Below are 257,931 nucleotides of genomic sequence, written 5' to 3' on the forward strand. Positions count from 1 at the left end.
TTTAACCACTCCAACTAGAAAGCCATTCCAAGCATCCACTACATTCATTGTCGTTCAGTCTAATTCCGGCGTCTCTGACCATGCTAGAGTCCTGAGTTTCTCTAATTAAACTATTAATATAAAGTATCACTTGGTAACTAACAGGTTTTTTTTGGGGGGGGGGGTTTACATATTTTTATAACCCCCCATGTGTGCTGCCCCGTCACAGGGTATAAATCAGCGAATTGTCGCAGCTGAGTGTTCGGCGGGAGTCAGAGCTGGAAATATATACAGTTTATATTATATTTTAATACTTTGGTCTTTTCTTTTTGCTTAAAATGCCATTAAAGATATTTCCACTTTATAAAAATGATAATTTTTATGAAATGCTTCCCTGAAAAATATCACTGATAATAATTGCAATAATCCTAATAATATTAATAACGCATCATTATTATAATTATGTTCTGTTTATTAACAGAATTAACTATTATTATTATGTTTTGTTTATATTTCAACCAAAACAAGTATATTTGTGATGTCACTTCCTGCGTCCTCTGCCTTTTACCTGTTGGAATTAAATAAATAAAGCATTAGAATACTCCTGCTTTTATTTTGGTGAGCTCATCCGCATGATGTGTCACATATCGCCGGATTTTATACCTTTTGTATGTTTTTGGCCGCAGTTTCCTTTAAATAACAACTTTTCCCCGTTGCATTTTGTAAAACCTAAAAAGTTCTAAAAACATTAATTAGCCGCCTTCCCTTTTCTCCGATATTATCGTCCCCCGACCAATCACTGCGGTGGGAATCCCGTTCCTTTCGCTCTCCCGCCTCTCGTATCAGAATAAAACCCGGAGTTTCCGCCGTTTGATGACTAACGGTATCCGCGGGGAGAGAAAATTCATTTCCATTCACAGCTTTTTACTGAAATTGTAAAAATCGCAGGAAAGGTTTAACTTTGTTGCAGCTGATCTATTACTAGTTACGAAACTCTTAATTATCGGTACAAATAGTAGCAGTGAAATTATTAATTAGCTCATTGGTAACAGAAAATAGTAATTAGCCTCAAACTGTAAGAAAAGCGCGCGATAAAAAACGCTTTACAGAGAATCAGAAGCTGAAACCATCCTGTCGGAGACGTCAGAGCGTCGTCCATTAATGAGCAGCTCTGGCCTCGCCATGGACCTGCCGCCCATCATCCTGCCGCTGCCCTCCCGTCAGTCCTCCTGCTCTCCGGCGAACTGCTGTATAAAGACTCAAAGGGGGGAGAGAGGGGATCGGAGAGAAAAGAGAGAGAAAGAGGGGATCGGAGAGAAAGAGAGAGATGGGGAGAAAAGAGATAAAAAGGATTGGAGAGAGAGAGATAGAGGAGAAATGAGAAAAGGGGGGGATCGGAGAGAGAGATGGGGAAGAAAATTGAGAGAGGGGGGGTGAGAGGAGAAAAGAGAGAGAAAGCAATTGGGAGAGAGGTGGGGGAGAAAGGAGAGGATGGGGAAGACATTTAAATACATAAAGGGATTTAATGCAATTCTTCTAATAAACGGGAAAGAGTGAGACGTTTCCTCGACTTCATAAAACCCGAGATCCGAGTGGAAATCTGCGCACGAGAAATTCGCATTCCCTCTGCTGGTTTTTGGCCCTTTTTAACAAGTTTGACGGCCGCCATATTCTGCCAGGGTCCGGGCGGACTTTTCCGCTCCTCGTCCCAGCGACCCAGAGATGATTCGCAGACACGGGGTCCTTCCTGCCGCAGCAGAATGCTCCAGAGTATTAAATTGATGACGTCATGACGACTTTCATTCCTTTACAAAACTCAACACGTTTTTAGAATATTGCGCTTTTTGGATTTTTTCACCTAATAAATGGTTTCTATTATTATTGTTTTAACATAAAATCTGCTTATTAAAGTATGTTTGTGTTTCTTTAACTAGAGATATACCGTCCTTGCCGTACTGCCTGTGGGAAGCAATAGAATGGCTCAGTCTTAATCACCCGGTTTGCTCATATAGTTAGCTCCGCAATCTCTTTTATTCATCTCTCAGGGCCGGGAGCTACGAATTCATTTTTCCTGCTAGAAATAACGATTACTATAGAAACGTAACGTATTTGTTGTCCCCATACAGAGGCGTTTAAATCTTTATACAGTAAGTAATATCGTGTTTCTCTCGCGCACGGCGACCTCATCACCCGCTTCCATCCCCCGAGCGCCCGCCGCGGAATTACATTTCCCACCATTTATCACTCCGAGTAATTGTGCCGCGCTGGAAGCCCCGGTAGCCGTACCGGTCACACCGGGCTTCCTCTGCACGCACCTGCTTGGGATTACTGGTCGCGCCCGCGCATGCACACACGCAGACTGTTTTACACACACTGTATAAAATATATATTAGATTAGATTTTTTTATATTTTGCTCAGATCTACATACAAGAGTAACACATCATATACACCATACTGTATACCATACCTCCCAAGTGCCCCTGTTTATTATGTCCAGTCCTTCTCTGGGCCCCTAATCCCTGTGCACCTCTTTCCTGCCCTGATGCCCGTCATTCCTGCCCCGATGCCCCTCTTCTTTCCTATGTGCCCCTTTTTCCTCTGCTGTTGCTCCTCTTTCCTCCTGTAATGCCTCCCTCTCCTCCCCTGATGCCCCCCTTTCCTCCCCTGATGCCCCTCTCGCCTCCCCTGAGGCCCCTCTTTTCTAGGAGGTGAGAATGTTTGCTGGGTATGAGGGGATCGCAGGGTTCTACGGCCCTAAAAGCCCCGATAATGTGTATAGAAACAGCAGGAAACAGCTTTATAAATGAAACGGCGTTGTTAGATAGCGTCACCTGTGTAACAATGTAACAGCGTCACACTTAACCCGTTAAACCCAGCGGGTGCGTGACCGGTCCGCGGATTCCGTACAGTAATTAGCGCAGTCCGGTCGGTACAGAACCCGACGGCCTCTTTCCGCGGGAGTTTGGAGTAACGAAGCGGCGACTCTTATTATTATTATTTATCAGGCGATCCGCAGAATAAAGCTGAATAAAGTCATTTGGACGTCGCCGGCGCGTTATTGTCGGATCTGTTTGGCTTTTTGTATTCTGTGCGTTTTCTCAGCCATAAAGTGATGTAATTAGGAGGAAAGTCGCGGATGCCGGCGTCCTGCGGAGGAATGTCGGGTGTCGGAGCTTCTTACAGAAACACAATAGACGAGATAATCCTCGCTTTTATGGAAAATCAATTATTCTTCAGCTTCGTGTTTGACTGAAACACAATATATTTTATATCTCGAGTAATGTGGACTCTTGGTTACCAGGGAGACCAGAATATGACGGTATCCGGACATCCTGCGATCGCTGCCGAAATCAAGCTCATTGGCTGTAAGGCAGATGGCTGCGCATGTAACTCCGCCCCTTCCTGTAAATCAAACACAATAATATAATCACCATCATCATCATTATTATTATTATTAGTATCATCATCAATCATCACTACTATTATTATTATTGTTAATAATAATAACTATGATGATAATAATAGAAATAATAATAATAATACTATGATTATCCTTATTGTGATTATTATTATTCTCTTTGTTATTATTATTATTCTCTTTGTTATTATTATTATTATTAGTATCAGTAAGTGTGATCTTTCCCATTTCAGGGGGATTCGTTTAGGATGGAGGGTCCCGTTGTTTACCCCCAAAATCTGTATTTAACGACGTAACGGACCTTAAACACCTAAACACGCCGTTGAAGAATCTTTCATAAATAAATATATAATAAATTAGGTAACTTTGTAAAGAGAGAAACGTTTCTTCCGCCCCAATCCATCGGAAAAGAAAACTTTTTGGGCCGGTTCCTCCAGATGTTGGCAGGAAAGAGACCTCCAGGTAACGGCGCTTCACGGATTTTCCACCCTTTGGTATTAAATCAAATTCATTTTTTTGTCAAAAGCATCTTGTCAGATCCAGATGTTGGCGAGATTAATGAGACTGCGTGGGAACGGAGAGGAAATCTCGCGCTTTCTTTGGGAATGCGACGGGTGGTGGGCGCTCTCGGCCCCTCCAGCACTCGCTCGCAGAACGCGCTTATGGAGCCATTTATCACACTTTGAAAATGACAAATATTATGCAAAAATGGTACAAAAAACCCGTTTCCTTCTGAATAATCTGCAGCGGTTCACAGAGACCTGAATTTTAACCCTGCGGAGTCTGATGGGTCTTTCTCAGGAGAAAAACCCCTAAAATAACACAATATGAAGATAATCATTTTATTCATTTTGATTAAAATCGAAACCCGGATCGATCCAGGAACGGCGGGAAATCACCAAAACAACACCGAAAACTCCGAGCTTTACAGTTCCTATAAATGGCCGGCTGGACCTACAGTTACAGCGACTACTCCTACTATCGCTGGCTCAGCATCATGGGAGTTGCAGCCAAGTTGCAGTTGTGTGACAGTCTGGGGGGGTTGGAGGGCAGTAAAAAAGGGGCATAAAGACTCTGAACAGAAATAGGGCACTCAAAGTGCTGCTATAACATTTCCAACGGGATGGCTGAGGATACTGAGATGTGGATATAAAAGCGAACCCCGGCCATGGATCAGTAACAGACGACACAGACGCGGCGGCTCGGCGGACCCCTTTTTGAATGACGCTCCCCTTACTAATTCTTTGGGGTAACTCCAGGCGCATTCGGTCTGGAAACTTCCCAGCGTCTGGACCCGGATGGGAATCGTCGTTACGGAGGACGGCAGACATTTGTCATTCTTATCACGCGAGTCTTTAAATAGAGAGATTTGATTCATTTATGTGACCCCGATAAGGATGGAGATAATTTCCAGGGGGTCAAATGAAACCCCCGATTCCTGCCCTTTAACGACAAGAGGGACCCCGGAGCTCTCATGATCCTGGATCCATCAGGTCACAACAGAGTAAATGAGACGATTTTACTAAAAAGTTGTATTTTTTACTCATTATTATTATTATCTTTTATTTATATAGCGCCAACAGTTTACGCAGCGCTTGTCATTTTCTAAATCCCGGAATATATCCCGGAATCCATGGTAACCCGGAGCGTGGCAGCAGATATTCAGCGTTATATTCAGTTGTATGCTTTTGTTCCTATACTACTCCCTTAGATCGTAAGCTCTTGAGTGAGGCGCTCAAAAGCCCACCATTCCTGCCAGGAACTCTGTATAAAGTACCATAAATTAGACTGTAAGCTCACGGGCCGGGTTCTCCTGATGTTCCTGTATGTATTCATGTATATTCGTTACGTGTCCAGCGCTGCGTAATCTGCCGGCGCTTCAGAAATAAAAGATATTAATAAGAATACTCGAGCTGTAAAACATCCTCATCGTAACGGTTTATTCCGCCCCGCTCAATGAATCATCTCATGTACTTCGTGGTCGGTATTTCTTTTCAGGCCTCCGTACGAATCTGAGACTCGCGACACGCGCTGCCGCCGGCAGCTCGGGGGAGAAGCCTCAGCGGCGGGTCATTATCCGCCGTCCGTTATGTTTTACATGGTTCGGGGCGCTGTACGTTGGATCGTCGGCACTCCGCGGCTCGGAAGGATTGGCCCCCCGACGGGCGGCTTTGATGTGCGTTTTGTGGATTAAATAATCTGCGTGGAAAGCATTGAGTTTCCAGCCAAGACGAAGACTGGGGAGGAAATTTTGCCTCCTGCCGTGTGAGGCGCCGGCAGCCACTACCTCTTAGTTCACCCGCTAAGTGTAATTTCATACATATTTACCGAGGATGTTTCTTCCCGCCGCTAATTCTTCGGAGACCAAATTAAGAACAAAGAGAACGCAAACCGACTTCATCAAATAGAAATGTAAATATTCTGCATCTCATTACTGCTTCAAAAAAACGCTATTTCAATATTTTGCAAAATGTAATAGATTTGCCGTACGGCTCCGCTCGCAAGTGGCAGAGAGGAATAACTTTCCAAGCGAGAGGAGCCCGCCGAGGCCTCCGTCTGTTTATTCAAAAATGCATCAAAAAAAATAAATAAAATCAGGTTTCTGACAAGGAATGAATTTTTATCAGGAAACAATGACCTTCATCGATTTAAAACAAATCCATTATCCACAAAGATTTCTGTAAAGAAAATAATAATATATTTTTGGGGGTTAAATTAAGGTTTAAATCAATATTTAAAGGATAGAGAAACTCAAGCAATCATTAAAAAATCTGTCATCATTTTTTGAAATGTAAATCGTGTATATTTATTATTAATAACGAACAGATAGATTGGTGTTTTTTATGAAAAAGTATTAAATTACGTTTTTTTTAATGCAGATATTTAATCCGGGAAATATTTGTATTTTGTTCACAATTATGTTGTTTGTATTGGCAGGTGTCGGGGCGCAATCTATGGGGCCCCAATCTATGCCGAATAACCAAGCAGATATCAGATGCCGGAGTCACGTTTTGGCTCCTTTGTCTCTCCCCCGGAACCGGTCCGACCCGGTGTCTGTGACTCCGTCAAAAAATGCTAATTTCTTTCAAAATCCCCTCTTTCTTGACCAGATTTGCATTTTTTTTCCTGTCTGAGGTCATACGTATCCGCCGCCCTGTTATGATGTGAAAATAAACATTAAAAACCCCACGACACCTACTGGGGGGTCCTGCGCTTACGAGGGTCTCTCACACATTTAATCATCATCACTCTGGGACCTCCGGAAACGTGTCGCTTACACTTAGTGCAGAAAACCTTATAAAACCTCCGCGTACCCAGATACTGGGGGGGGGGAATCCAAAAAGAGGGTATATCTGGCAAATAATTCTAAAAGTAGATTTTTTTCCTTTTTTTTTTTTTGTAATCATGTCCGGGAATAAAATAAAGTGACGGAATCGCTCGCCCTCCTGATTTATCATCAATGTCGCAGTCCGGGTAAAATGTTTGAAATTCTCCAGGAATACTCAGCGGTTTCATTTCCCCCCCGGCGGCAGCGGACGCTGACGGCCAAAACATCCAATCCGCCGCTTTTAATTTATTAAAACGTCATAAACCTCGTTCTGCCCCCCCCCGGGTCGTGGCAGCGTTTAATATTCCGAACCACACAGGCAGCGGGTTTATCGTTTCCCGTTAGTCCGAGTCGGTCCGTCCGCACCGAGGGCCGACGCGCCGAACGCTCGGACGGCTTCCATATTGGAAACTAAAGGAACGGAGAAGCCGGCAGACGCTTTGGGTTATTTATCCCTCTAATCATCGCGTCGTCATAACGCTCAAAAAAACAAGATTGTTTGGGAAAATTGATACATTGTGGAAACGCGGCGGATGGAATGCAGATGTGAAGTGGCCTTATGAGCCCCCCGGGATTATTCTGGATATCTGAGCTCTGGATTCCAGAAATCTGACGGTTCTGACGGTTCGGGGGATTCAGAACCACAGAAGGGCCGTTTGGGTCCCGGGACCATCCTTTCACAAAAACATCTGGAGTTTTCAATGGAAGCCATAAGAGCCCCAAACCCAACATGGAAGTCGTCACATCTGTTTCTGGATCACAGACGCGCATGTTCCGGAATTTCTTTTTTATTATAATGAATATGTTTGTAGAAAGTCGGCGTGATTCTCCCGTCTTTTGGTAATGATTTCGCCTGCTTTAGAATAGAATTGATTGCCGTTTTCCCGGTGGGGGCCGCGCTCGATGTTCGGCCTGAGGCCACGTTCCTGGGAGACTAAAGGTTCCTAATTGATGACCTCACATTCCTACCGACACGACTTGTTGAAATGGTCATTTTGAGAAATGTTATGTTCCGTTCCAAAGGTTAAAGGGAAGATGTAAACATTTTCAGCAAAAGGCGAAAGTATCCGCGGACTCGGTAATTATCACCGGAAAGAGAGCCTTCGGTGCTCGTTATCCCTGTCGGGACTCAAATATTTCTACTTATTTTTTAACCGTTTATTTCTTTTTTGCAGGTTAATGACATAAAGCATTCCGTGTGACAAAGAAAGCCGGGTACATTTTTCTCTCTCTAGATATATTTTTCTCATCTCACTGAGCCTTCTGGAAACACAAAGTAGACTTGATACAGTATCTAGAAATAAAAGAATATATTCCGGGCCACGGCAGAGGAAAGAACGCCGGCCGGTGTCAGTATCTTACCGGCTTCTGGAGGGGTTTCTAGAACTTGGTGTGGAATTAATTATTTTATTTCTAGATACTGTATCAAAGTCTACTTTGTGTTTCCAGAATGAAGTCGGGTGTCACAGGATGAAGCGTCGCCCGGTTCCGATCTCCTGGATATTCCGCACATTCCCTCCGAGATAAAACTTCCGAAAGAAAGGTTATTTTGGGCGTTTTCATTCCAGAACGTACTGGATTCTCCATCAGGAATGACCCACGAGACTCGCGTACCGAAGAACCATTTACAGGGAAACCCAGAAACCAGGCCCGGACTGGCCATCGGGCACACCGGGCATTTGCCCGGTGGGCCGGGCCACGGCAGGGCCGCATTGACTTTAGGGGCTGATGGAGCTGCAGCTCCAGGCCCCTAACCTACCTACGGCCGCAGTAACGCAGGGCATAAGGGGCACCTGCCCCTTAAGCCCGCCGCAACTGCGACCGGGTCCGCCACTCTAAGGGGCCGGGAAGTCCCCACCAAGGCCGGCCTTACGGGTCTGCGGCCGCACAGGGTTTAAATTAAAACATCGGGTTTTTTTTTTACTTTATTTAACATCCTCCATGTTAAATAAAGTTTTTTTTAACTTTATTTAACATGGAGGATGTTAAATAAAGTTGAAAAAAAAAAAACCCCGATGTTTTAATTTAAACCCTGTGAGGCCGGCCCTGGTGGGGGCTTCCCGGCCTCTTAGAGCAGGGCGCCACACTCCAGGGGGCGCGACGGGGGGCGGTCCGCACCGGGTGCCGCTCATCAGGGGCTGCCAACTTGCGGCACCCGGCACTCCTCCAGAGACGGACAGTAATGTCCGCCGCTGGAGGAGCAGGCTCGCAAGGGAGCGGTATCGGAGGTCTTTAACAGACCTCCGGTTCCCTTGAGTGATTTTAAGCCGGGTTCAACCCGGCTTAAAATCACTCAAGGGAGCCGGAGGTCTGTTAAAGACCTCCGATACCGGTCCCTTGTGATCTGCGCGACAACAGCTGTTGTGCGCCGGGGTTTGCTGTCAGATCCCGGCGCACAACACTGAAGCCGCGCCCACCGACCCGGTGACCCGGAAGAAGACAGAGAAGACAGAAGAACTGAAGAAGAGGAGCGAAGAGGAGGAAAAGGAGCTGTAAGGAGAAAAGAGGAAAGGTAGGAAAACATTCAGTGAGAGTGGATTGGTGTATATATGTGTGGATTGGTGTATATATGTGTGGATTGGTGTATATATGTGTGGATTGGTGTATATATGTGTGGATTGGTGTATATATGTGTGGATTGGTGTATATATGTGTGGTTTGGTATATATGTGTGGTTTGGTATATATGTGTGGATTAGTATATAGATTGGTATACGTGTGGATTGGTATACGTGTGGATTGGTATATGTGTGAGGATTGATATATGTGTGTGGATTGGTATACGTGTGGATTGGTATATGTGTGAGGATTGATATATGTGTGTGGATTGGTATACGTGTGGATTGGTATATATGTGTGGATTGGTAAGTGCGTGAGAGTGATGGGTGTTATGCTGTACCATTTCCAATGTCTTTTTCATGATCTAATTATGCTCTAAAAGTACATCATAACTCCCATCACTCTATACTGTTCCATACAGTGGCAGAGCTGGGAGGCAGAGGCCTTGCACCCCCACCACAGGACTCCTGAAAGGTAAGTGAACTTTAAAGAGGGAGAGGGTAGATAGTTAGGAGGGGGTAGTTGCGGCAGGCTTAAGGGGCTCTGCGTTAATGCGGCCATATAGGACCAGTCAGTCCAGTCCTGACTGGACCTATTTTAAGGTGGGGGCCTGGAGCTGCAGCTCCATCAGCCCCTAAGTCAATCCTGCCCTGGCACAGGCACAGGCGCGGTCGCTGTTGCTGCTTGCTCCGGCAACAAGGTAAGTAGGGTGAGGGAGGGGGGTGCAGTGAGAAGGGGCAGAGGGGGGTTAGATAGTGAGAAAGGGGGAGAGGGGATAGATAGAGGCGGTACATATTGAGAAGTGGGGAAGGAGGTTACATAGTGAAAAGGGGGAACATAGTGAGAAGGGGCAGATAAGATGAAGAGAGGGGCTAGTGTGAATGCGTATGAGAATGAATGAATAAATGTGTGGATGAATTGTGTGAATGCGTATGACAATGAATTCATGTGAGGATGAATTGCTTGAATGATTTGTGAGACTGCATTAATGAATGTGTTAATGATTTGTGTGAATGATTTAATGCAAAGATGGTACGGGTGGGCTTTAACAATAAATAAATAAATAAATATGGGCTGCTCAGGCTTAAATGCCCGGGCCTATTTTTTGTCCCAGTCCGGGCCTGCCAGAAACCTTTCACCGAAGACGACATCATTCAAGTCTAAAAGATGTTAAACAACCTCGAGGCCGAGTCCAAACTCCGCTGACGTTATTGAACTCCATGAAGGGATAACGAACGGATCCAGAAGAATCCTCGTCCGACTGCAGAGGGCGGCTGCCGTTTACATTCCAGAATAATGAAATCGAATACCGCAGGCCCTTCCAAGGCTTTACGTTCTGCTGAGTCGACACGGATTTTAAACCAATTCCAAAAATGTATATTAAAAACCCGCCGTACATATATCAACATGCCGGAGCGGAGGGCGATTTCCTGAAAGTTCAGGGGCAATTAATGCAATCGTTTCTATTCCAGCAACACGCGGCCAGCGGATAATTCCCTGCAAATGTAAAGACGGCAGCTAAAGGAACCTTCCAGAAAATGGACTTTTATTGTTTTTAGGGCAGGTAAATAAGATTAAATATTTTGTGGCAGATCATAGAAACCCAAAACCTGCCGGCGGATCGGCCCCATTCGGCCCATCTAGGCATCTTTTTCTCCAGTGTTTCTGAACTCGGCGCATGCGCAGCTCAGAGCCAATTTCATTGGCTCCCCTTGTGCCGCGGTTCTGACGTGCAGGAGGCTTTCATTTTTAAAGCAGATTTCTCGTGTCCTCATAATGGGGAGAAATAAAGCAGCAGCCGGCGATCGGGACGCACCGGCAAACATCCCCCTCCACCCGAGGCCGCCAAACTCGTAAAGCGCACGAAATCCCGAGTCAGATTGGGATTATTCTGTAACGTGTCAGGCAGGGCTGTGGCTCCCAAAGGGTTAATCGTGTATTCATTCACTCGTGTTAAAAACAGAAACCAGGGAACGTTTCAGAAAATTCCTTTCCCGCTCTATTTGTATAAATTCTGATTCCCCTCTTTATCTGAGTCTCTGACCGGTATCAATAATTTATACGGGACACGCAAAATAAACAAAAACCCGCAAATAGATTCCAGAATAATAACACGGAGCGCAGGAAAAAGATCGAGAATTAACAGAATTTAACAAAATAATTTCAATAATCTCCAAAACGGGGAAATATTACCAAGATTACAAAGATTCTCCAGCCCCGGGATACAATCCAGTTACCCCCCCCATAACTCCTGCCGCAACACGGAGACAAAACCTTACTTGGAACATCTGGTAAAGACCCGGTTCTGGGCATCAGTCTTATGATGGAGGGTAACTTTGGGGTAAATAATTCCGGCTCCGGCGCTGGGTCGGCGAGCCCACCGGAGATAACAGCGAACCCCCCGCTATTTGTATAACGCAATCCCATTAAACACCATAAAGAACCAGCACAACCAGAATGCCGACCAGGGGTCCCACAAATCCCAACCAAATCCCCCCTAAGCCTGTTAACCCCTGCTGGCTTGGATTTTAATTGAAATCAGATGCGTACAAATCCGTAACAAATACCATTCAGCCGAGTTAATGTGCTGCCAAGTGCAAGTTTAATGTAGAGCGGGGCGAGGATTACGCCGGACCTTCCTGCACCGACGAAATAAAAACATGTACAGAACATGAAAGGTTAACATAATATATCAGCGGGACCCCCAATCCCCCCAATCACAGAGCTCCCGAGCCTGTCAACTCTGCGCGTGCCTCTCTGAACCCCCTTCCCAGGAACAAATAGTACAACAGTGTCCTTTTGTGACATTATTATTATTATTATTATTATTATTTGTATTTTTATTATTATTTGTAGTATAGTAGTAGTAGTAGTATTATAATTAGTATTACTATTACTAATAATACTAATTATAATAATAATACTAATTAGTAGTAGTTGTAGTATTATAATTACAAATAGTAGTAGTATTAGTAATATTAGTATTATATTATTAGTATTATTATTATTATAATGATAACAATTATTATTATTAACAGTAGTATTATAATTAGTAGTAGTAGTAGTATTATAATAATAAGTAGTATTAGTGTAAGTAGTATTATTAGGACTATTAGTATTACGATATATTATTATAATAAGTAGTAGTATATTATAAATATTATTATTTGAATGATTATTATTATTATTATTTTATAAGTATTATAATTATTATTAGTAGTATATTATTATAATTATTATTAGTATAAGTATTATTAGTATTATATTATTACAAATATTATTATAATTAGTTTAATTATTATTAGTAGTAGTATATTATTATTACCGTAGTTTTTAATTATTATCTTAACTAGAATTATTATTATTGTTATTAGTTGTAGTAGTAGTAGTATATTATTACAATTATTAGTATAATTATTATAATTAGTATCATTATTATTATTAGTAGTAGTATATTATTATTATTTGCTTTATTATCTTGATTAGCATTATTATTATTATTATTAGTAGTAGTATATTATTACAATTATTATTAGTATTATTATTGTTAGAATTAGTATCATTATTAGTAGTAGTAGTAGTAGTATATTATTATTATTTGCTTTATTATCTTGATTAGCATTATTATTATTGTTATTATTATTAGTAGTATATTATTACAATTATTAGTATAATTATTATAATTAGTATCATTATTATTATTAGTAGTAGTATATTATTATTATTTGCTTTATTATCTTGATTAGCATTATTATTATTGTTATTATTAGTAGTAGTATATTATTACAATTATTATTAGTATTATTATTGTTAGAATTAGTATCATTATTATTATTATTAGTAGTAGTATATTATTACAATTATTATTAGTATTATTATTATCTGGATTAGCATTATTATTATTGTTATTAGTAGTAGTATATTATTAGTATTATTAACGTTATAATTAGTATCATTATTATTCTTATAATTAGTATAATTATTAGTATGATTATTGATTTGCAGGTTAATGAATCTGTGAGCGGCTGTTTGGCATCAGTCGGTTGCAGGCGAGTGGATGCGAGTTGTGAGTGTAAACGTGACCTGCACTTGAGTTGCACTTGAGTTTGATTCGGTTTTTTTTTTATCCAGATTCCAGACAAAGTTCGGAATGAGTTTCTCCATATAAGGCATAAACGTATATATTTTCTCGACGCGTTTTTAATTCTTTTTTTTGTGTTGGGCAATCTTTTATAGCCATTTTATTCTATATTATGATGAAAAGTTATGTTTCAAACTAATTTTACTTATTGTCAAAGTTCTGAATAAATAATCTGCAGGTTATACCCGGCAACCTGCCTCGGTCCCTACCCCCTACTCTGCCCCGTGCCCCCCACTCTGCCCTCCCACCCCTACTTTCTTTTTATGAATAATACATGGTTCATGGTACCGAAGGATGACAGATCGAAGGCTTAGGTTAGAAACCGGTTAGAACCGGTGAGAAAGGTCACGCGGAACTAAATAATTATATTTTTACATCAGATAAAAACGGAGCCCCCGGCGGGGGGGGGGTGAGCCTAATGCTACATTTAGCTATAAAAGCGTTAAATTCAGCAGAAGAGGAGGAACAGCTTTACAGTTACGGAAAAACGCGTATTGTGATTGCCATAGCAGCAGAAAAGAGCCCAATGCTCACCCTCAGTTCTGTGCCTGCTATGGGCACAGAAACAAGTGTGAACAAGTATGCCCCAAACAAGTGTGAACCCAGCACTATCTGCCCCAAACACGTGTGAACCCAGTAGGATCTGCCCCAAACACGTGTTAACCCAGCAGGATCTGCCCCAAACACGTGTGAACCCAGCAGTGTCTGCCCCAAACACGTGAGAACCCAGCAGTTTCTGCCCCAAACACGTGTGAACCCAGCAGTATCTGCCCCAAACACGTGTGGAGCCAGCAGTGTCTGCCCCAAACACGTGTGAACCCAGCAGTATCTGCCCCAAACACGTGTGAACCCGGCAGTATGCACAGTGCTTGCCATCTGGTCGATGTACAGAACACCTGAACAGTCTGAGGGAAAATAAAATCGCCACAAAAACCAAAAGCAGAGCATCAATCAGAGACTTTTTATGTTTTTGTTACTTTTCTGTGTGAAAACTTGGATTTTCTGCTTTTTTAACAGTTAATAATTCCGGATAGAAATACATCATTTTTTTATATGAATCGCTTCACCTTCGATAAATAACATAATATTTTTATTGCTGTCGGCTGCGCATTAAATCTTCCTGTATTATGATGTCAATTAGCGGCTTCCTGTGTTATGATGTCAATTAGCGGCTTCCTGTGTTATGATGTCAATCGGCAGCTAAGCCCCTCGCTCGGCGCTCGCTTACAAATAATGTCATAATTCCATATTTCTTTGCTCCGGCGTCCCGTGGAACGCTCCGTGCCCCCCCCGCTCCCATTAGCCCCACGCTGCGTGGAGCATTAGGGTGCACCACGCTGGGCGCGTTCCTGCGCAGGCCCCCCCGCGTTACGTGGATTTGGCGGGCCGCGCTCGCTACGCGGATACAGTTACTCTTTCTGCCGGCGAACGCGTTATGGGCCTTCTGGGATCTTGTAAAGTCGTACTCTGCTTTTATGAATTAAGTAATAATTGTGGAAGAATGAGGTCCTTCTATCCACTTTAGCGAGTTTGTGTTTTCCTTGGCAGGTCCGTCCTGCAGCTGCGATACTTTTTATTATATCTGCATGAAAATGTAACGCAGATACCGCCGGCCAGATTTACTGCGCTAACGTTTCCGTCTGCAGGACAAACACAGCTGCTGGGAGTCTGTCAGCCGATGTATGGCCGCAGTGTTCGGCTCAAAATACATAATTCATTCTCTCGCTGAGAGGAAAAAATGGCCCCGGACCCCGGCGGGTGCTAATAGAGATAAAGGAGGGGGCTTCGCCTTGATTACCTTCTTTTTAATCGATCGATCGGACGGCGGACGCCCCAGCAGGCGCCTCATAAAAGCTTAAAGATTCGTAAATTAAACGGCAAATGAAAGATTCCGCCGGTCGCGCCCGACGCGGATTCTTCGACGTCGTTAAGGAAAGTGGACACAAGAGGCTGCCGACCGGCGGCGAGGGTCAGCGGGGTCACCTCGAGCCGTCATTACAGAGGAATGGCGGGTTCGTTAGAATTTCAAACACATTTGCATATCCACAGGTAGCCGCGTGAGTGACCGACGCCATTTGCAGAAGAAGACAAGGAGATGGCGGGACGCGGAGTCATTTCTCTGCCCTGCGTGCGGCTTCCGGGAACGCAGGAAATTCTGACAAACCTTTCTGGGTCTTTGTGTCCCGGCGTCGCTACATTTACTGCCGCCATATTCCTTTCCCCGCCACGCAGGGTCCGGAACAGTCCGGGGGATTTCACTCAACCTGCCAGCAGATCGGCCCCATCCGGCCCCCGTCTAGTCGCCGGTTCTCCTGCTGTAAAGACTCAAACCTTAATCAGTCGTCGGTCTCGTCTTAGATTCAGGAGCCGTATGTCTATCCCATGCATGTTTAATACCCTCACTGTATTACCCTCTACCACTTCTGCTGGGAGGCTGTTCTGGGTTTGTATCAGAGGAAAGAAGGGAGACCCAGAATATTGGAAGAGGATCCCGGCCTAAACAGAGACGTCCGCAGATCCGCACGGATTTAGACAGCCGTCGGGTGAGCGAGAGACGCCCCGTTTTGGGATATTCTCTGCGGTTTTCTGATAACCGGAGTAGAGTTTTGCGGGGTTTGGCAATTCCCGCTGTCTCTCGGCAGATCTCCTGACAGAAGGCGCAGAGACGGCAATAAATAAAGTTCATCGGTTGTCTCCGTGTCACACGGATGTCTGTAATGTAATTGTGGACGGATTATGTCATTAATTTACTCTGTTTAGCCGTCCTGGTCGATGGGCGAGAGATATTATTTGTGACAAACACTAAATAAAGTAAAGTGGGGCCGGCGCGAGACGCGTGATGTATTACCAAGATTAATCACGCCGCGAAACGCGCTGACGGACGACTCGCAGCGTCTGCCCCGCGCGGATCGAGGGGTTAAATGATGTGATTTATAAGCGCTTGTTAAAAACATTGGAAACGAATCAAAAATGAAATATTTCAAACTATTGATTTATAAACAACGAGGCTTTAAAACTGCAGCCTTTCATCAAAATAAAGAATCCGATTGGCTGGAAAGCAAAGCGTTTAATGATCGCGGTTTAATAAAAGGGTTAATGGGGCTCAGCTGGGTAATAAGATGCCGTTAATCACTGGGGGGGGTCTTTTTATTTTAACTGAACATGGCGTCGGTCTATTGCTGAAATTGTGTGATTTGTCATTAAAAAAAACGTGAGTTTTCTGGAGATGTTTATGGCCGACGCGTCGCCTGTTACTAAACGCGTCAAAAATCATAAATTCTGTGTCAGATTTATTTAATATCTTAGAGAATTCATAAATTTGTCAGATGAGGAGGAAAAGGTTTAAAGCGAAGGTTTTACTTTATCCGCCGGATGCTGAACGCGGTTTGAATCCGAACAAAGTTTGCGAAGTTCTGCCGGGAGACTCTGCGCCGGAGTCAGCGAGAACTCAGCAGCCAGCTAGACAGCGGAAAGAATCCATCTAAACCCTACAGCTCTCCCGAGACGCAGCGCCGAACTCCTCAGCTCTCCCCAGACGGAGCGCCGAACTCCTCAGCTCTCCCGAGACGCAGCGCCGAACTCCTCAGCCCTCCCCAAACAGAGCGCCGAACTCCTCAGCTCTCCCCAGACGGAGCGCCGAACTCCTCAGTTCTCCCCAGACGGAGCAAAGAAATCCGCAGCTCTCCCGAGACGGAGCACCGAACTCCTCAGCTCTCCCCGGACGGAGCAACGAAATCCGCAGCTCTCCCGAGACGGAGTAAAGAAATCCGCAGCTCTCCCCAGACGGAGCGCCGAACTCCGCAGCTCTCCCCAGACGGAGCAACGAAATTCGCAGCTCTCTCGAGACGCAGCTCCGAACTCCTCAGCTCTCCCGAGACGGAGCGCCGAACTCCTCAGCTCTTCCGAGACGGAGCAACGAACTCCGCAGCTCTCCCCAGACGGAGCGCCGAACTCCGCAGCTCTCCCCAGACGGGGCAAAGAAATCCGCAGCTTTCCCGAGACGGAGTGCCGAAATCCGCAGCTCTCCCCAGACGGAGCAACGAAATCCACAGCTATCCCGAGACAGAGCACCAAACTCTTCAGCTCTCCCCAACGGAGCGCCGAACTCTGCAGCTATCCTGAGACGGAGAGCTGAACTCAGTTGGGTCTGACCAATGTCCTTAATAGTATTTTGGGATATTGGGGACAGTTACAGATCGGAGGCATCAGACAGAACTGATTGTTGCTGTAAATGTTTCTAGTGGAACAGCCTCCCAGCAGAAGTGGTAGAGGGTAATACAGTGAGGGTATTAAACATGCATGGGATAGACATACGGCTCCTGAATCTAAGAAGAGACCAACGACTGATGAAGGTTTGAGTCTTTACAGCAGGAGAACCGTGCAGAATAGACGGGGGCCGGATGGGGCCGATCGCCAGCGGATGCTAGAATTATTTCTATGTATAGAGGCAGCCACAATTAAATTGTAAGCTCTGTGGATGAGAGACGTCTAATAGGTGTACACCCAACATGTCAGTATACTTATTGCACTCGCTGTACCTTCCCTATGCTATAATGCCATGTATAAAGAGCCGAGTACCCCCGCCGACCCCCGCGGGGGCATCGCTGAAGGAGTAGATTTGCAGTCTTTTCCGCAGCAGCCTCGCGGGTTGAGATGCGAGAGATTCTATAACAGAATCACAGCCGGGTCTGGAACATCCTAATGAAATAATTGCTTCCTTTGCTTAAAGTCCGAAGTATCTGGGAGCCGCCGGCTGTAATATGTCACCGAGACATGATGGCCGATGGCACGTGTCACTTCCACGTCTCTCAGCCGGCGCCGAAGCCCCGAAAACATCGATTACTTCACCTCTCTAATCCATTTACCGGAAGCAGCGCCCGTTCAAACTCCACCGAAATCTCATTTCAGCAGCAGCCGCCCCTTTATTAGGATTTTCTTTTGGCCGCGTTTTCAGAAAATAAAAAATTATTTAACGCTTCCAACGCTTCCACGTTTCATGGCGAACCCAGCCTGGGTCAATCCTGAACTTACTAAAGGGTTAATAATATTCCCTTAATAAAAATAGTGGAGAGCAATGAAAAATACCTTTTTTATTTTAATTTAGTTATTTAATTGTTTTTTACGAGGTCCACCTTTCTGGCATGTAGAGGGTTAAATTTGTGCTTTTTCTTTGGATTATGGAGATTGACCAAATATCGCTAAATGTAGAATCTTCCCATCTTTTTTTATAATGATAAATGATATAGAGATGAACCGGAACCGGGAGAAAAGAAAGCCCGATATTCAGACATTTTCGGCCCGTTTCCCCTCCGCGGGTTTTCCGGGTTCCGTTCGCTGGAATTTTCTGGAATTTAACGTTGATGGAAAGACGAATCATTTATGGGGAGATTGAGTTCTTTTTGGTAACATCGAAACGTTACAATGTATCCGGTTTACGGGTCAGAGCCTCGGGCTCCGGCATCCAAGGGGTTAATATTTTGGGCGTTTTCTTTCATCGCTTTTAATTTTTTTCCCATAAATGACATTTTTATCGTCCTTGTGACTTTTCGCTCGGCTCGGTTTATTGTCCTGATCGCCACTGTTGGGATATTCCATATTCTTGATATTTATTTGGCAGAATATCCCCGGATTGCTCCCGATCCGATTGTGAAGGAATTCTCCGGAGACGAGCCAAATGCCGAAGTTTATTTTATTTGCAGATTTTAATAAATGCCGATCGCGCCAGACCCCGAGACGCGGGAATTAGCAAACTTTGGGTCGTTTCCTTCTCCGTCCCGCCGCGTCTCCCTGGCCAATCAGATTCAGGTCTTTATACGCGGCTGCGTCTATAGTAGCAGTGATGGGATCTAAAGACCCCAAAATCTCTGAAATTCACACAAATTCACCCAAAAATAAAATGCATTTATCTTCAGTTTGAGAAACAAAGAAACTAAACCAAAAAATAAAAGAAATGATTAAAAATCTGCATTTATTAATATAAATATTTCCGTATCTTCCTTCTATTCAGCCATTTACACCTAATCATCAATAATTTGACTGTTCTTTTGAAATTTCACTTTCAAAGAGCCAGAATTTGTTTCTGAACACGTTTTACGGAATGTTCTGCGGGTCGAAGGATCGTTTCCTCGCGGTGCAGATCATTGCGTGTTTCTGGGACGCAGAACGTTTCACCGTTTCGCTTGTTCTGCTCTCAGGCCCGCCATGGAGCGAATTCTTCTTCCAGAGCCTCCCGGGGCGAGCTGAGTTTTTTCAAGACTCCAAGATGTTTCCACCAACTGGCCCCCGGTGGCCCCTGTCCTCCTGGTTTGTTTTACGCGTGAAAATTGATTTTCACTTCCTCTGGGACAGAGAGGCTTTAGAAATGAAGGGGTTAATACGCGTGGGTGATTTTGCTTTAACTCCATCATAATCCTAATAGCTACAAGCTGTCCTGTGATTATGTTCCATCTTTGTGGTGTCTTCTCGAGGTTTTTTATGATAAACTGGCATAATTATTCCAAGTCTATGAAACAAATAAATAGCAATTTCGTTATTAGAAATGAACGCTTCAGCAATGAAGATCGGAGTCGCAGGCAGTGGTTACAAACGGGATTATTAGATACAGAACATGTAATTAATCAAATTAAACACCAATGCTTAACGGAACAGGGTTTTTTTTCAATCTACAGAGAGACATCCTAAATGTCATGATGTATGGAGGCCTTGGATTGCTCAATACCCTTTGTCAATCTGGTTATCTCATACAGTATGAGTTTCTACATTTTCCACTGAAGAATTATCGCCCGGCTGAGTGAATGGAATGATACGAATGTTGAGTGAAGTGTCTTTTTTTCTTCTCCTGGGGAATAGATCAGGAGTTTCATAGACCTTCTGATTTACGCTGTGTTATGTGATGTTAAATTATCAGTGTATAATTGATTTGTACGATTCTATTTACACTCGATACGTTCGTAATATGTTGTTTTCATGTGAAACTTTGAATGAAAATAAAATAAAATTAAAAAAAAAATGAACGCTTTAGACTTACAGCCTTCTTAGCCCCTTCAAGATGTTTGGGTCATAAAGTTTGTATATATACCCTATTCCCCTCCCATCCCCATACAAACATAATGTGTTTAATGTTAGCCCTGCCAATGTAAGCAGCTGGCCCCACCCATGTGCATTGCCAGTCCCACCCATTGTGAAGTCACGCCCCCGAAGAGAGACGGCTCCTGGTGGGTGGAGCGTGCAAGTTCCCAGGCATGCATTTAATCTCTGAAGATGAAGTGGAGTCCCTGGTAGGATGCGTCCTCACAAACCTCCACCAATGGGGGAGACCTGTATGGAAATAGAGGGGGACTAATAAAGCCTGGAACAGCCCGACCCCCGCAAAAAATGGCAACTTTCACAGCGAAATGATGTCAAACTAGGTGAAGCTCTCTAATACTTTGAAGCTTAACGTTCCTCGTAAACTTTATACTCAGGTTGCTAAACTGCGGAAACTTTTCACAAAAGGAGGATAAAGTCTGGTGTTTGGAAACGTAGCGGAGAGGCAAAATATTCACCGTTTTAATTAAAATGATAATGAAGAGATGACAGGGCTTTGTTTTGTATAATGGCCAACGCCGTAGCGATACAGTGAGTGGAATCAACTCAGGGGTCCAAAGAAATTAGACAATAAAGAAATTCAGACGGTCTTTTTATGCGAGACGCAGAATGTACGGGAGAAATGGTTTTGTTCCCGGAGCAAATATTTCATGGTTCCCTTCCTGAGATTTAGAAAGCGCTCAGTGTGAGAGCAGATAAGGCAAATGGAACGGGCCACGTGACGGCACAACCCGTCCGGGAGATCTTTTAAACTCCGAACATTGTTTGGAAAGAAATAAAAAAGTTTCTCCGATCGCACTTTTTCTTTTTTACCTTCCCAAAGCTTGGTGCGTTAAGACGATGACTTTGCGGAGTTCGGATAATGTTTCAAACTACGTGTTACTTGGGAAATACTCAGCTGAATCCGGTCAGAGAATTGGATCATCGCGGTTTAGACAGGCAGAGGAGTGTACGAGACATCACGGAGCTGACACTTCTTCCGAAGGCTCGCGTTTTGCATATCAATGGAGTTTACCCTCATTATTAAAAGTTGTGTCCCGAAAGTCAGCCTAGCACCAAAGCCTCCTTCCCCGTTATATGTAGATGGGGCATTAAGGATTTATCTCAAATCCTCTTCAAAGAATAATGCTGTCAATCAGTCGGAGCGCCAATTCCCTCTCCTCGTCCTGCGAGGTGGTAAATATCAATGCGTCCTTCCCAGAAAACTGAATTTGTTGTGAGTTATGTCCTGCCAGCGAGGATGTCAACCTCATTCAGGATGAGTCCTCTCCGGAGGCCGAAACAACGCACCGCGAACAGAAATAAAGACCTTCCGTCTGCTCTTGTCTTTCCCACAAAACCAGACTTTAATGATTCGCAGCCGTGGGGCCCCGGGCTTGGCAGCCATTACTGAATCAAGATTTACTGTCAGAGCTAAACGCTCCCCCCATAATAATAATAAAAAAATCGCTGGCCGGATTCTTTGTTTTACAATCTCTCCTCCATCCCACCATCGCGTTGCTGGTAAATATCTAAATGCTGACCAGTTTATCTGACTCTGTGCCTTTAAGCGTGAGGAAGTTCCGCAGGGGACTGTTACCTCTGTGCACCAATCAGAGATGATCCCAGAAGTCACCTGTGCAGGGGAGGTGGAGTCCGTGAGCCGTCCCCGTACAGAGGGTGATGTTGGCAGCTGAAGATTCACCCTGAAACTTAGTAGAACCTGCATTATATGAAATCTGCCCCTCCCCTCCATATCAAGATATTATTATTATTATTATTCTCTAAGATACTCTATATTATTTCTTTAAAAGTACCTGAGGCAGGGATATTACCCCAAGCCGGGCAGGGAGTTACCGTTACACTCACCCCGCAGTCACCATTATAGCTAAGTGCCCCCTAACTGCCCCCTCCAGTAATTTACACACTAACACACGCATACAGACACTAACACACACTAACACACGCATACAGACACTAACACACACAGACGTACACCAATACCTGCTTACTCCATCATACCTCTTGCCTCACACATCACACCCTAAAAAATACAATTTATGTGGATAAATGTAAATTTTGTGTCTTTTTAGAAGGTTTGTCTTTGTTAACATTTCCTAAATCCTTGTAATGAGCAGAGGAGAAATATTCAGGCCGAGGATGTTTTTTTTTTTACAGACTGTTTCTTGCCGTCAGCCTCTTAAAAACATTTGCAGAAACGTAATTATTTTTGTAAAAAGAATCCAATTTCGTTCTCAGTGACCTTTCCTATGTTTGTGACGCACGGGCCGGAATCCGCGCAGGTTTAGACAGATTCAGTCATTTCCCTGTGAGATTAAATCTGTGCGCAGGACAAACAGTGATCAAATCAGACTTGGACCTGGCAAAGGCCAGCGGCTCCGAGTCCCAAGGGCTCCGAGTCCCAGCAGCTTTTGGTCCCAGCCGCTCCGAGTCCCAATGTCTCCGAGTCCCAGCGGCTTCTGGTCCCAGTTGCTCCTGGTCCTAGCAGGGCTCCAAGTCCCAGCAGCTCAGAGTCCCAGCGGCTCCTGACCAGTGGCTCCTGGTCCTAGCGGGGCTCCGAGTCCCAGTGGCTCCTGGTCCTAGCGGGGCTCCGAGTCCCAGTGGCTCCTGGTCCTAGCGGGGCTCTAAGTCCCAGTGGCTCCTGGTCCTAGCGGGGCTCCGACTCCCAGCGGCTATTGGTCCCAGTGACTCCTGGTCCTAGTGAAAAGACACAGTTCCTTGCACGTTAAGTGTGGTTCCTCAGCAGCGGGACGCGTGGTTCGTGCCTCTGGAAGGTTCCGTACACATCATTCAGATATTTCTTATAGGGGTTTACAGACCTGAAGCTTCTCTCTGTAACGAGATCAATATTCCTTAAGGATCGGCGGTCGAGGAGCAGAAAGACTCTCCCGATGGAGATTTCTGACTGCGAGATAATTAGGGCCCCTGGGACAGCAGGACCTGAACGTGATAACGCTTCTGCATTTGCATTTGTTTTCTTCAAATAATAATAAAAAATGGTGCTTTGGAGATGAAAAACATGATTTCATATTGTGCAGAAATGAATATATTAGTGGGTTTTTTTCTAAAATACACAATATCCAGAAACATGTTTTTCCCGGCGGGGTATTATCTGGTGAATCGGCGCTACAGGGAATACTAAACCGGCTTCATCCCCGTAACCTCCGCAAACGTTTATTAACAGCTCTGAAAATACCCGAAAATACACAAAACATGATGTTCCAGTAAATTTTCAAGCAGATTAATTGGGTTAAAAAAAATAAATGACTTGAAAATCTGGAAAATGTTTCTGGGAAATATCTGTGAGAGTTCTCCTCGTCTCTCTATCTCCCTTCTCCCTCTTCTCTCACCTCTCTTCCCCATTCCCTCTGTCCTTCTCTCTCCCTCTTTCGTCTCCTCTGAACTCTCCCCAGAATGTCGATATCCTTCTTCAGATGGGGTCTCCAGCACTGCACCCACTACTCTAGGTGAGGTGTGACCAGAGGTCTGTTTCTGCCTCTAATACCCCTTGCTGTACACACAGGGGAGTCCTGAATACGTTTTCACCTTTTTCACCCTCTTTTTTAAGCTACAAATCGATATCTGAATCATCACCGAAAAATGCCTTGTTTTTTTTGGTATTTACAGAAATAAATGACTAAAGTTCTGGAAAGATCACGGAATCTGCTCCTCCGCCGCGCACTCACTGACATTTCACAAACAGAGATCCCCGGTGCCGCATCGAACGCCATCATTTCCATATTAATTACCGGGATTTGTGCTGTCGCTGAAGAGGAGAAATTTAATCTCCTTTTTCCTACTTAACCTGGTAGTTTATACAGTCTGGGCCCCGGCCCTGCGAATAATCTGCCCGGGTCCCGTCATCTTACAAACAGGAACCCGCGCCAGCTCCATTAAACCGCCTGTTCTCTGAAGCGTCTAAAAAGCTCTTTTTATTTGTGATTTTGGCAACTCTGGGCTTCCCTTTGGTCTCGACCCTGAATAAATTGTGCTTCTCGTCCAAGTCGAGTTCCACAAGACATTTGCGTTTCAGCGAATTCCTTCCTCGTACCTACTGAGCTCTCGACTGGATCGAGCTTTACCCGCCGACTTGTTTTCCGAAATGCCGATCCCCTCATTGCCAGGAACGGGCCCTCGGCTTGCGCTCTGAGTCTCTCCATCTGCTCTCTGTGCTAACAAAGCGTGCATTGTTGGCCGCCGGCCCCGTCAGCTGCACGTAATATCCACGAAGCCTTCACCAGAATCAGATACATTCTTCTTTTAATTAAAAACTGAAATATGTGGCCGACGCTTTCTCTATCGTTCTATCAGCGATCGGATGCCAGCGTCCCGTTTAGCGCACATGGAAGAAGAAATGAACGGTTTCTGGACGGTCGGCGACAAACGCGTGACGGGAGAGACGTGATGTTACTGTAATCCAAACCACAAAGGAAAAAAAAAGTTCTAGAACGTAACCTTCATTAAATAGTGAATTAAAATGACTAAAACGATGAACGGGGAACGCGACTCTCAGTCGTGGAGCACCGGGGGAGGTGGCAGGTTCAGCGGATCTCACCCGGGCTTCGGGCATGCGCGTCCACGCTGCGTACAATAAAAATAAAAGCCTTTCATTAGCTGCCAAAGTAAAGACCGTTCACCGGCCACGCGCGTTGCTCTGCCGGATACTAGCTGTGCTCAGCAGGCTCGGACCGGGGATTTAAAGGACTGGGGATTTAAAAGGTCCCTGGCACTTTAAGGCCAGTGGCGAGAAGCGATACACACGCAGGCTGCCCGCACGTTACACTCTGCCGCACGTTACGGTCATACACTCATACTCATACTGTAGCTCGGCCAACGAGTATCCAGCCGGCGACGGCACGTTAAGGGAGCGAAGCAGTAATATTCATACCCGTCATTCTTTGGCCCTGCTCTCTCACGCGCTTTTTCTGGGTCTAGTATTTTTTTACTTAACGTGGGGATTTCTAGATGCTGATTATCGGTGGATCGCTGAAACCTTGAGGAAGGCAGCGGATTCCCAGCAAGTCGCTCCATGGCGGTAACGCAAATCTAGACGAGGAATGTAGTTTCCGGTGCGAGGATCTCCGTGTGACGTCCGCAGTCGCGCGTTTTATTGGCGTTAGCAGGCGGTTGCGCATAGGAGGCGTCACGAAATGTATTAATTCACACAAAGACAGAAATTATCAGTAAAACTAAATATTCAACAGGTAAATATTAAAAACCTCCGATACGGTGGTTATACAAATTCCTGAAATGCTTCTTTTCTATAAACTAAATAATCCTTTTTTTCCGACAGTGCGGAGCGCGATCAGAAAAATATTTTGGTGACTTAATAAAAAAAAAAATCTCAATATTGCAAAACTTTGCATTTACATCATATCAAAAATCATCAAATTTTTCCGTACATTTTAATGAAATCACCGTATATTATACGAGGTCCCTGCATCCCGCCTCATTTCACCATTTATGGTAAAGATAGAAAAATGTTTTGCTTAATAAAATGACTTTCAGAATAATTAATAAAATATTTTTAAAAAGGTAAATGATGCTTTGTATAATTTTCATTGTTTTTATTAATTATCAGGCGCTTCGTTAATATTCTCTGAAACGGCCACAATCTGATAATTTCCCCAGACGCTGCTATGGTATATGGCGCCATCGCACCGGCTTCCATAGTCACAGAATTCATTTTAAATTCACAACGAGAGCCGGTGAACTGCGCCGAATATACATTCCACGGACGCTCGCAACGAATCCCACATGTGTTCTGCTGGAGAATAACAAAAAACAGAGGAAAAGGGGAAAAAATTACGAGAGGCGAACGGACGGAGACATGGCAGCCAAATAATAAACAGGACCGGCCCTCCCCGGCCCTCAGCAGCCGCTACAATGACACGTTTTCATCTTTAAGGAGCACGCTGGCTGGGCGACCGAGGCCCAACAAAACAAAACACTTTCATTCACTTACGGAAATCTGTCTAAAATGACATAAAACTGACAGCAGAATTCTGGTGCGTGGTCCGCAGAGCATCATGGGAGTTCAACCACAAGCCGAGACACTTAGTCTGCCCCGCCCCCATCGCACTCCCTCGCAGAACCTTGTATATAATATATATGTATAGATTTATATATTATTGATATATCGCCGTCATACTCTGCAGCGCTGTACAATGTGATGCAGAATGTAACATCAGAAATATAAAACGTATCGGCGAGAATCCTGTATCGTGCGTCTGGCGTCAGCTCAGGCTGGTACCGGCCGTTAGCGTCTGAAGTCCGGCTGGGAAACGCAAGCACCGGATTTACTGCAGGGAAATCGCTCGGGAAACACGGACTGAGGGACCCCGCAGAGCTTTATGGCTGAGCGCAGAGCCCTGGACCCGACAGACAGTATAAATACGGGGAATACGCGGGGTATGAGGGGGGAGTCGGGGGATCACCTGCATTAAATAAATGCAGTTATAACATTCAGATCCATCTAAAAAGTAGAAACGTTTTCTTTAATCTTTTCCTATAATTCCTATTTTTCATTTGATCCATTTGGAGCCAGGAGAGGGTTAAACAGTAACGCACCTGGGATTAGAGACCTCCGAGTCCTCCTTTCTGTAAAGCACATTCCTCACTCCCGATACTCGGTGTTAGAGTGAGTCCTAGCGGAGAGCGGCTTCCTCCCCAAATCCCATCGCATGCTGCAGAGCGTCGCTCCCCCCGCCGCAGACATCACCTCACCGAGACTTTGTCATCGAGTCGCAAAATAATTCCTCAGTTCTTTGGATCAAAACCGACTGTTTTCAGCATCTCCGCGGCAACCGACGGCGTTGGCCGGATTTCAACGCACGACATTCCTTCCTGTTTCTTCCCAACAGAAAAAGAACTTCTCATAACTCCGAGCCGTAACCCCGAGCCGTAACTCCAACCTATAACTAGGAGCCGTAACCCCGAGCCGTAACTCCAACCAATAACTACGAGCCGCAACCCGTGCCACAGCGCCGAGCCGTAACCCTGAGCAGTAACTCCAACCTATAACTAGGAGCTGTAACCCTGAGCCGTAACTCCAACCTATAACTAGGAGCTGTAACCCCGAGCCAGGTGCGGGTCTGGAAATAACTCCGAAACTTGTAAAAGATAAAGACTGGAGACGTCAGAAAACTGTCCCTGAGTGTCTGTCGCCGTCCCGTCCCCGGGTGTCTGTCGCCATCCCGTCGCCAGGTGTCTGTCGCCATCCCGTCGCCAGGTGTCTGTCGCCGTCGCTAGCGTTGGAGAATCGATTTTGAGAATAAAGTTTTTGAATCCAGAAAAAAAAATGTGAATATTACAAAATCAAACCAATAATAAACATATTTAGCAGACATGAAATGAGACGTTTCCTGCGGAGCTGAGAGAGAACGACGATTAACGGGACTCATAAGAAAACGTCGCGAATAAAATCATTTTCATCCGTTTCATAAACTCTGAGGAAAAAGTGCAAACATCAGGGTGCTCGGCGTCGCACGCGGCCGCGGACGGCATATAAATAGTGAATTACTCCCAATATCTCCCTGCCGGGAATATCCAGAATGAAAGCCATTTTTATTAAGATAATGAAGCATTTTTATGAGAGCTCCGTGAAGCGGTCAGGGAGCGAAATTTTCGAAAATAAATGGTTTCTGAACCCAAATTCATAAATATTCCGAAAAACAGATTTCTAAAACCTGGAAATGGAGACGCGTCCTCGATAAACGGCGTTAATGGCGACATTCCGTACGCGGGCGACGTCATAAAAAATACAAAAATATTTCTTACTGTAATTAGGAAATATTACAAGAAAATGCCGTTTTCCGCTTGATGACATCGAACATGCGCAGTTATCACATAAAAGAGAAATCCTCCGATTCATAAAAGACATAAAAGTCAGTAATTTAGGTCCAAGTTCAAAACTCCAAGCAAATTTTTGTAAAATGATACAAAAATGAATTATTCTTTGTGCCCAAAACGCCCGCAGCGTAACGCGTTCAGGAATGTTAAATATTGAAGTAAATGGCTGGTGGCCATTTTCATGACTTTAATACATTTTCTATTCTTTCTTTTTGGCGAGAAGAAGCTTGTAGTGATGAGAGTGATCCATTCCATGTGCCCACCTTGGATCTCCGTGAGAACACACGGCATTTCCCCCGTCACGAAGCAGCCGGACCAAGACATCCACGGGGGTCTCTGTCTAAAAAAATGAAGGAGCACAGGAGGGATCCAGTCAGCAGGTAAATGCTACTTAAAGGCCTTGCTATGCTGGACACCCATCCTACGTGAGGAGAGATCCCTGCGCATGCACATGCCCTGAACATCATACAACCTGTAGGGATTTGTGTTTATTGCCTTTTTTTCTGCAATTCGCACAACTTTGTACATTTCCGAAGCCTCAGAATCACCTGCGTTTCCCGTTAGCGAGATTTCCCGGTGATCCGCCGTGTTCACAGGAGATCCTGAAATCCCCTTCGTTGTGCATTAGGGACGGACCCTGAGAACGTTTGTAGGATTTCACATTTTTTGAAACTCCATTTCATGTTGTTTTTAATAAAGTCGTTGCCGAGTAACGATTGTCGTTATTTGTGTTATTTTGGAGAATTGGCTCAGATCTTCATGTTATTTGTGAAGTTTTATTGGTAGGAAACTCTGTCGCGCCGTTTAATCACCACGTGAATTACGTAACTGAATGAAAATCTTCAATCTTCAATCCATTCCATTAAATTCCACATAAAAAGATGCGAATCGGTGATTGGCGGGAACGTGCGCGGCTTCGGAGAGGTCATTCCGGATAAACGCGTCGCAGCGGCTGAAATGTCGTTCTGAGACAAAAACCCTGTTTGCTAAATACGGATAAAAAAATCATTTTCAAAAGGTCTCCGGGGGAAATTTCCAGAAAATACCCCGATATTAACCCCGGGGGGAGCTCGTAATGCATAAAAACGGGTGACTGGACGGGGGCCAAATGGGGCAGATCTGCCGGCGGATTCTGGGTTTCTGTCACTGTCTCTACCACCCCAGGTATCCCGAACCCGTTGAATGTGTGTCTTATGAGGCCTGTCACGTGTGTTGCATGCAGACCCCGCGTTAGAAGAGCTCAGATCGTCCTTCATTTCCCGTGAAATTGTCTCCAAACTGCGAGATAATCTGCACTTCAGCCGCACGCTTTCATTACGTGTCACTCACCGCGCCAAACCCGCTTATCTATAATGACAATATGTCAGCGGCCGTCAGACGGCGCCGCACGTCCACTTCACCCATTCCTTACAGACGAGTTTAACCCTTCGGCTGCCGCCACTGCCAGTGATCCTGGCCATGCCGGAACGTTCTAGGCTTCTCCTAATCGCGGGATGACCTTTGAGAGACTCCAAGAATAAAAGCCAAACAGCGACGGATCCTCCGGTTATAATTTTATCTTTAAGGGACACTTCTCTGCATCGGGGCTTCGAGTCGAGCTGCAAGGTCCCAACACGGTATAAGAACATGTCCATATGTCCACAAACACACATGTGCCAGCCGTGTGAATGTACTGGGAGGTTCTAAGTCTTTGGGTAGCTCGTCTGAAGCTGATCCTCACTCTTGGTGACGCGTTTAATGCGCATTATTCAGCCCAAAATACATTTAAAGAAATAGACTCCGATAAATGCAAATAAATAGGGGTCAGAAAGGATCCAGTCATCAGGTAAATGCTGCCGGAAGCCTTGTTACTCTAGACCACCCAGTGGCTGTACATGGAACTGCAAGTGAAACATATGAAAAGGCTTCAGGTAGCGGGTCAAAATCAGAGCATTTTGCTGGTGGAACGACAATAAGCACGGGAGGGCCTGAGATGCGAGTGGAGCCATACTGGGCATGAGTGGAGCCGGGGCGAGTGCAGGACGTTGCCTCATTTTTTATTTAGTTGCAGAGAATTCACCATAAATTCCTCCCGATCAGTTTTATCATTTTCATACATTGTGATTTACACTCAAACAGGAAAAAATAAGAAATCCTATAAATATAAAAATATAGCGTTTTCGGTAACCCCCGGCTTCGATTTCCCGCCCAATCGGCTCCTCCATCTGCGACATTTACATTCGCTTTCAGCCGCGTTCAGGTCGAAGCTGTTTTGCTCCCGGATTTAGTGACAAAACCCCTTGCTGATCGCAGACGCAAGGCGACCCTGACGTGTATTCCCGGGCGTCACGCTCATCGTGCGACTGCGACGGGAAAAGTCAAGTGCGTTATTTGTCATGGTAGTCGGGCCATTTAATCCGTCCCCGTAGGCAGCGACTGTCAGCGAGGCAGCCTGCGTTGTTATAGCGTTGTGTTCGTCTCCATAGGGGCCTCCCGGCTTGGAACGAGGGCTTTGAATTCCTATGAAGCAAGCAGAGCACTGGAGAGAGTGACCGAAAAGGGCGAGACACCCCACACACCATCCTCCATCGTTGCAAAGCACTCTCTCCTCTCTGCCGGGCCATTGGCTTTGAGCCCGGCCCTCACCTTGTATGAAACGAGAGGCGACTTTATGGATTCATGTTTATTAATCAGGATATTTACGCGTCTCGGACTAATTAATTTCACAATATTTTTTCTTTTTTGAAAAGTAGACAATGTGACGGCGCCCGCTCACTCCTGACATCGGCGGGTCTCACTCGGATATTCTTCATGGCCTATTAAAGAACTAACAGGTAAAGGAACCTCAAAACGTTCATGCATGTACGAGTGGAACACGTGGAAACAGAAACGTGACAGGTGTATTCACTAAATTGCGAGTGGTTATGAGTTGGCAGCAGCTTTGTTTAAATATTAGACTTTTTGGTCCAAATTCCTTTCAGGCAACAGATTTGGAGGGAATTTTACATTCGGAAACAAAATTTGTTGTCACTCATCCTCATTCACGTGCTATTTCACACTTTCTCCCACTCTCATTCTCTCTCTCTCATATGCTCTCTCTCTGAATGTCTCCTACTTTCTCTTCCGACCGCTTCCATGTCCCTGTCTCCTTGCAGCTTTTCTTCTTCTTGTGTCATCCGCGGCTCCATGGACATTATGGCCTGTTTGACCTTCCAAAAAAGGGCAGAGCTCTGGGCACTCAGTGCTGCCCTCAGGCACACCCTTTCCTCAATTGCTCCAATCAGAGGAGAGGATGTTCCCAAAAGGCTCCACTGTCACGTTTATGCCTTTCTCTGTTATTTTTTTTCCATTTTCACTCAGTAATGTGCGTCACGTCTAGTGTTTATATGTAACGGGTTTTTGGGTAGGCCCACCAATATCTCTGTGGTCCTTTACCCCAGTTACCTCTTTGCACTCTGCAGGCCAATCCTGAGCCTCCGCTACCTGGGAGTTGGGGTACATAACTGTGGCAGTGCCTCCACCCAATGGAGCATCTGGGGTATGGATGGGGGTCCCGATGGAAACATAGCCGAGTGATTAATAAAACTGACACAGGCCTAACTTGAAATTAACTTTGTACTGCACAGCAAAACACTCTGCATAAATGCAACAGAAAACATGAAATACAATAAAATGAAATATACAGAATATGCAATATACAATACGAGGTTCACTCACCCACAACAATCACCGCGGCCCACCCTTATCTTCGCCCTAGCGGCCGCTGGGTACCTTTTAGTTGGTGCACATAACACAGTTGGGGCCCATAAGTATCTTACTCCACAGTATGGCTTGACTGATATGGAAACGTTCAGTATGTCAGTAAAGTCTTTTTTTTGTGTGACTAAGTTCAGGGCGCCCTGTTGTGGAGACGGGGAGAGGTTTTAGGTTTATAACTCCACAGGCTGCAATCAGGGCAGTTCAGCTTTTAACCTCTTCACTGCCAACTCTGCTGCAAACAGCTCTGTATCTTGGACTGTCTGCCGGAAACTTCTGTCAGGATGCTGCAGCTCTCCTCTGAGCATGGATTTCAAGCAGGCCTCTGTTCCTAGGCGTCTCTCACTCTCCTTCTCTCTCAGCGAGGGTCCTTCACCTCTGGCATCCAACTCTGAACTCCTCTCCCCCAATGGCTCCTTTTACACCTCATGCCGTGTGCTGTGCATTTCGCCATCTGCTGGTCACTCCATAAGAACTGCAGGTGAGGGGTTACATATATATATAGATAGATAGATAGATAGATAGATAGATAGATAGATAGATAGATAGATAGATAGATAGCTATTTGCTTTGAATCTTGTTTCCTGGCCCCTCCCACTCCGGTACACTGGTGCTCAGACTCCATCTTAGAGTTCCTCAGTACAGTCGAGATGAGCTTCTAGTAGCTGTCAAAAGAATATTCAGAACCATTTGCAGGACATCCAGATCTGTTTATTTATGTGTCTGACAAGAAAGGACTCCATAAGGGATCCATTTCCCCTGTGTGGTGATGTTTAAGTTCTACTGCTATCAGAGTCTTCTAAACTGCAAGCTGGTGTCATTTTCTCTCATGTATCAGAGGGCCGCCATCTTGCTACAGAGTAGATGAAAGCAGAATATCGCCCTTTTTTGAGGAAGTTACTCAAAGGTTAATTCGGCAAAAGGGCCGGCAATAAGAAGAAGACAAGGGTATTTAGTGTTAAAAACCGCCAAAATTTGTGAAACTCATCTTATTATTACCGCAGGGTTTGTGGAGAAACAGCTATTACGTTTCCCGCTCTATCAGGAGAGCTACGTAAACCTAACCACCCAGCTGCTGCTATGGCAACAAAGCAATTCAATTTCACATCTTGGATACAAAGGGACTTGGATAAATTGGCACCTTAATACAGATTTGTGCTGTAATACGTTATCTGCCCCTCAATGTGTTCTCATTTGATTGTCCCTCGGCAATTGCCCCCCTGGCGGTGGAGGGGGGGTTAGGACAGATTACGTGAATTGAGAATTTCCACTTTGTGACATTTTTTTCTCTGTCTCTATCGCCGGCGTTGGCGGCCGCCCGCGTGGTGTTTGCACAAGTTTTAATAGAAATATTTCAGGACGAGGAGGACGGGGCGCTGGAGCAGAATGAGAGCCGATTGACTAATGGGCATTAAACAAATTCCACGTCTCCGAAGGATTGTGTAACTGACATAAAAAGGGGCTCGTAATGGCGTGTTCTTCAAATGCCAAGACAGCCACAAAACAGTAAAAGTCACGGCGTGAAGAGCCAATTAGAGGAATATTTTATCAGACAAAGGAGGCTGATGACTCGGGAAATAAACAATAACATGTATCGGCTGCAAAAATCTAAACGTTACCATAGCAACCACCGCACTGTTCCTGTCCATTGCGCCAATGTTAACATTTTGCACCAGATTTGTAACCCACCTGTTATTATTATGACATTTTTGTGCAAATAAAAATTATTCAAAGTTTATAACCCGTCATTTGCAGCCGTGGCTCTGAAACAGACTTTTGATTGGCTCAAATGACGCAGTGACATCACAGGAAGACTTGGTTGAAAAAGCGTAAATTATTTGTATTTTTGATTTTTTTGGTGATAAACACGGGCAGATATAACCCCCGCGGAATAAAATACAAAAGGAAACCCGCGTGTGGCGTAGAATAAACGTTATTTTTGCCGTTGCCGTTGCTGCCGCCTGCCGCGGGATTCACATGTTCTCGATCACGCAAGCAGTTGGGGGTTTCGGGTCATTGTGGAATTTTCACTAGTGTGCAAACAGAACCTCGTATAATGTTCTCGATATGCATCGATTTGTTTTCTTCTCCCTGAAGCAGACACTTGGCGACCCGCATTCAGTTTGGGCCAAAATACACAGAATAAAGTACTCTGCAACCGCGCAGAATCTCTGTAAAAATTCACACCGGGGTGGGGTCTTTGCACACAGGGGGCTCTGTCCTCACATGGTGGCCCCCAGTATCACATGGATGACCATGGCCCTGATTATGTGACTGTCCCAGGGCCCCGACAGGCTGCTGCGCACGCGGTTACAGCCAACACAGGCAGCGCATGGTCACTGTGCGACGGACATTCCACCCAGCCCATTTTCAATCTGGACCCAGGGCCCATCATAGGGGGGCAGTAATCTGTGGCCCAGGGGGCCATGGAGTGTAAATCCAACCCCCGGCAGTGGTCAGAGACATCCTGGGGAGGAATTAAAGTATCCGCGAGATATTTTTTACGGGGAAAAAAACGATGAAGACAAACCATAAACAACTTATATCTGGTTTATTAGACCAACAAAAAAACAAATAAAAGTATATTTACGGCCCTTCTAATGGGAAACCGCAGCGCGGGATCACAGGCTCGCCGGAGGTATTCGCGGCACTTAATTCCAGTATTTTTTTTACATAATTTGTCGGTTTTGTTAATAACATTATTTTAATAATAGGACGGTTTCCGATATCCACGATCCGTCTGAATTCTACGAGTGACCTTGGAATCTTTTATTTTCTGGCGACGTTACATTTGTATCTGAAAAGGTTGGTTCTGCTGCTCATTAAATTCCGGCACTTCTGAGTTTTCTGTCCGGGGTAACCCTTCGGAGTCGTGAGGTCGTTTCTGCCACAATTTCCACTAAAACGGGGAAAAGACAACATGTTGAATTAATTGGTGATATTACAAAATAACCGCATCATATTACGGGAGAGACGCAAATAATCTCAGTAAAGGTGATGGGGAGGGCAAAAGTTTAAATGAACTCCTGCAAACTTCCCAGAAACGACTGCACGTAAAGTAACTAAAGTAAACCGTGCGCTGATCTGCCCTTAAATGCCCCCCATGGCAATTATACACTGTATGGATCCGCTTCTGACCCCCAGAATTCTTGTACAACCATTTGCCATTGCATGCATTTCTGTAGATGTCTCTTGCCCAGGGAGAGAGCGTCTCTTTACCCCGTCTATAAATAGTGGGGTCTTTGTGCGAATAGACGGGTCAGTCTCCTCTGACCTGGAAACAAGTAAGCGATGTTGATAAACTAGTGATTTTTAACGTGATATAAAAATGTTTTGTATTTTCTTTTATTCATTTTAGATTTTTCTCCAGCCTGTCGTATCATAAATCAAAATTGTAATCTTGCATCTATTAATTAGACAAACTTCAACAGGCATTAAAGAATCGGCCGTAGAAATGTGTCCAGATCCCCTCGATACAAAATGGAAGTTTTACGAAACGGATGCAATCTTTGCAGATATATTTAAAACCCTCCGCATTATCACCATGTACGTTACAGATGTTCTGCATTCATATGCGGGCGGTGAATAAATAAATTGCACCATGCAGACACTGCAGCCATTATATGCATTAAAACGCGAGACGGGGAGAGTAGCGATCTGCCCCATTTTAACCTTTAAACAGACCCTCGAATGTAAATTAGATCACATGGTGGCACGGCAGGTTATTACCAGGTAAGGTGATGTTTACCTCCATGTACACAGGCGTGATCTAACGGGGGCAATGAGCCTAACGTCCAAACTGGCGCAGAACTCAACTTCTCCAAATAATTTCTCCACCTCGGCAGACCCCGGACTTGAGTGTTTTGACCTCGGCAGACATCCGGCCGCAGACAGTAACGCCCGTAGCCATGTTGGCAGATGGGGGCAATGAGTGGGGGGGAATTGTCTATGCAGGATAAATGCCTCTTCACCACATGTACAAATTGATTTGTGCTTCTAGTAATTGCTGAAGTGGAAACAAGTCTTCTGGATCAATATCTCGGTATTTCACACACACTCCCCTCCCCCGCCTCGGGCCGGAAGGGACGATCATGTTAACTTTTTTTAAAGGTTTGATTTGTCAAAGTAACTGGAAGGTGGAGAGGGACCGCGGTCTGAGAGCCTTAGAATCTCCCGGACGGAGAAACTCTGTTATTGCTGGAAAAAGGGTCTCATTGCCGACATCCGAACCCTCGTCATATGTTACGGTATCTGCTGGCGGTGAGTCCAGCCGCTTCCTTGCGCATGTTTATGGAATCTCAATGACAAGAGATAATAAGAGATAAAGATAATAAAATAAAAGACAGATTAATTATTTCACAGACTTTGGCTTCATGTAAAGATATCTGTACAGCTCTAGACTCTACACATAATATATATATATACAGTAAATGTATTAATTGAATTCATATAATTATTAATACGTCTTTAGCTGTCAGAAATTAGCTACCAGCCATTGGCCACACTGACGTAAACTGGTGTCCGGTGCCCTTAAAGTGCCAGCGCGCCCATTCATTGCCAGTCCGGCCCTGACTGAGACTTAATGAGAGACGGTCTGTCCGCGGCGGGAACAAGCGGCTCGATTCCTGGTTCGATGTGTCTTATTGACTGGGGATCCAGTGTCTGCTCGTAAGACGTTATCTGGGAATTCATCTTGTTTTTCACATAAAGATTGATGCCGGAGCCGCCGCGTTGCTTAGTAAATTTCATAAATTTGGATTTGGACTCAGTGACGCTTTTATTAAAAAAATTGCATGAATTTTTGTCCTTGCCATGAACTTAAATTTCAAAGAAATAACATAGAAAACCAAGAAATTGCAGACAAAGTCCCGACCCTGACTGCGGCCATTTCTAGGAATACTCAATCTCATTTTTATTGGCTTAAAACAAAATGGGGGGGGGGCGCAGGGAGAATTTGTGTTTTTCCCCCAGAAATGATTGCGAGACGCTGGCAGGAATTTTTTGATCTTTTGCTTGTTTGGCATCTTGTGTCTAAACAGATCTAACGTCCTCTCGGCTTTTCCCGTCGTCATCAGATCTGTCAGCGCTTCAACGTCCGAGTCGGAAAATCAGATCCGTTCTGTATCCTTTACAGACGTTGTGAATGACAAAAGGCGGCCGCTTCGTGTTTTTATGGCGTTATCAAGCTCCTCGTTGTCAGGGATAGTTAGTTAATGGTAGAAAATTGGAAAATGACCCGGCGGTAATTACGGGATTTACATAAATAAGCGCTGATTGCACAAAACACACAGAATAATGTTGCGGGGGGATCATCGCGTTCAGTTGTCTCCCACTGACAAAAGAGGCGAAGTTAGAAACTCGCAATTATGCAAATGAGCCTAATTCCGGCGTCTCGTTACTGTCATGGTGGTGGAAGCTCAACATATCGTCTTCAGACAGTCTGAAGCCGGGCCGAGAGCCAAAACGTGCGGTTTTGCTGACATAGAGACTGAGTCAACAAAAAATAGCATATAATGGTAATATATCAGCCGAATCCATATCAGGGCAGGCCGGAGGCTTAATGGGCTGTGAAGCCAGAGGTCTCGGGTTGGTATCGACCCGGCGAGCGTTCGGAGACTCTCGCTGGTTCTAGAAGGAATGGATTAGAGAGAGGGAGTTAACGTCCAGCTGCAAAAATACCCTCTTTTGTTTTATTGATAACAATGGATGGTAATTACTTAAATCGGACGCTGCTCGGGGACGGCAGGACTTTCTTCGAGTCGCTCCGCCGCTCCTGTAACAAAAGAAATAAACTTTATAAAATAGCTTGAAATGGAATTTGAAAAGATTCCTAGGGAAGACCACCCGGCAGCTGTTCCCCGATTTGGTGAAAATACCATTTTACAGACAAAATAGGGGTGAGTTTAATGGCCGCCGCGCGGCTCGGAGGTGTATTTATTCTGCATTTTATCATATTCCAAAACACATTCTAGAATCGGATCACAGCGGCGACTTTCTCTGCGGACGCCGTCTGTCCGTCAACCCGGAGCGCTCACCTACTGGGGATTCACTTGTCAAAGTCAGACAGGAGAACGCCGGCAAGGGTGAGTCCGGGAAAAAAAAACCGTGCGCGAAACTGAGCTCAGGAACCGATTCGGAGCAAATTTAACACATTTTACTGTTATTTAAAAAGAATTGCTAAAAAAAACCTCAATTTACCTCGGATTAAAATATTGATTATGAAAAGAGATGACTTGGCCGCCGGAATCCACCAGATATTCACTCTCCAGATATTTACAATTAAAAGCTGGCGGAATTCTGCCCATTATGTGACGGGAAAATCCTCTTTTACCCGCGATAGTCGTTTGCCCCTCGTTACGGCTGCTTCCTCGAGTAGTAATGTTTGCCTTCGATGGCCGCAGAATTTCATCTTTCTGGCCAAAATCAATGAGCGGGACGCTGTCTCTGTTCAGGTGATCTCATCGTTCCATTACTTTGATAGTTTGGGCAACAGCTTTGGTTTCAGGGCCTGGAGTCCCGAATCACCGAGTCACGGGGCCCTTGGGCCACACATTACTATGATTATCCCCTCATCCCCTCATGGGAAAACCCACAGAATGCACGGTGGGCACCGGAGACGGGGGATACAGTGCAGACCCCATATCCAGAAGGACATCGACATCGAGTTCAGTGAAGGCGACTAAAACGGGGAGCGGATTACAGGATAAAAATGATCAGGAAGGACTGAGGGATCTCAATAAATCCGGCTGGGGAAGAGAAGAGAGAGAGGGACACGGGGGGAAGAGAGACGTTTAAATACATAAAGGGACAAAGGACGGACGGGAAGTTTATTTCAAAGAAGAAGAAACTTTACAACAAGAGACCGGAATCTAACCCTAGAGGATCAGAGACTGAGATGGGATGGAAGGAAGTTTTACTTCACTGAGAGGGTGGTAGATAACTGGAACAGCCCCCCCGGCAGGGTAATACAGTGAGGGATTATTAAACATGCGCGGGATAGGCATACGGCTCCTGAATCTAAGACGAGACCAGCGACTGATTAAGGTTTGAGTCTTTACAGCGGGAGAAACGGGCGACTAGACGGGGGCCGGATGGGGCCGATCTGCCGGCAGGTTCTGTTTCTAACTTCTAATTCAGCCCGTAGCCCCCTGTCTCTGGAGATCATGTAACCGTTACCCGAGTGGATACAATCTGTAACCGGCAGACGCTGGGGTGGCTTCCTCCTGCGCGGGACACTCGGCATGATATATGGACCCAAGATGTTGTGGACAGATCTTTGTCAACGCAGACTAAACCTACATCCAATTAAATTTATGGAGATGGAGTTTATCAACATAATATAATTCATTTATTCCGGCCTCTCCATGTCTGCCCATTAATCTTCCAGCAAGAGACGGCTTCCTGGAATTAACTCTTGTAAGAAAGTCGGTGATCACGTAACCCTCGCTGTGCCGCGCACTCACGCCTCGCATTTCTGGGGATGGAATAACCGGCAGGAGAATCCTTTCATTTATTTTCAGACCCGGCACCAAATCCTCACTCAATCTGCAAGTGGAACTCCGCGTGGAAACGGTATTCACTAAATAGCAGTAAATGCGTCGTTACTTGGGGCCCCCAAGCTCTATCGCCATTATCACGCGCAGGCATCATCCCTACTGCGATGGGTCAGGGATCGGAGTGCCGGAGTCCTTTAATTAAAAAAGTCCATAAACATCATTAACAATAATGAAAATAAGTAAAATGTACGTCCCCTCCGATTCCTAAAATATCGTTTTTTGTGTATTTCGAAGGGATTCCCGCCAAACGTCTGCAGCTGATTCGCGAGGCATTCAGACCGTTCCCCATTTCAGTCGCCTCCTCTGAACTCTCTCTAGAATGTCCCTCTGGAGATGGGGTCTGCAGGACTGTATCCACTACTGCACACAATCTTCCTTTCCTGCTTTTCCTATTAATACCCCAAAACGGTTATAATGTCCCCACATTCATCCTGCTGTCACTAACCATAGCGGAAAATACCGTAGAATACTGGCCAAAAAGTAAATATTTTAATAGATGAGTTTTTTTAATAATAAACCTGTCTGAGATCAGAAAGAATTTGGCGCCATGAAAATAAAGTGTAATAAGAGGTGGGAATCCTTCCGGAAGGAAGCTTTACAGTCCCCCAAAACCTTCTCTCTGTTCCGTTAATTTTTAAACCCCTTCCCGTCCAACAAAAGCCTACAAACTCAATAAACTGGCAAAAAAAACCCCGCCGGTAAATTCCCCCGCAGACGTCAGCGAAGGAGCCAGAAATATTATCTGAAAATCTTCCGGATTCAGGATTCGTAATTTGCTTCCAGGCAGCGATCAACAAAAATGTGCAAAAACGAGTTTGGATGAAAACAAGAAAAACATTCAGCGCAGAGATCTTTGATGCATTATGGAGGAGAAGCCGGCGTAAAACTTTAATAACCGAGCTGCTCGTCCGCTCCGCTTCCCCGCAAAAACCGAATCAAAAGATTCTGCTGATCCCGACGAATTCCGCGGCCCGTCTTCCCGCCGCAGGGTTAAGGATCTGAGAACGGCCACACTGAGACCATTTTATTAAACGTTTCCTCGCGGGGCGCACTTTGCGGTTTTGACGCTGACCTTTTGCCCTTTTTGGGGTGCGATTCCTGCCTGACGCGTTTCGATTCCTCTCATCGCGTCTCCCGCGGCAGAGCCGAGGTTCTGATCTCTCAGCTGGTGACAGCCGCGATGTATATTTCATTGGCTTCATGTTTATCGCCTTTCCTGTCAATAAGAGCGACACCGAAACGTCCAAAACATTCCAGAACTTCAAGGAAAAACAGAGATCCCAGCCCGGGAATCTGAATTTATACAAAACCCCCAGCAATGGATACGATAAACACGCCGACTGACAGATACAGCTTTCCGAGCCTCTGATCATTCTGGGATACATTGTCAGGAGTGTTTAAAGGGTTAATCAACACGCCCCGAATATTATATCTTCATTAATTAGCGTTTTATTTCATTATTATATCCTCGGCCAACAAATTGCAGGAATGTTTTTTGGGGAATGAAAGATTAAGCCTCGGGCTCGTCATAAATCAGATTTCAGTTTTTTGGAAGATTATTTCTATTTTCATTCAATATCCCATCAAATATTCTGTGAAAAGATGGACTGAACTTCATATTTTCTCAATTTATAAATTATTTACTATTTAAACCCAAACTTCTCTTCAATACAAGAAATAAGCATAGAATACAATCGCACCTCGTTTCTTAGCTATGACATCATACCTTCTGTGTGATGGAGTCACTATGAAGAACGAAAACTTTTGTTTTTTTTTATATATTTAGCTTAAGGATCTTGTTATTTTTTATCTATTTTTAACCGTTTCCTCTCTCTGTAAAGCTCATGAATATACAGATAACGCGAGTATGAAATAAAAATGCCTCATTAAAATAAAATTACATTTTTAAGATCAGGCTAAATATTTACCCAGCCCGGCTTACGCTCTCCGATCTTTTACCTTTTATTTGCATTATGTTGATTTTTTTCCTGTATTTTCAGTTTCTTTACTTGTATTATTTTCTGTTTTTTTATCACCTCTCTTTGATTAAAAAATTTCTGTTCTATTTGCTCAAATTTATAGAAATACGTTTGGTGTTCAAAGAAAGAAAAATCGGAAAGCGACAGAAAAGTAGAAGGATGCGGTAGAGATTTTGGCTTCGGGGAGGAATTAACACTCACCCTGCGTCCGACGAAGCGCTTTTAATATCCAGGGACGTTTCGGCGACGCAGACGCCTGCTCCAACGGATTAATAGGCCAAGGATGTAACGGTGAATACTGCTAGGAAGCCATTACATTTATCAGTTCAATGGTGAGTGAGATTTACTTTACGTGGCACAGTTTATAAATAATTCTCAATAAAGATATTTAGAAAGCTATTACTACCCCGCTGTGCCGTACCTCTCGAAAATATCAATTGCGCCGCGTTACCAGGGCTCTTCGTGCGATTTCGGTGGGGAAGGTAGGGGAAGGTTATTACCAGTAACAGTCAATTAAAAGTTTTATTAGCAGCAAACGGCTGATGCTAATGGCGATGCCGACGCCGAATGGAATAATTGTCACAGTTAATTCTGAACTCCTTAATAATAGTAAACTCAATAGAAAGCATATTACACGGCCCATATCACGCCGCAGCGCCCCGGGCATCACTCACTCTTTATCTGGCACAGGAGTGGAATAAACCTCGGATGATGCGCCATCAGAGGTATTGCTATTAATGCGATTTTATCCAAAGTGAGGAGGGGAACAAACCCGCCATGATTAACCCCCCCCGTGGAAAGTCAGTTTGCACCGGAGACCAGGATGCGGGCAAAACGGTGTTTTATCTGCAAACTATCCAAAAGCGATGAAAAATTTGAAGCCAAAAACCAACCGGACTGGAATAGCTGCGTCCGTGAGCCCGAAACGTAGACCTTCAAGTGTTACAGGAACTCAAAAAATCTGCCAGCAGATCGGCCCAATATGGCCCCCGTCTACTCACTGCTGTGAACACACAAACCTTAATCAGTCGTTGGTCTCGTCTTGGACTCAGGAGCCGTATGTCTATCCCATGCGTGTTTAAATCCCCTTCCGTGTTACATTATTGAGCCAGGTACAAATAGAATCGCTAATCGTATGAGACACGAGGACGCTGACACGTTATATTAAACTATTGGGAATCTCGTATTAGCCTATTGAACATCGCTGTGGAATATGACGGCGCTATATAAATCAATAAATAATATTAAGGAGTCCTTATTAAGCAGCCAATCAGAGAGAGGAGGCGAGGCGCATGCTGGGAGCCTTAGTTACGTATAATAACTCAATAATGCATTTTATAGGCCACTGATTTGTTAATTGGAATTCTGCATTTAATTTGCATATTGTTAATTTATGCATCTTTTATAAGATTAACACAAACGCGAGGCCTGATATAGCCTCCTGGCCTCTAATACCTGCATTTTCTTCTTGACATTGAAAATATCTCACGTTAACTTCATTTTCCCCGAAGAAATATAACGATTGTGTAGTGAACACGCGGCGTAGATTATAATTAACATTTAAATATTCTAATGAGCCAAGCTTTATACCGGAAAACAAGTAAAAACAGGGAGAAAAATCCTCCAGCAAAATCATTATAATTTGATTTGTAATTGGAGTTATTAGGGGAGGGGAACGTTCAAATTAAATCCAAATGGCGTTTGCTAATGGCGCTTCGGGAGGAATCACTAAAAATCATAAAAGTAGAACAAAAAAAATATACAAATTAAAATAAATAAATTAAAAAAAGATATGTATGGGGAGAGCAACTTCATCCCAAAAATCAGCAAATGAAACCCAGACAGGAGTGAAGTGGGTAATTTTGGGGGTATCTTCACATCATCCGGGGCTGGAAGGACAATGTTGGCCCATAGTGGTCTAAAGAAGAGCTTTACTGACACAAGTGATGGCTGACCTACGGTGGGTCTCCGATTCGTAGCATCTCAAGTTTCAGCTCTTTTGTGTCATTTCAGCCTGGTCCAACCCAAAGAGCGACCCAGTACTGAAACGCAAGGCTAATAGAAAAGAGCCAATAAGCCCAGAGACTCCTCATTTTATTACAATGACCTCATAAGATCAGCTCATCTGGAAGAAACCCAAGTGAAGAACATCATACAAAACAGTTTAGACGCACTCAACCAAGAACAGACAATTTATTGTCATTCTGCCAATAAAAGCCATCAGCCCTCGCTTTATTCTTCAGAAGGACATAACCATCCTGGAGGGGCAATGAAGCAAGGAGGTCCATGTCTGGATCCACATCCACACTTGGGGTGAGTCCCAAGAGCTCCCTAAAGCATAATTTCACCAAAGTCTCCTTTGGTGAAAACCAGCTGCCCCCACCATGTAATGAGCATGACAGACCTCACCACAGGAGCATAGACATCTATTTAAACCCTCATCAACAGCACACAGCTAGATTCTTACAGCTGCAATAAAGCAAGGAGGTTAATGTCCGGAGCCACCTTTACACTCGGGGCGAGCCACAATAGCTCCTCAAAGGGTAACATACTATGCAAATTCAATATGAGACACTCGACCGAGTACAGATAGTCACTTCGTAGCTTGTCCTTAGCAAGGTCTGTGCTTAGAAGCATCTCGAGTTTGAGCTCCCTTGTTCCATTCCCCATATCAGTCTGACTCTGCCCAAAAAGCGGTCCAAGACCAAAATGTGATGCAAATTTCCCCTGCATGAGGGAGCTGACAACCCCAGACTCACGTTTCTGCTTTCCCTGGCTTCATCAGTGGTTGAGCATCTCATATTCGGTTTTATCCTTTGGTAATCTCTTTGGCGCTCTCCTCAAGTAATAAGGTGGATCCAGATGTTGACCTCTTTACTCTCTTGTTGCTTGCTTGTTGAGATTAGTAAAGACTAAAGCGTGACTTGGAGTTTGTTGGTGTTTTTTGTTAAAGGTAAATTTGTGTCATGTTTGGTTTTAGATGGAATCAGACTGATCTGGTGATAGAGGTTATTTTTCACTCCGATCTCACAAGAGATTGAGGGTTTGAGGGGTCTCGCTGTACGGCAGGCTGTAATGGGGCTGCCCCTTCTTGGGGTAACGTATCAAATTTGTTTTGCATGTCGTTTGATTTTATAAAATCCGGTACATGATGAAACAAGATTCACATCAAAGCTTCTAGTAGAGATCGGCTTCTCTAGAAACACTGAATAAGAGCCCTGTCTGATCTGCCCCTAAAGAAGCTGCAGAGTTCTGCTGGTCAGCTGTGAGCTATTGGTAAATGGATGTGGTGGGGTTAATCCGGCAGCGGGAAACAAACCAGATCCAGAATGGAGAAAGAATCCGGTGGGGTAAATCCAGAAGCTAAGATGACTATAACATTTTGTACGCTCTCCCTGGGGCCCCGGAGTGTCCTCCTTAATCTCCCCTACATGAGTATCAGGTGTGATAATGAGCGAGTCCGAGTCCCGGGCATTTGTTTTATTTACGGTTTATACAGAATATTCTTTGCCGTTCTGTTCGGTGACGCGGACGATAAAAGAGACGTTTATAACCCCAATTCATTTAAACGCAATTCAGGAAGAGGCAGATCTCGTTCCACCAGCGAGTTTTAGGTCATTTAATGTGTCTTAGGAATGAAAAGTAATATTTTAATATATGAGACAAAGTGTGCCTGCGCTGGTGCGTTCCCGGTGAGAGGAGCGGCGAACGTTATTACCGGTAATGAGTCGGATGATACATGACCCTGTCAGTCGCCCGCGTACTCGCCGTAGATCCCGGTCCCGGCTGCAAAGCAGAATTGGTCTTTTTAGAATTAACCCGGTCAAATGTCACCGGCGTTTATAGGTGCAGAACCGGTAATTATCCTCCTGAATTTATGCCCAAAATAAACCTTCACAGACTAAAACCTGCGCGGAAATATCACTTTCCAGCAGTAAAACCCCAGGCAGCCGTATCGTTTGTAAGTAGAAATAAGTATTTTTTAGTTGTTTCACGGGTATTATTATATCCCTTATTAGATCCCTTCTAGGAAAATCCTATTGAACAATCTAAAAAGGGCAGTTTAATGTTAGTGGGTAAGAGGGGCAAATAGACATGGGGGGGGATTGTGCAGAATGGAGACATGGAAATGTAAAGCGGTCACACAGATATCGTTTGCATTTGATGTCTGGACTATCCCTTTAACTGGAACTGGGATCAAAAAGTGCAAATATTACAAACCTGAATTTACCTGATCCACGCAAAATACAGACATTCAATATAAATCTCAGTTCCACCTAAACTGGAGTTCTTACAACAGTGAAATGTTACAGGATCTCCGGTGAAATGTTACAGGATCTCCCGTGAAATGTTACAGGATCTCCAGTAAAATGTTACAGGATCTCCAGTGAAATGTTACAGGATCTCCAGTGAAATGTTACAGGATCTCCAGTGAAATGTTACAGGATCTCCCGTGAAATGTTACAGGATCTCCCGTGAAATGTTACAGGATCTCCAGTGAAATGTTACAGGATCTCCAGTGAAATGTTACAGGATCTCCAGTGAAATGTTACAGGATCTCCAGTGAAATGTTACAGGATCTCCAGTGAAATGTTACAGGATCTCCGGTGAAATGTTACAGGATCCCCTGTGAAATGTTACAGGATCTCCGGTGAAATGTTACAGGATCTCCAGTGAAATGTTACAGGATCTCCGGTGAAATGTTACAGGATCTCCAGGGAAATGTTACAGGATCTCCCGTGAAATGTTACAGGATCTCCAGTGAAATGTTACAGGATCTCCCGTGAAATGTTACAGGATCTCCCGTGAAATGTTACAGGATCTCCAGTGAAATGTTACAGGATCTCCAGTGAAATGTTACAGGATCTCCCGTGAAATGTTACAGGATCTCCCGTGAAATGTTACAGGATCTCCAGGGAAATGTTACAGGATCTCCCGTGAAATGTTACAGGATCTCCAGTGAAATGTTACAGGATCTCCAGTAAACTTCAGTAAAATGTTACAGGATCTCCAGTGAAATGTTACAGGATCTCCAGTGAAATGTTACAGGATCTCCAGTGAAATGTTACAGGATCTCCTGTGAAATGTTACAGGATCTCCAGTGAAATGTTACAGGATCTCCTGTGAAATGTTACAGGATCTCCAGTGAAATGTTTCAGGATCTCCAGTAAACTTCAGTAAAATGTTACAGGATCTCCAGTGAAATGTTACAGGATCTCCAGTAAAATGTTGTAAGAACGTCAGGGCAGGAAATTGATCGGCTAATGCTGGATCTGCCACAGGCTGCCACCAATCTCCATGGGTTAACATAGTCCCTTACCTATTGAAACCAAACTATTTCATGTATTTTCAGCCGTTTTACATAAACACAGGGATTCGGTCGCCGACCGGCACGTGGGGGCAACGCCTGTGTGTGCTTTTTCTGTGCGTTTTTAACATTCAGACGTCTTCATACGACACAAACTGCCGGGCATCGAGCCAGAAGCTGCCATTACGGCTCCGCTTTGGTGTAGGAGATAACGGCTTTATTTCTGCATCACCCTGAAGAATTTCCCACAATCCACACTGAACTTTGTTTGTTCCCAAGAGACACGTTGGCTAAATCGACCTAATCAAACCCTACCGTGCAGTCTATATGATGTATATGCACACGCACACTCACACACGCGCACGCTCGCCATCCACACAGCGGAAATGCCCAGTAGTAACAGGTTTATTGCCTAATAACCGTGCTGTGTCCTGGTCCAACATCCCCCAGTATCAGACCAGAAGAAATGCCCCCTGGTGTACCTACCCAGAATGGAGAGTGACCCCTAACAACCCCCTGATGTACCTACCCAGAATACAGAGTGAACCCCAATACCCTAATGCCCACAATAGACAGCCAACCCCCCTTGGTGTACCTACCCAGAACAGAAAACAACCCCCAACCCCCCTGATGTACCTGAAATACACAGCGATCCCCAACACACCTGTCTGCCTACCTGGAATAACCATGCTCCCTGTAGACAACGTCATGAATTAAAAGATAATAACAGCCAAAATATGTGACATTTAAGACTTTAACGAAAAAAGTAAACGAACTGACCTTTCCATTCTAAGCTTTTCCGTTATTTGGAAAATCTGATATACCGTATTTTTTAATGAAACTGTTCTAGTTTTGCTCATTTATCCACATACAGTATATATCATCTGGAGCAAAAACCGCAGAAAACATAAACTTTCAAAGCGGGAAATATGCCAAACGCTCACAAAAAAACAACTTAGTGCGGTGATTTCATACTCAGAGCCACAGAAACCCAAACTCCAGCCAAGCGCTGAATTATGACCTCATCAGAACAGAGCGAAATCCAAAAAAAACCCAAAAACACTCCAGTCACCTTAAATCCCACAAACCGCCGTCTCAATTTACAGAAAGAGGCTTCACGGGACACGGACGGCGGTGGATACGGCTGCGTTATGTCACAGGAGGAGACCCGCTGACAACGCGCGGCGTATCTTCACAAAGAACCAAAAAACACCATTAAAAAGTTACGTTTTCCGAGGCCGCATTGTCGGGAATCGGAACAGGTTGTAAACCCAGCCCCTCGTTTCTGCAAGATGCCGGCGCTTCATTTACATAACAATCCCGGATCGATCATAAATCACACGGAACTTCCCCAAACGTGATGAATAGACTGGAAGAGAACGCCGCGTTATTCTGCAGCCATCCATATTTATGGCTTCGCGTTCGCCAGACGGATGGGATCGCCGCCCGCGTCGGTGCAGCACTCGGAGCACCTGTTCTGTACGATACGCCGGCTCTGTCTGCCGGGGGAATCTCAGCGCACTTTTAGGCTTTTAAACAGAGATATCATCAATCAAAGGACCCACGCTGAGAGCGTTTATTTCAATAAATTCCAAAATATTTTACTGAACGGAGTTTAGTGATCTGTACGGCGGAGGATTAGAAAGGAACCATATGTTCATCCGCAGCGTCTCTTCCAACCCCGTTACGCTTGTCACAGCCGCGCTTCCCGGCTAGATGAATTTACTAATACCGGGAAGGCATAACCCCATATTTCTCTATTCACATTAAAATCCACGCCCGGTATTTGCGACTTAATTTTGGCAGAATTAGGCCGTTCCTGAGATTATTAAATAAAAGTAATTTTCACTTGATTAATAATACTAATTAGTGGCCTAAATTACTGTAACGTAACATTAACTGTAAATTGTCTCCCCGCGTAATTAAAGGATAATGATTCATATTTGTTATTAAAAAATCCCGTCCTCTCCTATTTATTAACATGCCGAGAGCGGGCGATGATCGTTTGCCGCGTTTCAGATGTGGGTTCGGGTTTCGGGCTTTGCTGATATAGAATTTCACCAGGAATAAAAGGATTTGGGGATGAATCTGTGAATTTACCGCTTTTCTGAAGTTTCTTGTAATGGTTATAAATGTGCCCAAATATGATTATTAAATATTATTCACGGAAGCACAATTTCCTGAAATCACCTGAATCCACAAACGTTACAGGATCTCCTCCAGCGACCTAAAGCATGCAACGATGGAATAAAACGACTTATAGGCCGGATATGGGATGAAGACGGACAAAAAGGTAGGACTTCCATACGGCGCTTCCATAAACCCATCGAGAGACGCCGCAGAACCTCTGGGGAACGGCTTTACGTGTCGCTAGAGACAAGATGCGAGATGTCCTGCCAAAGAAGGTAAAACGTAACTCCTTGACCCCGTTGGGTTGTCCTCTCTGGGATGTCTCTGGAAAGTTCTAATTGATTATGAGAGAAGACCAAGACCCCATCTGAACGAGCAGCCCAGACCGCCCAATCCCCAACTAGCTCCTCGTGAGAGAACGAGCAAGACGTGCGATTAGACTTGTGAACGAGGTATCACGGAGGTTTCTTGAGGCTCAAAAAGACAGAAGCCACATCTGGATCAGCCTCCAACTGACCATATCTCTATGATTCGTGGCGAATCTTCTTCCTGTAGCGCCAGCTGCGTATGATGTTCTATCCCATGAGGAGGTCACTGAAGTCTTCCCATTATCGGTTGAACATCTCGTTCTCGTCGTTTCTCTAATTTCTAGAATTATTCAGTAAAGAAAATCTATAATTTAATTTATTGGGTATCCATAGAGCTTTGATCTTTAATAAATAAATAATATGTAAAATCCATTTGTTTCTAATTCATTAATCTGGATGTACAGCCTTTAACCCCCCCCCCCCCCGAGCAATCCCATCATAATAATGTGATGTTTGAACCCAGTGGTCTCCGCCCGGAGCCGGGTAAGTATTACTGGTGGTCCGCGCATCCACGGCGCGGCAGGTGGGTTTATAGTCCTTTAAGGTGAAATTCTGAAGACACGTTGGCCGGAGTATGAGGAACATTTAACAGTCATTTGCGTAATTGTGTAAAACACGTCAGTCTATCATACGCCTATCTGTGAAGTCATATATTAATGATGTCATTGGTCTGAGCCAGCAGCGAATGCAAAAAAACAATAATTCCCAAATTCTTAACCCTTTCAGCAGAGCCCAGGACACTTGTGTTAATCTGTGAGATGTCGGCTTGTGACCCGGGATTTTCCTGCTTGGCTTTGTACTTAGCGGCCAGTGAATAAACCCAGTAAATAAGTAAATAATCTATAAAGAAAGTTTTGTCCTTATTTGTGCTTATATGTTATTTGCATGTCCTCACCTAAAATATTGAAATTACACGGAACACATTTTTACATTTTATGTAAATTATTCTTGGTCGGTCTAGTTGTAACCTTCGCTTGCTGATATCACTTTGTTGTTGCCCACGAGCTCTTTTTGGGACAAGTACCCATCTAGCTGACTTGGTAGTAAGGGGTTAAAAAGTCTTGGCTCCGATGCTCGGTTCCGGACATGGTTTTTTTGTGGATTCTTCTTTTTATGTGACATGCCCCAAAACCGTGTTAATGGAATAACATGCCACGTGTCACCCGATGGGCAGGCCCTCCACTCACTTTATTATAAAACCGGGTGGGAAAAATTTAATATTCAGAATTTATTTATTTTTTTCTAAATAAATTCCTAATTCATCTCCTACTCTGAATTGTGAATTGCCGGCCAAAAGTGGCACTTAACAAAGCTAAAGATGTTACGGCCGCAGTCCTCGAGGACCGGAGTCCGACATCTCACGTTTAACTTAATGGTCGAGCCGGTAAAAGTCCATCAAATGCTGTAAGAGATTGAGGTCAATATCTCGGTAATGAAGCTTCTCGCGGAGGTAGGAAGGGAGCATCTCTATTATCCGCGTCCCCTTTAGGAGTAATTACTGAACAAAGGTCGACCTCTGACAATTACCTCCGCCGAGCAGATAAAATTAGATCCTATTATCATACGCTTTTACCCAGAAACAGGAGAGTAATATTAGTCGTCTGTCCCTCAGGACTATTTGCTGCGGAAAATTATTGTTGGGGAAGAATTTCAAGGAAAAAAAAAAATAAGTGGAAAAGAATTAACCGAATCGGCTATAAAGCAAAAAAAAAAATCTATGTCACAAAGAGGAATTGATTATCTCTGCCCAAAAAACCGCAGAGACCTCTCGTCGAGAGCGCAGTATCGCGTTCTCTCCCTCTCGGCCGCCGCAGATCTGGTGGCAAATAAAAAATAGTTTTCAAGGATAAATAAAAAAAAAACAAAAACAGCACCTGACCAAATCTTTGATCTACATTTTGCAATTTCACAAATCTTCTAAATCCGCTTCTTGGGATGAGTTACAAGATACAGCTTACGGCACAAACGCGGAGGATAATAGACTTACAGAAACAAAGTTCCGGGCTTTAGCCGAAGAAATACGTTTACTGCGATTTAAGATAATCATTAGTCATTTTTTCCATCAACCCTCTGACACGGGGAAAGAAAAATTCTGCGCAGGAAACGTCCCTGCTGACTTTCACGATATTACCGGGATTCACTCGTCAGCTCCTGAGATATCAAATCTTATGAATTGTCTACAAAGCCACAAAAAACGAGAGCTTTGGTTTTTGGCCACTTGAAGAAACAAAATAATAACGTTTGGTGCGATTTCCGTCACGGCAGAAGCTTCCATTTTCCCATCCGTCCATCTTCTCAAACAAATCCTCGCAGACATAAAACTCCACGCGACGCCCGGCTCCGCGCTCCCCTTTTCTGGTCATTTATCGGTTTGATTGCTCTGTTTGGTCCAATTGTTTTGGAATCGGTAAGAAATTATTGTTACTGCGCGTATTTGTTACTTTTAGGTGAATTTGAACTCTTATTCATTTAAAAGACAACAAGCGGAGTCATGAGACGACCGCCAGCCGGGGGGGGGGATTAATAGGACGCACGGCGGGATCCGCTACCGGTCGCCAGGTGACTCTGATCTGGACTTACTTACAGAAAAGAGTCCTCCGGGCTGGTGACCGGTGACCGGTTAGTAGCCAGCATCATGTGCGTCACTATGTATGTCACTAAACGATATTATAATAAATATAATCTATTTATTATATACAAACTGTAATAAAACATGAAGCGACTGATCAGACTTGTAGCTCAAACTTGTTAACTGAAGCGATCTTGATGACCGGCCGGGTCCCTGAGAAGGCTGACCTGGGGTAGAACCGGAAAACCTGCACGGCGGCCACATTGGTTGCCACTCACCAGGGACCCAAACCACAGCGAGTCCTGCGATTAGCCACGAATTTGCCGTAACTCAGACAACCACGAAGATCCCGCCCCTCAGGGACCCCCCGCCAGCGCTGATCAATTTAATTTAAAAAAACAAAGGCAAAGGGGGAAAGGAAAGAAATCCTTGAGAACAATTCATCCAAAGTAGTCTGAGGTAGGAAAGCAGTCTCTTTTATAACCTCCCATGGGGTTATATTAACATATACAGCGCTGGGGGGGTTATATTACTGTATACAGCGCTGGGGGGGTTATATTACTGTATACAGTGCTGGGGGTTTATATTACTGTATACAGCGCTGGGGGTTCTATTACTGTATACAGCGCTGGGGGTTATATTACTGTATACAGCGCGGGGGGTTATATTACTGTATACAGCGCTGGGGGTTATATTACTGTATACAGCGCTGGGGGTTATATTATTGTATACAGCGCTGGGGGTTATATTACTGTATACAGCGCTGGGGGGTTATATTACTGTATACAGCGCTGGGGGTTATATTACTGTATACAGCGCTGGGGGGTTATATTGCTGTATACAGCGCTGGGGGTTATATTACTGTATACAGCGCTGGGGTTATATTACTGTATACAGTGCTGGGGGGTTATATTACTGTATACAGCGCTGGGGGGGTTATATTACTGTATACAGCACTGGGGGTTATATTACTGTATACAGCTCTGGGGGTTATATTACTGTATACAGTGCTGGGGGTTATATTACTGTATACAGTGCTGGGGGGTATATTACTGTATACAGCGCTGGGGGTTATATTACTGTATACAGTGCTGGGGGTTATATTACTGTATACAGCACTGGGGGGTTATATTACTGTATACAGCGCTGGGGGTTATATTACTGTATACAGCGCTGGGGGGTTATATTACTGTATACAGCGCTGGGGGGTTATATTACTGTATACATTGCTGGGGGGTTATATTACTGTATACAGCGCTGGGGGTTATATTATTGTATACAGTGCTGGGGGGTTATATTACTGTATACAGCGCTGGGGGGGTTATATTACTGTATACAGCGCTGGGGGGGTTATATTACTGTATACAGTGCTGGGGGTTTATATTACTGTATACAGCGCTGGGGGTTCTATTACTGTATACAGCGCTGGGGGTTATATTACTGTATACAGCGCGGGGGGTTATATTACTGTATACAGCGCTGGGGGTTATATTACTGTATACAGCGCTGGGGGTTATATTATTGTATACAGCGCTGGGGGTTATATTACTGTATACAGCGCTGGGGGGTTATATTACTGTATACAGCGCTGGGGGTTATATTACTGTATACAGCGCTGGGGTTATATTACTGTATAAAGCGCTGGGGGTTATATTACTGTATACAGCGCTGGGGGTTATTACTGTATACAGCGCTGGGGGTTATATTACTGTATACTGTGCCAGGGGTATATTACTGTATACAGCGCTGGGGGGTTATATTACTGTATACAGCGCAGGGGGGTTATATTACTGTATACAGCGCTGGGGGGTTATATTACTGTATACAGCGCTGGGGGTTATATTACTGTATACAGTGCTGGGGGTTATATTACTGTATACAGCGCTGGGGGTTATATTACTGTATACAGCGCTGGGGGTTATATTACTGTATACAGCGCTGGGGGTTATATTACTGTATACAGCGCTGGGGGTTATATTACTGTATACAGCGCTGGGGGGTTATATTACTGTATACAGCGCTGGGGTTATATTACTGTATACAGCGCTGGGGGTTATATTACTGTATACAGCGCTGGAGGTTATATTACTGTATACAGCGCTGGGGGGTTATATTACTGTATACAGTGCTGGGGTTATATTACTGTATACAGAGCTGGGGGTTATATTACTGTATACAGCGCTGGGGGTTATATTACTGTATACAGTGCTGGGGTTATATTACTGTATACAGCGCTGGTGGGTTATATTACTGTATACAGCGCTGGGGGTTATATTACTGTATACAGCGCTGGGGGTTATATTACTGTATTCAGCGCTGGGGGTTATTACTGCATACAGGGTTGGGGGGTATTCACCTTTAAACATGCATGGGGCAGGTATAGAGCTGATAAGACCAAAGGGCCAGATTCATCAGCGCGCCCTAAGCAGGTAGGGGAATGGCTCGATGAAGCGTATGAACCAATCCAGTTCCCGGCTCGTTAGCAGCTCAGACGCCGCTGGCTCTCACGTTGCGTATAACGGATTATTTTCGGCATTTGGAGGAATGCGGCCGGCTCTCCCTGTCACGTTATCTCCTCGCTCCTCCATTCCATGCACTTTCAGATGAAATTCAACAAACTAAAGAATTACTTTCCAGAAGCTGCGGAAGGAGATCGCGACTCGGGGAAGGAGCTGAAAATGTGAGACTGGAAACCGCCGGCGCTTCCCCCGACAGAAAATGACATCAAAGTGCCAGAAATGAAACATAATTGCAGCTGATGGTTCCAAATGCCACGAAACGACACAACCATCAATCAGCGGCGCATTAGTGATGTCAGCGGCGGCTTGTTTAGCGGCCGGAGTATTCTGACGGCTCGTGTGTCATAATCTACCGGGAGCGTAACGCGGCGCTCTCAGCGCGGTATCCGTGGCCATAGCAACAAGCGGCTGAAAACTTCACAGAGATATTCGGATCCACGGCAGAAACATCGATTTTCAGCAATTTCTGCTTATCTTTGATACAGATCTACTGATTTCTTGAACGTTCGCTGCAAAGAACTCGGCGGCGCAGACGCCTCTCCCCGCGTTTCTGTACATCGAATTGCTATGTCATATACTGCTTGTTATGACCTGTTTACACAGCGCTACAGAATATGGGGGTGCTATATAAAACAATAAATAATAATAATCATTCCATAAGCTGATCTGTATAATGCAGTTTGATACGGGCTGTGTGCGGCGCCGCGCAGGACCGGGCGCCACTTAATGTGGTTTTCTGGATTTTTGGATCTGTTTTTGTAGCGATGGAGTGAATTATTCGAAACCCAAAATGTTGGCGATTCGGCGGTAGAAAGATGTCAAGGTGTTCTCTGTGTCATGACTCAAGGAAGATGGCGGCATTCCGGCTTCTTTCAGGCTCCACTTTTTTGTTGAAGTTCATGTGATTTGTGCGTTAGAAGTGAGAAAATAATGCTTTTATAAAATGCTGCAAAAAGCACAAAAGCCGCCATTCTTCCTTATAGTTCTCACTCAGTAGAAGTCGTAGAGCGTTGGGGTCAAGTGGCGGAGTCGGCGCCAATCTCAGCTCCATCAGGAGGAACGAGAGGTCAGAGGAGACCCAGAAACAAAGTCTGAGGGGTTTTGTGTGCGAGAAAAGAGGTAAATTACCGGATACGAAAGCACTTTCTTTTAGAAAACACAATTCTTTCCAGATACTGCACGATGTCAGAGTTTGTCGGAGCCGTAATGAGCGCAGGGCGCAGCGGCTGCCCGGAGGGTTCTGTAATATCCGGTAATAAACAGCTGGTTATGCCATCCCTGTTAACCTAAAACAATACGCCTGGTTAATTGGAATATATTCCTGACACTGACCCCCCCCCAGCAGCCGGATCATCCTGACCGGGCGCCTATAAACGATTGGAGAAGCTCCTATGAATACGGCTGAGTATTTCCGCTCCTGTGACTGCAGAGTATCTCCGCTCCTGTGACTGCAGAGTATCTCCTCTCCTGTGACTGCAGAGTATCTCCGCTCCTGTGACTGCAGAGTATCTCCGCTCCTGTGACCGCGCAGAGTATCTCCGCTCCTGTGACCGCGCAGAGTATCTCCGCTCCTGTGACTGCAGAGTATCTCCGCTCCTGTGACTGCAGAGTATCTCCGCTCCTGTGACTGCAGAGTATCTCGGCTCCTGTGACTGCAGAGTATCTCCACTCCTGTGACCGCGCAGAGTATCTCCGCTCCTGTGACTGCAGAGTATCTCCGCTCCTGTGACTGCAGAGTATCTCCGCTCCTGTGACTGCAGAGTATCTCCGCTCCTGTGACTGCAGAGTATCTCCGCTCCTGTGACCGTGCAGAGTATCTCCGCTCCTGTGACCGCGCAGAGTATCTCCGCTCTTGTGACTGCAGAGTATCTCCTCTCCTGTGACCGCGCAGAGTATCTCCGCTCCTGTGACTGCAGAGTATCTCCGCTCCGGTGACTGCAGAGTATCTCCGCTCCTGTGACTGCAGAGTATCCCCGCTCCTGTGACCCCGCAGAGTATCTCCGCTCCTGTGACTGCAGAGTATCTCCGCTCCTGTGACTGCACAGAGTATCTCCGCTCCTGTGACTGCAGAGTATCTCCGCTCCTGTGACTGCAGAGTATCTCCGCTCCTGTGACTGCAGAGTATCTCCGCTCCTGTGACCGCGCAGAGTATCTCCGCTCCTGTGACTGCAGAGTATCTCCGCTCCTGTGACCGCGCAGAGTATCTCCGCTCCTGTGACTGCAGAGTATCCCCGCTCCTGTGACTGCAGAGTATCTCCGCTCCTGTGACCGCGCAGAGTATCTCCGCTCCTGTGACTGCAGAGTATCTCCGCTCCTGTGACCGCGCAGAGTATCTCCGCTCCTGTGACTGCGGGCTGCTGGCTGGGGATCCGGAATCAGTAACTCTGAGCCATCCCTTCCGCTCTCACTGACTGCACGACGTGACCATAGAGTCAGAATACAGCCATACAGTCTTAACATTAGCTTTTTAGATGGTGTGACTATGTACTGGTAGTGTTAATGTACATTTGTACAGCGCTGCTGTATATGGTGCTACATAAAAGAAAATATAAGATTATTACTCGAACTGCAACAATTGTAAAAAAAAACAAATCAGACTTCACAGGTTAAACTTTCTCTCTCTCTTTGGCTGTGACTTTTCAGATCATTTTCTTTTCATCTCAGACGTTGCGCAGTAATCTCCGAGCGCTCTCATTTACACAGCGTGAAACATATTGTACATGCATTACTTACGTTTTATGATCAATAAATACAATATAACAACAAAAACAACACTAATTACAAAAAACACACATCTGACTGAAATGCTGAGTATTAAAGGCGCCATTTCACTCCAAAAACCAGTCCCGCAGGGCAAATAAAAGTCGATGATGGCTACTGATGGTTCTGAATATTATACTATTTAACCCTTTGTGTTTTTAAAGGGTAAAGATGAGGAACAGGGGAGGGATAAAAAAAATCCTGCCCGGCGCTCAGTTTTCAAGGGAGATTCATCCCAGCTATATGCCTGTAAACAATAGAAATAACGTAAACTTCCTCCAAATCGTTCAACATCATCAGAAAGCCGCAAAATGAGCCAGATCATCGTTACTGGGACTCATTAGCTCGAGGTTCTGATACCAGCTTCGCACTGGAGGCTTCGGGAAGCCAAGAAATACCAATTATATAAGTTATGGGGAATAAAGGTGATGGAAACCCTTCACAACCTCATGCTGATGAATCCCATGAAGGATAAAAAATCCTGAGTTTTGTGTAAAGTCCTGTGCAGCGGGACGATTACGTTCCAGGGATCCGGGTATAAAGCGGATATAGAGGCAAAAGGTGATTGTTGTTGATCTTATTTGCATGCGCCTACCCAGAATCCCTTGTGGTTGTGGCAGCACCATGAGATTTCTGAGGGAAAAGCAAGCCTTCTGGCGGTCTGGTGTCTGTAGATGAGGGTTTCATAATAATACTTCTACTGCCCGTTAAACGGTATTTGTGATGTGCGAGAGCACACGGCTCCTGAATCTAAGACGAGACCAACGACTGATTAAAGTTTGAGTCGTTACAGCAGGAGAAACAGCGACTAGACGGGGGCCGCCGGGGGCCGGTTCTGGGTTTGTAGACACAGGTCTGGTTTGGATTCGTCCGTAAGAAATTTAGCCAAAAGCATAAACAAAGGGGAATGAAAGGCAGAGACTTCTGTGAGAATTATTGGTTATTCTAAAATACACAAAATTGTATAAATTAGGGTTTCCCATAACAACCATATTCCCCGTAGCTTTAAATGGATCCTCTATTAATCCGCGCTTCGTAGGAAGGATTTTCTACCTACTTTGGGAGCCCCGACGCAGCGATTTATTACCCCTCGGCGATCAGCTCTTCCCTCGCATGATGCTAATTTTTATGAAGTACGAAAGCAACAAAAATGGTGTGATTTTCATGAGAGATGTTTTGGGGTTTTTTTTATATCTTTATTCTTAAAATGACCACGAAAAACATTTCTGAATGAAAAACGTTGTATCCCGAAGCTCGCCCGGTCTGCGATCCCCTAAAACATTTTCCGCCGTCTGGGGAGATAAATCCCTAAAACGACCCAGAAAACAAACAGATTTTTACATCGATAGCGGATATTCTTGTTTCTATGGCGTTTCTTTTTATAATTAAGCTCCTCGCCCATCATGTCTCCCTGTTACAGTCGTTGTGTTAGGTGGTCCGCTCTGAACGTGACGCAGGGCGGAGGGAGTTAAATATAATTTAACTCTATTATATTTATATAATATCCCAAACTTCAGGTGCGAGAATGAGTAAGATATGTGCAGAAAGGCTCCCCAGCGCGTTCCACCTACAGACTGTTTCAATCTCTTTTAGGTCTCTTTACCTGCATGGGTAGGTGGGAACGGGCGGTAACTACTCCAGGGGCAAATCAGAAAATAAGCGAGGCTTCGATGCGCTTAATACGATGATTTCCTTTTATTAACCTGAAAGTCAGTATCGCCGATCGCTCGCTAATCGTCCACCAAACGTCCTCCATCCCGAGGATCCCCAAAAACGTCTCACTTTAGTCCTGTGAATAGAACGTGGCGGATGGCGGCCATTGTGTAACATGCGCGGCATCTCGCCGTCCCCGCAGGAATGAGTGGATCTACTCGACGCGTTACGGATCTGCTTCCACTTCTAATTACAAGTTGTGGCTTTTATTTCTCGGTCGGGGAGACCCCTCGATTCTTATATAAATGGGATCGATCATCTGTCACAAGCAGCTGCCTCCGCATCAAACGTCGATCAGAACGTCGGCAAAAATCCCCCAACAGGAGAACGTTTGCGGTAATTGCTGCCATCCCGAAGTTCCCAGAACAGAGAATTTGGGCTGAATATACCTGGAATTAAGAGCGATTACCGCCAGATCAAGAGAAACGAGCAGAACGCCGCGGCCCGATTCCTCACTATTAAGCTTAAGTTTTCAATGCGTCTTTGAAATGTCCCTTTGAAATGTCAAGGTGAGCGTCTCGTTAGATAATACTACGGAGACAAAACATTCATCAGCATTCTTTTATTTGCTCGCAAATTCAAATCTAAATTCATCAAAGAGGGTTTAACTGTAAGCCGCACGACGACTACTATTTAGAGATTATTCGAGCAATAACCAGGTGCTTCACCCAACTCCACGGGGAGATATATAATAACAGAGATAAATATATATATAGAGAGATATAAATACTAATAAAGAGGTATATATATATACCGGTATATATATAATAACAGAGATAAAAATATATATATATAGAGATATAAATACTAATAGAGAGGTATATATACCAGTATATATATTAACAGAGATAAAAATATATATATAGAGATATAAATACTAATAGGGAGATATATATCTATACCGGTATATATATTAACAGAGATAAAAATATATATATATAGATATAAATACTAATAGAGAGGTATATATACCAGTATATATAATAACAGAGATAAAAATATATATATATATACCGGTATATATAATAACAGAGATAAATATATAGATATAGAGATATAAATGCTAATAGGGAGATATATATCAATATACCGGTATATATAATAACAGAGATAAAAATATATATATATAGATATAAATATTAATAGGGAGATATATATATATACCGGTATGTATATTAACAGAGATAAAAATATAGATATAAATATTAATAGGGAGCTTGCAGTTACCGTTTCACATACTTATTGAGTGTAATACACGGTCAAGCAACTGGGATGAGATGATGCTGTGGGACCAGCATCGTCACATCAAACATGCGCGACTTCATAACACGGCAGAGACGTTCGAAGAACACACGAGACGTGTAATTAAGTAATCAAGGCCATTTTACAAAGGTGACTCAAAGAGGGGTATCAGCGGAGGAGAGAGTGGCATCAGCGGAGGAGAGAGGGGCACAGGGGGAGGAGAGAGGGGCATCAGCGGAGGAGAGAGGGGCATCAGCGGCGGAGAGAGGGGCATCAGCGGTGGAGAGAGGGGCACAGGGGGAGGAGAGAGAGGTATCAGCGGAGGAGAGAGGGGCATCAGCGGAGGAGAGAGGGGCATCATCGGTGGAGAGAGGGGCATCAGCGGCGGAGAGAGGGGCATCAGCGGGGGAGAGAATGGCATCAGCGGAGGAGAGAAGGGCACAGGGGGAGGAGAGAGGGGCATCAGCGGAGGAGAGAAGGGCACAGGGGGAGGAGAGAGAGTTATGATATAATGAAGTATTATCCCCATCTCTCTATCTACTCCGGGAACAAAGCGGAATTAACCCTTCTGCAGCCGTAACATGTTTTCCATGTCCTACGCGAGGCAGCCGGGCGCAGAGATCCCTGAGACCGCGCGTCCCGTCCGTCCTGCGTATTTTTAGATACTTCTATTTTCATTTGTGTTTTTAATGTTCAGCTGTTTTTTTTCTCTTCCATTCTCAGACATAACGTGTGAGAAACGCGGATCCCTTCGTTTATTCACAGAGGACTCCGGTGAGCGGCTATTGATCGGTTCTGTTTATTTTTCTTTATCTTTGACCGAATAAAATCCACGTCTCTCCAATTATCAGTGATCAGAAAAGATTCTTGGGATGGAAATGAGCGTCTGCAACGTATTTTACACCGCGTACCGTTATAAATAATACCGGTGCTGCCCCGCGCTGACCCCTGCTGCCCCGCGCTGACCCCTGCTGCCCACCGCTGACCCCTGCTGCCCACCGCTGACCCCTGCTGCCCTGCGCTGCCCCGTCCAGATCCGCGCACGCAGGGTCAGACTCTCTGGGCTGCACTCGGCTGCACGCGATTCTGTAACGGTGAAGAGTCTGGATAAAGGCGTTTCCAGGCGAATGGTGGAGGTCCTCGCGGGGTCTGCTGAAAAGTCGTCATTAATGAATATTTTTAATTAATATTCGCTGGCAGCCGGCAGAGACCACAAACGTTTCAAGTGCCCGGCATTCCGGAAAATAAAAGATAATGACTTCGAAAGGAGGTGGCGCGGAGTTTTGGGCGCGAGTCAAACCGCGTCTCGGAGTATAAATCCGTCTGATGGTCTGTCGTCTGATCATTTAGTTAATTCTGACACCCAGATGGCGTCTCTCCCCTACAAAAGGGACGGGAATTTCAACTCCAGGCCCCCAAATTATTCTCCGTTTCAGCAAACTGCAAACGGAATGGAGTTTGTTTGTTTGTTTGTTTGTTTGTTTGTTTGTTTTGTTTTTGTTTGTTTATTTATTTAGCTGCAGTGTTTAAAGACATTTAGCAGCAGTGGATTAATAAACTTTCCAGGAATACAGAGACCCCCCAGGCAAACGAGAGAGAGAGCGACGGCTACTCAGGGCACTCGGCCACAAAACGGGAGTTTCTAGCGTTATCTATCAGTTATTAATAACGGTTTTATTATTTCTGCGCCCGCTGTTCACCCCGACGTGATTTCTGTCCAATATCCAATTCCATCTTATTTATTAGGGTTCCTGAACCAATACGTTTTCCCTCGTTCTCTCTGCATGGAATCCAATGCATTTCGCATTATGCATGCGCAGCCCAGCGCAACGGGCAGTGAAGAAGCCTGGAGGTTATGGTCAGTCTCCAGTCGCGCATGTCTGCTCGGGGACACCCCCAGTGATAGCTGTAATTAGATAACATATTGAACAGATTCTTGTGAAGAGGAATTAGCATTCTGTAATTAGAATTAGTTTTTATGAACGTATTCGGAGAGAAGACATGACGATCGCCTATCGAGAGAGCGTATTACTTATCCCTCCCCGCCAAAGAAAGACCTCTCGGCGTCTCGCAGCTCGAAATCGCAGTTCATTTGCTTTGGTTCTGCGTTGATGTCTCGGTTTTGCATTTCTTGGTCTGATTGTTGTTAGAATGAGATTTGTGATCAGTCGCAGGGACAGAGAGAAGTCTAAAGGGGCCGCTGCAGAGCCCCATCAGGCTTCCCGCGAAATAACGGTGATTATTTATCGGGGGCTAACCAAGGGCCGTGCAACCAGAATTCCCTGTTTTAATAAATGTTTTATTGAAATGCCTGCGCCGGAGCTGGGACATCCAAGAACTGTGACCTGTCTACCCTGATACCCTACCCAGGTGACACCCGGGACACCCGCTAACACCCAACCCTATGCCAATACCCAACCCTATCCCGCTAACACCCACTACCCAACCCTATCCCGGTAACACCCACTACCCAACCCTATCCCAATACCCAACCCTATCCCGGTAACACCCACTACCCAACCCTATCCCAATACCCAACCCTATCCCGATAACACCCGGGAAAACCCACTAACACCTTATCCCGATAACCAACCCTATCCCGGTAACACCCACTACCCAACCCTATCCCGGTAACACCCACTACCCAACCCTATCCCAATACCCAACCCTATCCCAATACCCAACCCTATCCCAATACTCAATCCTATCCCGGTACCCAACCCTATCCCAATACTCAATCCTATCCCGGTAACACCCGCAAAACTACAGAAAATGTAGAAATGGAAAAAGCGAACTCTTCTCTGAGATGGTCGGAAAGCGGCTCCCGGCTCTATAAATCCAGGCCGTGTCTTTTTACACCGCGTGGCAGCCGGGCGCCCGGGGACACCGCGTCCCGCACTATAAACTTCCAGCAGGTAACATCATTCTTGTAAACTCCCCGCCACGTCTGGCTGCCGGGTTTTGCAATCAGTCAAACTGTCCCCAATGTCACAAGAGCTCGGACTTTAAATTCCCTAAATGTCTCCCCTGAATCTCCGTCCCCCGGGGAGCACTTTCTCAAATAAATGTCCGAGCTGCCGGAGATTGCCGGAGATTCATGTCTCACGAGTCGCATGGATTTCACTGAATCTTCCGCCTTATACGAGAAAAATGAAAATATTACAGCCGTGGGATCGGATCCTTAAATATCCCGACACCCGGGGCAGGAACGGCACGAATACTGACGCATTCCGGCAAAATAATGCTAATAAACATCATTAATATTGCTAATTCTAATTATTTATCTAAATCGATAAAATGCTTCTTTTAGTCTCTTGGGAATAAATAATTGAATGAGAATTTATAGGGTTAATTACAGAAATGATATTTATCGCGCGGAAAACGGTCCAAACGGCGAGCATGTCACATTCTATACATTCATCTTCATATTTCACTGTACCAAGTGGGTGTTAGATAAGTGGACCAGCCTCCCAGCAGAAGTGGTAACACAGTGAGGGTATTAAACACGCATGGGATAGACATACGGCTCCTGAATCTAAGACGAGACCAACGACTGATTAAGGTTTGAGTCTTTACAGCAGGAGAAACGGGTGACTAGACGGGGGCCGGATGGGGCCGATCTGCCGTCAGGTTACACGCAGGTAACGCTGCCGATCCCCGGGGGCCGCTGATCTGTTTGCCCCGAACCTGCCTCGCGGTTTGTTATTTGCAATGCGATAAAACACTTTATTTATTGGGCCACGGAAGGTCCATTGAGGCAAGCAGTGTAATGTGTTTGGGAGCCGGGGGGTTAATTAACCCCGCGTGTCACGCTGTGAGCAGTTTCAGTCTATGAATCCGCCTTTAACGTTCTCTGCTCTATTAACCTTTCAAGCTCCAGAGGGAATCTCAACTCGCGAAATGATTTAGAAGCCGCCGTTCCACCTACTCCGTTCCCAACCCCCCTGGATCCCGAGCCGTTCCCAGACACAATTACTGAATCACGCCAGAGGTGGAAATTCTGCCCCCTTCATATTATTTCAGGGAATGTTTAATAGTCATGTGACACCAAGGCAGCCACTGATTGTCACCAGAGAAACTGAAAAGGCTTTTTAAAAGATTGATTGTTCCTCAAGGAGTCTTTGTTGAAGCTGGCGGTTCTGGGCTCCTCACAGGTGGTTCTTGGCTCCTCGGGGGCGGTTCTTGGGTCCTCCCAGATGGTTTGCGGCTCCTTGCGGACGGTTCTCGTCTCCTCGCAGGCGGTTCTTGGGTCCTCGCAGGTGGTTCTCGGGTCCTCTCGGACGGTTTGTGGCTCCTCCCTGATGGATTGCGGCTCCTGGCGGATGGTTTTCGGGTCCTCATCAACTTTTTTTATGTAAAAAATATTAAAAAGTTGGAAAAAAATATAAACCCCGGAAGCGTCTAAAAGTTTGAGTTGGATAAATATATAATATATTCGAATGGAAACAGCGTGGCGGCATCGGGCAAAACCAAATATTATTTCACTATGGCTCCGACGTTGGCCGTGGCGTCGTAGATGGAATTAGCGCTCTCTGTTCCAGCAAAGGTGGACCTGCGGGTACAGCACAGCGTACACTCGCCTGACCATGCGCATGAAGCTTTTTTTTTCTTGTTTTCTCTGCGTTTAATGCATTCCGGGATTGATTTTATTTGAAGGAGAATATTTCACGATAATTATTTCCATTGGCATTATTTGAACATTAGAGAGTAATCCCCGCCGCGCCGCCGCCTTCTCTCCTGGACCTTGATAAATACTCCCGCCAATTCCGTAGCTTCCGGTCTTTTCTTTACACAAATGTGGTTTGTAAATCAATAATTCATTCTGATCTCCCCTGAAAGCCCTGGAACCAGCGGCCGTCGCATTAATACCGGCTGCGACCCGGAGGAGAGCGCATTACCGGCCGGAGTACATGTGAGTGCGTTAGCGGGGGGCGGGGGGGTTACGTGATCGCGCAGGCCCTCTCTGATTATTAGTCGGCAGACGGCGGCTTTAAATCCAAAATCGCAGCGTTAAAAAAAAGGGATATTTACTTCTGTAAAATGCAAATGCGCCTCTTAACCCCGCGCCAGCAGAAGCCATTACGCCTTTTTTTTCCCTTTAATTTACAGAAAGACATTAGGAGTGAGATTTTTGCGCTCGGTTCATTACATTCCAACGTTACACAAAAACATATAATAATTAGCTGACTTTTAATGTAAAAATTGCTCTTAAAACTAATGGCCGGTAAAGAAGAGCCTGAAAACTTTAATGCCCGCGGCACCAAACTCATAGAATGTCCCCTTTTTCAGCCGCTTCGAATGAATCCCGCTTATAGACGTAAAAAAACACAACTATGTAAGTCATACCTGCAAACTGTCCCTCTTTAGTCTGGGCAGTCCCTAAACCTCTGTGCTCCTCTCTCCTCCCTTCCTCTGATGCCCTCTTTTCACCTGATCCCCCTGTCTCCCCCCTGTGCCACTCTCTCGTCCCCTGATGCCCCTCTCCCCTCCCCTGATGCCCCTCTCTCCCCCCTAATGCCCCTCTTTTTCAGAATGTTTGCTGGGTATGAGGGTATCGCAGGGTTCTACTGCCCTAAAAGCCCCGATAATGTGTATAGAAACAGCAGAAACAGCCCCGGGTGACGCAGTAAAATTACCCCAGAGGTCCCCCCCTCGCTGCCCCTTCCTGGTTTAGGAACTGGTGTGCGTGCTGTTAAGGGGAGGAGCTTATTATGTCTCCTCCAATCACAGAGCTGCCCCACAAGCCATTACCAGACACCGTTGTATATAGATATAGCGTGATATATACCCGGGGATATACATATAGATATACTGTACATACGGTCTAATTATTTGTAACACGGAGAGCGCAGCCGCGTGGAGCGAGTGAATCTCACAAAGAGATTTCTGTGACCTTCTCTCCGGATCGCGCTGAAGCCTCGTCAGACGGTTAGAAAATGCGCTTTATTCTCCGCTGTGTATTTTCCTTTTGTTTTTTGGTATAACAGACCCTGACCTTGGTTGCTGAGATATTATTGTGATCGTTGCGTGTGCGATCGTTGCGTGTGTGAAGGTTGCGTGTGCGATGGCAGCGAGCGCAGGATAACATGGCTGCCCCATGCGCAGAGGAGCTCCGCCGCCGGACGTGCTCAGGGCCGGCGCTTTCGTTTCTGTAGACTCGCAACGTTGATCAAAATGTACGATTTCCTGGTTTATTAATTCTCCTTTTTCTTTCTGTTTCCATAGCGACGATCAGGTTCTGACTCATTCTTCAGGGTCCATTCTTGGAACTGACCTCATTCAGTCACCTGGGGCTCAAACTAGCGGAGCCCAAACTTCGCTGACAGGCCCGCCGTGAAAGGGGCGTCTTTGTGTTGTCCATAAAATTCCTCTCTTTAAATCGCGGCTTAGCAGACGTTGCCCTGATATTAAGAAGACATGAAATGGAGTCTTTTGGGGTAAAGAGACCGGCCGGCAAAACCTCACCAGACGGTCAGAAAGAGAGTCTCAGAAACTGGTTTGTGGAAAGCCCCCCAAATGTGTCTTTAGTTTAGTTTTTGGGGTCTCGGAGGTATCCAGGAGCTGGGGGTCGGGGGCATCTCGGCCCGGTGTGTGTTGGTGGAGTCGCCGCAGTACCCGAGGTCCAAGCTGCAGAGGCTCGTTAGGAGATGATTTAATGGCTTTCTGCGATCAAAAGGGACCACATCTGCTGGGAGTCTGATTCTTTTATGTAGAGGAAGCAGCCTTCCTCCTGGTTACCGTAGCAGCCGCTGATTGCTGAGGTTTAAACAGGGGGTTTGGTGGAGGGGTGAGAGCGCCCGGTGGTCGCTGCGGCTCTCGGTGAGCGGCGTTTCACGGAGGAAGAGCTGGATCCGCTTTGAGTCTCAGATCAATGTGTCCTCCACCTCTCCCCGGCGGCCGCCTGCTCCAGACTGCGCAGTTCTTCTCAAATAATAAAGCGCCGAGTCCGGTTTCATTATTTAGAGGGTTCTGTCTGAGATCTCGGAGAAACCTTCAAAGGAGGAACATTTCCCGGATCGTCTGAGAACCCCAGCCGCTTGCATCAGGTTTTATGAATTCACGCGCCGGGGTCCCTGTGGATTCTCCCTCCGCTGCCTGGAATGAGTTGGGGTCCAGGAGAAAAAAGCTTAGGGGCATTAGAGGGGCCGGTGGGGATTTGCCGACGTGGGGATTCGATGGGCTTCTGAGATGATAACTGGAACCCAATTAACACAAAACACCCGAGCCACAGGAGACCCTAAAATAACTTTTTCTGGATGAAAAAAGGTGAAAAAAGAAAAGATAAACGTGTAACAAAGTAACACAACACCAGAGAACCCTCCATTACTGCACACAACATGATACCTGTGTAACCGTCACACTCCTCATTCATCAAAACCTGTAAACGAAATAAAATATTTAAGCATTCTGGTGTCGGGTATCTGATATCAACCCAAAAACACAAAAAACATGCCAAAAACGGCCCAAAAATGTGAAAACACAGAAAATCATTTAAAAGGAGTCTGCAGCCCGGGATTGTTTCAACAAATGCATCTTTTATATTTGCTCAGCTCCCTGTATCGAATGCCCCACCTGGAGCAGAACATGCGCGTCTTTTTCTCTTTTCCCTTTTCGTGGTAAAACGCGTCGCTCTCTTGTTCCGAAGCCCAATCGAGTTTCAGGATGACGGGAAATTAGCATAAACCAGCCGACGGCTCTGCTATCAGATCACCCTGAGGTCTCATTTTTACAAAGTGACTTTGTGACCACGAGCGGCATGAAACGAGGCGCGATGGCAGGCCTCCGAGAGCCGGGAGACACTTCCTTTAAATACCGTCGGGCTCTGCCGAGACTTTAACCCTCATTAAAATCGCAAAGCCCTTAATTACCGTCAATTATTTTCATTCAACTTTAATAAAGAATTGATCCACGCTAACTGGGAACTCGGGAACGCGGAGACAATGTTAGCTTTAATGATCAATCAACTCAAACCAGTTAGACAAGAACATCACGATTAACCCACTGAATGCCAGAGAGACACAGAGCGTCCCAGCGTGGCCCTCAAAGAGATCCACCCAACACTTCCTATCTTTTTCCATTTGTCCCTCCTAGAGATCTCTGTCCTGTCCCTTTAAAACTGACGGCTCTCCTCTCAGAGGTTCCGCGGAGGACTGGAAGCGCGCAGCCCTCTGCACCAATCAGATTACAGCTGATAGACAGACCGATCTGCGAATATTATAACTATAATATATAATATTATAGAACGACCTACTGACCTCCGAGAGAGCGGAGATTTTCTGTGCTACGGAATACGTTGGCGCTATATAAAACAATAATAATAATAATAATAATATAACATCCACATTCTGGTGACATTTCTCTGAATCTCCAATCAAAAAGCTGTAAAAATACAGATTAATGATTTTATTTCTGTTACAATAAATACAGAAATACTAAATAGTGTTAAAAAAGAAAGAACGTTCCGCAGATGGGTGCAGCGTTCTGACAGAATGGGATTCGCTGTGATGGGTGGAACGGCGGAAATAATAAAAGATTTTTCAGAAACTATAAAAGTCTAAAAGTATCTTCTCTCCACAAAGCTCGTCGCGGTCGGACTCTGGAGCCGAGCCCCCCGTCGTAAGATCAGCGTCTCCCAGGGTCCGAAGGTCTCAGAACCTTCAGAATAACTGGTGGCAGAAAAGAACCTTCCGGTCCGTCTATTCTCAGCCCTGTTACTGTTATCTGCGTTATTCTTACACATGGAACATTTATCAGAAAGAACAAACCCTCATCATGTCTAATAATAAGAAACTCGTTTCCTCTTCTAAAAATCTCCAATTTCCCAATAAGTGAAATGAATTAACCCCTTAAGGACAATGGGCGGTCCCTAAACCCATTGAAAACAATGCATTTTGAGCCCGTACATGTACGGGCTTTGTCATTAAGGGGTTAAAGAAGACGGCGATCGGCGGTTCCGGCGGACATGAGATTCATTCCAAGTGAGAACGTTGATTCCGATCCATGAATTCGTTTCTTAACCTTCACTCATATCGCCGGTCGCTGACTCTCGTATGGAAGAGACCCCTGGAGAAGTCTAATGACTGCCTGAGACGCGTCTCCATCCCGGCGGCCGTTAAACCCCCATCTCTCCGGGCGTTTTATCTCTGTAATTAGGGAGAGCGGAGATTACCTCGTGCCAGCGATCCAAGCCGACTATAAATCTGGATAAACCCGTTTATAAGCGGTAACTGCCGGGGCCCTCACTTAAAGCAATGTTTGCAATGAGATAACGTGTTTTGATTTCTCCGAGTCGTATAACGAGATAACGGCCGTCTGATTCATGAAGGAAATAAGCTTTTATTACGAGATTAATAACGGTTAATGCTGTAAGAGCAGCGAAATAAAGCCGGGTAATGCAGACGGAGAAGCCCCCTAATGGATCCGTATTTGTGACCCTGCGCAGTGATCAGCGCGCCGTGGAGACACCGGAGACACCGGCACCGAATTTACTAAATTCCCAGAAATCTGCCTTTTATAGGCATTGGAGCCATTTTATTGCAAAAATTCAAAAAGTTCGGTGTGACTGACGGGACGCAGAAGATCCCCTTAACTCTCACTATATATATATTTATATATACATTAACGTTCAAAAGTGGGTGACATTGGGGTCACTTTGAAACGTCCTTCATGTGGGAAAGTTTATAATTAAACCAGAGGCAGAGTAACCTCGTTGCGTAACGATCTGTCAGATGAACGAAGTGCCATCACCATCACCCCATCCCTGCGACGGTTCCCCTCACCTCCTGAATCTTCGTATCGCTGTCAAGCTAATGAAGAGAAGTTCAGCCATGAAACATGAAGTGTCAGGCACTCGGCGGGCATTACATCTAAGTACCCACTCATAATGGACAGAGGCGCGACGGTGAGGAGTGCAATGGAGAGCAACAAGACAGAGAGGAGTGCAATGGAGAGGTATCAGACGGAGAGCAGCAAGACAGAGAGGTATGAGAAGAGAGCAGCGTGATGGAGAGGTATGAGAAGAGAGCAGCGTGATGGAGAGGTATGAGAAGAGAGCAGCGTGATGGAGAGGTATGAGAAGGAGAGCAGTGCGATGGAGAGGTATGAGAAGGAGAGCAGTGCGATGGAGAGGTATGAGAAGGAGAGCAGCGCGATGGAGAGGTATGAGAAGGAGAGCAGCGTGATGGAGAGGTATGAGAAGGAGAGCAGCGCAATGGAGAGGTATAAGATGGAGAGCAGCGCGATGGAGAGGTACGAGATGGAGAGCAGTGTGATGGAGAGGTATGAGATGGAGAGCAGTGTGATGGAGAGGTATGAGAAGGAGAGCAGCGTGATGGAGAGGTATGAGATGGAGAGCAGTGCGATGGAGAGGTACGAGAAGGAGAGCAGCGCGATGGAGAGGTATGAGATGGAGAGCAGCGTGATGGAGAGGTATGAGATGGAGAGCAATGTGATGGAGAGGTATGAGAAGGAGAGCAGCACGATGGAGAGGGATGAGATGGAGAGCAGTGCGATGGAGAGGGATGAGATGGAGAGCAGCGCAATGGAGAGGTATGAGAAGGAGAGCAGCGCGATGGAGAGGTATGAGAAGGAGAGCAGCGCGATGGAGAGGTATGAGGAGAGCAGCGTGATAGAGAGGTATGAGATGGAGAGCAGTGCGATGGAGAGGTATGAGATGGAGAGCAGTGTGATGGAGAGGTATGAGATGGAGAGCAGTGCGATGGAGAGGGATGAGAAGGAGAGCAGCGCGATGGAGAGGTATGAGAAGGAGAGCAGCGCGATGGAGAGGTATGAGATGGAGAGCAGTGTGATGGAGAGGTATGAGAAGGACAGCAGCGTGATGGAGAGGTATGAGAAGGAGAGCAGCTCGATGGAGAGGTATGAGAAGGAGAGCAGCTCGATGGAGAGGTATGAGAAGGACCTCAGCCTCCATAAGGTAAAATAAGCCGTTACTTAAATATCACTAAAGCCTTTAAACTGAGCGAAAAACCAGAAAAAAAAATTAAAGGCAGCTCCGGGAAAAATATTTACTGATCCACAAAACGCGAAGTTGACTTTTTTCTCTTGATGACACAATCAGGACAGGCTCTTCTCCATCACATGCGCCAAATAAATAGAAAAGCACAGGAATAAAGAAATAAATATGACAGAACATCGGCGCCCGGCTGCGAGTAGTTAATTCGTGCGTCTGTTCCATTTATAATTAATGCTGCGCCCGTATTTATTAACGTTCCAATCTGCGCGGATCACAGAAGCAAAGAGCGTCGCGTGTTATCTGTCAGCCGTGAAAACGCTGATTCTTATTATCGTGATTAATATTTAACTCTGCTGAAGCAGCGGCTGCCGGTGAGGTGCGCTTTTACCGGGCAGAAGCTCTGCAGGTTGCGCGAGGCTCAAACGCCTTCGAAAAACTGCTTTCCGCTACAAGGTCGCATTTAACGTGTCAAGAAAACATCTGCTTCAAACTCCATTCCGCCGGGAAATCTGCTTTACTTCCAAATCTAAAATTATTTTGGTTGGAAAAATGATGACGCCCTCATTATCCGGATATTCGTTGTGTTTCTGATTCCGCGTCGTACATTTTTAACTTACTGGTCAGAATTTCTCAAAACTCAGCGTCTGACTCATAAAAAAAGCTCATCAGCCGGAATTCTAAAGCCTGGAATTAGTTGTTTTTCACGTTACTGTTAGATAAAGGGCATTTTTCATAGAATTTATAACAGAGAGCCGCGCCGTGTTAGAAAGGAAACAAAGATCATCCCTTTATTGGATAACTGAACTATAATAGATTGCAAGCTTTTGGGACTAACTCGGTCTCTTACATTCTTCTGATGTAATACGCCGGAAGACGATACTCCTAGGTACTTCAGTTTGGTAAAGATGGCATTTAAAGTTTCCATCTTTACCAAAAGTCCAATTTATATTAAAGCAAATAATAATAATAATGTGAGACACTCGCCCCCCAGTCTGGTTTATATTACCCCCTCAGGAGCGGGGATTCTGGGTAAATTCCAAACCAAAAAAGAATGAAAGTTGTTGCCCGAAAACACATGGACCAAAAATCAAACAAATCATGCCCCTAATATAAAACTGACGCCGGATTAAAGCATTGGGGCCCTGGAGCGGTTACACAATAAGGGCCCCTAATGCCCCCCACCCGCGAGGTACTTACCACACCCGCTGCTTGCCTCCCGGACGTCCCTCACAGCCGGTCCTTCGTGTTCCCCTTTAGTTACATGGCGTCCCGGGAAGTGATGTCATTTCCTGGCGCCCAGCGAGGGTCCTGTCAGTACTGAGGCCCGTCCTTCGCTGTGCACCAGGAAGTGACATCACTTTTTGGCGCACAGTGTCAGTGAGGGATCATCATCACTGCGTCCCATGAGGTGTGGGCCCTTCACAGCGCCGGGGCCCTGGAGCTCTTGCACCGCGGCCCCTCATAAAACTCTCGCCGAGAAACTCTCCGGAGGAAGCAGAAGATTTTCAGCCAAGAAACTATTTTAAAGGAACCAAAATCACTTTTAATGGAATAAAAAATCCACCTTGCAAAGAAAGTGATTTTCTTTATCTCCCGAAAACGCTTTTGCTGGAATTTTTGGATCCCTTTATCTGAACAGAGAGACGCGCAGCTTCCTTTCAGCTCTTTAAGCCGAGACGTGGGCTTTTAGCTGAACTGCCTCTCTCCGAATAGTGAGAATGAAGCGCAGATTAAAAGCCTCTCGATAAACCTGTGAAAGGAAACGTGTATGAAAGGGAAGAGTGAACCCGCTATGACTCCATCATTATCCTCCCTCTTGAGCCGCAAAATTAGATTATAAGCTCTTTAGGACAAGGATAGTGGAAAATGCCTCTCCCCGCGGCAGGCGGCTCCGCTCTTACCGGGGAAGTAATAATCCCGCAAATAAAAGGCTGCTCCTTCTACAAATATAACGGTAATAACCACCGCAATGTCGCAATTATTAGGATTTCACCAGAAGATCCCTCCGACTGTCGGCCGCCGGCCGGATCGCTGCCGGACATTCACTGAAAAGGAGATTTTATTGTTAAAGCAAAAGGGCAGCAAAAAAGTACAGCCCGGGGTATATTAAAGGGGTATATTTAAAGATTCAGGCTCTACTATTATCTTGATCACGTGAAAGAAGAACATGTACTTTGTACAGCGCTGCGGAATATGATGGCGCTATAAAAAAAAACAATAAATAATAAGAGGAAAGTCTCTGAATCATCGAGCCCCGGCCAAGAACTTTATATAAAATAGGCCGGTATTTAAAATCACCAGGAAGGGGCACATTTATTTGGGGGTTCGGTTAGGGGTCTGGCTGGGGGCAGGGGGTATTCGTGTAACTGAGCGGGGCATTTAGAAGAAGAATAATGGGGTTTATTTACCCCGTTTAATTTATAAAGCCGTTCCCTGCTGTTTCTATACACATTATCGGGGCTTTGTAGAAGAGAGGGGCATCAGGGGGAGGAAAAAGGGGCATCAGGGGAGGAGAGAGGGGAGGAAAGAGAGGCATTAAGAGAAGAGAGGGGCATCAGAGGAGGAAAGGGGGGCATCAGGGTTGGACAGAACACACGTATTCACAGAACACGATGTCCTCGGAGGTCCCGTCTTCCTTCCATCCGGCGGCTGCTTCTTGTGCTTTGAGGACAGCGGATAAAACCGCCGACGGGGGGGAATAAAAGCAGAATCGTTTCTCCAGACCCAGCGCAAGCCCAAAACATTAACATTTATTTTATATCTGACGGGAAATAACAGCGAATTCATACATGTTTTGTTTTTTTAGATAATAAAGTGGGGGCCACGTTGCCCGCTGATGGAGGGCCGTGGGGTTTCAGGGAACTCGCTGTGCGGGTCGTGGAACGGCTCGTGGCGCCAGTTCTGTCGCCGATCGGGGAGAAGCCCTCAATGCGTCGGCAGGACATCATTTCAAAGGCCGCGGCGATAATAGAAGGAAAGAAACGGTCATTGTGTGAAAGTAAAATAACCGAGCGCGTGACGCCCCGCCGACAAAGAATCCCCGCTACACGAATCGCGAGAAAGTGGAAACTTTTATCAAATATTATTTTATTCTCAGCTTTCAATTCTTCTCCTTTTCATTTTCTCTTTCCGCTCAAACTTATTATTTCTTTAAAAAAAAAATGAGATTTATAGGAATTACATTTTTGATTTAGTGGATTTTGTTTGTAAATGCCAAGGAATTACAGATTGTTGTACAGCGCTGCGGAGTATGACGGCGATATATAAATAATAACACACATTGTACAGCGCTGCGGAGTATGACGGCGATATATAAATAATAATAACACACATTGTACAGCGCTGCGGAGTATGACGGCGATATATAAATAATAATAATAACACATTGTACAGCGCTGCGGAGTATGACGGCGATATATAAATAATAATAACACATTGTACAGCGCTGCGGAGTATGACGGCGATATATAAATAATAATAACACACATTGTACAGCGCTGCGGAGTATGATGGCGATATATAAATAATAATAACACATTGTACAGCGCTGCGGAGTATGACGGTGATATATAAATAATAATAACACACATTGTACAGCGCTGCGGAGTATGACAGCGATATATAAATAATAATAACACACATTGTACAGCGCTGCGGAGTATGACGGCGATATATAAATAATAATAACACACATTGTACAGCGCTGCTGAGTATGACGGCGATATATAAATAATAATAACACATTGTACAGCGCTGCGGAGTATGACGGCGATATATAAATAATAATAACACACATTGTACAGCGCTGCGGAGTATGACGGCGATATATAAATAATAATAACACATTGTACAGCGCTGCGGAGTATGACGGCGATATATAAATAATAATAACACACATTGTACAGCGCTGCGGAGTATGACGGCGATATATAAATAATAATAACACACATTGTACAGCGCTGCGGAGTATGACGGCGATATATAAATAATAATAACACATTGTACAGCGCTGCGGAGTATGACGGTGATATATAAATAATAATAACACACATTGTACAGCGCTGCGGAGTATGACGGCGATATATAAATAATAATAACACACATTGTACAGCGCTGCGGAGTATGACGGCGATATATAAATAATAATAACACACATTGTACAGCGCTGCGGAGTATGACGGCGATATATAAATAATAATAACACACATTGTACAGCGCTGCGGAGTATGACGGCGATATATAAATAATAATAATAACACACATTGCACAGCGCTGCGGAGTATGACGGCGATATATAAATAATAATAACACACATTGTACAGCGCTGCGGAGTATGACGGCGATATATAAATAATAATAACACATTGTACAGCGCTGTGGAGTATGACGGCGATATATAAATAATAATAACACATTGTACAGCGCTGCGGAGTATGACGGCGATATATAAATAATAATAACACATTGTACAGCGCTGCGGAGTATGACGGCGATATATAAATAATAATAATAACACACATTGTACAGCGCTGCGGAATATGCCGGTGATATATAAATAATAATAACACACATTGTACAGCGCTGCGGAGTATGACGGCGATATATAAATAATAATAATAACACATTGTACAGTGCTGCGGAGTATGACGGCGATATATAAATAATAATAATAACACATTGTACAGCGCTGTGGAGTATGACGGCGATATATAAATAATAATAATAACACATAGTACAGCGCTGCGGAGTATGACGGCGATATATAAATAATAATAACACATTGTACAGCGCTGCGGAGTATGACGGCGATATATAAATAATAATAACACACATTGTACAGCGCTGCGGAGTATGACGACGATATATAAATAATAATAACACACATTGTACAGCGCTGCGGAGTATGACGGCGATATATAAATAATAATAACACATTGTACAGCGCTGCGGAGTATGACGGCGATATATAAATAATAATAACACACATTGTACAGCGCTGCGGAGTATGACGGCGATATATAAATAATAATAACACACATTGTACAGCGCTGCGGAGTATGACGGTGATATATAAATAATAATAACGCACATTGTACAGCGCTGCGGAGTATGACAGCGATATATAAATAATAATAACACACATTGTACAGCGCTGCGGAGTATGACGGCGATATATAAATAATAATAATAACACATTGTACAGCGCTGCGGAGTATGACGGCGATATATAAATAATAATAACACACATTGTACAGCGCTGCTGAGTATGACGGCGATATATAAATAATAATAACACATTGTACAGCGCTGCGGAGTATGACGGCGATATATAAATAATAATAACACACATTGTACAGCGCTGCGGAGCATGACGGCGACATATAAATAATAATAACACATTGTACAGCGCTGCGGAGTATGACGGCGATATATAAATAATAATAACACACATTGTACAGCGCTGCGGAGTATGACGGCGATATATAAATAATAATAACACACATTGTACAGCGCTGCGGAGTATGATGGCGATATATAAATAATAATAACACACATTGTACAGCGCTGCGGAGTATGACGGCGATATATAAATAATAATAACACATTGTACAGCGCTGCGGAGTATGACGGCGATATATAAATAATAATAACCACTTTGGGGCTACAGATTGAGTGTGAGGGGTAAAGGTAGAAACAAGAGACAGGTCAAAGGTCAGAGTCACAGGCAAACGGACTCTGAACCAAGTCGTGGTAACGAGAGGAGAGTTTGGTCTTCAGCACGGGGGCCGCACAGGTAAAGCCCTCTGGGATAACTGGGAATTCTCCGGGTTTCGCCCGCAGACTTTTGGTGAATCGCCGTTTCTCCGGGTCCGAGTTGCAGGAGCGCCGTTACGGGATGCCCCACTCCCTGCCCACTTCCCTCCAAAAATGACATCAGCGAGACCTCCTACCCGCGTCCCGCATCCCGCATGGGGGGCTTCAGGTAGCCGGAGCCAGAGGGATCCCAGGTATGCCCTTTGGGGGTTTCTATAGCTGACGTTTGGCACCAGGGGAGCACATATTACGTGTCTGCGCATGCAGATATCCCCCCCCCCCGCAGCCTGTAGAACAAGACCTGGGATCCGCGAGACTCCGTGCTCGAGGTGCCTTCGGGAGTTGTGTAGAAGGAGCTGGAGGGCCTGGGGTCCCCAGACTAAACGCTATATGAGCAAAAAACAATCAGGAACCCTCTGCTGCGGAGTTACTATCGTTTTTTGGTCATTTTCTTGTTTTTACTACTTTCTGTTGGCTCAGAGACCAGGCGCACATTTCCGGAAAATAACAGTCATTTTTGTGCGGTAAATTGCCGTTGTTAAGGCGTATAATGCCCAAAGTCCGTTAATGGGGTGACCCCTCTCGCTCCCCTCGCAGCGATGGACGCTCTAATGCTTCGTTCAGCTCTCACTTTCCAGCTGACATTTATCGCTCACCAGTTCACGGACCGTCCGCCGGCCGGCACAAAACGGCCAATTCATGGAAAAAAAGAAAAGATAATCGGGACGCCTCGGAAATAAACTGAATTCCTGGCACTGGCTGCGAAAAGGAGTGAAGGGCGAGAGCGAAAAGGAGTGAAGGCCGAGAGCGAAAAGGAGTGAAGGCCGAGAGCAAAAAGGAGTGAAGGCCGAGAGCAAAAAGGAGTGAAGGCCGAGAGCGAAAAGGAGTGAAGGCCGAGAGCGACCGCTCATTAACGCTAAATCCGTTTTGGTGGCGACCTCCATCTCTGTAACCAGAACACAAAGAAAACGATCGTTTATAAGCAGAATCTCAATCATCGGCAGCCATCTTTTGTTCTGCGGCGTTATTCATTGTATCGGCCTCTTTGACACCCGGAATTTCCCGCGTTTCAGGCTTCTGCTCCCCAATCATTATTATTATTATTTTGTATTATTTCTCGTTGTTGCTTTTCTTTTCCATGAAGTGTATTTAATGTCACTTTCTGCAGATCTGACGGATCCGAGGTAGCGGCGCGCTGCGTGTGAGCGCTTATTATTCTGCGCCTGCGCGGCTTCCTTCCAGGGCTCTTTATCTGAAGACCTGTAGTCGACTCTCCCATTACGGCAGCCATGCTTGAGCGGGATTTCGGGACCTCCTGACCGGCTGCTAATTAATGGCTTGATGTAAATATTGTGTGTTAGAAGGAGATGACAATGAAGGGAGCGTCGAGATCACAAATGAAAATCACAGACATTTCCTATTTACTGGCGCAATTAAAAAGCTGATTTTCTTTAATTAGATGTTTACCAGTTTTTAATTAGGAGATATTGTTGTACGGTCTCCTGATCTTACAGATAACAAAACCCGCAGATGGAGACGTCTCTGATCTCCGAGCGGCGGCTGAATTCGTTACATCGGAAGACGAGAAAGGGGCCCCTGGACCAATAGGAAAGGCTCAGGGCTGCAGTCAGGGTCTCTTTTCATTGGTGGGTAGCGGTAACGTTGTTGCAGCTGTAAGGGTTATATTGGGGGCAGCCTGCAGACGCTCCCCTCCCGCCGCCCTAATTTCATGTTTTACACCTCGAGGTTTTGTTGCTCTACATTTGGTCGGTCCGTGTTATTTATATGTTTTACCTTTCTGCGGGGCAGGACTCGTGACTTGTTGGGAAATTATCTGCCTGTTGGGCTTAGTCCTTACCGGCCGCAGGTCTTTTTAGGATTGGTTTTTTTTTTTTTTACCGCTGGCCTGGGAAATGTTTATGTAAATTCTAATAAAGCTGCAGAGATCACCCTTCAAAAAACAGGAACTCTGCCTACTCCCAATACTTTTGCCCCAAGAGCTTACGATCTAATCTGTAAACGCCACAACAATATCTTGTTCAAAGAAATTGAAATCCGCTTTCAGTCCCTGTTATGAATAAATGAGGAGAGAATTCTTGCTTCGTAATTAGGAATTTAATTGAAAACTAATAATGTAATAATATAGATAATATAATATCGCACGGCACATTAGCCACATCTCCGTCCCCTCAGCCCCGTTATACGGCATACATCTAACACTTTAGTTAATGCTTTTTTTAGATGCTGGATTTTATATTCTTTATTTTTTAATCATTATTCTTTATTGTTTTCCGGGTCTTTGGGGTCCCTGTGCAGCTGAGCTGAGTTTACTAGCTGAGGCCAACTCACCTGACACGGCTGATATCTGCTTACTAACATGAACCATCCAGCCGTCCATCCAGCCGTCCATCCAGCCGTCCATCCAGCGTCCATCCATGTCCAACATGGCGCCCAACACACAGCTGGTTATCAATGGCAAATGGTCTATAGAAATGAGGCTTGAGCTGAGTTGGACTCAACCCAACGCCTCTCGAAAACTCATTAAACTCAACTGTCTCCGAGGCGAACTGAACTCGAATGACGCGACGATTTACTGGAGCGAAGACTCAGAATGCCCACCTTCAGACCACCTGATCCAACTTGACTTTCTGTAAAGAGACAACTCGCAGTTCCATTCGTCGAGCTCTGACCTTAAATGAAAAAAAAAACACTTTAGGAAATAGACCGGCCCGTCTCTTTTGTATTTTAAACGTTTTTTTTCCAAAAATGAGAAATCGGGCATTTTCAGAAGAATTGGTAAAACGCTAACCAGCCCAGATTAATATTCTGCTGCCGGCCGTAACCGGTTGTCGGCAAACATATCCGGTAATCTGTATTTTGGCTCCACACAGGCCGTCCGTAAGATGAATATTTGAGATGGAATGGCGTGCGTTGCCGGTATGTAACGATCCGGTGATGAATTGTGATTACGAATTGTGTTTTTTCCGTCATTCTTACAACCGTTTTCCTTGGAAATCAGACGCGGCTGGAAGTTCTCGGGCTTGAAAACTATTAGGCAAAAGCCCAAAGGATATTTATCACCGAACGAGAAAAATGAATGAGAACGGTAAAGGAGAAATACGAAAGCCCAAGGTGTGTGAAGCATTCAGAACGACCTTCCCGCGTCCTTCCAGAAAGTTCCGGGCGCGAGGAGGTCGCGCGGCTGCATATTGAATCCTCCTGGTCTTCGGCTGACAGCAGCAATCATGTTTCATCTTCCCTAACGAGCGCAGTCGGGGGGGTTTGACGTTACCTGAGCGCAGCCTTCAGCAAAGCGTCGTACGAGGGGCGCGCGGCGCGCATCGGTTCCCCGGGACGGGAATTACCGTGTAATGGCTCCGTGTTTTCAGCGTGTGGGGGGGTGGTCGCCGGGTCAGCTTCACGCCAGCCAAACCCGCAGATGTTTCTGCTACAAACTCATTCATAACACGGAATCGCCCCGCGTCATTCCTGCTCGCATCTTTCCCCCGTATAAAGCGGAGAGGCGGTGGAACGTTTTGGGGTATAAATAGCACAGAAAAAAAAAACTTTCAGGCAAACACAAAAATACCGGGGCTTCTACGGGAGCGTTTTTTCGGTTTCCGTAGCGACTGCTCTACCTTTACAGTTTTGCACTAGATATATAACCCCCGGCGTTCATGAGATTTATCGCGCCTCTGCATGAACCGGCTGAGGCTTTGGTTCATTTCCAGTGTGAATTCTGGTTGAGGAAACCCATTTTTCAGCCTTTTGGCGATTTCTCCTGGCAGATAATGGAAAGTTTGCTGTTCTCGAAAGAAGTTAGCGGCCGCGGCAGTGAAAGGGTTAATCGCGTGTAATTAGCGTAAGGGGGCTTGTAGCGATACAAGGGATTAAATATCTCTGAAATACCCATTAAAACCAAATTATAGATTTATTTTATTTTCTCACTAATACTCCAAAAAGACACAATTTATCTTGTTGAATTTGTGTCCCATCTTCCACCACACCGCAGCTAATTAGGACCCCCTGCCGGCGCGAGCCGCTGATAGGAAAAGCATTTAGATAAGATCTAGATTAACAAATGTGTCTCATTTAATATCATTTATATAGCGGGTTATTAATAACACATCATTACCCGGAGCGGCTGCGTAAAAATAAAAACAAAACCGGCCGATTTCAGGGATTTCGCAGACTTTGGCTGAAACGCGCCGGGGGGTCGAGACGCGATGGCAGAAAGTATTATCGGAGCTGCCGGGGTGTTAGCGCTCGTCGCGGAATATCTCTGAGCTGAAGGTTCCGGTGCGGCTCGGGCCGTACGGTTACGAGAATAGGAGGCAGGTGATGGAGCCCCCGATCAGCGTCAGAGAACCCCTAATGATGGGACTTTGCTGTCTCAATTGCCGCCGTTTGTCCGCAGCTAACAGCATCCCAGAACCCGCCGGCAGATCGGCCCCCGCCGGCCCCCGTCTAGTCTCCCGTTTCTCCTGCTGTAAAGACTCAAACCTTAATCAGTCGTTGGTCTCGTCTTATATTCAGGAGCCGTATGTCTATCCCGCGCATGTTTAATCCCCTCGCTGTATTATTAATAGAAATTACAGGTATTTGCCTCGGCTGAGCTTCACACAGGGCCGGAGGGGTAAATTCCCGGGACCCCCCCCAGCAGATCACGTTTAAAGGGGAACCTTCACAGCTTTTAGCAGAACTCCATTCATTTCTTAAACCTGCTCATAGCTCGTGCTTTTTTTTTTGTTCATTATTTATTATTTCTGATAGTTTTGGCGATATTAATTATAAATGTAAAGGGTTTTTATCTCATGCAAACGGCGATGGCTGGCAGCCTGTGGCAGAGACAGAATTATCTGATCCGTTTCCTGGCCTGAAGTTCATTCCCCCCACCATTTCGAAGGCTGCCTGAACCAATCAGCAACAAGCAGCAACTTAACAAAAGAGAAGAGATAACTTGGTACATGATATACATACATACATTATATATTTATACATTATATATTTATACATTATATACATACATTATATACATACATTATATATACATACATCATATATACATACATTATATACATACATACATACATTATACATACATACATTATATATACATACATTATATACATACATTATATATACATACATTATATATTTATACATTATATACATACATTATATATACATACATACATTATATACATACATTATATATACATACATTATATACATACATTATATATACATACATTATATACATACATTATATATACATACATACATTATATACATACATACATTATATACATACATTATACATACATACATTATATACATACATACATTATATACATACATCATATACATACATTATACATACATACATTATATATACATACATACATTATATACATACATTATATACATACATACATTATATACATACATACATTATATACATACATTATACATACATACATTATATACATACATTATATACATACATTATACATACATACATTATATACATACATACATTATATACATACATTATATACATACATTATATACATACATACATTATACATACATACATTATATACATACATACATTATATACATACATTATACATACATACATTATATACATACATACATTATATACATACATACATTATACATACATACATTATATACATACATTATATATACATACATTATATACATACATATTATATACATACATTATATATACATACATTATATACATACATATTATATACATACATTATATATACATACATTATATATTTATACATTATATACATACATTATATACGTACATTATATATACATACATTATATACATACATTATATATACATACATTATATACATACATACATACATTAGATACATTATATATACATACATTATATATTTATTCTATATTTATACATTATATATACATACATTCTATATTTATACATTATATATATATACATTATATATTTATACATTATATATAGATTTATTACTTATTTATAGACGGCAGCATGTGGGATTGAGGGAAAGCAGCTGATCCGCTTTAAACCTTCTGTCTGAATCACTGAATCCAAACACTTTCATAAATTCCATTTTTTTTATTCTAAAAATTCCTTAAATTTATTTTCCCGTAAAAGCCGTCCCCATCCCCCGCAGCACCGGGTATCCTATGAGTGCCGTTCAAACCCCCCCGTCTATGATGCTCTGTGAGATAACGAGTTCTCCGAACCGTCTCCCTCCTCGGAACTTAATAAACCATTTGTAACGAGCGTCGGGCTTCGTTTCCGCGGCACGCCGGCTTCCGGACACTTCTGGGGTATTTTGCACGAGGGCTCTCCGCAGTTTATTTTCACCGTAAAAATGGCTCCCCGGACATAGATTTTTCTGTAAACTATCGATGTTCCTCTCGGAGAAACGTTTCACCGCTCCTCGTTCCCTCATTTGTTTTCGTAAAGCGATGGATTCCGTTCGAGTTCACGGGGAGAAAGTTGAGCTCTTAGATTGTGTTTTTTTCCCTGAAATAGAACGATTTCCCTCTGCCGGCGGCGGCTCGGCGGGGGGCCGGAGTTTACCTTTAATCACCAAGTATGGAAGGCAGCAACTTCCACATCTATATTTAAAGTTTTCCATTTTTCACTTTCATTCCATTTATTGCTTTCACACAAATCTTAGAATCAAATGGAAGACGATGTCAAAGAAACAAACAGAGAAAACAAACAGAAAAACACCTGCGCAGGTTCAGCCGCCGGACTGTCAGAGATAAGGGAAGCCTCTCGGGGGGGGCTCGGGGTAATACGCCGCGCTACATTCAGAAGTGAACAAAGACAGCCGGGTCGTCGCTCTGCACCCGGAGAATTTAACTCTAAGATCACCGAGAAGGCAGACGGACGCCCCTTCTCCCCGTGGATATTGTATCGAGCGCCATGTGCACAAGGAGAGAAAAAAGCAATGAAAAGAGAAAACAGAGAAAAGGAGAACATGAGAACGGAAGAAGGGAGGGAGATGCGAGAAAAGAGAAATGAGAGGAAGAGAGAGAAAAAAGAAAAGATACAGAGGAAAGGAGAGAAGGGAAGAGGAAAGGAGAGGAGAGGGTGGGACGAGAGAAGAAAGAAGATAATAGAGAAAATCAAGAGAAGTTTCATTTCTTTATCACCTCCCTTTAAGGGCCAAATTTCACCACTTATTGTGAATAAACCCTTTTTTAACCCTTTTCCCCATCTTCAAGCTCGTTACTAAATGCATAAAAATAACCCCGGTAGCTCTCAGTCCGTCTGTCCTGCCGGCTCGGCCCCTCGGTGCCACGAACATCGTTTGTAATTCTGAGCGCCGCGGGGAATGTTTTACTCTCAGAAATATTAAAATACAAAATAAGCCTAAACTTTCTCCAGCGGCTGAAATTGTTTCCCCGACGCGGTGATTGCTCTGACATCGATTATCTCTGCTCTTCTCAGACAAAAACATCGCAAAGTTTTAAAGCAGAAAATGCTAAATACGCTTAAAGTTAATAAGAAAGTTGGGTTTTTGGTGATTGTTTTCCTCGCTTTTTCATCCGGAGCAGAAAGAAGCGAAGCAAAAACACAACCAATCATCTTACGGGGCAAACCGGGGCAAACTGGGGCAAACCGGGGCATCAGACGACCAAATTACCACCACCTGCTAAAAACATTCTCAGCATCCGCAGGAAACGCTAAAGCCGTATTTTTCCAGAATACACATTTCTGCGCAGCGTGAGCAAAATGACGTCTTTACACGCCGGATACATGCCAGATACATGGCGGATACACGCTGGATACATGCCGGATACACGCCGGATACATGCCAGATACATGGCGGATACACGCTGGATACATGCCGGATACACGCCGGATACATGCCAGATACATGGCGGATACACGCTGGATACATGCTGGATACACGTCGGATACATGCTGGCTACACGCCGGATACATGCTGGATACACGCCGGATACATGCTGGATACACGCCGGATACACGCCGGATACATGCCAGATACATGGCGGATACACGCTGGATACATGCCGGATACACGCTGGATACATGCCGGATACATGCTGGATACATGCCGGATACACGCCGGATACATGCCAGATACATGGCGGATACACGCTGGATACATGCCGGATACATGCTGGATACATGCCGGATACACGCCGGATACACGCCGGATACATGGCAGATACACGCTGGATACATGCCGGATACATGCCGGATACACGCCGGATACATGCCGGATACACGCCGGATACATGCCGGATACACGCCGGATACACGCCGGATACATGCTGGATACACGCTGGATACACGCTGGATACACGCCGGATACACGCTGGATACATGCTGGATACACGCTGGATACACGCTGGATACACGCCGGATACACGCTGGATACATGCCGGATACACGCCGGATACATGGCAGATACACGCTGGATACATGCCGGATACATGCCGGATACATGCCGGATACACGCCGGATACATGCCGGATACACGCCGGATACATGCTGGATACATGCTGGATACACGCCGGATACATGCTGGATACATGCTGGATACACGCCGGATACATGCTGGATACACGCCGGATATATGCTGGATACATGCTGGATACATGCTGGATACATGCCGGATACACGCCGGATACATGCCGGATACACGCCGGATACATGCCGGATACACGCCGGATACATGCCGGATACATGCTGGATACATGCCGGATACATGCTGGATACATGCTGGATACACGCCGGATACATGCTGGATACACGCCGGATATATGCTGGATACATGCTGGATACATGCTGGATACATGCCGGATACACGCCGGATACATGCCGGATACACGCCGGATACATGCCGGATACACGCCGGATACATGCCGGATACACGCCGGATACACGCCGGATACATGCCGGATACACGCCGGATACACGCCGGATACACGCCAGATACATGCCAGATACACGCCAGATACATGCCAGATACATGGCGGATACACGCCGGACACATGCTTGATACACGCCGGATACACGCCAGATACATGGCGGATACACGCCGGACACATGCTTGATACACGCCGGATACATGCTGGATACCGCCTCGTTATTACGCCCCACGACGTCGCCGAGTCATTTCAGTCTCTGCTCCCCTATGGCAAATAATATAAGGCTTTGGAACAAGTGGCAGTTACACGAAGGGTGCGCGGGGTGGAAATTGACATGCGCGACCCTCGTGGCGCTGAAAAGGAATATTATTTCACTTATTCAGAGATCTGCTCACTGAACGTAATGTCACCGTTTAGCCCATGTGATGGCGCTAAAACCCGCTTACTACCCTCTTATTACCCGCTTATTACCCTAACAGGTGAAACCCCTCCGTATACACAGAGCGCGGCCGCCATTTAACTATTACCTGTATGGAACGCCAGCTCGGAGGCAACCAAAGTGGGGGGATTTAAACGCATGGGATAGGCATACGGCTCCTGAATCTAGATAAGTGGAACAGCCTCCCAGCAGAAGTGGTAGAGGGTAATACAGTGAGGGTATTAAACATGCATGGGATAGACATACGGCTCCTGAATCTAAGACGAGACCAACGACTGATTAAGCAAGAGAAACAGGCAACTGGATGGGGGCCGTCGGGGGCCAATCTGCCAGCGGGTCTGGATTTCTATGTTCAGTGGGGGCAGAGAAGTTCGGGAGAGCACAGCCTGGCGAGGTGATGATGGCAGAAACAGGGAATAAGAGAGAGAAGGGTGATGCCCGGGACTGGATTCATTCCCGGGTCCCTCTAAGTGCTGTCAGCATCCAAACAATAAATGGAGGAGATGTGGACCCCAAACCGGAGTATTTAAAGGGCAGCCGTCCCCAGGAGGACCCCAAAACCAGAACCCCAAAACACGTATGTGAGGGAGAACCCCGTAGGCGGTATCTGCCCCCCCATCCCGCTAACCAAACCCCAGATCTTGTAAAATATTTCTCTCCTCGGCTTGACGCTCTGTGATTGGGCCCCTGTCCGCAGCGAGATCCCGAGGGCCGCTGATTCAGAGATCCTAGATGTTGCCGTCTGCGGTTATTAAAAATAATAATCCCGCTAGAAGCCCTCCAATGCGGCCAATTAACGGGGTCTATTACTTTATTTATATAAAAAAGGATTATTAGCATTTTTACCAAACACAGAGTAATTCCAACGGATAATTAGACCCGCAGAGGTGGCAAATGTATTAACCTGCGAGTGCCAAGAGAGAGAGGTGTCTCTTGGCAGTCAAAGGGTTAACGGGCATTAGGAGACGCTGTATTTGATTTTGCCTCTTGTGGGCGCCGTGACGTGGTGGGGGATCTCGGGGGCGCTAAAGCCTCGTGTTTATAGAGAGTAACCGGGAACTGAACGCAGACATAATGTGCCCCCCGATATATATATACTGTATACAACATATAAACCGTTCGTACGCAGCGCCGCGATTGGACGTCCCGTGACGCAAGGACTTCCTGGGGTTCGGCCAATACTTAAAGGGCAAATCACCTCACTTCCTGTTATCGACCCTTTAGCTGCTGATAACAATTAAAGTTATTCTGCAAATCTTGATGTTAAAATCACTGCGGAAAAAAAATGCATTAAATTCCGCCGCGTGCGAGTTTATGCAGAAACGCAGTGAAATAAAGAGCCCGACCGCATCGTCTCCATTCCAAATCGTCTTTATTCAACAAAAAAAACGTTTCTCGTCCCCCAAAAAACCCACCTATGTGCATTAACCCCTGCAGTGCTGGTAGGGATAACAAAGGCTGAAGTAACATTTAAGGGGGATATCTGCTGAGTCTGATATCACTATATACCACGGCGGGGAAGGCCATCACAACGCAGAGAAGCCCCCCGGGCCAGAAGACGTTCCCGTATCCGGCAGAACCCCCCCCCAATACACGCCCCCCCCATACACAGACCCCCCCCCCCATTCACGCAGCGGGCGTTAAACAAATTGGGATTATATAACAGAACAAATGTGTCGGGGAGTTTGCTCCGTACCCAGGCTTCCCCTCGGGGGTATTTTCTAAAAGGCTATTAAGGCTGAGGTCCCCCGGCCCCCCGCCGTGCGCATAATTGTTCCAGGTACTTACAGGCGCTTGAGGGATCCGCCGGTTCCTCCGATATATTTCATTTTGTTTCATTTTGTTTATTTCCGCTGTTTCGGGATTTTCGCTGACGCTGTTCGTCCGGATAAAAGAAAAACAAAAAGAGTTTGCAGGTGGCAAGGAACCGTCCGTCGGGGGTCAAAAACGTGAAAATCACCCAAAAATAAGCCCTTGGGATGTCAGGCGGTCTGGAGCGCGACACACCGACCAGGAAATGTATTATTCGGGGAGAAAATGATGAAAGGAATAATCTTTTACATTTTTTATCATTTTTCAAACAGCTTATGAAGATTAGATTGTCCTAAACCCATCGGAATCAGAAAACGAAGAAAGATGAACCGAGGATTAATCTCCAATTACACCCCGGATCGCTGTTTGGCGACTTGCGTGGAATTTCTATCAGATCTAAAACGCGTGAGACTCTCCGTGTACACGACGCGTTCCGCTGATACAATCTTTTTGGCTAAAATAAACATCTTTGAAGTTTTTTCTCTTTGAAAGAGACAAATTTATCACAAAAAGCGTAAACGGGGAACGTCGGGTTTTCTTCAGCCGTAAACGCTAATTGAGAAATAAAGAAATTTCATATCAGGAAAACATTTAGTAACTGAGTGATGCATCGCTCACGTCTCTGGCGCATGCGGGGTTAACACGGATTTTGAGGGCAAAGCACAGAATTTGGGGGATTTCAGGTTACGAATAACGGCTTTATCTGGGATGAGGAAATCCGCAAACGTCAGATAAAACCCAAGGAGTCCCTCCGCCGCCTTATAAACGCTTCTGTTCTATGAGTATTTATGGCTCTAAAATAACGGCGAGGACGACTTTAACGCGAAACGCCGACCAATCAAAAACACGTTATTCAACCCAAAAACATCAACGCCGCGGCAATCAGAATAAATACTTATACGCGTAGAAAGCATGGAGGTTCTGCCACGTATCATCCTTAACCCCTCCAATGCCACAGGGGGCAGTTTGACCGGCATATATGATGACACGGAGTTAACACTTTGGTTGCCGGGTGCCCCCCCCCCCGTTTTATTTGCTGCGAGTTCAGTGATCATTAACTGGAATTTTGTAGAATGAATTCCGTGGATTTTCTCGTAGGATCAGATTCTTTGCCGACAAAAACAAGCAGAATTTCACCAAAGCCGCTTGTTTGGAAACGGAGTAGAAGCCCGGATCCGGGGGTCCGTGAAACGCGGAGGTCTGCATGGAAGGTCTTCCTTCTGATTCACTCACAAAGGGTTTTGTGTGGACTCATTTATCGGATTATCAGACACTTAACGCCTGCCGATGAGTGGCGTCTCGGAGCTGACAGGCGCTAATGGGCCGCGAGCTCTCGTGTTAATTCTTTTAATTTCAGAATAAATTCGTTTAATGTATAATTACATAGTAACTTAGGGTGAAAAAAGACAAGTTCAACCCCACTGCTGATCCTGAAGAAGCCAAAAAAAAACAAATGGAACCGATTTCCTATCAGGGAAAGATGGCCTCTGACTCACTCACTGGATCGAGCTAATTCTGTCATCATTGGCCCCGTATATTTTTGTATAATGACATCATATCCCCTCCAAGACACTGTTTTCTACTGTAAGCAAATTCCCCCTCCATCCTTTCTCCATAGGATCCTCCGTTCCTCTCATTCATTTTGTGGCCCCCGGCATCTTTTCACGTTCCGTAACGTCCTTTTCAAGAACAGGCGCCCAGACTTGCCCCACATATTCGTGGTGGCTTCTTACCACTGCCTTATACAGGGGCAAAACTATACCCCCACCCCGAGGCAATACCCTTTTTATACAGGACAATACCTCACCGGCCTTCGCAGCAGCTGGCTGACATTTATTGTCTATAATTATAATAATTATTATTCCCAAATCCTTCTCATTTAATGACTTCTCCAACACAACCCCATTTATGGATTCATTTACGCATTCATCACATTTTCCCAAAATGCACAACTTTACATTTATGAACGTTAATAATTTGGTTTCTTCCATTCATCTTTATTGACTTAGAAAATCCAATTGCAATAAATAATAATAATTCCACCAGTAAGGACAGGGATTTATCTAACGTTCTAAGCGTTAAACGTATTTATTGAAACCGCATGAGGGGAATGCTGCGTTCTGATTGGTCTATTAATGAGTTCATCTCAGCTGCACACGACTGGAGCCTTGTCACGGCCGCAGGCGATAGGCTGTTTGTGTCATGTGACTCGTTATACCGTTCTATATAAACTAGGTGTTTGTGATGGTGGAATAAACCGCTTTACATATTTTCATGAAATAATCAAAGACGCCCTTTGTGCCGATAGAAAATCCCCCGCGGAGGCGCGAACGGGGTTAAACCCGCACTGAGTATCAGGGGGATCCCGGTACATGCGCGGCCCTTGCAGAGTATGGTGTCCACATCTTCGCACGGGAAGGGAACCTTTTTCCTGTATTTTGTAGCTGAATCTGATTTTTTCAGTAAAATGTATTTTTTTAATTATTATCGTTTATTAATCTGCGTGGAAAAAAACAACAAATCTAATTATTGTGAAGTTGTGAGTTATACCAGCGCGGCATTCACTAAATTACAATATAATTACCCTAATTACAGAATAAAGCATTTGGCTGACAAGACGGAGTCCTCGGGAAATCTGTATTATATTTTCATGGTTTTCTAAAGATATTAAATACCCCCCTCCCCCCCCCCGCGTGTCTCAGGGAGACCCCTAAACGTTTAAAGACTGCGTTGCTTAAAGTGGGGGGATACGTACGTCTCTTAGAGAGAAGCTGCAGCTTCCAAGCCCCTCGGTGCCCCAATGATTCCTGCCACTGATTGGCTGCTTGAAGGTTAACAGCCCTCCTCCCACCTACCCCTCAGCTGCTAGATTGTAAGCTCCTTTGAGTCGGGTCCAAAGTGTTATGTGATGCTTTTGTACAGCGCCGTGGAATATGTCAGCGCTATATAAACCAATAAATGATAATGTCGCTTCCCTCGGTGAACTTCGTAGGAGTTGTTATTTTGGATTTTAATAAATCCGTCGCCGGAACGGAATCCTTTCTCGTGTTCCAGAGTCCCGTGTTCCAGAGTCCCGTGTTCCAGAGTCCCGTGTTCCAGAGTCCCATGTTCCAGAGTCCCGTGTTGCAGAGTCCCGTGTTCCAGAGCCCCGTGTTCCAGAGCCCCGTGTTCCAGAGTCCCGTGTTCCAGAGTCCCGTGTTGCAGAGTCCCGTGTTCCAGAGCCCCGTGTTCCAGAGTCCCGTGTCGCAGAGTCCCGTGTCGCAGAGTCCTGTGTTGCAGAGTCCTGTGTTCCAGAGTCCGTGTTTTCTCTCCGATGCGCCGATGCAGACGGGGTGACCGCTATCGTTTGGGAATCATCCTGATTTCTCCATTTGTATGAAAACTGATTAAATAAAATGCATAATTATTAGGGGGGGGGGGGGCAATTACGGTGTCCTTGCGAGCCGTCCGGGTTTATTTTATAATTTTTATTCTTCCTCCCCACTGAAACCCCATAAAGGGGGCAATTCATATAAATGATAATATTACGGTGGGTGAGGGGCCACAGCGGGACCCCGGCCCCTCTCACAAAACACCAGTCTATGCACCCTGAGACCTGAAATCATCGCTAACGGCAGCAATTCGCTTTCCATCGCAGGATGAGAACTTATTATTCGGCAAAAGGCGCTTTTTATCACAACGCCAAACTAGACTTTTTTCTCTCAGAAGCTGCGGAATCGGTCAACCCGAGTTTTAAGAAATGAAATTCTTTCATATTTCTTCAAAAACCGTTTCCTCTGGCTGGAGTAACGGAGAGTAATTAACGGGCGACGAGTGGGAGGAAAATTGCGACTCCGGAGTCAGCGCCAGGTAGAGGCGGCGGGCGGTCGTTACAGAGATCGGGCGTCCGTGAAATGATCTGGCCGCTCCTGCGCGACGCGGCACTTATTCTAATGAAGAATTCCCGGCAAAGATTCGTTAGTGGAAAAGACGTCGCCCGCCTCAGCCGAACGCTTTATTTACAGATCACAAAACGCTCTGCCATCTCTATCGATATCATGCGCGAGGACGCTGACAAACGCAGTCCGCCTCACAGCCCGCCATTACGCCATCGCTGCCAATCATTAAACGCGGGAAATATCTTTTCATCAGAAAATATAAGACGCTAAAAACTTTTCAACAAAAAAAATGGGCTGAAAAGAACAAATATTTAATATAAAATATATCATTGTACAGCGCTACGGAATATGATGGCGCCATATAAATTTATAAATAATAATGATATAAAATTCTAATAATGGAATCTTTTGAATCAAAGTTCAGTATTTCTCAAAAAAATATTGAGAAATAGAATGTAATTTTATTCATTTCTCGCGGTGAGAGGCAATAAGCGAACGTTATTATTTAACTCGTTCTCTGCCAATTTCTGCTACACGCCGCAATCTTTACAGTCTGGAGTAAAATAATTACAAGACGTTCGGTAACTTAACATACATGATGATCAACTCTACCAACATACATGATGATCAACTCCACCAACATACATGATGATCAACTCCACCAACATACATGATGATCAACTCTACCAACATACATGATGATCAACTCCACCAACATACATGATGATCAACTCTACCAACATACATGATGATCAACTCTACTAACATACATGATGATCAACTCTACCAACATCCATGATGATCAACTCCACCAACATACATGATGATCAACTCCACCAACATACATGATGATCAACTCTACCAACATACATGATGATCAACTCCACCAACATACATGATGATCAACTCTACCAACATACATGATGATCAACTCTACTAACATACATGATGATCAACTCTACCAACATCCATGATGATCAACTCCACCAACATACATGATGATCAACTCCACCAACATACATGATGATCAACTCCACCAACATACATGATGATCAACTCCACCAACATACATGATGATCAACTCTACCAACATCCATGATGATCAACTCTACTAACATACATGATGATCAACTCTACTAACATACATGATGATCAACTCTACCAACATCCATGATGATCAACTCCACCAACATACATGATGATCAACTCCACCAACATACATGATGATCAACTCCACCAACATACATGATGATCAACTCTACCAACATACATGATGATCAACTCTACTAACATACATGATGATCAACTCTACTAACATACATGATGATCAACTCTACCAACATACATGATGATCAACTCCACCAACATACATGATGATCAACTCTACCAACATACATGATGATCAACTCTACTAACATACATGATGATCAACTCTACCAACATCCATGATGATCAACTCCACCAACATACATGATGATCAACTCCACCAACATACACGATGATCAACTCCACCAACAGACAAACTTGACCGTCAGATATTATGATCTACTTGACAGCAGCTTCGTATGAACACAACAGAGCTCCTCGCGAGGCGTCCGGCATCCCGCGTGGTGGCTCTGGGCTCTGTTTGTGAACAGACGACGGCTGTCCAGGTTCCGGGCCTCTGAGCCAAGTGACCTCTGTATATGGAAGAGCTGGACAGAGGTGAATAAACGTATTGTAAATAATTTATAGCAAAAGCTTTCATAAAAATATTATTGTTTCTTTGTGAAAATACGTATAACGCAGGTTAATACATTTATTATTTACTGATTTATAGCGCCGTCATATTCCGGGGGGCTGTACAATGGCTGAACAGGACACAACAAGTCGTGCGTCACTCGCTGAAACTTATCTGTGCGTAATAATTATTAATTAATCAACAAACACTAAGGGAGCGCAAACTTAACTCTTAAACCACCAAACAAACTTCCAGCTGCGTCGCTTCAGCTACCATTGGGGAAATAAACGTTTTTCTGATTGTATTTAGACTTTGAGAAATGTGTTCATTTATTGCTTTAAGTATTTTGGGCAGTTCCCCTTCGGCCTCTAAACGGAATGACCGCCTCGCGCCTGCGGTAATAAGTCATCTGTCGCATTTTATTACTTCGCACACGGCCCGCGGGCATTTAATCACCAAAACGCCAACACATTTTCTATGTTTCGTTCACCTCGTCCCATCTGCTGACGCCTCGTCGGGTTTTAATCAAAAGCTGGAATTCATCTAAAAAGATCCACCGGGTCTCAGGAGTTACGCTGACTCTGCTCGGAGCGCCTATGGGACCCCCCAGCCGCCCAGCCCCTGCGGACGCAGAGAATCGCAATTAAAAAAATGGATAATTTAACAATTTGATTTCTCAGCGTCTCCTTTGTGGAGCCCGGAGAGCCCGGAGAGCCCGGAGAGCCCATCGGCCGCCGCGTCTTTCCGAGGGATCCGCCTGCCCCCGAAATGAAAAGCCACCTGAACTTTGGGGAGAGATCGTGAAGTTCTGCGCATTCCATGTTTGGACTAATAGAGAAAGGACGTGCCCGCCATTCACCTTGCCCCTCCTGATAAATGGGGCAACTTTAATTGTTCCCCTCCCCCGCCGCGGCCCCCAGCACCCCCGCTGTCAGAGTATATCCCGTACCTGTGAACACGCCAAGCAGCCGCGGCCCCCTTCCCATAAAACCCGTCGCTTCAGACAAAAAAAGTATCCACTAAATATGACATCAACAATTTAGCGTTTACGGCAAGAAATGTAATTGTTTTGATTCTCAATAAATGCATTTTCCGTTTGGCTAATTGTTTCTCTTTTCCTATTTAAAATATTCCATTTCAATTATTCCGTTCGGCATTCTTCAATATACAATTACCATTAAAATTGGTTTCCTGTCCTTCCGCGCATGAAAATATAATCTTTGATTACATATTATATTATATATTTAATTACATATTATTATTTTAACTTGGAACATTAAAAAGAATTGCAGCAATTAGTGACCAAATACATTTTATCACGAGATAATTCACTTGTGCTGGCGACGTCGCCGTGAATATTCCCGGCAGATTATTACCCGCAGAACCTGTCGTGCGAAGGCCGTCGGCTCGTTTCCACGCCGTGCGAGGCGTTGCTGCCGGCGGAGAAGCTTTCTGTGGGTTTAGTGGAAGCCGGTAACTCACTTACTCCGAGTAATGAAGTGGTTTATGGCGCCTCCAGTATCAGTGACGCCTTTCGCTTCCTTCTAATTGGCTTTTAGATCCAAACAAAGCTCTGCTATGTGGTTCCTGAGAGCGCCGGCGGCCGGCCGCCTCGTCGACTCCATTACGCTGTCGTCAATACGCCGGGGAGCGCACTCGGCTTTCATGTCTTTATAGAAATTAATCAGCATGAAATATACATGGAGAGGTGTGAAGGTCTGCTGGGAGGGCGAGAAGCTCCGGCCAGGGACCCGTCTGCAGCAGTCAGTGAGCTCGGGGAGGAACACTCCATGACTTAGTGAATAGTGGTGATGATCACGGAGCGGCAGGGTTAGCCTCGCGTTTAAGAAATTCACATGTAAGAGCAGGAAAGCGGAGAGCGTGCGGGAGAGCGCAGGAGAGAACACAGGAGAGAGCGTGGGAGTGAGCGTGGGAGAGAACGCAGGAGAGAACACAGGAGAGAACGCGGGAGAGAGCGCAGGAGAGAGCGCAGGAGAGAACACAGGAGAGAGCGTGGGAGAGAACGCGGGAGAGCGCCCAGGAGAGAGCGCGAGCGTCTCGAGGTCTGGAGCAGCCGAGGGGGCTTTCTCTTTACCATGTTGGGCAACCAACCTGATGAGGATGAATGTAAGGTTGTGCATTTGGAGAGGAGCGATGAACATGCTATGACTGGCCTAGACAGGAATGGGTGGCTAATGGGGGGTCCTGCGAAGCACATGTGGCCCTTGAGCTCTTCTCCCATGCCTTCCAGTCCCGGTCACGAATTAAATAACCCGGATTATGGGCTCCCCTCCTCCACCATGTTTGTCCGGCTCCAAACTCCATCATCGCTTGTAAAGGTCCTGACAGTCGGGGGGACACCAAGTCCTTGTTTTGGGGGAATTGTTGATTAAAACCCTCCTCTGCACGCTAGCTGAGGGTGATGTGAGTTACCTGCGCACCATCTGCTGCCCCACATAATGTATTTTTTTGGGATTTTAGCATTTACCGGGTTCTAAGCTGCATAAACACTGATATTTGGGGGTCCTGTTTTTGGGGTGCATTACGGTCCTTCGCGCCGTCAGCTGCCGTCCAAATACTTCTCTAAAAATAAGAAATGCTGCCCAATGGTTTTCTATTACGATAAGCTGTTGGCTGGTCGTCTCGCTAATTAATGGCCTGACGGCGTTTAATGACATTCCCAGCATGCACGCCGAGGGTTAAATACACGTATTAATAAAATAACCCCGGAATGCGAGGAGGAAAAAGGATTATTCGCGGGAGGGTCGCTATTCCTGAACACAGAGTGACATCTAAAGGATTTTCGAGCCGCGTCCAGAAAGACGAATCAAGGGCATGAAATGCTCTACAAACCGATGAGTTCCCGGCTGTCTCGCTCGCCTCTCCGGCAGGAGCATGAAAAGAAGATCACTTTCCCGTTTTAATGACGGCCCCCGAGGCGCCCTGCGGCCAGCTGGTATTTTTATCTGATATTCTGCAGATGCAGAGACGGGGGCAGCCGGGGGTCTCCAGACTCCTGGGGTTTGGGTCCGTGTTACGGAGAAACTCTCATCATCCCGAGGACCCTTTGGAACAAGAACATTTACCAACAGAGCCGCGTGTGCGTTGGGGGGTCCCGGGGCAGTTGCCTAGTTACATGTGAGGGTCCTCGGAGCGCGGCAGGGTGCACAGGGGCATTAAAGAGCCCCCCTAGGTAAGGGTGACATTTTAGGGTGCACGTGATGATTTAGATACCCCTGCCCAGTACCTCCCTGTGTAACGAGGACGCGCGATGTAAATAACGTGCGCATTATTATGGAATCTTCCAGCTGATTGGTCCATTCTAAGATTGCTTTTAAAACTTTGCACCAGAAATGCTCTAAATGCTGAGATAGCAGTGATGTCATACATGGGGGGCTCGAGACTTCCTGCCTGGGGTAACATTAGTTTGTCACCCCCACTTCACCCGAAGAGCCCCCTCGCAGGGCTCAGTGCCATGTGGAAGCTGCAATGGGGGACATGAAAATTCGGGACTGTTGTGAGAAAAACCAGGACTGTTGGGAGGTATGAATTACCGCCACTCTTGATCTGAGCCAAATTAAGTCATTCTTCAGTTCAGAATCCCCCCAAAAAAAGAGAAACCCGAATCAGCCGTAAAAGCAGAATTAATCTTAATGATTGTGCTAACGATTGGCATGAATCTGCATTTTCATTAACCTCATACAGATGTTACAAATGAACTAATTACTTTCCGCGCTCCGCTCCCCCGCCGAGACGTTATTTCCTCTGTATAAAAGAATCCCACTTACACCTTATTATCCCACATGGCCTTTTCCGAGGGGCGGAATGTTCAGGAAATCTCTCACGTTATCCTTTGGATATTTTATATCCCGCTCCTCAGGAAGGGGAATGAAAAGGCTGTGATATACATTTACTCGCCGATGTATATCGCCCGTATCCCGCACGGCGAGCCCCCCCTATTATTACACCCCGATTCACTTAACATTGGCTGCAGCAATGCTAATGATTGGTGGCGCTTTATAAAAGAAAGAAGAAATGAGCTCTTTTTTTATTATTTTTTATTTCTCTTTGTCTTTATGACGATTCTATTAACCTGGAAGCCGCCTGCGGGTTATTTGGGTTGTTATTCACAGAAAACGAGGCCCCTGACAGGGTACGAATCTGCGCATTAAAGTGACTTTAGGGTTCATTCGCTAAGAAGTCGATTGGTCAGTCAAGTTAGGGGTTAACGGACCACGGTGGACAGAGGTCGTATGTCCTCGCATCAGGGCTGGACTGGAGATGTCCAAGCGGCCCTGGCACCTTAAGACACCGAATGACATACATGTTCCGGGCAGCAGCATCGGTAAGTATTTGCTCCCCTGGGCATTTGCCTGATGCCCCGGCCTCGCCTGCTACTATACGGAAAACGGCTGGCGTATTCACTAATGTGCCAGTCATTTGCGAGGCCATGCGAGTGTATAACGGGATGAATGGGTGGGGCCAGTCCTGTATGAATAGCTGAAGGGGCGGGGCCAGGTCTCTGTATCACAGACTGAGGGGCGGGGCCAAGCGCTGTATTTCAGGCCGTGTCTTCTTGCATGCTTTTTTGTCATGTTTTACGTCCTGTGAGGAGAAATCTCTCCTTTTTGTCAAGTCATTCGCTTTAGGGTTGGGATTAACCCATACACTGCTCTAATACACAAAATCCGATACTTTATTCTATAAAAAAATGGAAAATTAGTCAAACTTTTATTTTTTAGTTTTAAAAGAGAAATCTGGGTGCATTTACCTGGAATTGTAGTAACTCTGCTCATAACGCGCGCGAGGTCATCATTACTGCAGTAACGGCCGCAAATACTCTCCATCCTGCTGACCCGAGAGATCGCTGCAGACCTCGCACCCTCCGGGGCGGCCGTGACTTGGCCCTTTTCCCACAAAAGAAGTTTCTGTGGCTCTCGAATGTATCGGTTTGTCTTAGTCTGTCAATTCTTGTCTCATCAGACCCCCTGGATATATGGATTGTATTAAGCGCTGTGTAAACTGTTGGCAATATATAAACAAAATACTAATAATAATTCCTGGGCATAAAAATGAATTATTTTGCACCAAATTAATGGGGGACTCTTAAAATCCCTTTAACTGTTTAAAATGCAAAACACGGATCTTGATTTGACGAGTTTCTCAAACGGCTCCATAATCCACTGGAGACCGGCAGACAGATACCCCGATTTAACGTAATATTCCTTTACTGCCCCCGTGACCCCCCCCCAAGCAGGGTCTGCGGGTAATTTCTATACAAGAGAGGCAGTTAAAAGTTCAGCCGTAATCTGCATCTGCTCCGTGTTTGTTGTTTTAGGATTTGGCCAGAAACGGATTCTATAAAACCCTCGGATTCCCTCAGAGTCGGGCTTCAGGTCGTGACAAGTTCAGCGATCGGAGCGGCTTATTCACAGCTCACGAGGGGTTAAGTCTGGAAGGGTTTTAATGAATATTCTGAATCCAGGTCCTTGTGAAGACTCCTCCGCGCGCACGACGCCCCCCAACCCCTAAAATATGTCGCTTTCTTCCCTTAAGGACCCGGCTAATAACATTTTTAAATAAATGATTAAAGCGGGACGCGTCGGAAGCCGGCTGCGCTGACGGGGAAATGAAGCGGGCGGCGGGTGGAGAGGTCGCCCCGGCGAGTTAATTGAATCGCTGAACTCGGGGTTTGAGGGGCGCGCGCGTTCTGATGGCGGCCGCAGATGATTTTTAAGGAAAAACTTAAGTACTAAACAAGCACCTGATTTTTATATAATTACATTAACCCCTTGGCTGCCAGCGACCTGCCAAGCGCTGAGCTGATTGGAGGGGGCGTGGGGCCTCCTTCACCCAGACTCTTCGTTTTCACAGAGTGTCATCCGCTGTAAAAGCCCCCTCAGGGGTAATTTTCCCTCAGTCCTGGGAGAATCAACAAAGTCCGGAATCTGGAATGTATCATACCTTCAATGAAGAAAGTGCTAGAACGTTGTAATTGAGTTGATTTTTTTTCCCAAACTGCATTTCCAGAAGCACAAAATCCACTAAAACACAAATCCGACCCGTGCTCTGCCTGTAGTTAATTAAATAAAGTAATTATTACCCTTTGCTGTTTGCAGAAAACACATTGGTGTCTTTGCTAAAAGCTGCCGTTCCTTCTGAATTTAACTCATTTCCACCTAAATGTAACGTTAACACAGAAGTCTGGAACCTTCCGGCAGGTCAGGCCTGGTCACCAAGTAGGGTGACCACATGTCCCGGGTTGCCCAGGTCAGTCCCGCAATGGGTCCCGGGCAGCCTCAATCGGGGCACAAAACGAAGAGTCTGGGTGAAGGAGGTCTCAGCCAATCAGGAGAGACTTCTCAACTCTCTTGATTGCCTGAGAGTTCAGAAGCCTGTCCTGATAGGCTGAGTTCCTCCTTCACACCAACTCAGTGTAAGCTGCGGCCAGCACTAGGTATGAGTGTGTATGTGATATATATATTAAATATATAATGTATTTATGTGTATGTGGCGGTGTGTATATGTGAATCAGGGTGTATGAGATATATATATATATATATTAAATATAAAATGTATTTATGTGTATGTGACGGTGTGTATATGTAAATCAGGGGGTATGAGATATATATATATATATATATATATATATTAAATATATAATGTATTTATGTGTATGTGGCGGTGTGTATATGGGAATCAGGGTGTATGATATATATATATATGTTAAATATAAAATGTATTTATGTGTATGTGACGGTGTGTATATGTGAATCAGGGGGTATGAGATATATATATATTAAATATAAAATGTATTTATGTGTATGTGGCGGTGTGTATATGTGAATCAGGGTGTATGAGATATACATATATATATTAAATATAAAATGTATTTATGTGTATGTGACGGTGTGTATATGTAAATCAGGGTGTATGAGATATATATATATATATATATTAAATATATAATGTATTTATGTGTATGTGACGGTGTGTATATGTGAATCAGGGTGTATGAGATATATATATATGTTAAATATATAATGTATTTATGTGTATGTGGCAGTGTGTATATGTGAATCAGGGGGTATGAGATATATATATATATATATTAAATATATAATGTATTTATGTGTATGTGACGGTGTGTATATGTGAATCAGGGTGTATGAGATATATATATATATATATGTTAAATATAAAATGTATTTATGTGTATGTGGCAGTGTGTATATGTGAATCAGGGGGTATGAGATATATATATATATATTAAATATATAATGTATTTATGTGTATGTGACGGTGTGTATATGTGAATCAGGGTGTATGAGATATATATATATGTTAAATATATAATGTATTTATGTGTATGTGGCAGTGTGTATATGTGAATCAGGGGGTATGAGATATATATATATATATATTAAATATATAATGTATTTATGTGTATGTGACGGTGTGTATTTGTGAATCAGGGTGTATGAGATATATATATATGTTAAATATATAATGTATTTATGTGTATGTGACGGTGTGTATATGTGAATCAGGGGGTATGAGATATATATATATGTTAAATATAAAATGTATTTATGTGTATGTGGCGGTGTGTATATGTAAATCAGGGGTTATGAGATATATATATATATATATGTTAAATATAAAATGTATTTATGTGTATGTGACGGTGTGTATATGTGAATCAGGGTGTATGAGATATACATATATATATTAAATATAAAATGTATTTATGTGTATGTGACGGTGTGTATATGTGAATCAGGGTGTATGAGATATATATATATGTTAAATATAAAATGTATGTTATGTGTATGTGGCGGTGTGTATATGTGAATCAGGGTGTATGAGATATACATATATATATTAAATATAAAATGTATTTATGTGTATGTGGCGGTGTGTATATGTAAATCAGGGGGTATGAGATATATATATATATATGTTAAATATAAAATGTATTTATGTGTATGTGGCAGTGTGTATATGTGAATCAGGGTGTATGAGATATATATATATGTTAAATATAAAATGTATTTATGTGTATGTGGCGGTGTGTATATGTAAATCAGGGGGTATGAGATATATATATATATATGTTAAATATATAATGTATTTATGTGTATGTGACGGTGTGTATATGTGAATCAGGGTGTATGAGATATATATATATGTTAAATATAAAATGTATTTATGTGTATGTGGCAGTGTGTATATGTGAATCAGGGTGTATGTGAGATATATATAATATATAATGTATTTATGTGTATGTGACGGTGTGTATATGTGAATCAGGGTGTATGAGATATATATATATGTTAAATATAAAATGTATTTATGTGTATGTGGCGGTGTGTATATGTAAATCAGGGGGTATGAGATATATATATATATATGTTAAATATAAAATGTATTTATGTGTATGTGACGGTGTGTATATGTGAATCAGGGGGTATGAGATATATATATATGTTAAATATATAATGTATTTATGTGTATGTGGCGGTGTGTATATGGGAATCAGGGTGTATGATATATATATATATGTTAAATATAAAATGTATTTATGTGTATGTGACGGTGTGTATATGTGAATCAGGGGGTATGAGATATATATATATGTTAAATATAAAATGTATTTATGTGTATGTGGCAGTGTGTATATGTGAATCAGGGTGTATGAGATATATATATATTAAATATAAAATGTATTTATGTGTATGTGACGGTGTGTATATGTGAATCAGGGTGTATGAGATATATATATATATATGTTAAATATAAAATGTATTTATGTGTATGTGGCGGTGTGTATATGTGAATCAGGGTGTATGAGATATATATATATGTTAAATATAAAATGTATTTATGTGTATGTGGCGGTGTGTATTTGTGAATCAGGGTGTATGAGATATATATATATGTTAAATATAAAATGTATTTATGTGTATGTGGCAGTGTGTATATGTGAATCAGGGTGTATGAGATATATATATATGTTAAATATATAATGTATTTATGTGTATGTGGCGGTGTGTATATGTGAATCAGGGTGTATGAGATATATATATATGTTAAATATAAAATGTATTTATGTGTATGTGGCGGTGTGTATTTGTGAATCAGGGTGTATGTGAGATATATATAATATATAATGTATTTATGTGTATGTGGCGGTGTGTATATGTGAATCAGGGTGTATGAGATATATATATATTAAATATAAAATGTATTTATGTGTATGTGACGGTGTGTATATGTGAATCAGGGTGTATGAGATATATATATATATTAAATATAAAATGTATTTATGTGTATGTGGCGGTGTGTATATGTGAATCAGTGTTTATATATTTCCGAGTTTTGTGTAAAGTCATGCACGGCGGGGCGATTACTTTCCAGGGATCCGTGTATAAAGTGGATATAGAGGCAAAAGGTGATTATTGTTGACCTTATTTGCATGCGCCTACCCAGAATCCCTTGTGGTTGTGGCAGCACCATGAGATTTCTGAGGGAAAAACAATCCTTCTGGTGTCTGTAGATGAGTGTTTAATAATAATACTTCTACTACCTCCTTTATATATATACATATTAAGGTTTGAGTCTTTACACAGGAGAAACGGGGCGACTAGACGGGGTCCCGATGGGGCTGTATTTAATAAAGTCTTTGGTTATTATCTCAAGATTCATGATGCACCCGGGATCATCTCAGGTCAGGGTCATGTTGCCCCAGATCCTCAGCCACTTTTGTCCCAGAGTACGCCATTTGCTTGGATCTTTGATGTTCCGGACGTGTTTTGCCACACGTCGCATGGACAGCTAACGAGACCCGCCTGTCGCCTGTCTGTCAACCGCCTTTTGCCCCCTGTCACCCGCCTGTCACCTGCCTATCACCCGCCTGTCGCCCACCTGTCACCTGTCTGTCACTCGCCTGTCGCCCGCCTGTCGCGGTCACACATCAAGAGTAGATAATCCACGTGATGAACGGATTCAAGAATTTAAACGAATATTTTTATGAAAGGAACGCGCAGATCGTCGGGGCGACCAGCGAACGGATCTCCGCTTTATTATGGAAACATCGTGACGAAGGCAGAGATCCTCTACCTGTTTTACGAGCAGCTGGTGAGGATTTCCTGAAGCCGACGCGGGAAATTGTCACCAAACCCGTAATTAACTCCTTGGCTTTAATCGCCGGTTATTGTTCTAACTCGCATTTCTCTTTCAAAACAATAAATCAAAGCATGAAATTCATATCAACAAATTCATTGACGTAAAACTCAAAGGGAATCGCTTCTGAGACGCCGCGAATCGCGTCGGGGGGTCAGATGGCGAGAGGTCGGCGTTAGGGACGGAACGATCTCTGAAGCGAAGGAACGAGAGGCTATCTGCGGAGCGGATGCTGGTTATTACTCGCTGCTGTACAGAACTGAGAGGGGGAAGGAGTTCTCGTGCGGAATCTCAGAGACGACTTCCTGTTAAAACACAGAGAAGGACAGAGAGGCGTCCCGCGGGGCTGCGTTAGATTATCAGCGGCCGCGTTCAGGTGCTTCTCGGAGGATCGGAAAGGCTCCAGCGAGGACGAGAGGTCTGCGTTTAATTATCCTGGATAAAGAAGCAAGAGAACCGTTCCGGGTGTCAGACATGCGGGGCAGAGGAGGACGCGCAGAACATTGCCCCCCCCCCACCACGCGTGGCAGCTCCACACACTCATTGGATGTAATATATGAGCTGAAGATGCCCCCAATCCACATCTCAGAAATCCACGGGGAATAAACGTGCAGCGGAACGTTCCAGGCCAAGCCGTCAATTAGGCGAATAAAGCCCTTCCGATCTGGATCCGTGTAACCTGGAGTCCGATGTGTTCTCGATTCACACGTCGCTGGGGTGGAGAATTTATTAAAGCAGACGATCCGCGTGCGGAGAGATTAGAAGAAAGATATGGGGGGTCCGCGGGCGCCGATCTCACGCACCCCCTATTTATTACAATAAAGATATTGGGGAGACCGACTGCAGCCTTACATCGCGGATGGGATATCACCTAATATACTCAGTGCTGTGCTACTCGGTGCTCTACTGCCCTAAAAGTAATCCGTTTTACTCTGAACTCATTCGACTCAAACGGCCATAATTAAACGGAGAGCGATTACCTCGGCCAATAACGTGTCATCCTTGGATAAATAATAATAAATCATCAGATAAATTCCCATTATCCGCAGAAAGTATCTCGAGACGAATGAGACGCTCGCCTGGTACATGAGTGACGTCACGACCATAAAATAGTGAGAATTTCACGGATTGGGTCCGCCGCTGGGTAGAACGTGCGCGGCGTCTGAATTATGCACACTGTTAACCCTTTAAAAACATGATGTGGTCAGGAGCCAACGCTCGGCAGAGACAGCGACCGGCGGATGAGGCAGCTCCGGAATAAAGACTCTTTATAAAAGATCCATTATGGAGAGATTTAGGGATTAAGGGATTAGATTGCGACACATCTGTCCGGCAGCCGCTGCGCTCGGCGAGACCTCTATCGCCCGGCGCGTTCCGCAGATGGAAGGAGGTTCTCGCAATCTGCGCGGCCCCCGAATGGCTTTTATCGCGTTAGAAACGCGCAGAGACCCCGCATGGATGCTTTTCATTCGCTTTCATCGCTCCTAATCCTCGTAATGCCGAGTCGGATCCAGAATCACGGGATGGAATAACAAAGGCGGCCGGCGCCCCCCCATCGAGACTTCTGTTCTGTTACACCAATCCTTTCCTTATTTCAGATAAAAGTCCGTTTTTCACAGAATTTGCATTATTTCTCCATAATTGGAGCATTAGTACGGGGGGGGGCGATGGTTTAGGTGCCCCTGGGGTGTCTCGGTCACTTTACTCGCTTCCCACCCCGGAGTCTGTATTATCCCTCAGAACGATGACACGGGGGGCAGTTCACAAATGATGTCACTGAATTAAGTTGAATTGCGTTAAAACGTGGATCTTCTTCCAGATATTAATGCTGGACTTTAATAATAAATAAAACTGTTTAACAGCCAAAAGCTTTCTGTCTTTACAAACCTTTTTTAGTGAATCCTGGCAAAATGCAGCAAAATGGAAGGAGCTGGCGGGTTGTGTCTAGTAGATTGTAAGCTCTGAGGACCGGGGCCCACCAGTCTGCCACCAGTCGGAGTCACGGGTTCCATCACTTTTATTTTTCATGTTTTGGGCTGAGTTTGGCTTTTGGGGACGTTTCCGCCTGTTTCTCAGCTCGCTGTTTTTGGGGTTTGACGTAGGACCCCCCGGATCAGATGGCGGCATCGGCGGGGTTCCCTTTGAGTTTCATCCTCTGCCTCCCAGCCTGACGGGTCGAGTCCCGTTTCCCCAAAACTTGAGGGGCTTCAGTGAACTTTTACCCAACGGCAGAAAACGTGTACATTTCGGCCCGATTTATTCCTCCCCGGGGGCCTTTTCCTGTAACGTTAACCAGCGCGGCATATGGATTTTATGAACAGGCTGATGTATCGCGGCGCATGGAGCCGACATCAAACGAGAACGGGAATAATGAGGTGTAAAGAGAGGCCTCTCTGCGTCTTAAACACACGGAAGCGGCGATGGCTTCGGCTGGCGCAGGAACAGATGCCGGAGGTAGAAATATCCCGCGTCAGTCACTTAATCCCAATTCACGGGCATCAGGTCACCTTCGCTGAGTGAACACGCGTGTAGCGTGATATCGAGGAGTACCCCCCAGCCGCGCAGGGGCCCCGTACTTCTACACCTGCGCATGCGCCGCCGCGTGACATACCAAAGGACGCCAAAAGGACTCCTCCATCTTTACACTTATTTCAGACATATTTTACTTCCTTCTCAGCTGGCAGCGGAGCTTCGGCGGACGTACTCGGCTTTAGGGGCCACAGTTTCAGGGCCCCTGGGCGGGATCTGGTAATCTAGAGGTTAAATACGACAGGTGGATGTGGCCCCCGGGTTCCCATTCACTTCTATGCAATTCCTGCTTTATATTAAAGGAAATTTGTGAGGAAATTGAGGGTTCCGGCCCCAACCATTTAAGGTGTCATCCAGCAGGACCAATAGATTGTAAGCTCATGGAATCCACGCAGCATGCGATATAAAGGAAGTTTTTCTTTAGTAGATTTGCTGGTGGGTCAGCCATTTTCTCCTTTTATTTCCAGAATCTTCCATAAGAAGTCGTGGAGTGGGACTCCGGAGCTGTCGGCCATGTCTTTCCCCGAGGGGCTCGTTCCCCGCCTTGCAGCCATTTCATTATAAATCCATTCAGTAAACGAGGTCGTCTCGCGGGGCCCTTAAAACGCTCCATCGGACAGTTTATTTATCGATGAGGATTTCAGCGTAACGGATTGTATGACGGAGCCCTGCTAACCGTCCTGGCCGTGGAAGGGTTAATACGGAATGCTGGGAAATAAATCGGAAGCGGGGGGGGCAATAACGCGGCCATTACATGGCTGGATGGCGTTTTCCGGATCCCCTCGGAAGGGTCCCAGGTCCCCTCCGTGTCGGGGCTTGGATTGCTTTAGGTGGGGTCCGCGGTTTATCTTCTGTCCCAAAGTCGGACGAATACCTCGAGAAGATCCTCCGGGAAAGGAGCGTCCGGGGGTCACCCGCCGTTTATTTGTTTATTTATTTGAGTTTTCACGTAAAGTGGAAAAATAGTTGGGGGGGAAGAAAAGAGTCTTCCGGGGGCCGGGGCAGACGGGTGGGATGATGAGGCCGTCCTGGCACTTTAAGGCCGGTGGCCACCAAATAATGTAAATGTGGCCGCCAACTGGACAGGGGAGGCGGACGTTGCTTTTTATGCTCACGTGTTATCCGCCAACCAGTAGAATATGAAGCAGTGGCCCTCCGGCCGTGTGCCCGTGGTGCGCCGGGGCCCCACTCTGTACTCTGGACAGGAAGCCATTTTGTTCAGTATTATGATAACTGCAGCGTTCATTTTGCCGTTTATCGCAGTATTTTCCGAGGACGGCAGGTTCTGGGAGCCCCGGGCCCCCCGCCGCTCGGATCGTTCCACGAGGAGTCGTTCTGGTTTCCGGAACCTTCCAGGTCGCTTTTTCTCCTCATATTTCTCAAACTTTTCTGCATTTAACCCTGCGGGGGGTTTTCTAGGTCTTAGTTTCTGGAAAAAAATACAAATGAGAAGATTATTTTAGTGAAAAGAATCCACATCCAGCACCCCCCGGTAACCGGAACGCCCCTGAACCCCGGCTTCTCTCCGCCGGCTCCAGACCCACCTTAGAGCATCTCTCAGTAACTGGAGACCCTTGCTGTCCCGGGGCCATTCCATATCTTTCCGTACGTATATAACTCGTAAACCACGGGGGGTCCCTGAATCAGCTGCCAACCCGCCGCCATCGCTTTCATTCTCAAACACAGCGAATCGCCTTCTCCGAAACGCAGACATAACAGAAGTATCTGGAATTTATTATTCCCAAAAACCTGAAAAACACGGATATGAGCTGCAGACGGATGAAAATCGTAACTGTGATACTTTAATATCCATGCGCGCTCTCGGAGAGGGGGCCGCGACCGCCTGCTGCCCCCCCGGTGTCACCGACCATTTCCTCAGACAGATTCCAGATCAGCCAATGGAATTTCCGATGAGGTGTCGCACGGTCTGGTTTCCTCCGCCGGTCCGTCAGTGAAGGGGTTAATCCAATGAAATGTAACGAATCAGATTGCTGGCCAGCAACGCTCCCGGAGATTGGGATTATAATGCGGCCGAAACATGCGCGAAGTTCTGCGGTTTATCACTCCTGTGCGCCACGGACATGTTCTGGAGATAAAGTGATGACATCATGAGGTGTGAGGTGATGAAAGCCGGGTGAACACCGCGGCTCCTCCCGTTTCTCTGATTAAAGGTCCAGATAATTATGATCAAACAGTAATTAACATTACGTTATACAGGGGGCCGGCTCACTTATTTAACTATACATGTTACAGGGGGCAGCTCGCTGATTTAACTAAACATGTTACAGGGCCGGGAAAGCATCCTCTTCCTGCACATTATGATGAGGCGAGCGGCTTGGTGTCGGCAGCGTGTCGGACGTCTCGCTCTCCCGAGCTGCTCCTTCAGTCCATTGTCAGTAATTCCGCTCCATTATTTCCGCGCAGCCTCCCCCTCCCCCATCCACAAACTGACTTCTCCGGATCGATCTGGCAAATCCATTCAACATCAACAGACATCGCGGCGGCGGCCGGCGGACGTCCAAACAACAACAACACGGAAGCAGAGAGCGCTGCGCTGTACGTCGCGCACAGAGACGCTTGGTTGTCGATGCAAATTGTTTAACTTCCTGTTTGTGGGGATTCGCTATCGCTATGGAAACTGACGGATCCTGAACCCCTAGAGTTACGAGCGTTCGGCGGAGCGGAAAATCATCAAAAAGAGAGATGATGCAAATGCGCCAGTTACATGCGGTGCGCCCCCCGGGGATATACACGGCGTGCGCATGCTTGGTGCATGTATGTGTTTCCACCTGTGCTAAAGGAAGAACTTATTAAAGAAAGGGGTTAATGGCCGTGGAGGAGGAAGCGTGTGATGGTGAAGAAGCTGCTAGAAACCGGACGTGGCTGAGGAACCGCGTGTCCGCCTCACGAGACATGACAAAGAAAGTGATTTACCGGCTGAGACGGGGAAGCGGAGCGACGTTCGGCCCCCGTATTTACCGTGATCACGGCCTGGGCTGTCGGAAAAAATCACGATGGATGTCAAGTAAAAAAATTATGAAAAAAGTTCATTTTTTTTTACACGTTTCTCTCCTGTATCCGTATAATGCAACCGTGATTCCGGTGACACCGAGGCACAGACCCCGGACCGCGCGGCACAAACACTAAGCAGCGCATGTGCAGAGCCTGTTCCCGCACCTGTCTTCTGAACACAAACATTACGGGGGGCGCGCTTCGCGGGATCCGGTACGAGGGGAGAGGCTAAACGGCATCCAAACGTGCGAGGACCGGGCGTCAATCATACAATTTCACGGGCTAATTCCATGTTGGACGCGCACACGCCTGACACGTGACTGATGATTTATCTAAACTCACACAGGTGGCGAGAAAATCCTCGTCTGACGATAACAGATGCTTTGCCCCAGGATGATAGGAGTTGATATTTAACAACATCTGGAGACATCGAAATATAATTTGCCGGACGCGTTCTCAATCTGGCTAATGTTTTCATGGCGGTGTCCCTCATGCTGGCCGCGCATGTACTGCGGTGTCCCTCATGCTGGCCGCGCATGTACTGCGGTGTCCCTCGTTCTGGCCGCACATGTACTGCGGTGTCCCTCGTGCTGGCCGCGCATGTACTGCGATGTCCCTCGTGCTGGCCGCGCATGTACTGCGATGTCCCTCGTGCTGTCCGCGCATGTACTGCGGTGTCCCTCGTGCTGGCCGCGCGTGTTCCCGTGTCACAGAATAATCCCGGTCATACTCTGCTGACTGCGGCGATTTTGCAAATGCATTAACCCCGTCAGCACCCTTCACTTTTCGTTTCACTTCTGCCTGCAGCAAGACATCTGCGCCTGGCTGACTAATTGAGTTAATTACGTGCAGTGAGAGGCACACGCGAGGGCTGCACACGGGGGCCGCACGCAGACGCCACTCCGTGTTTTATCATTAGTGATTTTGGCAAAGAGACCAAAACCAACTTGTTGTGTCATATTTGTATCTGATGTATTAAGTTTTGCTGCACACGGCTGTAACCAGCACACGCGTCCGATCTCGGCCCCCCAGACGCAGCGACGCCGACTGAACGAGCCCCGATCGGCTTCCTGAGTTACAGCAAAGTTTTAACAAAATAAAATGAGTCTGAGAAGCTCCTCGGATGCCAAGAGAATCTGACGACAAAAGCCCCCGGCAGCCGTTCTTATAAATCCCCTCCCCCACATTAAATACAGTAAAGTATACTGTGGTGGGGCTACTGGGGCAACATTGTTACAAGGGCCCCCCTACAGGTTCAGAAACCCACAATCAGCGGCATCCCCAGGAATCAGAAGTTACGAGGCGATTATACGAAGCTACAAGAAAGTTAGAAAACAGCCACTGAGCGTCCGCCGTAACCCGGCACCCAGAGGAGAGCAACACATACATATAGACACGGAAAGGCATCACGCACATACATGCGTACATACATGCACATACATCCACGGCACAAGCCCCTGTATTCATACAGAAGTATGCAAACACACACTCATGCACACACCTGCACACACTCACACACACTGACACCGAGTATCTCTGCTCCTGCGACTGCCGGCTGTGACTCTGAGCTTTAGCTTCTTCTTGCAGGCAGAGGATCATGAAGCTTCCACTCCGACTGCAACATGCGCAGGAAGAAAGATTTCACAAATTTCTTAGAACGTTTTAAAACATTATCAGTTTCTTCTTTTAAACAGAAATAAAAACTTCCACAACCAATAAAATCTGCTCTATTGTTATTAATTAATTAATTAATTACAGCTATGGTGACATCTGGAAATTCAGACAATATCCCAACTTTAACCCATAAAAGTACCGTACGGAAATAGATGTTTCCGTTAACATTCCTGTCAGCACGCGCCACGCATCACCCGGCGTGTCAAGGAGGCAGAGGGGCCACAGGTGCAAATTACTAACAAATTGGTGGAAACCAAACGGCGTCCTTTGGTGCAAATTGTAACATATGTGATGTTAATCTTATAATGAAGATTAATTACACTTAACACGACTTGATACATCAGACTGACAGCTCTGCACATCACGAGGATCCGGAGTGAGAACTGAAGGGTTCCGCAGTCTGAGCGCTCGGACGTGAATGCGGTGAAATACTGAGGACAAAAACTGTGTAATCTGTACTTATACCCCACACACTGCAGGGGGCAGCACTTTACCTGCTTCCATCAGCAATAAGTGAAAATGAAATGTGTCCTGGAAAACATCTCTTACTCTATGCAGCAATGACCAAAAATGGTTGTTGTTCCAAGAATGTGAGGTTTTACTGAAAAAAACAAGTAGTGGAAAAGACTGATTTATAAAAGAAGAAGAGAAACAAAGAAAAACTTGCCCCCTGCTGCCCCCAAGTATATAATGTAATTTTGCCCCTGTAAATACGGTATGTGGGTGTGTGTGAATGTATAGCACAGCACTGCCACCTGCTGGTGTGTGAATGTATAGCACAGCACTGTCATCTGCTGGTGTGTGAATGTATAGCACAGCACTGCCATCTGCTGGTGTGTGAATGTATAGCACAGCTCTGCCACCTGCTGGTGTGTGAATGTATAGCACAGCACTGCCATCTGCTGGTGTGTGAATGTATAGCACAGCACTGCCACCTGCTGGTGTGTGAATGTATAGCACAGCACTGCCATCTGCAGGGGTGTGAATGTATAGCACTGGGTTTAATCCAAACTGGGTACTTGTACCCCTGGGCTTGCACTATAGTGTACTCTTTTACAAAGTATTTTGAAATAGCCTTAAATGCATTTTTTACCCTATACTTACCTAAAATTACACAAGTAAGAAACTGAAGAGCACACAAGGGGTGCCAGGGACTGTTCTGGCCCTGGCGGCTGTCACTAACCCCTTCCCAAGAAGCCCGGGGGACCTGAATTAGACTGCAGAGCTCTGACATCACCATGAATCAAATAGGGCTGCCACCTTTCCCAGAGATGGACACCATAATAGCACAGAACCTGTGGGTGTCCCGGGGCTGCTTTTTCAGTAAAATGTTGGGGATTTTTTTTTAAATGACCTGAAATACACATAATTTAGTTTTAAAATGAATTATTCCGCGTATTTCCACCACATTGTTTTAGCATTTCCTGCATTTTGTTTAGTATAAAACAGAATTTGCTACGTTTGGTGAACTCGGTGTAACCGGTATCTGGATTTATATGTTTCGAAGCCGTGACCGTAATGGTTTAAGACTCTGTTTCACGCGCATGGAATTCATTAAAAACACTTCCCTGACACTTATAGGGTTAATTAAAGGAATTAAAGGAACCATGAAGGAGATGTTTGTCGATTAATGAACCAATTGCTTAATTAAACTTAATGAAATCCGGATAATGATCTCGCCTTATTATTTCGGAGAAGTTTGGCTGTTGCCGGTAATGGTTGATAACGTAACCGGACCCGCCGGGAGCCGCCGTCACTCCTGGATCCCTGAAAGATGATCCCAGCAGAGATTATACAGAGAGACGCAACGTATATGATATACATCCAAATAATCCGGAAACGGTGGCTCCCGTCCAATCACATCACCCGGAAATCATCTTCCGGAAATCGCGTTGGAAACTTCTGTAAAGCGCAATGGTTCTTCGCAACTTTCTGTTGTTGCCATGGTAATTAGAACCACTAGAAGCCTTTAAATCCGCCTCATATGATGGAGGTCGTTTGCTGGAGGCCTGATGCAGCCTAACGATGCGTTCTCTTTTTTCTCATCAGACCCTTCGCCGCGTCCATTTCTTGCTCATCCCTCTCGACGATGTCTCATCCATTCATTTATTTGTCTCAGCGGGTGACAGCGAGGGTATATTAGGGACCCTCTCAGGGAGCGGCCCCCTGTTATTGTTTGCTGTATGGGACAAAGCCCCCCCCCCCGTTGCGGTGAATGCGGTGGGTCGCTGGCACGGTGCGAAGGTTAACTACCTGTACAGGTGGTGGGACTGGTGGTGCAGAAGCCTCTGGGTTAAATGCCGGACACTCCTGGGGCCGCTGCCCTCGTGCTATCGTTGGGTGGATTTGGGACGCCGGTAGCCACGTGCCAGCCGGTGGTGTTCCGGTTAAACGGGTTATCGGTGGTATGGTTGGTAAATACATGGCTCGGCTCGGCTCATGCGATGGTTGGTGATACGTTATATGTTTCCGTAGATTTACAGACATTCGCACAGAAAGTTCCAACGTGGCGTAAGGATATGTTGAGTGTCTTGGAGCGGAGCTGGAAGCGCCCCGGACGGTTTCATCCATAACTGACTTTAATAAATGTTTAATGGTCCCTTATTCTGAAACGGCGGAATTCTGCATTTGGGGAGGAAAGAGGATTTTTTATCATTGTCTGTTCCTTTGCCAGGGAGACCAGCTGAGCAAACAAAAAGCCAACTGTCCCCCAAGACAAGTGGGGAGATTTGGCGGATTTGCGTTACGGCCCCGGGCCGCCTGACTCCGTGACGTGTCATGAACGCTAAATTGCATTACGGGGCCAATTACGCAATAAATGGCTGACGTTCTGTTGCACAAATGATGGCGACTAATGAACGCGTTTTGAGTTGAATCATTGTACAGCGCTGCGGAATAAGATGGTGCTATATAAACCAAACCAATAAATAATCGTTGTTTTACAGCTTGGCAGACGCCGGGCGCCGAGAAGGATAATAAAAACTAGACTATTTTTACATTAAATTAAACGATTTTATTCCACAATAAGCAAGTTTCTCTGCACTTTCTGTTTTCTTGTTTTTTGCTTCCTGGAGAAAATCAATTATTGGTCTGCAAACTCTCAGAACGGCATTTATTGGGTAAAATAATTATATTTCACAGCCATGGATCTGCTGGAGGAGCCGACATCCGGCCCGGAGTTTGAGAACGTTCCGGAGCCGGGACCCTTGGTTAGGTGAAGCGGTACTGCGGGGAAATTCTCACCTGGCTGCGGGGTGACGGCTTCCGCCTCTCAGAGAAAACCTTTTCACCAAACTGCAGAGATTTGGATTATGTTTTACACCCGGATTGTTATGTATACATGGTGCGGGGTCTGTTAATAATTACATACTGCAGGGTACATTATTACCATTTAAAGGGGTGCTTATTATTATCCTTTTTTATATGTAATACAGTATTAATAATAGTATATACATATATTTACATTTATATAATACATACATATTAGTCTATATATTGTAATATTTATAATACATTTATATAGTATATATATATATTCTATTAATAATAATAATACATTTATATAATACATACATATTAGTCTATATATTTTAATATTTATAATACATTTATATAATACAGTAATATATATATATATTCTATTAATAATAATACATTTATATAATTAGTCTATATTAGTCTATAATACAGTAATAATAATAGTATATATATATATATATATACTATTAATAATAATACATTTATATAATACATACATATTAGTCTATATATATATATTAATAATAACTATAATACATTAATATAATACAGTAATAATAATAGTATATATATATTCTATTAATAATAACAATACATCTATATAATACATACATATTAGTCTATATATATTAATAACTATAATACATTTATATAATACAGTCATAATAATAGTATATATATATTCTATTAATAATAATAATACATTTATATAATACACACATATTAGTCTATATATATTAATAACTATAATACATTTATATAATACAGTAATAATAATAGTATATATATATTCTATTAATAATTATACATTTATATAATACATACATATTAGTCTATATATATTAATAACTATAATACATTTATATAATACAGTAATAATAATAGTATATATATTCTATTAATAATAATAATACATTTATATAATACACACATATTAGTATATATATATATTAATAACTATAATACATTTATATAATACAGTAATAATAATAGTATATATTTTATTAATAATAATAATACACTTATATAATACATACATATTAGTCTATATATATTAATAATAACTATAATACATTTATATAATACAGTAATAATAATAGTATATATTTTATTAATAATAATAATACATCTATATAATACATACATATTAGTCTATATATTTTAATATTTATAATACATTTATATAATACAGTAATAATAATAGTATATATATATTCTATTAATAATAATAATAATACATTTATATAATACATACATATTAGTCTATATATATTAATAATAACTATAATAAATTTATATAATACAGTAATAATAATAGTAGATATATATATTCTATTAATAATAATAATGTATTTATATAATACATACATATTAGTCTATATATATATTAATAACTATAATACATTTATTTAATACAGTAATAATAATAGTATATATATATATATATTCTATTAATTATAATAATACATTTATATAATACATACATATTAGTCTATATATATTAATAATAACTATAATACATTTATATAATACAGTAATAATAATAGTATAAGAGTCACAAACCTTAATGGGATGTTCGTCACAACGAGGTGACGTTTATAACCGCGAGAATTTACCTGACTGGAATTTAACGTCTCCGGCAGATTCCATTCAGTCATTTTATTGATTCGGAACCTTGACATTAAAATCCCATCGCCGCCAGAAATCACTCAGCCGCTGAGACCCTGCGCCGCTCGCACTCCGGGGGGACACAGAAGAAAATGGGGTTTATTCTAAACCCCTCATTGTCTTTATAAATTGAAGTCACCAAAATCCCGCTAGAAAGTCCAGCTCTAAACCTGTGCAGAAATGAGGTCTCTCTCTCCTCTCCTTCGCTCTCTCCTCTACTTCTCTCCTCTCCTTTCCCCAGAGCTGACTCGGAATTCCGCGCAGGTTTAAAGTTTGGGAATAGACATAATTCTCAGGCACGAAATCAGAATCAGGATCTCCGGACGCCGAGAGACGCTTTTACACAAATAATTCAGACAGAAAACGCGTTTCTCTATCAGCTCTTTAAAAAGCCGGGTTTATCCAGAGAAATATTTTTCTTAAACACAATAATGGGCCGCGCATGGACTGAAAATACAGATTTCTGATTTCAAGATTCATAAACAAATCCTGATTTAAAATGAAGAAAAAAAGAAATTGAAATAATTAAAATAGAAAAGAAAGGGAAAGGATTCGATTCCATAAATATTTGGGTTCCGTCCAGGCGGCGGATTCCATGCTTCGTTCACCGGTCGGGGGCCCGGGGCTCTCTGGGTCGTCACTCGGCCCCCATCAGCTAATTTCAGTGAGGTTCAAATAATTGATCCGAATCTCTAATTATATTAAATCTGTTGCTGTAAGCAGATCCTCGCGATCCAGACACGCGCATGTTCAAGCTTTTCCTACGTACACACATCCAATCAGCCGACACCATATAACATAACCTAATAAACCATAGGGTGGGGGTTATGGGGACGGCTGCTGCCCCTCACCCTGCATCCCCCTTCTGTTTTCCCCAAACTTCCACCATACGTGTCATGCAGCCGTGAATCGACCCACAGAGCCCCCAGGAGGAATATCCCCTGTATTCCCGGGACGTCCGGACTCCGAGGGGCTCCTCCAAAAGCCGCTCTCTCCTCCGGGCTTTGGGTCGTTGTCTTTTGGCTTCCCTTCTGCTAAAATCAGGCAGATCGGAGTCATTAAACTTCTGCAACCGAATAAATTCTGAAGCTGCAGGATGTGTTAAATGTAACAGAAATACCAATTACATAAGTTATGGCGAGTAAATTTAAGGGATAGTAGAAATATTATTATTAAACACTCATCTACAGACACCAGACCGCCAGAAGGCTTGTTTTTCCCTCAGAAATCTCATGGTGCTGCCACGACCACAAGGGATTCTGGGTAGGCGCATGCAAATAAGGTCAACAATAATCACCTTTTGCCTCTATATCCACTTTATACCCGGATCCCTGGAAAGCAATCGCCCCGCTGTACAGGACAGACTTTACACAAAACTCGGGTAAGAGGTGCAGCAGCCAGATCACCGCTCATGGACGGTTGTTTCATCCTTAATGGCATTCATCAGCATGAGGTTGTGAAGGGTTTTCCCATCACTACTTTACTCACCATAACTTATGTAATGGTATTTCTTGGCTACCCCAAGCCTCACGTAGAGGGACAAATCCAGGGATCTGTGTATAAAGCAGATAAAGAGCCAAAAGGTCATAGTTGTTGACCTTGTTTGCATGCGCCTACCCAGAATCCCTTTGTCGTTGTGGCAATACGATGACATTTGAAGGAAAAAAAATCCTTCTGGAGTCTGTAAATGAGCATTTAATAATAATACTTCTACTGCCCTCTTACGTGTAACAGGGAAGAGTTGGGTAAACATGGAAATCAAGTAAAAGGTTGATAAATATCTGGATGTAGTTGGTTCTCAGCTTTACTACACGCAGATCCGTCATTTTCTTTGTCTGGGTAACTAAATGGTTGCATAAAACACACGGACCGGCATCATTTAAAAAAAAAAAAGATTTTCTAAGCATTTCTTTTCTGAGTCTTTTTATTTAATACAGAGGTCAAAAAATGATATGTCATTAATCCTGAGGATGTTCAAGTATGCGTTAAAATAACATTATTTTGCATTATTTGCCAAACGTTGCCATCCATGCTCTTAATGTCTTATTACGTCTCAGGCAGTTCCCTCCCCGTGCATTCCTGCGCGATATCGGACGTTCTCATGCAGCCAGCGTGCGCGACTAGCAGACCCCCTGCCCCTGGGGAATTCTAATGGTCAGGGAGAGGGGGCCAAATATAATTTTACGAAATAAATTAATGTACAAATAATGCACTAAATTAAAAAATTATATTTATTAAAAATATTTCCATTTTTGTGCAAAGGGAGCCGTTTGTTTGCTGGTCCTCGTCATTTAGTGAACAGTGTCGCCCCCTAACACACAGGAATGGTGCATGCGCGCGGGGGGTCAGACTGCCTCCATCTGATTGGCTGGGCAGGTGTCAATCATTCCCACAAACAGATGCAGAGCCAGGGGGCACCACACGCCCCAATCTACCCTCCGCACTGCGAATCCTTATCACCTCGTTAATGCATCTCGTAATTAAAATGTTTGCTACGGAGTAAACGAAATGAAGATGACCTTGATAACCATCTCATGTAATTTGCATATTATTTGCATAATTTTAAAAAATGCTAAACTTGTCAGCTCCGCAGCGAAGGACGAGAGCGGGAAAATATTATTAAAAAAAACAACATTGTTTTTCCAGAAAACAACTAAAATAAGTAAAACGGCAGATTCCACGTAAGGGGAGCGGAATTAATGCTGGAACCGAGCTGACCTCTCGGCACCATGCGCAGGGGTCATCGGAGGTCAGCATGGCATGAACCGCTTAGAAAGATCTAAATATTTACTCTCTGCGGGTGATCCAATATCATTCACCATCTGCCGAAAGGGTTAATAACACCGTTTCCATGGCGTTTGGGCGCAGGGTCTGACAGCTGACGCTTTATGTGCATCGCAGGGAATAAAAGGACGATTCTCTACAAGCTGCGTTGGCGTCTCCGGTAAGAGTCGCACTTTATTGGGTTTAAAGAGTTAAATCCGCCGGAGCTGTGCTTAGCACCATGAGAAAGAGTCAGCGCCAGATCCTCGGCGTTCAGAAGGGGCTGAATCGCGGGGTAAACAGAACGCTGGAGCGGGGCAATCCGGACGGGGGGCAATTAATGCTGGAAGATGAGGTTTTCAGGGTGAAATGCGGCACCACGGGCAGGAAACATCTGGAAAGACAGAGCAGAGTCCAGTAAGGAATGAAGACGATCGCAGGGTCTGCCCCCCACAGGGGCAATTTCACAATCATTATCATTTCAAATACTACAGTAGACAGTGGTTCATGCAACGCGCTGCAGGGGGGTCTCTGCCGGTGCCACATCAGGGCCCCCCGACAGGCTGAGAAGGGTAACTGGGCACCCTAAGGGCACCACAGGTGACAGACGGCTGCTGAGTAGACCCCGGACCTCAACCGCTCAGCTCCCCGTAAAATGCGTCTAGGGGCAGAAAAGCGTGTGAGGTCAGGGGGTTAATCCCTCTCCGGGACAATAATCGGTGAATACACCGGAACGATGTCACAGATCGCGGGGGGCATTTTGGGAAGCGGGTACCTGGTGTCGTCCCAATCTCGGCTCATCCCGCCAGATGACCCCCTGGGGTCCGTCGCGTATCTGTAGGCCACGAGCAGACATTCCTTGCAGAGCTGAACCAGTCGCTGGCAACACCGGAGCTGCTCGGGGCCGGTGGGGTCGGGGCTTCTCGTGAACATGACTTCCCAGGAGGAGCTGCCGGCAGACAAGAGGAGCACCGATTACCGTACTGCGGCGGGGTAACAGAAATCACATGCGACCATGCGGCGTGCGCTGCAAACAAAACCTGAACGCCTTTAAAAGAACGTTTAACAAACGGAGGAGACCCCTTAGAGCGGCGGGGACGGCTCGTCGTGATCTCCATGCGAATTACAGCGAGGGAGATCCGGGGGAGAGAAAATGGGAATCATCAACAGCGCTGGAACCAAATGTGTTTACTCAACGCGTTCCTCCCCGATCAGCGAGCCGCCACGTGGATCCAATGTTACACGGACACGGAAGGCAGCAGCCGCGGCGTACACGGGACTCACCCCGAGTTACAGAAACAGCTCCACAGGCCCTGCCCGTGGCTCCAGAGCAAGCGGTTGAAGACGCGGTTAAAGCTGCGATAAACGGGCAAAGATTCCACGTCCGACACCTTCCAGATCCGCTGCACAGCAGAGCGGACGCTCCCTCTCACCACGTCCAAAATCTACAAAAAACAGACAATTTAAGAGCAAAAATCCCCAAATCTTCACGCCGGGCGCTAGTTACAGGCGGACGACTCCGGACACTCATTAAAGAACATGAAGACAGACGCCGCCAATAACGACGGGGCGACGGCGCAGAAACGCGCTGGGTCTTACTCGCTTAATCGTTCTCACGCTTCCTCTACCGCAGCAGGGTGATTTATATCTGAATTACACAATCTGGCGTCACGGAGCCGATAATAATAATTGAGCTTTTCTCTGCGAGTGACATCACTGCCTCGTTACTCGGCGGAAAACACCGGAAGCATTTATTCTTTTCCCAAATCTGACTGATGTTGTGACAAGGAGCATGCGGAGCGCCGCTTCACAGAACATCGTATCGGCGCTCCGATCCGGAATCAGATTAAGTAAAAATCTGTGGAATTTGTTGCTTCTGGAGGAATGACCGGTTTGTAAATCGCTGCATGATTTCGACTTTCCCCATCGAGGAAATGCGGTAATGCGATAATGCGATAATGCGATAATGCGGACGCAGGCCATCGGCCTTCGCTCGCAGCCGGACCCTGAACATGCAGCTCTTACCTTCCTCTGCATTGCTGAATCCAGTTTGATCAACCAGTAAGAGGCCACCTTGGGTTTGTGATATCGCCAGTTATCCATTATCTGCCCACAGAGATAATAATACATTTATACAAATACACCGACTTATCACGCCACCCGAGCCGTGTGCAGGTCACGGGGCAACTCGCTCTCAATACAGTAATACCCCCAGCGCTGTATACAGTAACATACCCCCCAGCGCTGTATACAGTAATATAACCCCCAGCGCTGTATACAGTAATATAACCCCCGGCGCTGTATACAGTAATATAACCCCCGGCGCTGTATACAGTAATATAACCCCCCAGCGCTGTATACAGTAATATAACCCCCAGCGCTGTATACAGTAATATAACCCCCAGCGCTGTATACAGTAATATAACCCCCAGCACTGTATACAGTAATATAACCCCCAGCGCTGTATACAGTAATATAACCCCCAGCGCTGTATACAGTAATATAACCCCCCAGCACTGTATACAGTAATATAACCCCCAGCGCTGTATACAGTAATATACCCCCCAGCGCTGTATACAGTAATATAACCCCCCAGCGCTGTATACAGTAATATAACCCCCAGCGCTGTATACAGTAATATAACCCCCCAGCGCTGTATACAGTAATATACCCCCAGCGCTGTATACAGTAATATAACCCCCAGCGCTGTATACAGTAATAACCACCCAGCACTGTATACAGTAATATAACCCCCAGCGATGTATACAGTAATATAACCCCCAGCGCTGTATACAGTAATATACCCCCCAGCGCTGTATACAGTAATATAACCCCCCAGCGCTGTATACAGTAATATAACCCCCAGCGCTGTATACAGTAATATACCCCCAGCGCTGTATACAGTAATATAACCCCCAGCGCTGTATACAGTAATATAACCCCCAGCGCTGTATACAGTAATATAACCCCCCAGCGCTGTATACAGTAATATAACCCCCCAGCGCTGTATACAGTAATATAACCCCCAGCGCTGTATACAGTAATATAACCCCCCAGCGCTGTATACAGTAATATAATCCCCAGCGCTGTATACAGTAATATAACCCCCAGCACTGTATACAGTAATATAACCCCCCAGCGCTGTATACAGTAATATAACCCCCAGCGCTGTATACAGTAATAACCCCCCAGCACTGTATACAGTAATAACCCCCCAGCGCTGTATACAGTAATAACCCCCAGCGCTGTATACAGTAATAACCCCCAGCACTGTATACAGTAATAACCCCCAGCGCTGTATACAGTAATATAACCCCCAGCGCTGTATACAGTAATATAACCCCCCAGCGCTGTATACAGTAATATAACCCCCAGCGCTGTATACAGTAATATAACCCCCAGCGCTGTATACAGTAATATAACCCCCCAGCGCTGTATACAGTAATATAACCCCCAGCGCTGTATACAGTAATATAACCCCCCAGCGCTGTATACAGTAATATAACCCCCAGCACTGTATACAGTAATATAACCCCCAGCGCTGTATACAGTAATATAACCCCCAGCGCTGTATACAGTAATATAACCCCCCAGCACTGTATACAGTAATATAACCCCCAGCGCTGTATACAGTAATATACCCCCCAGCGCTGTATACAGTAATATAACCCCCCAGCGCTGTATACAGTAATATAACCCCCAGCGCTGTATACAGTAATATAACCCCCCAGCGCTGTATACAGTAATATACCCCCAGCGCTGTATACAGTAATATAACCCCCAGCGCTGTATACAGTAATAACCACCCAGCACTGTATACAGTAATATAACCCCCAGCGATGTATACAGTAATATAACCCCCAGCGCTGTATACAGTAATATACCCCCCAGCGCTGTATACAGTAATATAACCCCCCAGCGCTGTATACAGTAATATAACCCCCAGCGCTGTATACAGTAATATACCCCCAGCGCTGTATACAGTAATATAACCCCCAGCGCTGTATACAGTAATATAACCCACAGCTCTGTATACAGTAATATAACCCCCAGCGCTGTATACAGTAATATAACCCCCCAGCGCTGTATACAGTAATATAATCCCCAGCGCTGTATACAGTAATATAACCCCCAGCACTGTATACAGTAATATAACCCCCCAGCGCTGTATACAGTAATATAACCCCCAGCGCTGTATACAGTAATAACCCCCCAGCACTGTATACAGTAATAACCCCCCAGCGCTGTATACAGTAATAACCCCCAGCGCTGTATACAGTAATAACCCCCAGCACTGTATACAGTAATAACCCCCAGCGCTGTATACAGTAATAACCCCCAGCACTGTATACAGTAATATAACCCCCAGCACTGTATACAGTAATAACCCCCCAGCGCTGTATACAGTAAGAACCCCCAGCACTGTATTTAGTAATAACCCACCTCGTCTATCACAGAGTAGGTCTCCTCGTCAGCATTCCCTGGATATCGGACCCTCATATCTCGCAGGACGGCCAGCGTCTGCTTTATCATTTCCTCTTCCTGCTCCTTCGTTAAGTGATGGAATCTGGACTCGTTCTGCGGAATAATAATTAGAATGAATTATAAATATAAAAAAACACAAATCTTTGCTTTCTGTGAGTTTGAAGAAGTGGCCCAAACATGGCGATTCTGTGAAGATCCCGTTTCTCCGGCCCCCTCCCCCGTTACGCAGCACTCACCGCGGATGGGCACGGAGCGGCCGGCGGGACGCGGTGGGACGATGAGCTGCGATTGAAGGAACTTGGTCTGTTTCCGGACGCCGGTCTCTGGGACGAGGGTTTGGAGGAGATCGGCCGCGGCTCCAGAGCCGGAGACTGCAGGGCGGTGATGGACCGGGGGCAGCTCACTGAGCGGCGGATCGGCGCGGAGGACACCGGAAACGACGAGAAGGACGACGGCCCGGATTTTACAGGCGGCTTAAAGTGAATTCTACCTGCAAAACACAATAAACCGTCAAGATCTGTACATACCGTGCAGCGCTGAGCACACCCGCACACACCGCCCCGGCCCTGAGCACACCCGCGCACACTGCCTGGCCCTGAGCACACCCGCACACACCGCCCGGCCCTGAGCACACCCGCACACACCGCCCGGCCCTGAGCACACCCGCACACACCGCCCCGGCCCTGAGCACACCCGCGCACACTGCCCGGCCCTGAGCACACCCGCACACACCGCCCGGCCCTGAGCACACCCGCACACACCGCCCGGCCCTGAGCACACCCGCACACACCGCCCAGCCCCGAGCACACCCGCACACACCGCCCGGCGCTGAGCACACCCGCACACACCGCCCGGCGCTGAGCACACCCGCACACACCGCCCGGCGCTGAGCACACCCGCACATACCGCCCGGCGCTGAGCACACCCGCACATACCGCCCGGCGCTGAGCACACCCGCACACACCGCCCGGCGCTGAGCACACCCGCACATACCGCCCGGCGCTGAGCACACCCGCACATACCGCCGGCGCTGAGCACACCCGCACTTGGCGGCGCGGATGTTTCTGTAATGGAACATACTGGATCTTTCTAGCGAGTTAAACTTGCTTTCCTCGGGATCGTGGGAGACGTGGCTCGCGTTCTCCTGTTTTTCCTCCTCGTGTTCGCTATCCGATCCACTTCCGGAGCCGCTGGCGCTCTCACTGCTGTCACTATCCTGTTTCTGCACAGTCTGAGTACTTTCCGGCATGGACAAGAGGGTCTGCGACAAAGAAGGGGTTAAAGAAAAAAAACCTAGATTAACCCCATACGCTCTGACCGGGAGGGAGCGCGCAGCCATGCAGAAAATGCAACAACATTGAACTAAGGCGTCTTTTTACTGATGAGCCACGCGTCACGCGTCATGATTAGCGCCGTTTCACGTGTTTAATGACCGTTACATGTCTGAAGTGCTCTCAGCGGGTTGCCGAACACCAAAAAACAGCACGGATCTCAGGAGCGGCTTCCGCGGCGCGTCCGGCCGTCTCATTAAACGTTAATCTTCTTTCTAAAAACATTTCTGCCATTTCTGAGTAGAACAAAAAGCTTCCCTTGGTGTCACGTGACCATTACGGGCGCCCCGAAATTATCTCAATGGTTGAAAAATTATTTCTTCTTGCTGCCCAGCTCACGTCACAGCCGTGGAGGGCCACATTCAGTGACCGACGCGCATGGCCAAGTACACTGACCCCCCAGGGCAGAGCAATAACAGGGCCCAGTCACTGACCCCAAGGAAGAGGTTTATGTGCCCCAGTACGCCGCCTCCCAGGGGCAACTCTTTAAATGCATGTATGTGCTAGAAAATAAAAGTGTGATGTCAGCATAATTGGCCCCGACCCCCTCATAACGATTTTATTTATTTATGAACACAGCCCAGAAAGGAGAGCCCCCCACAAATATCAACATTCAGACGCGACCCGGTCATGTGACCTACCCGCGGTTCTCTTTGTCTCGTTTGTTTTCCCGCCAATTTTTCGTCATCCAGCTCACACTGCTCCAGAAGATCCAAGATGTCTTCCTCCTGAAAGCGAGAAACGAGAGATGAGCCCCCAAATATTTACTCCCCCGATCCCCCGCAGGACGATATATACGCGGGTAACATCGGCAGAAGGCAGCCGCATTGCCCCGAGTAACTGCTAAAAGCTGCCGGTTTAACTCTCAGCCGGACAATGAGACATCGGCGGCCTCAGCGTAACCCACGTTTACACGGGCAGGAGGCGGGAGACGGCGCTTGGTGACGCTCGGCGGGGGTCTCACGCCTTTCACACGCCTTTCACACGCAGTCATCACGCACAGCGATAAGCCCGTTACGCGATACGAGCTCCACCACCGGAACGACCGACCGGAACAACCTCACCTCCGGCCGCTGGAATCTCTCGGGGTGAGGAGCCGCCCCTGAGGGCAGGAATAGCCGGCATACGAGGGGCGATTGCGTGTCCTGCCCGGCGGGCAGCGCTTAGAGGCGAAGCCACGGCGCAGAATCCACCCGCAGCTTCCCACCGAGACGCACCTTCATCCTTTTCAGGGGGTTATTAATCTCTCTCTGGAGGGAGGCGGCGCGTCCGGCGAGGAACGTCTGGAAGGCGGAGGCCAGAAGACCTTCATATTTCTCTAGAAGCAGCTTATCATCCGGTGGGTAGATTCTCCTGGGGAGGAAAAACATTGTGACAATGTGACGTGTGTGAAAATAACCACAGCACATCCCAGAAAGCAGAGAATGCAATGGCACGTGCGACTCCCACCAAATAAACACGTCTGCATCCCGCAAACACGCACACGTCACACGCGCAGGCACACACCACACACTGCATACACATCACACACCTCGCACACCACACACATCACACGCGCACACACATCACATGCATGGACACTGCATACACATCACACGAGCACACACGTTGCACACTGCATACACATCACACGTGCACACGCCTCACACACGGCATACACATCACATGCGCACACACCTCGCACACGGCATACACATCACATGCGCACACGCCTCACACACAGCATACACATCACACGCGCACACACCTCGCACACGGCATACACATCACGCGACTCATCCAACAAATGAATCAGTGGCTCCCGGTCCTGCCCGGCGCGGCAGCCCCGGAGGGATGTTCAGTTTTTCACTAAACAGAAAATAGATAAACTGACTCAGGGCCAACGGACTAGCAGCGCCGCGGGGCATCTACGCAGGGAGCGTGTATTCTCCGGGGTTTTAGTGTTACCTGTAATTGCCCATGTGCCGGTTTTCATACTCTTCCCTGGAGATCTGTTTCCGCACTTGCGCGAGTCTCTCCTTCTAAGAAAACCAGAAATAGAGATGCAGAGAGCAAAACATCAAGAGTTAATTCTGGGGGCAGAGAGCAGTACATGGAGGGGTATCTGAGGGCAGAGAGCAGGGCATGGAGGGGTATCTGAGGGCAGAGAGCAGGGCATGGAGGGGTATCTGAGGGCAGAGAGCAGGGCATGGAGGGGTATCTGAGGGCAGAGAGCAGTACATGGAGGGGTATCTGAGGGCAGAGAGCAGTACATGGAGGGGTATCTGAGGGCAGAGAGCAGGGCATGGAGGGGTATCTGAGGGCAGAGAGCAGGGCATGGAGGGGTATCTGAGGGCAGAGAGCAGGACATGGAGGGGTATCTGAGGGCAGAGAGCAGTACATGAAGGGGTATCTAAGGGCAGAGAGCAGTACATGGAGGGGTATCTGAGGGCAGAGAGCAGTACATGGAGGGGTATCTGAGGGCAGAGAGCAGGGCATGGAGGGGTATCTGAGGGCAGAGAGCAGGACATGGAGGGGTATCTGAGGGCAGAGAGTAGGACATGGAGGGGTATCTAAGGGCAGAGAGCAGGACATGGAGGGGTATCTGAGGGCAGAAAGCAGCGTGTGGAGGGGTAAATCTGAGGGCAGAGAGCAGTACATGGAGGGGTATCTGAGGGCAGAGAGCAGGACATGGAGGGGTATCTGAGGGCAGAGAGCAGGACATGGAGGGGTATCTGAGGGCAGAGAGCAAGACATGGAGGGGTATCTGAGGGCAGAAAGCAGTACATGGAGGGGTAAATCTGCGGCAGAGAGCAGGACATGGGGGGGGGTAACAGGGTTTGTTTTTTGCACTTTTCCCTTGGGTATAAATACCAGCTCCTCTTTCCTCCGCTCCAGCGTGTGGCGCTGCCGCTCCCAGTCGCTGGATCCCGGGGACAGTCTCTTCATGGAGCCCTGGCCATAGAGTCTCTTCTGGGCTTCGGCTTTCTGTTTGGCTAAATTTTTCTTTTTATCACTAGCTCTGGGGGGGGCAACAATCATGTTAAAGAGACAGACACACCATATCCAAACCCTATCAATAAATAATCGGAGATCGATAAACAATATCCGAAACCTATCAATAAATAACCAGAGATCAATAAATAATATCCGAAACCTATCAATAAATAATCGGAGATCAATACACAATATCCGAAACCTATCAATAAATAATCAGATCGATAAACAATATCCGAAACCTATCAATAAATAATCAGATCGATAAACAATATCCGAAACCTATCAATAAATAATCAGAGATCGATAAACATTATCCAAACCCTATCAATAAATAATCGGAGATCGATAAACAATATCCAAACCCTATCAATAAATAATCGAAGATCGATAAACATTATCCGAAACCTATCAATAAATAATCGGAGATCGATAAACATTATCCGAAACCTATCAATAAATAATCAGATCAATACACAATATCCGAAACCTATCAATAAATAATCAGATCAATAAACATTATCCGGAACCTATCAATAAATAATCAGCGATCAATACACATTATCCGGAACCTATCAATAAATAATCAGATCAATAAACATTATCCGGAACCTATCAATAAATAACCAGAGATCGATAAACAATATCCAAAACCTATCAATAAATAATCAGAGATCGATAAACAATATCCAAAACCTATCAATAAATAATCAGATCAATACACAATATCCGAAACCTATCAATAAATAATCAGATCGATAAACAATATCCGAAACCTATCAATAAATAATCAGAGATCGATAAACATTATCCAAACCCTATCAATAAATAATCGGAGATCGATAAACAATATCCAAACCCTATCAATAAATAATCGGAGATCGATAAACATTATCCGAAACCTATCAATAAATAATCGGAGATCGATAAACATTATCTGAAACCTATCAATAAATAATCAGATCGATAAACAATATCCGAAACCTATCAATAAATAATCAGATCAATACACAATATCCGAAACCTATCAATAAATAATCAGCGATCAATACACATTATCCGAAACAATAAATAATCGGCGATGGATAATATAAGGGGGCCGGCGCTTACCGGATGTTGAGAAGTTTGAAGGCGTTCAGCAGGACCCCCTTCTTGATGTCGCGGTCGATCTTCTGGTCCGTCCCGAAGCTGGGGGCGCGATTAATCTACGGCCGTAAAATGGATTTATTATACGGAGCGCGAGGCTCGTGGGGCGGATCTCCCACGTTATCAGTAATAAGTCGCGTTACTTCGGGTGGCGCGGCACGGATGGCGAGGAGGAACGGCCAGCCTGGGGGACCAGATTTCCCCGACACCCAAGGTATCCCTTTCATCGCCAGCGAGCGCGAAGTACCGGAATAAACCGCGAGCGCACAGGCAGCTAACGGCAGAAGGAGCGGCTGCCGGCATCTCACAGAATGACGTGGGGTGGAATTACCCGGCAGAAGGAACGATATTCCTGACCGGGGTGACGGGGCTGAGCGATAATCCTCAGTGCGGTGACATCACTCACGTGACATCGCGCACCCGGACAGCACCAGACTGACCCGAAAGCCACGGTTCCCAGCAGTAACTTGTAGGAGGGCCCCGACGGTTGGTTTCTGACGGGGAGCGGCTGCGCTGGGACCTCACCTCCAGGAGCCACGGCTTCAGCTTCCGGTCCAAAATAATGTCAAATCCTAAAACTTCGAAACAGACGCTGTCGCCGGTGGGATGCTGACCGGGGCGGCACATGCGGTACGCGTGGAGAACGTGCGGCTCGGCTACAATCACCGTCTTTACCACTAAATCCTAAAGAAAAGGTCAGAGAGGAAATTCTGTTACTGGACCTGCGAGCCTTTACTGTGCAGCAATAACCCCCCATACTGTATACAGTAATATAACCCCAGCGCTGTATACAGTAATATAACCCCCAGCGCTGTATACAGTAATATAACCCCCAGCGCTGTATACAGTGTTATAACCCCCCAGCGCTGTATACAGTAATATAACCCCAGCGCTGTATACAGTAATATAACCCCAGCGCTGTATACAGTAATATAACCCCAGCACTGTATACAGTAATATAACCCCCAGCGCTGTATACAGTAATATAACCCCCCCAGCGCTGTATACAGTAATATAACCCCCAGCGCTGTATACAGTAATATAACCCCCCAGTGCTGTATACAATAATATAACCCCCCAGCGCTGTATACAGTAATATAACCCCCAGCGCTGTATACAGTAATATAACCCCCCAGCACTGTATACAGTAATATAACCCCCCAGCGCTGTATACAGTAACATAACTCCCCAGCACTGTATACAGTAATATAACCCCCCAGCGCTGTATACAGTAATATAACCCCCAGCGCTGTATACAGTAATATAACCCCCCAGCGCTGTTTACAGTAATATAACCCCCCAGCGCTGTATACAGTAATATAACCCCCCAGCGCTGTATACAGTAAAATAACCCCCAGCGCTGTATACAGTAATAAAACCCCCAGCGCTGTATACAGTAATATAACCCCCAGCGCTGTATACAGTAATATAACCCCCCAGCGCTGTATACAGTAATATAACCCCCAGCGCTGTATACAGTAATATAACCCCCCCAGCGCTGTATACAGTAATATAACCCCCAGCGCTGTATACAGTAATATAACCCCCCAGCGCTGTATACAGTAATATAACCCCCCCAGCGCTGTATACAGTAATATAACCCCCAGCGCTGTATACAGTAATATAACCCCCCCAGCGCTGTATACAGTAATATAACCCCCAGCGCTGTATACAGTAATATAACCCCCCAGCGCTGTATACAGTAACATAACCCCCCAGCGCTGTATACAGTAATATAACCCCCCAGCGCTGTATACAGTAATATAACCCCCAGCGCTGTATACAGTAATATAACCCCCCCAGCGCTGTTTACAGTAATATAACCCCCCAGCGCTGTATACAGTAATATAACCCCCCAGCGCTGTATACAGTAAAATAACCCCCAGCGCTGTATACAGTAATAAAACCCCCAGCGCTGTATACAGTAATATAACCCCCAGCGCTGTATACAGTAATATAACCCCCAGCGCTGTATACAGTAATATAACCCCCAGCGCTGTATACAGTAATATACCCCCCAGCGCTGTATACAGTAATATACCCCCAGCACTGTATACAGTAATATAACCCCCAGCACTGTATACAGTAATATAACCCCCAGCGCTGTATACAGTAATATACCCCCAGCGCTGTATACAATAATATAACCCCTCCCCAGCGCTGTATACAGTAATATAGTATATATACAGATTATATGTTTCAGGGCATCAGTCAGGGTATTAAATAAAAGTATAAAATGTATCCCGCACTCTGCGACTTAAATACCAATCAGGTTCTTACAGAAATGTCGCTCCAGAACTTGGCCACGTCGTGGTCGTTGGATCTCAGGAATTCTGTGAACCATCGGATGGACCTCTTGCTGCCGCGGTTCTCCGTCTCGTCCCGCTCAAAGTTCTCGTTGTGTTTGTTGACGGAGTAGTTGGTCAGGTGCATGTACAGCTTGTCCTGGAAGGGAATAAATCAGACGCTGTCGGGGGAATCGTTTGAGGGGCACTCTGGATAGTTTTTGCCAGAAACATGCACTCTATGGCCAAAAGTATTGGGACACCTGACCGTTACACCAACAGAGGTATAATTATATACATATATCACCCAGTGGGTGCGACTTCTGGCCTGGATTCCGTTTAGGGTTTATCTCGGGTGTCTTGGTTTTTAAGGACTGTCCTCGTCGGTCACTCTCACTGCCAGAACATGAAACACGCTGCGTGGCCACGAGGCAGCACTCACCAGGTTAGACTCGCAGGGCGTGTGGTACGTCTCTGTGCCCATCCGAACGAGCCCGTCGTTATAGAGAAATATCCGGAGCGGGTCGCAGGAAGTCATTAGAACGTAGATGCGGAGGTCAAACTTGTAACCCTCCATCAGGAAGGGCTTGTCGATGTACTCCTGGACGATCAGGTGATCCTGCGCATGCAGCTTCTCCCCGCTCCGCGTCAGAGAGATTCTGTTGGAAATCGTACATTGGATTTACTCGGGGCTACACCCCCGGCAGTGGAACCTCGGACCCCCCGGGACGCTGCGCGTGTGTCATCTACTCGGCTCGCGCATGGAGTATGCTGGGTTACACAGGACCGGAGGAGATGTTCCCTGCTCTGCCATTCCCACAAATCTTGGCCACTCATAAACATAGCAAGTGCGTGGCAGGCGTGTACGGCGCTCATCATCCCTGATCGAGACCCAAAGCAATATCACAGAGGTTATACACATAAAGTGGTTCTGGTGAAAAACTGCTCTTATCCCCATGGCAACCAACAGAATGATCCAATCCCCATGACAACATTCCATTGGTTTCTATGGCCATAAGACTAAACTCTGCACATACCCCAGCTGGTGGACACTAACTCAGGAAGGCGAGCGGGTGCTACGGGGCGACCAACGCCAACCACTAGACAACCACGAAAACCTTCCATAACATGCAAGCTGTTAAACACGGATCGACTCCATGGCTCACCCGTGGCCCATTGCGCCATTCGCTGGTTTGATGATAAATGTTTTCTGTCTCCGCTTTTTCTTCAGCTCTTTGACGTAGTTCTGGAACTGGGTGTATTCGGCCGGAAATATCCAGGTTCGGGGAATGAAGCTATATTCCTGAGGCTGACACTTAATCATTCTGCACGAGGGAACACAGCAGCTTTAGGGTTAAACGTGTCACCAAAACACCACTCACTGTGAACCCGCAGAGCAGCGGCAATAACGACGATTACATGGGGGAGGGGGACACGTCACTGTCGAGGGGAGAAAGCGGATGTGGGGTGGCTAGCGGTCTATGAGGGAGAGGTTAGCTGTCCGCATGTGGGTGGCTAGCGGTCTATGAGGGAGGGGTTTGCTGTCCGCATGTGGGGTGGCTAGCGGTCTATGAGGGAGGGGTTTGCTGTCCGCATGTGGGTGGTTAGCGGTCTACGAGGGAGGGGTTAGCTGTCCGCATGTGGGTGGTTAGCGGTCTATGAGGGAGGGGTTAGCTGTCCGCATGTGGGGTGGCTAGCGGTCTATGAGGGAGGGGTTTGCTGTCCGCATGTGGGTGGTTAGCGGTCTACGAGGGAGGGGTTAGCTGTCCGCATGTCAGGTCGATGGCTGTCGGGGGCCGTTAGCATCGTTAGGAGGAATTTACTTGGTCATATTTCTCGCTAAGCAATCCTTCCTGCAGATCTCACCCATGCCGGGAAAATGGTTTATTCTCTAAAAAAAAAAAAAAAAGAAAATCAAATACTCTCCGGAGAATAAAGCGGGGAGATGCCCCACGCGGCCGACGCGCTTCGCTGTAACCGGAGGGGACAGCCATTGATTTTCTGTATGCCTTCACTGTATAAGAAGGGAGATACTGCAAAGACAGGAGGTTTTATCTAGAACACAGCTGTCGTTACACGCTGCTAAGAAACAGGTTCCACAGCATGTGCGGGGACGCCAACCAAGGCCGAGAAACCCAGGAAACACGGGACAGACAGACAGGAAGCAGAAATATTATACACAGAACAGACACGCATACAGGAAACACGGGACAGACAGACAGGAAGCAGAAATATTATACACAGAACAGACACGCATACAGAAAACACGGGACAGACAGACAGGAAGCAGAAATATTATACACAGAACAGACACGCATACAGGAAACACGGGACAGACAGACAGGAAGCAGAAATACTACACACAGAACAGACACGCATACAGGAAACACGGGACAGACAGGAAGCAGAAATACTACACACAGAACAGACACGCATACAGGAAACACGGGACAGACAGACAGGAAGCAGAAATATTATACACAGAACAGACACGCATACAGGAAACACGGGACAGACAGACAGGAAGCAGAAATATTATACACAGAACAGACACGCATACAGGAAACATGGGACAGACAGACAGGAAGCAGAAATACTACACACAGAACAGACACGCATACAGGAAACACGGGACAGACAGACAGGTGAGACGCACACACCTGATAATTTCTGAGCTCGGCAATCTTCTCGTGTTGTACCGCGCAGTCACTCCAGATAAGGTTTGCGGTTTCATCCTCATCACGCGATTTCTCGAATGACATTTCTTCTACGACCACACGAACTGCCAAGAATTAGGGAGGACTTTACATTATTTGACATATAATAAGACATGTAGTCTATCTGCTCATACGGCAGAATACGTGTAATTCGGTAACCATCAGTCATAAAAAGCTAAGAAATCTCACACCTTCAACCTACCGATCTCATACTTGGTGGCTGCCACGTTGGCCGTGATAATCCCTTTCTTCTTCTTCCGCACTTTCCTCTTATTGGGTGACGGTGCGTACGGCAGGCCTGTGCTTAGGGGGAGGCCGGGCCGCGGCTGCCGATCTTCACGTGAAAAATAAAAATAGAAAGTGTTACAGAAGTTCAGAGGGAACACAGGAGGCTCCAGAAAAGACATCAGAAAAACTACCAGGTAAAGATGGCATGATGGGGTGGATGTGGCAGATTCTGTATCAGGGAGCAGGCAGGCCGCCGGTACCAGCTGGTGTCAGGGAGCGGGCAGGCCGCCGGTACCAATTGGTGTCAGGGAGCGGGCAGGCCGCCGGTACCAATTGGTGTCAGGGAGCAGGCAGGCCACCGGTACCAGCTGGAGAAATTCTGTCCTCATATCATCTCAAGGTGTTCGGAAACTGCTGCATCAGACGGGGTCCTTCACACACAAACAAAACCACTAATTAAATCAAAGAATACATTATAACATACAATACTTTCTTCATGAGTCCTGCACCAGTTATATAGTGAATTATTATATAGGAAGCAAATTAAAGACCTGACGGTTCATCGTTCTCGGCTTTTGTATGCAGGCCGCCTGTTACGCGATGAAGTTATTTATTTGGAGCTTTTACCTGCACTGCGTGTCCATCAAGGGCATTCAAGTTTTTGTGGAAGCGACTGTCTGCAGAGCATCGCGGCACCGAGGACATCACTCGGTGATGCATAACGTGAAGGGCATACGGTGAGGGGCTCTGAACCCGGCAAGCCGCTGCCTTCACTGCGATTGCTGGAATGGGGGCATTTCCAGCAGTTGACCGCTTGGTTTCACCCCGGCGCCTCTAAAAAAGCAGGCAGGAAACCCACGGACTGGCGCAAAGTCAGAAAACTGCCCCATCGCCATAGCAACCAATGGAATAATCTTACAAACTGGACCAGTCCATTGGTTGCTATGGTAATAAGGGCACTCTTCAGACATTGCACCAGAATCACTTTTTTTACGCACCAGTCCTAATGAATTCAACAGACTGCACGGCTGAGCCCCCCGGACGGAACCCATTAACCGCGTCGGCCGCGGCCTCCGTCCACACCGCCGGTCTTACCGTAATCTGCCAGAGGCCTGGGACTGGACATTGCCAGTAACTCATTTCCGGAGCCGGAGGGGACGTGATCCACGAGCTCACATTAATTACGTTTTTATGACTGTTTCGCTAAAGAGACGGAATACGCGGAAAGCTGCAGATAATTCCCACTCTAAAAACATGTCCCTCGACTGGAATGCAGCTTTCCTACGGCGACATTTTGGATTAAGGCGGAATATTTCAGGGACATAACTGAATATGATTATATAATATAATTTACCCCTATTCTTCATTGTGTGACACCGATAAAAGGTTACAGCTAAGCCTGCGCCAACTCACATAACAGGCAGAGGCACTGATTGGCTGACCTCTGCCTGGCGTCACTGGCAACTGTCATTATATATACTGGATCCTTAGACACTGGGAGATACGGGAGCCTCAAACACTGGGGGATATAGGACCCTCAGACACTGATATATACGGGACCTGGGACCCTCAGACACTGGGAGATACGGGACCCTCAAACGCTGGGAGATACGGGACCCTCAAACGCTGGGAGATACGGGACCCTCAGACGCTGGGAGATACGGGACCCTCAGACGCTGGGAGATACGGGACCCTCAAACGCTGGGAGATACGGGACCCTCAGACGCTGGTAGATACGGGACCCTCAGAGACTGGTAGATACAGGACCCTCAGAGACTGGTAGATACAGGACCCTTAGAGACTAGGAGATATGGGACCCTGAAACACTGGGAGATACGGGACCCTCAGACACTGGGAGATACGGGACCCTCAGACTAGTTACTGTCTCAATCAGAGCTTGACAAACGTGACTAAAGGTCTCAGACGTGATGTGTAAACACAATAAGTTTGAGCTCTAAAACACAAATCCATCACCGCAGGAGGAAGATACCGAGCCGGGCAACATCTGCAACAAAGCGGAAAAGGAGAGAAGCCAGCCTCAGACACCAAACGCAAATACCAGTAGACTCCGCCAGAACCGGCCTACACTCGGTGATAATACTTTTATTCACCCGACTCCCTCAATATCTTTTCCAATTCTTCATAAATAAATGTGGTGACCCACGCTACCAGATATCCATCAGGGGCCGGAACGCTACCCGATATCATTCAGGAGCCGGAACGCTACCGGATATCCATCAGGAGCCGGAACGCTACCAGTTATCATTCAGGAGCCGGAACGCTACCAGATATCCATCAGGAGCCAGAACGCTACCCAATATCATTCAGGAGCCGGAACGCTACCCAATATCATTCAGGAGCCGGAACAAAACCAGATATCCATCAGGAGCCGGAACGCTACCAGTTATCATTCAGGAGCCGGAACAAAACCAGATATCATTCAGGAGCCGGAACAAAACCAGATATCCATCAGGAGCCGGAACGCTACCAGTTATCATTCAGGAGCCGGAACAAAACCAGATATCATTCAGGAGCCGGAACGCTACCAGTTATCATTCAGGAGCCGGAACAAAACCAGATATCCATCAGGAGCCGGAACGCTACCCGATATCATTCAGGAGCCGGAACGCTACCGGATATCCATCAGGAGCCGGAACGCTACCAGTTATCATTCAGGAGCCGGAACGCTACCAGATATCCATCAGGAGCCAGAACGCTACCCAATATCATTCAGGAGCCGGAACAAAACCAGATATCATTCAGGAGCCGGAACAAAACCAGATATCCATCAGGAGCCGGAACGCTACCAGTTATCATTCAGGAGCCAGACCTTTTATAGAAATCAGAAGATACTTTCGTGGAGCAGATGTCTCCTCTATTACTATTACCTCCCTGTAATAATCACTCCCCTCACTATTACCCCTGTAATAATCACTCCCCTCACTATTACGCCTCTTTAATAATCACTCCGTTCACTGTTACCTCCATGTAATAATCACTCCCCTCACTATTACCCCTGTAATAATCACTGCCCTCAATGTTACCTCCCTATAGTAATCACTCCCCTCACTATTACCCCTCTGTAATAATCACTCCCCTCACTATTACCTTCCTATAGTAATCACTCCCCTCACTATTACCTTCCTATAGTAATCACTCTCCTCACTATTACCCCTCTGTAATGCTCACTCCGCTCATTACCTTCCTGTGATGATCACTCCCTCTGCCCCTCACTATTACCCCCGGAATGATCTGCCCTTCAGTATTAACTCTTATTATTATTTACCCCTCACTATTACCCGCTGGAATGATCCACCCCTCACCATTACCCCCGGAATAATCTGCCCTTCACTATTACCCCTCTGTAATAATCACTCCCCTCACTATTACCTCCCTGTAATAATCACTGCCCTCACTGTTACCTCCCTATAGTAATCACTCCCCTCACTATTACCCCTCTATAATAATCACTCCCCTCACTATTACCCCTCTATAATAATCACTCCCCTCACTATTACCCCCGTAATATTCACTGCCCTCAATGTTACCTCCCTATAGTAATCACGCTCCTCACTATTACCCCTCTGTAATAATCACTCCCCTCACTATTACCTTCCTATAGTAATCACTCCCCTCACTATTACCCCTCTGTAATAATCACTCCGCTCATTACCTCCCTGTGATGATCACTCCCTCTGCCCCTCACTGTTACCCCCGAAATGATCTACCCTTCAGTATTAACTCTTATAATTATTTACCCCTCACTATTACCGGCTGGAATGATCCACCCCTCACTATTACCCCCGGAATAATCTGCCCTTCACTATTACCTCCTGGAACGATCACTCCCTCTGCCCCAGGACATCGGACAGCGCAGTTTGCGGCATAGATGGGCCGAACCAACGCGGCCGGACAGGGGTGTCCTTCCGAGGTGCTGAGCTCATAGCCGGGCCGAGCCATTCCCAGGGAGGGGTAGGGGTGCACCGGACAGACTCGCTGACTGACGGTGAGCGCATTGATCATAGAAGGGGCTGCAGCTAGGCGCGGCCGACACCCCCTCCCGCTGCGCCCACATGGTTCGCTCTCACACTCACCGCTGCTTCTACTGGAACGCAAACATAGGCTATGGCAACGGGTGTGTGACACGGGATCCTAGCAACGGGGGCGTGGCAAAGGACCGTAGCAACGGGAGACAGGAAAAATACCTTAGCAACGAGAGACAGCATCGTATGGCCATCTTGGGAGGACTGGGTCGGGATAGGAGGCCAAGGAAGACATGTTCAGGAAGAGGGGGTCAGGATGACAGGCTTAAGATGAGAGGCCCAGGAGGACAGACTCAGGATAAAGGGCCTGGGAGGGCAGACTCCGGATAAAGGTCTTGGGGGGGCAGGCTCCGGATACAGGGCTCGTGGGGAGACAGGCTCCGGATAAAGGGCTTGTGACAGCCCCGGGTTAATCGATGCTGTCTGTTGTAGTGGTTGCGACCATCCGGGGTTAAAATGTGTGGATTTATGTACTTTCCCCATATATGTGGTGTTTATTTGTATATACTGTGTTCTCCTTCATGTCCTGCCCCCAGACTTTTAACCCTATATAACCCAGACACCATCAGCCCGACCACGGCACTATAATATGGATATACCCGACAGGTGGTGGGGGTGCTGACCAGGGGTGGTCCGGGGAGGGAGCCACCTGTGGATTCCAAGCTGAAGGGACTTCCAGGAGAGCGGGGGTTAGCCGGCACGGTTGGGGCTACCTTGTGCCTCTTCCAGGCAGAACTTTGAACTGCTGCCGCTCAGGGTCCCTGCGACCGATCGCCGCATTTTTTTAACAGAATATCCTCAGAATCCCAAGCTATCCATCGGTAACCCCGAAAATGACGGTTTAAGGGTGTACGGACAGAGGTGCCGCCGAGGTTCCTGAAGAGCTGTGTCCTCTGCTGTGTAGCTCAGCTCCGGCAGCCCCTTCTCTCTGCACGCTGGTTCTGTCTGGCGCTGAAGGCAAGACAGAAAAGCAACGTTCGGCGGGCGTACTCAGTCAGGGTACGGGTCAGTCCCGTCACAGGGCTCAGGGGGAAAGGCTCCGGATAAAGGGCTTGGGGGGGACAGGCTCCGGATAAAGGGCTCGGGGGGGACAGGCTCCGGATAAAGGGCTTGGGGGGGACAGGCTCCGGATAAAGGGCTCGGGGGGAGAGGCTCCGGTTAAAGGGCTCAGGGACAGGCTTTGGATTTGGTGGGGAACTTTGTGTAGGTCTGTGCCAATAGTAAACAAAAATAGGATAGAAAGAGAAAAGAAAAAAGCAGCTCTGCGTTTCTGGAATTAAATTGCAATAACGCAACGTAACTGATACAATAAAAAACATTTTGATACCATGACGGCACCTCCATAAAACACTTTTACAGTGTGTTCCATGTGGGCCTAGCTCCTTCGCTGGAGGGATTGCCGCAGGACCCGGTTGTTTTGCTGCTTTGTGGGATAGGTGAGAGGTATGGACCGGTCAGAATGCCGGGGGCCCTGGAGCAATTGGGGTTTTTTCTTCGCTTTTGGCTCTGGCCAATCCGCATTTACAATCGTCATATAAGCTTGCTTGCGCCAGATACAGACGAGACTGTCCGATACAGTCAGATAGAGTTACACCGAGACTCAGTGTCAGTCTGGCTGTACCACCGTCAGCTCATCTACCACACCGTCAGTAGTGTAAGAGTACCGCTGGTACTACTAGTGCCGAAAACTAACTACTAAAAGTTCATTTTATTGTCCAACTGGGACTCCAGCAGGAGGCTAAGTGATTATTTTTAGGGTCTTGTGCTGGTGCTTTGGTGGGACCAAAGACAAAGATTGCTTGTAAACTATTCTATGGTGAAGCATGGAATAAAACTACTCCCGCAATCACCACCGATGCCACTGCAAGCACTGGCACCCGTGTAATGCTCCCCGGAGCAAAGATTGGCAGATGATAGCAGCAAGTATATTTCTGGTCCAAAAGTGAAGAAGAGGGAAGGTCTATCCTGCCATATCTCACCAATTCTGGTATGAACCGACATCTGCGTACACACCACAGTGCAGCTTTGTTTTAGGGGATAACTGGCGGCACTATGCCAACAGCAAACAGCCGCCAACAGCAGCAGCAGCGTCCAAATATATCCATTCAACTCCATGGTGAGCATTTGGCAGCTTTCAGTGATAGAAACGGGACTGGTGAGGACTGACGGGGCATAAACACGGCCAAAGCAGTTAAACACAGGGACTTTGTGGGTTTTCATCATGCGGCACTTATACTGCTTCTAGTTGTAAGGACAGCTATTCCAGCAGAGGGGCTATGCAGGCCGTCCAAACTCATTAAAGGTTCCCGTAAGAAGGCAAGCTAGCAGCTAAGGAAGGAGTAGGAGAAAGCAAGTCTGAATGTGGCAGGTAGTGGTAGTCCTGCGCTTTAGGCCAGGTCATCGCCCTACTTACCTACCTGATCCAGAAAATGAATGACTCCCAGGAATACAATGAGGTGTTCCTGGGAAACAGATTCAACCTGGAGGTTCAAAGACTGATCGGGAGACTGGCACATCACACGGAAGCCATCATGGACACTCCAGTATGCATGCTGCCCACCCGCTGTAACCCAACGGGCAAGTTGGCCCTTAAATAATAATTTTAAATGTTGGAAGGACATGCTAGCACATGAGGCGTGAGATGCGCACAAAAGGGGCATGCTCAGTGAAGGAGAAACTCGGAGCTGTAAATGGAAACTACTAGCGGCACCAACCAAATGTCCATCTCCCGATCTCTCGCACAACCTGGTGGACGGACGGCTTTCGTGAATCTACTCTAACGAGGTTACCCAGCACTCAATATTCAAACTCAGGTTCTAGTGCTTCTGCTCTATCCCGTTCCTTTCTCATGACTCAATACATTTCATTAGAAGGGTAACCTTCTCGCCCGTGTATTTATCTTTTGACGACCAGGCGCTCCCCTTTTTTTTTATATTTTTGTGCATATTTGCAGGTTCTGACCAAACCTAAAGGGTTAACACCCCCCCACCCAGAAACCTCATCAAGGCTAGGTTTCCACTTGGGTTTTTGTCCGGCGTTTTTTTCTTGATGAAAAACGCCAGGAAAACTGCCAAGAAAACTGCCACTGCATTTACCTGCGTTTTGGCGTTTTTTCTGCAGTTTTTTCTGGCGTTTTAGCCTTTCTGTGGAAATTGCTTTTTTTGACCTTAGGCAGTTTTTCCAGCCTTTACAAGTTAGAAGTTTCACCCAGCTAAAAGGGATTAGGATAAATGGCAAGTATCTGCCCTCTCCTGATGTCATTTACTTGGTAGACCCTTTTGTCTCTTTTCTGTGGTTTGTAAGGCATGCTTTATTTCGAATGTCTGCTCCTCTGGGAAGATTGGCCCCAAATGATGGTGCAAATTGTTTGCTGTTGCTTTTGGCACGCAGGATCCGGTCGCGTATGTTTGTTTGTAATGGCATGTTTGTTCCAAATGGTGTAAAATTCAATATGAACCAGTCCAGGACTTTGTTTTGTGTGAAACTGTTTGTTTTCCGCCTATTTCTCGTAGGACACACAGATACTGGGTCCATCCTCTGCATTGTAACTGTGGAAAAAACGCCATAAAAAACGCCAAGGCAATAAACCCACATGGCTTTTTCATGGCGTTTTTTCTCTCCCATAGACTTCTATTGGAGAAAAAAAGCCAAATTTTCTTGCAAAAAACGTCAGAGTGTCAACATGCTGCAGTTTTGAAAAACTGCCACAGAGCCCAAAAAAGCAGAAAAACGCCAAAGAGGACTGAAAAAACGCCAGACAGAAAAACGCCAAGTGGAAATGGCATTTTGCGATTTCCTATTAAATTACAGCTAACATCTGGCTGCAGCCGTTTTTCACTAAAAAAAACGCCAGGTGGCGCTATTGGCGTTTTTAGCATAAAAAAACCAAATGGAAACCTAGCTTAATGGTGTCCGGAGAAGGCTTTAAATTGATTTTGTCTCTTTTAAGTTAAAATGCAGACTGTCCCACTGATTCCGCTCTTTGGCAAGAAATCCAGCCGCGAACAATTAGATGGGACTCGCCCGTCGCGGGGTGTTCTGACGTGGAGCCGGGTTGGGCAGTGTGTGGCACGACGGAACCCCAATTTTTATGCCCTGGGTGTTCTTTGAATGGCGTTTGCTGGATTTGAATTTTTGCGATATTAATGGTAGGGTGCTGTGAGTGTGAGTGCTGCTGGTGGTGCTGCGAGTGCGAGTGCGAGTGCTCCGTGACCGCAAGTAGAAGCACCAGCAGGAAGAACATCAGTTGAAATACCTTTTGTAATCTTGTGAAAGGAGCTTAACCGAGAAGAACTTCTTCCCAGCGCCACGTCGCAGCTGGATAGCTAAATATTTATCCAAAGCAACAGCTTCTGAAGACCGTTTATCCGGCGAACGCCATCACGGAACCAGCGTCTGCACCCAAAACCCAAGCCCGCTGAGCCGGGAGCGTCCTACCCCGTAAGCAGATCTCTGGCAACGTGCGGCCTTCACGGGACCAAACAATACATTTCGTAGTTTAAGGCTAATCAATCGCATGCGAGGAGACGGACGCATCACGCGCCAACGCCACGGGGTGTAAAACCACGGCGGGATACGGAGAGAGACACTCGGGAGCTGGTGACTTGCATGGGATCTTACTCATTATGCAAATGAGATCCACTAAAGGAATCCAACCTAAGGACTGGATGTTTATATGAGGGAGTGAGGAATCCAGTATTTGGCATCACTGGGATCCACAAAAAACAAACTAGAGATCCATTTTGTAAGATTAGGGACCATTTACATGGGGGGGGGTCGCCTTAGCGTGCCAAGGAGATCTAACTATAGGGACTGGGGCGGTGCTACATATAAGAATCTGAAGTAGCTGTTTAGGGCCCCCAGTGGTCTAACGGGCCCCTACAGGTTGAATGGGCGACACTGAGTGATAACCATTACTTAGTAAATGAGAATTTAGTATTTTTATTTCATGGGGTTAGGATTATTATTATTTATTGTTTTATATAGCGCCATCAAATTCCGTAGCGCTGTACAACAGGTAGACAGGATACAACAAGTTGTATGTAACATAACAAATCGACTAACAGAGACAACAGGTGAGGAGGGCCCGGCTCAAAGGAGCTTACAATCTAGAAATCTTTTTCTTAGGGCTCCTATAACCCTTAACGCACCACTGTGCAGGAAAACATGAATTTCTGAAGGATCCGATAAAGTGAAGCGGGATCCATGCCGTGGAGGGATCCATGCCGTGGAAGGATCCAGTGACGGCAGCAATGTACTCGCGGTACAGCTTTGAACTTTATTGTATCAGCCTGGAGTCTGCGTTGTTTCATTCGCAGCCGGCGACTGGAGTGTGACCCCCAAAACCTTAACACTGAGGAACCCCGATATCTGCTGCATGCTTTACCAACATAATCCCCGCCAGCAGATCGGCCCCATCCGACCCCTGTCTAGTCTGCCATTTCTCCTGCTGTAAAGACTCAAACCTTATTCAGTCGTTGGTCTCGTCTTAGATTCAGGAGCCGTATGTCTATCCCATGCATGTTTAATCCCCTCACTGTATTACCCTCTACCACTTTTGCCGGAAGGCTGTTCCACTTATCCACCACCCTCTCAGTTAAGTAAAACTTCCTTTAGATTTAGGTTTTCAGGAAATGTGGGCCCCACCAGGATTACTTTTCGTTCTACAACCTGAGAATTCGCGCATTACCCCGGCACCCTGACACTGGGGTATAATCTCTGTGAGGGGGTTAAAGCCCCCGAGACGCTGCTCGGAGGGTTCCGGGTCGGGACTGTAACTCCTGGGAGACCGGGACGTCCCGCTGCTCCGGAAGCAGACTGCACGTGACAGTGGTTTGGGATCTGTTGACAGGATCTCGTTTATTGATCGACAGGCGGGGAGATCCACTCACAGGGGGAGAGAGGGGCTCTAGTGACAGTGGACGGGTCCTGTCTCTTGTGGCCCCGCCCTTCGGTCGTCGCGAGCGCAGGGATCGCGCGTCACTTCCGGTGCAGTCGGAGACTCTGAGAGACGGATCCGGCCGCGAGCAGGGAAACGATATGGGGAACGCGGCCACCGCCAAGAAGGGCAACGAGATCGAGAGCGGTGAGTGCGGGGGCTCTCGGGCTGGGAGTGTCTGTTTGGGGTCGGTCTCGGTGGGGGTCTGTCTCATTGGGTGCGGGGGTCTATGTGGGGTCAGGGTAGCTGGGATGGCGTCTGTGGGGGGTCAGGGCAGTTGGGGGGGTCTATGTGGGGTCAGGGCAGCTGGGGGGTCTATGTGGGGTCAGGGTCGCTGGGGATCTGTCCTGGTTAGCTGAGGGTCAGAATAGCTGGGGGCCTGTCTACTCTGGGGCAGGGGCAGCTTGGGGGTTTGTCTCTTCTGGGGTAGGTGCAGCTTGAGGGTCTGTCTCTTTTGGGGTAGGGGCAGCAGAGGGGTCTGTCTCTTCTGGGGTAGGGGCAGCGTAGGGGTCTGTCTCTTCCGGGGTAGGGGCCTGTCTCTTCCGGGGTAGGGGCAGCGTAGGGGTCTGTCTCTTCCGGGGTAGGGGCAGCGTACGGGTCTGTCTCTTCCTGGGTAGGGGCAGCGTAGGGGTCTGTCTCTTCCGGGGTAGGGGTAGCGTGGGGGCCTGTCTCTTCCGGGGTAGGGGCAGCGTGGGGGCCTGTCTCTTCCGGGGTAGGGGCAGCGTGGGGGCCTGTCTCTTCCGGGGTAGGGGCAGCGTGGGGGCCTGTCTCTTCCGGGGTAGGGGCAGCGTGGGGGCCTGTCTCTTCCGGGGTAGGGGCAGCGTAGGGGGCCTGTCTCTTCTGGGGTAGGCGCAGCGTAGGGGGCTTGTCTCTTCCGGGGTAGGGGCAGCGTAGGGGGCCTGTCTTTTCCAGGGTAGGGGCAGCGTAGGGGGTTTGTCTCTTCTGGGGTAGGTGCAGCTTGAGGGTCTGTCTCTTCTGGGGTAGGGGCAGCGTAGGGGGCTTGTCTTTTCTGGGTAGGGGCAGCGTAGGGGCTTGTCTTTTCTGTGGTAGGGGCAGCGTAGGGGGCTTGTCTCTTCCGGGGTAGGGGCAGCGTAGGGGGCTTGTCTCTTCCGGGGTAGGGGCAGCGTAGGGGGCTTGTCTCTTCCGGGGTAGGGGCAGCGTAGGGGGCTTGTCTCTTCCGGGGTAGGGGCAGCGTAGGGGGCTTGTCTCTTCCGGGGTAGGGGGCTTGTCTCTTCTGGGGTAGTCTAGTCGTCGTGTGAACCGGTGTTGGGAGTTTATTGGGTGACGATCGGCCCGTTAGATCCAAGGCGCAGTGCGGTTTGATGTTCCGTGTTGTGGGTTCTCCTTGTGGGAGCCCCCCCTGCAGCAGCAGCCCGGGGGGGCCCCCTGCACCGGCATCATGCAGACTCTTGCATTTCCTAATATACAAAGTAAGTGGTGCAGAGTCCCGTGTGAGGGTTTCTGGCTGTTGCCCCGGGGGGGGGTAATAAGCCATTTAGTTTTCTTTAAAGTGGACCAGGGGCAGCAGAAGCCGCTGAGCCCCGGTACCGCGCAGGTGCAGGGCTTCTTCTTAACGCGCGTTCTTTAGTATTGTAATCGCGCTACGGGACCTACCGGCGCTCTATTACTCTATAAGGTAATAAGGTGCCCCCCCACGTGCCCCGATGGGGTAATTCCGGAGTCTGGGTGGTACTCAGAGTTATGAGTCTCAGGAATGAGGTTGTCCTGTTTTACTGTTTTTTGGGGGGTTTCGCATTGTTTGCGTTTATTACCCGATAGCTCTTCTCGTTTCTTTATACGTTTCCCTATCGTTCCTTTAAGCTCACATATACCGTGTCGCATCGGGATGTCGCTGCCGTTCTGCTGGATCTCGCTCAGCCTTAGATTTGTTGGGCTCCTAGGGGGCGGTCTGGGCTCCCGGTGTCTGGGTTGTTTATTATTCCCGGTCGCGCCGACGCGGTTATCTGCGGCTCGTTGGGAAGTTGCGAGCTGATAAATTTACGGCGAGACGCAGAATCTGCTCAGTGAGCTCCACGGGTCGCTTTTATGAACGCCGTGGGAATAACATGCGCTCCGCAGTGTCCGTGTATCCAAACGCTTCCGCTCGCTTACTGGAAAACACAAGCGCGCCGTCTCACACTCTCTCACTCTCTCCGTCCCAGCGCGGTGGTGACGGGAAGCAGCCGCCCAGCAGAGGGACTGTTTGACAGATAGAATTCATTTGGAAGAGTTGTGTGTTTAATGCAGTGAATTCCATTCCTGTTACTTCAGACCGTTAACTGCTGCTTCCCCGCCGCTCCCTGCGCATTCACGCGCTTTTACGTTACATCGGCCCCCCGTCTAGTCGCCCGTTGCTCCTGCTGTAAAGACTCAAACCTTAATCAGTCGTCGGTCTCGTCTTAGATTCAGGAGCCGTATGCCTATCCCATGCGTGTTTATTACCCTCTACCACTTCTGCTGGGAGGCTATTCAACTTATCTACAACCCTCCCAGTATAGTAAAATTATTATAATCTGTTATGGATTGGCATCCAGCTAATAGCCTGCTAGCAAAGTGTGGCCCATCATCCGTATTGTGACCCAGCCAATAGAATAAGCAATAAATATATTCCCGTTGGTAGATGGGCCCTGGTGGAACTGCATGGGCTTCCAGCTCCGGCTAACAGCTTGCGGTTTCTGGATGCCGGGGCCCTGAGCCCAGACTAAATCAAGCCCTTCCTCATACGATGCATCTGAAGAAGAGACCTCTGAGACTCCAAAAGCTTATGCAACGACTTCTTTCTCTGTGTTGCCCCCAATTAAATGGATCAACTGGGGTTGTGCGGCCGGGCAGTGTGTGCCGGCAGGGGGCGTGCCGCGCTGTGTGTGTGCGGGCCGGCAGGGGCCGCGCGGTGTGTGCAGGGGCCGGCAGGGGGCAGCAGAGCTCAGCTTGGACGTGGTAATGAAGCGCTGCCGCGTCTCTTCTTGTCATGTGTCTGCTATTTATAGAAGCGGCTTATACCCCGTCCGCCGGATCTTCTCTAATCCCCGCTCATAACCTGCCCTCCGGCTTTGTGTCGGACGCATTGCATGCAGAATGCAGCCAGCAACTGGGTCCGAGGGGCCACACACCCCTCCGCAGCCCTGCTGGGAGCATTAGTGATACTTAATACCTCTGTATGTAGAGGGGACGGCGCTCGTTCCAGAGGAATCGCTTCATTACGTGATTATTCAACAATCAGCGGATTTATAGAAATATAATTTTTTATTTCATGTGAAACAAATCCAGCTTACAGCCCATTCCCCCTCAACTACCCCAACCCCCCCCCCCGTGTGTGGATTGTAGGGGCTTTCATTTGCTTGATGGTTTTGCAGGGGGGGCAATCCTCAATGAAGCAGCTGGAAGGGAGTTTTACTTTGCTGAGAGTTTGGTGGATAAGTGGAACCGCCTCCCAGCAGAAGTGGTAGAGGGTAATATGGTGAGGGCTGCATTTGGCTCTCGCATAAAACTGAGCAGCAACGGCCTCGGCTGTAAACAGACTGTAGTCGCCATGGTAACACCCCCATCTCTAAAACTAGAAAGAAAATGGAAAAGATCATGGCGCGTCCGCGCTGCGCCCTCTGGTTGTGTAAGAAACATGATGCGCATGCATGAGATTTGCGGTGTTTGTATGTGAAGCCGCCATGCTCTAAATAATGCGCCCGTCGCAGGCCCGCTGCTCGCCGTGCAGAGCGCTCTGGTGTGTCGGGGGATCTCCATCTCTGCAGCGCGCAGTTTAAAGGTCGGTGTAGGTTTGTATCAGAAGTTAGGGGGTCCCGGGGCTGGTGGGCTAATAACGTTCCGTCTAATGCAGGGCAGCAGCCGTCCTTCAGCTCAGCATGAAGAGTTACCCAGCCTGCTATCCCATCAAACCGTGGGGATAAACTCCCGTCACTCTCAGCCGTCTGCAGCCTTAACGGCAACATGGCTGCCCCAGCGAAGGCTTGCTGACGGGGAGGCTGTGTGCCCTGGCGTTCCTTTTGGGGTCTCCCCCGGGGTGCGACCCGCGAGGGCTTTCGTGGCTTGCTGTGATAGGAGCGGCTCCGTCACCTTGTCCGGTCTCCTGGAAATCAGACGGCGCATGCGACACAGAATCACCGGGGTGCGACCCGCGAGGGCTTTCGTGGCTTGCTGTGATAGGAGCGGCTCCGTCACCTTGTCCGGTCTCCTGGAAATCAGACGGCGCATGCGACACAGAATCACGTTATCTCCGCGTTGGGGTGAGGGGTCTGCCGGTGGGCTCTGGGGGTGTTTTTGGGGTTGATGTGACAGAGTGGCTTTCATTTGGTTGCGAAGCCGTTAAAGTGTAATGCGTGAACGTGTGGAACCGGCTGGAAAGAGAATGCGGCAGAAGCTGCAGTTCCTGTTCCGGAGCCTGCGGCCGAGGTGGTTTTGAGCTCCCTGACAAACAGGAAGCAAGACTTGCGGCCCCCGCTGCTCCCCGACGTCCTCCCATCTGCACCGTCTGGCTGTCGGCTTACTTTTACCATCCCTGTTCATGGCGTCTCACGGCGAGAGCGTCCAGCAGCCCCCCAACACATCGTCGGCGCTGCAGAAACTAGAGGGCTTCGCAAATAGGCTCTTCAGCCGAAACGGGAGGAGCGGCGCGCAGGAGCAGCGGGCGACGCACGAGACGGAGGCCCATTCGGCTTCGGAAAGCACTGCCCTGTGGGATAAAACAAGTATGTCAGCGTCCTGCTGCGCCCACGGTCCCTTCTCACTGAGAGATGGGCTTTGTTTACCCCGCGTGGTGCTGTTTGAGCGTAAGCTCTTTGGATGACATGTCCATGCATGTGTGCAAACAGGAGCCAGACTGCTGATCTGTGTTGCAACCTGCGCTGCGCCTGGTCTCTCGGGGACTTGAACGGGTTCATTGGATTTTGAGCTGCCGAATAGTGTTTGGTAACTCAGGAAATCCCCCCCGCGATTCACAGTCGGGGATAAAAGTTACGAGGCCGCCTCAAACGCAGCAAAAAACAATAGTCTGTGGCGCTGCGGGATGGGGGGCGAGCTGCAGATCCTTCTGTGTTTCTAATCATCGGATTGCGGGAAGGCGCCCGGGAGACCGTCCCGTGCGGTAGAGCGTCAGCTCCCGTTTGGTAGTCCTACTGTATACACCTCATACGGTCTCACCGCCACCTTCCGCTCGGTAAATATTCAGACAGATTGGATCCAGTGCCGGCCGGAGGCTGCCGTAACCTTTGGGGTGAAAATGGTCAAAAGCTGGGGACCCCCTGAGTAAGAGGGAGGGGTGGGGGGTATCCTGGGGCATTTGGTGACGTGGGAGGAATAGACTGCGTCCGGCCCCCTTGACGGCGTCCATAGAACTTTGTCACTTTGTGTGTGAGGCTGGACACCGGCCCTCCGGGTCATAGAGAGGCGGGGGGAACGAGAAGCTTTTCCCCCAGCGGTCTCGATGCCTTGCGCTGAGCGCCCCGGATTCACGCGGCCTCGTCCGGCATGTGGATGGAAGGAGGATGTGGGTGATGCAGGGAGAGGTCTCTCCGGGGTGAGTTTGGTGCCGCGTGTTGGTTGGCAGCCGTTTGGTGGCTGGGAATGTACTCGGGATTTCTCATATCTTGGCAGACAATTCCGATTTTGGGGTGGGGGAGAGAGAGCGCGCTCGGGGCTGCCGGGGTGGGGGAGAGAGAGCGAGCTCGGGGCTGCCGGGGTGGGGGAGAGAGAGCGAGCTAGGGGCTGCCGGGGTGGGGGAGAGAGAGCGAGCTCGGGGCTGCCGGGGTGGGGGAGAGAGAGAGCGAGCTCGGGGCTGCCGGGGTGGGGGAGAGAGAGAGCGAGCTCGGGGCTGCCGGGGTGGGGGAGAGAGAGCGAGCTCGGGGCTGCCGGGGTGGGGGAGAGAGAGCGAGCTCGGGGCTGCCGGGGTGGGGGAGAGAGAGCGAGCTCGGGGCTGCCGGGGTGGGGGAGAGAGAGCGAGCTCGGGGCTGCCGGGGTGGGGGAGAGAGAGCGAGCTCGGGGCTGCCGGGGTGGGGGAGAGAGAGCGAGCTCGGGGCTGCCGGGGTGGGGGAGAGAGAGCGAGCTCGGGGCTGCCGGGGTGGGGGAGAGAGAGCGAGCTCGGGGCTGCCGGGGTGGGGGAGAGCGAGCTCGGGGCTGCCGGGGTGAGGGAGAGAGAGCGAGCTCGGGGCTGCCGGGGTGGGGGAGAGAGCGAGCTCGGGGCTGCCGGGGTTAGTGAGAGAGCGCGCTCGGGGCTGCCGGGGTTAGTGAGAGAGAGCGCTCTCGGGGCTGCCGAGGTTAGGGAGAGAGAGCGCTCTCGGGGCTGCCGAGGTTAGGGAGAGAGAGCGCGCTCGGGGCTGCCGAGGTTAGGGAGAGAGAGCGCGCTCGGGGCTGCCGAGGTTAGGGAGAGAGAGCGCGCTCGGGGCTGCCGAGGTTAGGGAGAGAGAGCGCGCTCGGGGCTGCCGAGGTTAGGGAGAGAGAGCGCGCTCGGGGCTGCCGAGGTTAGGGAGAGAGAGCGCGCTCGGGGCTGCCGAGGTTGGGGAGAGAGCGCGAGCTCGGGGGTGGGGGAGAGAGCGCGAGCTCGGGGGTGGGGGAGAGAGAGCTCGCTCGGGGCTGCCAAGATGGGGGAGAGAGAGCGCGCTCGGGGCTGCCAAGATGGGGGAGAGAGAGCGCTCGGGGCTGCCGGGGTGGGGGAGAGAGCAAGCTCGGGGCTGCCGGGGTGGATTTAAAGATTTGCTGGGATAATGGGGACGACACAATAAACTGATCATTCTACGCTTGTGTTTCCATGACAACAAACTGGTGCCGAATTAATGAAGCCTGTTTAACCGCCTCACAGTGGGGCGAGAACGCAGGGCTGGCTGGCGGCGTCTCGCAGTTAGAGAGGGTGCCGATCAGCAGTGAGGAGGTTAAAGAAGCGAGCGTGACATCACGGTCTCCGGGGGGTTGTTGTGAATAATACCCTACAGAAAAACCCGGATGCGGCGTGAATGAGTGCCTCCGCGCCAGGATCGGACTTTGATGGCCGGTATGTTTGTGCGAAGGGGGATCTCACCATGAACGGTAAGCGGTAAAGCCGCCTCCTCCCGGTGCGCCCGGCTGTGTGTGGGGGTTGTTAACGTGACCGGATGGCGGCCGATCCATAACAGTTTCCATCCCGGTGTGAAGAATCCACGCGGAGCCGAGCTCCGTACTCGCTCTCTGAATTATTGAGGCGCGCGGCGGGACGGTTTGTAATGATTTTTTGGGTGGTAATGGAGGAATTTCCCCAAGTGAGTTATTTGGATCACTTTGGGTTCACATAATGAATCTACAAGACACGGAGGGCCGGTTATGGTGCCGCTGGCTTATAGTCGGGGTGCTGCCGGCCGAGGCTCGCTGTCGGGGCTGATTGAAGCTGAACGCGGCTTGTCGGGGGCCGTAGCGCCGGCTGTCGTGGGCTCTGGCGATCGCCGGGCTCGATCCGCTCAGCGCTTGGGGTTTTGCTGTTTCTATTTTTAAATGTTCTTTTCTGTTTTACGGAAGATATCAGCGGAAAGCAGATTTCCGTGTAAACGTGTTTTTACAACGCGTGCGGTGCGTTCCGGGGCCGGTAATGTTGGGTTTCATTTAAGTATTTGGTTCCCGGGACCTGAAATGCAACGGATGATTCGAGGTGTGTGTGTGTATGTATATATATATATATGTATGTATATATATGTATATATATGTGTGTATGTATAATTATATTGTGTGTGTGTATAATTATATTGTGTGTGTGTGTGTGTATATATATATATATATATATATATATATATATATATATATATATATATATATATATGTATGTATGTATAATTATATTGTGTGTGTGTGTATATATATATATATATATATATATGTATGTATAATTATATTGTGTGTGTGTGTATCCTATACTCGCCCCTATAGTTCTGCATTCAGAAAATATCGGCGTCCCAAATAATGGAACTCGGGGTCAGAGCGTATTTGTCTGAAGGCGCCTTGGTTGTCCCGCGGTTGTGCATTAAGCCGCCGTTACCCCTCTGGCGGGGACACCTGACCCGGTTTGCACTCTTTACGCTGGACGTGGTCTGTTTTCGGCACGGTGTCCGTTACTCTCAGCGATGGGTGTTGATAGGGTTTGTGATTTGCCCCGCTGTTTGTTATGGAGATGAATACAGAAACGCGAAGCCTCGGGTAATGCCCCCAGCGCAGCTGCTGCTTTATTCTTGGTCTTTATTTCTGTTTATCTACTTAACTCATTTTATTTAACCTGTTTGTGAAAGTAGCCAGGTTGGGAGGTGGTATAAGGCAGGGCTTTCGTGATAAGCCCGTGGATGGTTACTGGACTCCACAATGTGCTCTGGGCAGGAGAGGTGGGCACCAGTCTCCAGAACGGGCTTCTATCCGATGGGGTGGGCACCAGTCTCCAGAACGGGCTTCTATCCATCTGCTGGGTGCCGGTCTCCGGAACGGGCTTCCAGGTGATGGGGTGGGCACCAGTCTCCAGAACGGGCTTCTATCCGTCTGCTGGGTGCCGGTCTCCGGAACGGGCTTCCAGGTGACGGGGTGGGCACCGGTCTCCGGAACGGGCTTCCAGGTGATGGGGTGGGCACAGGTCTCCGGAATGGGCTTCCAGGTGATGGGGTGGGCACCGGTCACCAGAACTGGCTTCTATCCGATGGGGTGGGCACCAGTCTCCAGAACTGGCTTCTATCCGATGGGGTGGGCACCGGTCTCCAGAACGGGCTTCTGTCCGATGGGGGTGGGCACCAGTCTCCAGAACTGGCTTCTATCCGACGGGGTGGGCACCAGTCTCCAGAATGGGCTTCTATCCGACGGGGTGGGCACCGGTCTCCAGAACTGGCTTCTATCAGATGGGGTGGGCACCGGTCTCCAGAACTGGCTTCTATCAGATGGGGTGGGCACCGGTCTCCAGAACGGGCTTCTATCAGATGGGGTGGGCAGCGGTCTCCAGAACGAGCTTCTATCCGATGGGGTGGGCACCGGTCTCCAGAACTGGCTTCTATCAGATGGGGTGGGCACCGGTCTCCAGAACTGGCTTCTATCAGATGGGGTGGGCACCGGTCTCCAGAACGGGCTTCTATCAGATGGGGTGGGCACCGGTCTCCAGAACGGGCTTCTATCAGATGGGGTGGGCAGCGGTCTCCAGAACGGGCTTCTATCCGATGGGGTGGGCACCGGTCTCCAGAACGAGCTTCTATCCGATGGGGTGGGCACCAGTCTACAGAACGGGCTTCTATCCGATGGGGTGGGTACCGGTCTCCAGAACTGGCTTCTATCAGATGGGGTGGGCAGCTGTCTCCAGAACGGGCTTCTATCAGATGGGGTGGGCAGTGATCTCCAGAACGGGCTTCTATCCGTCTGCTGGGTGCCTGTCTCCGGAACGGGCTTCCAGGTGATGGGGTGGGCACCAGTCTCCAGAATGGGCTTCCAGGTGATGGGGTGGGCACCAGTCTCCAGAATGGGCTTCCAGGTGATGGGGTGGGCACCAGTCTCCAGAATGGGCTTCCAGGTGATGGGGTGGGCACCGGTCTCCAGAACGGGCTTCCAGGTGATGGGGTGGGCGCCAGTCTTCCAGTTAGTGGGCAGGATGGCTACCAGATGGCTGAATAACTTCAGGCAGTTTTATGCTCACAGGTCAGGCCTTCTGTACCTTCAGAATATGTAAATCCCTGTTCTCTGGTTTTTATATTTTTACCCATATTTACTTTCCCTGCGTAATTTTTTGTGTTCTAGTGAAAGAATTCCTCGCCAAAGCCAAAGAAGACTTCCTGAAAAAATGGGAGAGTCCTCCTCAGGTATCCGCCGTAAACGCTTATGATTAGAGATGTTACAGGAAAATGTCACAAATAATCCCCCTTCCTGGAAGCTCCTCTTGGCTGTGTCTGGGATTCACCCGGGGCCCTCACTCCCCCCCCACCTGCTGTCTGGGCCCAGGGCCCCTCACTCCTCACCCCCCCACCGTCAGTTACCCCAGATCCCTGTCTCTATGCATCTTCTTTATGCAGCTTTTTCGGGTCCTTGTAGCAGGACTCTGTATTTTGCTTCCGGTTCTGTAACGGAGGCTCCGTGTTTCTCTGTGATATGGAAGGTGTTTTATGTTTATTTTATTTAGTGCTCCCAATGTTATGCGATATGGAAGTCGCAGCCGACGCGCTCGCTAATGCCTAGAAATGTTTTCCCCTCCCCTGCAGAACACCGCCGGTCTCGAGGACTTTGAAAGAATAAAAACCCTGGGCACCGGTTCCTTCGGGCGCGTGATGTTGGTGAAGCAGAAGGGCGCGGACCAGTATTACGCCATGAAGATCCTGGACAAGCAGAAGGTAGGACCAGCAGAGGCCTCATCTCTTGGCTTGTGTGTCGCGGGTTAATTGCCCCGCGGCAAGTGCGGCACGTCGTTCACCTCCCCAAATAACGAAAATAATTAAATGTATGATGGCGTGTGGCACTTCATTCCTCTGCCAGTGTTATTTTAGCGGCGTTTACTCTACATTGGCGTCTGTGGCGCCTTTCGTTCCCCTCCTGGTGTTATTTTAGCAGGGTTTACCTGTACGTTGGCATCGGTGGCGCCCTTTGTTCTCCTCCCCGCATCCTTCATTGTCGTCTCCTGCAGGTGGTGAAGCTGAAACAAATCGAGCACACGCTGAATGAGAAGAGGATATTACAGGCCGTGAACTTCCCCTTCCTGGTGAGGCTGGAATATTCCTTCAAGGTGAGTGTGAGCAGGCGCTTTGCGCAGATGCCGCTCATGTGGGTGATTAGTGGCTGCATGCATTCGGCACGTATGAGCAGTAACCCCGGTGTGGGTATTACCGTTTCGCTGTTTGCGTCTTGCTGCGCCGTTTCAGGGACTTGGATCAGCAGTGAATGAGCCGTAAGTCTCCCTGCCCCCCCCCACTTGTGCCCCCTGGTGGCTGACCTCGTGTGTGTGATCTGTGTTTCACGCAGGATAATTCCAATCTGTACATGGTGATGGAGTACGTCCCCGGAGGAGAGATGTTCTCACATCTAAGAAGAATTGGGAGGTTCAGGTCAGTCTCTTGTAGTTTTAGGCTAATGGTAATATTTTAGAGCATCTTGGACAGCTGGTTGCTCAGCTGTTGTGCCATACAGACCAACAAGTATTGGCAGGATTTTTTTTTGAGATTCTGTAGGGCCCCCCATCACACGGCCCGCCATGGCCTGACCCTTCACACGACCGTCATGCTCATGACTCTGGCACTCTGTATGTACTCACCCCAGCCTGTTTACGGGATGCACACATCTGATTTGTCTTTCGCAGCGAGCCCCACGCACGGTTCTACGCAGCTCAGATAGTATTAACGTTCGAGTACCTCCATTCACTAGACCTCATCTACAGAGATCTCAAACCAGAAAACCTTCTCATTGACCAGCAAGGATACATTCAGGTACGTCTTCTGTCTGAGGGGGAATGTTCATAGCGGGCGCTCAGCCCCTGCAGGCGCATGTTTGCCAGCAACCTAGGACTCGTGGCGGCATCTGTAATGCCAGCATCTCTGAGAGACCGGGGGAGATAACATTGGGGATGGTGGGGTACATCAGAGGAAGATGATATAATGGGGTGCGAGGTGATTCAGGCCTCTCAGAGTCAGACGTTTCCGGTCTGTGCTCACCCTGTAACGTGTTCAGGGGGTACTACTTTAGCACAGGTGGAGAAAGCAGATCGAATGAGATGGCGTGTTCCATCCTGAGACATGCAGTTTCAGGCCGCGCGGTTGTGTGTACGGTGTGAGATTTGGAGATGTCACGGCTATGGCTGGGGGTTGCAAAAAGTTACCCTCTCACCCAGGGGACGGGTTTTTTCCTAAGGTTGTCTTTTTTTTGTTTTTTTTTTTTTCCCCACTCCAGGTCACAGATTTTGGATTTGCCAAAAGGGTAAAGGGCAGAACCTGGACGTTGTGCGGAACGCCGGAATACTTGGCACCAGAGATCATTCTGAGCAAGGCAAGGGTTAACCATGACATCATTTCTACTGGATCTGTCTGTCATGCTGATGTCATGTGACGGTCGCTTCACAAACTCTGTTCAATCTGTGTAGTTAGTAAACAGAATTTGGCTCGGGCCCCGGGCTAACGCTGGCCGGATCCCCCACGTTCTGTGTGTTTGTCTACAAATAACAGCTGCGGTCTTAGCACAAATGCGTCCCGTGCTGCTCGTGTTGGGTGTCCCTTAGAGCTTACAATCCAATACTTCCCATTAATGTCGTCTTCGCCTCTTATTTTTTTTAGGGCTACAACAAAGCAGTCGATTGGTGGGCTCTGGGAGTTTTAATCTATGAGATGGCGGCTGGTTATCCTCCGTTCTTCGCTGACCAGCCAATCCAGATCTATGAAAAAATAGTGTCTGGAAAGGTGAGTGAATTTAGGTTTAATCCCCTTCGGAATCTTTGGGTCGGTGCGTCCAGCGCAGGGTGCGGGTATCGCCTGCGTCCAGCGCAGGGTGCGGGTATCGCCTGCGTCCAGCGCAGGGTGCGGGTATCGCCTGCGTCCAGCCTGGCACCCTGTCCAGCCCCCAACCTGAGAACGCGCATCCTATTAATGCACGTGGGTGAGTCTGACGTCTTCCTCGCTCGTCTCTCGTCTCAGGTACGATTTCCTTCGCACTTCAGCTCAGATCTTAAGGACCTGCTGAGGAATCTGCTGCAGGTGGATCTGACCAAACGATACGGGAATCTGAAGAACGGCGTAAACGACATCAAGAACCACAAATGGTTTGCCACCACGGACTGGATCGCCATTTACCAGAGGAAGGTGAGTTTATCGTCTATTCTCTCTGATAGGATGTTACTGGCCCTGGAACATGAATTCAGTCTGATAGGATGTTACTGGCCCCGGAACATGAATTCAGTCTGATGATTGGATGTTACTGACCCTGGAATGTCTCCCTTGGTCCGCAGGTAGAAGCTCCCTTCATACCAAAGTGCAGAGGACCTGGAGATACCAGTAATTTCGACGACTACGAGGAGGAGGACATCAGAGTCTCTCTGACAGAGAAATGTGCAAAGGAATTTGCTGACTTTTAGGATATTTGCGAGGACACGATGACATCAGGGCTCATACTGGGATCTTTGCACTCTGTTATGGGATGGAGCGGGGGCAATCGTTCCTCCGTGAGGCTGAATGAGGTGTATATTTGCCATCTTCCATGGGTGCGTTCTGCCCCAACCTTTCCACCCAGGCACCGTGAACGAGCGGCTCGTGCCGTTCCACTTCTAGACCACTTTCGTTCCCTCTCTTGGTTTCTCCTTTCCCCGTCATGTATGTCCGGCCCTCACCGTTTTATTATTTTATCGAGCCGCACTCCCTTTTATTTTGGAAAATGTATTATTTGTGTGAGTGAAGCCGGGAGATGTTGCATCCGGGTTTAGACTGACATACATGTCGCTTGTAGTTTGCGTCACGCCGAAGGTCTGTATTCCTTTGTCGTCCTTTCTGAGGGTACAAAAATCATCGTTTCAGCTCCCGCGGAGGCCGCCGGTAATTGGAGGTTTTTTCTCATTACGGCTGTAATTTTATCGAGGGAAATCCCGTTTATTAGGGTTCCTCTTTTTGGTGGATGACCAAACTGGCAAGGAATAGGCCGAAGTGGCACGTTTGGGGGGTAGACCGCATGCCTTGGCGTCCTGCACTGCGGTAACTATGCCACGCAGCGAGATTCCCCGCCGGTCCTGCCGTCACTGACTGTTCCACCCCGTCTGTGTCAGATAAAGCCCCGGCCGGTGTATTTTAACCCAAGCTCTGCGTAGAAGTCAGGATCGCGATGGATTCGTTGGTTGCGCTGTTCTGCTCTGGCATGACGACATGCCATTCGGCAAGCGCCGGGGTTCGGATGCGTTGCTATGACGAAGGTTTATTTTCTTTTTGCAGAATAGAGGGTCGTAGCCACGTTATGCTGGTATATACTACGTTAGTAACCCCACGGCGGAGCCCTGTGCCGGGGCGATAAGCTCACAAACTGCCATCGGTTTCTATGTTCTGTTCCGCTTCGTCTCTCTCCGCTGCGGCCGGGACGTGCAGATTAACAGCCAGCATTAGCGCCCAGCATGAGAACGCGCTCCTCCTCTGCGGTTTAGCATGTTCGTGTCATATTTATTAACAAACAGTTTACCCTTTAAGCCCTAGGGGTGCGCTGCATACCCTCTGGAATCGGGGGGGGTAATGTACCCGTGTCCCGCGACCCATCTGACTGTTGATTTTAGATCCACTTCCACACGAGAAGGAATGGTTTTTACAGAGTGGATCGGGATGCGGCCGTCGTATGCGTGAGCGCCAGGGGAGGAACGAGCCTCGGGAGGAGATGTGCCGTCCGGCATCCCGTACGTCTTTTGGTCATCGAGCATTTTTGCACAAGTACGCGATTCGAAGGCTGCCCGCCGCAGTCTGTCCACTCTTACATACGTGCAAGAAAGGTATACGACTCTTTGCTGTAGCAAATTTTATGTAACTATATATATATATATATACGTCACAATAAATTTCAAGGAATTCTTTGTATGAAAATGTTAAATCTTTTGTATTTCATTAGACGAGGCCGTTGTACGCTAGCTGTATGCGATGACTTCTACAGTAACTTTGTTGTCGTTTCTGAACTTACCGATTTTAATAAATGCTGGAGATCACATTCTGTAATGAACGGAGTTTTCAGTGCTGCGGAACGCGTCGTTCCCTGCGCAGCAGAAGGGGGTCCGTACCGTCGCCGCAGCAAAGGCTGGAGGTCCTCGGCATTCATTTATTCAGCGTTCGAGTGATTGTGACGCATTCCCTGACTCTATTTCAGGATTTATACCGCATCAAATGTGTCGGTTATAAGACATGACACCCACCCCCATCTTCAGGACACGGCTATAAAACTGGTTAACATGTAACTGTTCAGGGTCCCGACCCTCACACGGGGTAAATAAGACCGGAGGCCCCTGAGTCCAGCAATTCCTCTGCGCTTTCTGCGTTATTAGACTTAAAGGAAACCATGCGACAGACGCAGCGAGGAGAATGCGTGTATGGCGGCCCGCTGGGGAGGGGATGCTGCACCCCAGATACGCAGCCGAAACCAGCGGAAAACTCATCACTTCATAGGGTGTAAAGTAGATCCGGTAATGGAGCTCACATGGGATGGCTGGAAACGACTCTGCGACGCCGGTAGTGCATGAACAAGATAACTGAATAAAGGGTTAAAATGCACGAACATCCTCAAACACGATGCCCCCGGGGGGGTCCGAAGCGGGAGGGATAGGCAGAAGCCACTATCGTGTATAAAGCTGCGGATGTGTGAATGAATAGATTAGATGGGGCTCAGGAGGTCATTCTTGGGCGAAACGTGGAGGGAGCCCCCAAATAGGGAGAGGAAGGGAGGCGCTTGTTCCGTCGATGAAAGGTGGTAAGAGGTATTGTTCCCCTTTGGTCTGATGGCACAGACAAGCTGTTTGGGGGCAAAGCTGACACTCCTGGGGGTCCAGAGAGGGAGGAGAAATGTCAGGATATTCTTGCAAACATTCATTTTTTGTGCGTCTTACAGTTTATTAAAGTAGGGGGCAAATACAGGATCTGCCACAGGGGCAAATAGTCCAGGAATGCCCCTGGCTCTGCATCATGTGTAGGCAAAAGGAATGCTGCCCCCTGGTGGCTGCAGAGTGTTTGTCTATTTTCTGTCACACAGATACTGCACGGGCCCGGAGCCCTTGCCAGTAACGGTAACTTGTGAAACCCTAACCCCCTGGCGGGTGCTGGGGCAGGAAGCAGGGATTTAACAACCTGAGCCCCCTTCAACTACAAACAGCAGCCGTTAAATCAATAATCACTGGAAATAAAACCTCCGCATTCCTTCCATCACCCTCCGTGCTAAGGCCGGGGCCCCAGCTCTGTGAGGGCCCGGGGACCGAGTGTCCGTCCAATCTGGATTCCACACTCTGGGAACTCTGCCACGCGCCAGGGATCAACAAACTAAACACAGGCCCTACTGCAGCGACTCGCTAATGGCAGTGAACGGCTCTAGCAACGGTCTCCGTGGAAACAGTCACCTGTCAGGAAGTAAAGATATTATCAATGGAGTCACCTGTATTCAGGCAGGGATTCCAGCTTCGATGTAGCAGGGACTCCAGCTTCGATGTAGCAGGGAGAAAAGCACCAATCAGGACGCTCAGATATCAGGAGACCATGTGATACCGAGAATCTACCCAATTACCCTGAGACTGGGGTAAATACCCTGAGAATCTGCCCCCCTCCGAGACTGAGGTAAATACCCTGAGAATCTGCTCACTCACCCCAAGACTGGGGTAAATACCATGAGAATCTGCCCATTCCCCACGGGACTGAAGTAAATACCCTGAGAATCTGCCCATTCACCCGGAGACTGAGGTAAATACCCTGAGAATCTGCCCAATCACCCCGAGACTGAGGTAAATACCCTGAGGATTTATATTATGTTTATATATTTGTTGCCAACTTTATTAGGGTAAGAAGCGGAGACAGTTTTTGTTTTTTGTATACATTGTACAGCCAATACACTGTTTCTTGCTGCATGCTTACACCTGTTTGGTAGGCCTCGTATTATACATTTATATTATGTGAGCCTGAGACTAGCTTAGCGCACCAACATTTTTTCTTTACCCTGAGAATCTGCCCACTCACCCCGATATTGAGGTAAATACCCTGAGAATCTGCCCATTCACCCCGAGACTGAGGTAAATACCCTGAGAATCTGCCCATTCACCCAGATACTGAGGTAAATACCCTGAGAATCTGCCCATTCACCCAGAGACTGAGGTAAATACCCTGAGAATCTGCCCATTCACCCAGAGACTGAGGTAAATACCCTGAGAATCTGCCCATTCACCCCGAGACTGAGGTAACTACCCTGAGAATCTGCCCATTCACCCCGAGACTGGGGTAAATACCTTGAGAATCTGCCCATTTGCCCCCCCCCGAATGATAGTGGGGTAGATATGTTGCTGAGCTCCCCGCTCTCTGTTATTCTGACATCCCGTCGTGCCCCCCCCGCATCAGAAGACTACATCTCCCAGGATGCCCCGGGGCTGCCTCACGATCTGATTGGCTGAAGCCGCTGCTGAGGCTCTGACCATGTGAGAGCAATAGCTTGGTGAGTGGCCCCCGGAGTGGGGATATTGGCAAGAGAAAGACGCCCTGGACTGGTTATACTCTGGAGAAAAGCTGGTGACACTGGGAATAGGAGGAGGCCTCATGCTGGGGATACCGAGGAGAGGAGGGGCCCAGGACTGGGTATACTGGGAAGAAAAGGGTCTCCTGTAGTGATGTACTAGGAAAAGCAAGGGCCCCTGAACTAAGGATAATGGGGAAAGTAGGGGCCCCTGAGCTGAGGATAGTGGGAAAAGGAGGGGCCCCTGAACTGAGGATAGTGGGGAGAGGATGGGCCCCTGGCCTGGGGATGCCGGAGACAGGATTAGGTCAGGATTGGCCCTAGACTGGGTACACTGGGAAGAGAAGGTGCCCCTGAACTGAGGATAGTGGGGAGAGGATGGGCCCCTGGCCTGGGGATGCCGGAGACAGGATTAGGTCAGGATTGGCCCTAGACTGGGTACACTGGGAAGAGAAGGTGCCCCTGAACTGAGGATAGTGGGGAGGCGAGGGGCCCCTGGGGTTGCTGGACATTCTGAGGTTTTGGGGTTGTTGTCATTCTCTGCGCTCGGAAATGGGATTTATTATCATCATTTCCTTGTCTTTGTCAAAGTTGATTTTTGTCCACATTTTGCTCAAAGCGCTTCAGACCCCCGCCCCACCAGTCCAATCTGCCCCGGCCTGTGGGGTATATAATGGAAGTCTGCAGAAGGGCCCAGAAATATCAGGAGCTGGGACTTCTGGCGGTTAGCTTAACCCTTTATAGTAACCCTTTTGGTATTTCAGCGTCACCCCAACGGGGTCTCACATGACTCTGGGAGACTGCAGCAGCTACCCCAGAACATGCATTACGAAGTACATACATGGAACAGCCTCCCAGCAGAAGTGGTAGAGGGTAATACAGTGAGGGTATTAAACATGCATGCGATAGACATACGGCTCCTGAATCTAAGACGAGACCTACGACTGATTAAGGTTTGATTCTTTATAGCAGGAGAAACGGGGGCCAAGGGGGCCGATCTGCCGGCGGCAGGGGACAGGAGTTCCAGGTACCGGGCCAGTAATTAGCGCTCTGTACCTTTAAGAAGTCGGCCATTACAGGCAGTGCTTCCTGCGTCAGGCAGGCGGCCGCTTTCCCTGCCGGCAGAATCTGCAGCGCTCCCTGGCACGTTAACTTCTTCCTCGCCACATCCTGCGCAATGTGAAATGGGGGCGTTTCCCACGTGGCGGCTGCATAGAGGGACTTGTTCAAATTCTGTGAGTTATTTGGTGGTTAATATAACCCGGGAAAACTGGGTGAATCCCCCCCTGTGCTCAAAACGCCCTTAAAACGGGACAGTCGGCAGCTTCTTGCGAGACCAGGAGGAGAGATTTGGGGATTTATCGAGAATCGATGATTCGGAAGGTTCTGCGGGGGGGCGATGTCATTTGTAACCTGTCGTGGTCATCAGCCACCAACAGAGTAAAGGGGGGTTTCAGCAGCGAGGCCCCCGTGGCTTCCTCTGGTTTAGGCTGACTCCTGTCATCTCTCTTTTAGATGCCCCGGGACCACCGACCCTGCCCCTGTGGTTACGCAGAACATGGAGAATAAGGAAAATGGCTCCCTGGACGTTAAAACGTGAGTATCGGCTGAGGCAGAAGAGCTGTTATTGTGTCCTTATAAACCGCGTGGTGAGACAGAAGCGTTAGCGAGATGCGGGTGTATGTGGCTCCTCAGGGGCGGAGCAGAAAGCTGTCTTGCTCCGTTGCCCCCTGGTCTGGTGACGTTTGTGGCTGAAGTGGGCGTTCTCTGGCCGGGAAGACCCTCTGCCAGGTTCGAGGCGCGTCATATTTATCTATAACTTTTTGTCTTTAGTTCCGTAGAGAACGGGCGCCCCCCCGACCCGTCCACGTGGGCCGTCGACGACGTTTTTAACTATTTCAAGGCGGCCGGTTTCGAGGAGCAAGCGAGTGCCTTTAAGGAGCAGGTAATTCTCCCTGAACTTCTTACCTTCCCTCCTTCACTGTTCCTTCCGCAGCGCCCCCCCACTCGTCTTATCTTTCCCACCCATTGCTTTACTAACCCCCTCATCGCCCCCCCCCCCCCCAAATACCCTGCTACGCGGTCCCTTTGCTCATCTCCACGTGGTCATGTGATTTTTAGGCCCCGCCTCCTGCTCTTTCGCTTAACGGCAGAGCTCAGCGGGTGACCCTGAGGGTTAATGGAGTAACTGAATGCTGTAAGAAAATGACTTGTTATTTCTCCTTGGCGGGCTGTGGTTTTAGAGCCACGCAGCGTGGGGGGGGGGATCTCCGTCACCGGCAAACATTGAGCTTCCCCCTGCGATTCCGTGTTATTTTTCTTAAAGGCCACTGGGTGGCAGCCATGACCCGAGATAAAGTCCATGGTGGGGTAGGGGGTAGCTGGGGTTCTTTCGTGGAAGGAGGAGGCGTCTCTCAGGAATGTGGGGCATCTGGCGATATGGTAAGGTAATTTGCCCCCCTCTCTTCAGAGAAATTAAGAGCACATTTGGTAATATTTGGAATTAATATGCATGAAAAAGAGACCCAGGAGGCCCCAAAAGCTTGCAATCTATTCCACGTCAGGGAGCCAATAAAGGGAAGATCTTCACCAAATGTGTCTCCGTGACACGTGGTAACATTACACAGGCGGCTGCCTGATGCGTGGTATACGGGGCAGTAACGTGGGGGGGTAACGGACTCCGGCTCGGTATTCCCAGGGGGTTACGTTTGACAGTTCCCGCTCCTCTCTTTCCTCCGTGGCCCCTGCCGGTTGGAAGCCGCGTGGAATCTCGGGGCCACTGACAATGTTTTTTATTTCAGGAGATCGATGGAAAGTCTCTGTTACTCATGACGAGAAACGACGTTTTAACCGGACTGTCTCTGAAACTGGGCCCGGCCCTGAAAATCTACGAATACCACGTGAAGCCGCTGCAGACCCAGCATGTGCAGAGCAGCCCCCCGTAGGACACGCGGTCTCCCCGCAACCTCCGTCCCGCGGGATTCACAGGACGTCAGTCCACGGGGATCGGGGGTTTCTGTACAAAATCCCCCCCAGGAAGTAACTGCAAGAACTTTACAGGCCGGTCCGTGTCGCGCGTTCCGTGTCTCGGGTTCCGTGGATGCACATGATTTGCACATGAAATCCCCCCCGACAGACGCTTTCCTTGGATCCCGCCTCCTTCGCACGATTAATTGCACTATACGGACAGACGAGGAAAAGTGAATTCTTAACCGACAATCTCGTGGCAGAGATTCGTGGCTCCCGTGGCATGAGTGTGAAACCCGCCGCTGTGTTTCGCAGACCCCAAACTTTTTACCGATAATAACCGCTCTTTTTTTTCCTCTGCAACCAAAATGAATGACTTTTTAACGTGACAGATATTTGCCTATTTATTAAAATGAAAGTGAATGTTGTGGCATTTCCGTGGTCGGCAGCGTGTCCCCGCGTTATTTAGACCCCGGCAGTGAAGCGCGTTGGCAGAACGCCGGCCCCCTCCAGGGGGAGAGGCCACGGATTCTCTCTTTTCGTGGAATTGCACTTTATAGGTTGGAGCTTTTCCTGCTGTTTCCATTCGCTGGCAGATGCTTTCGTGGCACACCAAGCCGGGTCTGTATCTACACAGAGGCTCCCACGTGGAACCTGCGCAGTCCGTGGATCCCTCCCACCTCCCATGCCACGTCCCTTAAGCGTTTAGTGATTGTGGAAAGTGAACATTTCACTTTTATTCACTATTTTTTTATCTGAACTAACCGGAGAGCGAGTTGGTGGCCCCGAGCAAACCCCCCCCTGGCCTGGATTATTTTGTGGATAATGAGGGGTTACGGAACGTGGCAGGGACCGCAGCGTGATCCGGGGAGACGCGTCGGGTTGAGCGCACTCAGTCCTCGCTCATTCAGCTTGACGGTATCCATGGGATGCGGACTCTCATGCCTCCCTCTGACCTCAATCTTTATCGGCCCCCAGGGGCCACGTTACTCCGCCCACCGCGACCTCTAATAAAACCGGTGCTAGAAATATACATTCTGAAAAATCCCCTGTTTTGCTAAATCGTTTGGTTTATGGAATTGGTTTTATGGAATTAATGGATGGATGGGTTGTATGTGACGTGTAGCGTGTACACGCATAACACACGCTATATGTATATATGTATTAAATAAACGTGATTGCATCGTGGTGCGTGTATGTTATTCACGTGTCAGATTCCTTTCTTTAAATGCCTAGCCTGTGACGGGAAGGATCTTTGGTTTTTGCTGCACGCGTGTTCTTGGCAGGAGTCGAGACATGAATAGCTTGTATAATGTTTGCCCGGTACCGGTCCGTATGCATGTCCTGGCGCCGTCTGTAGTAAAGCAGCGTAGCTCACACATACATGTGCTAAAGGTCTACACGCGTGATCTCCGCGGAGAGATCTGTACAATTTTAAGAGAGGTTTTTAGCTGCCGTTGAGCGGAGACTCTGTGTTTTAATGTTTGCCCTGCTGCCCCTGACCCCCCCCCGCTTTACCCTCCCTGGGGGGAGCATCAGCCCAGCACCGAAACAGTTAAGGGGGATTTGTTATGGTGAAGCTGGACCCTGACGCTGCAGCCCTGCTCTGCACATGTGGCTGTAACCGGCCTGCAGCAGCCTGGGTGCTCCGGGGATCGTCGTAGAGGCAATAAAAAGCCAGAAAGCATCTTACAAGCGGTGTTTATGTTACATGTTACATGCTCTTCACACGTGTTATAGAAACATGCAGATTCCGTGTTGCTCCTGGCGCGTTTCACAGTTTGGAGAGGACTTTGCGTCTCACGGTGCCGGTGATGTTCCCGTACGGGAGGTCGGAGGGCAGCAGAATCTGATGACCAAGCAGAATATGCATTAATATTCAGATTAGGGAGAAAGCGTGTAATCCCAGCTTCGCCCCGGCAACATATTAAGGTCACGGAACCAGTTTGGTAACGTTTCCCGCGCCAGGCTGTCCTCAGCTGACAGGAGCGCCAGGATCTGCGCATGCGCACGTATCACGCGCTCCCGGCGCTTGGCTCAGGGATGGGGAGGAATATGGGCCGTGACTCCTCACGCGGGTATTTGCTTCAGGGAGGATGAGGCGTTTTCAACATTTTGTGTTAAAAATATTCATGATCGTCCCTTTAAGAATTCAGCAGCAGGTTCTAATTTGCATACATGCATCTTACTTTACTTTACTGAGAGGGTGGTAGATAAGTGGAACTGCCTCCCAGCAGAGGTGATAGAGGGTAATACAGTGACGGGATTATTAAACATGCATGGGATAGACATACGGCTCCTGAATCTAAGACGAGACCAACGACTGAAATGGGAAATGAGGAACCCGAGGGGGCGGCACGTACCTCATCCTGGTTGGTCAGACCGAACTTGCTCATATCGACGGTGAAATAATGTTTATTTGGTAAAATCACTTCGATTTCGTCAATCTGAAAAAAAAGGGAATTCGGGAAACTGTTCTAAATCCAGATCCTGGCGCGTTCCGCCCAGAGTTTAACGACCCCAAATAATAAAACCCCAGGAACTACCCCCCCAGGGGCAGGGGCCACACGGGACGCTAAGGAATTGCGACTCTGACAGCACAGGCTGGTTATGAGTTCTATGGACTCCGTTATGCAAAATGCTAAAAAGTGACTTAATTCACATTCTATGTAATAAAATAAATATAAAATAAAATAATGGCCGGCGGATCTCGTAGCGAAACGCGTTACCTCGGGAATCCTGTCCAGGCTCAGCTTCTGGATGTCGTACAGAGTTTTCTGGACCGACGGAGAATATTCCCCTTTATCGTAGGGACCGGAAAACGTGTCGAGAATCGTTTCCTTGATGGTTTTCCTTCAGTTAGAGAAATCGTTTCCGGACGCAGAATGTTTTAAACATATTATTACACATGTTATTAATATGTCTGCGGGGCTCCGATTTATTTACAACGCCATTTCGAGGATGATGGGAGTGAGTGCAGTCTAAGCTTACTCAAGTTTCTTTCTGTACCCCAAACCCCTGATGCCCCTTATTCTTACCCAGTGTACCCCCTTTTTCCCCCCTGATGCCCCCTCTCTCCTCCCCAATGCCCCCTCTTTTCTAGGAGCTCAGAATGTTTGCTTGGTATGAGGGGATCACACGGTTCAATAACGTGTATAATAATAATAATAATACATGGTTTGGGGTTGCAGGGCCTGGCTGGATGCCCCCTCTGTTTTCCTGCACTTACCACACGGAATCAAAATCGGCCACTTTTGAGGAGAATTTCCATTTGCAATTCACCACCGTGGAGAAGCAGCGATCCCTGACCTCGGGGAGCGTCGTGAAACGATCTTTCAGAAATCCCTCGAACCCGGATTGGGTGGTTTTGAGGATTCGGAGCTCCTTAATCCCGGAGGAGATCACAGGCCGGCCTGCGCAAGAGCCAAACACAGAGAGCCGGGTAAACCACCAGGGGCCCTTACACAGACCCCACGCCAGGGGGCCCTTACACAGACCCCACGCCAGGGGGCCCTTACACAGACCCCACGCCAGGGGGCCCTTACACAGACATCACGCCGGGGGCCCTTACACAGACCCCACCCCACGCCGGGGGCTCTAACACCCCTCAGCCCAAACCCTGCCCCCCCAAACACAGAATAATGAGGTCATTAAATAGAGTAATAGGCCGAGTACCCAGGGAGCTGACCGACCTCCAGGGATCCTTTTAACCCTCTGATAGACAACTGTTCGCTCAATTCTTATAGGGTTAACCTAGAATGGCGCCAACCAGAGACGGGTTGCGAGGTTTCTATGGAAAACAATCACCTCGTTCTTCCTGGATTCTGATTGGTGAAAAGATTTCACAGAACTGACCCCTCCAGCTGTTCTAGATCTTAGTAAATCCCCTAAATCTGGTGAGATGCTCTAGAACCGGTTCCCCAATTCACTAAAAGGATTCGAGTCGGACCTCCTGTTTTCTGCTCCACTTCGCAGGTGCGGACCCCCTCCGGAGAGTAGAGGAAAGCGTGGACGTGGCGCTGTCCGTCCTGCGAGACAAAGGCGGGTTACGCGTTGCGGTAAAGCGAGGCTGGGGGGTATCTAGACGCAGTCGCCGGTTGGTACCTTTTCCAGACGCTTCCACGGAGCCTCCTCGATATAAACCCTGACGCTGGCGACGTGGCCGAAGGATGTGAGAAAATGGTTACAGATCTCCACGGAGAAATCCTCGACGGTCTTAATCTGGTGAAAAGTCACGAAACCAATAAACGATATGAATGTGAACGGATTCCGAGACGCGGCCCCGAAGATACCTGCAGGGCTCCGTGGCCCCCGCGTGGAGGCTCCCAAACACTGAGACGCATTTCTCACACATTTCTAGACATTTGCTGCGCTGAAATAGTTAAAGGAGGAGTCTGTACGGGGATCTAGAACCGGCAGAGGAAACATTTCTAACTAAGTCATCATCATCAGGGATTTAAAGATCAGATTATAGCCTCTAATTCGGAGGCTCCGTCCTCACATTATCCGCATTGCGTTTCTGACTCTTGATTCGGTCTCTTTTTGTTATAAAGTACATTCTGCGGCTTCATTTCGTTAAACATACTTTAGGCAGATGAGAGTTCTGGGGCTTTATTCACTAAACAGTGATCTGCAGGTGGAATATTTGTCTTTGCTCGTAATTCTGCACAGGATTTACCCAGCCTTCTCCCCAGATCAGCCCTTTTGTAACAGATCAGCCCTTCTCCCCAGATCAGCCCTCTTGTAACAGATCAGTCCTTCTCCCCAGACCAGCCCTCTTGTAACAGATCAGCCCTTCTCCCCAGATCAGTCCTTCTCCCCAGATCAGCCCTCTTGTAACAGATCAGTCCTTCTCCCCAGATCAGTCCTTCTCCCCAGACCAGCCCTTCTCCCCAGACCAGCCCTTCTCCCCAGATCAGCCCTCTTGTAACAGATCAGCCCTTCTCCCCAGATCAGTCCTTCTCCCCAGATCAGCCCTCTTGTAACAGATCAGCCCTTCTCCCCAGACCAGCCCTTCTTCTTCACGGACATCCCTTATTAATGTAGGTTTTAATTAATGTTTGGAAATGTTCACCTACAGCTCGCTGCTTAGTGAATAAAGGCCTTTATCTGCCAGTATAAACCCCTAATGATTCTCTAATGTATCCCATGTTAGACTTTTGCCACCAAATTCCATTCCGTGGATTATAGATTATTATTAGCGAGTACCCAATGTTTAGAAACTACAACTCCCATAATCCTTGTAAACTATAGGCTCAGCAGCAGCCGGAGACCCTGGACGGGCAGTTCTCAGACGCCGCGCGGGAGGCGGTTTACCGAGGATGCCCCGAAGCATCTCCCCGATACTGTCTTCTTACCCCTTTTATCTTGGCCAAGGCGTACACGGTATTTTTAATGGTATCGGTGGGGATGATGTCAGAATTATCTCCGTACAAATAATCTTTCTTGGACTTTAAAGAAAGTTGGACGGAAGCCTCGATCTCTTTGATGAAATGCTGCTTCCCGCTCCTCCTGATCTGGAGAACCTTCACCTTGTCTTTTCCGTACCCCGTCCTCACGAACTCGATGTCTGCATCCTACGGAAAGGGAGGAAGAGCAGCCGTCACGCCGCGTCGCCATGTAACACACGAGCCACAGAACCCCCACCGGCCACCGGCCACCGGCCACCAGTGCCCTCACCATGGCCGCTCAGCTCCGTCCTGAGTGACGCCTCAACTAACCGCACTTTACTCTTCATGCATAGTGGATACGCAGGGAGGCCGAGCCTCGAGGAAAGGAGGATACAAAGGATAACGAGACACCCCGAGCGTCACTCGCTGGCCAACTACCAAGTAACAGACGCCTAAAAGGTGACGGCAGAAACCAGCCGCCGGTCGCCACGTTTCGGAGGTTTGTAAGACATCAAACTTTGCTTGAATGCGTGAAACGCGCCGAGAGTTAATGCGATAATTAAGGAACGACGGAGACGCTCGGTGCAGCTACAACGGAGCCTCCGAACATATATTTACCCTCCGGCGCTCTATACAGTAATATAACCCCCAGCGCTGTATACAGTAATATAACCCCCAGCACTGTATACAGTAATATAACCCCCCAGCGCTGTATACAGTAATATAACCCCCCCCAGCGATCCCCGGGGTGGATCTTCAAACAGCCAATCAGTGACAAGAAGTGTCGGACCACAGAGGAGGAGGAGAGCTGCAGCTTCTACCTCAGGCAAGTCCTTTTTTTCCCCCCATTTCTGAAGAATGTATATTAAAGTCCTCGCAGAGGGTTGGGGTCACTCGCAGAGACTTTAATACACAATCTGCTACAGAGGGGGTATCTGGGGCAGTAAACTGTCCGTTGGTTCTCGGAACGTCCGGACTCTTTGGGTAAAATTCCAGCTGATTCTGTAAGTCTCACATTCACGTCCTACCTTGCCAGCCGCTCCATACCCCTGCGCCATCCTGCCCCGATGCACCTGCCCCGAGGCACCTGTGTGGGATCCGTGATCGAAAGTGGTTTGTGGTTCCAGATAAGGAGCGAGCGGACAGACGGGGGGGGGCAGGAGGGCGAGCGGACCCACGGTGGTGGTGGGGGGGTTTCAGGAGAGCTCGTCTGGCCAATCACATTCTGTTTGTTTTGCTGAAATGTAAAATCTTCCCTGACTCAGTAACAGACCCCCCCCCCGGCGATTATCATCTAACTTTGGGGCATTTTCACTCAAACAGCGGCCACCCTCTGCACATAAACAATCCTTTATTCGTAAAGAGTGGAGCTTCTCGGGCAACTGACACGTTCAAAATGTTGCTGAAGCCCCCATAATCTTCATCCATTAGTGGAGGGATTTCCCACGTCTTAGAGGGTGGTGGATGTGTGGAAAAGCCTCCCAGCAGAGGTGGTAGAGGCTTACACAGTAAGGGAATGGAAACACGCATGGGACAGGCATACGGCTCCTGAGATTGAGGTTTTAATAAACGGATTAGATGGGATGACGGCCCTTTTTATTAAAATAGTTGTCGTCCGCAGGTTCAGTGAAGCCACTAAGCTGGCGTCACGCGTCGTGGAGCACATGGCAGCCAGTAATCTCCTGGCTTGGCTGGCATTAAATGCACGTCCTGTTTCTGTGTGGTGGAGCATGCGCAGAGTAACAGGGATCCGTTTTCCATCAGAGACGAAATAGCCCAAAGTGAGCAAGAATAACCAGAAAACCTGCGATGAAATGATCTGCGAGCCGAAAACGCAGAAATTCCGACAAAAAGCCGAGAACTGAAAGCCGTCGCCAGATCCAACCGCATAAAGTGATCAACCCCAACTGCCTCACAGAAAAAGTGACTGCCGGTTCTGATAGAAAGGAGTCGGAACACGCAGAGCGTCGCAGGTTGTTGCGTATGGGGCCACGTAGCCACAGAGCGTCGCAGTTCGCTGCGTATGGGGCCACGTAGCCGCAGAGCGTTGCAGTTTGTTGCGTATGGGGCCACGTAGCCGCAGAGCGTCGCAGGTTGTTGCGTATGGGGCCACGTAGCCACAGAGCGTCGCAGTTCGTTGCGTATGGGGCCACGTAGCCGCAGAGCGTCGCAGTTCGTTGCGTATGGGGCCACGTAGCCGCAGAGCGTCGCAGTTCGTTGCGTATGGGGCCACGTAGCCGCAGAGCGTTGCAGTTTGTTGCGTTTGGGGCCACGTAGCCGCAGAGCGTCGCAGTTTGTTGCGTTTGGGGCCGCAGACCAGTCAGGGTGCCCATGCTGACCCCCATCCAGTGCCCAAACGGAGGGTTTGGTTATGACGGTCCAGTCCTGATACCTTTTGGCCCAGGGCTTGGCCAATTACCCCCTGCTCACCCCCCCCCACTGTGCAAACACCCCCAATGCCAAAAATAATTTCTGATTAAAGCTCCTCATTAATCTACATAAAATACCCCTCAGTTTCCATCACTTATAACAAAACGAGGGCATTGATTCCATTCTGGAGTAAACGGCTTTCCACCCCTCTATGATCTCCCCAGGCTGGGGGCAATATTTCCATCTTGCACGTGTGGCATTCTGGAGATAGAGCGCCCAATGGGTCTGTGTCTCAGTAAACCGATTGCGGCTGGAGCGAGGTTTAAAATCTGCGGGGACCTCGGGATCCGCTCGATGTCCATGTTGGGTAAAGTCGGTCAATACAGGGCAACGACCGCGAGCGCTAAACCCTTCGCACAGTTAATGTTTAGCTGCTTTTCATGTTACTTGGTATCATTCAGACCCCGCAGCCTCTCATCCTGACCCCGGCGCCCTCTCGGGATTAAAGAGGACCATGTTTGATCTGGAGCACTTTGTTAGTTACGGTCTGTTGCCGAACACTCTCTGACTGCGCTCTCTGACTGCACTCTTTGCTCAAGCGCTGTCTGACCGTGCTCTCTGCTCAGCTGCTCTCTTTGTTCAGGCACTCTCTGCTCAGGCGCCCTCTGACCGCGCTCTCTGCGCAGACGCTCTCTGACCGCGCTCTCTGCGCAGACGCTCTCTGCTCAGACTCTCACTGACTGCGCTCTCTCCTCAGCTGCTCTCTGATCGCGTTCTTTGCTCAGACGCTCTCTGATCGCACTCTTTGCTCAGACGCTCTCTGACCGCGCTCTTTGCTCAGCTGCTCTCTGACTGGGCTCTTTGCTCAGGCGCTCTCTGACCGTGCTCTCTGCTCAGCTGCTCTCTGCTCAGACACTCTCTGACCGCGCTCTCTGCTCAGACGCTCTCTGCTCGTGCTCTTTGCTCAGGTGCTCTCTGATCGCGTTCTTTGCTCAGACGCTCTCTGACCGCGCTCTTTTCTCAGCTGCTCTCTGACTGGGCTCTTTGCTCAGGCGCTCTCTGACCGTGCTCTCTGCTCAGCTGCTCTCTGCTCAGACACTCTCTGACCGCGCTCTCTGCTCAGACGCTCTCTGCTCGTGCTCTTTGCTCAGGCGCTCTCTGATCGCGCTCTTTGCTCGGGCACTCACTTGGCAGCACCTTTTAACTTTCATTAATAATTACCGGTGAATTTACTATCCTGGCCAGGAATGCGTTACACAAACATTACTCGTCTCCGCCGTGAACAAAAAACAAAAACGGTCTGCGCTTCTTACCCTAATAGAGTTGGCAACAAATATATAAACATAATATAAATGAGAGGTTTTGGTTATATGAATTGGCCAAAGCATAATTAAGCTCACCCGCCACGCCAAGGCGCACTCTCAATAGGGTGAGAACCTACTCTCACCTCCTACATAGTGGGCACACAAAGCAGTTTATACGGCTACCAAAACCTTATTAATGTGTTGGGGGAGGTGCAATTAAACCTCCTCCCTATTAACCCCTGGACAGCAAGCTGCAACCAGACTGATGAGGAGCCAACAACCTCAAATATGTGCAAACAGGGAAAAAGAAAAAATGTTGGTGCGCTAAGCTAGTCACAGGCTCAAATAATACAAATGTATAATACGAGGCCTACCAAACAGGTGTAAGCATGCTGCAAGAAACAGTGTATTGGCTGTACAATGTATACAAAAAACAAAAACTGTCTGCGCTTCTTACCCTAATAGAGTTGGCAACAAATATATAAACATAATATAAATGAGAGGTTTCCGCCGTGGCCTGAAGCGCCCAGTGCTGGCACACAGTAACTCCTGGAGCGTGGAGGCACCAATCGAGATGCACAACACTTTAATCTGTCCCCTGAATAGTTAAATGGAGTCAGGCCTGGACTGGCTAACGGGCACGCCCAGCAGATACATAAATATTAAATACTTTTAGAAAGGAAAGTCAGGGCACCCCCTGAGTGTTTTCTTGCGGCGGCGCCCGGGACTGGTAACGTACCACGGACACACAATGGCGAAACAGCACAAGTAAACAGTCCGATCTGATACAAAAATAAAGCATGTGATAAAACATGTGATAAAGCATGTAATAAAACTCGTAACAAAGCATGTGATAAAACATGTACTAAAACGTGATAAAATGTAACAAAGCATATGATAAAGCATGTAATAAACCATGTGATAAAACATGTAATAAAGCATGTAATTAAACATGTGATAAAGCATATAATAAAACATGTAATAACCCATGTGATAAAAGTATGTACGGTAATTAAGCATGTATATGTAAACTCAGTTTGTCCCTGATGGCTGAGGGCCCCTACTACCCGCAGTGTAATGTACGTATTTGTCTTTCCAGTCCCAGACGTAGATGTGCTCTGACTGCCTATGGGCAAACTATAAAGTTAAAAAGGGGCTTCCAAAGCTATATAACTAGGCAGTGTTACCCCACATGGGGCAGCAGGGGTCAGACGTGCGTTTGTGAACACATTTTGGGGGGCATCGGACCCATTCTCCTGGCACACGGCTGCCTATGGGCTGATTCCATGCACAGATGTAAGAAATTATGAGCCTCTTCCAGGGTTATTCTTTTACGGAATGTGTGACGAATAAAGCACAAATACAAGTGTATAGAAAAATGTATATTGATATTGAATTAGGTCACTGTTACCGGTGATAAAACATATAACATACACAAAAGATTTGCCAATAACACAAAACAAAAGGGATACTTAAACCAATTCTTAGGAAACCTCTCTCAGGTCACAGGCTTCTTCCTGACGTCATCATGCGCAGCTTCGTTCTGAGTCTTCTGACCCGGAACTTCTGTTCACTGCGCTCTCCTTTCTCAGACTCTTCTGACTATTGCTGCCCCTAACTATTCATCCCAGAATTCCTTGTACCTCCCAGAAAGTGCTTCACCCGACCCCTCTTTCCAGAGATTTCCTGTATGACCCAATTATGGAGGAGACAGATGGTCTATGCAAAAATACACAGTTATGTTAAAATACATCAGCTTCAGTTGTCTGCCCCCCTGTGGGGTATTCCACCTCTGTTGGAGCCTTTGTACCAAACCCTTTGTAATGCATTACTATGCAAATGTCCTTACATTGTAAAACCAGATATCTCACCTTACAGAAACCCAAATCTTTCCCAAAACATTATGCAATAAATTGAATATCACATTTTAAAGGCACCCTTTATTTCTTACACAGGGTGTGGCTGGAACACCTAAACTTAGTAATTAGGAGGGGAGGCCACATACTTTTGGTCATATGATGTAGTAACCTCATAATATAGGTTAAAAATAGACATAACTAGCAAGCTCAACCCAGGTGTTGATCCAGAAGGCAAAAAAATCCAAAAGACCCCACACGATATAAACAAATGCCCCATAACCAAGATCCCTCATAACCAAGATCCCCGTTCCTCTTATTCATTTTGTGGCCCCCGGCACCTTTTCATGTTCCATAACGTCCTTTTCAAAATTAAATTTATTATCCCATTTACAGAATTTACATTTATTTTCCCCCAAACTGCTGCATAGTCCACAAATCTGAGCAAATCCCTTCGCAGAGACAGAGAATCCGGATCCGAGTAGATTGTTTGACCGGATTCTATGATTCGTGGCTTTCAATGCCCACCGCGAGTTTATTAGTGAAGGCGTTAAGTAACAGGGGCCAGTCTTTTAGAACACTTTGTGACACTGGAGGGTCCCGTGACCCCCACACGAGAACTCAAAATGATTGTCAGCCTGTGAGCCGAGCCTCTCCACCTAATGCATCAGTTTGTCTTCGTCTGTCGATTCTCATCTTGTCGGAACCCCTTGAATATATGAAAGAAGCGCTCTAATAATAATGATAATAATAGTAATAATAATAGTAATAATATAATAATAGTAATAATATAATAATAATAACAATAGTAATAGTAATAATAATAGTAATAATATAAGAATAATAATAATAGTAATAATATAAGAATAATAATAATAGTAATAATATAAGAATAATAATAGTAATAATATAATAATAATAGTAATAATAATAGTAATAATATAAGAATAATAATAATAGTAATAATATAATAATAGTAATAATATAAGAATAATAATAGTAATAATATAATAATAGTAATAATATAATAATAATAGTAATAATATAATAATAACAATAGTAATATTAATAATAATAGTAATAATAATAATAATCCTCGCTGTATTAAAGCGATCTTTGTTGCTTCACACAGACCTCACAGCCGTCCACCGCTCGCTTCCCAATCTGCCAAACAACTCTTTAGCAGCAGCAGCAGCGCCCCCTGCTGGCTGCCCCGGGCATCTCCCAGATACAATATGGTGGCAGCTCCGCTCACAGGGTAACAGTGACACGTGACATGTACCCCACACACCCCGCAGGGTAACAGTGACATGTTCCCCACAAAACCCGCAGGGTAACAACAGGACATGTACCCCACACACCCCGCAGGGTAACAGTGACACTTACCCCTCACACATCGCAGGGTAACAGTGACATGTTCCCCACAAAACCCGCAGGGTAACAACAGGACATGTACCCCACACACCCTGCAGGGTAACAGTGACACGTGACATGTACCCTTCACACCCCGCAGGGTAACAGTGACACGTGACATGTACCCTTCACACCCCGCAGGGTAACAGTGACACGTACCCCTCACACATCGCAGGGTAACAGTGACATGTACCCCTCACACCCCGCAGAGTAACAGTGACACGTGACATGTTCCCTACACACCCCACAGGGTAACAGTGACATGTACCCCTCACACCCCGCAGGGTAACAGTGACATGTACCCCCTCGCCGGGTAACAGTGACATGTGACATGTACCATCCCACCCCCCGCCTGCAGGGTAACAGTGACATGTGACATGTACCCCGCAGGGTAACAGTGACATGTACCTTTGTACATCGTTATATATCAGTTCCGGGGGCCCCGTGCGGGATGTAAATGAGTTGGGTTTTTTCCCAGGTTCTTTGGAGTAGCGATAGCGACTAGCGACGAATTAAACATCTCTATGGCAACGCGCTCCGGAAGCGGAAGTCGCTCTACCGGAAGCGGTTCTTTCGCACGCTGCTCTATGTCCAACATGGCCGGGGAGGGGAAACCGGAGACCGGGGAGGCAAAACTCCGCAAAAAGATGAAAAATAAGAGTCCTGAGCAAGAGGATGGGGCACCGGGGCCCAGCGGAGAGGAGCAGGGAGCGCTCTTCCCGCCAACATTCAGCGTCTCGGAGATCAAGAACAAGCAGCGGAGGCATTTCATGTTCCTGAAACTCAAGCAGGAGAAGAGGAAGGTGAGAGGACCCCCCCCAATTAACTAGAGGGTGAGAGGAGCCCCCCCCCGTAACTAGAGGTTGGGGGGGTGAGAGGAGCCCCCGTAACTAGAAGGTGGAGAAGTTGAGAGCCCCCCCCCGTAACTAGAGGGTGTGTGTGGGGGTGATAGATGCCCCAGTAATTAGAGGGTGTGTGGGGGGTGATAGATGCCCCAGTAATTAGAGGGTGTGTGGGGGGTGATAGATGCCCCAGTAACCAGGGTATTGAGGAAGCTCCATGCTTTATTATAGTGAGGAAGGAGCACCCAGTCTGTTATCACGTGGGGTAATTGTAGCCTACGGTAAGCTGATTGCCCCCCTTCAGATTTCATTTGCTTTTCTCACATAACTTTCTCTCGCGCTCAGGAGAAACTCGCCATTAAGAAGAAGCGGAAGAAGGAGAGAGAGGCTCTTGGAGACAAGGTACCACTTAACGCTGTATGGGGGTCCCGGTAACGTAGCCCCGTCTGTAGCGGCAGCAGAATCTCAATGTTTGCGAGAAGATGTAATTCCGCTGAAAACAAGATCGACACGTGGGCGGGATTTACGAAACGGGATTCTGGTGCAAAGTTCCCAAAGTGGTTTTATTACCGTAGCAACCAGTGCAGTGTCCGCACAATCTCTCTAGAAATGTAATGCGGAATCATTTATTTGTTGGGCTCTTGGCCTTATTCCTGCCCCACGCAGTTAAATTCCCTCAGTGGATTAAGTGCCACCACCTCTGCCTTAATTGTCACCGCAGGGGGGCAGTTGGTGAGAGGGAATATATTTTGGTATTTAACATCAACGGAGTCCATGCAAAAGTCTTAATTGCGTAGTAATTGACAGTGAAGGGTTAAACAGCGCCTCCTCATGTGCCGTCCTCGACGTCTTCCATCGTTGCGATGTTTGTTTTATTACGTCTCACGTTTCCTTTATTAAGGCTCCTCCGAAACCGGTTCCCAAAACGATCGAGAATCAGCGCATTTACGATGAGACCACCGTGGACCCCGAGGACGAGGAGGTAACGTAAAGAGGCTGCAGGACGTAAACTGTGTGGGAACGAGACGCCGTCCGTGTCACGCAGCGTAACTGCTCGGGGTATCGGCCGGAATGTGGGAGAGCCATGGCTTCCCTGTGCATGCGCATCCTCTACGATGAAATGTATTTCCAGCAAAGTATGGACTACAGGTTACACTGCACGGAAATGCAGAGATGTTTAATGAAGAGGAATGAGATGTATGAAAGCCGGGGATAGGCCGGCGGCACACGGATACATTATTTTGTAACATGCAGAGATATCACACTGACCGGGGGGGGTCGCATGTGCACTTCCTGTACGGGAAGGTAGATGTGCACCTGAAAAACGCTCCCCCCAGGCTGTAAGAAAATAGGTGCTGCTTTGTTTTTTTAAATATATGGAGAACAATTTATTTGCCGCCGCCGCCCCCCCTAAGTTTCCTTTTGCCCCCAGGTGGCGTACGATGAAGCTACGGATGAATTTGCTCCATATTTTAATAAGAAGACAGAGCCGAAGATCCTCATAACGACCTCGGACCGCCCGCGGGGGGTAAGCCGCTGAAGCTGCCCCGAGTCTCGGCAGCGTGAAGTTTATAGAATCCGCTTCTTATCAGAAGTTTCACAATCTGATTACTCGGCCCGTTTCCATAGAGATGAAGCATTCATTGTCTGCAAGATGCGGATGGGATAAAATCGTAAAAACCGCGTCATGCGCGTTCCGGGTGGATCACTTGCCGGGAAGTTGTAGTTTTTTGTTGTCGGTGGTGTGTGAGCCGCAGCCCCTCCGAGGGTGGGTACGCGGACCCCCTGTTCTGTGGGGCCGGGGGTTTAGTTTCATATATAGATTATTTCTTTTATCCGTCTCGCGTTTTGTGATTGTGTTATCCAGCAGTGTTTATTCAGCTTTGGTACAGCGAGGTGCAGGCACCGTCCTCGTTAAACTGCGCATGCGCGGCCCCCCTTTTGTGAGTGCGTTTATTGTAGGTATTTACCGCGTTTAATATATTCCGACATCTCTTTCTGTAGAGGACGGTGAAGTTCACAGAGCAGCTCTCCACCATCATCCCCAACTCGCACGTCTATTACCGCAGGGGGCTGGCGCTTAAAAAGATTATCCCACAATGCATTGCCAGGGACTTCACCGACCTTATCGTCATCAATGAAGACAGAAAGATGCCAAGTATCCTTCTCGTGGCCCGCCAAAAAAAACCCCCAAACATCCCTCTATAATGAGAGCGCCGAGAGACGTCCGACGGACGTTTGGAGTAGTTATTGGCCATAAAAGATTTGGTCATTGGTCTCTTATATTTTGTAGCCAATCAGAATGCAGGAATTGCTTAGTACCGAGTCCTCCACGGCCAGGAACAGACCGGGCTTTTTGTGTCTCTTCCTGATATTAAGCGGTTTAATGCTTTTTTTATTATGTGGGATGCCGGAGCCGGGATATACAGCCTAGTCTGGAGGTGAAACTCGTTGGCTGAGGGAGCCTATAAAGCCTGGGTCGGCCTCACAGGTGAAAAGCACCGAAATGTGACAGCCTGGGTGCTTGTCGTCAGGTGCTTGTCGTGTGGTTTTAAAAATTAAGTTCCTTTAAGTTTTTAAGTCTTTCCTTAGCCCGGAATCTCCAGACGGAATGGTTCTCTGCCATCTCCCCGACGGCCCGACTGCTCATTTCAAGATGAGTAACGTTCGCCTGCGCAAAGAGATGAAGGTAAGGAGCATGCGTTACCGTGTGATGCTGGGGGGTCTGTCTGGGGCAGTTGTGACAGTGTGTGTGTTACCGTGTGAGGCTGGGGGGGGTCTGTCTGGGGCAATTTTGACTGTGTGTGTGTGTGTTACCGTGTGAGGCTGGGGCAGTTGTGACAGTGTGTGTGTTACCGTGTTAGGCTGGGGGGTCTGTCTGGGGCAGTTGTGACAGTGTGTGTGTGTTACCGTGTGAGGCTGGGGGGGTCTGTCTGGGGCAGTTGTGACAGTGTGTGTGTTACCGTGTGAGGCTGGGGGGTCTGTCTGGGGCAGTTGTGACAGCGTGTGATGTTGGGGGCGTCTGCCCGGGGCAGTTGTGACAGTGTGTGTTATGTTTTTTGAAGGGCCTGTCTGGGGCCGTCTGGTTAATGATGTAACAGTCACAGAATTGTTATTTATGGTAATAAACGCGGTTATTTTTTTTTGTGACGATTTAAGAGGAAAGGAAAGGATCCGACGGAACACAAACCGGAGGTGATTCTGAATAACTTCAGCACCCGCCTCGGACACTCCATCGGTCGCATGTTTGCGTCGCTTTATCCTCACGGCCCGCAGTTTGTAGGAAGGCAGGTGGCGACTTTCCACAACCAGCGAGACTACATCTTCTTCCGATATCACAGGTAGCGTGATCCGCCACCCAGCGACGGCTTTACTGTGGGCATTCATGCTTCCCTCGTGACTGGCTTCTCGTTTCAGGTACATATTTAAAAGCGAGAAGAAAGTGGGAATACAGGAGCTGGGGCCCCGCTTCACGCTGAAACTGCGATCTCTACAGAAAGGAACGTTCGACTCCAGATTCGGGGAGTACGAGTGGGTTCACAAGGTACGCTCCGCGGGGAGGGGGGAGGAGAGCGCGGCGTGCAGCAGAGAGCCGCAGAGGTTAGTGTTTTGTGTTGTAACGCGGATCTCTCTTCCAGCGCCACGAGATGGACACCAGCAGACGGAAATTCCACTTATAGCGGCCGCAGAATCACCTGGCTTCGCGCCGTCTCCCTGGGAAACTCCGCGGAATCTTCATCACCTGGCCTCGGGCCGTCACCCCGGGAAACGCCGCGGAATCTTCATCACCTGGCCTCGGGCCGTCACCCCGGGAAACGCCACGGAATCTTCATCACCTGGCCTCGGGCCGTCTCCCCGAGAAATGCCTTGGAATCTTCATCAACGGGCGTCAGGCCGTCTCCCCGGGAAACACACCGGAATCTTCATCACTGGGCGTTGGGCCGTCTCCCCGGGAAACACAGCGGAATCTTCATCACTGGGCGTTGGGCCGTCTCCCTAGGAAACGCCGCGGAATCTTCATCACCGGGCGTCGGGCTGTCTCCCTGGGAAACGCCGCGGAATCTTCATCACCGGGCGTCGGGCTGTCTCCCCGGGAAACGCCTCAAACACCATTAAGAGACATTTCTCTGTTAACGGCCTGCGGTCTCCACCTGGTGGACAATGAGACTCGGTGCCACAATGAAGCGGGGGTGCGCTCAGCAGAACCCCCACCAAACCTTTCAGCCCGGGTCATGAGTGTGCCAGTCCGGCTGGGAATGAAACATCAGCTTCCCTGCGGCCCTCTGACTTATTGGCAGAACCCGACGTTACCCATTTTAATAAAGTGTTTTGGCTCAGAGGGCTTCTTTTTATTCATTTAAGAGGCTCCCGTCTCGTGTTACAGAATAATCCATCTGAACAATGGCGTTATTATGTTTATATAGCGCCATCAAGTTCTGTAGCGCTGTACTAGGGGGAGACGGGACATAAGTATGTAACAAATTGACTTACAGAGACAGGTGAGGAGGGCCCGGCTCATCCCAGTTCCTGCCGTTACATCAGCCTGTGAGATGCCCCATAGGGTCTTTCTAAAGTATGTGAAAAAGCTTCGTTGCCATAGCGTTCAGATTAAAGGAGAATAACACCCCCCATTACATGCCCCCAAAGCGCTGCCCCCAGTAGCCTCTTTATCTGCAGAGCTGGAGCTGCCATTGCTGTGAGTCATGTGATGCTTTGGGTGACTTTCCCGGCTCAAAACACCACACTGAGCTGACGCTTTATGGCAATGCTAATGAAGTCCGTCCCTCCCTCCATAGATCTAAAGTCATAGACCATTAGTCCTGAAGTCCAGCTGGATGATTAAAACAGCCATACTATTCTTCCCCACAGGCAGTATGATAAGGAGTTGGGGGGGGGGGTTCCACCATATACCACACAACACCTACACTCCCCCTACAGAGCCCCGCATGAGACACCCGCGGCGCTCCGGCTGCTCCAATGAAAGCAGAAACCACCTTTACAACAAAACAGGTTTATTGTTTTCAGCCGTCACCAGTGTACAAAACGATTGTGTCAGACTAGAAAAGAAAGGCACGCGGTTATCGGGGAGGTAGATGGTAAAAGCTTGAGAGAGATTTACAGAGAATACTTGGCACGTGGCACAGGCCTTCCTCCAATCCGGCCACTTCTACAACAACAGGATGATCTGGGGAGGAAAAACAAAGACTGAGTAACAGGTACCTGGATTTGGCGGGTTAAGGCAGCTGAAGTTAGCCTTTGGGGTCACGTTAATGGATTTCTGCCCTGAACCCTTATTTTCTCCACACTTTGTGGCTTCCTGTTAACCCAGGAAGTAGTTCTGCCTCAGCTCCACCCTCACCCTGCAGGCACCGACCAATGAACCCGGCGGATGTTACCTACCAGCCAGTTAATCTTCTCTCGTGTAAATAACACCCATGGAGGGGCCGCTGGGGAAAGGCAGCGATACGGGGCCCCAGAGCGTTTCAGAGGAAAGAACTCACCGTTACAGGAAGGAGCAGACTTTCTGGGGCCGGAAGGGGTTGGTACTCGAAGACACCCCGGTCAGCAGGGGATCGTTCGGGGCATTCTGCATACAGAACTGCTTTAAATCCGCGGCTGCCTGGGAAACCTGAACAAGGGAGAGTCTGGTTAATGCCCCATTCGAGGGCAGGATGGCCCAGGGGCCCCGGACACATGAAATAGGTGTTACGTGCCAGAGAGGCATGGTATGTGGGTACTCAGCAGGGTAATTGAGGGGGGAGGGTACTCAGCAGGGTAATTGAGGGGGGGGTACAGAGCAGGGTAATTAAGGGGGGGTACTCAGCAGGGTAATTGAGGGGGGTACTCAGCAGGGTAATTGAGGGGGGTACTCAGCAGGGTAATTGAGGGGGGGTACTCAGCAGGGTAATTGATGGGGGGTACTCAGCAGGGTAATTGAGGGGGGTACTCAGCAGGGTAATTGAGGGGTGGGGGTGCTCAGCAGGGTAATTAGGTGGGTAATGGGGGGAGGGTATGTGGGTGCACAGCAGGGTAATTAGGTGGGTGTTGGGGTTTGGGCAGAAAATTGGTAGGCCCCGGGGAATGGAATGCTGAACGGTTTAACCCTTCCATCGCCGCTCAGCATCCTGGGTGGTGAGGGCAGGTAGGGCGCGAGCTGATGTGGGTAACATGGGGGGGAGGGTCAGCAGCTAGCGCATCTATAGGGATCCCGGCTGAAGAGAGTCGGGGACAGGAAGTGCAGGGTGGGGCCCCCAGATTCGGCCTCGCGGGCCCAACTCACCTTGACCCGGTTTAGACTGGCCTCCAGCCGCAACTGCTGCACGACCTTCCTCATTGTGGACACATTACCGGCCGCCGACATCTTCAGACAAACCGCACCGTAACTTTCCGCTTCTATAACGTGTGCGCGTGCGCGGGCGGGGCTACTTTAACCAGCAGGACAAGAAGAAGGCGGAGCCAGGGGCGGGCGCGAATGGACTAGGAAAACAGAACCGGGGCGGTCCTGAGCGGACGAGGGAGGAAAACAAAAAAAAACAAAAAAAGAGAGAGAGAGAGAAAGGCGTGGCCTGAAGGATGATATGGGTGTGCAGGCGCGCGCGTGGAGGCGGGAGCGCGCTGAGGCGGCGGAAGGGCGGGTGTGTCTGTGTGAAATTACGCCGTATTCACTAAGGGGCGTAATTCTGTAATAGAGATTCTCCTGTAATGGTGGAAAGGGTCTTATTGCCATAGCAACCAGCGGGATAGGCCAATCAACATGAGGCTTCCTCAATCACTATGTAGACCCCCAAATATCAGAATTCACCTCTGCTTTGCCACGTGTGGGGGGTCCTCTTTGCATCACGCTGCGCACCATGCCTGACGTGGGAGGTCCGCTCTGCGTCACGCTGCACACCGTACATGACTGCGCTTCCTGCGCCTTCCCCCTTTATTGTATTACATGACTGCGCTTCCTGCTCCTCCCCCTTTATTATATTACATGACTGCGCTTCCCGCTTCTCCCCCTTTATTATATTACATGACTGCGCTTCCTGCTCCTCCCCCTTTATTATATTACATATCTGCGTTTCCTGCTCCTCCCCCTTTATTATATTACATGACTGCGCTTCCTGCTCTTTCCCCTTTATTATATTACATGACTGCGCTTCCTGCGCCTCCCCCTTTATTGTATTACATGACTGCGCTTCCTGCTCCTCCCCCTTTATTATATTACATGACTGCGCTTCCCGCTTCTCCCCCTTTATTATATTACATGACTGCGCTTCCTGCTCCTCCCCCTTTATTATATTACATATCTGCGTTTCCTGCTCCTCCCCCTTTATTATATTACATATCTGCGTTTCCTGCTCCTCCCCCTTTATTATATTACATGACTGCGCTTCCTGCTCTTTCCCCTTTATTATATTACATGACTGCGCTTCCTGCGCCTTCCCCCTTTATTGTATTACATGACTGCGCTTCCTGCGCCTCCCCTTTTATTATATCACATGACTGCGCTTCCTGCGCCTCCCCCTTTATTATATTACATGACTGCGCTTCCTGCTCCTTCCCCTTTATTAAAATACATGACTGCGCTTCCTGCGCCTCCCCCTTTATTATATTACATGACTGCGCTTCCTGCCCCTCCCCCTTTATTATATTACATGACTGTGCTTCCTGCGCCTCCCCCTTTATTATATTACATGACTGCGCTTCCTGCACCTCCCCCTTTATTATATTACATGACTGCTCTTCCTGCACCTCCCCCTTTATTATATTACATGACTGCACTTCCTGCACCTCCCCTTTTATTATATTACATGACTGCGCTTCCTGCGCCTTCGCCTTTATTATATTACATGACTGCGCTTCCTGCGCCTCCCCTTTATTGTATTACATGACTGCGCTCCCTGCGCCTCCCCCTTTATTGTATTACATGACTGCGCTCCCTGCGCCTCCCCCTTTATTATATTACATGACTGCGCCTCCCCCTTTATTATATTACATGACTGTGCTTCCTGCGCCTCCCCCTTTATTATATTACATGACTGCGCTTCCTTCGCCTCCCCCTTTATTATATTACATGACTGTGCTTCCTGCGCCTCCCCCTTCATTATATTACATGACTGCGCTTCCTTCGCCTCCCCCTTTATTATATTACATGACTGCGCTTCCTGCTCCTCCCCGTTTATTATATTACATGACTGCCCTTCCTGTGCCTCCCCTTTATTATATTACATGACTGCGCTTCCTGCGCCTCCCCTTTATTATATTACATGACTGCGCTTCCTTCTCCTCCCCCTTTATTATATTACATGACTGCGCTTCCTGCACCTCCACCTTTATTATATTACATGACTGCGCTTCCTGCGCCTCCCCTTTATTATATTACATGACTGCTTTTCCTTCGCCTCCCCCTTTATTATATAACATGCCTGTGCTTCCTGCGCCTCCCCTTTATTATATTACATGACTGCGCTTCCTTCTCCTCCCCCTTTATTATATTACATGCCTGTGCTTCCTGCGCCCCCCCTTTATTATATTACATGACTGCGCTTCCTGCGAGTCCCCCTTAATTATATTATATGACTGCGCTTCCTGCACCTCCCCCTTTATTATATTACATGACTGCGCTTCCTGCGCCTCCCCCTTTATTATATTACATGACTGCGCTTCCTGCGCCTCCCCCTTTATTATATTACATGACTGTGCTTCCTGCAGAATGTTTTGCTTGCTGGGAATTGTTGAAGACGGTTTCCGATGGTAACGGGATCGCCGTGTGGGGTATAAACACAATAATAAACAAATACATGTAATGTGGCACCTTCTCTGACAGACACGCACTAAATGTGCCGAATCCAAGACTCTTCAAATATTAACTCTTTAATAGCACATCGTGAAGATTCTACGCGGTGACTCGCCAAATGGCTCTAATACCGGTCGTCATGGAAACCTTGACTTGCCATTATTTAAAGATACATTTAATTGAATCACCTGCGTTCAAGCAGGAATATCACCCATAACAAACTGGGAGCAAAAGCACCAACTGGGAGTCCTATATATGATCCAACGGGGGGGGGGGATAGGAAGTCAGACTGTGTGACCCCGAGAATCTGCCCCGTCACCCCGAGACCCGGATTTCCCAGGTATGCACGCAGGGGCCGGAGAACCAGCCCCTAATTGCGTTTAATCTCTCCGTGCATTAATTGGCAGCAGTTTCCTGGATACTCGGTTACTCCTGCATCACCCAACAGCAAACAAAGCTTCTCCTCGGCCGGCGAGTGTTCAGGGAGTGCCGGGGCAGCGATGGAGCCGCGGAGGACACGGACGGGTGACTCCACGCACACCTCGGGTTTGGTGTGAGAGGCGTCAGCGGGTCCCACATGGATACCAACCATACTCCGGCCAGCCCACCCATCTACCTGGCCAGGCCTTCGACGGCAGGGGTGAGAATTACAGGTTCATTAACGTGATCTGTCCAGCACATGCTACACGTGTCTTTACATGTATCCTACAGGGGATTCAATTACACGCTACAGATGATATTACATGTACCAGAATAACATATCACGTTACACATATATCAAAATACCACATTCCACGGATTGCCTTTTACACGTACAACAATATGACTGTCTACACGCTACATATCGCATTACAAACACGCCACAATACATTCACTCACACGGCACAGTACTTAGTATGTAACATATCCTGGACAGTGTCACGTGTACCCCCTGTGCTGTGTAGTGTGTTTATTTACATGTACCCTGTGATGTGCCATGTCGCTGTGATTGTTGGCTGTGTCGCGTGTACGGGTATAAAGTGCAGCGGCCGCCGTGGCAAGGAGTCCGAATCTCTGCCGTCCCCAGCACTGCGCATGTTCGCGGGCCGCGTCTCATCCTTTCACCTTCACGTAGCCTTGCATTCAGTAATTCACGGCATTCCGCATGCGTGTGCCAGACACGTGGCAGAGGGGTGCCGCAGCGGTAACCATGTGTCTATTTTCCAGCTTATTGAGCTCCACGTGTACCACGTGCCGGACGATGTATGGAATCCCAGATTAAATAAAGTTCCCATCGAGGCCATCGGTAGCTTCATCTCCATGGGATTTATTAGGTAAGGAAGTGAAGTCCCTCCATCTTATCCTTCTTCTCAGTAACGGCCCACCAATCCTCAGAACCCCGGCCACGGCTCCTTCACCCCCAACCCCACCGGCCACGGCTCCTTCACCCCCAACCCCACCGGCCACGGCTCCTTCACCCCCCACCGGCCACGGCTCCTTCACCCCTAACCGCCCCAGCTTTAACTATACAGGGGGGCGGCTCGCTGATTTATCTATACATTATACAGGGGGGCGGCTCGCTGATTTATCTATACATTATACAGGGGGCCGGTCACTGATTTATCTATACATTATACAGGGGGCTGGTCACTGATTTATCTATACATTATACAGGGGGCCAGTCACTGATTTATCTATACATTATACAGGGGGCCGGCTCGCTGATTTATCTATACGTTAGACAGGGGGCTGGTCACTGATTTATCTATACATTATACAGGGGACTGTCACTGATTTATCTATACATTATACAGGGGCCGGCTCGCTGATTTATCTATACGTTATACAGGGGGCCGGTCACTTATTTATCTATACATTATACAGGGGGCCAGCTCACTGATTTATCTATACATTATACAGGGGGCCGGCTCGCTGATTTATCTATAGATTATACAGGGGGCCGGCTCACTGATTTAACTATACATTATACAGGGCCCGGGTTTATTGAATGTAACTGTATTTCTCTAGTAGATCCTCTCAGCTGAAGAGTATTAACCCTTTCATGACATGATTTTTAAAGAGCGCCTCCGGACATGAAGCTGAGGACCCTGCGCGAGAGACTTGGAGAGTTTCTGGGGGAGGACGCAGCGATTGACAAGTTCTCTTTCCTGAAATGCGTTGGGAGAAGCCTGGCCGTGGTGAGTTCATCTCTAACACGTTACAGCCATTGTCCATATAACGGCTCCCTAAAGTGCCGCGTCCGGTGCTATCTGGGTTCACCCCCCCCAGGTCCCGTTAGGCTCATTCTGGACCTTTCCGCTCTCGCTCCGGTGGGGCCGGTACCGGTGACAGGACGCATATTGCAGAAATGTTGGTATTTCAGGAGCTATTTGGATATTTATTTGGATAACGTCAGTTTGGTGTCTGCCTCGTGGCCCCTGTGTCTTTTATGTTTGTAAACACAGGAGCCGCTGATCCTAGTAACGCCGGCGCGATCCTAGTAACGCCGGCGCGATCCTAGTAACGTAATCTCGTCGTCTGCGGCCAAATATTTACTGAGCTCTGTGATTTCACAACTTCAACCGTCAGCGACTCAGGAAGACGACAGGAAGGCTTCGGCCTTAACCCGGGGGCTCCAAACACGCCCCAGAGAGTAACCCGGGGGCTCCAAATCCCAGAGAATAACCCGGGGGCTCCAAACACGCCCCAGAGAACAACCCGGGGGCTCCAAACACGCCCCAGAGAACAACCCGGGGGCTCCAAACACGCCCCAGAGAACAACCCGGTGGCTCCAAACACGTCCCAGAGAACAACCCGGGGGCTCCAAACACATCCCGAGAATAACCCGGGGGGCTCCAAATACGCCCCAGAGAACAACTCGGGGCTCCAAACACGTCCCAGAGAACAACCCGGGGGCTCCAAACACGTCCCAGAGAATAACCCGGGGGCTCCAAACACGCCCCAGAGAACAACCCGGGGGCTCCAAACACGCCCCAGAGAACAACCTGGGGGCTCCAAACACACCCCGGAGAACAACCCGGGGCTCCAAACATGCCCCAGAGAACAACCCGGAGGCTCTTGGTGTTTTTCAGATAATACCCCAGGGGCAGGGGGCATTTCTCAGATAATACCCCACTTTTTAGAGTGCTCAGTGATTATTTCTGCCAACAGGTTAAAGGGAAGCAAGAGTTAGAGTTGAAGGTGAAATCGTTTGCCCCACCGCAGGTGAGTAACTTTAAGATGGAGGGTTGGTGACAGAGGAGGTACCGCGAGAACCTGCGCGCTGCCTGCGAATCCCCCCATGGGCTCATACATTTCACATCACGTGAGCCGCAAACATCAGGACCAGCCCTACGTCTAACCTGGTAGCCAACAACATACTCTGTGAAACAGAGCTACAAACACACTGAGCCAAAAACACACCCTGCGAAACGCAGAGCTACAAACACACTGAGCCAAAAACACACCCTGCGAAGCGCAGAAGTACACGCACAGGTGACACACAGCAAAGGCTCTAACGTGTGTAATTAACACACTTATTGCCCCATGTTGCTTCCTGACCCACATTAGGGCTTTCCGCTCTGGCCACGGGAAACACGAGGAACTCTCATCATTTGCCCCCTCGGGGTAATTTCCCTTGCTTTGTTTTCAGGCCAGTCAGCCGGAGCTCTACCTGCTCCCAGGAGTGGAGAGCGAGGGGAGCTCCTATGGGTCATCGGTAACTCCGGAAGGACAGAGATACAACGTTGACCGCTCTGGGTTTGGGGTCGCGTTGCCACGGCAAAACGTTCCCCCATGGGATCAGAGCCCCCCCGTTACTGAAAGCCACGAGAAGACTCCCAGAGCGGCTCCCAGAGAAGAGGATACGAGCTTCATCTCCAACAGGGGCCAAGCGGAGGCCACGGCGCCCTACCAAGGACTGAGCACAGAGAAGCGGGGGACGGACAGAGGTGGGTCGCCTTCGGGGACGGAGGTTTGGGCAGTTAATGCCTACGAGGCCCTAAGCCACAGCCCATGTGTAACAGACCCCAGCCGCGTGGGGCAACTCGTGGCACCGTGAGACTCCCCTGAGGAGGTTGGTCTTTTAATAGCAGCCCAACGCCTTTTCCTATGTCCGCTCGTGGGCCCTGGATCAGGGGTCTGCCCCCTGCTAGATGCCTCTTTTGCCCGGCGTGCAGACCCCCGAGATGTCTCTGCTTTCTCCCGGAGGGAAGGGTCAGTTGCCACGGAGGGGCACTTCCATGGGTAAAGGACATAAGGACGTGAGTTACGAGACCCCCAGGTGCTGTCCTGTCCGCATTAGAGGGGTCCCCAGCAGCGCTACCCATCCTTTACATTTATCTGGATTTTACAGCAAATACTTTGTGTTTTTAGATCAAATCTCCATCGTCAGGCGTGTGAAGGACGGCGGCCGCGTCTCTCACGTCACGGAGAAGCCGCCGGCGGCAGGAAGCGCGGAGAGCGACTCGGGGATTTCCGAGGCGTTTCACGGCCCAGACGTGGGAAATGAACCCCGGAAACGGTAAAGGAAACGCAGCCTGGTAATCGCATTAAAGCTTCTGTCCCACTCACTGCTGGAATTAACTCTTTCATAACGCAGGGAGCATCTTTCTTACCCCAGGAGGGCTAATAAAAGCCCAAATATTAATATCATTGTAGCCCAGTCCCCTGCTTGATGATGTCATACCACGATTGCTGCTGACACAACCGGCAGAGGCGGCGAGGGCCACCTGTGTAAGGTGCACAGAATTAAGGGCCAATTGGGCTCACATCAGAAACATCCCTGGCCGGGGCCCTGTGTAGCGCAGTAGATGAGGGCGCTTTTGCTAAATTACAGAAACGGAACAAATTTTACAAAAAATTAACACCCCCTTTTTTTTTAACCTTTTCAGTGCAGAGCAGGCTGTGCCTGCAGATGAGACGCAGCTTGGAGCGAGCAGGTAACCAGACCACCGAGCCTCATTCACAAAGGGTATTCAGGTACCCTAACCCAAAGCACGGGATGGTTTTATGTCCACGTGTCACGCTACGCAGTTCCGGTGACCACGTGGGCTGATAACAGCTTTCTGTCTGCCGTTAATCCTTTAGAGCTCTGCCAAAGCCTGCGCGGTACCGCTCTCCGCCGACCCCTCCACCTCCACTGGCCTTTCCCCCCATCCAGTCTCCTCCGCCAGTCATCCCAGAGCCGGGTAAGTAAGAAACCATTACATTTATCATTCACTGGTAGGAAGAGGCACATGTCACGTGTCACGTGTCACAAACATGTCTTGGGGTTTTATAACTTTAAATTCCTTATACTGGATCCTTTCATCCTGCAACATGGAGAAAATACAATGAGGACAAGAGGCCACCATGTGAAAGAGGCTTAGATGTAACATTAGGGAGTTTTATTTTACTGAGAGAGTAGTAGATATGTGGAACAGCCTCCCAGCAGAGGTGGTAGATGGTAATACAGTGAGGGTATTAAACATGCATGGGATAGACATCCGGCTCCTGAATCTAAGACGAGACCAACGACTGATTAAGGTTTACAGAATCTGGATAAATGTGCAGAATAGACGCCCGGCGGATGTTATCCGAGGGACACTCGGGGCGTTGGTGTTGAGTAGGAGCCGCCGGTCACTCCCAGGACACCGACCTCCGACGAGCTGGCTTTAGTAAATACGCCGACAGCCGCCAGGAGTTTTGTGTCACTCGTGGAATCCGGTTACGTTTTGGTTTTTAGAGGAGACGCTCCTTCGGCAATTAGAGAAGATGAGAGAAGAGCGGCTGAAGCTGGAGAAATCCCGCGAGGAGCTGCTGAAGAAAACCAAGTCCTTGCTGGAGCAATATAAACTGAGGAGACATCAAGGTATGAAGGGGTTAACGCAGAAAGTCCGGCTGGGATGATGCAGAATAAGACAGGGGTCCCAGTAGCCCCCTAGAGGGGTTTCATCCGGACAACAATGGTTTCTGAAGGTAGTCTGGGGGAAGCCAACAGGATCTTAAACAGCTACCCTTCCCATAATGCAAGACATTGTACTATAGTGTGTATGATTGGCCGAAGGTGATGGGAGTTGCTGTTGCCCCAGCACAGACAGACTCTTGACAATCTATGATATATAATAATATAATAAGTGGTCGGAGCCTAAAACAGTTAAAAAAAATCCTTGAGAAAAATGATGTCATAAAGTATGTCGTCACCGCGGCGATGATGCGAGTGGGGTGATGATGCAAGCGCTCTTTATTTCCTTAAAGTTCGGGATTCATGGAAAAAGAAATATTTTGAAACAAAGAAGGAGACGTCGTCGCTGGAGGACACGGTGAAGAGACTGCGCGTGGACTTAGAGAACTCCTACCAGAGGCTCCTGGCGCAGCTGGCGGCACGAGACGGGCGAAGACGTGCCAAGCACCCGGCGCTGGCAGACGGCTCAAAGGTATTTCACTGCCACGGAAACGTCTGCGTCAACCAGAAGGATGCTGGTGGGAAATGTCTGTGGCCCCGGGTGAGCGTGCGACGCCGTATATTGTGAGCATGCCTGGGAACTCTCTGTGTCGCAGGAGCACCATTAAGGCTGCCCACCCCGTATGGATTTAAGGTGCTTGGGGCTATGCCCGCCCACGTAGGTGGCTAGCAGGCCTCCATTGCACAGGTAACCTTGCCCATCGCGAAGCCACGCCCCAGAGGTTCCCAGATGTGATCCTGTGTTCATGCGTGTGCGCTTTCTGTACAGCAGGGTTTTAGACGTGTCCTGTATCTTGTTGCCTGCAGTTGATGTGTGAGACCCCCAGGGGGCAGGTCGGGGTTATTCTGCTTCTCCCGCATCTATAGCTCAGCGGGGTAACTCGTGGCGTTTTAGGGGCTAAAGTGGTTAATCCCGTTTTTTTTTTTTTTTTTTTTTACAGAATTCGGTAATTATGACGATAACCAATCGGCAGCAGGAACTGGATCAGCTGAGGCGCCACGTGGAGAACGCGAGGATCAAACTCCTCATCGAGATCAAGGTGAAGCCTCGCTGCAGACATTAATCTCGATTCCAGCCTTCAAGCGCTAATCCTTCCTCAGATCCATCTATCTGACCAACTGCCGGCCGTCTCTGGGCTTCCTTTTACCTCCAAGTAGTTTGAACGGATTGCGTGCGATATCCTCGCTCCTCAAACTCCTTCTAACGTCGCGCTCTCCGACGACGCGCTCTCCGACGAGGCGCTCTCCACCACAGCGAACGGCCGCGTCTCCTTCTGATCGTCCCGGATCTCTCTGCCGCTTCTCATTCCGCTCATCGCTTTCTTCTCCAGGCTCTCTCTGGGATTTCCTCATATCTGTCTCACCGCTCCTTCTCTCAGCTTCTCTGGCGAGACCTCATCGCCCCTTCCCCTTCCGGTTGGCGGCCCCCAAGGTTCAGTCCTCGGCCCTCTGCTCTTCTCTCTTTATACTTCATCTCTTGGCAAACAAATCAACTCATTTGGCCTCCAGTATCATCTCTATGCAGATGACACCCGAATCCACCCGTCTGCCCCGGTCTCTGCGTCTCTCACGTCCGGTATTACCAGCTGCTTGTCTATTTCTTCATGGATGTCACATCGCCACGTGAAACTTAATCTCTCTAAAACTGAACTCATTATCTTCCCTCCATCTCCACTCCAGAACCTGAATTCTCTATCACCATTAACAACACGACTATCTCTCCTACTAACCAGGCCCGATGCCTCGGGGTCATCCTCGACTCAAACCTCTCCTTCATCCTCACATTCAGTCCCTCGCCAGATCCTGCCGCCTGCACCTAAAAACATCTCTCTGCCGCCATATTATTCCTTCCCGCATAAAAACAACACGGGAACATTCAGCCAATCAGGGACGTCTTTTGTGTCATGTGACAATTAAGCATATTCCAGAACAATGTAAATATGCTTATAAATTAAAATAATTGTTTCTGGGAAGAGTTTTGGGTTCCTGCCCCTGCATTCAGTTATTAAAGGGTTACATTTAGAGGAGCAGGCGGAACGTGGCTTTAGTGGCACTTTGTGATCGGATCAAATCTGTCTTTTCAGATGCGGAAACAGGCGGCGTCCGACCTGAACGTCCTCAAAGCGCAGCTCGCCCAGAAGAAGGCCCAATTGGCCACCGCCGCCCCCTCTGTCTTTGCCATGTGAAGGGCCACAGAGAGAATCGTAGCGGGAGGTCGAGGCGCTACAGCGGAACCTGCGCGGAAACCCTTTCACGGCCACGTTGTACTGACGGGTTCCGCGCCAAGCTCTTTGCTATACGCGGATTAAAATAGACGCAATGGGCAAAGGCTGAACTCAGGATCCACTGCCTTGGAGATCCACGCAGGAAAGGGTCAGAGGTGACGCTGCGGTGATCCAGCGGATTTCTGAGTTGGAGAAGCAGAGCATGAGCTCCGTGACAGAGGGCCACGCTGGACGACAGGACCTGGAAACCCGTGACTTTATCAGACACGCAGAATCCCTTTTATACGTGTTACGTCAGTAAAAAAGCAGTCAGTGCCACTAATTTATTATTATTTGCAGCACCACGGGGGCCACGCCTGACAATAATATATTTTTAATAAAATCATTTCTCTTCCAAAAATGTCCATCTCAGAGTCCCGGTCACGGAATCAGCGCCTTCCACATGGCCGCCGTCTGCTGCTGGGCAACAGGATCCGAGGAGTAATCTAGAAGATCCCCATTCCACATGCCGACGCCACGCAAGCCACGCTTTCTCACATACGCCACCTTCAGCGCGATGCTCTGCGGATCGTCGTACCACACTTGGTGAACGTTCCCATCTACACCCTGCAGGAACAGCACAGACGAATAAACCACCGCACACACCTCCTTATTTGTGCCACTAATGCCCCTCGCTGTACACCCAGCACTCTACTTGCTTTTTCCGCCCCTTTGTTACATTGCCTGCTCACGGGAATAAGAAGTACATAAGGATGCCCTGATAGGGCACTTATTTCACCACCTGCCTCCGAGGCCGCGTCACATACCTTGTAGTTATAGAAGGGAGATTTCCGCGCCTCGTCCCACAGCCTCCCGCTGCTCGATCCGTTCACCTGCTTCATGATCGCGCCGTACGCCACCTGATACCCCGCAGCGTCACTGCAGGGGGCGCCACGGAAAGGCTTCTTGTGTATAGTACACGTGTTACCCTGAGAGCCACAAGCAGAGACGGGCATAAAAATCTTATGCGGTACCTGCGGGGCAGGATGGGGCCGTTCCCACCGGGGTAATGTCTCGGCCACCATTTCATTACCTTTGATAAGTTGAGGCAGGTATAATCGTACCCGTACCACGGAACACCCATCACCAGCTTTTTGGGGTCAATACCCAGATCCACAAATTCATCGTAACCTAAAAGAAACAGAAAAAGAGCGGTCTATAGAGAGAAAACGCAGCCATCATCCCTTTCTGTTTCATGAGTAGTGGATACAGTCCACGACCAGACAGTGGTACCCTGGTTAAATGAAGTGCCCACTCATCCTGTTTAATGGGAGGTCTCTCACCGCTGAGGGTCTGGATATGGGCGGCTCTCACCTCTGAGGGTCTCACCTCTGAGGTTCTGGATATGGGGGGCTCTCACCTCTGAGGGTCTGGATATGGGGGTCTCTCACCTCTGAGGGTCTGGTTATAGGGGGCGTTGGCTCCGGCCACGCACTCCGTCCATATCTGGGACTGCTCATCGTAAGACATGACAAAGAGGAAGTCGCAGAGATCCGCTATCCCTGAGTAGTTATAGCAGCGTAAATCCACGCAGGCGGGAGACCAGGCCACGTCGAACGTCACCTGCGCGGCACAAACTGAATAGTTTAATGGATGATGAGACGCGGCAGCAAAAGCAGCAAAAGCCCTGGAGGCTGCGTATATTCGGGGGTACAGAGCGGAGGAGGGGAGACAAATCTCATGGAATGACAGCTTTCGGGGATGAACCAGAAGTGAGTCTGTCACGAACCTGCCCCGAGACACGTACCTGCGAGCCGGGAATCTCTCGGTGGAAGGTCTCGGTGGTTTCCTGCACCAGAGCAGTTAAGGCATAATATTGGGGCGAGCCTTTAAGGACAGCCCGCTCTATGTCTAAATTAATACCATCCATGAACTGTCTCTTCGCCAGGTTCACCTTCTCTCTCACCCAGGCCGTCCGGTTCCGCGGATCGACAATATCGTTAATCGGGACGTCTCCTAAAACACATCATAATAATACTAATAATACTACTGCTAATACTAAATATTAATAATAATAATACTACAACTAATAATACTAATACTAAATAATAATAATGCTAATACTAATAATAATATAATCGGGACGTCTCCTAAAACATCATGATAATACTAATAATACTACAGCTAATACTAATGCTAATAACACTACAACTAATAATACTAATACTAAATAATACTAATACTACTACTGCTAATACTAAATAATACTAATAATAATACTACAACTAATAATACTAATACTAAATAATAATAATAATGCTAATACTAATAATAATACTACTGCCAATACTAATAATAATACTACAACTAATAATAATATAATCGGGACGTCTCCTAAAATATCATGATAATACTAAAAATACTACAATTAATAATACTAAATAATAATACTAATACTAATACTACAACTAATAATACTAATACTAAATAATAATACTACTGCTAATACTAAATACTAATAATAATGCTACAACTAATAATATTACTATGAAATAATACTACTGCTAATATTAAACAATACTAATAATACTACTACAACTAATATTAATTCTAAATAATAATAATACTGCTAATACTAAATAATACTAATAACACAACTAATACTAATAATCATAATATAGTATATGATAATATATAGTATATAGAGAGCTGTCTACTAAAACACATCATAATAATACTAATAATACCAATACTAATAATACTAGAACTAATACGACTAATAATAATATAGTTAAGAGGGACGTCTCCTAAAATACATCATAATACTTCTAATAATACCAATACTAAATACTACTACTACTGCTAATACTAAATAATACTAATAATAATACTGCTAATACTAAATACCAATAATAATACAACAACTAATACTACTGCTAAAAATAATACTAATACTAAATAATAATAATACAACTAATACTACTAATATTAATATAGTTAAGAGGGACGTCTCCTAAAACACATCATAATACCAATAACACCAATACTAATAATACTACTGCTAATACTAAATAACACCAATAATAATACTACAACTAATACTACTAAAAAAATACTAATACTAAATAATACTTAGAATAATATTGTTAACTGGGACATCTCCTAAAACACATCATAATAATACTAATAATATTACCACAACTAATACTACTACAAAATAATAATAATACTAATACTACTACAAATACTAAATAATAACAACAACAATAGTAATGGTGATAATATCTTTGATTGGGACTTCTCTTAAAACATATAATAATACTAATACTACTACCAATTAACAATATTATTATCCATAGTATTGTTGTTATTATTATTATCATCATACTAATAATAATACTGCTAATACTAATAGTAAATACTACTACTAATAATAATACTAATAGTAAATAATACCACTACTAATAATAATACTAATTCTAAATAACAACGATAACAATACTACTAATTATAATATAGTTGATCGGGACGTCTCCTAAAACACATCATAATAATACTGCTAATAATACTAATAATATTACTATAACTAATACTACTACCACTAATAATATAGTTAAGAGGAACGTCTCCTAAAACACATCATAATAATACTACTGCTAATAACTATACTACTACCGATATTATGAAATAATACTACTAATACTAAAACATAATACTAAATAATACCAATAGTAAATAATACCAAATTAAAAAAAACCTAAATAACAATAACAACACTACTAATACTAATTCTAAAAAATAACAGCACTACTACTAATAGTAGCTAATATCGTCAAAACAAACAATAATAATATAATACTAAAAAATAAATCATAATAATAATAAATAACAATTGTGACGGAAGCCTCCATCACTGGGACCACTGGAGAGGCCTGACTGCCAGCCTCCTCCCTACTGACGATGGGCCCTGGGTTTGTAAAGACTTCTGTGGCTACCCCCTGCAGTATCATCTCATCACTGGCTGAGGGGATTATCTCCAGCAGACAGCCAGGATCTGCCACCAGGGAGAGGCCGCCATTCTTTCAGTTTAATGTTGTATAAATCAGTCTCCCCCCTATTGTATTGTTAATCTCGTTACTGCCCCTGTTGTCTCTGGGAGGCAGATTAAGGGGGGCGGTTTGTGTCCCAATATCTTGTTTTATGTTAATGTGTGTTTTGCTGGATATATCCAGTCCTGTGTGAGAAATAAATCAGTCTTCGTTTTGGTTTTACCCGACACTGAGTCTCGGCGAGTGACTGGGGAACCGGGGAAAGTGTGGTGTCCCGGGCTAAGGGAGCACAAGACAGCGGAGGTAGTCGCTCGGACTAACCAGCTCCGTGACAATAATAATACTACTGCTAACAAATATACTACTAATATTGCAAAATAATAATAATACAAAAGGATACTCATAATAATAATTCTGCTAAAAACTATACTACCAATATTACAAAATAATAATACAAAATAATACTAATAATAATACTACTGCTAATAACTATAATACTACTATGAAAATAATAATACTAATAATAATACTACTAATAACTATACTACTGCTATTTCAAAATTATAATAATTATAATACTACATAATACTAATACTACTGCTAATAACTATCCTACTACTAATATTATTAAATAATAATAAAAATAATACTAAATAATACTACTACTATTATGGAATTATTTAGAATTAATAGTAATACTAAATAATAATAATACTACTGCTAATAACTATACTACTACTACTATATAATAATAATACTACTGCTAAGAACTATACTACTACTAATATTATGAAATAATAATAATACGAAATATCGTAATATTACTACTAATAGTTCTGCTAATAACTGTCCTCCTACTATTATGAAATAATAATACTATATAATAATACTGCTAATATTACAAAATAATAATAATTAATACTAATACTACTGCTAATAACTATACTACTACTCATATAACAAAATAATTATAATGCTAAATAATACTAATAATAATACTAGTACTCATAACTATGCTACTACTAATATGAAAATAATAATAATAATCATGCCAATACTAAATAATAATACTACTAATTATACTACTGCTAATAACTATACTACTACTAATATTACAAAATAATAATACTAAATACTACTGCTAATAACTATACTACTGCTATTATAAAATTATAATAATACTAAATAATACTAATACTACTGCTAATAACTATACTACTACTATTATGAAATAATAATAATAAACAATTCTAATAATAATACTACTACTATTATGAAATAATAATAATAATAATAAATAATACTACTTCTAAGAACTATACTACTCCTAATATTATGAAATAATAATAATACTAAATAATACTAATAATAATACTTCTGCTAATAACTATCCCACTACTATTATTAAATAATAATACTAAATAATAATAATACTGCTACTAATATTACAAAATAATAATAATACTAAATAATACTAATACTACTGCTAATAACTAAACTACTACTATTACTATGAAAATAATCTTAAATAATACTAGTAATAATACTACCGGTAATAACTATACTATGACTAATAATACAAAAGAATAACAATACTAATGCTAAATAATACTACTGATAATAACTATACTACTAGTAATACTAAATAATACTACTAATAATGCTACTGCTTATAACTATATTACTATTAATAATACTAAATTATAGTAACCCTAATTAATACCAGAAATAATACTACTGCTAATAACTATACTACTACTATTACTACATAATCATAATACTAAATTACACTAATAATTATACTACCAGTAATAACTATACTATGACTAATCATACAAAATAATAATAACACTAATACTAAATACTACTACTGCTAAATACTAATATTACTAAAAAATAATAATACTAAATAATACTAATAATAATACTACTGTTAATAACTATACTACTTCTATTACTAAATTATAATAATAAATACTAATAATAATACTACTGCTAATAACTATACTACTACTAAATTATAAAAATACTAAATAATACCAGCAATAATAGTACTGCTAATAACTATACTACTACTATTACTAAATTATAATACTAAATAATACTAATAACACTACTGCTAATAACTATACTATGACTAATATTATTAAATAATAATACTAAATACCAGTAATACTAATAATAATAATACTGCTAATATTATGAAATAAAACTAATACTAAATAATACTAATAATAAGACTATTGCAAATAACTATACTATGACTAATATTATTAAATAATAATACTAAATAATACTACTACTAATAATATTACTATAAATTACTATACTATGACTAATATTATTAAATAATAATAATACTAAATAATACTAATAATAATACTACTGCTAATAACTATACTACTATTAATAATACAAAATTATAGTAATACTAAATAATACCAGTAATAATGCTACTGCTACTAACTATACTACTACTATTACTACATAATTATAATACTAAATAATACTACTACTACTACCAGTAATAACTATACTATGACTAATAATATAAAAGAATAATAATACTAATGCTAAATAATACTACTGCTAATAACTATATACTACTAGTAATACTAAATAATACTAATACTACTGCTAATAACTATATTACTATTAATAATACTAAATCATAGTAATCCTAATTAATACCAGTAATAATGCTATTGCTACTAACTATACTACTACTATTACTAAATAATTATAATACTAAATAATACTAATACTACTACCGGTAATAACTATACTACGACTAATAATACAAAAGAATAATAATACTAATGCTAAATAATACTACTGATAATAACTATACTACTAGTAATGCTAAATAATACTAATAATAATACTACTGCTAATAACTATATTACTATTAATAATACTAAATTATAGTAATCCTAATTAATACCAGTAATAATACTACTGCTAATAACTATACTACTACTATTACTACATAATTATAATACTAAATTACACTAATAATAATACTACCGGTAATAGCTATATAACTACTAATCATACAAAATAATAATAACACTAATACTAAATACTACTACTGCTAATAACTATACTACTAATATTACTAAAAAATAATAATACTAAATAATACCAATAATACTACTGCTGCTAATAACTATACTACTACTATTACTACAAAATAATACTAATAATACTAATAATAATACTACTGCTAATATAAAATACTAATACTAAATACTACTAATAATTAATAAATAATAATAACACGTGTTACCGTGTAAAAACCCATCATACGTGTAGCACATGGCTGCCGTTATAGGCGCCCGCTGACTCACCCGTGAGGACGAGTCTCGCTCCCTTGGAGTGCGCGAAGCACATGAGTTCCGGATCGTACTCTGCGAACAGAGCGACCGTGGTGACTTTCGACCAATCATATCGCTTCCAGGACTGCCCCCGAACATGAAACACGTAGACCTGCGGATAAACGGTGAAGACGCGTGACACCCGATATCAGAACCGTGCAGCTGACAATCACACCCAACACAAACTGGGGAAGCCGGGTGCTCGGTGCTGGACACGCGCCTGTCAGACACACCGCACCTTCTGCCACCGACAGAGACTTTGCAGTACACAACGTAGTGACACGCAACATGCAGTGACACGCAGCACGCAGTGACACGCAGCACGCAGTGACACGCAGCACGCAAGTTACGCACAACGCAGTGACACGCAACACACAAGGCGCAGCGAACAATGACACGCAACCCACAACACAAAGTGATAGACAACGCAGTGACATGCAGCACACAGTGACACGCAACACAACACGCAGTTACGCACAATGCAGTGATACGCAAAACACACAAGGCGCAGCACACATTGACACGCAACGCACAACACAAAGTGATAAACAACGCAGTGACATGCAGCACGCAGTGACACACAACACGCAGCAATGCACAACACAGTGACACACAACACGTGGCTCGCAGTTATGCACAATGCAGTGACACGCAACACACAAGGCGCAGCACGCAGTGACACACAACACACAGTGACACACAAAGCAATGACACGCAGCAATGCACAATGCAGTGACACGCAAAGCACAACACGCGGGACGCAGTGACACGCAATGCGCGGGACGCAGTGACACACATCACGTGCAACACACAACACAGTAACAGGCAACACCCCAAAACATCCCATAATGTACACACCCAACAGCACAGTGACACTCAGCACCCCCAGCTCGTGTACCTCGAAGTCCTGGCTGCGAGTGATGGGCTCACAGAGTACTGGGTCTGGGCAGGGACAGGCAGCCCAGCTCAGGGTCACTTGCAGCAGGAATAGCAGCGGACACAGGATCCACCACCCGGCGGTGGTCTCCATGCTCCACCCGCAGCACCGAGCAACCCGACAGCAAGCTGGGGGCGGGGCTTCAGAAACAGGAATTACAGCCGAGGCGGAGCTTTACGGGCAGACTTCAAACTGGGGTGGGGTTTCACAGACCGGGAACTGGTTGGGGGCGGGGCTTTGGAGGTAGACATCCAGCTGATGACGTCAGTAACCTCACTGAGGCGCCGAGAGCCCAGCAGGGGGCAGGAGCCTCAACAACCGCGCCCGAGGGGGCAACAGCCACCCACCGTCACTGCAAATAGTAAGCATTAGATTGTGAGCTTTGGGGGACAGAGGCCTGTGCATGATGGCTGGAGAGGGACACTTGTGTTAGAGGGTGTGGTCAGAGGCGTGGCCGGGGTATTTGTGTAAGCGAGTGGGGCTATTAGATTTTATTAACACCGTTTATTGTATGAAGCCCCCACTGTGCTCCGCAGACGTTATTCATAAATAGAAGTTAATAATCTGCCTGTAAAATGAAGCAAAAATCAGAAGAAATACCCCCACAGCCCAGTATTGCCCCTCTGCTAATAGCATCAGAGCGGGGCCCCATGTCGCCCCGGGGCCCCTGTCTCTGCCCCCGATCCTCAAATACATGCTCACTCCGACACCCTAACACCAACCCACGCTCACTCTGAAACCCCCAAAACACACACGTTCACTCCGACACCAAACCACGCTTACTCTGAAACCCCAAAAACACACGCTCACTCAGAAACCCTAACACCAACCCACGCTCACTCCGACACCCTAACACACACACAGCACAGAGACACGCAACACCCTAAACAAAGGACGAGCGGACAGTAAATCTGTTTCATAAAGTGATTTTATTTTTATTTACAACGAAGAGACTGTGATTCCTCGGGTCAGGTCTATGATTTCGCAGCAGGCAGCCGTGTCACGGATATCCCTCTTGCGCCTGACCCCCCCCCCACGCATATACCTTGCGCGCAATTCCACCCCCCACGCCTATCCGTCGCGCGCAAACAAGCACCCCCCCAACTGTATCCATCGCGCGGCCCCCGGCACAGGGTGAAGGAACAAGGGCATTTCCGGGGACCCGTGTGTAGAACACGCAGCTGACACGGCCTGAAGGGACCCTGAATCTCACATAAAGAATGCTTTTACACGTTTAATGATAGGAGGACACATCAGCCCACTAATCCCCCCCCCCATATCTACAGACCGCTGCACGGGGTTCACGTGAGGATTTGTGGCAGTTCTCATTCATCCAACGTGGTCCAATAAAATCATTTACACAAAGGTCGGGCGATTCAACGGGTCAAAGCGTCACAGAATCAGCGCCTTCCACATGGCCGCCGTCTGCTGCTGGGCAACAGGATCCGAGGAGTAATCTAGAAGATCCCCATTCCACATGCCGACGCCACGCAAGCCACGCTTCTTCACATACGCCACCTTCAGCGCGATGCTCTGCGGATCGTCGTACCACACTTGGTGAACGTTCCCTTTCCGATCCTGTAGAAACGACGGACACGTAAGCCGCGCAGACACAGAGTCCCGGCCGCCCGACCAGGAGCGTCACCACCACCAAAGCCACCAATTCCACGCATCACACACCTTGTAGTTATAGAAGGGAGATTTCTGCGCCTCGTCCCACAGCCTCCCGCTGCTTGATCCGTTCACCTGCTTCATGATCGCCCCGTACGCCACCTTACGCCCCGCAGCGTCACTGCAGGGGGCGCCACGGAAAGGCTTGTTGGGGATACTACATGTGTGATCCTGAAAGAGCCACGAGCACAGCCACGGTTAATCCCAAGTACATCCACTACTTTCTAGCTTAATAACAGATTCATCTGGAGGCCTCCGTTAATCCATTAAGCCTCTGATGACAGCAATTTCCCACGATTCCCGGCGTGGCACAGAAAGCTGCCAGTTTGACACCGGAAGTGAAGTCTTACGCGGTACCCACTGGGAAGGACGGGGCCGTTACCGCCGGGGTAATGTCTCGGCCGCCATTTCATTACCTTTGATAAGTTGAGGCAGGTATAATCGTACCCGTACCACGGAACACCCATCACCAGCTTTTTGGGGTCAATACCCAGATCCACAAATTCATCGTAACCTAAAAGAAACAGAAAAAGAACCGTATAGCGGTCTATAGAGAGAAAACGCAGCCATCAACCCTTTCTGTTTCATGAGTAGTGGATACAGTCCACGACCAGACAGTGGCACCCTGGTTAAATGAAGTGCCCACTCATCCTGTTTAATGGGAGGTCTCTCACCTCTGAGGGTCTGGATATGGGGGGCTCTCACCTCTGAGGGTCTGGGTATGGGAGGTCTCACCTCAGAGGGTCTGGTTATTGGGGGTCTCTCACCTCTGAGGGTCTGGTTATAGGGGGCGTTGGCTCCGGCCACGCACTCCGTCCATATCTGGGACTGCTCATCGTAAGACATGACAAAGAGGAAGTCGCAGAGATCCGCTATCCCCGAGTAGTTATAGCAGCGTAAATCCACGCAGGCGGGAGACCAGGCCACGTCGAACGTCACCTGCGGGGCACAAACTGAATAGTTTAAAACAAACCAAGTGTTGGGGATTCGGGGTGAGGAACGCGGTATGCAGGATACCTCACAGTGGTGAGGGCAGATGGTAACTCAGCAAGTCCAGGAATAAATAGCCAAAGCTCAGGATTGGAGAAATCAGCATAAACGGTATACAATAGCCAAGGGTCAGGAACGGAGAAATCAGCGTAAACGATATACAATAGCCAAAGCTCAGGATTGGAGAAATCAGCATAAACGGTATCTATTAGCCACGGGTCAGGAACGGAGAAATCAGCATAAACGATATACAATAGCCAAGGGTCAGGAACGGAGAAATCAGCGGAAACGATATACAATAGCCAAGGGTCAGCAGCAGGAATCAATAGGAAAAAGCAGCAACACAATAGAGCTCCGTTAAGCACAATAACTGAGCACTGAGTGATACTCAGTGCTGGTTTATAAAGCTACCACCAGGGGTCGCCCCGCCTCCGTGCGTAATGTCGTTGACGCGCGTTCCCTGCCTTCTCCATTCAGGAATCCACAAAGAGAGGTGGGGGCGCGCGCCATTGGCGGGTACTCAGGTGAGTCGTTTCGTTGGGGTCCTTGCTGAGGACCCTGACACCAAGGCACATCCGTGGCAACATGCCACTGGTCGCCCCAGGGGTCACGCCACGGGTCAGTGCCAAAGCCATTTCCATGCAATAAATTCTCTGAATTGAAGCCGTAAAGAGAACTTGGGGAATGAAAAGGAGGAAAATGACAAATTTTGTGAACTGAGTATAAAAACTCAAGCGGCTTCTGCGTTTACCTGCGAGCCGGGAATCTCTCGGTGGAAGGTCTCGGTGGTCTCCTGCACCAGAGCAGTTAAGGCATAATATTGGGGCGAGCCTTCGGTAACTGGCTGCTCTATGTCTAAATTAATACCATCCATGAACTGTCTCTTCGCCAGGTTCACCTTCTCTCTCACCCAGGCCGTCCGGTTCCGCGGATCGATAATATCGTTAATCGGGACGTCTCCTAAAACACATCATAATAATACTAATAATACTACTGCTAATACTAAATATTAATAATAATAATACTACTAAAAATAATAGTAATACTAAATAATAATAATGCTAATACTAATAATAATACTACTACAACTAATAATAATATAATCGGGACGTCTCCTAAAACACGTCATGATACTTCTAATAATGCCAATACTAATAATACTACTGCTAATACTAAATACTAATAATAATAACACTGCTACTGTTAATTGGGAGGTTTTCTTTAATAATAATACTAATGCTGCTACTTCTATTAATAGTAATATAGTTAACTAGGATGTATTTATAACTGGGACGTCTCATATAACTCAATATTATTAGTAGTAGTAGTAGTATTATGTGTTATAACTCATAACACTACTAATGCTATTACTAATAATATTGTTAACTGGGACATCTTCTATAACTCATAATAAATACTTCTAATACCATTAATAGGGACGTCGCCTCAAGCTAACAGGCATCAAATAAAACGAATAGTAACAATGTTAAGAATCACACTCTGAAAGCTGTATGAGTAGAGGATGATGGGTAGCGGGAACGAGCGTAAAGTTACTATATGAAGTTCATTCGGCGCCCACGTTTGTCACGGTGCTGTACCCCACACCCCGGAATCGCACTGACCTTTCAGGACGAGTCTCGCTCCCTTCGAGTGCGCGAAGCACATGAGTTCTGGATCGTACGGTGCAAACAGCGCCACCGTGGTGATCTTCGACCAATCATATCGCTTCCAGGACTGCCCCCGAGTGTAGAAGACATAAACCTGCGGATTGCAAATTCACGGTCAGTAAGCATCAATGCCATTTCCACACAGTCACAACCGTGCCTGCCACAGTTTCACATGGTGAAGTGTAAAGTAACGCATTTAGGACACTAAACTTCGAAGAAGACTTAACGGCGCTGTACCGACACCCGGATCAGAAGAAAGAGACCGAGGGGCTATTAGCCGGGAGGACGGCGTGGGATATGCAGAGAGGAATCAGCAGCAGGGAATGGGACGGCATTTAGAGATCATCACTGCGTAGAGTTCTGGGGCCACGAAAAATAAATTTACAGAGAATTCAAACAAGGGCCACAAAAACAAAAACGTGGACAAACAAAACACCAACGAAGAAAAGTCTTAAAACTTTCTATAGACCGCGGAAGAGAAACCTTCAAACATTTCCAGGGATTAAATAAAGTCAAAGAGGGGATCGTCCCAGAAGACTGAGGGACAATGTGGGAAAATGCCACGGTATAGAAAGGGTAGTAGATACATGGAGTAGACTTAACGCCTGTAAAGGACTTCGAGAAAGCTTGCTGCGTGAGTAGGTAAAAAGGGCAGACTGGACGGGGCACTTGGTTCCGTATCCACCACCGCTGCGTATCTACACAGGGCACTTGGTTCCGTATCCACCACCACCGCTGCGTATCCACACAGGGCACTTGGTTCCGTATCCACCACCGCTGCGTATCCACACAGGGCACTTGGTTCCGTATCCACCACCACCGCTGCGTATCCACACAGGGCACTTGGTTCCGTATCCACCACCGCTGCGTATCCACACAGGGCACTTGGTTCCGTTCCACCACCGCTGCGTATCTACACAGGGCACTTGGTTCCGTATCCACCACCACCGCTGCGTATCCACACAGGGCACTTGGTTCCGTTCCACCACCGCTGCGCATCTACACAGGGCACTTGGTTCCGTATCCAGCTACGTCCAGTTATCACAGGTCCAGCAGACACACGCTGGGGCTGGGAAAGCCTGCAGTTTGATGCATGATCAGGAAACCCTTGTCCTGCACTACATTATATTCCCTCGATAAACCGCAGGCTTCCTCAGCCCCGTGGTGTTGGGGTCAGGAAAGGCAAATATGAAGCCCTCTGGGAAGGGTTATCGTCCTCGGTAACGACTGGATCGATACGGTCGGTTTCAACATGTTTTAACCTTCTACCTGCCAGAAGCCGAAGGGGTGGGGGTGGGGGCAAAGTTTGGGATGAAGCTGAACTTCCAGAGGAAGGAATCCCAGCAAACCAACAAACCAGACTCAGCCGTAACTCCCCACGCAGCATCCGCACAATTACCGCGCAGGTACCGCCAGGTGCACACAACAAGCACATTTACCTCAAAGTCCTGGCTGTGAGTGATGGGCTCACAAAGCGCTGGGTCTGGGCAGGGACAGGCAGCCCAGCTTAGGGTCACTTGCTGTAGGAACAGCAACGGACACAGGATCCACCACCCAGCAGCAGAGGTCTCCATACGCAGCAATGAGTGCACCGACTGCAAGCACCCAGCTTTAATAGGGGGATTGGTCAGCCAGCCCAGGGGGAGGAGCTTCCCAAAAACTAATACAGCAAGGGGTCAGCAAGAGGTGAAGGTCTGCCCAAAACTTCAAAGAGATTAAAGGATAAGCCCTCCCCCTACTGTGCTATTGTGTCCCTCAGAGGGCGTGTCAGCCAGGGCCACAGGGGTCTGGGGCCTAACTAGCCGTGTCTGGTAACACGTCTGCGCATGTGTGACCCCAGCACTCACTGATGTGCAAATTACCGCACGGTGCCCGCTTTACACAAATGCGTGATGTGACCCCAGATACCCAAATACCCCAAACAAAGCCCTTAAAGCTGCACCAGTAACAGATCTGCCGGGGGCCTCAGGGCATCCCCGGCTTATTTACTAAATGCGGTTGGGATGTCAGAGCAGCTGCGGGGCTGTTGGCAGATACCATACAGGGCATTAGCGTTAATTAAGGAAGGTGATTATTAATATAAAGTGGATTTTTATTCTTTATAGACGGATGCCCCCCCCAATGCTGCAAGACTCCCCGCACCTAAACCCTGGGGCATCTGCGGCGAGACTCTCAGGAACAGAACAGTCTGTGAGACATCCACAAATATTTACACAAGCGAGTCAGACTGCGGCGTTTCATTCATCATTTTGGTCGCTGAAAGTCTCTGTGAGTCGGATCCGCTCCGGATGCTGGTAGTTTTTTGGGGTAACCGGATCCCGAGGCAATAAATCTCAGCACCGCCGTATAGCGCTACAGAATCTGCTGGCGCTATATAAATGTAATGTAATTAAAGCTTTTATCGCATCTCCGTTTATTAAATCACTTTTTACTTTACTGAATATTTGGGGGATATTTAGTTTTAAGGAATTATTTCACCCCATTGAGGCTGAGATCAGAGGTAGCCTGCGGTAGAACCAGCATTATCTGATCAATTTCCTGCCCTGAAATTCACTCCCTTCTCCTCTCCCACCCTTACAAAGGCTGCCTGGACCAATCAGCAATGAGTAGCAACTTAACAATAGGGGAGATATAACAGTGGGGAGGGATAATCATACAGATCCTGGGAACAGAAAGTAGAAAGAATACAAAGTAACAAAAAACATAATTTTTGAATGCAAAATCTTTATTGAAATTTCTTAGCAGCAGTGCTATATTTAATGCGAGATTGGATTCATTTTGCCGTTTCCGTGGGGATACGGTCGGACTGTACACGTTTGGGGCTCTGGGTGGATCACGCCGGGCAATTTCCCGATTCACACGAGCAGGCGGTGTGGGCCTCGGTTTTCTCAAACAGATCCTCAGGCAGGTCCAGCATGTTCTGGCCGTCCACGGATTCACCTGCCGAGAGAGGACATGATGAGTGGGGGAAATCCAAATGGAGGCCTAATGCCTGGAAACGGCACATGGGGGATGCACCCTGTGCAGATAGTGGGAATTACCCTCTATGGACCCGGTCCTGGTGCCTACAGACCACAGTTTCTGGGCTTCCTTTAACCCCTGACGTCCCCATAACAGATGGAATGTGCTTTAATGGGTGGTAACCGGTCTCTTACCAGCAGCCAGACAGTGGAAGCCGACGGTCACAGACGTGGAGCTCGTCGGGGAACAGCCTTTAGCGCAGCGCAGGACGGGGCGGACGGAATAACACGTGAGATCTGCGTCTTCTGCTTTACTGAGCCTCACGGTGCTGCGCTCCAACTTACAGGCTGCAAGCGGGGATCAAGAATAATATAAAATATTAAAAAGCATATAAAAACTTTCTATAAAAGACTCTGCTCATAGTAGTAGTTTCCATCCTCAGTGCCCCTGCTGGGAATGCATGTTTTTCTTGTTTGAAGCGGAGTTCTATGAAAAGCAGGCACATTATGCCTTCAATAATAATAATAATACCACAGTCTCCGGGTGAATGGGGCAGATTCTCAGGGTTTTTACCCCAGTCTTGGGGCAGATTCTCAGAGTCACGCAGTCTGGAGCCGGCCCCTTCAAATTCTCCCCTCATTTCATGATATCTGAGCATCCCGATTGGTGCTTTTCTCCCTACTATATCACAGCCGGGATCCCTGCTTGAATACAGAATATCTTTATCTCCTGACAAGTCACGATTTCCATAAGGACTGCTATTAGAAACATTGAGTCACGGCAGTAGGATCTATGTGAGGGGCTATTAAGGGGTTAATATTTGGAATGCCTTAGGTTTTAGGGATCAAGATCCAAAGGTTTACCTCCAGAACATGATTTTTCCAGAAGCATCCAGGAATGAGCGAAGCTCTGCTCCTCTCTGGCGACGGAGCCGTCGGGCATCTGGTATTCCTGCTCAATCTCGTCGTTATGGCGGCCGCACATTCCACACGTCTTCCCGCGCATCCATATGGCGGTTTCCACCTGAGGCAGCATAGAACAGGAGTTCAGTCGGTTTGTAGATTTTTCGGTTCCCTCCACAGACACCAAGACGAATTCTCACAAGATCCGCACGTGGGACACGCGCTTAACGCACTGGTGGTCGGACGATAGGTGGGACCTTTTACCTGGCTGCTCTTTCCGTCGTAGTAAAGTTTCTTGATTCCAAAGTCTGAAGCTGATAGGATGAAGGCTCCGTCCACCTCCTGGATCGTAACATCTGGATCTGGAACAGATTTACAAAACATCAGGAAACGGTGGGTTTCCGAGAGCTGGAACCCTTGATGACTTTTCGCATTATTGTCGTGTAATTTGCTGACTAGTAACATCTTCCGATATTATGCAGGTCGCTAGGAGGCCCCGTGGCCCTTTCCCCCCCAGATTAAGGACGTCTGAAGGTTTCTTACCGAGTCTGAGCTGATAGGGGAGTCTGTCTTTGGAGATTTCAATTCCATTCACTTTCAGCTTCAGTCCCCCTGAGGACGACTGCATTTCAATGTCACTACGGAGAAGAAAACGCGTATACTTCACAAAATAACCCTAAATAAAGTCCCAACAGCTGGGCCCCCCGCAACCCTTATAAAGGGGTCTATTTCTCAAGGCTCCATGGCCCCCTGGAGCATATATGTTATGTGGTTGCTACATAGAACATGACATTGCACATACACAGGCAAAACACACGCATCCAAGGGCCTGTAATCTATCACTGTACTAAGCCCACCAACAGCGGACGCATCATGGCATGGGGACCCTGTTCCACCACCCTGAACATTGCTCGCTAAACACATGGATGTGGTGGTAACGCTCTCGGGGGTGAGAGATGCTTACAAGTCGCCCAGTTTCACGTTGATGTCTTTGTACTCTGGAGAATCTGCTGATTTTTTAACGAGAACCATGAACTTCATCTGGTCGGTGCAGTCCTGCGCCAACACGTGGTAGCAATCCTGTAGCATTTTGTAGTTATATTTCTGCTCGTTAAATGTTGTTATCTGATCGTCGGTTATTGTGCAGCTACCTGTGGGGTCATGGGGACAGGTAACAAAATTACCATTTTCTCAGAAAGTAAACGTTTTAACAATCGAACAGGATTCCGGGGTTCATGAATAGTCTGGGAAATATTTCAGAATCAGTAAGTTTCAAGTTTTTTGAATTTGGCCGTGGGACACATTTTCATGCCCAAATTTCTGGCTGTCATCTTTTTTTACCACAAGCCGCGTGTCTCCGGTGCGGATACTGGAAAAAGGTTTTGAGTTAATGGAATCGTACTGACCCTGCAGACTGTCCAAGATGGAGCTGGGAATCTCAGAAAAGATGTTCCAGTTGGGAAGCTGGATGGCAGAGGTTTGCGGATGGTAAGCTGCGGTGATTGGCACCGGGATACGGACGGCCTGACAGTATAGAGTGACCTGGAGAAAAAGAATTTACGTGGAATTCCAGTAAGAAAGAATTGTTTGCATGGACTTGGTGAAGATGGGAGATTCCCCTAAATAGTCACTAAAATAAGAACTATACATTTAAATCCAGCAGACGTTATGCATAGGGGCAGGTGCTATATAGTGGCCCCAGCACTTATTCATATCCATAAATTAGATTTAATGAATGTAGGAATATGGATCTTTAGTCCATACCTTTGGTATCTGGAAGATGGCGTTCATGGTCCTGGGGCCGCTGAGAGCCAGGACAATCTTTGCCTGCCTCGATGGGTTTCTCTGGAATCTTTGAGAAAATCCGAGGAACAAGGCGGCTCCGGGAACGTACTGAGCAACCCTAAAAAGAAAAAAAATAATGGTGGCCACGGACGTTTCCGGATCTTTTAATAAGTAATGAGAGCAACCATGGTTTCTTGAAAATCTCTCTTTCTGCTCCCATTAAATCTACTAATATTACAATATATATTTCTCTGTATAGAGGGAACCCATCTTACGCCCTGGCTGCAGATTTCAGTTTTGATGGCACGCGGGGCCACTGGACCTTCATTCTTAATGCCGGTTGGTTTCCGAGGCGTCCCGCCTGAGCCTTGACCGCGATCTTGTATTGCTGGCAGTTCTGACCCCACTTGAAGTCGGCCTTAATTACAAATAGGGGATAAATGTTGGGTTTTTTAAATTACTTATTTCTAAGGGGCAAACTGGTACAGGAGGTCCTGCTCTTCTATTACAATACCTGAGCTTCGTGTTGACTTTCCACCCGAGCATCAGCGCAGATTCTCCAGCGGCTCTGTCCAGTGACGTCCACCACGTAGGCCTGGACCTTGGGCCTGGAGGAGTGGTAGTCGGTGTATACAATGGCCTGGTAGCCCTGCCTTTTATTGTCATTTCTTATAGCCTGGGCTGTGACAACCAAGGACGGGGCTTTCTTGTCTCCAAGGAATGTGCCCTAAAAGGCAAATAAAATAATTCCTGAAAATTCATTGGAAAAAACCCTTTCCTGGCACCTCTGAAGTGCATCGATTAAATAAAGTCTTCTGCCCCCAGTGATCTGCGGGTTGTTAGTTTTGCTCTGCTGTAACTACCTATCGGCCCCATCCGGCCCCCGTCTAGTCACTTGTTTCTTCTGCTGTAAAGACTCAAACCGTAATCAGTCGTTGGTCTGGTCTTAGATTCAGGAGCCGTATGTCTATCCCACGCATATCCGTTATTATACCCACTCTCTGAATTGGCTGAAACTCAACTAAGTCTTTTTATGACTTGTGACAAATCTCTGAGTTTGGTTTATAACTCTGAAACTCCCATCACCTCTGTGTCGATTCTCGGCCGCCAGACCTATGAGACAAGGACTTACTCGGCGAGGAGATCTTTGAGAAGATCCGCTGCTGCTGCTGCTGCTGCTTGAGGAGGAGCTGGAGCTCGACTGACCGGAAGCTGCTCTCGCTGAAGCTCTCCTCGACTGAGAACTCTGCTTCCAAAGAACCAAAGTGAACACAACTCATCAAACACTAACTCCACAGCAAACAAATCAGAGGACACGGAGGCGAGAAAAACGTACCTGTCTGTGTGAAGGAGTAAACCTTAACTGATAAATTTCAGACTCTCCCTAGAAATAAAAGAATAGCTGAAGAATTAAGTCATATAGAATATTAAGAAATAAGTCAGCATTTTTCTAACTTTTTGCCCCATGACCCAAGAATAGCTCATCCACTCACAGCCCTAGTAATGTGTTTAGCCAGGTGGCTGAATAATACGGTTACCTCAAAAATGATTTGTAACAGCAGTTAAAGTGTTAAATGCTACAGCGCATGCACTCAGGGAAGTGAGGGGAGAGGGGGAACCCTGGCGCCACCTAGTGGCGGGCATCTCGCAAACCCAGAATTGGGTCTGGACCCCAACATTGAAAAAGATGGGCGTTCTGATAATGTGGAAACTCTGCTGGCGATTTTTTATTGGGAATCAGTTATTCGCAGTGAGTATGGAGCGGCTCGGCTACTCCTATTATTATATGGCTAAAAGCCAGCCAAAGCAAATAGAGTTAGGGGCATTTTATAAGATAATTGTATGTGCCAAGTAGTGAAGAAGCCAACCAGGGATCAGACCTCGGTGGACCACGTAGCCTCGATTAATTTAGATCTAATTTAGGTGTTTGGGGAGCTGCGATCATAGTTTGGGTTTAGTTGGAATTGGATTACGGGACGAACAAAGACGCTTCATTTTAAAAGAAAAAAAACAAATATTTTGAATATTGCTGAAAAGTTAAACAAAAATAGACATTCCATTTGGTGATAAATACATAAAAATCACATGGCTGAACCACATGTAACGAGGAAAATACTAATAAAGAGGGAGCCTTTAGTAACTTAAAACAGAAGGAGCCACCAATACCAATAGGGTTGGGTGTTTGAAGTTTGGGGCAAGCAACATGAAAGTTGCCATTGACATAAGATCGGGAGGCACCAAGTCAGAGATCACACACCATGCTGATGTTACTTATCGTCAGAGGCACAAAGAGGCTCTCCTGCTGCACCCCGACTGCAAGGGGAACATAACGTAAGCAATAATTATTCATTAGTCCCAGAATGCTTGGCTCCTTTAAGGCAAACCTAATTATTATAATTAATCAGCATGCATTGTGAAGACCAGATCCTGCCCAGCAGACCTCTTGGGCGTTTGCCATGGGGTAAGTAAAACATTAGACCTGGGTATCCTGAGTTATACAGAGTCTCATACATTTTACATTTAGAGGATTAGACCTAGGGCAAAGTAGATGTCCCTGGACTAAAAGCCATGTGTATAAGTTTTTGCTGCCTTCATCTAGCATTATTTCAGAAAGGTTGAACTGAATACTAGACCGATAAACATGCGCTTCAACTTTACTGAAAAAGCCACTTTGATCGCGCTGAAGGCGGATACCTGCTCTGAATCAATAAAATGTTGGTTGCGATGTTTCTGGTTCCATTTGTTTTTGTGTTGCTGTTGTTGAGAGGTTGCGTGGTGTTTCTGTTTATGTTGATGCTGCCTGTTGGAGCTGCTACTGGAGCTGCTGCTTCCGCTGCTGCTACTGCTGGAGCTGCTGCTGCTGCTGCTGCTGGAGCTGCTGCTGCTACCCGAACTGCTGGAGCTGCTGCCTTTTGCCGAATGGCCTCTCTTGCCACTTTGGCGACTGCTGCTGCTGCTGCTTGAGCTTTGCTGATGGTGTTTAGCATTGTGAGGTTTCCTTGTTGACGCATGGGCATGACTATGTTGTCCCTTTTGCCTCCTGTGCTGTTGTTTAGATTGTTGAGATTCTGAGGAAGATGAAGAAGAGGAGGAAGATGATGACGATGATGATGATGATGATGATGACGATGATTGACTGGATGAAGATTCAGAGGAGCTAGAGGAGGATTTTTGCTTTTTGGTGTTTCTTGCTTCAACAACATCTGCCTCAGGGGCTTCAATGTTCTTGTTCTTCTTTTGAGTCGGTCTCCTTCGCTTCTGGCTTAAACTTCTGTTTCTAGCCTGAAAAATTTGAAAATATGACATGTGTGTTTTGTAACAACTATTAATAAAAGTCTGCGTAAGATATATGGGAAGCAAAGAGGTCCAAACACAACTAAACAGCACGAAGGTGTCCAACTAACCATAAACTCATCATCAATTCCCAGAATAGTTTTCAGTCTCTTCTGGACCACGGAGTCTTCCAGAGTTTCACCCTCTCGCTCCTCAACTTCTACCAGAACAACGATTTTGGAAGCAGCCTTTGGTCCGGCTGTTATGTCCAGCTGCAGTTTCTCGATTGGTACTTCAGCGCGATCTATCGGTGGACAGGAATCATGTCAGTTATGAGACTGGGCTCGCAATGCCCTGTTTGCTAGTATTACAGACCCCAGTTTCTGGAAGGTGTCCTAAAAAGAGGTCATACAGTGGGACTTATGAAAGTTATACGTAACAACCATTCCATTGGTTGTTATAGCAAGAAGATCACTTTTCTGCCTTTGCCGTGGAATCACTTTGATATATATATAACCCCAGCGCGTCACCCTCCGCTGTGTATATACGTTTTTTAGGAGTAACGTACCCGGCTTCACTGTCAGTTTGGCTTCTTGATCTCCAGTGATTTGGTACAAAAACGAATTCCCTTTGGATGCGGCATTTTTGGAGCTGCCGTGCAGACAGGCTTTCATTCCGGCTGTGGGAAACTTAATGCACCATTGAAACACATCCATTGGGCTGTAGTGGTGTTGTGATACATCTGCAGGGTAGGCAAACTTCTTGGACATCATCTCTGAAGATATGTCCTACAAAGAAAATACTGTCAGGGTGAAGGATCCATGTTATCAAGTAGTCGATCTAAACTATTAAATTCTAACATCTTAAGTTCTATATACTTAGAAAGTTCTAGAAAGTAAGTATGGCAGAAGCTCAACTAGGTCTAGAACTCCTGCTCTGCTCACACCAAATTTAAACTGAGTGAAGTGAAGTAACCGGCTGACCACGGGTCATTTTGTGAGATCCAAAACTAATCCACGTCATTGGCTTTAAGTAATCAGAGTCATTTGGGATGGAGAGTTATGCCCGCCGGTTTATGCACAGTCTTTGAATAAAGTTATCGGAGGAATAACATGAGTTTGTACGAATCCTTCTGACTGTTGTATGTATATGAGTTACCATCATGCTGGCTGCTTCTGCCGAGCTCTGTCCAGTTTTCTCAAAGTGTTTCTTCAGAATGTCTTGTTCTACAGCCCGACCAACAACTGGCGTCTTCTTGGTGGCCTCCAGCTCTTCAAGGTTTCTTGATACAGCAATGACCTGAGATCTGCGGAAAAAAACAGAATAAACGAGGAATTCCCTGACTCTGAGGTGTGATTGTGACCCGATGCTAATCCCTAAAAATGTCCCTGCGCAACTTTACAATAACTTTGCAATAAGTGGAATTACAGGAATTTGTATTAATCGCAGGCATATTTGGTTAACCTCTACCACGTGGATAAAGCAGCTGTTATTATTTTTTCTTACTTCGAAATATTTTACTAAATCGTATGTGAAATATAATAAAAAATGTATCTATTGTGGCAACAATCAGTAAAATACCTTGCCACAAACAGATCGTTTTCTTGCTGACACGGCGCAGTTTCAATCTTAATGTTCTGTTCCTTCATGTCCATCTTTGCCGTGAACTTTGCTGGTGTGAACGTACGGACTTTCACGTGAAACTCAATTCCAGACTGAATTAAATGTGTGTTCACACCCATTGTGGCCACGGTATGGAGGGTGAAACTGCAGATAAATGAAATCAAATCACAGTTTAAACGGAAAAAATATTATATGGAACTAAAAGAAGAAAATGGCTATTTAAAGACGTGCATTTAAGTTTATAAAATAGTGTGTTATTTAATCAATATATTTAATAAAAAATATCAACAGAAAAATATTGGTATACTGGTATAAAACATAGCGGAAACTATAATTTTGGGGGCGATTTTTTTATAGAATCCTCATTACCCGCGCATATAACACACAACTGAAAGAATTTACGAACCTGGGGGAAATGTCTGCGTGGAGCTGGACATTGGATTCTAGCAGCTGAGTAACACTTAATTCTGTTGATGGAGATGGAGTTACCTTCATATCAGCTGAAAAATAAATGTTTTCATAAAAGCTCAAAACAATAACATGGTGACACAATCTTAAAAAAAACTAGAAGAAAATGTCATACTCTCGACGGCGGCGTTTGCGACGGCAGCTGAGTGCACGCTGAACTCCTGAGGCAGACCCACGCAGGTTGGGACAATGTGTCGTATTTCAGCAGCGAGTACGGGATACGCCCACTGTCCGGTAACGCCCCTGAGGAGCTTGTTAAGTATGTTCTTCACCATTGAGTGTCTTTCAGCGGGTTCATTCAGGGCCTGGTGTGGGAGACGTGTCATACGTCAATAAACAGGAGTATTACCAGAACGTAAAGGAGAATATTATTAATAAATGATTGCCTGTTATTATCGGCATCTCCCAGGAAGCTTCATCACCTCTCATGTGGCAGATTCTGATCTTTAGTGTGTAAAGTATTGGGCCGTGTGACCCAGTGGCCACAGGTATGTAATTTATCTACTGCTGGCCTTAAAGTGTCAGGGACAACATATCCCCAGACCACACAAATAGTGGATTAACCTTACTCAGTTACATAGTAATAAAGATTGAAAAAAGACCTAAGTCCATCAAGTTCAACCCTTCTACCGAACCTTCCTACTCGTGATCCTAAAGAAGGAAAAAACCCTAATTAAGCGACTTCCAATCCTGCCAACAGTGGGTAAAATTTCGTCTTGACTTGAAAAGGCAATCAGATTTCTTCTTGGATCAAGAAGCTCTAAAATATTAATTCTATTTATAGCCCTAACCTTAGAATAAACTAAACCGGAGGAATTAACCCATATTTGTTAAATATCTGCTTTAGATCTGTATATTAAGTTGATTGTTAGCGCATCGATGATGTTTTTATACGTGACGCATGACTCTGTATTTTTAAATCTTCTTTGGGATTTTCTGGGAAAGACAGAGATCTGACCCTAAAACAATCTCTTAATAAAATATAATATATACCGAGGTCTGCACTTTACCTTGAATGCATTCTGAATTGTCTCTTTGGTGGCTTGATTGTACTGAACCTCTTGGCCGAGGAACTTGACGTGCACAGAAACCAGCGGCACGTCGGCTGGCAATGCTTTGAACCCCATCAACTAGGATACAGAACGGAGGGATTAGCCGGGAGCCACAGACATTTGATATAAAACCTCACATGGCGGCTGGACATTGGAAAGGGGAGTATGAGGCTGTGCCGCAGCCATTCATTTTATATGAACTTCAACAAAAGCTGCCCTAGGGGGGAGCTATCCTTGTTTTCACTAAAAGGGGTTATACGACAGACACTAAAAACAGATTCGTACAGCTTTCACAATCTTGACAATCTTTTTCTGCATAGAGAACTCGGCAAACGGGATGTTCTGTTTTCTGATGGTTTCTTGTAGACCTTCCGCCCTGATAGCGACCTGTGTTAATAGAGCAAAACGCAAATGAGAAATTAAGGCCAATAAATGAGTATAAAATATTCTAACCTACTGAGCGCCATGTCCCTTACCTCCAAAACATCTGTCATCTGGCCCGCCATGTATCCTCGCACTTTGGTGAGAATGAACACGGGGACTGTGGTGCTTGGGCTATTAATGAGGAAGACATTGGCAGAAGCTCCCGCCATGAGGGGGTCTGTGGAAAGGACACATTTTATGATATTTTTATGCTGTTCTGAGAAATGCCGTCCTCGCATTCATAAACAAGGAATATTTCTGCCCCTCTCAGAATTTCCGTCATCATCATCATGCCATTGTCTTAATTCTACTTGTATGGAAAGCTGGAATATATTTCTCCAATGGTTGGTTGCCAGAGAAAAGTAATTTGCCCATCCGTTTTCTTTCTTTCCTATTAATTAAATGTATTTTAATGTTATGTTAACTACTTAACATCAGAAGAATCCCAGACTGGCTTGTGGCTGCGCATGATGCTTAGAAAGGACCAACATTATCCGTTAATAGGGCGCCATTTTAAAATAAATGGACTCTATTTAATATGCCAAAGGGTGATGAATATGGCGAGAACGGTTGGGCCCGGACTGTGAATGATTCGCTACTCACAGTTAAATGTGTCGAGGTGAAGCGCTTTGCTGTAACGCCAACCCAGTTTGTCCAGAGTGGGGTTCAGGATTTTTAAGGCCATGTTGCAGGCAGTAGCCCTAAATAAATATGGAGGACATTCTATGAGGAATAGTTTATGAAGCAGAGGAGAGGACATGAAGTTGTTTCTGTCTCCCATACTCACAGAGAGTGAAGCCCTGGAATTCTGCTTTTCGACAGGCTTTTCAGGTGGGAATATGTGAAACTGGCCAGCTGCAGGTTATTGTGGCTTTCCTTTAATACGGTCTGAGCCACCATGGTCACAGTGGCTACTGAGGGTTTAGTCTCGAACAGGGCGATGCAAGCCATCATTCGCACCTCAGAGTGAACATTGGGGTCCATGAAGATCTGGAGAAGCAGCTCCTGGACCTGAATTAAATAGTAAATGTTATTCCAGCTCCATTTATAAACTACTGAAAGTTCAGTAGTGGGAAGCCACCCGTGCGCTCGCGGTGTTTGTGTGCGTCTTGGCTAAAACATTGAAGACAAAGATCCTTTTGATGATGGCGTCTCCCCCAATGTCCAAGATGGCCAAGATCACAAGAGAAAGAGAAAGGTGAAAAAGGGACATTCAAACATCGCCAGTAAGACAGCGTCTGTCTGATTTCTCATGTTTCTCACGCTTCTCATGCTTCTCATTTTTGGCCACCTAGAAGAAGACATCATACAGATGACACCTCAAGGCTTCTGAGGCTTTGGGTGTAGATTGTGTTACTAATAATGAATAGAAGTCCTTGCTTCTGTCTCCTGTTAATCTATTCTGTGTCACTAAAGGTTGATGGTCCCGGTACGTACTCTTTGAGGGTCATTCTTGGCGATGTTCCTGAGCGCCATCACAGCGTCGGCCTGGATTCGGACCGGAAGTTGGGAGGCGCTGGAGGAGAATCCTGGCAGGAATTTCTGGATGCGTTTGATGCTTGCGGGCTGTCCGGCGTTCCCCATAGCCTTCAGCGCCAGAGAGATGTGCTCGTACTGGGCCTTGTTCGCTGCCTCAGCTGCCAGATCATGGAGGGGCTGAAAAAATATATGAAGAATACGTAGGAAGGAGCAACTTCAGCTGGTGAAAGAATGTCCCTTAAGAACAGCAGCAATTTGCTGAAATATTTTCACAGCCAAATACATTTCAGCATCTAGAATATAAACATTAATTGTCTTAACATGCATAACATTTATTTTTTACCTGTAACACATTTTCAGGACAAAATGTGACCGAGGAGCAATATTTGTTGACCAAGGTCCCATAGGCCAGCATTGCAGCTTTGAACAGATGAGGCGAGTTCTGGACTTTGTATTCCAGCACCATATCCTGTGAAAAAGAGCACATTTTGGTGCCAGGAATGACCGATGTGACCACGTTCTGTGGCCATCAGTTTATGGGTTCGAGTTATGACCTCCAGCACCGTGCAAACCAGTGACGGAGGGCGACAATATTAAGAATAATACCAACGTTAACTCATTCTGGTCATGAGCTTACTGGCTCAAGCTGGTCCCAGAATGGTCCAAACTGGTGCGGGCTGGCGATCATATTCATGACTTTCACTGATCAAGAAATTGTCTCAAAGGGATGGATCCAATTAAAGAATTACTTGTGACTTACGGTGGCTATCTGCAGCGCGCGCTGGCTGCCCCTCATGTACTGCATCGTGTGCGTTATCATCGTCTCTGCTTCCTGGTGCGTTACGTCTTGGCTGTGAATAATCTGCTTGATGGCTCTGAGGGCATCAGACGACCCGATCAGTGGGAATGCGTTCCTCAGCCAGCGTCTGGACAAACAAAAAGAAAGGTGTGACAATCACCCATTGTACAGCGCTACGGAATATAATAGCACTATATAAAACAATAAATAACAGCCTGCCAGGGACCCCTGGATACAACTATGTAAACGTTGGTGGTTGCGGTATTTTTGGCAAACATGCCATAACTTGGTGGCTCGTGTGTCAAAGGCGACAGAACTTTCCTGGCAAGTCTGGTTTCACAACCACCTTCCAGACCATTACTGGATGTCACCTGTCTCCCGATCGTTAAAATACCGCACACCCCGGGGGCTGCCATGTCTTACCTGTACTGCGGCCGGTCAGCAAACTGCTTCCAGATGGCCTGAAGACTGTCTGGGTTCGCTGCGCGGAGGAGCTGCACCAGCTGCAGGAATTTGGCTGGAGCTTCAGCTTGGACCTGCTGCTGGTTGTTCTGAACCAGATGCTGCAGAACATCCGCTATCTGACGGGAAGGAGACATAAACAGGGTTACGGCGCATGGACACTACGTCTGTTAAACATGATGATATACACATCATGCATTACAGGAGTTGGGTTTTATGAGTTCATTATTAGTTACTGATTTTGTATAGCGCCGTCACAACTAAAGCAAAGTACCACAGGCCACATAATGAATGATATGGTGCGTTCACATTCTGTACACTGCCCGGTAAGCCCTGGATTTGACCCCGGAACTCTAATGATTAATGTTTAATGGCCTTTTGTGAAAGATTCTCTTCTAGCACTGACATAGAACATAGAACCAAATGTTTTCACACCAGGCGGATGCGTGTTTCGCCCCCAGTAACTAACACTCCTGACCAGACCGTACCTGAGACTCTGGGTTCTTGGTCTTCATTAAGTGCATTGGCATCTGAACTAATTCTGATGCAAAGCGGTATCTTATTCCTCCCCGGTTTTCCAGTTGGGCCTGAGGTTCGTTAATTCTGTTTGTCCTCGTCTCCAGCCAGGTCAGCACTTGTCTGGAAAGATAACGTTTTGCATTAATGAAAATATAATTGGATTACAAACGAACACAATTTCTCGTGCTTGTTGTGAAGATAAAAAGTCCTTTAGACAGACCTGGCTTCCATTACAGCAGCTCCGTAGAGTTCATAGAACGGGGTGAAGTGATAGACCTGCTTGCCTGTGACTTCCAAAATCAGGGCCCCTTGATCTTTGTTCTTCATCTTGTAAGTGAATGTCGCAGATCCGCGCAGGTGCTTGGATTTCTGAAGAAAAGATGAGACGCGATGAGGATGCGGTAAGAGACCCCGGACAGAAAGGGGCTTCAGGGACTCCCTGTTACCTTCTGACATGTAATGCATGGTTCCAAGAAAGCCATTCCAATGTTCTTCACCGCTTTGTCTTCACAATTGTTGAGGTCTCTGGATTTAATAGCAATCATCCTGTCTGCTTTCTTGTCTTCCTGCATCACGTACCGTGTATGACAAACTCCACCAAGTCCATCCTGCACAGAGAAAAGCGTAGGTATTACGATAGAAAGAACACGTCTTCAGGACCTTTTTATTACAGAGGATTTTAGTAATCGGGGTTCGGCCGATAGTCACCTCTTGAAGGTCGTACACATTATGTGTCTTCCTGGTGGTGATTTGAAACAGGTGCAGGATCGCTCTGTAAATATTGAGAATGGTTTCTGAGACGTCAGCCGGAGCAAAGATGTTTCCAACCTGTCCGTTGCGGTATTCAAACTTTATTGGCCTGGTCAGCTGCGCAGCCACAACTTGGCTCAGCTTTGAGGATCTGGTGAAGGCGTCTCTTGGCCACAAGCCGTTGAATTCCTTTAATTCCGGAGACTGGATCTAAACGGAAAGAACGTTACGTTATTTGATGAAGACGCAAAGCCCGGAATGTATATTTCGCACCACGAGTCATACCTTGAGTATGAAGGACTTTTGAGCGAATCCACTGATCTCCACTTTGCAGGTCAATTTCACTCCAGATTTGGCCAAAGCATTGTTCTCAAAGCCATTGAGGACAATTCCTTCGTAGTTATATACATATGTCTTGCTTTCACTGAAGTATGGCTCTGCAACAGATAATACACCCGGACGGTATATATGTCAGATGGACATGTCTCTGGCGTGTTCACCCAGACAATACATCAGAGAGAAAACAGGACATGGCAATCATTGTCCAGTAATGGCCATCCAGGACCGGGATCATTGAGGAGCTCATGACTTATATGTGATCTCAAGCAGCTCACATAGGATGAAGACAATGCTTTTCCCCGGGCAGTGTGGATACCGGTGGTGGCAACGTGATGTGCGATTAATGGAAAGCCGATGGGCATTCGAAAAAATGGTGTAATTCTATTAGTCCAGTCCACATATAATAACTTTAATATGATTAAATGATACATTTTACTGGCTTTTTTAAAGCGTAAAGCGGGCTGCCTTAACGTACAAGAAAGTTTGCAACATAATGGCTCCCAGAACACAATCTGAAAAACTGTTAGAATAAAGTGATTTTAACCCAAAGAAGGCAGGAGGACATGAATGAGACGTAATCCAAAATTCCAAACCATACTCACCAAACGGGGACTTTTCGCTCCCTGCAAAACCAGAAACGTGTGTGAAACAGACATGACACAGAGCAATATATCACAATGAGTCATTTAAATGCCATAATATGCTGATAAATTCACATAAAATATAGGAAATAAAGCAGCGCCACTCACTCATATCCTGCAGCATTTAGGAATTTACCTGGAATACTTTGTGCCAGAAATTAACGAGGAAAATAGTTACAATTATTTAACTACATTTATTAGTTACATTAATTTGTTACATGTATTTAACTACATTTATTTAATTACATGTATTTTATTAGGTTTATTACATTTATTAGTTACATTTATTTAAGTACATTTATTAGTAACATTTATTTAATTGCATTTATAATTTACATTTATTTAATTATATTTATTACATTTATTAGTTACATTTATTTAAGTACATTTATTAGTAACATTTATTTAATTGAATTTATTAATTACGTTTGTTTAATTAGATGTATTAATCACATTTATTAGTTACATTTATTTAACTACATTTATTTAATTATATTTATCAGTTACATCTATTAGTTACATTTATCTAATTGCTTTTATTTGATTTATCATTTACATTTATCTAATTACATTTATTAATTAGCTTTATTAGTTATGCTTATTTGATTACATTTATCAATTACATTCATCTAAATACATTTATAAGTTACATTTATTTAATTTATTTAATTACATTTATTAATTACATTTGTTTAATTAGACGTATAAATCACATGTATTAATTACATTTATTTAATTACATTTATCAGTTACATTTATTTAATTACATTTATCAGTTACATGTATTAATTGCATTTATTAGTTACATTTGTTTAATTCCATTTATTAACTACATTTATTAGTTACAGTTATTTGATTTCATTTATCATTAGAGTTATCTAATTACATTTTTTATTACATTTATTAGTTACATTTATTTGATTACATTTATCAATTACATTTATTAATTACATTTACTTAACTACATTTACTTAACTACATTTATCAGTTAAAACTCACTGTAGTTTAGCTATTTTTGTATGTCAAGCATTGTAGTTTTTTAGAGACAAATAGTTTAAAAGAATGGAAGCTGGGATTGGTGGCAGCCTGCGGCAAAGCCAGCATTATCTGATCAATTTTCTTTCCCTGACATTCTCTCCAAGTCTGCACATTCTGAACAATGTAAAGATATGAAGCCCAGAGGAGAAATCACTTACATTCTATACAGTGAAGAAACTACTACTAAAAGTGGAGTGTGAGCGGCCACTTACCCGCTAGAGTGAGCAGAAGTGCCAGGATGATCCCCCTCATGGTGATGGCGAATGAGGAATGCAGAGGGGAGCAGGGTATTTATAGGAAAAGCTTTGACGCCCATAATACCCTAAGTGCCAGACCCTGGTAAATGATCAACTGCTGCCCACCAAACATCTGGCCACAAAATATCGATTTTTGATAATGACAAACTTAGAGGTCAGATATTGTTTTCCTTCAACATATTTCAATGACAATTTCTGAATAATTTGGTAACATTTTATTGACATTTAATGAGTGTAGTTAATCATTTTCATTTGGTCGGTCAGCATAACTTTGTAAAGGTCATAACGACTTTCGATCTAATCTTTTCTGATAACAACGTAGATCATTTGGGCAAAAACACTGAAAATTGGGCTTCTTTTTGTGTTATATGTGTTGATAATTTAAATTAAACCCACTCAGGCATTGGGAATTTAGTTAGAAATCAGGATCTGCTTTCCATTCCCAATTTACCCGGCGACAGCAAGACATGAAAATTTAAACAAAGACCAAATTCCCAACAAACTGGAGATTTATTTTTCTGTGTTTTACAGGAAAGCATTAATATGTTAATGAAATTACTGCTCAGACACGTGATATGCTTACGCGTGCCAGTTAGCTCTATTGCTAGTTCTGCGAGCGTTCCAGGGATGTCTGTGGTTCAACAGGGCATGGAACGTGTGTGTGTGGCAATCTGTATCATGAAGTCACAGCAAACAGAAGCATTTAAGTGAATGAATGTGGAAATAACTAAAAACTCTGTAATATAAGAAATAGCTTTTCCCTGTGTTCACCTAGGGAGATGGCAGTGCTGTGCTATACATTCACACTCCAGCAGATGACAACGCTGTGCTATACAGTCACACACCAGCAGGTGGCAGTATTGTACTACACATTCACACACCAGCAGGTGGCAGTATTGGACTATATATTCACACACCAGCAGATGACAGTGCTGTGCTATACATTCACACACCAGCAGGTGGCAGAACTGTGCTATACATTCACACACCAGCAGGTGGCAGAGCTGTGCTATACATTCACACACCAGCAGGTGGCAGAACTGTGCTATACAGTCACACACCAGCAGGTGGCAGAACTGTGCTATACATTCCCACGCCAGCAGGTGGCAGAGCTGTGCTACACATTCATACTCCAGCAGATGATACAAAGATTGTGAATTAAGATTACATTCATGGATTGATTTTAAAAGGAAATGAAAGTGTGATTTATTGTGTAATGCAGCATTTGGCACAAGCCGTCTCTTTTTGTGTTGTAGACTGCCACAGACTTTATGGTGTAGGCCTGTATGTGGTATTGGTTGTAGTTTTTGTGGAGTTCTTCACTAGCTGCCCAGATAATTAGAACATTAAGTATACTGCGAAGGTAGATTAGAGGTTTGGGATCACAGCAGGCAGGATGTGTTCCTCTAGTTGTGCCATGAATAGGTTGGCATGCTGTGGTGGTTTCCGTAATCTATTAGCTGTGCCTTAATCTGTAATGTTTTAATTTAAAGTAGTTGGGAATGAGTATAAACTTCATGAATATTAGAAGTTAGAACAGCTTCACTTAGTATGTTATTTTGTTATAGATATTTCTGGCATGAAGAAGAAAGTCTGGCTCACAATCAGTGTTTCTATTCAATGGGTTTAATGTCAGGGCTCTGTGCAGGTCACCTGAGTCTCTCCATACCAAACTCACCAAAACATGTCTGCATGGAGATCCTCCATGTCACTGCAGCCCTAAGTTACGTAGAAAGGCTTTGATGCCCCAAAATGCCCACACAGATTCCCCTTTAACCCTTATCTGTCAGTGTGTGGATTTGCTGTATGATCTGAGTCTGTCCATGCATGGACTGTATGATCATTGTATGATCTGTATCTGTCCATGCATGGACTGTATGATCATTGTATGACCTGTATCTGTTGAAGTATGGACTTTATGATCTTTGTATGATCTGTGTCTCTCCATGCATGGACTGTATGATCTTTGTATGACCTGTGTCTGTTGCAGTATGGACTGTATGATCTTTGTATGATCTGTGTCTCTCCATGCATGGACTGTATGATCTTTGTATGACCTGTGTCTGTCCATGCATGGACTGTATGATCTTTGTATGATCTGTGTCTCTCCAGGTTCGGAGATATTCTGAACAGATTCCCGCTCGCTGTTTACTGTCACCTGTTTGCTTTAGAGATTTATGATATTTGTAAAGGTCCAGGTGACCCAGACTCTGATGTTCGTTTGTATTGGCTTGGAGTCACCGGGACATATCCATCGCTGGACAAAATCATTTCTATTTTTGAAATTAACATTTTATTTCAGTAATTAAAACAAAACTCACATAAACAGTGAAAGCCACATTACCCTTTTTCTCCCATCCGAGCCTGCGTTGACCGAATGGTTTGTGTATTTTATTTAATATTGATGCAATCATTTAATATGATGAAAAGTTCTGGAGCTGACGGCCGTAAGCGTAGCACGTGGCAGGAGACGCGTTTCTCCTAGGAATACCTGGGGGGAGAGCGAATACGGGGGGCGCCGTCGTCATCGGCACAGAATGTGGATACGTGGACGTAGCATATTTTTGTGGGACGCGTTGCTTGCATGATTGGAACAGTTGCTAACAGAATTCTGTATTTGTTTAAAGCGTAATACCAGGTTACTTCTGTAATATAGTTTAACTATAGGCTGAAGAAAAATTCAGGGGATAATTCTGGGGACAGACATTTCAATTGGGGCTGAAAACCGGGGCATGTGGTCCTCTGACCACTGACCCTCTTGTTCTAACATTTATTCTCCTTTTAAATAAACTTCCCTCTCATACTGAATCATATTATATATTTTATAATGTTAGTCGCTCTTCTCCAGAATGTCGACGTGAGGTCTGACCAGAGAGTGTGGAGTTTTCCACTAGTGACAGTCCCTAATTTAAAGAGTGTGTTCTGTGGCCCCCATCGTTGTAATAGGAAAGGTCCCAACATGCACCTGCCTATTGTCAAGAAGCCAGTCAAGAGCAGCCGATCGCAATGTGAATCATCCAGACAGGAGCAGCCGATCTCACTGTGAATCACCCAGTCTAGAGTAACAGATAATACTCTGTGTGAAGCCGTCATACTTATGTGTATATATATATATATATATATATATATATATATATATATATATATGTATATATTCTGTATGTACACTTGTTAGGGTAATTGGAAATGGCCCTGTAAAAAGTGTCAGACAGACAGGGCAATGTATGGGGTGGGGAAGTGTGGGAATTAAGGGGTGGAATAGGAATGGCTAGGCTCCCTTCCTCTCTGCCCCAGCCACTTTTACCTGACCGCTCCGTAGCAGCTTCCTGCCCTACTCTTATTTTTGTTGTATTTTGTTGTATTTTTGTTGTATTATTGTATTTGTTCTCTCTTGTCACCATGTTTACGCAATTCTGATTTCCTTTTTCTGTCACAGCAGGGGGGGGTTGTGGGGTGCTTGCCAGTCGGGTTTGGTTATGGCTGGAGGAAGAGTCAGGGTAATAAGGAGGTTAATTGGGGTGGTTGGCCCCTCCCCCGGCCTTTACATGATGGATCTATATTGGACGTGCCCAATGAGCAAAGAGAGACGGCTGGTGGTTAGCATTGATGGTGGAAAGGTCACGGTGTTGGCTCATCCATTGGACGAGGCGGAGGGCAGCATCCCCGGGTTGTTTCTTATAGATGCTAGCTGCACCATGTATAGTTAGAGCCAAGGATTAGCTATTTATGTTAGGTGATGACTGTTTAATAAAAAGGGCTGTGGACTATTTGTACCAACTCACGTCTTCTTGGGTTGTTTTGTTTTAGGTCCCTGATGGTAACATGGTCCCCACTCCCCTCATACATGTCCAGTCAATGAAGTCCGTGTGAGAGCCCCTGGCAGGAGGTATCTCTACTCGCTTGTGGGACGTAGGGTTTTTGTTTTCTGTTGAAAATTGTGACCTTGGTGCAGCAGTCATTTGTTTTTAGAAATCTGTCTCTTTCATGATCTATTGGACTTACAGCGAGTGTGCCAGTGGCGTCCTCCATCAGCAGTAACACTGCCGCCGAGCTCCATGGGTTTTTTGGGACACTCTGTAAGTGTACATGGATACAGTGATGAGCCGCACTATTGCTTAATATCTCTATAGTGTAAATTCCTAGGGGTTGGGGCGTCACTAGATAAGATTACATAATGTTCATGTGCCTGTGCCACAGTTCTTTTCAACAGTGCACAATGCCAGTCAGCAGCTGCAAAGGCCAATAAGATCGGAAGGTATAAAACGGGGAGGAGGACATTATCTGCCTCTTTGATTCTGCAACATTCTGGGGTTTTTTTTGCATTCTTATATACTGGACTAACACGGCTACCCCCAAACTACAGTACTGCCTCTTTATAAGTCACTGTTAGGACCTCTCTTTACAGTGAGGGCAATAAAGGTACAGAATTCACCGCCGAGAGAGGGGGTTCTATGAGATACACCGGATGACTCCAAAAGGGGTAAAACCATTACCAAACATAACCATGTATTAAACATACAGGGGTATAAATGACAGAATAAACAGTCATATTGTACAGCTTCTCGATCCGAGGAGGAATCTGATCAGCTTTTAAAGAAGGAATTTTTTCACCCTAAGTGTCAAAAAAGTGGGTTTTTTTTCCTTCTTTTAGATGAAAAGCAGGAAGGATCTGTAGAAGGGTTGAACTTGATGGACTTATGTCTTTTTTTTAATCTAAATTACTATGTTACTATGTATTTCTGAGACTATAGTGTCGGAGAGAGGTTATAAATTGTGGAAAGTGCATTTTAAAATATAAGAACCTTTGTCTCTTGATCTGCATAATTGTTTGCAATCTAGCTACCATGATCGTGAAAAAGTGCAGTAGATGTCGCGTCTCAGTCAAAGAGAACAACTTTTCCTACAACAATTTCTTATAAAAAAAACATTTGTGTACTAAAAATTATACATTAAGAATGACGAAACTTATTTGAATGCAAACATTTCTTTAATGTAAAATATTACAACATCTTGATTATTTCCTGCTCTAATCTTACAATCTGATTATATTTCTCCACTGAGTCTGATCATGATGGATACAACACTCATATTCCCAAACAATTTAAAGGTCCAGATCAGGCCGCGCATGGTGAGGCGTCACATGAGCAGGCCGTGTGAGCTTCGACCAGATGTGAGAAATCTTCTGCCTTCTCCAGCCTCACCTGTCCTTCCGCGAGGTCCAGAGACGCTTCTGTAGATGGAGAAAAACAACAGGTTTCAGTAAATTACACATTAAAATCCCAAAACACTCTTCTCATACCGGCATCCCCAGATACGGCCGGTAGTTAGAAACAATACGGAATAATAATAATAACGGTTCCCAGATTATACGGGCCGGTACTGACATATAACACAGAATAATAATAACGGTTCCAGATAATGCGGGCCGGTACTTACATATAACACAGAATAATAATAACGGTTCCCAGATTATACGGGCCGGTACTTACATATAACACGGAATAATAATAACGGTTCCCAGATAATACGGGCCGATACTTAAATATAATACAGAATAATAATAACGGTTCCCAGATAATACGGGCCGGTACTTACATATAATACAGAATAATAATAACGGTTCCAGATAATACGGGCCGGTACTTACATATAATACAGAATAATAATAACGGTTCCAGATAATACGGGCCGGTACTTACATATAATACAGAATAATAATAACGGTTCCCAGATAATACGGGCCGGTACTTACATATAATACAGAATAATAATAACGGTTCCCAGATTATACGGGTCGGTACTTACATATAATACAGAATAATAATAACGGTTCCCAGATTATACGGGTCGGTACTTACATATAATACAGAATAATAATAACGGTTCCCAGATAATACGGGCCGGTACTTACATATAATACAGAATAATAGTAACAGTTCCGAGATAATACGGGCCGGTACTTACATATAATACAGAATAATAATAACGGTTCCCAGATAATACGGGCCGGTACTTACATATAATACAGAATAATAGTAACGGTTCCCAGATAATACGGGCCGGTACTGACATATAACACAGAATAATAATAACGGTTCCCAGATAATACGGGCCGGTACTTACATATAATACAGAATAATAATAACGGTTCCCAGATAATATGGACCGGTACTTACATATAATACAGAATAATAATAACGGTTCCCAGAAAATACGGACCGGTACTTACAAATAATACAGAATAATAATAACGGTTCCCAGATAATACGGGCCGGTACTTACAAATAATACAGAATAATAATAACGGTTCCCAGATAATACGGGCCGGTACTTACATATAATACAGAATAATAATAACGGTTCCAGATAATACGGGCCGGTACTTACATATAATACAGAATAATAATAACGGTTCCCAGATTATACGGGTCGGTACTTACATATAATACAGAATAATAACAACGGTTCCCAGATAATACGGGCCGGTACTTACATATAATACAGATTAATAATAACGGTTCCAGATAATACAGGCCGGTACTTACATATAATACAGAATAATAGTAACGGTTCCCAGATAATACGGGCCGGTACTTACATATAATACAGAATAATAATAACGGTTCCAGATAATACGGGCCGGTACTTACATATAATACAGAATAATAATAAAGGTTCCCAGATAATACGGGCCGGTACTTACATATAATACAGAATAATAATAACGGTTCCCAGATAATACGGGCCGGTACTTATAGCAGAGAAAGGCTGTTGGTGTTTAATAGACGGTCGCTGTTTTACTTGGGATTTTTTTTATATCTGAAAATATTTGATATTGTGAGGGTTATGAGGTTCTTGCTGCCTTTGTTCCAGAGTTTTATAATCTATACCAGGCAGTGATGCTCATAGTCTGTTTGTTATCATGCTGTGAGTCGCGTCGTGTACACTCACCGGAGGGCAGGCAATGGAAACCAGTGGACACCTGGACTGTTTTAAGTGGAGAGCAGCCTTTGGCGCAGCGCAAGACCGGCTGAACCGAGTAACATTTTGCTTTCTCTCCATAAGTTTCAGCAGTTTTGTCAAGTTTCACAATTGATCGCTGGACGTGGCATCCTATAAGAAACACGTTTTGGTTATTATTCTGCTGCCGTATTAACATAATAAGGTATTAAGCGTGTTAAGAGTTATCATTGGATTACTGTTATTGTTAGTATTAAGTGACGGGTACCTTCGTTGCACGGCTCTGGTTTGGCGATCCAGGAATGGAGGAAGCTCATTTGGTCTTTGGCAACAGCACCGTCGGGCATCTTGTACTCCTGTTCTGTCTCATCATCGTTTTGGCCGCAGATACCACAGGTCTTGCCTTTCATCCATATTGAGGGTCTTACCTGAAAACACAGATGATATCGGGGGGCTCCCAGATTACTTTTTGCCCACTTAAATATTATTTAACGTTTTGCTTTAGAAAGAGAAATACCTTGAAGGTTAACCCGTCATAGAAAAGCTCCTGAATGCCGTAATCAAGAGCAGAGAGAGATACCCCGCTGCCCTTTTTGTGAATCTCCACAGTTGGATCTGAAAACAAAAGGAATCATAAGAGAAACAATCCACCCACGTTTAAGGTCTTCGAGGTGTGAGTGCCCCAGTGGATGGGTACATTTTTGGATCTTACCCCCGTGAGATTTGTATGGGAGGTGTTCATCTAAAATTTCAATACCATTGATCTTCATCTTCAGAGAGTCAGCCAAGAAACTCATGTCGATATCGCTGAATGGCAGGGAATAAAACATACGTTACTACATCACGGGCATTTTCACAAAATTTGGATTATAGAATTATTTTATATAAAACAATGATGAGGAAAATTGATTTAGCCATATTGGGCCAGATACCTTTTTTGGATATACATTTGCTGTAAACTTACTATAACATAATAAAAATGTGGAAAACGTAAGCTTTTGGAAACTCAGAGGTCTCTTCTTTGGATGGAATGAACCTTCAGATGAAAGAGACCTTTGAGGTCCTGAAAGCTTAGGTGACGCTACATGAATTTCTCTGTTTGTGGTTCGCGTTACATTGCACTCCCTGATTAAGTTCCTATATTGGAGTCCTTCTGCGATGTGTGAATAACCTGGTATATAATACTTACTATGTGCCGACTTTGACATTAATAACTTTGTGCTCTGGAGACTCTTTGGAGTTTCTCATCATCACCATGAATTTGAGCTCAGGGGTGCAGTCTTGGGCCAGAACGTGGTAACAGGTTTCAGTCAAGGCGTTAGGTATCTCGACCCCATTGAATGTGCTAATGCTGTTGTGTGAGACTTTGCATTCGCCTGGCGAGAAACACAGTAATGACGTGAGATTGGCAAATTACGGCTGCTTGCTACTAGTTTTTAGTCTCAGTAACAGCTTTCATCCCACCTTGGAGGGACTCGATGAGCATCTGAGGAGCTTCAGAGAACATGTTCCATGTAGGCGCCAGCTGGACCTCATCCTTTCTGTTTGGATGAGCTGGGATGGGCACAGGGATTCTTAAAGCTCTATAATACAGGGTGGCCTGCAATAGAACAAATAAAATACTATTCATTTTGTCAGAGATAGGGATCCAATGCCGAAGAACACCCCCGGAACGCGTTTCCTCCGTCTTTCCATCTTTCCCCTTTCTTTTTCCTCAATACACACTTCTTTAGGGACTCCTACGAACTTACGTGTTAATGCCCTTTCCCTCACCTTTCCTACCCCATCTCCTGCTTTCAGACAATACTTATACGAGTGTGGCTGGTCCCTAAGAGCAGCACTTTTACCTCTTGTGTATAACACTCTACCTCCCTCTAGATTGTAAGCTCCTGTGCACAGGGCCGTCCTTACTTTTTTCTCTGTAAGTTAAATTGTTATGCTATGCACTCCTTGTTTTGTCCTGTTTACCCATTGTACAGTGCTGCAGAATATGAAGGCGCTGTATAAAACAAATAATAATATATAGTCAGTATATTTACCTTTGGTACTTGGACAACTATATCAAGAGTACTTGGAGAACTTAGAGACATAATAAGTTTGGCCTGACGTTGGGGGTTCTTTCTCATCTTCTCGGAGAATCCTGCCATGTAGGCAGCACCGGGGAGATATTCAGAGACTCTGAAAGCGGGAGAAGTGGCGAGAGAAACTTTGTTACAGGTATGATTTAGAAACAGGCAAGCGAATGCTACCAGCAGTTATTACTGATGGAGGACGAGAAAACGGCTAGAAGGGTCAGCCAAAAAATAGAAAGTCCTTGTGTATTCTTACTGTCTGCCGAGCGACTTCACTTTGGATGGAAGTCTGGGCCATTCCACAGTCACTTTCATTGCAGGCTGACTTCCAAAGTGTCCGGTTTGGGCTTTCATGAGGACCTTGTAATCTTGGCAATTCTGGCCCCATTTTACATTTGCCTAGAGCAGCCAGAAGTAATGAAGTCTAATTATACAGAAAGCTAAACAGCAATTATTTATTTTCCATGGGACATCAGTTACTATTTAATTACCCAAGCTTCGTGAGGATTGAGGACAACAGCATCAAAGCAAGCTCTCCACCTGCTTGTTTGTGTAATGTCCACCATGTAGGCCTGGAGCTGAGGCTTAGCAGCGTGATAATCCGCATACACGATCACTTGGTAGCCTTGGCGTTTGTTGTCGTTCCGAATGGCCCTTGCAGTGATGACCAGTGCGGGGGGCTTATTGTCACCCATGAATCTCGCCTACATCAAAGAAACCAAGGAAACGGCATAGTTAGTGATTCCCCAGAATCAAGACCATTGTTATGAAGAAACCCACAGATCCACAAACTCACCCGATGTCTGAAGGCAGAGGCCTGACTGCTGCTGGACGAGGAGCTCGAAGAGGAAGAAGACTGGCGAGGATTGCCCCTGACTGCGTCCTAAAAATGACACCACAAATATTCTTTGTGTAACGAAGATTCTGTATCCAACTCAACCTCTGAGCGTTATAAAGCCTACACTAGAGAAATTACCACTTTTATGTGTTCGGAATCAGTAAATTATAGATTTTATAAATAAGTAAGTAAATTGTAGAACTTTGAACTTTTAGTATAATACAAACACACTTTCACAAATGTTGCACAGGAAGAGGAGGATCAGAGACGCCATTATACAGACATTGCCCTTAAAAATAAATGCGGACTTACCCGTGGCCTGTTTGCGGGATTGAAGCGAAGATTATAAAACTCCCTCTGTTTCTGTATAATGGAAAGAGGCAAAAAAAGGAATGACTTAACAAGAAATCTTCCTATAAACAAACCTCTACTGTGACCATAACACTCCACTGTTCAGTATAAAGCACCCGTCCGCGTGTTTCAGGCCTTCTCTGTGTCGTTACCTTGTATCTGGAGTCCTGGTTGCTGCTGCTGCTGCTGCTCCAACTACTACTACTGCTGCTGCTGCTGCTGCTGGAAGGTTTGGTGCCTCTTGCTTGGTGCTGCTGTTGGCGGCTGCTTCTCTGGCGCCGATTCCTGCTGTTCTGCCTGCTGCTGGAGCTGCTGGAACTGCTGCTGCGGGAACTACTGGAGCTACTGGAGCTGCTGCTAGAACTGCCACTACTGCTGCTGCTGGAGCTACTGCTGGGGCTACTGCGTCTCCTACTGTGGCCTCCGGTTGTCCGGCCACCCTGCTGCTGCTGCTGCTTCTTCTTGTTCTGCTCTTGGCTGCTGCTGCTGCTGCTGCTGCTTGACTGTCCAATAGCACGCCTCCTTTCCTTAGATCTCCAGCTGGAATTAGAGGAGGATGACGAGGAGGAGGATGATGATGAAGAAGAGGAGGAAGAAGAGGATGAGGAGGAGGAAGAGGATGGAGAGCTGGAGGAGCTAGACGATGAAGATTGAGGTCTGCGTGCTTCTACAACTTCTGCGTCTTTTAGTTGTCTGCTATGATGGCCCTGCTTCTGGGGGTGAGATTTCCGCTTGTTTGATCTTTTGGCAAGGCTCTCGTTTCTGGCCTATTAACACAGAAAAAATAGTAAAATTAAGGTAATGCCTTCAAGGTGGGCTTTTCCCTCAAATTCACATGGAAAAAATGATTCTGGTCCTACAATGACACCCACCATGAACTCATCGTCAATTCCCAGAATTGTTTTCAGCCTCTTCTGGACCACGGAGTCTTCTGGCGCTTCACCTTCTTGCTCCTCGATATCTGCCAGAACAATGATTTTGGAAGCTGCCATCGGTCCGGCTGTTATTTCCAGCTGCAGTTTCTCGATTGCTGCATTAGTGTGATCTACCAGTGGGAAGAAGCGCGTCAGTCATGCGAAACGCACCAGCGCAAGCTGCTCACACTGCCCTCTGTTTCCTCGTGTTACAGACCCCAGACCCCTAGAACTCCCCGGTCATGAGAAGTGCCAGCAGTGTGTTTTGGGAGTCACGTACCTGGTTTTACCGTGACTGTGGCTTCATGATTCCCAACTGCTTGATATAAAAAGGACTGTTTTTTGTAGCCAGCATTGCGAGAATTGCTTCCAATACAAATATTAATGCCAAGTTTGGAAAGGCTAGCACACCCGTGGAACAAGTTAGTAGAAGACTGCTGATGGTGCCTTCCAGCTGCAAGGTCAACATATTTTGTAGAGACCATTTCTGAAGACGCCGCCTGACATAAGAATAATAAAAACAAGGAGAAATCCATCAGTATTAAGAATGTACGACAGCAAAATCAGGATTTCCACGAATGGCTCAGTTTGTCTGTGAATATCATTCTGAAGACACTTTACAAGGTCGTCTCCACAACCCCTAATCAGAAGAAAAGAAATCACATTCCTGAAGATAAATCAAAAGTATCATTTTAGAATAATTTATCCTCTGCCATATTTGATAAGTCAGTAGGATGACGTATTCTATGGTGGGGAAACTGGTTATTAAGGAATGGCATGATTTTGTTACCATCATGCTGGCTCCTTCTGCCGAGGCCTTTCCTGTCGTCTCAAAGCGTTTCTTCAGGATATCTTGCGCTGCTGCTCTTGGCACAACCAACGTCTTCTTTGTTGCCTCCAAGTCTTCCACATTCCTACTGACGGCGAAGGTCTGCGCCCTAGAGAGTTTTGGAGAAATGCGAGTTATTGTTGGCATGGTGACCTCTGCGCATGATCTATTATGGACGTGCTACTAGCCCTTTGGACAGTAGGTGGAGCTGTAGCGCATTTATCCTGCCGTATCGTGCCTCGGCTGGTCTGACCTGCAAAGTACAGACTACCCCTTTTTTTTATAAGATGGTGATGTTATTCTGTGTCCTTTTTGCTGTTGGTTATCCATGCAAGTAAAGTTTAACAAAGTGTTTCTGTGCATAAAAATTCTCACTACTGAACCTTTGCTTTGAATGGGAAAGCCATGGAGGCCGCTGGTCAGTCATCAATCCCTTTGTCCTTGAAATTTGAGGAGACTATTTGGGAAAATTACCTTATTTGGACCAAATCGCTTTCTTGCTGGATGGTAGGTGATTCTATTTTAAAATTTTTCTCTTTCATGTCCATATGAGCCGTGAATTTGCCGTGGAGATTCATCTGCATTTTTCCATGGAACTCAATTCCGCTCTGAATGAGGGGGGTATTAATTCCCATTGTAGCCACGGCATGCAGTAAAGTGCTGTGAATATAACATGGGAAGCGATCATTATCAGGATTCTGCGGCAGGTATTATGTATTTAAGAGTAAAGCCATCGTTTAATTTCCGCACAGTACTTATATCTGTATGGATCTCTTTACCTGGGGCTCACGTCTGCATTGAGCTGCACCTGTGATTCCAGCAGTTGTGCCGCCCGAAAATCAGCAGACGGCGTCGGAGTCACCTTAGCGTCAGCTGGAATATAGAAAGAGGCCATTTGTAAAAGGAGGATGCGTCAGAGGAGAGAAAGAAACGTCACTGATAGGAAGACTTACCATTGGCGGCTGCATTGATCACGGCGGAAGCGTATAAACTGAATTCCACCGGTAAACCAACAGTGCTTGGGACGATGTGCCGGACCTCTGTCGCCAGCATAGCACGTGCGTAATGGCCGACCATGCCATTCATAAGCCTGTTGACGGTACTCTTCACTGCTGTGTGTCTTTCTGCCGGCTCATTCAGTGCCTGGTGGGGAAAAACAGAAGTCTACCTCAAACCCTCTGGGTAAAAATATCTAAAAGGCAAGGAAAGTTCCGGGCTTTACCTACCCGGATTACGCTTTGAATGACTTCTCTGGTGATCCTTGTGAAGGCCATTTCCTGACCAAAAACCTTGACATAGCCGGACATCATGGGAGCTTGAGCAGAAACCCCCTTAAATCCCAGTAACTGCAGACATAAAGGCAAAGGTTACGATTCTCAGTTACTGAGAAAATTTATCATGAAAAGTAGAAAAGAAATCTTACTGTTTTCAAAATCTGAGCGATCTTCTTATGCATTGGATAATCTGCAAATGGGGTGTTTTGTCTCCTGAGAGCTTCCTCGATCCCTTCTCCTCGTAGACCAATCTAGCAGAAGATATAATATTCATTGAAAAAGGAAACACCGCCAAAAAGGTGGAAATGGGTTCTGAACTGGAATTTTCCAGAATTACCCAGTAAATGTGGAATAAAGTTACCTCTATGATGTCCACCTCTGTGCCAGCCACATACGCCCTGATTTTTGTGAGTAAGAAAACTGGGAACATGGTGTTTCCGCTGTTCATAATGTAAACTTTGGCTGCAGCTCCAGACATCAAGGGATCTGTGGGGGAAAAAAAACAATAATGAGTCTTCTGAATAAGTAATTTTTCTGGAAAATATCATCTATCTTCATGTTCAGGTGGGACCGGGTATGGCAGTTTGTTTCAGTGCAGCGCTTCCAATCACCCAGGATGGCGTCTGCAGGACTTACATTTGAAGGTGTCAAATCGCAGAACTTTGCTGTATCTGTATCCCAGTCCATTAATGGCTGGATTCAACATCTTCAGAGCGACATTGCAGGCAGCAGCCCTGGGGGGACAATAATAATAGGAATCAGTGTCCGATTTCACCAGCCCAGGTACTCTCTACTCGTCGTGTCTGCAGTGAGAGTTCACCAAGGGCTTGTGATTTGTGTAAATAGATAAGAAAACTGATGATGGTCTTGAGGGGTAATTAGAAAACTTTGATTTGCACTTACAGAGGCTCCAGTTGGGGAACTTTGCTCCTGGATAAAGCTTTCATCTGCGAATATACAAAGCTTGCGAGCTGCAGGTTGGTTTTGACCTCTCTGGCAGCCACATTTGCGATACTGGTCACCAGTGCCAGTCCTGGCTTAGTCTCAAACAAAGCCAAACATGCCATCATTCGCACCTCTGTACGAGCATCTCGGTTCATGTAGACTTGGAGCAGAATGTCCTGCACCTAAGATTACAAAAAATCATTCTATAGGAACCTACTGTTGTGTTCGAGGGGTCAGAATGGCTAATTCTCCAGTTATTAGCCACAGAGAGACATCCACAGTGATCCTTACCCTTTGTGGCTCTAATTTGGCGATGTTTCTGAGCGCCATCACAGCATCCGTCTTGATTCTGACCGGGTATTGGGCGGCGCTGGAGGAAAATCCTGGCAGGAATTTTTGGATGCGTTTGATGCTTGCAGGCTGTCCGGCGTTCCCCAAAGCCTTCAGGGCCAGAGAGATGTCCTCTTCGTGGGCTTTATTAGCTGCTTCAGCCAACGTGTTGTGAAGAGGCTAGAAGAGAGCAACCAACATGGTAAGGAACAGGCTGACGAGGAACGTCATTTGGACAAAGCAGTGAAGAACTAATTCAAAGAATCTTAATGAAACAGAACTGCACGAGATGTTTAGAACATTCCCTCTAGAATACGTGGAGTGTACAAATACAGCGCAACTTATCCTCCAAGTCAAAGAGATGACTATTGATGATTATTCAAGAAATCCCACGGGAACACATTGGGTTATTTACAGAACAGTGAGAAAGTAATTAAAAAACAGCCTTTTATATTTGAATGCTTTTTTGTGCAGTCTACTTATGTTTCTACTTAATCTCTAATTAGCCAAACATTGTTATAAAGTGATATATTTTCTTAATTTCTGCAGAGATCACTTACCTCCAGGACATTTTCTGGGCAACTAGTCACATGGGCACAGTATTTTTTCACCATTGATCCATAAGCAAGGATGGCGGTTTTGAACAAAGTGCGTGATTTCTGGATTCGGGAATCATATATTAAATCCTGGAAAGCAGCACAAAGCAAACGGTGTAAACATTATGTTAGTTATTCATTCAGAAATGGTTTTCATTTTAAACTTTTTTTTAATTCAATTTATAAGCAAGTTGTCAGTGGACTGGCATTGAGCCGATTCTATGGGAGGAAACCGCCGTGAATCGCACCGTACCTGGCACAGTTGGAGGGTTTGGTGGTTGGCTCTGGTAAACTGCATGGTGTAGGCTAACGCCATCATGGCCTCTCCAACTTGCAGCTCGTCATTATGAATATTCTGTTTGATGAACCTTAGGCAATCTGTAGTGCCAGCTGCCGGGATGGCATTCAGGAGCCAACGCCTGGTGAAGAGTGAGATATTGCCATGGTTACTGCACCAAACTGACAATGCTATTCATGGTACAGGAGCGTTCTGTGGTAGTCAGGTCTTTACTATGGGCCTTAGACACTCAACGATGGAGACAACCTGCTTTATAAAGTAACATGAATTACTACAGTCCAGTCTGTACCCGGTAGCACGTGGTGGGATACATTTCCCTCTCAGTTTCTTATGTTGTTGCTATTCCCCTCATGAGACATTTACGAAGCGATATTGATAAAAATAAGAACCTATATTGAAGTTTTCCAGAAAACTGCTTCCAGATGGACTGAATGGCTTCATAGGAGGATGCCCGCAGGAGCTGAACGAGCTGGGCATATTTCATCGGAGCATCACCATGGACCTGCTGCTGGTTATTCTGTACCAGATGCTGCAGAGTCTCCACTATCTGTTATCACAAAAACAAGAATTTACTTGTGTCGGGTGAAAGAAGCTGGCTTTCATTATGATGGATTGCATGACCTGCAAGGCTTCAAATCCCACAGGAAAGTTTGAGCCTCTGGATGGAAAGCCACCCTAGTCTGACACAAAGGGCTTTATTTGAAAACGTTGCTCTGTCGGAGCGCATGGTGAAAGGCACAAGACGTTTGAGACGGGACTGCATGAACTCGGTATGCTGATAAAGCCCCCGGTAAACCAGGTTTAAGTGGTTGATGTCTGTGGTACCTGTGCCTCTGGGCTTTTGGTTTTCAGTAGAATAATGGGCATTTGCTGCAACTCTTCTGCAAAATCGTATTGGAGGTTTCCACGGTTCTGGAGCTGAATCTGAGGAGCATTCATCTGACCGTTCTTGGCTCCTGCCCAGGTAAGAACTTGTCTGGAAAAGAAACAGAAGAAAGACGGTCGTTCTCGGAGGGACTGAAATGCGGTTCTCATGTCCAGAGTGAATTAAACTAGTCATAGAGGTACGTTGATTTAGAAATCCAGTAACATCCCAAACCACTCACCTTGCTTCCATGACAGCAGCCCCATGAAGCTCTGAGAATGGTGTGAACTGGATCAGCTGCCTGGCAGTGACTTCCATGATAACAGCCCCCTGGCCCTTGCTCTTCATTTTATATGTATAGGTTGCAGTTCCACGCAGGTTCCTGTGCAGCTAGTGGCAAAGACGGGGAAAGTTGGTGAAGGGGCATTAAGGAGATATTTAATATTATATTGAAAACCTAGAGCCTAGATGAGATGAGGCTCTAAATGAAACGTACCTCTTTACAGGAATGGCAGGGTTCCATGAAAGCCATACCAACGTTCTTTGCTACTTTCTGCAGACAGTTGCTGAAGTCTGTGGATTTGAAAACATTAATTCGAGCTCCTCTTCTGTCCGGCTGGATCACGTATTTTGTGTGGCAGATACCGCCAATGGTGGACTGGCAACAGAATACAAGAAGAGTTAGTCCTCTGGCGCTATCTATAGACAATTTTAGAAAAAAGACATATTCCCAAATATCATTTTACTGGTACTCGATAGCACGGAAGACACGTTTGTTTTTTTAAGGATTTCAGCGAGTGACACTCACCTCCTGAAGGCTGTAGACATTTTGTGACTTCTTCATGTTCATTTGAAGCAAGTTGAGAATTCCTCTGTAAATGTTGACCACCAAATTTGGTACCCCATCCGGGACATGGATGTCCCCAACCCGTCCATTGTGGTATTCGAACTTCACTGGTCTTGTGAGCTGGTCTGCGATAGCCTGGGTGAGTTTCGATAATCGAGTGAATGGGTCTTTGGGCCACTGTCCATTATACTCCTTTATTTCAGGAGATTGGATCTAGGATGGAGAGTAGAGGAACGTTATAAAGTCATTGAAAACGGCCTGAATAAACTAAATTGATTTAAGCGTTGATAGTGTGCTGTTTTGTGTGGGTTTTTCCTTTTTCTTTAAGGGAAATGCTTGATTTATGGACAAGGAATTGACATTTTACCTTCAGGAGGTACGTTCTCTGTGCAAACTCGCTGATCTGGACCTTGCAGTTGAGTTTGATGCCAGACCTGGCCAGATCACTTTCTGGAAGTCCGCTTAGGATAACCGCTTCATAGTTGTACTCAGATGTCTTGCCGTCACTTAAGATGGGTTCTGAATTAGACACACAGATTGCAGGTCAATGAATGTCACAAGATATGTACAGGGAACACTATACAGAGTAACACGAAAGGGAAAAATCCAAAACCTACCGATTTGGGAGTTTTCCGAGCCTGCAAGAAAAACAGAATTTCACAGATGAGAAATAAGTCAGAGCATTAAAATGCAGATGAATGAATGGAGACGGTCTGTGCCTTACGTGCTAGTGCAAGCAGAAGAGCAAGTAGGATTCCCCTCATGGTGACGGCGAATGCAGAACAGTGAATATCCTGGTAATTTATAGCAAAAATCTGTAGCATGTGACCATGATGATGATGATAAAAGTGTTTTTTTTAGTTTATCAAACTTTGTGCAGGTTACTGTGACCTGATTTTGTCTATGTGTTTTCTAAGTGACCATGTATGATAATTAAACAAAGATCAACCCAAAGGCCACAAAGGTTTATTTCAAATTTTGGCCACTGTTAAGAAGGAGGTCAGTGCGGGTCACTCTCATCCTTTAGATAATACTCTTCTATCATATATGTTGTAATCATGGGAGATTTTAATTAGCCAGAAATTCACTGGAGTATTACCAAAAATAGTTCTGTAAAGGGGAGCATTTTTTTAATCTGTTAGACGACGGCTTCGTGTCACAATTAGCGGAGACACCAACCAGAAAGGACCCCTGTCTGGATCTCATGATAACTAAAAATGTAGAGCTTTTGTCCAGCATTTGGGGAACAGAGACCATAATGGGGGGGGCATCAGAGATTTATTCACAGACACATCTAGTAAAAGCTCCACCAAAACACTGAATTTTAGGAAGGAGACTTCAACAGGTTAAGGGTGTCCCGGAGCTCAGGGACTGGGATGAACTGGAGCTCAGGGACTGGGATGAACCGGTCTTGGGAGAAAACATCGAATATAAGAGGAATATCTTCAAGCATTTGAATCGAAACATTTTAAAATCCAAAATGGTACGCGCCAGGGTTGCCCATTAGCTCCACTGATATATGCATTGGTTATGGAGCCTCTAGCAATGTCTATAAGAAATTCAAATTAGATCCTCGGGATCAGGGCCGGCCGAAGACTAAACGCCGCCTGGGGCGAAGTTTAAAACGCCGCCTCCCCCCCCGCCGACGCCGGGGGGGGCGAAGTTTAAAACGCTGCCCCCCCCGCCGACGCCGGGGGGGGCATTTTAAACTTCGCCGACGCCATAAATACTGCCCCCCCCGGTACTTACCTTTAAACAGTCCTGCGGCGAGTCTCCCTGCTCTGCCACGGTGCCGGCTTGTAATGCTGAGCGCCGGAAATTGACGTCACTTCCGGCGCTCTGCATTACAAGCCGGCACCGGAGCCGAACAGGGAGACTCGCCGCTGAGGAGAGAGAGAGAGAAGCGCCGAGCGGGTAAGCGAAAACCACTCGGTGCCCCTCTCTCTCCTCCGCTTCAAAAAAAAAAAAAAAAAAAGCGCTTGGGGCGGCAAAGTGCCGCCCCTTCTAAAGTGCCGCCTGGGGCAATTGCCCCAGTCTGCCCCATTATAGGGCCGGCCCTGCTCGGGATAAAAATGGGTTCTCAGGAACATACAATTACATTATGTGCAGACGACGTACTTCTAACATTATCCTCTCCAGAATACTCATATTTTTCCATTTTGGAAGCAATAAGGGAATATTCATCCTTTTCTAATTACAAAATAAACCTTTCAAAGACACAAGTAATAACATGAAATCTGAATGAAAACCAACAAAGATCTCTTACAGAGGGAGTTAACGCAATTAAAATTCAGCAAACAATTGAATATTTGGGCATTAAAAGTAGTAAAAATTTATCAGAAACAATTTCTTTAAATTTTAGTGCTCTACTAGAAGAAATGAAATTCTTAACCTCTAGATGGAAAAAAATAGAGTTATCCTGGTTAGGTCGGATAAACATACTTAAAGCTTATCTATTACCAAAAATGTTATATTTGTTTAGAATGATTCCATATGCAGTTCCTAAGAAAACATTGAAAGATTTTGATAAATTATTGTCAATATTTGTATGGTCAACAAAGAAACCTAGGATCTCGAAAAATATCTTGAGAAGGGGCATCTCTCAGGAGGGGATAGGTTATCCAGACCTATATAGACTTTATGAAGTCTCTCATAAAGCGATGGCGTGGAGACAAACAAATAAACATAATTTAGGTTGGTATAGTATTGAGAAAAGTATAAATAACAATATTGAACCATTTCATTTAATATGGCTTGATAGGAAAATGACAAAGAAATTAGCTATATCAAGTCTCTTAATGAAAGATATCCTAAAGGCAGTATTCAAAGTTCGAGAAAATTATGGCTTATCAACTGCCATATCTGAATTACCCCCTATAGGAATCTTGAATTTGAATATTAGAGATCTAAATATTCAGGGGTGGAAACAAAGTGGGATATCAGACATCGCAGATATTATAGAAGGACAAACAGCTATTCCATTTGTAGATCTTCAAATTAGATATAATTTACCAAATAAAGAACTTTTCTCATACTTACGTATTAAACAATTTTTATCTATAACTCCGTTAAGGAAATGTGACAAACTGGATGAGCTTTTACTAGAACCCCCTCAATCAAATAAGATTTCGAAGGTAGCAAAACAACTGGTCAACCTCTTACCTCAAGGAAAATCTAAGACAATTTTATCATGGGAAAGAGACCTTAAGATTGAGTTTCAGCTTCAAACTTGGTACAAAGCCTGGAATCATGCTAGAAAAGCAGCTCATTGCTTAAATTTGCATGAGCAATATTTCAAATTATTACATCGTTGGTATCTGGTTCCATATAGTCTTAGTAAGATGTTTAACACAGTTAATGGTCTTTGTTGGAGGTGTAATCAAGTAATGGGAACTCATCTTCATATATGGTGGGAATGCCAAAATCTTGATTTTATCAAAGAAACAGTTTGTTTTTTATTTTTAACAAATACAGGTATTAGAATCTGTTTGCTACCTCAAACTTTTATGTTTCACTTAGATTTACCACAAACATCTAAATGTAATAATATATTACTTATTAATATACTACTGGCTTGTAAAATTTGTATAGCTCGATGCTGGAAAACTCAGAATACTCCATCACGAGATGAAATCTTTAATCAAATTAAAACTCAGGCCACTTCAGAGAGATATTTCTTTCGAAATAACCTAGTCTCTTATAATAAGATCTGGTCTAGTTAGAACCAAAGCTTCCCAGCTAGCTCTTAAGAAATCCTTTATTTTTATTTTTTTTTTGCCATATTTCTTCAGCTGAACCTGGACAGAGTTCAACCTTTTCACTTAGCCAAGAGACATAATTACCCCTTTAAAGATACAGGGTTTCATTAGGATCATCTTTCATAGAGCTTTGTCATATATGTTATATATGTTATATGTATTATAAGTCTTGTACTATGTACGTATAATGTAAGTTAATTTTACTTACATGTGTGTTGAATGTTTGTTAAAATTGTTTTCTTAAGAAAAATTTTTTTTTAATAAAGAATAAATAAAAAAAAAAGGAAAGCAAAAAAAAAATAAAAAAATAAAAATAAAATACATTTATAGACAGGAACCACAGGGAACACATACAATAGAAAAGAAATAAACCCAACGTGAGTTAATAGAGCAGTCGGGAAGTAAGGGAAAAAAGAGAACGACATTTACAGCAAATAAATCATCAGCGGCATTTATAACACACAGAAATGGAGCCAATGGCAGCAACAAACGCCAACATTCCGTTTCAGTATCAAATGACAAAAATTAAAGAATGGACTAAGGAATTGGGAAGTCGGTTGGCGAAGATCAGGAGGAGGCAGAAGGTTTAAATCTGTTTTTTTGCCTCTGTGTACACCAATGAAGAACCGATGGCCACGGGTGTGTAAATTAATGCTACAGAGAGCTTGGAGCAAGCATTTGGCTTACACAGCCAGGTGGTAATAACGCTCAATGAAGTTAAAATAGATAAAGCCCCGGGGTCAGATGGTATACATCGCTGGGTACTGAGAAATAGCCAGACCAAAATGGATCAAAAGCTCAGGCAGGTAACTACAGACCTGTGAGCCTTACTTCTGCATTATAGAAGATTAAATGTATGGATAATCCAATAACATGATTAGTAAGAGGGAACACAGGATTATGATAAAGAGAAAAGGAGGTGATGAGATAAAAAGAAGGGTAGCGATAAAGAGTAAGGGGAGCGATAAAGAGAAAGGGGAGCGATAATGAGAAAGGGGGAAGATGAGCAGAAAGGGCAGAGATAATGAGAACAAGGAGAGCAATCTGTGTGCTGGGCAACTCCTATGTGTGCAGTCTGGGTGCCAGGGCTGGCCTTTGGGGTTTGTGACCTGTGACTTATGTCTGCAATTTAGGGTTTCCATGCATTATTTACTTGATCTATGCCTGCAATGCTGTGTTTCCTTTTGTTGTTTGTTTGATCTATACCTGAACTACATTGAGGAAGAATAGAGAGGTGCGGCAGTGAAGGAGGGGTCAAAAGGGACTGTGGGGGTGGGATGGGATGGGCCGCACAAGGCCCCTGAACACCTACGGCCGGCCCTGGATATGATGACGTGTATCTATGGTGTTTTATAACCCCCTCCCCTGCTTTTGTCCCTGCACCCCCTCCCTGAATAGGATTGCAGGAGATGCCACTGGAACAGAAACGCCAAACGCAAAGGCCTCTGTCTGATCCAACGGCCCTCACTACAAGTGCTTGAAATTAATACAACGTTCAAAAGTGACGGGTTTGATGAATTATGCAGAACTTTCTATTGTTCTGGGGGATTATGCAGAACGTTCTAATGTGCCTGGTCTGCTTTTCCCGGTATGTTCTTTGGGTTAGCCTAACATATCAGGTTAAGCAGCCGTTCCTGCGGGCCCTACACTATTTAAACATTAAGAGGAAAAGCTTGTTTCAAGGATACATTTGTCACCTTCAATGAGTCCAATGGATCACGGTTTATCTGCTCTGGATCCATAATTTGTCCAGAATTCAGTGTGTGTTTCTGGCACGGATCTCGGGTCACACCGACTTTTCCCAAATACAAATATTTTGCTAACTCAGGGCTGTTTAACGGCTATTAATAATTAGCTGTTATTATAGATCAGTTACCATTGACACCGTCCAGTTACTTACTGAAATTTTTTTTAAATAAAATCTGTTTTTTTGAAAGTGTTACTTTGTTCCATTTACATAAATGAAGAAAAAAAAAAAGAAAAAAGTTTGCTTTCTTATAAGGAAGCGCGTCTGTCTCTAACGCCAACTGAGCAAGGATTGGGGTCACGGAAATACATCACCGGGACGAAGGGTTCAGCGGCTGGGGCTGCAGGTTCCCCTTACGAAAAAATTACTGCAGTTTTTCTGAAGTAATACTGCAGTTTTTTGGACATGAAAAAACTGCAATACTGCACTTTTACTGCATTTGTACTTCACTGTACTGCAGTTTTACTGCAGTTATTTTTTGTACGGAAAAACAAATGCAATAAAGCTGCAGTGCATTGAAGTACAACTGTAGGTTTGCAGTATAAAAAAAAGTGCAGTAAATGTGCAGTAAAACTGCAGTACAGTGAAGTACAAATGCAGTAAATGTGCAGTAATACTGCAGTAAAAGTGCAGTATTGCAGTTTTTTCATGTGCAAAAATCTGCAGTATTACTTCAGAATAACTGTAGTAATTTTTTTGTAAGGGTCGTGTAAAACACGAGATCATAAAACACTAACGGTCCATCAATCGTTTTTGAGGGTCAGACGGCGAGAGTAAGACGGAGCTGCAGGGAGTATGACGTTTCAGATGTGGCTGCAGAGTCTTAACACCGCATTTAGAGAGAAGAATTACCGAGACTGGGCGACGAGTCAGGCCGGCGCTGAAGGGAATGAGATGGTGCAAAGGAGCAGAGCTCATAAAAGACTTAGTATAAACAGCGCGATTACATTTTTTAAAGGATTATGATTTTTTTTTTAGAAAGCTGATGCTTTGTCGCTCTTCTCGAGTTCATTGCTGGTAAATTCCTTCTTCAGGAACCATTGAAAAGGTTATGTTGGACTATGGAAGGGGCTTTGCATGTTTTTACCCAATAACCAGGGGTTGGAACCAACATTGCTTATGGCGGACATTTTCTGGGCTCTGTGGTGGGTAATTTAATGGTATTCTATTGACCCTCACAAACCCGGCCAGACACTGCTGTACTTGTATGGACACTGCCTATGAAGATTACATTTGTTTTGACGTCCTCTTTGTATCCGATATCCGGCGAGGAGCATTTTAGGGCACAGAAAGACACGTGGTCACCACCGACACGCCGAAAATTCATTTGCGGAAGGAGGCAATACGGTAAAGCGTTTGGCAGAAGCCAGACGAAGGTGGATTGAACACAGAAATGGATGTTTTGCCCCTTACATTTCCGCCAACTCCTCTTTGCCTGTTCAGGTTTCCTTTACATTTTGTTTATTGCCTTGAAATTACTGCGGCAGTGAAGGGGCTTCTTACCCGTTTTTAAAAGGTAATAGACCACTTTTTATTTTTACCAAAATAACTTCACTGGAAAGTAAAACACTTAATATAACTGAATGAACCAAAGGATTCAGAAATGAGGCAATGTGGTGGTAAATCAACACAAAATGTTATTTCTTTGAAACAATTTGCACTTTATTTAAAATAAAAAAAAAACAAAAAAATTGTCTACAAAAGCACACAGACCTCTTATTCACATAAAGAACAGGTTATGTTAGGATTGAGTAATATTAATCTCCCAATATTATGCTTAAGACCAGCACTCATCAAATACATCTCGTTTTAGCCTCCGCCAATTCTTTTCACCATCTATTGAAGGCGTTTTGGGGAAAAATATAAGACTTTAGGTGGTTGTTTTAATCTATTAATGAATACGCTGATGTTAAAAAAAGAAACTGCGGCGTAAACATTAAACGTGTATCACTATGTAAACCCCCCCCAACAAAAACAAGCATAATAAGAAAGAAAGCGATCAGGGAAAGGACAGGTTGGTAAGCACCATATTCTACATTAAAATCCCCAAGGTGTCATCAGAGAGCAGATGCACCCCCAAAGTACTTTTTGATTCAAGAAGAGGAAGGGTTAAGGGGCTGTACCGGTCTGCAATAACCCGAGGATTGTCTACACCACTGGCCAGCCGGCATCTTCTGGCTCTCCGGAATGACCCCCGCTCAGGGCACAAGTGGCTTCATAGGGTGGGAACCGGCCCACCTGGTACCAAATCAAAAACTGCTAAGTCATGAAGAGAGACAGACCCAGCATATCATTTATCGAAGAGATCTGTGGGACGCAGCAGTTACCCCCGCCCGGGGGAATTATTCAAGGCATTGGATTATAAGGCCATTCGGTGTCTAAACCCCTGAGAGAAATGTTCATTCAGCTCCGACACCAGCATACAGACCCCACGCGGCTCGCACTGAATATCAGAACGTGCCGGCCTAGAACTCAAAGCAGGAAATATGTCACGGATTCAAGGCAGTGATGTGGCAACAGAGGACTCGTCGAGTCAATAAATTAAGAAAGAAAGGAGTGAAGAGCGGAGGAAGCGGCCCGAGTCTCCAGTGAATCGCTTCTACTTTTATCCAGACGTCTGGGTTCAGTTCACAAAACGGCTGCCGTTAGGACTGGTGCTTGAATGACTCCTTGAAGAGCTGGAAACAGGGAATTAACAAATGCAAATATATGAAACGACTGCTTTTACGTCACATTTTTAGCTATAATAAAAGGAGTAGTGGCCGTTTGCCTCCGTTTGTAACCCTGGTACGGGGGGGGGGGGTAGTTGTGTGGAATTACGTGCTGAAATTAACCAAAGATCTGGACCCACCAGTTTACTCCAGGAAAGAGACTGAAGACCAACCACAAACTGGAAAGGGAGCGGAGTTTATTTTTCCATCGACAGCCACTTCCTTTATTTTATATATTTCTTTTATGTTAACCTGTTTTTTGTCACTTGAGGGTTTTCAGACTCTTGCCATCTCTCATTCAGTGAACGCACCCAAACCTCAGGACAGGCAGGGCTCATTTGGAGCTACCCATGTATTAATCCACTTGTCCAGAGTTTGGGAAGCCCTCACACTTACAGGAAAGTTTTATATGATGTGCACCACTTTTTGCCATCTGTGACCCAAGCCATCCCCGGCAAACTAATCGTCTCTCAAATAATCTTAACATCCAATGCAACATTTTAAGTGAAAATAAATAAAAATACCTGTTAATACCAAGAATAGCTATAAAACTATATTATCTCTGTTAAGAAAACATAACATTCCTTCTGTCTCAGGCAATGGTTACAAGCCACGTCTGTCACCCAACTGTATCCTGACACACGATTGGAAGATGATCGCACGCCAGGGATTGGCTGTAGCCAGCCGGCAGACCATTGTGGTGCTATTAACGGGACTTGTAAGTTTGTATAGCAGGAGGTGCCGTGTCCTCGAATGGAGGATTTTTGAGACATGCTGTAAAGAGGGGATGATAAAAGGACATTCTGTGAAAGAATCATTACCCATCTCTGCGCAGGTCGTGGTGCCTGGTGGACTGGGGGAGTGCTGCTGCTTTCTCAGCTTCCTTTGACATTTCATCAGAAGGTCGGCGTTTACTCGGATATCTAGGAAGTGATCTGTGAGGGTCTATCTCTGAACCTGAATGGTAAAAATGATGTTATAAAACCCAGAATGTTACCCACAGTATGCGAAGGCAGCGAAGGCCAGTGACTCGGCGGCGAGTATGGAACTATAAACCGAAACTGTGCCGACAACGAGATGTGGCGAAAAATGCATTTCTTCCCAATACCTACTGAACAAGGACCCTGGGGATTTCCGGTTCTCTGAGCTCTGGTCGGAAAACGCCGTCATGTTCAAAAAGTGGTGCTTTAACCAAGCTGCCCGGTCGTCTTCAAACACCTTCCTCTAAAGGAAGACAGGAGTTCAGCTCGCATGAGACGCGTGAAATCCCACACAGATTATATTGTAACGACGCCAATGTTACGCAGGCTGGAATAACCAGTATGTCTGGGGTATCATAAGCTGCCGATATTTCCCCCGGGACGGGCAGGGTCTGGCATTCCACACACAGATCAGCTACATTTGCCTCATTCCATGTGATGGAACAAAACCCATTCAAAAAGTGTTTATCACATGGCCTGTCAGGGAAGAGAGGCCTTTAGCATTCAGTTCAGTCTTGGTGCCCAGGCATAGTGAAAGAAGAGTAACTGGGTAGTAAACCGGATCATTTCTATCAGGTAATAGTAGCCCAGCTTTAAAAGCACATACTCCGGACATTTAAAAACTTCTTACCTCATGGCCGAGACGGATGGCGGCCTCTGTGAAACTCCTCCGTTCGCGGTCAAAGTTCTTCTTCTGTTCATTGAATAGTTTCCACTCCTCTCTGAGACGCTCCTCGTCCTCAAGAACGTAACAGTCTTGAAGCAGCGCGGAGGAATCATCCCTTTGTACATTGAGCTGCTGCGGAGGGCAACAGGAAGAAGAAGAATGACATGCGCAACCCCTAAAGCCACCAGCAGACATATCAGAGAGACAGCCCTACCTGGAACAGATGCTGTTGGCTCTTTATTGTCTCTTTACATCGATTAATTTCACCTTTCAGTTTTTCGAGCTCTTGCTCGTGATCTTCTCTTGTGATCAAACCTTTGCAGTCTGGAGACGCCTCAATCGATGCTGCAAACAAACACAGGCAAGACCAACGCATTTCACCTTCAAAGAAATAAACCCAACAAAGAGTCCAAAGAGCAAACCATCAGCATTTACCTCGGCTGTCCAATTTTTCCACATGGGTTTTTAGAATTCGCCACTGTTGCCGGATGCTGTTAATCACCTGTTCTCTCACACTCTCACAAGACAATTCAGAACAAATTTCTTTGCTGGTGTCCCCGGCGTCTTCCTCGATGTCAGAGAGGACCTGGCGTGGGAACAAACAGATCGTCTGGTCTTCCAAACAATGCCCTGGAATCCTAAACGTCCCCACTCTGCCAATCTCGCCTCTGGCATTTAGAGTCGCCCACCCAAACATGCCGGTAGGGGTGTATAATCCGGAGTTAAAATCAGGTCGTGAACAGACCTACAGCATACGTACGGTGCAGAGGCCGTCCTCCGTCTTCTCTCGGCTTATTGTTTTCTGAGGGGTCACCAGCGATATCATTTCTTTCTTCATTTGCTGAAGGACTTTCTTGAGTTCCACATTTTCCACCATTAAATCTTTCTGGCGCTTCTCGTAATCATTTAATAAAACCTTATACATTTCCTCTTCATTTCTACAAATAAACGCAACAAATCAAAATGAGTCGTGGTTTGTAGTAATAAAGTTTCTCGCTGGATGAACATTTCATTTGGGTCTGAAGCAAAACCGGAGACTCAACGTCACGCTTGCGGGGGCATCAGGTAAAATACACGTTAACATTCACCCGCCACCACGCCAGCGACACGGGCGTAGGAACCGGGGGGACGGGGGGGACAGATCCCCCCCAGGAAATCATGCGGGGGGGACCGATAATAGAGCAATCCCCCCCAGTGCCCTCGGTGCACAGCTGCCCGGTCAGCAGCTGCAGCGTGCAGGACTGGTTGGGGATTTCCCTAACCAGTCCAACACTTACCGGTGTGCTGTCTGTCACTGAGTGCCGGGCGATGGGATATGACGTTTATATCCCAACCCCGGCGCTCAGCAGAAACAGCTCTGCGCAGCTGCACTGCACTAGAGCGGCAAACCACCAGAAGGGGAGGAGGAAGAGCAAGCAGAAAGCAGAAGAGAAGAAGAGAAAGGTAAGAGATGTGCAAAACGAGGGGGGGGGTCTGATGTGCAAAACGAGGGGGGGGGGTCTGATGTGCAAAACGAGGGGGGGGGGTCTGATGTGCAAAACGAGGGGGGGGGGTCTGATGTGCAAAACGAGGGGGGGGGTCTGATGTGCAAAACGAGGGGGGGGGTCTGATGTGCAAAACGAGGGGGGGGTCTGATGTGCAAAACGAGGGGGGGGGGTCTGATGTGCAAAACGAGGGGGGGGGGTCTGATGTGCAAAACGAGGGGGGGGTCTGATGTGCAAAACGAGGGGGGGTCTGATGTGCAAAACGAGGGGGGGTCTGATGTGCAAAACGAGGGGGGGGTCTGATGTGCAAAACGAGGGGGGGGTCTGATGTGCAAAACGAGGGGGGGTCTGATGTGCAAAACGAGGGGGGGTCTGATGTGCAAAACGAGGGGGGGTCTGATGTGCAAAACGAGGGGGGGTTTGATGTGCAAAACGAGGGGGGGTCTGATGTGCAAAACGAGTCTGATGTGCAAAATGAGGGGGGTCTGATGTGCAAAACAAGGGGGGGTCTGATGGTAGATATGTGTGTGGGCATATATATATATATATATATATATATATAGTGAGGCATGTATATGGGCAATGTCTATGAATGTGTATGGGCACTTGGGCAGGCATATGTGTGTATGGGCACACGCATATAAGGGCAGTGTATGTGCATACGTGTGTATGGGCAGTGTATATGTGTACGTGTGTGTGTGGGCAGTGTATATGTGTATGGGCAGTGTATATGTGTACGTGTGTACATGTGTATGGGCAGTGTATATGTGTACGTGTGTATGGGCAGTGTATATGTGTATGGGCAGTGTATATGTGTACGTGTGTGTGGGCAGTGTATATGTGTATGGGCAGTGTACGTGTGTATGGGCAGTGTATATGTGTATATCTGTATGGGCAGTGTATGTGTATGGGCAGTGTATATGTGTACGTGTGTATGGGCAGTGTATATGTGTACGTGTGTATGGGCAGTGTATATGTGTACGTGTGTATGGGCTGTATATTTGTGTACGTCTGTATGGGCAGTGTATATGTGTACGTCTGTATGGGCAGTGTATATGTGTGTGTATATAAGGAGTGTATTTGTCTTATAGTGTATACGTCTGTGTAACTATGTGCAAAGGCAGTGTATATTTATGGGGAGGCGTGTGTGTGTGTGAGCAGTTTATGTATGTTTGGGCAGGCGTGTATAAGGGTAGTGCATATGTGTGAGTACTGGCAAGTGTGTATGTGCAGGCAATTGCAGTGTATGTGTGTGTTTTTGTGGGCAGGCATGCGTAAGGGCAGTGCATATGTGTGTATGGATAGTGTATATGTGTGTATGGATAGTGTATATGTGTGTATGGATAGTGTATATGTGTGTATGGATAGTGTATATGTGTGTATGAGCAGGCATGTCGTACTTAAAGGGAAGATTATGATTCCCTGTAACACATGTTTAACTCAGGGGCACCTAGGGTTAAATCCAGGCCTATTTCTGGTTAAAATGAGTATGTGTGTCACTGTATGTCACAGCATTCGGACACAATAGAATATTTCGGGGTGCTACTTGGTCTAGGGCATCACTAATACAAAGCACCACGAGTTAATCTAGGGGTAGGCAGAGTAAGTGAAGGATGTGTTTGCGTGTCTGGGTGTGATAGCGTATGTTTGTGGGTTTGTTATTGTGCACATCTGTTTTTATGGGTATGATAGTATGTTTCCAGGTGTGTTATGGTGGGCATGTGTCTAGGTATATTAGGGTAGGAATGTTTTGGGGTGTATTATTGTGTGCGTGTGTATGTTATTCAAGTGTTTAAGTGTGTGGATATGTTCCTGTGTGCATGACGTGTTAGGAGTCTTAGATGGTTCCTTCAATACATCATAGTAGTCTCTGTGGCCGTGTCCAGTGGGGTCCATCTGTGGTTGTAAGATTTTTCTGTTTCTGTGGGAATTTTCTCCCATTCATCCAGTAGAACGTTTTATGAGCTGTAGGTGATATACCTTTTTGGACAGCACTATGCTTCTAACTTTGTGGGAACGGTTTTGGGGAAGGTCCTTTTCTATTCCATCATGACTGTGCCCCAGTGTACAAAACAAGGTCCATAAAGGCATGGCTGCAAAAATTCCCCACAGAAACTCTCCAAAATCTTGTGGAAATCGTTCCCAGATGAGTGAAAGCCGTTATAGCGGCAAAGGGGGACCAACTACATATTAATGTCTATGTATTTATAATGCAATGTCATAAAAGTCCCTGTTGGTGAAATGGTCAGGTATACCCTACCAGAAAAAATGCTATCCCCCCCAGATTTTTAGGGGTTCCTACGCCCATGGCCAGCGAGACTCTTACTTGGCGTCTGTCCTGCTGGTTTTCCAGGCCGTCCTCTTTCCATCCGCTCGGCCGACGTAATTCAGCACGTCGATGGCTTTCAAAGAAACAAAACGTTACACATTCTAACAGATTCCACAAACGTTACAAATACGTCGGTTTCACAAAAGGTAATGCGATCACAAAAACGACCAGCACCACAAGGCTTACAATATATATATTACACACACACACACACACACAGACACTATGCCGACAATATGGATTGTGATATTCCCGGCCGGGCTGTCAGCTCCTACAGAGAAACGCTTCATGGAAAGGGACAGAATCGGGGAACGTCCGCAGCACAGACTAGAACGGGCTCTTTGGCTCGCTAACGTCTGCAAAGAAAGAACATATTAATGAAATAAGTAATTGCCGTGGTAACTCACAGATTTTCTTGTCCTTTTTGTCCATCACTAGCTGGTAGAGTCGCTCTTTCAGCTTGTTGAACTCCCGTTCTTTTCTCTTCATGTTGTGGTTGTATTGGGTGGAACGACTGGCGATGATATTCTGCAGCTTCTGGACCTGCAGACAGACGCGCAGCTTACGGACAGACCTGCGACCCTTTCCTGCAAACCCCCGCTCCGCGTTATCGGCGAGGTGCGATGTTTTGGTTTATATCGGGACGAAAGGTCTCTCGCGCTCATCACGATGTCCCAGGAAAAAGGCTCACTGGCTGCTTACTTTATTCTAATAACCATAACTGGTGCAAGACTCCGAGTAGGGAGCACCGGTAGCACAGTATTTAGTAGCACAATTAAGTGGCGTAAATACGTTAAACCCTCCATGCAGCATTAACAGCAGGAATTTACTCACAAAGCTCGTGCTGGATCAGGGTCGTCGCACGTTATTATATTTTATTTATGTAACGCCAACAATTTACGCAGCGCTTAATACAATACACATATTCAAGGGGTCTGACAGGCCAAGACAAACCGATATAATAGGTGGAGAGGCTCGGCTCACAAGCTTACAATCTTTGGGGTTCTTGGTAATAGTGTGTGTGAGTGTGTGTGTGTGTGTGTGTGTGTGTGTGTGTGTGTGTGTGTGTGTGTGTGTGTGTGTGTGTGTGTGTGTGTGTTGCTTTGTACCTTTTGATAAGTCCGGTGCCAGTAGGTGTTCCTGGAACCGCTAAACTTTTTATCCCCGCTACATATTATACATCAGACATTATTCCCCGTAAACATTGTAGAAGAGCCTGCTGTAACAGCTGAATGGTTATCACTTTACTCCATATTTTGAAGTCATTTGGAATTTAAATCCCGGCTCGAAGTGCCCACCCTGCATTAAAGGGATAAAAAACACATCCCCTGTGCTTGGGATTATTGCGGGGCCCGATATATTCAGCCCGGTACGGATATGGAGCTGGAACGCTCACCTTCTGCAGGGAAATGTCGCCCCCTACTGTGTGATGTCAGAGC

General features: G+C 46.2%; 12 protein-coding genes across 15 annotated transcripts in view; 4 read left to right on the top strand and 8 right to left on the bottom strand.

Moving 5' to 3' along the window:
* Nucleotides 1-119,079: 119,079 nt before the first annotated feature.
* Nucleotides 119,080-134,858, bottom strand: TTLL7 (tubulin tyrosine ligase like 7). Its single transcript, XM_053470063.1, has 21 exons — nt 134,710-134,858; nt 134,274-134,513; nt 134,057-134,188; nt 133,798-133,919; nt 132,961-133,028; nt 132,304-132,462; nt 131,580-131,796; nt 131,133-131,297; nt 129,378-129,536; nt 128,817-128,911; nt 127,584-127,731; nt 126,678-126,751; nt 125,948-126,083; nt 125,372-125,458; nt 124,480-124,660; nt 123,636-123,889; nt 123,358-123,492; nt 120,940-121,020; nt 120,199-120,359; nt 119,690-119,863; nt 119,080-119,308 (listed from the first exon to the last, which is right to left on the bottom strand). Exons 2-21 carry the CDS (start codon nt 134,287-134,289, stop codon nt 119,188-119,190), a joined length of 2,685 nt encoding a protein of 894 aa, XP_053326038.1. The 5' UTR covers nt 134,290-134,513; nt 134,710-134,858; the 3' UTR covers nt 119,080-119,187.
* Nucleotides 134,859-144,049: 9,191 nt separating this feature from the next.
* Nucleotides 144,050-157,755, top strand: PRKACB (protein kinase cAMP-activated catalytic subunit beta). 3 transcript variants are annotated; one of them, XM_053469880.1, is made up of 10 exons: nt 144,050-144,210; nt 153,790-153,851; nt 154,248-154,376; nt 154,667-154,765; nt 155,002-155,084; nt 155,336-155,462; nt 155,923-156,018; nt 156,303-156,425; nt 156,660-156,824; nt 156,971-157,755. In XM_053469880.1, exons 1-10 carry the CDS (start codon nt 144,165-144,167, stop codon nt 157,094-157,096), a joined length of 1,056 nt encoding a protein of 351 aa, XP_053325855.1. In that variant the 5' UTR covers nt 144,050-144,164; the 3' UTR covers nt 157,097-157,755. The 3 variants fall into 3 exon arrangements, with proteins under 3 accessions (XP_053325855.1, XP_053325853.1, XP_053325854.1); XM_053469878.1 differs by lacking the exon at nt 144,050-144,210 and adding an exon at nt 148,427-148,763; XM_053469879.1 differs by lacking the exon at nt 144,050-144,210 and adding an exon at nt 150,768-151,092.
* Nucleotides 157,756-161,120: 3,365 nt separating this feature from the next.
* SAMD13 (sterile alpha motif domain containing 13) lies at nt 161,121-164,129 on the top strand. 2 transcript variants are annotated; one of them, XM_053469814.1, is made up of 4 exons: nt 161,121-161,166; nt 162,700-162,780; nt 163,018-163,129; nt 163,986-164,129. In XM_053469814.1, exons 2-4 carry the CDS (start codon nt 162,743-162,745, stop codon nt 164,127-164,129), a joined length of 294 nt encoding a protein of 97 aa, XP_053325789.1. In that variant the 5' UTR covers nt 161,121-161,166; nt 162,700-162,742. The 2 variants fall into 2 exon arrangements, with proteins under 2 accessions (XP_053325789.1, XP_053325788.1); XM_053469813.1 differs by lacking the exon at nt 161,121-161,166 and adding an exon at nt 162,218-162,419.
* Nucleotides 164,130-165,836: 1,707 nt separating this feature from the next.
* LOC128499957 (uricase-like) lies at nt 165,837-170,646 on the bottom strand. Its single transcript, XM_053468955.1, has 8 exons — nt 170,570-170,646; nt 169,509-169,727; nt 168,256-168,372; nt 168,101-168,179; nt 167,381-167,564; nt 166,881-167,004; nt 166,515-166,598; nt 165,837-166,000 (listed from the first exon to the last, which is right to left on the bottom strand). Exons 1-8 carry the CDS (start codon nt 170,597-170,599, stop codon nt 165,926-165,928), a joined length of 912 nt encoding a protein of 303 aa, XP_053324930.1. The 5' UTR covers nt 170,600-170,646; the 3' UTR covers nt 165,837-165,925.
* A 6,362-nt stretch (nt 170,647-177,008) lies between these two features.
* On the top strand, nt 177,009-181,019 carry RPF1 (ribosome production factor 1 homolog). Its single transcript, XM_053469484.1, has 9 exons — nt 177,009-177,287; nt 177,672-177,728; nt 178,228-178,308; nt 178,759-178,854; nt 179,331-179,484; nt 179,933-180,015; nt 180,486-180,667; nt 180,744-180,870; nt 180,965-181,019. The coding sequence occupies exons 1-9, from the start codon at nt 177,009-177,011 to the stop codon at nt 181,004-181,006; spliced, it is 1,101 nt and encodes a 366-aa protein (XP_053325459.1). The 3' UTR covers nt 181,007-181,019.
* A 1,302-nt stretch (nt 181,020-182,321) lies between these two features.
* Nucleotides 182,322-183,760, bottom strand: GNG5 (G protein subunit gamma 5). Its single transcript, XM_053468780.1, has 3 exons — nt 183,607-183,760; nt 182,828-182,955; nt 182,322-182,511 (listed from the first exon to the last, which is right to left on the bottom strand). The coding sequence occupies exons 1-2, from the start codon at nt 183,685-183,687 to the stop codon at nt 182,830-182,832; spliced, it is 207 nt and encodes a 68-aa protein (XP_053324755.1). The 5' UTR covers nt 183,688-183,760; the 3' UTR covers nt 182,322-182,511; nt 182,828-182,829.
* A 2,724-nt stretch (nt 183,761-186,484) lies between these two features.
* On the top strand, nt 186,485-194,645 carry SPATA1 (spermatogenesis associated 1). Its single transcript, XM_053468966.1, has 12 exons — nt 186,485-186,748; nt 187,315-187,421; nt 188,168-188,285; nt 189,259-189,312; nt 189,740-190,037; nt 190,462-190,609; nt 190,980-191,027; nt 191,176-191,276; nt 191,813-191,938; nt 192,325-192,503; nt 192,973-193,071; nt 194,116-194,645. The coding sequence occupies exons 1-12, from the start codon at nt 186,686-186,688 to the stop codon at nt 194,215-194,217; spliced, it is 1,443 nt and encodes a 480-aa protein (XP_053324941.1). The 5' UTR covers nt 186,485-186,685; the 3' UTR covers nt 194,218-194,645.
* LOC128499969 (di-N-acetylchitobiase-like) lies at nt 194,535-202,736 on the bottom strand. Its single transcript, XM_053468968.1, has 7 exons — nt 202,560-202,736; nt 201,635-201,773; nt 196,043-196,251; nt 195,687-195,858; nt 195,329-195,426; nt 195,063-195,224; nt 194,535-194,862 (listed from the first exon to the last, which is right to left on the bottom strand). The coding sequence occupies exons 1-7, from the start codon at nt 202,689-202,691 to the stop codon at nt 194,677-194,679; spliced, it is 1,098 nt and encodes a 365-aa protein (XP_053324943.1). The 5' UTR covers nt 202,692-202,736; the 3' UTR covers nt 194,535-194,676.
* Nucleotides 202,737-203,877: 1,141 nt separating this feature from the next.
* On the bottom strand, nt 203,878-208,532 carry LOC128499967 (di-N-acetylchitobiase-like). Its single transcript, XM_053468967.1, has 7 exons — nt 208,366-208,532; nt 206,882-207,020; nt 206,011-206,219; nt 205,037-205,208; nt 204,686-204,783; nt 204,279-204,440; nt 203,878-204,176 (listed from the first exon to the last, which is right to left on the bottom strand). The coding sequence occupies exons 1-7, from the start codon at nt 208,498-208,500 to the stop codon at nt 203,991-203,993; spliced, it is 1,101 nt and encodes a 366-aa protein (XP_053324942.1). The 5' UTR covers nt 208,501-208,532; the 3' UTR covers nt 203,878-203,990.
* A 1,098-nt stretch (nt 208,533-209,630) lies between these two features.
* Nucleotides 209,631-225,692, bottom strand: LOC128499965 (vitellogenin-A2-like). The gene is made up of 35 exons (XM_053468965.1): nt 225,653-225,692; nt 224,364-224,384; nt 223,708-223,859; nt 223,381-223,632; nt 223,119-223,280; nt 222,893-223,041; nt 222,642-222,792; nt 222,115-222,272; nt 221,653-221,818; nt 221,236-221,361; nt 220,851-221,069; nt 220,201-220,424; nt 220,017-220,114; nt 219,467-219,591; nt 219,276-219,377; nt 218,949-219,068; nt 218,054-218,243; nt 217,877-217,970; nt 217,429-217,614; nt 217,006-217,153; nt 216,416-216,635; nt 215,979-216,151; nt 215,269-215,856; nt 213,907-213,958; nt 213,707-213,795; nt 213,089-213,301; nt 212,850-212,992; nt 212,554-212,692; nt 212,196-212,331; nt 211,754-211,940; nt 211,333-211,427; nt 211,054-211,151; nt 210,751-210,910; nt 210,082-210,234; nt 209,631-209,866 (listed from the first exon to the last, which is right to left on the bottom strand). The coding sequence occupies exons 1-35, from the start codon at nt 225,690-225,692 to the stop codon at nt 209,760-209,762; spliced, it is 5,436 nt and encodes a 1,811-aa protein (XP_053324940.1). The 3' UTR covers nt 209,631-209,759.
* A 5,011-nt stretch (nt 225,693-230,703) lies between these two features.
* LOC128500982 (vitellogenin-A2-like) lies at nt 230,704-243,580 on the bottom strand. Its single transcript, XM_053470354.1, has 35 exons — nt 243,541-243,580; nt 243,434-243,454; nt 243,184-243,335; nt 242,778-243,029; nt 242,466-242,627; nt 242,211-242,359; nt 241,930-242,080; nt 241,494-241,651; nt 241,060-241,225; nt 240,771-240,896; nt 240,172-240,390; nt 239,839-240,062; nt 239,572-239,669; nt 239,297-239,421; nt 239,085-239,186; nt 238,888-239,007; nt 238,615-238,804; nt 238,441-238,534; nt 238,136-238,321; nt 237,623-237,770; nt 237,113-237,332; nt 236,791-236,963; nt 236,071-236,685; nt 235,876-235,930; nt 235,526-235,605; nt 235,221-235,433; nt 234,986-235,128; nt 234,697-234,835; nt 234,122-234,257; nt 233,847-234,033; nt 233,370-233,464; nt 233,175-233,272; nt 232,926-233,085; nt 232,649-232,810; nt 230,704-230,927 (listed from the first exon to the last, which is right to left on the bottom strand). The coding sequence occupies exons 1-35, from the start codon at nt 243,578-243,580 to the stop codon at nt 230,812-230,814; spliced, it is 5,475 nt and encodes a 1,824-aa protein (XP_053326329.1). The 3' UTR covers nt 230,704-230,811.
* A 6,955-nt stretch (nt 243,581-250,535) lies between these two features.
* The window catches only part of SSX2IP (SSX family member 2 interacting protein), a 9,742-nt gene continuing 2,346 nt past the window's right edge, over nt 250,536-257,931 (bottom strand). The window contains exons 5-13 of the mRNA XM_053470355.1: nt 256,900-257,035; nt 256,490-256,565; nt 253,440-253,617; nt 253,115-253,265; nt 252,894-253,024; nt 252,644-252,811; nt 252,145-252,256; nt 251,854-251,989; nt 250,536-250,999 (exon numbers count right to left, since the gene is read on the bottom strand). Coding sequence (XP_053326330.1) covers nt 250,945-250,999; nt 251,854-251,989; nt 252,145-252,256; nt 252,644-252,811; nt 252,894-253,024; nt 253,115-253,265; nt 253,440-253,617; nt 256,490-256,565; nt 256,900-257,035 — 1,143 coding nt within the window. The 3' untranslated portion in view covers nt 250,536-250,944. The remainder of the gene's footprint in view (nt 251,000-251,853; nt 251,990-252,144; nt 252,257-252,643; nt 252,812-252,893; nt 253,025-253,114; nt 253,266-253,439; nt 253,618-256,489; nt 256,566-256,899; nt 257,036-257,931) is intronic.

This window comes from Spea bombifrons, chromosome 6 (genome assembly GCF_027358695.1).
Source record: "Spea bombifrons isolate aSpeBom1 chromosome 6, aSpeBom1.2.pri, whole genome shotgun sequence".
In the NCBI taxonomy this organism is placed as follows: Eukaryota; Metazoa; Chordata; class Amphibia; order Anura; family Pelobatidae; genus Spea; species Spea bombifrons.

Coding starts and splice junctions, on each gene's coding strand:
- TTLL7 (XM_053470063.1), bottom strand. Junction 127,732..128,816: donor TTCAAACTTCTCAACATCCG/GTAAGCGCCGGC, acceptor TGCCCCCCCCAG/AGCTAGTGATAAAAAGAAAA. Junction 126,752..127,583: donor AGCGGAGGAAAGAGGAGCTG/GTATTTATACCC, acceptor TGGTTTTCTTAG/AAGGAGAGACTCGCGCAAGT.
- PRKACB (XM_053469878.1), top strand. CDS start 148,580: ATGGCGTCTCACGGCGAGAGCGTCCAGCAGCCCCCCAACACATCGTCG. Junction 155,085..155,335: donor AGAAGAATTGGGAGGTTCAG/GTCAGTCTCTTG, acceptor TGTCTTTCGCAG/CGAGCCCCACGCACGGTTCT. Junction 155,463..155,922: donor ACCAGCAAGGATACATTCAG/GTACGTCTTCTG, acceptor TCCCCACTCCAG/GTCACAGATTTTGGATTTGC.
- SAMD13 (XM_053469814.1), top strand. CDS start 162,743: ATGGAGAATAAGGAAAATGGCTCCCTGGACGTTAAAAC. Junction 162,781..163,017: donor GGCTCCCTGGACGTTAAAAC/GTGAGTATCGGC, acceptor TTTTGTCTTTAG/TTCCGTAGAGAACGGGCGCC. Junction 163,130..163,985: donor CGAGTGCCTTTAAGGAGCAG/GTAATTCTCCCT, acceptor TTTTTATTTCAG/GAGATCGATGGAAAGTCTCT.
- LOC128499957 (XM_053468955.1), bottom strand. CDS start 170,599: ATGGCGCAGGGGTATGGAGCGGCTGGCAAG. Junction 168,180..168,255: donor CGTGGAAGCGTCTGGAAAAG/GTACCAACCGGC, acceptor TTTGTCTCGCAG/GACGGACAGCGCCACGTCCA. Junction 167,565..168,100: donor AGTGGAGCAGAAAACAGGAG/GTCCGACTCGAA, acceptor GCTCTTGCGCAG/GCCGGCCTGTGATCTCCTCC.
- RPF1 (XM_053469484.1), top strand. CDS start 177,009: ATGGCAACGCGCTCCGGAAGCGGAAGTCGCTCTACCGGAAGCGGTTCT. Junction 177,729..178,227: donor GAGAGGCTCTTGGAGACAAG/GTACCACTTAAC, acceptor TCCTTTATTAAG/GCTCCTCCGAAACCGGTTCC. Junction 178,855..179,330: donor CCTCGGACCGCCCGCGGGGG/GTAAGCCGCTGA, acceptor CTCTTTCTGTAG/AGGACGGTGAAGTTCACAGA.
- GNG5 (XM_053468780.1), bottom strand. CDS start 183,687: ATGTCGGCGGCCGGTAATGTGTCCACAATGAGGAAGGTCGTGCAGCAG. Junction 182,956..183,606: donor CCAGTCTAAACCGGGTCAAG/GTGAGTTGGGCC, acceptor TCCCTTGTTCAG/GTTTCCCAGGCAGCCGCGGA.
- SPATA1 (XM_053468966.1), top strand. CDS start 186,686: ATGGATACCAACCATACTCCGGCCAGCCCACCCATCTACCTGGCCAGG. Junction 187,422..188,167: donor ATCTCCATGGGATTTATTAG/GTAAGGAAGTGA, acceptor TGATTTTTAAAG/AGCGCCTCCGGACATGAAGC. Junction 193,072..194,115: donor AACTCCTCATCGAGATCAAG/GTGAAGCCTCGC, acceptor CTGTCTTTTCAG/ATGCGGAAACAGGCGGCGTC.
- LOC128499969 (XM_053468968.1), bottom strand. CDS start 202,691: ATGGAGACCACCGCCGGGTGGTGGATCCTGTGTCCGCTGCTATTCCTG. Junction 201,774..202,559: donor CTCGCAGCCAGGACTTCGAG/GTACACGAGCTG, acceptor GTTTATCCGCAG/GTCTACGTGTTTCATGTTCG. Junction 195,859..196,042: donor GAGAGATTCCCGGCTCGCAG/GTACGTGTCTCG, acceptor TGTGCCGCGCAG/GTGACGTTCGACGTGGCCTG.
- LOC128499967 (XM_053468967.1), bottom strand. CDS start 208,500: ATGGAGACCTCTGCTGCTGGGTGGTGGATCCTGTGTCCGTTGCTGTTC. Junction 204,784..205,036: donor CTATAACCAGACCCTCAGAG/GTGAGAGACCCC, acceptor TGTTTCTTTTAG/GTTACGATGAATTTGTGGAT. Junction 204,441..204,685: donor CCTGCCTCAACTTATCAAAG/GTAATGAAATGG, acceptor TGGCTCTTTCAG/GATCACACATGTAGTATCCC.
- LOC128499965 (XM_053468965.1), bottom strand. CDS start 225,692: ATGAGGGGGATCATCCTGGCACTTCTGCTCACTCTAGCGG. Junction 213,302..213,706: donor CTCAAAGATCTCCTCGCCGA/GTAAGTCCTTGT, acceptor TTTGCCTTTTAG/GGCACATTCCTTGGAGACAA. Junction 211,428..211,753: donor AACGTGAAACTGGGCGACTT/GTAAGCATCTCT, acceptor TCTTCTCCGTAG/TGACATTGAAATGCAGTCGT.
- LOC128500982 (XM_053470354.1), bottom strand. CDS start 243,580: ATGAGGGGAATCCTACTTGCTCTTCTGCTTGCACTAGCAC. Junction 240,391..240,770: donor GCCCAGAAAATGTCCTGGAG/GTAAGTGATCTC, acceptor GCTCTCTTCTAG/CCTCTTCACAACACGTTGGC. Junction 238,805..238,887: donor TCATTCAAAGCGTAATCCGG/GTAGGTAAAGCC, acceptor TTTCCCCACCAG/GCACTGAATGAGCCGGCAGA.